Below are 282292 nucleotides of genomic sequence, written 5' to 3'. Positions count from 1 at the left end.
TTATATATTTTTTTTATGACAACTGTACGTCACTCTTGAAGGGAGACGTGCTAAGATAAACTGCAGTTCGCCCCCAACAACTTTATAACGAAATAGTAATGCGATTGCTTCTTAATCTAATATATTTGCGAGGAAAAAGTAACAACGTGATGATCAAAAGTTGAGACTAATTTATGTGTTGTGTATATGTCCTATTGCAGTTATCCGCGACCTTTTACAGAGTCTAAAACAAAACAAAGAGGAATGGAAATTGACTGATGATGACGTCAGAAATTTAGCTATGAAATATGGAGTGTCTTGAACGTGTACCTTGCAAATTTAACACGCCACAACACTGTTTACCAAGGGATGTCACCCGTGTTTCCTTCAATGTACACTGAACAGGCCCAGAGAGAGAGAAAGATACCGAGTCACTTGTGATTCTTGTGAAGTTTACGATGTCGGCGATATGGGGCTGAATACGAACTCAAGGCCTACTGCCTCGGGGAACCAACAGTGCGGAAGAGGTTTAATACTGCTTTTACACTAAAGCTAAAACCCGTTTAACAGCTGTTTTGTCAAACACGGTTTGGAATTGTTTTCTCCATTAACGTTGCTTTAACTGATGTTTTTCGACCTCAGATGTAGTACAACGACAATAAAATTTGATATTACTTGAATTATACGTATAATTAATTTTTTTATCAGTTTTATAGTGCTGCTGATGTTTATTCAGTTCAACTTGGTTTAATTAAGCATCTTTCGCTGGTGCGAATGGGACATTAGTCATTTTCGACGCACACTCTAGTACTAGCGACCGTCAGGTTTCGAAAGGAGTATGACTTCGAGTTCGATATTTTCCAATACTGAAGCAGTGGGCTGGAAAGGACGTGTGTCATTTTGTCGGGCAAAACGTAATAACCGTTAATATTGTAAAGGACGATTCTTCTTGGTGAAAGAGGTGGATTGGATAAGATGGACGAAAAAGATGCAGTCGCAAATTTTACTATCAGGAAAGAGCTTCGATTACGTTCCTGAAGCAAATGCTGTGCAATTTTTTTTTGTTGTTGTTGTTATATTTTGCTCACGAATAGCGCCATGGAGCTTTACAGAGAATATTACATTTTGGTGTTTTTTTCTTTGAAAAATTGATTTCAGACGTTCAAATTTCATACTTGCTTCACTTAGCTTAGAATCGAATGGTCCTTAACGAGTCAACGGAAACGATGGACCACTCTGAGATAAACAGATTAAGCACCTAAAGCATAGGAGGTTATTAACGGAATAATTGGCGGAAGCTAGCATTGATCAGCTAATATGGAGTGGCGTCATTGATATTCAGACGTGTTTGTCAGTGGAGAGCATCGAAAACGCGCTAAGAAAAGTTAACAAGGAAAAACTGAAATGTCTTAAAACTGTTTATTGTGAATGTCGACTCTTTAACTAAACATTAGAAAGAGAAACTGGAGAGAAAGCATTTCCTCTCAACCAGAAGTGAGGAACACCTCATGGCGCATTTGCGCAAAAACACCTGTTTCAGAAACCTCCTTAAATGATCTTTTTAGCTCTTTCTTCTCGTCATTTTTAAGCACACTTCTCTGGATTGGTTCATGTCTTCGAGTCATATGATTGCTTGTGTGTTAGACAAAGAGGGTAAATTTAAGAAAGGAACAAGTTTTGGACAAAAGCAAAACAGATGTGAAATTTTCAAAAGCATTTTTTCTCCAGTCGATCTTTCTTCCACATACACTTGTGCAAAGTGGAGCGGAACTTCACTTCATGTTTTCGATTGTGTAACGCGTAATAAAACTTTAAAAAGAGAAAGAGCAACTATTGCCGTCACTACTGAAAAGTGTCAGGTGTTCCATTTTTTCTTTTTTTCTTCAAAACAAACAGTTCCGCTTAAAAGCGTTAATTCCATTTGAGATTTCGAAATTTGTTATTTGGTGCACACCGCTCCAGCTAATGCACAATTCCGTATAGTACAAAACAAGTGGCGGCCTCTTGGAGGGGTTAAAAATTGATCCGGAATCGTGTCGGTTTTCGCTTGCACGTAGAAGGAACCATTTTATTATGAACGTAGGATTGATATTACTAATACCTGATTCACACCAAAGCTTAAAAATGTTGTAAAGTTGTTTTCATGAACACGTTTCAATACTGTTTTCTTCTTAGAAGCTTCTTAAACCGATGTTTGTCGACGTCAAATTTACCGCATTGAAAATAAAAGCACGTGATTACATTTGAATACTATGGAAAACTCAGCTTTTAGTTCTCTGTTTCTGATTTTAATCCATTTAAACCCCGTTTAAATAAAGACATCAGGGGTATACTTTTGAAAGGATGAAACTGTATGTTCTTAGCTGATTAACCATCGCTAACAAAAATTGCAAACTGTGATCCTACTTCTCGAGGATGATGATGACATATCCTAATGCAGATTTTAAATTGGATTTTTTTCCTTGTCACCAAAAACGAAGATACACCAACAAACAAACGAGTGATAAACATAAAGGTAGAAAGCAAACTTCACCAGAAATGCAACGATCCGGAACTTTATTCAGTCTTAAACGCGTTAGTTTCCAGATCAACCAAGTTACTAAATGCGAAGTTTCGGCCAAAACTTTGCGTTATATTTTATGTATCAATTAGAATCATCATTCAGTCGGAACGTTTGACGTAGACTTTGTCACACGAGGGCGACAAAACTACATCTATTTTTTAAAGTCTTTTACCAACGATGGAAAAAATAATGGCTTTAATTTCCCCTTAAAAAAAATGCGAGTTCAATCCATTTTAATGAGAAAATTTGCGCCTCAGGACTTAGTATTGCATCAGTGGAAAGAATTGGAAAATGCGCAGGCGTAGCACCAGTAAGTGAAACTAAATTGTAGTGTTTTGTTAATTTCTTTTTCATATCGACAGCTGGACGGATGAATAAACGTTTCAAATTTCCTAATCTATGCTTTTATTTCATTGTCAACGCACCTTCGAAAAAATACCTTGTTTTAATTTTTGGTGTGATTTCATTTTTCTTTGGTTGAGGGGAGAACTTAAAAGAAAGGAAAGAAGGAATAGGTAAATCTCTGTGCGACGTTAGAACAATTTTTAACGCTGAGCATTATATCCCTCACATGCATGTTTCACCTAAAAATGCTAATTTAGCTTGAAAGTAGACCATTCCCTTCATTTAACCCTTCGCAATTGTCATATTAATGCCCTTAGTATGACGCAAATATAAGTACCTTTTCTCAGAGTGGTGAGCTTACTTTCACTTAGTGTTATCTGTGGTGACGTGTTTAGATACAAGTTCTCTAATATTACGACATCTCAGTGACGATTGAATTCGTTGTGGCCGCAAAACGTGATTCAACTAAACAAATAAGATATTATGAGCCTCTTGGCTTGTTGGTCAAAAAGTTGTAGCCACAGATTCGCCACAAAAGAATCACTGCAGAACGGCCTTGGAAATTGACTTTTTTTTCGTCAACCAAACGAATGCTAGGGGCATGTCAGAAACATCTCTTAATAGATCCCTTTCAGAGAACTTACAGTCCGTAGGCGGACAAAATATAACTGATGCCATACGAAATATTCTGGTAATCAACTGTGTAGTGAATATTCCCCTGGCTTCAACATCAATGGTCGGGAACGCGTTGGTGTTATATGGAGTATGGAAAACTCCAACTCTTCGCTCGCCATCTATTATCTTACTTTGTGGTTTGGCACTCTCCGATCTAGCTGTTGGCATCGTAGTACAACCACTTTTTATCGTCAATAATTTTCTTCGGGCATACTCTCAATCCCAAATTGTAAAAGACGTCTTTTCGAGCGTCTACAACACGTTTGGGTACACTTTATGTGGAATCTCTCTCTGCACAGTAGCTGTTATAAGCCTAGACAGACTGATTGCTATTGAGAAGGCCCTTGAGTATCCTGGTCTTGTTACGGTCCCTCGGGCAACGCGTGTTCTTGTAATTATCTGGGTAATGTGTGTTCTTTTGCCAGTCTTGCAGCTAAGTAGCTTGTACATTCGAGTGAGTGCTATTGGAATCGTAACAGCCATTTGTCTTGGAGTTTCCACCACCTCCCATCTGTTGATTTACAGATCGGTTCGGTACCATCAACACAGGATCCAGAGTCAGGTCCGAGCGGTTGGAAATAATACGAATGGCAGTTTGGACAACATGTTGAAGTTTAAAAAATCAGCGCTCAATTCTTTTATTTTGTTTCTTGTACTTTTTATCTGCTATTTCCCATATTTTGTTGTTTACGCCGTATCGTCGCCATACACGATCTCTGGCTTCCTAGCAAGAGGACTTACTTCAACAATCGTGTTCATAAACTCTGTGGTAAATCCCTTTCTTTACTGTTGGCGACTGGGCGAAATTCGAGAGGCTATGAAACAGACTGTCTTCAACTTTGGCTTTTGCAAATTTTCCATTGTGCTCTTTACAAAAGAACGACGATGAGAAACCAAGGTTATCACTGAAAAAAACATTCAGCATGAGTCCAGAATGGGCAACCTTTAGAATTCACCTCAATTCAAGCATTGAGTTGATATAGTCTAAGAAGTAAAATACTAGTGCGAAAATTGAAATAGGAGGGTCCATACAAACACGAGAGACTTCAAAAAAGTCAAGCCAACCCTGGTTTGTTGCAAGGACGACTGAAAGCCAACTATCATCACCCTCCGCCCTGCCTGGTATAGAAAAGAAAAATCCAACACAAGGTTGGATTTATGAGAAGTAGCCACCGCATAATTAAAAAAAATACTGGCTTTTTTTTCACCGAGGATAGGTAAAACGAGGAAAATATTTTAGGATGGGAGGGATCCGAAAATTACCAAGTTAATTGAAGATAATATATCAGTCTTTATGGTATCAGTTTCACAGGGAAAATAACGTTTAAATACTTTAATTCAGTGTCACTTGGGCATACTTTCCCATATGCGCTTCCGCAACGAAGGAAACATTGCAGGGACCACTCAGGTTTGCGCCTCCTACAGAAATAACCAGACTCGATGATTGAGGGGTTGGATTGGATCAAGGCTAATCGGCTAACGGCTACACTTTCAACTTCAACGTTCTGAAAAAGGTTTATAAAGACCAAAACGAGATGCGTTTCATGGTGCTCTACAAATAAACCTATTTTGTGTGATGTGCGCATAATATGTGAACATTAGGCAACACAACCTCATGGTTGAGTCTATGAAATTTTAATTACACGAACAATAGATGGCATGTTATGTAAATTATCAAGAAAACTGGAACTCATCTTCACTTTGTGATACTTGTCTCACTTTGGAATATCCGCCGTACTTTTTTAATACCTCTTGCACTTTTCATTATCACTTAACGCACTTTGCGACAAAAAGGCTGTTGCATTTAGTAATAACAGATCATCGCACGGTGTTGCACGTTGTAGCGACGATTATCGCACTTTGTTATAAAATTAGTGTAGATGTTCGTAGGGCGACGAAAACAAAACCAAAACAAGCCGTCATCCATGTCAATAACGACAGTAACAACAAAGAATATGAAAGAGATTTTCGCAGTAATGAACACTACTTAAGCAGCAGTGAAAAGAAGGCCTGAAAAATTCAGGTCTGTACGAGATTTGAAACCATGACCTATAGTGATGTTTATATCGACGAGAACGTTAATGATGATACTGATGATAATAATATTAATAAAGATGATGTTAATGATAATATGATAATAGTAATAATAATAGTAATAGTAATAAAATAATAATGACATAATATAAATAGTCCTTGATTCAGCGAAGACGTTGAGGCGCTCCGGCTTTATGATATTCCTGGGGAAGTATAATCGCCAATTCCATCTTTGAGGACGACCTTCAGACTGCATGATATTTAAAGGATCCCTTCCAACCACAATACCCTGCGCGCCCAAACAGAAAAAAATAATTAAGAAATAACTAGTCAAATAGAAAGAACAATAAATTTGGAACGCGATTGAGGAAATTCAAGACCTCAGTGAGGCAAATGTACTCGGATGAACGAGGATTTCTTTCCACTTCACGACTTGTCCAATACCGGATGGCAGAGAAAATGGCGGATTTCACATATCGTGCGCGCAATGTATTGTGGTTGGAAGGGATCCTTTAAGGTCTGTTTTGAACTAGTTTGTGATGGAAATTAGCTTCTATCCGTATTATCGAGTTCTCCATAGTAGAAAGGCGTCCTTATGCGAGAGTTCACTGTATGTAAAAAAATATTAGGAAATTATTGAAAGTACGAGCAACGAAAAAGTCCTGTATGATAAAGATTACCTGGATAACTTTCTTTTTCTTACTTACCTGAAGTAGTGAAAACAACTTCTGGAATTAGGATGCAATATCACTAAGCGTGTAGGATATGTCCAGAATTATGATTGATTAAGACGCAGACTCTCTTGAAGTGGTCAGTAGAATATATTCAAGATAAAAACTTACATTCAAAAACATAATGATACAACTTTCCCGCAGATCAAAAAACAAGCTGGCCCAAGTGATTTATAATCTCTTGGCTGGCCAGACGAAAACTTTGAATTAAATTTGCCATAAAATCAAATGGACCATAAGGAGAAAAACTATTTATTGAAATTAAATGCAAAGTTTCTCGTCCAATAAAATTATCATTCACAGTAGAAAGGCCACAATCTTTGGCACAAGTGTTACTTAAGCGCTGTCGGTCGCACATTCACAACTTTCCTAGTGTTCTCCAAAATATTGTGTAGCAATGAATCTTCAATTTAGACACTACTTTTAGTCAGTCTCAAATCGTCGGTCAACCAAAGTAGAGTTAATCAGGTCTTGAAACATCATCGTAGTTTCCCAAATTTCTATTCACGAACGGTTCGCCATTCTGGAAAGCTTCGAAATATTCTATCATCTCGTTGAAAACTCAGAGGCTTAATCATTTTCTCGACAGTTAGCTATTGTAAGTCCTTTCCATTTAACAGCGTCAAAGCAATCCTCTCGATTCATTTGCATTCCGCCTTCACCGACCGCCACCGCATTCAAGAGAATTGAGCTCGATTTTTTTTTTCAGTAAAAGTTAACCCAGTCTGCTTTCAGAGAAATCGATTATCATAACTTGTACAGCGTTTCCTAATTAAGATAATGAATTAACTGAATTTTTCATCATGTTATCTTGTAGGCTTTTTACTGCCTCTTCGTAATCGGCTGTAAAGTTTTTATGAAGGAAAACACTGCTCGAACCTCTAACACCATATTTGGGCAAGAATTGCACTCCTGATGACACTGATTGGCCGGCTAATAAACCCCGGCTTGTTTTTAAACAATATGGGGGAATTAAGACACTTCATGCCGATCAGGGTTAAAAGCTTCTGTTATAACTTACTAATGCAAGAGCTATCACTTGGAATACTGCTTGTTTTTTTTTCCTTGATGACATTTGCTGGTGGAATATTTATCTCGAAACCAGCTCCTTGACAACGTTCAAATTATAAGTTTCTTGTAAAAAGAGGGGAAAATTACTAAATGCTGAATGGTTGAGACATCGGGCATTTTTCTTTAATTTTGGTAATGTTCCCTGCAGCTGCCGATTGAAAATGTGAATTGAACTGAAAACAAGAAAGAGACTTAAACTTACGTTAAAGTGTTAATAATTTCTAGTTGGTAAATGTTTCTTAGCACGTTTGGTTTCATCAATTTGGCGTTGTGGTAAAAAATACGTTCCACTAAGCTCTTTCGTGCGTTTGACAGTCCATTAACTTTAATGAATCCCTACCTAATGGCGCAACAGTGTAAACTAGTCATCACATGTTGGCTCATAGAATTAAGGATTAATATCAGCTGCGTTTTCAAAATTTACAGAGATTTCTCTCGTCGCTGTTTGACTCGGTCAATTTAATTTCTGCAACTTCTTAAAATCCGACTACCTACTCCTAACCAATGTTCCTCCAGCCTGTTCTTCTAGGCCCTCTTGAACGCACGATATTCTGTGCCCAACGCGAAAACAGATGCCTCTGCTATTTAATTACTTCGTTATTAAAGCGCCTCTGTAAATATTGTTCTTTGAGAAATTCCAAAACAATCGATTTCTCTCCCACAACGGTTATTTGTCTTCTAACAACTGCCTTGTCAAAAAAGTCAGTGGATCTATTTACCTCAAAACGAAAATCCAAAGGACAAAGAAACCAATGGCTAATACCATCATGCATAATATTTTGCTGATAAATTGTGTTTTCAACATTCTTCTTGCATTAACATCAATCACCGGGAACACGCTGGTGTTACATGGAATATGGAAAACATCCAGCCTTCGTTCACCTTCAATAACGTTACTTTGTTTTCTGGCATCGTCTGATCTCGGTGTTGGTGCGGTCGTGCAGCCTCTTTTTGTCGCAAATGATTTCATATCCTTGTACTCTGAATCCCAGGTACTTAAAGATGTCTTTTTGGATGTTTTTAACGTGTTTGGTTTTTGTGTATGTGGGATATCTCTTTGCACGGTTACAGCCATTAGTGTGGACAGACTCATAGCCATACGGAAGCCTCTCCAGTATCCGAATGTTGTTACAAATTCTCGTGTGACTTGCACACTTGGGGTGATTTGGACAGTTTGTGTTGTCCTAGCAAGCTTCGAGGTTTGGGCGAAAAGATTCCTTTTGATAGCAATGGAAACTGTGATATGCGTCTGTTTGTTTATCTCGACTATTTCTAACCTGATAATATACGGAAAGGTTCGCCATCACCAACATGCGATTCAAATCCAGGTGCAAGCGGTTGAAACAAATAACAAATTCATCACCAATTCACACGTGGCGGGACTGAAAAGATCTGCCTTGAACTCTTTTATAGTATTTCTTGTTCTACTAGTCTGTTATTGTCCATATTTTGTTGTTTATCTGGTTTCTTCATTTCATAAGATGAACAGTTCTCTTGCAGCTTCTCTAACCTCAACGGTCGTGTTTATGAACTCAGCTGTTAATCCTTTTCTCTACTGCTGGCGATTGCGAGAGATTCGCAGTGCCGTAAAAAAGACTTATCGAAAGCTCGTTTGCTGTAAATGAAACATAGCACTTAACACTCAATATGTGTATACAAAGCTTATTAATTGTGCTCAGAAACTGGTTGCAGAATACATTTCAATGCAGCATCATTAACACGTACTTGGTCTTTTAATTTACGTTTGCAAGACTTTGCTGTGTTGTACTAGTCGAATGTTGAGTTGCTGCCTATTCTTTTTAAAGGTAGAAATCGTGAGTTGAATTGCTCAGCCCGAGAGGTGTAGTTATTGAATTTGAATCATACGATTATTCAACACTCATGTGTACGTAAATTATTAATAAACAACGCTTGTAGAAATAGCTATGTCATGCAACGCTTGCAAAAATAGCTATGTCATGTTATTTTATAGGAAAATTCATTACCTGACGAGGGAATTCCGCTTTAAATTGCTCGCGAAAACCGATATCGCACGAATCGCGAAGCGATTCGTGCGATATCGGTTTTCTAGTGAAATTTAACACGGAATTCACGAGTCGGGTAATGAATTTTCCTTGAATCGCATCATTGAATTAAAATAGGAAAACAAGAAAACAGCAATAATATTGTTTGTTTTCATCCTGGGCGAGCCATTTCGTAGTCAACTGTCAGAACTGTTATTGCGTTAGTGAATAGGAAGCAAGGTCAGTCGTGCACGTTAGAACCTTCGATATCTTTTATTTGAACCTCGTTTTTACATTCGGTTTCAAACCTTTAAACAAGCTTCGCACTATTTAAGGATAATGGTGGTATTTCACTGAATTTACAAGCCGTTTATTTTTTAACATCTTCTTTTCAAATTTCCACTGAAAGTTTCTGGAGAAGGAAAATAATTTACACCTTTTATCTCTTTGGTGGCAAAACGGAAATAAGGGAAGTGTGCAAGCGAAATTACTGAAAGTTTAACATTGCGATTAATAAAAGGTAAGTACTTTGAAGTGTAAATACGTGTAGTGATATTTGATTCCTTTAAAAACAAAGAAGTGTTTCATGAAAAGTAAAAAAACTTTTATCTTTTTATTTTTAGAAATTCACTACTGGCAGTGCCATTAACTGAATCGTTGGGATGAACATTCAACTGAAAGTTGATGGAAATGTTCACTGGAGAGTTGTTGAACGATGCATTGGTGAACAGTCCACCTTGTACTATTGCTGTTAGACCTTCACTACTATTATTCATTGTTGTTGTGTAATTGCCGACTACTGATGGAGGTGCAAGGCTGTTGACATTAATTTCTCGCAATGCTTCAGTGCGTGGACCACCGCCGGCGTTGGCTGCTGTGACAGTCGTAGTAGTACGACTGAAAATCCAGCCAACTTGCTTGACATCCTTCGTTGTTTTTCTAAAAGATTATGGCTGTAGGTGGATATTGAACCCGGGTTGGCGTGACCTGTTAGCTCGGAGATTGTTTTTCCTGGGCCGTGTTCACAGGATTTTCTCGCTTTCGCGTTGTCGCGAGCGAAAGAGGTTTTTCATGCCTCTCCAAGAATTGTTGTCTCTCACTGAGTCTAACTCTCTCCGTCCACTTAAAACTTAAATTCAGACACAGTGACTAGACTAGAGATCGCGAACTCTTAACGCTACTGGCTACACTAGCATTGCAAGCGCTAAGGTCTAGATATTCCCTAACGTTGATTTCAATTGTTTAAGGTCCCCAGATGCAATGCAAAAGACTAGTACTTCCTTTTCGGTTTTCGGCTGTTCATAATATATGCATTGTAGATTAAAACTATACAGTAATTGAAACTTTATTCCAAGAAAATATTCATTTTTCGTATCTACTTGAGTTCCTTTTATGGGGATGAGATCAAATTTAGGATCGTAAGAGAAATCCATTTGACTTGTGAAAAGGAAATAGTCACTGAAATGATCATAACAACGTCATCGCACTGTGACCTTTAGAAATGAAGTAGTTCCTGTTGGGTTTTTTCGCAATTTTTGCACAACCATGTAAAAAGCTTTCTTTACACAGCTGCATAGGTTTCGCAACTCCACTGTAAGGGTCATTTCCTCATTTTATTCAATTTAAACCTTGTATGAACTACTTCATAACCAAAATGCCAAGGTTAGTTTTATTTACTTCCCCTTATTTCCCAGAACTCATGATCAATGTTCCTGGAAGATTTTTCTCTGTCTTAGTCCGTCCACTAGTGTACGCTATGGTGTTTACCATTTGTTGAAATTTTAAGAAAATACTGTCCCATGAATACGTAGCACAACTTCTTAGTCTTGCAGCTGAGAGAGCGAAGTGTTTATTTCGATTCCCTTTTCCTGTGTTTACGAAATGCTGAGGCATCTTACTGGTTTTAATTAATGATCTGTGGACTTCAAGGGTGTCTGACCCATTGAAAAACGTGGATGCGGATTTTTCGTTCCCTGCACGAAATATTTATCTTTTGTTGCTTTGAAAATCTAAAGTATAACTTCTTCAGTAAAGGTTCACCTGCAGAATTGTAACGTGCATACACTGTTTCACGATCTTTAAAGACGTATACAGTACGTTCGTAAATTTTATAGCACGGATACAATTGCCATGTTAATGCAACACATATTACGTTACGTCTCCCCTTGCCTCCTCCCCACTCCCCGCTCGTTAACGTTAAATTCGAGACAGCCGTCTTAACAATGGGCTACCAACCTTAGTACGTAACTGAATGGAGCACCTGGGAGTGTTTCTTTTTTTATTACTTTCGTCCTTGGCTTTAAGGCGACTTGAGGTCCATTAAATTTTAAGTGAGAAAATAAAAAAAAAATAAAAAGAAGATTTAAGCCAAAAAAAAAAAAGAAAAAAAAAAAGAGGAACGGCATCTTTTCGCCACCAAAATGGTCTGTTGCCTGCGGCAGCTCAGCCATTGTTGTGATAATCGAGGAGAAAATTGAAGTGTGAAATCAGTGGTTGAAAATATAATTTTCTCAGCTGTGCACGTGAATCTCTCAGTGTGTAATTCAGAAAGATCAGGGTGACCATAAAACACAGCTCTTCTAGCTGCAAGACTAAGAAGTTGTGCTACGTATTCATGGGACAGTATTTTCTTAAAATTTCAACAAATGGTAAACACCAAAGCGTACACTAGTGGACGGACTAAGACAGAGAAAAATCCTCCAAGAACATTGATCATGAGTTCTGGGAAATAAGGGGAAGTAAATAAAACTAACCTTGGCATTTTGGATATGAAGTAGTTCATATAAGGTTTAAATTGAATAAAATGAGGAAATGACCCTTACAGTGGAGTTGCGAAACCTATGCAGCTGTGTAAAGAAAGCTTTTTACTTGGTTGTGCAAAAATTGCGAAAAAACCCAACAGGAACTACTTCATTTCTAAAGGTCACAGTGCGATGACATCGTTATGATCATTTCAGTGACTATTTCCTTTTCACAAGTCAAATGGATTTCTCTTACGATCCTATTTATCGCTTGAGTCGATAACGAAAAGTATTTATTGCACTCTCACGCCCCTCAGATGATTATTTTGAAACATATTTTCTGGCTTTATGGTTAAAAAGAAATCAGTGATTGATATTGAAGTCTGAATTAAAGTATAATTATGAATACGGCCAATTACTGCAATTTGATGGGGTTGGTATTTTGTTGTCGGTGACTTCTTTTTCGTACATTGTAATTTGCAACCTTGAATTATTAATTGAGGTAGTAAGGTTGTTTGGCAATATTTTTGCGTTCAAGTTTCCTCAAACAGTACGAGGGAAAGATTCAAAGAAGATTATAGGTAAAGTGCACCTCGTCATTAGCACCTCGTGATCAACATCAGAAGTCACCATTACATCGCCTTTACATTAATTATTAATACTGAAACTTTTTCGGTAAAAAATATGACAAGCGAAAAAATACTATTTTTTCTTAACACGATATGATAAGATTTGAGCGGGTGTCTAAAAGGATATTGCATCCAATTAAGCTCTTTGCTTGAGTATTAAAAGACCGATGGCAAAATTTAATCAGTCATGATTAATTGCCGATCATTCTGTTTTAAAATAACTTTCATTTTATTACTTTTGCTCCCTGCCGTTACTTCATGTGATAGTGTGAGCTGGTAATGGTAATTTTAATTTGTTCGCCTCAATACTTTAATTGCTTCAAGTATGCGTGACCCAGATGAATTATCCTGAAACATTTGCGAAATAGGCTTACCACAAGCCATGTTTATGCTTAATTAAGCTCACGTTTATAAAATTTTTCAAACTGCGTGTTTGATATTTTTGATTTATACCCTTCGGATATCGAAGGTATTGCGTAAGCAGCGTCATAATATAATTTATGTAATACAAGAGAACTCATTTATTTAGGTCATGTATATAAATGAATAAGCCGGCTTAGACGTGAGTGCCTCTTAATTGGATCTGTGCACGCGATGTTTTTAAGTAACATTGTACAAAAGTGAAACCGAATTCGGAGGAAAGTTCCAGCAGATTATTTCATAACTCTGACAGCCAGGAGGTCGAGTTATCTTTTTCCTCTCGCAAACCGTGTACTTGATTTTAAAGGTCGAGGTCTCAGCACTAATTCATCACATTGAAGTCGAGCGACAGAGTTTGAAGAGCAAATAGAACACGGTCTTTGAGGTAAGAGGTTTATATTTGATAAGTCAGACTCCTTCTGTTAATAACCCACTCGGGTTCCGAAATCTCTTCTCGTCACTCTCTCTTAAAAATATGTATCAATATGATCGTAGGGAAAGTCCTGCTAGCCCAATTACAGTCACCACTGTCGAGATATCGACGGCCGGGCCAGATATCTGCAGATGTAAACACCCTGATCTTGATTTGGGAACGAGAAATTGAAAGACTAATCTCTTTTTATTTTAAGTGTTGAGCTATTTTTCTCGCACAAGCAGTAATCTTCCTGAGATTTCAGCTGACTTGGCTACAATTTACCAACCTGAAAAATAAAAAAAACACCATACCCGTTATATACCAAGCCAGTTGTGTAATTGGGCCAGACATCTGCAGATATAAATACTCTGGTTCTTATTTGAGAACAAAAGTTCAAAGATTGTGTTTTTTTTTTTTTTTCATTTGAATATTAGAGCTGATTTGTTCGCAAGAGTAAAACTCTTCCTGAGACTTCAGCAGACTTGGAGGACAAAAATCATACCTCTTCCATACCAAGCTAATGACATTAAAACTGTTTGACAAGGTTAAGATGCTGATATTAAAGCTAAGCTAGCTTTAAAGCAACGCTAAAAATTGTAGGAAAAAAAAACAACAGGTTTTTTAGTATCTTTCACCTTTTTTTTCTAATTCAGTGTTTTTTTATAGGGTAGCTAAAGAGAAAATATCGCAGGTGGTAGAGATCCCACCTCAGGGCATTCGATTACAGACCATCGCTTATTTAAGGCAGACGCAGTTGGATTAAAACGCCATGTCATTTGCGATTTCTTCAAAATTCTACACTTTTATGGTTTTTACGACCATATTTCAGCCATTTGGGTAAGTAAAATATGTTCAATTTTTACCACGACCTTATTAATGAAGTCAGGAAAAAAAACTTTTCGAGTCTAAATAAAGGATTATTCATAGTTCTTGGCGTTCAAAGTAATTACAACCCTTTTTTTAGTTCTGGTTTACCTCAGTCAAAACTGATCAATGACCACAGTGATGTTGGGTTTACAGAACTTTCATTCATCTATTTTTTGCAATCTTTGAGGCATAACCGATAGATTTTCATATAAGTATGTGTTGATTATTTTGAAATACTTTGACATATTTTTCAGATTGAATTCGTTTGTCGTAAGATTTGGCTTGATTTCCGAATTTTCAATATAGTTTGTCACGATTAAATTTTGACATGACTGCTGTGATCGCTGATGACTGTTTTCAAGAACTGAATTTAGTTTTGGGCCTCTATCGAGGAATATGGGTTAGTTTAAATGAATAAAGGCTGATAGTTTCGAAAGAAACTGTTTGGGGCTGCGTCGGTGGGAGTAACGAAATAATTTGGATATATCAACAAAGTTGAAGTGGTAAATTGGCCTCCGTAACGATAACAAAAGCTGACGTTTCGAGCGTTAGCCCCTCGTCGGAGCGAAGTTTAAATGCTTTGTTTTAGTTTCAACAAGAGCTGAAAATCTCTCGATATCAAAAGCAAAACAATCCATCGCCCGCGTCCTTCTTGTGCAAACTACTTACAAAGAGTGTCTTTTATTGTAAAGTAGTCATAACGCTCGTGCAGGGATAAATAAATACTTTTAACCTTGATTCCCTGAACCCAGCCTCTAAAACACCTCTTGCACTGAAGCAAAGTAGAAAACTATATGATAAGACGTTTCTGGTAGTTAACGCCTGATATGTGCGACTGCGGTAATAATATACGTAATAATATACGAAACAATAGCGCACCACGTCCTGTTGTTTAGCTTATGACTTGCAACTGTTAATGAGGATCGTGCGGAGCTCTTGAAGGCTAATAATTGAGGCGTTATCTTGTCAGCTATTCCTGATGATGCTCGATATCACAGATCCACAAAATTCCTTCAATTGAGTGCAGAACAAAAGGCATATCGAGGTTCAAACCGAATTCAAATTAATTTATATTTGTCAAACCAGTTGCGTGGCAAGTAACAAAATGTATTTCGAAATGAAGAGTTTGCATAATTCATAAATTCATTTTCAAAAACATAAATGATTAAAGGTGTTTAAAAAATCTGATGACGCTATTTTTCAAAGTGAATGTCTGAGTATAAAAAAGTTTTCTTCGTTATTTTACTTCTTTGGTGTTTTTTTCGTGTCTATTCTGTAAAAAATTTTCTCTTTCTTTTTGATATTACAAAATTATTCTAATTTGGTCTCGAAAACCTATAAAAACCTACCTGATTACCATGAATATTATAAACGAATATTACAACAAAATGAAATTAACAGGGCCATTTTTACACATTGCCAAAAAGGTTGGCACATTCTGTTGATAAACGAACATCACCTACCAATAAATCCAATTTACTCATGAAGAGAAATATTTCATCTAAATAAATTACAACTTGGAATACTGTTTCATCAATTATATTCAACTTGGAAAAAAAAATTGCACACGATAGGGATACACAATGTATGAAGACATCAATTTTGAAATCACTTTGTTTTGGACCTAACATTTGCGTATCGAAAAACGCATCGACGATAAGAAAATTAGGTACCACTTTTGATTTCTTCATGAAATGTAGTTGAATATCTCTCCGCCCAGTTTGCTCAAGAGTTACGAATCTAGATGTAAAAGATTCCCAAAAATAGCCGTATGTAATTAGACTTTCTCAAAGCATTGTTTCAAAAGATCCTTGCATTAATTAAAATGAGTTTGGAAAAAAATCGTGTAGTGAAAACATCGCTCAAGGTCAAACCCGTTTCTTCTAGGATGTTCATGAGCTTAAGAAAAAGTCTATCATAGATAGTTTACTCTGGGAGATAGTGATAAATCTCTTAGAGAGGCCTTCGCTGTCATTATTAGCATGTCATGGTAAGTTTTCGATTTCCTATGACGAAAACGTTTGTGATTGACCTACCATCGTGATGTGTCCATTATTCTTTCAAAAACGGCTAGAAACTAATGGTAGTTATGGAACAACTTATAAAAGCACGCAATGTGCAAGTGAACAGAATGAAAAATAACTCAGCAGGCTCTGCCGAAATTAATATGGAGAATTATGGCTTTATTTTAAAGCAAAGAAGTTGGAGTATTATCCACCAATAATAAAGACCGCCTGCAATACTAATTGAGATCCCTTCCATCAAATTGTCGGTAGGATCTTAAATTGAGAAAAACAACAAGTATGGCTGTTGGCAGAGAAAATAGTGAAGATTTATTCATTTCACGGCTTTCCAAGCAAAACATCTCCGAAATGAAAACTGTGATGTTTGGAGAGAGAAAATTAAGTCATGAACCCTGCAAAAAAGTGCGTTATAGGTTATACATCAGCGAGCCCATGAGTTTCCCAAATTTTGATCCTATTATCTCTATGACACAGTACCACAGTAACTACCACTAACAAAACACGTCTTTTACTGATTTACTGACAGGTCTTCACAAAGAGTTGCCAATCAGATGTTATTTGATTTATTGTTTTCACATTATGATAAGGACGTGAGACCCAACCACGGAGGTACTTATCTGTTTTATTGTTTTTATTAGTATTGTTGGTTTTTTTCTTTTTCTTTTTCTTCTCTTTGTTCACGTTGTTGTTGTTGTTTGTTGTTTGTTGTTTGTCGATTGATATTTTTGGTGTTAATTGGCGTTTGTTGCTGTTTTCGTTGTTTTTGCTGATGTGGTTCTTCCTTGTCCCTTCCTTCGTTTTCTTCGTATTTTATTTCTCCTTCTTCTTTTTTTTCGTTCTTTTTTAGTCGGGCCATTGGATATGGAGGTGGACCTGTACGTCGAGTCGTTTGCAAATATTGCAGAAGCCAATATGGTAAGGGATCAATCATCTCTCTAAGACATTAAGCTTTTCAATGCTTAAATGTGTGCGCACATTTCAGATAGGAACACGATTTTGCAACTTTAGGATGCGTCCGAAATGAAGCCCAATGATCGGAAGACGCTTCGTTTGTCAAAATGATTGTCCAACTATAAAAAATCCTAAACAAATGCTTAGTAATAGGAGACTGAAAGATCAATTTTTAAATCCTTTTAGGAGTACACCTTATTTGGTTACTTTCGTCACTACTGGACAGACAAGCGTTTAGCGAATAAATCCAGGGAGATTATTCACCTGAAGGGATCAACCATTGAGCATGCGTGGTTGCCTGATACATATATCAGTAATTCAAGACAGTCCAATCTCAGACAAAAAGACTCCGAAGCAGAGAGTTCTTTATTTCTTTATCCCAATGGCGCAATTTTCTACTCGAAAGGGTAAGTTCAGGATTATAAAATGAGTCATCTAAGAGATATCATATGAACTTATCCTGGTACGAAGAACTAGGCAGGTTCGCTGATTAACAAGGCTTTAAGTTTGTGCTAATTAACTGAGGTTGTTCTTAGACCTGGACCGGCTTTCACGGTGAGAAAAGTTCATCTTCTTTAATCACTGGTCCCCGAAGCAGAACTCCCCGACAGTCAAAAACCCGATTTGCTCTTATAGCTCAAAAGATCTATTTAAACCTTAGCTGAGACTCTGAAAGGGATAATTGCTCCTGAGGAGGCTGGAGCACTGGTACTTAAGGGTTAATCGTGACTCCGTGCTCTTGACGTCTTCAGCACTCCTAAATGTAAATCGGACTCTTGACCGACGGATGAAGCCAAGCATCTAACCATAGATCCTAAGTTAAAGCCTAGAAAACAAAACGAAAGCTAGCAAAGAGAACCTTCTTTTCTATCCTTTCTTTTCCTCTTCCCACTGATCCTCTTTCCAATCCTATCTTCCTATTTTTCAGTAGCCTTCTGGAAATTTTCCTATCCCTATAATCTCAAACATTCCTTTCTCTGTTTACCTGTGTGGCTCTCATCTTGCCTCCCTTTTGTCCAAGGTCTCTAAAATAAAATAATCCCTTCTCTGCTTTCCTGTTTCGCTTCATAACTACTTTCCTCTTTCTATAAGGTCTCATTTGGGTCTCTTTTGTTTTTGGTTTTTTTTTTTAATTCAGGGTGAAAATTGTGGCCTCTTGTGCCATGGACTTGAAGGATTTTCCAATGGACACACAAAAGTGTGGCTTATCTTTGGGAAGTTGTAAGTGTTTGATTGCATGACTTTTTTGAAAAAATAATAGTCTTCTTTTAATTTGTTTTGACCGAGGAAAATGACAGTTTGCCTCCCTCTTTTGGCTATCTTAGAGTTATTCTCCAAAAGCAATCATGAAAATAATCAAAAAATGCTGTGATTCGACCATGTCTCTCATACTTGTTTTTGGGTACTAATGAGAGAATATTGACCGCCAATTGAGCACTTTGATTGGTTGATTTTAGTTATTGGCCCTCTGACTTCCTGAGTCGTGTAATAAAATAACTTATTGAACGTTTTGGTGAAGTATTGCCAAATTTTTTTATTTGTTGTTTGTATTTTGACTCGGCACAACTTGTCAGAAAAATTTTCAGGGATATACTGCACAACAAAACATCTGATAAGGTAGTTATATATTGTAAGGAAAAAATGTGTCTTGGTCACTCATGAGAGCAAAAGAATACTGATGGGAGACTTAAGATGTTAACCTACGATAACTAAAACGTGAGCGGAGCTTGGTCTGATACTAAAGCAGTAAATTAATTTCGTGCAGATGGACACAGCTCGGCAGATGTCGAATACAAGTGGAAGCGGGACAATATCGTAGTTGAGAAAAAGAACATTGCTCAGTTTGACATGACAGAAGCCTCAACAGACAGAAACGTTATGTCTTATGTCTCTGGTTGGTTATCTAAAGTGTCTTGCATGTTTAAGTTCTGAAAAAGTCTTTCATGTAACTTTGTTTGAAAAGTCGTTGCCCTTCACCTACAAGAGCTATGAAATTTATAGATCGAGATATGCTTTTTTCTCGAATAAATTATGTTTCTTGTCTTCTCTACGCGAAAAGTGAACTGAAAAGCTGAATGCGGAACTTTACTATCTTACAGGGCGTAAGTGTGATTTTTTTAAAGCGAATTGCCGTTTTCTTATTAGTGCAGACACGTGCCCTTAAATGCGATCTTAGAATAATAAGAGATCCAGATATGCTGTAAGACAACTTAGGTTTGTAAAAAGCGCCGCTTGTTCGCCACATTCTTCGTTATCGAGTCAATGTGGCATGTACGTCTTACATGACCAAACCTTACATCCACAGGAAACTACACCCAACTTCTAGTCTCCTTCCACTTTGAACGTCGTATTGGTTATTACGTCAATCAGGTCTACATCCCGGACACGCTGATAGTCACAATCAGTTGGATCGTTTTCTGGTTGGGCCAGGATGATATGGGAGGTCGAGTAGGACTGGGAATCACCACGCTTTTGACCATAATGTTTCTGTTGGGCTCGGTGAATATGTCTCTTCCTCGAGTGAGCTATGCCAAGGCTATAGACTGGTATCTGATTGTCTCCTTTGTGTTCGTGTTTCTTGTTTTGTTCGAGTGCATCATCGTGTACGTTTTCCGTCAACAAAAGCGATCACGGGAAGAGAGCGGTCGGGACAGGAGTTTAGACCTAGAGGAGGGAAAGACAGAGGTAAGGAAATAAATGGGAATTGGAATAATGAACCAAAGGCTTGCCTGCCCCCATGGCTTTCTGATCGACTGCTTGACGGGCCGGTGCTCCACCAGCTGGTGAGAACAAGTCACCTTACGAGCCAGAAGGCCTAATCCGGACTGTAGCTTTTCCCGGTTTTGTCAGCATAAAGAGTTAAGCAGTATTGATTTTTCTCCCGGATGGGATACTAGCTCGCAAAGGGTGATTTCCCCCCACCCACAATCCCCACTCCCTTCCAGCATTTCGTCGTGTTTCCCTAGCAGTGCGCTGGTATCCTTTTATATTCCTGGGTGGAGAGAGACAGTGTAAGATTGAAGTATCCTGAATGCTTTTCCTAGAGAAACACTACACAATTCCCGGCTAGGTTTCAATAGTAGATCTCTTGATTCGAAGCCAAACATGCCAACCCATAGATAACCGCTGAATCCTGCATAAAAAAACCCAATGTTTATTGCGTCCAGCGTGGAGATACAAGACTGTACGTTGGTGCTGAGAGCTATCTCAAAATTTTGGGTCATAACTTTAACAAATGACATGTCATAGCGATGGTGTCCTCGGTTGAAAAGTTATGAATAGTTACCTTATTTGTTCTTTGATCATGATAGAAGTGTCATCTCTTTTGCAGAGAGCACGTATTGGAGATAGTTTGTATATAGAAAAGCTCTTAAAGAATGATGGTTTTGTAAACGTGGAGATGCTTTCAAACAACAGTGAATTGACGATAGTCAGTTCACGAAACAACGTCAACTCATTCCTCCCAGAGAAAAAAAGTGACATTGAAATGACAGAAAGGTCAATTCAGAGAGAAACGATGAGTTTGAAAAAGAATCGAGCAAGGCTTTCGATTGGTGATGTAATCGATCGTATCTCGCGCTTTATTTTTCCTCTTGCCTTCATTTCTTTCAACGTCTTTTATTGGAATCATTACTTAAACAAATGATATGGTAAAGAGTGTTCTGGGTCAAATTACTAGCTTTACAGAAAGGACCATAACATGAAGATTTAAACATTACAAAATCACAGGAAACTTTTGGAGAAACTGATTTTTTATTCCTTGTAGTCGTTGCTGAATTTTTTCTGAGATAATAACAATTAACGCTTTCTTTAATCACTGATAAACATGTATGTGCACATGTAATTTCGTTTGAATGTAGTGTTAGATTGTTAACCTTCCATTCCCAAGATCTTGGGTGTTTATTGTTTTCTGTCATTTCTGTTATTTCTAGTAATATTAACTCTGAGAGTTTCCTTAAGACTCAGACAAGCTCATTAGATGAAATCTTCAGTTCAGTTCTCAATACCTGTTTTCCTCAGATTTTAATAGTATTTAGATCGAGGAGAAATGACACCCTAGCCGGGCTAAGGATTAGGTGGTTTACATTCGTTTATGACCTTGAGCACAAAATACAGAAATACAGACTTCTGCATGATCGAATTCCTCAAAGTTTCAACTCTTTAAATCTTTATGATAGTTTAGCTCATGAATACTGGCAATGTGGGAAAATTCGTTTCATTTGGGTGTTAATGAACACTGACATTGAAGGCTCCAAGTCAGTCTCGATTTCTTTTAATGTAAGATAATAAGTCCTCTAAGTCCATTATTCCTCGTGAACTCCAGGAATTGTACGAGGGAGCCAAATCATATTGCATTTGGTAAAACATTCACGATGGGTTTCTAATATTGAACAATTTAAAGCAACAGAAAATGAAAAAAAAAATGATATAAACTATAATTCTTAAATGTTCATGTTGAATTAATGAATGTCAGGTGCGTTCTTTGTTTGTAAAGAAGAAATAGCCCTGTAAGTGTGAAATAAAGCATGGAAAACTTAACTGTCGTATTGTTGCAATATCTTAATTGCATTCCGAAGCTATATCTATTTCATATTTTGATAATTACGGTGTTTGGTTATTTACTTTTGGTTTGTTTGTTTCAGTCTTGTAGAGGATGGTTTGATCGATTGACAGATAAGTCCATCCATTCATTCGTTCATTCATTCGTTCATTTATTCATCCATTAGTCAGTCAGTCGGTTAGTCAAACATTCAGTCAATCGATTATTATTATATGCCGATCACCCAAACATTCGTTCATTAATTTGATTATTCTTTATTAACTCTCACTCGCTAACTCTTCCTCTCTCCCACTCATTTACTCACTCTCTCGCCTACTATTCATTCATTCTTTTATTCATAATTCATTCGCCCATTTTCCCATTCATTAAAACTCGCTCGCTCACTAAGTCTCTCGGATCTCTCTCTCATTTAGTCACCCAGTCGCTTATTACTCATGTACTTGTTCGTTTGTTCATCAATACATTCATTCATTCATTCAACATAGCAAATTGTAGAAAATCATTGACCAAGTGCAGTATGAGCGGCCTTTAAGCAGCAACTCGAAATCAATTTAAAAAATAAACTTTTGCCCCTTTTAAAACGTCTGGGGAATGTATCACCTTCACAGGCACCTATCAGCTGTATTTAATTCCCCGGTATCTAAATTAAGTTGAACCCTAACTAATCCATTAGAAAATACTTCTAGTGTACAATTACAATTTTGTTTTGTTGTTCTTGTTGTTGTTTTATTATTCATTTTTTGGAGCCTTTGCATCACATATAAGAATTCTACCATTGCCACTCATTTATGAAAGTTGCGTTTGAATTTGCATTGCAAATATATCTCAACTTATTTCATATTCACTGTCTTCGTCAACTTTGCACGAGGCGTTTTGCTCTTCTGCTTCTTGATCAAAAACACGCTTGCAAAGCAAGGTTTCTTCGGAGAATAATTCTTGAGAAGGCAAGTCTCAGATCGAGATTAAGTCCCTGGATCTTCTTAGAGCGGGAAGACTCTCGAAGCTAGTGAGCCTAACAATCTGAAATTCAACGGCAGTGGCGGGCTTGAGATTTGAAGTGACGGTGGACCAGCTCGTTCAAGGAACCTCGCAGCACTTCAGTGTAAGTAGCAAGAACGAAAATTGAATTGTATCTGAGTTTCATGGTTTAATGTGCTTAGCTATAACATGATTTTAGGCATTTTGGAGTAGGTTGATGTTACGGCAGTAATGACAGTTAAATGTCTTCGATAACACTGATTAACATGTCTACCGAGTCGAAAAGCGTACAGATATTGATACACGGTCTACAGATATCTTAGAATTGGGGCCTTGGATATTTTTTTTTATCATTATCAGTTTTGAAGAAAAATAATTAAACTTGTAATGCTGTGATTTTTGTACTGCCATGGCATTGGAAATGAGACTTTTGAATAGGGTTTTAAAGCATCGTCAAATTTTGTTACAATTCACACTAAAGCGAAGAACTGATCGACTTATTATTAAGGGTTGGAAAAAGGAGTTTGATCGTCGAGCTCATTCAATTTTGAGTGAGTAGCTGAAACAGCGCATTTATGGCAGGGAGGGGGGAGAACTCTAGCAGTGTATCGCGTAGCTGTGGTAACTTGTAGTGCCAGGCTGATCATTATAAAATGAATATCAAGTCTGAGGCGTAATTCATAGGAAATTTTCGTCGTAAAGAAGGTAGGAACTTTCTTTAATGATTCAGTAGAAAAAAAAATTGAAGAGAAGAAGGTTGGCGCCTAATTTTACTTTAGTACTTGAGGCTACTGAACTATTTATCACCACAATTTATTATCATAGCGTATTGTTTTTCAATATTAACTAAACGTTATTTTGCTTGATTTAACGTACCTCTCGAAGCCTATTTGACTACTGTCTCTCGAAGTTAAAACAAAACTGAAAGAGTGTGCTTTGAAAATGGAATAGGAGAATAGTAAATCAGATTGCTTGTTGAGTCCAAACACTGATTTAGACCCTTCATTACGTAAGGTTTAAAACTTATAGCCTAATTTGAGATGTCTAGCGCTTGTGCTTCATTCCAATTTGGAGAGTCTGCACCAAAATGTGATATTCCTTTTTGTTCCATTTTGAAACACATTTAAAATCAGTAAAGTATTCGCAATTAATAAAATTGCAAGACAAGGTATAAAAAAAGATTATTATGAACGCGTTACCATCTCTGCATGTAAATGAAATTTATGTAAAATGATGTGGTGTCGCATATAAAAACGTCAAAGTCAAGCTTAACTATTTCAGGAACCTTGTTAAAAAAAAAAAAACGACAAAAGAAATTATGCTACTGAAAATGAATTAAGAGAAACGTAAATAAGCTTGCTTCTTGAGTCCAAACACTAATTCAGACCCTTCATTACGTAAGGTTTTAAAATTGTCGCCTAATTTTGAGATGTCCAGTCCTTACGCTTCATTCCAATTTGGAGAATATATGCGCCAAAATGTGATATTCCTTAAATTGTGCACAAAACATTTTTTAAATCTCTGAAAGGTCTTTGATATTCAGTAGGGAACATGAGACCAGATAGCTCAAAATCTTAAACATATTTTTTAGTCCGTGTTATCAAGAGTACTTTCTTGTGATACGATTGGAATATTAGATGCCTCAAAGAGCTTTCATTAAGAAGAACAGTCTTAGAAAAGTTATTTTGATGTTCAAGTTTAAATTTTGTAAACAGATTGTTTATGCGATTTGGTTTGTATGTTCATTTGTACTGATTCGCTAAAGCCAAGAGACTGTAAACCTTATCCTGTGAGCTTTATAGAAATTTCGGAGACTTGAGGAGCATGCCAATAGCGTTGCTTAACAATACTAGGAAAACAAATGATTCTGGATATAAAACATGAATGAACTAACAAACAAGGAGATAACCATAATTATTCATAGATATCTTTTCAGAGAAAAAGGTTCGTTATATGAATAGATGGCTTGATTTCAGATTATGGACTTTTCAAAACATTAACAAGCAAACACAATCCCACCAGCGCTAGTTACAGTGAATAATTTAGAAAATATAGGTTGTTTAAGAAACCTGTTGCAGCTTTTATTTTCCCTATGAAAGGTATCTTTGGGATTCCACTGTTTTCAGTTCAATGTTAGTCAAATTTTATTCTTGATTTGTTACAGTTTTCGATGCCAAGTCTTTTCGGTGTGGCAGGAAGAGAATCTAATTGGATTCTTTGAAATATTTTTCTTTTTTCTTCGTAATCGTTAACAGACACAGAAGCTGTTGATAAGGGTTTTCCGATTTGACGAAAGTTTGCACCAGACTCTTCCGCGTTCTGAATGATAATTTATTCAATTAAGAAGTGATGATGTTATTGTTCGTGGTTGTTTAAGTTGACCCAGTCAGTTCGGCTTTAACTAAGCTTTTACCTAGCAGTAAGTTTCACTTCCGCAGACTTCTGCTAAATCAGAAAGCCCTATTTAAATATTGATATACACCTGACAAACACTGAGTTAAGAACCAAAATTAAGCTGATTTGAAAAACACTTGTTAACACTCAAACTGTATCGAGAAAAATTAGTGGTAACTGGATGAGCATCTGGCAAAATCAAGATTTGGAAAAATCAAAGCTGCAATTTAGGTCGAGAGCTCTTTATTAATGAGGCTCAGTGTTTTGTATTCTTTCCACACATTGTAATTACAGGATTTATTTGTTAGTCAATGCAAAATGATCGGAATGCTATTGAACTTTGCTCACGCACGGTTCTCAAAGAGCTGCTAAAACTATAACAAAGACAACTATTTTTCTAGCAAGTTCCAGTAATTAGTATTCAGGTAGATAATTTATTGAAACTTGAATGCCAAATTTGTTACGGTTTAAAATTGATTAATCTAGCTCAATCTTTGAGAACAACAAGTTGGAGAATCGTTAAAATTTAATAAGTTTATTTCGAAAAGTTCACTAAGATTTTAATCGCTAAATCCAGGTTACTAGTATGTTTTCTTGTTCAAGGCGACAAAAAAAAAACTCAAGGATTTAAAGTCAATTATTCGATGTTGAATAGCCTGAGAAGTGTAACGACCGAACTCAGTGTCCTGGTAGGAACAAAAGAATTTTACGTCCACCTAATTCCTTATACAAATTAAATGTCGTGGATGATTAGATTTTCCACGGGGGGTGCAAGTGCAACCTTCACATAATACGATCGTAGACCATTGTTCAAAAACCTGTTATTTATGCTCGGCCCAAAAAACTATGTCTGATCAATCGGTTAAACTGTTCGTTTTTCTCTTTAGTGTTTTCTAACCACGACGGTAAAAAATAAAACATTTTGTGGGAGTGTTTTCCAGAGAATCCTGAATTTTTGATGGTTCGTACTCTAGATCATATCCTTAATAATGCCGGGTTTATTTTTATTTTCTTGCAGACTGACTGGTGAATCAAACAGAGAGAGACAAGTACAAGTGGAAGATAGCATTTAATCAGAGATGCAAAACAGATTTAACGAAATTCTAGCAAAGATGTTATGGTAATTTGCCAAAATCGGAGACTACAAGACAAACGTAAGCAAATGTTGTTTGGCGCGTTTATTCAAATTTGAACTTTCTAGGTCAAGAGGCATTTTAAAATTTTCAATTTTCCCGCCAAAAAAGTTATAAAAAATACAGGCGTTCCTAATGCGCATGCGCCATTTTTTAATTTAATACAGAAGTAACATCTGCTCATAGGTGCCTAATTTTTCGCCAAAAAACTTAGAAAAACACGCATGCGCCAGTTTTTTTTTTTTAGGAAAATCTGTATGGTCAATAAACATAATACTTATTCCTTTGTTGTCTTTATTTTTATTAGACACTGAAATAAACTGATCAGTTTGTGCAGTCTTTTATTGTCTTTTAATATACACTCAATGATCCACACATTTAAACATTCTTTTATTACTCTTTAGAATAAACTAAGTAATTTCAATTAAATTCATGAGTAGATGTCAGAAAAAAATTTTCGAGTATGTACTAAGACTTTTGGCGGGAAAAATTTGTGGAATTTGCACAGCTTTTTCGGCAAAATTTTTAAAAAGGCTTCCTACAAGTAATCTTACACCATCTCGTGCAAAGAAGTTGAAAACGTAACGAAAACTTCTCCTATACTTTAAGAAAACGCTAGAAACACCGCTGTCTTTTGAAAATAATTCTGCTCCGAAAGGTTTTAGAATTCAGTTTCATGCACCAGGTATGTGCGATCATATTCTAAGCAAAAAAGCACGATGGCAAGCTTTGGATAGTCCAATTGAAAAAAAAAGGAAAGCGAATTTGTCGTTGAAATTTTCTTTAGCGTTTCTGCTCGGCCAATAGCTTGCCAAAGATCTTGAAAGCAGCCATTTTTCGAAATGTAACACAGGACACAAGACAGAAAAGGATGGAAAATTTTTAATATTTGTGACATGAGTATAATTATGCCTTTTTTGGACGTCAAAAATTATTAATTCAAATTCGAACTCAGTGAATTGTCGGAGTAGTTTGAAAAATTTAATTCTAAAAACTCTGGAAGATTATCTCTGGATATTATTTTGTCTTCAAGACATTTCATAATTACACTCAAAACTCTTAAAGCGTAATAGAATGAATTAGTGTCGGTAATTCGAGCATGTGCTTTGAATTTTTAGCCTCAGTAGCTAAATAAGACATTGAACGATGCAATTGGTCTCCCAATTTCTTATTCCTTTCATCAAATTGGAGAGAGTTAATTATTTAACAAGCTCAGTAGAATCCAAATTTCCTTTTCTTTTTCGTTTTTTGAACGCCAGATCGATTAAAATTGAAGATAAGGCTGCAAACTTTTATCGATATTTTGTTTTGTATTCCTGTGTTACACCGATTGACAACAAAAAAGATCTTTAAGCAACTTACGAGAAGTAAATAAATTAACTACAATATCATTAAAACTTAATACCTAGCCCAGAGAGTGACAAATTATTCCTTTTCTCGAGTGCTACTTAATTTAATACGTCTTTGCCTACTCATCGAAGTGTAACGACATTTAAGAAACAATGTGACCAAGAGATTTTATATAAACCAGCTAAAAAACAACTATTGCAATTCAAATTCTCTTGAATTCGAGGACATAGCTTTATAAATCATTTTCGCTATACTTTACGCATTATAATATATCTACAGCGCAGTTAAGGTTAGCTGAACGTTTTTTCTCGCCTGATTTATTCTTAATTTCATAAATAGCTATTGCGAAGAAAATCAATGAATAAATTGACTTGCTTCTAGGAACGTTTGATGTTAGCCACTTTTTATTTCTACGTAGACGTTTGTTCTACAAAATTAACTTGTCCTCTCAATATTTCAAATAATTATGACAATGCGTTCACAATTTCTTAAACTCTAGGAAATAAAAAGAGATAAACAATGTTGAATAAAAATTTTAAAGCGAAAATTTGAATTTGGCGTGAATATTATAAAAATTGCGTTTTGAAACAAATTTAAAATCAATAAAGTATTCGCAATTATAAAATTTCAAGACAAGGTATAAAAAAGATGATTATGAACGCGTTACCACCTCTGCATGTAAATGAAATTGATGTACAATGATCTTGTGTCGCATATAAAAACGTCAAAGTCAAGCTTAAATATTTCAGAAGCCTTGTTAAAAAAAAAAAAAAAAAAAAAATTCACTACAAAGAAATTTATGTTAATGAACAACGACTGACGTTTGGGAATGGTTGCGTTCGCCGATTATTATCAGATTGGCCTGCTTGGTTCAATAAGACGTTGATCGTCGAATTTATAAACTGTATTACAAAACAATTTAATATAAGAATTTCTTTCCAAAAGACACATCGATTGTTTTTTAACTTTACATTTCCTCTTTAAAACTTGTGATGTGGGTACACGAGAACCTTCATTGAAGTCAAATTTCTTTTAGAAATTAAAAGTATTTGTCCATTTTTTTTTCCAATGGAGAAATACAAACATCATTTATAACTGGGACGATCGTACTTTTCATAAAAACTAAAGTTTCCCAATGATCTTATTCACAATTTCTAGACAGATCAGCCTGCAGTTTTCGAAACGATTCACCAGAATCTTTTCCCTCAAAAGAAAATTTCCTTTAAAGTTTCAAAATCTATATTCTACGCTTTCAGCTGGTTTATTAAGCGATGGGCTAATTGAAAGAAGTCTCGACCAGGCATTAGAGTTTTAAACAGAGCTTCCAAACTAAAAACAGTCTCAGACGATGGAACAAAGAAGTAGACACAAGTCTTAAGATGGCACTGTATTGTTACCTCATAGAAATACTTTATCGCAGAACAAAATTAGCGAGATATCCTCGCTGATTAAAATTACGTCGAGTGAAAATTCGATGAAATCAATTTGGATCAGTAGGTGAGGTCAGTTTGTCCTCTCTGGTCTGTCTGTTTTTTTTTTTTTTGTTTTGTTTTATCATCACGTCTTGCATGGGGGGAGGGTGGGGACTGAAAGATTTGGGTTTGTAAGTTAGTGAATCAGCTTATTCTAAAGTCAGTCGTAAGAAACAAACAGTTGTTCATTACACGTTAAGATGTGTCCAAGTAAAAAACAGTGTGTTTCCAATTTGATGGCTTTCACTGGTTGATCTGAAAACAATTGACGACAGCAATGTTTTTATGTCAGAATTGGAACTTTGTAATTTCATTTGATCTTTATCCAAGGTTCTCTTTTTATCGCAGTGCCACCTTAACAAATATCACCTTTTTGCCACATCAACTAAGATGTACTTGTGGTACTCTATATGCCGTTATGCAAACAAGAAATGAGCGATGTCAGTCCCTCACAAATCACAACTGTAGTTTCGGTTTTTTTCAGCCAAGCTCATGCCTGCTTCATGATACCTCCCTCCCTTCCCTACACAATTGCTCCAAGTTTGCACAACAATCTGTACCACAACAACTTATTTCAAAAATGGTGGCTTGTTGAAACCTATTCACTTACCAAGTAGTTGATGTCATCGCAAAGTTTCCTTGTGCAAGATGACTTAGAAACGGCAATTTATAGAGCAATTTCCAGTCAAGTGTCGAAAGTATTCCTGAATTGCCCCTTTGCTTTACTTCGGTTTGTGATTGGTCAAGAAAAAACTAGCGCACTTTCTCAACCAGTTGGATTTAAGACTTTAAAGCCGACCGCAACTTGTTCACTCGTGTTTTCCCGCGATTCAGGTAATTTTCTTGTTTTTAGTTCGAGTTCTCATTGGCTCCTCGTGATATTTTCCTCGCTTTGATTGCTTGTGATTGCTTTAGTTTTGGTTTTACGACACTCAGTGAAACAGCGCTCTAGAGAAGTGGAGAACGAGGTCTCGCACTAATAAGAGCTTAAAAGCCACCATTTTTGCTACAGCTATACAAGGATATTTAAGTGCTTATCTTTCTCGTATCCTCTTCATGTTCTGTAATATGACTCCCAGCTTGACCTCCAAGACCCTATCCTTCCATACTTCTCGCAGCATTCCTCCTCCTGAAAACATAAATTAGCAAAGCGATCAGAATTTGTTTACTGTATTGAGTCTATAACAACTCTACAGATAACCCTGTTTACGAAAATATGAAATCTGGAGGGCCTTAAATGGATATTTCTCAAGGTAAGTATAGGATTTATATCATAGGTGGCAGAAATAAGTCTTCGAAAATCTCAGTATGCTGCCGCGTTCAAATACAAAATGACAACGTCCCCAAATATATCAATAAAGTCTTAAACATTTTAGCTAATGACCGAGAGATAGATGGTGTAGTGATTTTCTATAGCAATTTCTTTCAGCCAAAAATTCTGTTTCGGGAGAGGCCGAGTCGATCTGCCCAGATTTAAACAACTACTACGTGTTCACTCGCTCAACCAAGATGCTGCTCGTCATTCAGCTTTCAACAGAAGTTCAAGTTGCGTGCAAAATCACTTAAGGGAATGCTCACCTTCAGTAATAGTAATGTCCATGTAGGAATGCAGCCTACTTTCTTCCTCTTCACAGGTCAAGGGTCTTCTTTTCTCAGTGTGTGACATTATTGTCTTCAATAAGAGGGGTAGCACACCTTCACTTGTTAGGGTGCGCGATGCACTCTGGACTACTCAATAAAGACACACGAGTTCTCATCCAATATGGCGTCCTGTATTGCATAATAACTTGGTGTCAGGAGTGGGATTGCCTTTACGCCCCATCCCTTGCCTTAACTCCTTCAAGCGACGGAATCTACGAGTTTTTGATTCAGACGTACACTCTCGACGACCTCTGACCGAGAAACGACCTCGTAAGAACCAAATATGGCCGAAGGCAAGCCACCAAACCTTTCGTTCCGCGAAGACAAAGCAGCCAGTGTAAGAATTTGGCGCAGGAAATTCAATGCCTGGTGCCTGCTACAGCGAAAATGGAGGGACGCCAGCAAAAGCCCAACGACTCCAGAACACTGGGTCCCAGAAAAGGCTCAATCCGAAATAGCGGCTTTCTTTCTCGCCCTCCCGGATGATGTCTTGGAAATTTTTGATACCACAATCCTTCCGAAAATGACAACAGAAGAGAAAAAACAGCCATGGACATACCAGCAGCGTTTAGAGGGTCATTTTGTCGGTCAAGACAACGTCATGCCCCAACGACTAGCCTTCTTCAATTGCACACAAAAACCTAACGAATCCGTCACAGATTTTGAAACCCGAATCAGAAGCATTGCTCAAAAATCCAAATATTCCGAGATGACAGACCCCCTCCAGGAGCTCATGCGCGACCGCTTATGCACAGGAGTCCACAACAAAGACCTTAGAGAACTACTCCTTCATCACTACAAGGAAGACGGGAAAACACCCTACACATTCGATGAACAACTTGCTCGTGCAAAGTCCTGGGAAGCAGCTCACAACACCAACCTAACCATTATGCACTCTACCAACCCGAACCTCGAAGAGCAAGTCAATCAATTGGCAACGAAACCGACACCACCCCGTCGTGGAAACTGTGGTTGGTGCGGAGGCCTTAGACATCCCCGCAAGGACTGTCCAGCGACCAAACCAGGTACCTACTGCACCAATTGTTATATGACTGAGAACCATCTTGCCAAGGTCTGCAGATCCCCCAAAGACAAGTTCAAGTTGGCTTTTGAAAAGAAACAAAGAAAACAAGCCAAGCACCCTCCCCCTCGGCGCTCCGACACTGTTCACCACTTCTCTCAAGGGAACGAAGCATCTGCAACGTATCTTGATGATGATGATGACTACGTCGTCCACTCTTTCTCAGCTTTTGCTCTTTGTGACGACATGGAGGACGACAAATACTTCACCTGGCTCCCAGTCTCCGTTAGCCCTGAAAAGAACATAAAAGTGCTAATGCAAGTAGACTCTGCCGCATCCTGTAACACCTTACCATCATCAGTCTTCAGGAAGATATCGGCAACTGCCCCGCTACGCCCCTCGCATGTCAAGATATTCCCTTACTCTGGAGAACCTATTCGCCCATTGGGAAAAGTCAGTCTAGCCTGCGAGGGCGTCTCCCACTTCGAAACACTAGAATTTCAAGTAATAGACTCGGCATGCATCCCAGGCAAACCCGCCCTCATAAGTGGTAGAGACAGCAAGCGTCTCGGTCTACTGAAATTTCACAAAGACAGAGTGTTCTCCTCCCCAACGTCAGACATCAAACTACCCCGCATTCATCTGGCCTCCACAGATCAGACAACACCTCCCCAGTCAGCAACTACAACCGACTTGCACCCAGGCCACCTCCAGCAGACCCAATTGGTTACATCGTACAAAGACAACTTTGAGGGTCTGGGAAATGTGGGTCAGCCAGTCCATCTGACTTTGGATCCTAAAGTCACACCCTGCCATGCAGGCATTCATCGAGTACCGGTGGCGAAACTCGAAAAAGTGAAAGCACAACTTGACGCCATGGTGAAATGTGGAAAACTCAAGAAGGTGGACCAACCCACAAACTGGTGTAGTAACATGACGGTCAGAGAAAAGACCCGTCCCGATGGCACCACCAAAATACGCTTATGCTTAGATCCCAGCCAAACGCTGAATAAAGCCATCATAATTCCGCGCTACCAGATTCCTACTATACAGGAAATACTTCCACGCTTATCAAGGAAAAAGCATAAAACATTCTCCATATTCGATGCCCTCGATGGCTTCACTCAAGTTGCGCTCACAGATGAATCCAGTCTGCTCACCACCATGCACACCCCCTGGGGTCGATACTGTTGGCTCCGCCTCCCTTATGGCGTTAGTTGTGCCCCAGAGGAATTTCAGTTACGAATGCATGAGGCCCTTGAGGGTCTGCACGATGTGTATTGCATAGCTGATGACATCCTCGTCGTGGGCCAAGGCGACACAGTTGAGGAAGCAAACAGAAATCATGATCTCAATGTCCTTGCCCTAATGAAGCGCGCTCGAGACAAGCACCTGAAGTTCAACCCGCAAAAAATTCAGTTTAAACTATCACAGATCACCTTTATGGGCCATGTGATATCCAACCTGGGTGTGACACCAGACCCCAACAAAGTCAAGGCCATCTCTGCTATGCCGGCCCCTACAGATAAGCAGGGAGTGATGCGATTCTGTGGCATGGTGAACTACTTGAATACTTTCTGCCCTAACTTGTCCCCCGTGATCAAGCCCCTGTTTGACCTCACAAAGCAGGATCGTGACTTCATCTGGTCAGACATACACCAGGAAGCATTTGCCCAAGCAAAGCGTCTCATTACCAGTGCCCCATGCCTCGCTTACTTTGACAACAACAGGCCAGTCACCCTCCAAGTGGATGCCTCACAAGGAGGGCTTGGGGGAGCCCTCCTCCAGCCTAATGATTCCGGAGACCTTCAACCAGTCGCTTACACATCCTGCACCCTTCGCCCCAATGAAGAACTCTGGGCTCAAATTGAAAAAGAATGCCTTGCTATAGTGTCGGCCTGTGACAAGTGGGACCTCTGGATTTACGGCCGCGAAGTGAACGTCCACACAGACCACCAACCCTTAGAAACAATATTCAAGAAGCCTCTACACTCAGCACCTCGCCGCCTCCAGAAAATGCTGATGCGGCTGCAACGGTACAAAATCAAAGCCACATACAAGAAAGGCACGTCACTCATGCTGGCGGACACTCTCTCGAGGGCCCCTCTCCCCACCATCAACGACTCAAAACAGACCAATTTTGAGATCTTCAGACTTAACATCGACAGCGACATCAAAAACCCCAGGGTCACTTCCGAGACTCTGAATGACATCATATCTGCAACTGCGAATGACCCCACCCTCTGTCACCTGATCAGGGTCATAACCACAGGCTGGCCTTCAAGAAAATCGGAACTTACCCACAGCTTACACCCCTATTGGAACTTCAGGGAAGAACTAACCCATCAAGATGGGGTCATCTACAAAGGAACGCAAGTACTTATCCCGCTGGCAAAAAGAAACGCCATCCTACAAAAGGCTCACGCCGCCCACTTCGGAGCGGAATCAAACATCCGTCTCTGTAAGGACACTGTCTTCTGGCCAGGCATGAAGTCTGATATTCGCGAAACATGCCGTTCATGTGGGAAATGCGCACAGTTCCAATTACAGAATGCCAAGGAACCCATGAAGTCCCAGCCTATACCAAAATACCCTTGGCAGTTTATCAGCCAAGATCTTTGTGCGTTTGAGTCGAGCACCTACCTCGTCACAACCGATCACTATTCAGACTTCATCGAGGTTGATGAACTGGAAAACACCTTATCTGCCACTATTGTGGCCAAAACTGAAGCACATTTTGCTCGACATGGTGTTCCAGAAACGATTTTAACTGATAATGGACCACAATTTATTTCATCCGATTTTGAGCGGCTCTGCCACAGATACCAGACAAACCACGTCACAAGCTCACCATACTGGCCCAAGGGGAATGGAAAATCAGAGGCATCAGTAAAAATCGTAAAACGCATCCTGAAAAAATCTGGAAAAACCGGCCTGCATGAAGCCCTTCTTGTATACAGAAACACCCCCCAAGAGGGCCATCTCTTGAGCCCAGCACAAAGGAGTATGGGACGCCGCATCCGCGGACTCCTACCTATATCTACGGAGCTCTTACTACCCAGCGACCATACTACTGACATAGTCCAGGGAGCCATCGCAGCTAAGCGAACTAGGGCTAAACAACATTATGACATAACTGCTACTAACCCTCTACCTTCGTTAAATATCGGTGACTTTGTCTACGCCAAACCGTCCCCCCATCACAAGTCTGGCCCTTGGCTCTACGGTCTGGTGACCGCCATTCCGGCCCCACGCTCCTACATTGTGGAAACACCCGCAGGGTTAACCAGACGGAACCGAGCACACCTGCGCCCTGCGGCGCCACCACCTCCTGGTGCTCTAGTCCCAAGGTCGTGGTTAGATAAGCTACCTCCTAGTCCTACGCCGGCGGCAGAATCCCCACCATGCCAACCACCCATCTCACACATTACTCAACCAGCCCACCCGCCACCTCTTTCACCCACAATGCAACCACCTACCTCAAGTGCCATGCCAGTGCCGACTGCTGAAGTGGAAGCACCCGACCACCCTATTCCAATACCATTAGCACCTATCACCGACGAACCAAGCTTATGCCATCGCCCAAGCCCCATCGCCGAGGAGAGCCACACAAACAAACCTGTCACAAAAACTCGTTCGGGCCGTGTTTGCAAACCCCCTATCCGTTTGAACTTATAACTACCTCCCCGACTAATCATCAATGACACTGTTGCTGTTGGAGATTCATTTTATTACTGCTCAGTTTAACCTTGTTTTTTTTTTCCCTCTATTTTTTTTTTCTTTTTTTTCCTTCCCCCTTCGTTCCTCGATGTGCGTAAAGACACTCTTCATTTGGGGGCATTGTTGTTTCCCCCTAGCTGTGGCGGAGACTTTTTTTCGCCGACCCGTCACTGACTGTTTTGTTCAGTTATACTTTCAAAAAAAAAAAAAAAAAAAAAAAGAAGGAAGGGAGATGTTAGGGTGCGCGATGCACTCTGGACTACTCAATAAAGACACACGAGTTCTCATCCAATATGGCGTCCTGTATTGCATAATAACTCACTCACCGCCAAACAGCGTGGTTTGCTGAGAATTCTACAATTTCTGATGAATATGGATTAACAACTCCCAGCCAATAATCGGTTGATGCGTCACGAATTTGACGCGGAATTTCGTTTGCACGCTCAGCCAACTATTTTAGGGTAAGAAGGGAAGAAAGGAATTATGTATGATGAATTTGCACGTGAAAAAAAAAAAGGAAAAAACACTTTATTGTGTAATTGGCAGTATTCTTTAACCAGCAGTGTATTCTGAAAGTAAAAAAGAATTTAACATCTCTGTCTAGTAAGATTGTGTGACTCAAACGATTAGAGCTTTTGGAAAGACTTGAAATAAAACCGGACCAAAATATCCAGACGAAAAAAAAATTCCAATTAAAAGTAATGCTGTAAATCCTCTTTTTGACTCTGAAGTCTCAGTTAAATACATGAGTGACACCCCAAATGTAAAAGACATTTTATCACTCACTCATAAAGGGGGTATCTGGGAGCGTAAAATAAAGAGAACGCATACTCTGTTATTTTCACGCAATATCCACTTTTCATAGGAAGGAAATGCTGGCTCGATACATTGACAAAATTATAAACGTAAAACACAAATTGGACCAAACGATTCGTCAGTACACCGTCGAGGAAACTTATAAAACATTAATAACAAAGAGAAAGCGATGTTATTTGGAAGACTGAGAAAACACATTCTATTCATTGGGTAAAAGCAAATTGAAGATGATGCCATTTTGTAATTTTCCTTTTGAGGTAGATCGGCGCAACATGAACAATCAGGTTTATAAAAGAATACAAAAATGAAAAAAAGAATAAAAAACAGCAACAACGGATAAGGAACGGACTGGCTAATTTGAAGGTCTTTGATAAAATGCTGAGATAAAGTGCGCCATTACTTTGATTTAAGTTTCCTGATCCATTAATCCTCAAACGATTAACGATCACAGCTGTTTTATGCTTCTGATCCCTGATCACCATCCCCCCCGCACCCTCCCCTGTAACATCTCAAGAACCTGGTACAATGTAAATGAGTCTAGAGATATCTAAATTTCTCCTTGCGAATAATATCGGGAAACCAGAAGCAGGTGACAGTTTTGATTTATAAACGTGTCGTGAATCTTGGCTGAATTTCGTTAACATTTGAGTATATTTGAAGACTGGTAAAAAGGTATGGGCATAGAGGGGGGAAGGGTACCGGCAGAGGAGGGATGGAGGGGTACTGGGGTGAGAAGGGGGAAAGGTACCGAGCAGAGAAGGGGGAAAGGGTACCGAGCAGAAAAGAGGGGAAGGGTACCGAGCAGAAAAGGGGGGAAGGGTACCGAGCAGAGAAAGGGGGGAAGGGTACCGAGCAGAAAAGGGGGGAAGAGTACCGAGCAGAGAAAGGGGGGAAGGGTAGCGGGCAGAGAAGGGAAGGGGGTACCGGGCAGAGAAGGGGGGGAAGGGTACCGAGCAGAGAAGGGGGGGAAGGGTACCGTGCAGAGAAGGGGGGAAGGGTACCGGGCAGAGAAGGGGGGAATAGTACGGAGCAGAGAAGGGGAGGAAGGGTACCGAGCAGAGAAGGGGGGAAGGGTACCGAGCAGAGAACGGGGGAATAGTACGGAGCAGAGGAGGGGGGGAAGGGTACCGAGCAGAAAAGGGGGGAAGGGTACCGAGCAGAGAAGGGGGGGAGAGTACCCAGCGGAGAAGGGGGAGAAGAGCACCGTGCAGATAAGGGGGGTAGGTACCGAGCAGAAAAGGGGGGGAAGGGCACCGAGCAGTGAAGGGGGAGAAGGGTACCGAGGAGAGAGGGGGTAAGTAATCACTTTCTAGGCCTTAGTAACAGGAATGTTCTTCAATTTTCAGAGACTTCAGTATACGGATGGGTCATCCTTTTCTAAATAGGAATAGGTGCATAGTTAAATATAATATGAATTTTTAAGTAATTGAGTGCTTGATTCTGTTTAAAATGTTGACATATATTTTACATACAATGTGTCTATGTTCTGGTAAAATACACCTTATTAAAATTATTATAGAAAACGTCTTCCTTTTTTCTGAAAAAAAAGAATGTTTTCATTGCTGCATTGTTCCTTCTGCAAGAATGCAACCAAAAACTTCATGAACTAAAACAATTCATTGATTTAATCATTGACATCTCCAAGAACTGTACTAGAAGATTTGACAATCAGGGGGAAGTTTACTGGTGGTCTGGCAATAATAATTATTAGTGCCAGACTCCTAGCAGACCTCTTGTAGGTTCCCTTAATTCAAGGGATCAGAATTTCCACACTAGGTAAGAAAAGCTTGTGTTGCACCTGTAAATAATAAAAACCTTCTGCAGGTTACTTGCTCCCCCCCCCACCCCCACCCCCTTCATTTAATCACATAACAATAGCATGCAGTCTTACCTTGCAGGGGAGAGCATAGTGGGTTTGGGTACAATTCAAAAATGAGTAAGGTACATCCATTCTTTCATCTTGGTGAATACATGTATGCCAATGCAAAAGTAAAACTTTGGAAACAAAATGTATACCTGGTAGGTTGTCTGGAGATGGTGCTTAGGTATAGAGGAAATCCCTAGGTGCTTAAAAAAAACCTCCCATCCCTCCATGAAAAAAGGAATTGATAACTACTGATAAAAAAAAAATACATATCATGCCCTCCGACCCAAGATCCAATTAGCATGTCTCCCCACTGACTGCTATACAGTTCCTTGTTGATAAGACAAGGGAATTTGGTGTTATGTAGTTCTTATTAACCGAGTGGGGGGTCTGTATAAGAGAATCTTGACTGAGGTTGCCAGTACAGACCTCACTGCGTTCGGTCTGTACCAGCGACTGAGGTCAAGATTCTCCCATACAGACCGACCTAGCTCAGTTAATAAGATGTTTATTATATGGCTGTGTCTTATATGCCAATTTTTTATATTCTTTGTACCTTTTTTTTCTAGACTGGTCCAGATGCCAGTCTAGATGGGAGAATCTAGACCGCATTTTAGCCAATCAAATTTGTGAATTCAGTAGTTCCCAGTCCTTGCGAGACACAGCCACGTAATAAAGCAACATCATACACTCTTAACGATATACTTGTCTATTCTCATTATCAGTTTGTAAGATTACATAATAGAATCACAAGGAGAAGTAACAGGTTAATCACCTCTGGGCATTGAAGGGTTTACAAAATGCCAGAAAGATGCTCCTGCCTTTCAAGCCCCCCATAGCTGACTTCCCGTCTACAAATCAGGGAAATAATCCCTTTTCATCAATAACAAATAAATAATAAATAATAAATAATAATTTAGCAATGGACATTGCTAATTTATTATTTATTGTCTTTATCTTCTTGTCCACTGTTTCCAGACTGAATTGGAATTTGGAATGTTGGTTTTTGCAGAGGGAGGAAAACAGGAGGACCCAGAGAAAAAACCCTTCGAACAAGGACGAGAACCAACAACAAACTCGACCCATGTGACGCCAGGTCCAGGAATTGAACCCAGGCCACAGTGGTGGGAAGCAGGTACTCTCACCACTGCACCATCCCTGCTTAATTTCCTACTGCTCAAAGACATCACATTTCCTGGACAAATATCATTCTAGTGAGCCTGCATTTTCCACATTGATACATATAAAATTTGTTGCTACAGTCCTCTAAACATATTCTTTATTTTGTTTGGTTGATAGGAAATTCAAAGTTAATTTATAGAGAAAAATTGGGGCAGTAATGATTCCAAGTTTAAATTCTTGTTTACGAGGGAACTTTATGGATGGCAACTGTGATATTTCCTTCTGATCTCACAAGCAGATTACTGAAAGAATAAATAAAAATTGGTGACATGTACTGCAGTTTCAATTCGGTGTCTGTTATTTCTTAGTTTCAGAGTCAAGATATGAATTCTCCCAACTGCAGGGGTTTCAGACTGATTGTAAGGGCTCCGATGAAGGGCTAACGCTCGAAACATCAGCTTTTGTAATCGTTATGGTGGCCAATTTACCATTTCAACTTTGTTGATATATCCAAATTATTTCGTTACTCCCACCTACGCAGCCCCAAACAGTTTCATTCGAAACTATCAGCCTTTATTCATTTACTGATTGTAAGGATGGTTTTGCCCACCTGGTTTGACGATATGGAGGAAAGTTTATCTTATAAAAGAAGTTCAATTCAAAAAGTTTTGCCTGCCTATGAAAACCAGTTGCCCTTCTGCTGTAAATGTTTAACTTAATGAAACCCCTGCTACTGGTCTCAATACGCTTTCTTATTATCAAAACTAATTTGATAATTATTTTGTTGAAAGATAACAACTGAAAAGAATATCTTCTTGTTGTTGGATTATTTCTTGTCATAATCTGTGCCCCAAAAAAAGGATATAGATGTTGTAGATATTGAGAAATTAATTTAAATCTTTTAACTTCCATGAGTGACCAAGACAGAATTTCTCCTTGCAAAAATCAATGCAACATCAAACAGACAAGTGATGAGAATAAAGAAAAAAACCATCAACTAAGGGATTATTAGTTTCAAGATCCAAAACCAAATTCTCCACCTTGCGATAAGAAGTGTCTGGCAGACTGTAAGCAGGGTTATTAAGTAGATCTTGGGGGTTAATTCTGAGACCCTTATTCATAAAACATTCTTTGAACAGCCTCATAAAAATATTCAACTCTCACTTCCTGGACCTGTGTGTAGATTGTTGATACCCCAGGTTAGATTACCAGCCACTGTTCGGGAACTGGAGCCCATGCTCCTCCCTGGACTTGAAAGAGTGGCAGAAATTGAGTTTCATGAAGTTGAAGTATTTGATTGATGTGTTTATTAACCTTTTAACTCTCAAGGTATGATTGGTAATTCTCTCCTCTAGCTGCGAAATATTTCCTTGTAAATTAGAGATGAGAATTTGGTGTTCAATCAAGGTAACAACTTCTACCTGAAAAGTTTGAATATTCTCATTACCTGTTTGCTGAATAATGTATGGGATATTACAGGGAGAAGTTACATGTTAATCACTTCTGGGCGTTAAAGGATTAATATATACGCTCAAAAAAGTTACTTACCATGCATCTGACTCTAAACAAATGACTGGCACACTGTCTGGGTATAATTGTTTTGCATTTTCTGCCAGAGAGGAAATCAGTCCTGCATACATGGGATTTGCTGTACCTTTAGCTATTTGCAGAGAATACAAAATATGGAAACAAAATTAGAAGATTAATATACATATTCAGTGTAGCTACACCATAGAGAGAACAGTTGAGAACACTGTTTGTGTATGTACACGTATGCTAGTCAAGCATACTGCACTTTCTTGAAGTTCCCAATTTATCTAGAAAAATCATTATAGTGAAGAGAATGAAAGCTGCAGTGTATTCCGCTCATTTTTGAGAACTGAACTTATGAAAAATTCTCACTCGAGACTGAGTGTAAGGATCTCGAAAAGTATTCCTATCTGTCTCTGTTCCTTATCTAAGTATAAATTTAAAAGATTATTACAGAGACAGCTGCTGAATATTTTCAATTGATATGAAAAGATACTTAATATATTGACATTCCATTCTTAAATTCTTTGATAAATCTAGAAAATTACAATCTTTTTAATTTTAATTATTTTAATGCTGTTGTTGTTTGTTTTTTCTGTAATTTTATTCCAGTTGTAAGATGCAACACATAGTTGGCTTATCTCTAACTTATCATTCTGCTTTTTCATTTTGTTCATTTATATGTAAAACTATGCTCTCCTAGTCAGTTCCTCTGCTCAGTTAAATTTGTTATTGAAGAATCTATTTTAATGTTTGTTTCCCTCCTGCCTTTTTCATTGTTCATGTATATGCATGCTCTCTAGGTCATTTCCTCTGTTGAATCAAACTTTTTATTAAAGAATCTATCTCACTAATTGTTTCCCTCCCGTCGCGATTAGCTTTGCAAGTTTGCAGATACAGTCTATACCCAATGCATTATACATGATAATCAAAGTGAAAGAAGTTCAAATGAGACCTTAATTCACACTCTGTAAAATTGAAATATTTTTCTTATCCCTGGGACGCTGTAAGGCTTCGATATGATTGGCCAATACCCGATAATCCATCAGTATGTATTTGTGGGAGCTAGTTTACACGCAATGTTATTATGCAATGATCTGCCAGCGTGGAGGCTTAGTCGTTCAGAGTCACAATGAAATACGTGATTTACAGGCCGAGCTGCTCGACATGGTTTCTTACGATGTGCAGGTGGAACCGGCTTTACAACCTATTACAGGCGAAGAATTTCCCAGAGGGACTAATCAAGCCTCGACGTCTCGACGTCCACTGTAGGGGTTTCTGCGAGTGAGGGGTCATCTCTGCCAATATCCTGTTTCAAATTCTGTTCTAAAAAACCTGTATGCTATTGCTTTTTATCAAATTCTTTTCAGAATAGAAATTGGCGAAACAGAATAGAAATTGGTGAAACAGAATAGAAATTGGCGAAGCAGAATAGAAATTGGCCAAACAGAATAGAAATTGGCCAAACAGAATAGAAATTGGCCAAACAGAATAGAAATTGGCCAAACACAATAGAAATTGGCCAAACACAATAGAAATTGGCCAAACACAATAGAAATTGGCCAAACACAATAGAAATTGGCGATGTCTCTATTGCTACTCTGTTTTTCTGACGAACCGAGTGGAACCTGAGTAAGAGCCAGTTAAAAATTATAATTTATTCTCCTGATTCCTGCTCAAAGAAAATTTATTCTTGCCTGATGACCAGTCTGTTTACTGATGGTAAATTAACTATGTAATATCGAGAATCCATCGACAGTTGCAAAATTTTGTAATTCGTTTTATTTTTCTAAAGGACCCTTTTAATGAACCTTTTTCGAAAATAATATCAAAAAGTTCTATGGGCCATTTTTTCTCCGAAAAAGCGAAAAGTTCAAAATCTGCCTAAATGGCCGTTGTCCTCCACGTAAAGCAATGAAAAATGATACAACTTTGGCAACTTCGTACTCTACAACGCAATACAATCCCGCTTTTAAATTTTGTGTTCTAGCAGATGGTCCTTTTATCTCTTAGGAAACATTAATTTCCTTTGCAATTTTGCGGAGCACGCTTCCATGTCTAAGGGGATCTAGAACCCCGAGAAGGATGAACTTAGACATTAAAGACAGGGATCTGGAAGTAGAGAAGGGTCGAGCAAGACTTCTTTCAACTCAGTTATGGATTATTTTTATTATTTTTAGAGCAAATTTTTTTTATTCTTTTGCATTGAACTTTTGAAGACTTTGCATTTCCTTTGTCAAGAGACTTAAAATTACTGTTATCATTTTTTGTCTTATCCCCAATGATGCCATGTACCAATGAAAGTATGGATTTTTAAAAGATTTTAACATTAATTTTGCAGTGTAGTGTCTTAAAGTATGCATTCATCATGGGAATAGATCGGCATGATCATACATTTACTATAAATATCAAATATAATTTGGATATATTAACAAAGTTGAAATGGTAAATTGGCCACTGTAACAATTACAAAAGCTGACGTTTCGAGTGTTAGCCCTTCGTCCGAGTGAATAGAGGAATTGTGGGTTGTGTGTGCTTTTAAAGGCAGAAAATGGAGCTACTTTATTGGTGGGAACATGGCAACAAGAAAAACACGAATAATTATTTTGTTACCCCCCACCGATGCAGCCCCAAACAGTTTCTTTAGAAACTATCAGCCTTTATTTATAAATATCAATGTTGTGAAATGTATTCAAAAGATGTGAATATTGATTAAAGTAATAATAATAATAATAATAATAATAATCTTTATTCGCTCGAGATAAAGGTACATAATCTCAAGTTACAATATTAAAAAGAGTCAAGCAAAAAATATTATGCAAAAGATAATCTAAGAATCATTAAATATAACTAGACAAATGATAATCTAAATATTATTTAAAAACTAGCCTATTTACAAACACATTATTAAAATTTTCCAAATTTATTCCAGGATAATGGACAGTTCTGTTTCTGAGGTTGTATTTTGTCTCTTTTTTTCTTCGGTATAATTTTGCTTAGCGGGCAATTAAAGTGTGGTGTAAATTGTGACCTTATAACCAAAATATTGCAAGACTTTACAAATTTTACAGTATTTGAAGGCCTCATTTGAGTTTCTGTCAGTTTTTCTATCTAAAATACTAGTGAAGGATAACAATCAACGTTTATCACATATGATTCTGACAAAATTGTCACAAAAGCTTGTTTCACAAGTATCATGTGATTTACAAGTGACTATTAACTGTTTACCATTAAATAATACAAAAACATATCATATTGGTTTGGAATTCTGGAGGTAAGGATGGCAAGAGAAGAACTGGGCGTTATATAGCGTTTTAGAGATTGTAAACTTGACATAAACTGCACAAACCTGACAAAGGAAGGCCTTGTTGATCGCTACATAGTACTCCAATGACGCCATGTTCAGACATTCTAGGAGAATAGCAAAATGGATAAAATACCCAGATTGGCGATAGAAATAAGATATCATAGGGTCAAAGAAAAAAAAAAAGAGGCTTACATGTCATCTAAATGCCGATCTAATGATTTTTCCATCGTCTGAGTTGGGCAATTTCGGCACAGACCCCCCGGCAAGAATTCGATGTAACCTACAGTTTTACATGAGTGTGATACTCTTGGTGGATCTTATCCGCTGACATTTTTTTTTAGTTCGTTTCCGGATCGCTCACATTATTCACTTCCGCTTAAACGATTCTCTCAAAAATGACTTTCGCTTCGAGCCACAGACTCTTTTCACCCTCCACATTTACTTGAAAATGGCTACAGCAAGCACTAGTGATGATGATTGTGAATATCAGCTGACAAAGAACGCAGTCAGAGAGCGAATCAAGTACATATCCAGAAGCCCGTCTTAAAGCAGAAGATTAAAAAACGCCTTAGGCGACTAAGCTAATATTATAGTTAAACCCTAAATTTTCACAATGTTCTCACCTTCACAAATCATTCCTTGGTTTGTAAAACCCCGAAGCATGTCCGTGCAATGATTGCAACATGTCCGACGAGTGGAAGTGGTGCAAACAAATCGATGTCCACTTTGCCCGTGAGCGGAGAGGGCTTCGTCAAATCTGGTGTCAGAAAGACATCGAGGCATAGAACGTCTGAGATCGCCATTTTCTTGCGCTGGAAGAGACATTGTTGGCAGTCATGCTTTGTCGATGGAAGGTTTCATGATAAACAAACTCGAAAGTTCCTTATTAGACGGCGCACGCTGGCTCGTACACTAGCGAACGCGGAGAGCAGGCCAAAGCAGCTCAGTTTCAGAAGGATGGAGTGATTTTAGAGGGACTGGGAACAATATTGTTGAGGGAAGGTTCCTCAAAGGGTTCAGAATTTTTTCGTTTATCCCAAGCTCGCAACAAAACCAAAAAACACCTATTATCATTTTATTACTAAGCAAAATATTATTATTTCTCTTAGTGTAACTCCATGCAATTTCCTTCAGACTCTAAACTAATTTTTTTCGCGTCATTATAATGCGTTATTCGGCAAGGGTTGACGTTTTTTTTGAAGATTTATTTCAGAAAACCAACTTAATTTACAGCTTTTTAAATGTGAAATACTAACACGAGAAAAACAAATACTCTAGAAGCGCAAGGAGGATTGTGCGAAAATCAAAATCATGCGCAAAACACGACTTGAAAGAGTCAAAATATCTATTAGCCTATTTAAACAAAAGTGAGGTCACTCGGCAAGATAATATGGTCGCATATTGTTCAAGTTTTATTAGCATCACTATTTATCTTCATTATTTATTAAGTTATGAGACGTATTCAACGAAGGAAAAGCTTTAATTCTATTTCGATTCACGAGCACATGGCATCGCTTCACAACCAGAACAACAAACGTCTGGGGAGACTGGAACGAATACTGCCCAGTCTCTACAAATACACCACAAGTTACATGTATCATCTCTTACCCATTCATTTTCCTTTTTTTCTGGACCGAGATAAAGACGTGCGCAAAAACACATGTTGTAGGCAGTCACGCGAACGAATGACACTCTACAATTCATAATCTCTTTTTGTGTAAGTCTAAATGTGGTTGAACATTAAAACCAAACAATTTGATTTTCTTTTTTTTTTTTTTTTTGAGCCTATGGATAACGTTTTATGAAAACCCTCCATTTTTGAAGTTGCCCGCTATTTTTAACGGTATTTGTTGAATTTTTTAAGCACAGTGGATCTGTGCCTCAAGTTAATCATTTATCACCGGCTCCTATATCCATGGCAGGTGCAGTCTAAGTTGCACATCACTGCTGAACTAAAAAACGTTTTTACAAAATGCAAAATCAACTGAAATGTACATGGTCTTATGCATTTCGGGAGATTAATAAGAGGCATTTTTGCACATCCTAGTCCGGTGATAAGGCTGCTGTCAAAAGTATCTTCAATATTCATGTATCTTCTGCACGTGCTCGAATCCCACGCCTTTTTAGTGTCTGTCCGTTATTATTGAAACTTTAATAAGAAAATTACTACCAAATTATAAGCACGTAGCTATAAAAATAACAGATGGAAAGGCAGCTAATTTGCAAGTCGTTTTTGTTCAGCCGTCTTCAAAGAAACTGTCCTTTGTTTTAGTTTAGGTCTAAAACTCAAATAATTAATTATGACATCCTTGTAATGGCAAAAAATATAATAAAAACCTAACTCTTGATGTCGTTACTTGTCACCAGAGAGGAGGGGGCGGGGGGAGGCGGCTAATAATTTACGTCTATAAGAGTGACACGTTTCATTGAACTACTATTCTCAATTTTTATGTATTTATTAATTTAATTTTTTTCAGCGGGAAAGGCTGCGGAATTACATCTTACATGTTAAATACAACCGTATTACCATTTTCCTCTCTTTATCTACGGATGGATTGTCGATTAACTGAACTTCATTTGAAATCCCAAAACTAAAAGCAAAGTCAACATTTTCTAGCTTGGAAAAGAGGTTCAGAAATGGCAAATTCAAATTGGAGGCATTATTGAACGTAGGGCTACCAGGTTTCAGCTTGGCATGACACTAAATTGATGTTTTAATTGATAACTGAAAGTCGATGACTGACTGGTTTGCGCAAGAACTTAAAATTTCTAATATTCTTTTCAAGGCTTCCATATTGCAAAGTTTTCTTTATTAAACATACGGTCGCTAAGCTGTTTACTTAAACAAACCGGAGAAGGAGTTATATATCGAGAACATCGTGATTATCTGGCCTTGAGGGCACGTAGGTACAACCGTTAACTAGTTTATTGGTAAGTAGCACTCTGCATACAACAGAACTATTGTATTAATCACAGGAAGTGGAAAAAGCTTGCCTTTCTTAAAATGTGATTGTACAAGCAAAAACAGGATCTGTCTTTGTGTCGTGTCCAAAGGTTTATTGGTTGGATCATTATGTACAAAACATTGACTGAAATTTAAACATCAGTTTATAAAAAGGGAAGATCGACTAAAGTCCAGACTACGGAATCAATTTCAAAATGAATTTTCTAAAATATAATTCAAGCCCTCTGGCAGTTTTCGTACCGTGTTTTTCTTGTTGGAGAAGCAGCTTTTAACTCTTAAAGTGCAGGTGCTTACATGTGTTGCGCGTTAGTGGTACATTTCTAAGCTTTTAGATGATGTTAATGTTTAATACAGAATTGTGTGGAAAAGCAAAGGTGCTTTTATGGGGTAAACAGTTAAGCAACTTTCTAAAGGTAATTTTTCCAAGGACCTTAGGGTTGCAATGATAAAAAATCCTTGGACCTACCATTAATTATTCGTAAATTCTCTGAACGGAAATATCTGACGGGCACTGCATTTACCAAGCAAACAGGAAAAAGTTGTTTCATGAAAAAGAATCAAATGGTTGTTGAAGAATCAAATGGTTGTTGTCTTGAATTGCAGGTAATCTTAGAAAATTCTCTGTCATAATGAATGAGACATTAACCGACATCGGAGTCTTTGCTGAACAGTTAAGAAGTCGACCAACCAACATTCAAGTCATAGAATGGTTTTTCTTGCTGCTGATCAACTTTGTCTCCTTCTTCGGAAACCTTCTGCTCGGAATCGCGGTCACTAGAAACCCGACTCTTCGTCGAAGCGTTCCCAATATGTACATCATAACTTTGGCTCTTTCAGATTTTTTAAATTCTTGTCTGGGAATCCCATTTTCAGTTGCTTCTCTAATTTTTGGGAAATGGCTGTTTCATGACTTCGTCTGCCAGTTGCAAGGATTCTGGATTCTTCTCTTGGCAGCGGTGTCGTTACAAACTTTGGCCGTCACTGCTGTAAACAGATATTTTCGAGTGGTCCGCTCCCGCGCCACGTATCAGAAACTTTTCAACATGAAGAAAACAAAACTGACAATCGCTGTTGTATGGATCATAGCTTTGTTCGCTCCTCTTCCATACGTTGCCGTTGGTCACAAGTTTTTCTTTCACACTGGAAAAGTTTTCTGCGCGCACGATTTTGAAAGCCTGAATCGTGGATATGGAGCTTATTTGGTGGCTGTTTACGTAGCCATTCCTTTGATAATTATCGTGACTTGTTACACCAGAGTATTTATTACGGTTCGTAAGCATAATCTGAACTTCCGTTCAAGACTTCGCGCCGTCAGCCACGAGGCCGCAAATTCATTCCAAAACAACCGCTTGTCAGTGGATGAAGTCAATGTAACTTATCTTCTTTTAGCCGTTGTGGTAGGTTTCCTTACTTGCTGGATCCCTGTTTTAGTAATAGATCTCATCGACTTTGTAAATGCAGGGTGGAAACTCAAAAGACAAGTGTATGTAAGTTATACTTGTTTCGGATTTGCCAGTACTTCGCTTAACCCCATTATATATGGCATCATGAATCGTTCCTTCCGCGCAGAGTACCTAAGAATATTCAAGCCTTTAAAGATGTGGACACTGAAGAGAGATAGCATTTGCGAGGATGATAATAGCAAGGGGGAAGTAAACGTCAATATGCCGGGTCGCGCTTGGGCAAAACCAAACTCCATTCAAGAGTTAAGAATGGACGAATTTAAGGAAAACTGAATAGAGGTCATAAAGATTGTCATTGTAAGAATTCTCGGGCATGCATTTTCACCCCAAGAAATGTCCGCATGATTAAATAACGTAATATTACAACTGATGTCGCTTTGAGATATCTCTTCAGGTGACTACTAAAAACCCTGCCTCTTCCCCCCCCCCCCCCTCTCCCCTCTCAGGGGCGTATAGGATCGGGTCTGGATCCGTCATCTTGAAAACCGGGAGACTCCTGGTAATGAAGCGCACTTGAATGATAGAACGTTAATTTGTAATAGTTCGTGCCTTCTCACAGAACTTTGCCTTTTCAGCAAAATTTATAGAAATGTAATAACGAAGGAAATTATAAATATGCCATGTTGCACGAGACTGTGGGCATCTTAAAACTTGACTAAGTTAACGGTTAACCTTCTAGAAAGTTGAAAAAAAATTTGTTCACGTAGGAATTGACTTGCCTCGGCAGAGAATGAGTCGAATTGTAAAAATACAAGTCCCTTCCAAAGCATTCACAATCATCCACCTTTGGAAATTACGAATGATTGACTGTCACCAACCTCACTGCTTCTTTGGAATATCAGCCTCCCTCCAACCACTATTCAGAGGGATTTCTTGAGTTCTTACGTTTCATCTGTTGCGACGAGGTCAAATGAACCGGAGATTGCGTTGTCCAAGAGCTCTACTTGGCCAAAATGTACATGATTCCGTCCTTAGCCGGCCGTTGTAGAAGCTTCTTAGAGGCAAGCATCAACGCTGAAAATGTGTTGGATTTGTTGCCGCTTGTAGAAAACGTGGAGGAGATCCACTAGTTAATGATTTAAGTGATGTGTGCTGGAAAGTTGTTGATACACGTTCAGCGCAGATCCTTGAATCTGCCCCAAGTGTATTCCTAGAATACAGCAATCTTTTGCTCTCCATATTGAAAAGGGATACGTACTCTTGACGTCAAGGAGGTGGAAGTGTTTCAAACTGTGAGTCGCTGGGCAGAGAAGGTCTGTTCTTAACGAGGAACTCAGTGGTAAGGAAAAAAGGGAAATTATTGGAGAAGAGGTTGCGAAACTATTACGTTTCTCTGTAATGTCACAGGGTGAATATGCTGAATATGTCGCTGAAGCCAAAATACTCACAGAAACCGAGGTCATTGAAATATTTTTACAACTTAGTTTGCATCGGAATCTCGGGAAGTTTTCTCGCATCCCAAGATGTTTAAACAGCAGAAATCTTCAGCGTTGCAAAAGAATCCCGTATTCCAGTTTGAAACTATGTAAAGATGTGTTATCTCAAGAGTTTACTGATACCACCTCTTTCTCTGTCGACGCTCCATTTGTACTGGGAGTAGTCACCCTCTGGGTATTTAGGAAAGAAATATACAGAAAAACTAAAACTTAACAGAAAAGCTATCTCGAGGGGTTGTTTCCAAACCTGAAAACAGAAGAAACATTGACGAATTCGTCATTAATTTTTAACAATATCTTTTGATTAATCACGATATACCCTGTATTCTTGAACTTTCAATCAAAGGAGAACGACCGACTTATAGAGCTCACGTTGAGAAGGAGCTAGTTTTTGAGAAAGTTTGTTTTCAATTTGCTGCCCCCCTCACACCCCCCCGGCCCCCCAAAGTATGAATGTATGCATTAAAGATATTCTCTTAGACATTTAAAGAGCAATTAACCAATAGAATTTCAGTCAAGAGTATGCTTCCTTAAGAGAGACTTTAAGTGATAAAATAATTTGAATATATCAACAAAGTTGAAATGGTAAATTGGCCTCCGTTTAAATGATAAAGTCAGTTCTTATTGAGACTCTAGACACAATAGAGTCATCATGCACCCCTTTCTTTGCCCAATTATAAGAAAAGCAGTCCATGCTTCATTATTTTTCTGTCAAAAATGGGTGGTAAATAATGCGCACCTCAGCCCAGTCTATTTCAGGTTTTTACCTAATTTCTCTATAATTTCATCCATCACCTTGACCGTAAGAGGTCTGCCTTTTTGAGAGGGATTTATACAGTAACTGATCAGAGTGGCGGATTATGTGTGCCATAACTCAGATTGCTAAACTTAATCTTTGCCATTTTAAAGAAATAATGATAAAGAGAAACAAATGATATGCTTAACAGTCAAATAGAGTCCATGCTGTAGTGTATCTATTCAGTGATAGATCACATGTACAGATGATGTCAAAATGTGGTAATGAAGAATGAAAAAAGGTGGCACGAGAGCCACAGCAGAGTAAGCTCTTGATTTTGTGATAGATCACAGCACGTACATACCCACGCCAGCATGGAATCTTTTTGTTTAAAGGTTGGCACACACGAAGGGACTAGTCCCTGCGACTAGTCCTCACGACTAGTCCGTGCGACTAGTCCGCGCGACTAGTCCGTGCGACTAGTCCCGGCGACAAGTCTTTCAAGGGTTTACACGAGGGGACCTGTAGCAAGGACTAGTCAATTAAGGCGTTCACACCAGGGCACTCAATTGCACAAGAACATAGGAAAATTAAGAGGCAAAAGATGTTTCTTAGTCTGGGGCGTTACATGAAAACAATGAAAATTTGGTAACTTTTCATTGTAGCACTATTAAACGTCAACGCAAATGAACTACACTTATTCAGTCGGATTATTCATGCTTTTACGTGTTCCGTTTTTGTTTTATTTTTATTTTTAACAGACACGGAGTCAAATAGGGTAAAAATTCCATCAAAACGGCTCCAAAACATCTGTATATGTTTACAAAACTTGAAATAGTTTTTTATTCTTCAGTTGCAGAAGTCTACAATTCAGGGAAAATTAATAGAAACTGCAATGTTTAAAAATACCGGAGGTCACGCATCATATTGACCCGTGATTGGCTTATTTACCGTTTAGTTGCAGGGACTGGTCGCACAAACAGTTCACATGAAGGGACAAACATTTCTTTCATGCGACAAGTCCCTGCGACTGGTCGCACGAATTCAAACCAGTTTGAATTCGTGCGACAAGTCGCAGGGACCAAATTTTGGTCCCTCTGACCACAGAAATGTGTAGTTCACACGAAGGGACTAGTCGCATGAAATTGGTCGCTGGGACTAGTCGCAGGGACTAGTCCCCTCGTGTGTGCCGACCTTAAAGGCGGCAAAATACCAGAACGGAATCCCTCTACTTGCTGCGGAACATATTTCGTTGCAAGTTTTGGGTCAATGTTTTGCATTTTTCAACACGAGTGATAAACTTTTTGCCAAACAAAAAGATTTGTTAGGGCGTGAAGAAAGTTGTTGCACAAAGATGAGCATAGGACGGGTCTACTTTGAGTAGACCATCAAAATTACAAGAACACATCACGTTAGGAATACATGACAGCTCTACTTTTAGTGGATCTCATCCGCTGACATTTTTAGAGCTAGTTCCAGGATCGCTCATTTTAATTACTTCCGTTTATGGGATCCTCTCAAAAGTTACTTTCGCTTCTAACTACTAGACTCTTTTCACTCTCCACATTAACTTGAAAATGGCTACAGCAAGCACTATTGATGACATTTGTGAATGGCAGCTCACCAAGAACACAGTCAGCGAGCGAATCAAGCACATGTATAGAAACCCGTTGATGGCCGATGTCCATTTCACTGTCACAGATGGGCAAGGAACTTCTTCCCCTCAAGTCAAAATCCCTTGTCACAAGTTTATCCTGGCTGTCAGTAGCCCTGTTTTCTATACGATGTTCTACGGTGAACTTAAAGAGCCTTCTGATTATATTGATCTCCCTGACTGCGATTCAGAGGGACTTCTTGAGTTCTTACGTTTCATCTATTGCGACGAGGTCGAATTAACCGGAAGTTGTGTTATTCAAGTGCTCTACTTGGCCAAAAAGTACATGATTCCGTCACTAGCAGACCGGTGCAGAAGCTTCTTGGAGGAAAATATTAACGCTGAAAATGTGTTGGATTTGTTGCCGGTTTTAGAAAAAATGGAGCAGATCCATTTGAATGATGTGTGCTGGAAAGTTATCGATACATGCACGGCGAAGGTTCTTGAATCTGCCCCGGATGAAATCCTAGAAGACAACAACCTTCTGCTCTCCATATTGAAAAGGGATACTCTTGATGTCGAGGAGTTGACAGTTTTTCAAGCTGTGAATCGCTGGGCAGAGAATATCTGTATAAAACGAGGAAAAACACCCAGTGGTAAGGAAAAAAGGACAGTTATTGGAGAAGAGGTTGTGAAACTAATACGTTTTCCTTTAATGTCACAGAGTGAATTTGCTGAACATGTCACTCAAACCAAAATACTCACAGAAACCGAAGTTATTGAAATCTTCTTGCACTTTAGCTTAAATCAGAATCCCAGGAAGTTGTCTTGCATTCCACGGCATTTAAACAGTAGAAATCTTCTGCGTTGCAAAAGAATCTCGACCAGTTCCCCTCTTGAAACTGAGTTACGTGCTTATGACGAATTTACTGAGTCCACCTCTTTCTCTGTTAACGTTCCAATTTTTCTGGGAGGAATCACCATCTGTGGGTTTGAAAGAGGGAAACATACGGTAAAACTAAAGCTCAACTGTAAAGTTGTCTTCGAGGGTTGTTTCCTGACCGAAAACCAATGGGGCCTTAGAGACGGATTTGACGTTATATTTGAACAATATCATTTGATAAATCCCAATATACCCTGCGTCCTTGAAGCTTCAATCAAAGGGCAACATTTTTATTTCAGTCGATGTCAGAATAAGAAGGAGCTGGTTTATGAGAAAGTTCGTTTTCGATTTGGTGGCCCACCTTTCCAAAGTGAGTTTATATGCATTAACGAAATTCTTTTTAGACCTTTTAAGAACAATTAACCCATGAAATTTCAGCCATGTAAATGTACTTCGTCAGGTCTGCATAAAGCTCACCATTGAGATTCTAGAGATGAAAGAGTCACTCCTGCAATTTTCCAGTTCTAAACAAATGAGTCCCTGCTTCATTATTTTCCTAGGCTGCACACCTGGGTAGTAAATAGTATTTGTTTTAACAAATCTACATGTGTATGTTTTAACCTAAACTTGCCTTTAATTCCATCCATCGCTTTCACCGTGGAAGGGCTGGCTGTTAGAGACTGACTTAGACAGTATTGGTCAGAGTGGATTATGTGCACAGTAATTCTGATTTCTGGATTATATTTTTGCCTGTTTAAAGAAATAATGGAGTATAAGAGAAACAAGGTATATTTTTTTAACAAATACATATTTTCCTATATCTGTGATCCATCACTGTACACACCCATGGCATGGATTCTTTTTTGTTTTAAGGTGGCTTATCCCTAACAATTTTACTATCATTATAGAAACACTCTACCCCGGCAATTTTTGTAGGTAGCAGCTTTAATGAGGGTGTTTGTGCCAAGTAATAATTATATAAACTAGGGAGTACAACCCGATCAACCAGGTTTACTCAATGATAAGAAATTTATATACAAAAATATTTACACAATAAAACCAACAATAACAACTGCAGGAAAAAATGAAATTATTTGAAGATCTTAAATTACCATGCAAAAAAGTGATCTGTAACTTTGATTTGAGTTTTCATATCCATAAATTTTATACATTTTCCAATCAGAGCTTTTTTTTACAGTTTGGTTCCAAACTACCCCTTACTCTCCTCCCCCATACTCCCCTTCCCCCCCCCCCCCACCATAACATATAAATGACTTAAAAGAGAGACAAAACAAGGCAGGTGTAAATTTCACAAGGAAGGTGTCATGAATCTTGACTGAATTTGGTTAAGATTTAATTTAATTTAATTTAATTTATTCCATTTTCACTTCATTAACTAAATTCCATAAGAAAACAATTAACTACCTACTAAGAACTAATAAAAGACCAAAAAACAAAAACAAAGAAAGAAAAAAAAAACAAACACATTTAGGTACATATATACTATTTTACAAAATATTCTGATGGATTTCATACATTTTTAATTATAATATTGATCTTCACATATATAGGGGAGAGAATTAATGAGAAGGAGTTGCTTCCAATTAAAAAAAATAATAAATCTAAGTTGGGCAAGTATCATTGAAAGCTACTTTTCTCATGCAGGAAAATGGACACAGGACATGAGTGAGGAAAACAAATGAGGTTATTTTCTATATGGAGGAAAAGAAAGAATTTATCTAAAGTAATGTTCATATTTTTTTTCAACTGACATCTAAGTATAACAAGACTTTACAGTGCAGAAGCCATTCCAGCTCATAAGCAACCAGGGGCATTATATTACCACTCCCCACTGAGATAAAATGCTGTACTCCTTTGTAGTTTAGCATCTGACATTTTGCAGAACTTGCAGAATCCCACTAAGTGCATACTAAGAAGGTTATGCAGGCATGGTGTTTTGATTGTGAGTCATGATCGAGTGACGACAGTAGAATATCCCCTCACAGTATCAAGCAGACAAGTGATGAGAATAAAGTAAAATATCAATTGGGGGATTAGTTGATCCGATACCAAATTCTCTGAACTATCACCATGAGAATTATATTGGCAGACAGTAAGGAGAATTAGCAATGAGATCTTGGGAGGGAAACAGTCAAGGATAGAGGGGGTCCCAGGGCCCTCCAAACCTTCCTCCCATCCAACCTTAAATTGAGAAAGGAATCAAAACTTTGCATCTCATGTGAGTACTCACTGTTTAGCATCAAAACACATTAATTGTCATATTGGAGTTGAATTCTGGAGGTAGGGATGACAAAAGAAGAACTGGGCGTAGTACATACAGCATTATAGAGTAAGTACATTACTTGACATACATGTAAATTTCACGAGCTTGACAAAGCAAAGCTGAGTAACTGTTCATTGCTAAACATATATGTAGCACTTCAATGACGTCATGTTCAGACATTTTTTAATGGAAAAAGGGATAAAATACACATATCTGTGATAGAAATGAGATACCATAGGGTAAAAGGAATGAAATAGTGGGCTTACCTCTCATCTAAATGCAAATCTAAAGATTTTTCCATCTCTGAGTTATGGATGATTTCAGCACAGACCCGGGAGAAGTGCGAAACTACTTTAAGTGGATCTTATCTGCTGACATATTTTGGACTAATTGAGACCAAGATCACTCATAAGATTTACTTCCGCTTATGCGATCCTCTCAAAAATTACTTCCTCTTCAGACTACAGACAGTCTTTTCACCCTCCACATCTACTTGAAAATGGCTACAGCAAGCACTAATGACGATGTTTGTGAATAACAGCTGATAAAGAACACAGTCGTTAATGAACTTTAGACCCCAAAATCAAACACAGCCGTGTGCTTGGGCTGCCTGTGGTTTTACAGGAATTGCTGTTAGCGGATTGATTGCAAAGTTGCAGGTTGAAGAAAGTTGTTGGGAATAGTAGAGCGTGGGTTTACTTTGAGCAACCAATTTTGGGATTTTCTCTTGTTTTTCATCAAACTCATAACTTGTTACAAATTTGCTCATGTTGCATGGCAAGTTGAGGGTTTATCTATCTCTTAATTTGCCATCTTTTAACATCATTCTTAACAATGCAAAATGTTGTTTAATATAGAGATATCCTCAATGCATCTCCCCTTCACTAGATCACAAATACGAACCAAAAGGAATGCATGTATAATTTAGCTTATCCTAGTATAAACGGCTTTATTGTAACAGATAACTTAATATGTACTAGGTCAGTCATATGCTCTTTGACTGTGTGAAACACTATCCCTACATTCAGTAACTTGATAACTGATTTTATAGCTGAGAATTAGCTTAGAAATATATCAAAATAAAGGGCTTGATATTATATTTCAACACGAGTAGTGATCAATCAACCTGCACCAACATAGTAACTAAGGATGGTCTCCAAATTAGTTTTTATTACACTCAATAGGTATATGCTTGATGCCAATTACTTATCAGTAATTATTTTTTTAAGCAAAATATTGCATCATCCTAGAGAGAAACAATTCTTAGTATAGAACTAAATAAGTTTTTTTTTTCTTTTTTTTTATCGACATTTATCATTAATGTAGTAAGAGTTTTCTTTTTACAAAGATATCATTACAACAAAATGTTAGCAATGCCATGTTAGGAATCCACTCAAGTTAGCCTGATCCTCCTTAGACCAATGAGTAATAGTCCATTTTACAGTTGTGTGCTTGGTTGCCAAGCCTTTGAATGGGAGTGAGGCTGGGGTTGACCTTGTTATGATACAACCCTTGCTGCCTTTCAAATTAATGTAAATCACTATCACAACAAGGTCACCTTCAGCCTCACTCTGAATCAAAGGCTTGGCAACTAAGTACACAACTATAAAATGGCCTATTGAAGAACACAGCTGACAAGGCTTGGATTTTCAGTATTTATTCGAGAATGTAACCTGAAGCTGTACAGATTGCAAAATCACAAACATCGCTGAGAGATCCTTTCATTGAAATGACAAATCTAGCAAAAAAACTTACAGTAATTTTGTCCAGCCTTGTTAAAGCAGAGTTATAAACTCGCCAACATCAAATATCCTTATGCAAATCCTTGATCCTTAGACAAATCCCTTTTAAATCATACATAAAACATTTTATACTTTCGCTTAGCACGACACGTGGCAAAACAAAACTATTACATAACGACGAGACGGTCCATGAGGCCTTGCGGCCCTCAGACTAATTTCGAGTTCAGTCCGTGCGGTTGAGGTAACACAACACTCCTTATTACTTTTTTTAGGGGACCTTAAGCTCTACATCTTTCCCTCCCAATCACACAGTCAAAACAACAACACACTGGTGTTGTCTATTGCCATAGGAGCCCTCAAATGGAAATTTTTGGGTATAATCTCTGACTCATCTTCATTCCCGGTAACTCGAAACCTAACAATCTTAGAAATACTGAGCCCTAATCCCCAAAATTTTACTATTATAATAGAAAAAATTCTCTACACTAGCATTTTTTTTTTTGGAAGCAGCTTTAATGGTAGTGTTTATGCCAAGTACTCTACATTACGGAGCACAACATGATCTATAAGGTTTATTCAAGGATAAAAAATACATATACAATATCATGTTATTGTGTACACTGATACTGTGCATTGTAAATTATAATGAAACGGGAGGGATTTAATAAAAGTAGAAAAGGCAATAGGTATAACAATACTTGGTTGGAACAGTTCTTGACAACTTAAATTCACTAACAAAAACAAACAAGTCAGGACTGAATGGGAACATATTCTACAAACTGATTAACAAACTGATTAACTAACTGTATCTCACTAGTCTTGTGCTGTAAAGGTTTTCATTATAAGCAATTCCTACCTACTGATTTGATTACGTAGTGTATTCTTTTGCTGCGCGGCTCACTTTACTTGAGGGGAAAATGTCCTTAGTTTGTAATATTGTGCTGTCATATTTCACTGCTCTCATCCAAAAAAATCAACTCTCTACGAAGGTCTTCTACTTCCGTCCTCTAGATGGCCAATGTGCAGAGTTTGGACTGTAAACAATTACAGTATTTATGTTCACTGAGACAAAATTTGCATGTAAATTACGAGACAGTGGATATTCACTGTTTACCATCAAAATTACAAAACGCATCACCTTACATAATCATAATGCTTTCAACAAATCTCATCCGCTGACCTTTTTTTAACTCGTTCCAGGAGCGCTCATATTATTCACTTCTGCTCATACATCCTTTCTAAAGTTACTTTCTCTTCGAACTACAGACTCTTTTCCCCCTCCACATCTACTTGAAAATGGCTTCAGCAAGCACTAGCGATGATGTTTGTGAATGGCAGCTGACAAAGAACACAGTCGGAGAGCGAATCAAGCACATGTACAGAAACCCGTTGATGGCCGATGTCCATTTTACTGTCACAGATGGGCAAGGAAGTTCGTCCCTTAAAGTCAACATTCCTTGTCACAAGTTTATCCTGGCTATCAGTAGCCCTGTTTTCTATAAGATGTTCTACGGTGAACTCAAAGAAGCTTCTGATTATATTGATCTCCCTGACTGCGATTCAGAGGGATTTCTTGAGTTCTTACGTTTCATCTATTGCGACGAGGTCGAATTAACCGGAAGTTGTGTTATTCAAGTGCTCTATTTGGCCAAAAAGTACATGATTCCGTCACTAGCTAACCGGTGCAGAAGCTTCTTAGAGGCAAACATCAACGCTGAAAATGTGTTGGATTTGTTGCCGTGTGTAGAAAAAATGGAGGAGATCCATTTAAATGATGTGTGCTGGAACGTTATTGATACACGTACTGCGAAAGTCATTGAATCGGCCCCAGATGCAATTCTGGAAGACAAAAATCTTCTGGCTTCCATATTGCAGAGAGATACTCTTGATGTCGAGGAGGTAGAAGTTTTTCAAGCTGTGAATCGCTGGGCGGAGGCAATCTGTGCAAAACGAGGTAAAACACCTAGTGGCGAGGAAAAAAGGGCAATTATTGGAGAAGAGGTTATGAAATTAATACGATTCCCTTCTATGCCACTGAGCCTTTTCGGTGAACATGTCGTTGACACCAAAATACTCACAGATACCGAGATCATTGAAATTTTTATGTACTTTAGCGTAACTCGGATTTCCAAAGGGTTTTCTTGCTTTCCAAGGTGTTTAAACAGTTCAAATCTACTTCGTTGCAATAGGCTCGAGCATAATTCCCGCTTTTGGTCTCGTTCGCTTCCTTGTTCTGACGATTCTCTTCAGAGGATTTCTCGGTTTCCTGAATCCACTTCCTTCTCCGTTAATGTTCCAATTTTACTTGGAGGAATTACCATCTCTGGCAGTAGAAGAGAGGAGTATACAGTGAAACTAAAACTCAACGGTAAAGTTGTCTCGGAGGGTTGTTTCTTGAGCGAAGGTAGACGGGCGCATGATGGCAATTTTTATACAGGGTTTGACATTATTTTTAAGAAATACCACTTAATGAACCCCGATATACCCTGCACTCTTGAAGCTTTAATCGTAGGACAACGATTTAGTCAGGGAAGTCAGAGTAAGAAAGAGCTGGTTGTTGGGAAAGTTCGTTTTCGATTTGTTAGCCCACCTTTCCAAACTGAAGGTATATGCATTAAAGAAATTCTTTTTAGACCTTTAAAGAACGAATAACCCATGGAAGTTTAGGCAAGCGAGCGTACTTCATCAAGAGAGACTTAGTCCGCAGCAAGTTTATGGCTGCATGAGATTCTAGACGGGAAAGAGTCACTTCTATACCTGCCCAATTATAAGCAAATAAGTCCCTGCTTCAGAATTTTTTCCTTGCATCGCGCAGAAAGCCTGGACATCATTAATTATTCATGAGAACTGAAGCGGAAGGGCTGAAACTAGCGAAGCAGCGTCGATAAAATTCTCTTCCCAATTGCCAGAAGCAAATAAGAAACCAAAGAGCGATTTTTTGAAAAGGAAGAGTTTATCTTTATTTTAAGCTTAAATAGAAGTAGTTTGAGAAAGTTTAAGTTAGGACTATTCCTGAGCCTTTAAAAATGACGAAAAAACAAACATTTTTAATATGAAGGCCCATTTCAAAAGCGCACCTAAGTGGTGAATAGTCTGTCTTAACAAGATTACTTCTGCATGTGTCACCTAAACTTCTCTAAAGTTCCATCCATCACTTTGACCATTCAGTGTGCCTGTTTAAGACTGACTTAAGTAGTTGTCAGAGTGGATTATGCATAGGTGTGTTTTAACTCTGATTGCTAGATTTTATTTTTGCCTGTTTAAAGAAGTAATGAAATAAAGAGAAACAAATTATTTGTTTGACGAATAGATTCCGTTTTGCAGTGCTTATCACAGATTACGTCAATAAATAGTTCTTGTAGTATATTGTGTTACATAGCGTTACGTAGCGTTCCTACTCTAAGGAACTTTCCCGCCAATACTCAATCGCGCCGTAAATCTACACTTCTAAGTGAAAGTAAAGTAACTGATCATAATAAAATTGAGTTAGAGTAATGTGAGAGATCATTTGACCCACGAATACTCTGCCGTACTGAAGAATAAAGAAAGGTGGCAGACAAGGCGCCCCTGAGTGTGTCACAATGTTCTCACCTCATTTTGACGTCTTCTGTGATGTATTAGGGACCTTAAGCAAACAACGACGGCGACGAGGACGTGGCAAAACAAAAGATTTAATGGGAAGAACAATAGCTCAACATGTGCGTTTTGAAACTTTGTGCATTTCTCAGCCGTCCTCTACAAAACAACAAAGTCGTGGAAATCACCAAAATTGGCGTCGTCTTTAAATGGAAAACGCGACGGCAAATTACTTTAATTTCCATTTGGAACTCAAAGATGTTTAGATGCGTTATGCTAAAGTTAAGGCGTGGCGCCGTAAGAGACGGTAATTACCGGTAAACACTTGTAGCCATTTTTCGAAATCCTTTCTTAAAATAGAATTTTTTTTTTTTAATCGACGTCTTCCTTGGCGTTGCCATCCTGACTACTTAAGGTCCCCATTACTGTACAAATCCCGGCAACATAGAACCTTCTTGTTTTATCTGAGAACAAAGAAAATTGTTGTTAATTGTGGCGTCATCCATGCGTCTGTCTTTTATAGATCACAAGTAAGCTACCAGTGAAAATGCGTGTATAATTCCGCTTATCAGATACACTGCTTTACTGTAACGGAGAACTTATGCGTTCCTGTCACTGTATTTTTATAGACTGTTTGAAACACTATTCCTACATTCAGGGCCCTGGAAACCGACTTGATAACTGAGAAGAAGCTTAGAAATATATAGAAATGAAATAAAGGGCTCGGATATTCTATTTCAACAAGAGTAGAGATCAATTAACCTGCATCAATGTTGCTTGTAAAAGGATGGTTCCAAAGATTGATTTTGTATTTGCTTGATTACTTGTCACAGTTTCTTGGAAAATACACTATCCATCTTAGAGAGAAAAAGTTCTTAAGATAGAACTAAATAATTTTTGTCTGTCGACATTTTTAATTTTTGCACGCATTTATGCCCAAAGATATCGTTACAACTAAGCAATTTCAATAACCAATTGTAAATCAGATATGATGAAAACTGTTTCAGTAGTGGACTTATTACTTTTCAGGGGACCGTTGGCTTTACATTTTCCCTTTCACACAGTGTCAGTCGTAGAAGCGTAGTCAAAGGGGGGGGGGTGCAATATTTTGCAATTACAGTTAACGCAATTGGAAATTCCTGGATTCCTCTGAATCGTCTTCGTTCTCAGTAATTCGAAACCTGAGAATCTCAAGAATACTAAGGCCCTCCACAGACTAGGGATTTAGTTGTCGACAACTATTTGTTATCGACCACTAAAAGTTATCGACAACTAAATAAGTCCGATAAAGGGATTCCACACACTGGCGCTCAAATACTGATTTAGCAAACGATACACAGGGAGGTTGGGCACCAAGAGCTTACTGTGCATTCTCCGTATCGCCATAACGCCATATATATAGCAACTCTTTCATCGACATCAGTGGACTGCCTCATTCTTCTCGTTTCTCGGTGAATATAAGGGGTCAATCTTTCAACAATAAGAAGAAAAGTACCCCTGACAACTCGCAAATTGGTGATAAAATCGCCGTCATTCCAGTTTCTACGGCACGTTGGTCAAAATTCCCTCGAACGAACTTTTACGCCAAATTTGCCGTTCAATCGTTTTGGATAAAATATCCTGCACCAGAACTTGTTGGTGGGCACAAGCTGCCGCAATAATGACATCGTTAGTGTCGTTTCCACCTCCAAGAACAGGATGTGGAAAAGAAAGATCAAAAAGAATGTTTTCTTTACCGAGTATTTTACTTCTGTAATTCTCCAAGTTTTAATCCGGCTAGGAAAGCCGCTGACGCAATAGCGCGGAGATCTAAAAGTAGTCGAAAACTAAAACAAAAGTTTTCACACACTAGAAAAACGCTAAAAAATGAGGCCGTCGACAACTATTAGTTGTCGACAACTAATAATTTGCGGTTTAGTTGTCGACAACTTGCGCCACAGACTACGTTTTTTAGTTGTCGATAACTTTTAGTTGTCGATCACAAATAGTTGTCGACAAGTAAATCCCTAGTCTGTGGAGGGCCTTAGCAATGTTATCACAAAAAAAACTTCTACACCCTCGCTTTGTTATCGGTGGCAGCTCTGATGTTAGGGATTTTTCCAAGTGCTCTATATTATGAAATATTTCAAAAAGGTTATTGTTCCATTACCAGGAACATTCTTAATAAGTTTGACGCTAAAAATCTCGATCGTGTCTGATCTGCAATTCTTTCACTGTTAAAAGTCATATAAGCCAGAAAATAAACTCACTCATGTAGCCACATTAGGGAAATGGAAGTTTGATAACTGCGCCAAAAGTGACGAGATAAAAAAGATCCAACGCGGATTTCCACCTAAATTTGTTATAGTCCGGCGAAAAGATAAATCTGTTCTTTGGATATTCTAAATTTTTCTGTCGAGGTTTTTTTTAACCTCAAGAACGACTCCCTCCGGGAACCTGTCAATCGTAATGAATGAAATTTCGGAAATACAAAATATTACATACGTTTCTCAAATGCAAATTCAGGTTAGAGATTCTCTATAAATAAACCATTCTCATTCTCTATGTGGAGTCAGCTGCCTAGTAAGCGGAAACTAAACACGATTCTGGATTGTCAAGGTTCGACGAACGAAACGCTTTCCTTTGTCTGTTTACCAGCTTCGTTTGAATCCACTGTTACACGTATGAATGTGATGGCGTGAAATGTGTGTTTATGTCATCGAAGAGATAACGAAAAGCTGCTTTAACGAGTTGTTACCTAAAGCAGCCAATTATCTGCGAAACATATCTCTCAGTCAAGAGACTTCGATGCCACTCAGTATTTCAACGAACATGGAAGTCCAAAGAGCTTTTCTCTCAGCCCTGACATTCGAAAGGCAGAAATCATGGAAAAAGGTATTTTGCTTCACTTTTATCATCAAACAATCTCGTATCGGAAAATTTTACAAAATATCAGATTATCTACTGCGACTTTAAAACACCAACATCGCGCCTGTAACCATTGGTTACGCCATGTTCATCAGTTAGCCTTTCCGTTGTTTCCTATGATTAAAAATTTAGCATAAAGCTAGAGCCGAAATAGAAATGAATTTTTACGAATTACAATTTAGAATGCAAGTCTTATCATCGACGGCTTTTTTCTTCTGGAAATGGGTGGTCGATCATTTTCCTTTCAGCACAGGAAATGATTTGGCTCTAGAAAAAATTTGCATATCTTGCAAATGTTTGCAATTTTGCAAAATGAAAATGACGTCAGTAGCTAATGCAAAATTATATTTAAACTTTCATTATTCAAGTTTACGAAACTCAACATTGGCGTATTCAAAATGAGGCTTCCAAATATAGATATTAAAACAGAAAATGCAAATCTTATTCATGTATGTGAAACTGTCAATGCGATGTTTGTATTGGAACACTTAAAGCTTCTTCGCAATAAGTGAGAGCTTCTATCGTAATTAGCTAAGTCAAAGTATTTTATAAGCAAGAGTCTGTATCATAGACTTAGACTAGGTTTACACTAGAGGAAATTGTTCCGGATTCGTGATGAATCCGAAACGTTTTAGTACCGGATTCATTCTGCCGTTTACACGAAAGTGGACGAATCCGAAATAAAAACTTCCCGGTTTGGTCGTGTCTCCGGAGATTTTGAATCCGGAATTTAAAGTGGGAACTTTGAATCCGATAACTTTCGAATCCGGAAAGTTTTGTCGTGTAACCGCATTTTTTTTCGAATCCGGATATTATTTCCACCTGCAATCATTTGAGTTTGCGGTGAAACCAAAATGGATCTGGTGCTAACATTGCTGGCGGTCTCCGGTTGCCTAATCTTGTTGCAGGTTCAGGCGATAAATTTTATCATGTGTACCGCAGTATTTCTGAAGAAACGCAAATTATTATTGTAAGGAAGTTTAACGTCAGCCACACTCAGTAATCGCCGACGACGTAGACTGCTTGGCATCTGTCCAACTCAAATTTTCCTCAGTGGCATCTGGATTTACCACACTGCCTTTTTCGGGGGAGGCATCTTCACTTTGTCGATCGAACGACGAAACAACACTGGGCTTGGTAACCATTCCATTTCGAACGTTCCCAGAGTTGTCGTTGTGTGCAAACGGTCAGGAATCCGAATATCCTTTCAGTGTAAACGCCGACGAATCCGAATACTACAAAATTGATGAATCCGGAAACATTTACGAATCCGGAAAACTCTCCTCTAGTGTAAACCTACTCTTAGAAGCACGCTTACAAGAAACGCCACCTAAGGGAATCAAAACTCTCTAAATTTTCGTTTCTTATCTTGAACAAGGGATTATAAGGATGTAAACTAAACTCTTGTCTTGACTTATTCGGCGGTAGATGCAAAAGAAATAAAATTGAACACAATATTATAAAAAGAGTCGCAAACTCTCCAAATATAAATATTATTGTAAAAGCGACTAAAGCTGAGAAAAAATTTCATTTCTTAGTGTTTACCGTTGCTTTTGAGAACAGTGGTAAAATAAGTACAGGCGTTTTGAAGTTTTACCGATTGCTAGTTACGAATGTATATGTATGGACAGGAAGTGAGTTCATCGAAAGATAAATGATTTAAATTCATTATCATGATTTCGGTTTACGTTATACGGCACACAATGGAGGAGTGCGATATCGTTGTATAGCATTCAGAGGTGGAGGCGGAGAGGGAAAAAGGCACTTTTTGCTGTTGACTAGCCGAGTTCAAGATCCGTGTTGTAGGTTACGGAACCTCATTTTTCTCGCTTGGATTTATTTCTCGCGCTTGGGATAAATCAGAGCGGCAAACATAACGTTCCATAACTTACAATATGGAACAAGAAAACGAGGGTTCAAATAGATCGAAGGGGTAGATATCAATTTCTGAATTTCGCGGGCTGCACAGTGAGATACAGCCCTTTTAATTGACCAATCGTAGCGCACGTATACTGACTGATGAATATAAAAAGAAGTATAAGAAGGTAAATCACATCTTCCTGAAGTATCACACAACTTTTTGAAATTACTTCAACTTGGAAAGAGTATCATGAAATACTTTCCTAAGTTTGTCTTGAAATATTGCCAGGCTGAAACCAGTTACAGAGAGGTGTTACGCCTAATCTACAAAATGAAATGGAGGAAACACTGGAATAAAGAGAAACTACGGCTGCTGGTAAGTTGTGCTGAACGAAACTAAATTTCAAAATGACTACGGGGCTTCCTAGCCGCTTAAAGTAAATAAAAACTATTATACCGAGAACAGTTTCTTTCACTCACTTTGCAGCTGTTTGAGTGTCATTTCCATTGCGCAGTCGCACTACAGAACCTTCAAAACTACCAGAAGGCCATATGGCAGTTTAAGCGGGCCATGGAGGTGGTCAGTTGGAGAAAGGTACGGTGCATAGGATGTAAACTCACTGAAGTGTCATCTGATCTTCCTTCAGACATTTCTTGGTTAACGGCGGAAAAGTAGTAACGACCTAATTAAAATTTCTAGGATGAGTGCCAGGCAGGTTGCATCACGGGAAGGGTTCTACATTTGCACGTCCCTACCCTGGCGAGAATATGCTATTGTTACATTCACACAGGTAACTTTATACAGTTTAAAAGCAAGAGGAGATAAGGTTTCCTCTCTCGCTAAAAGTTAATATCTTTAGAACTACCTCTATTTTAAAGGCTGATAGTTTCTAAAGAAACTGTTTGGGGCTGCGTCGGTGGGGGTAGCGAAATAGTTTTCATATATCAACAAAGTTGAAATGGAAAATCAGCCACCGTAACGATTACAAAAGCTGACGTTTCGAGCGGTAGCCCTTCATCGGAGCGAAGGCCCTTCGTCGGACCTCTATTTTAACTAAGCTGACAGTTGCCTCACGGAGCGTACCAATCTGACAAGGACTGGACCTAAACGATGAGATTGATTAGTAATCAAATAGGCTATGTACGTTGGGTTACGCGTTACGTTGCATCACATGGTTGTATCATATGATTATGGTGTGAAGGTGGTGAACTATTAAAGATCCATAGCATGGATGAGGAATATTAGGACGGCGTGTAACTGACTATTATGAGCAATTTTGGCAACATTTTTCAACTTTCACAGATCATTAAAAAGGTCCTCTAACATGGCTGCCTTTCATAATGAAAAGTTCTTATTTCACTTACATAACAAATAATTTGAAAGTTTGATGGACGAAATTCAGTAGGGAAGTGCATTAGAGCCTCGCTAATGCTAAGTTAATTGAATCTTCATGCAGCTCACAATACATTTAGAAGGATATCATAGGGTGGTGGAAGACTTATTCTGTCATTGCCGGCCACATCCAAATGTGAACCTAATACAGCTCAACTTATTTAATCAATTCGATAATTCGTATTTTTTTCCTATATCTTTCTTTTACCAGGAGATCTCAACGAGGCACTAAGCAGAATAGAAAAGGCGATTTTACTGGACTTTAGAAATCCGGTAAGCCAACACTTCACAACATTTCTTACACCTCATTTATCAAAGACAGACGTTTTGATTCATTGTTTCTCTCGGTTATTGACATTATTTATTCAGATTTCAGTTTCAAAACCTTTTCTGTCATGGATTAGTGTATCGCTGCAATAATTTCCTTCTCATTTTACTAAAAGTAAGGGTTAGAACATTTGCGAGCAATTGCAAGGAGTAAAATCTTTTTAGGTGAAGACAAAAATGACGTCAGTATTTCCACACCAGAGCAATTTTCGAAATTCTCTATTTTAGGTATACAGTTTTAACACACTGCAGTTTTGAAGCTGGGTACAAAAAAAAAAGAAAAAAAAAAAAAAAAAAGAAAAAAAAAAACAATGACAAGAATTTTTAGTAATATTCTCTCAACTTCTTTTCTAAAGGAATTATTTTGTGTCAGATCGGTGGTAAATTTCCTTCTGAACCGAGATGAAAAGGTAATTAATATGTTTAATCTAATAACACCGTCCACGTCATACTTTCAAGTTCAGTGGACGACAAGGCTAATCATAAAATAAGTTTTCTTATCACCCGGCCAGCTCACAATTTTGCCTTTGCATCGTGCCATTCAAAATGGAGCGTTCCTGGTTGAAGCTGGTGAATTATTCTTTCAATTCAATTCACCTTTTAAATCAGGGTTAGGTTGCATAGCACTTGTCTTTTGTACCCCTGTGATGAAAAATATTGTTGTCGATAACAGAACAGACCACGCCAAACCACTATCGATTTGTTGATATCCCTTTTGCAAAGATCTACAGGTGATTGCCTTTTTTTTTCTTTGCTGAATTTAAATTCCTTTATGTTAAGGCTTTGTCAGATGTAAGTTTTGCCATCCAACTTGCTCCGACGCAAGTCTGCGGTTGGCTTCTCAGAGGGCTCTTCAAGAAACTAAAGGTAATAGTTACAGTGTTATTTTCACGAGTGAAGATATCACGTTTTCGAGCGAAAGCTCACCTGGTATCTCATTGGTGTTAATATAAAATAGGTCTAATATTCTGCTTTTGTTAGGGACCAGTCATTATCTATCGCCTAGGGGGAGAAGGGAGGGAGGGTAGAGGATTCTGGTAGAGGATTCTTTATTTATCAAATCGATTCCAAAGAGTGAGACTAGGGGATACGCTTTCCAATTGGCAACCTATATGCAATGGTGTACCACAGGTATCTATCCTCGGCCCTTTACTATTCAACATCTTCATGAACGATCTTCCATATGCCATCGAGGAGTGCACTCTGTCCACTTACGCCGATGACACTCAAATCTCTTACGCCGACGATCAACTCTCCAAATTTGAAGAAACAATCAACAATGATCTTATTACTGCTTATATATGGTTCGCGCGTAATGGTATGAAGAGGAACAGTTCCAAATACCAGGCAATGGTGTTAGGAAAACACAAAGGAACTGATGAACCAGTGTTTAAGTGTGAGGAGTCACAACTTCCCATATCCAACACAATGGAACTTCTCGGCGAGATAATCGATGGTAAATTAAATTTTGAAAAGCACATTTCTTAGATATGTAGAAAAGTCAGTCAACAGGTGGCTGTGTTAAAAAGGATGCAGAAAATGTTTTCTTTTGAGACTAGAAGGTATCTTTACAAAGCCTTCATTTTACCACACTTTAATTATTGCTCCGAAACGTGGCACTTCTGTAATAAGAAGTCAGCTGACAAGTTAGAGTTGGTGAACAAACGTGCGCTCCGTTTTGTTTTTAGAGATAAGTCCTCGCCTTATGAGGAACTTTGTAAGCGTATCGGTCTCTCAAGTCTTCGTGAACAGCGATTAGCGAAAATATTGTCCACGGTTTTTAAGATATTAACCAGTGATGCAAGACCAAAAAGCTTACGTGATCTTATAACAGCTGGGTACTCCACTTATAACCTTAGGGGCACCACAATACTGGACCTCCCAAAAGTAAAATCAACAGCTTTCGGGTTAAGATCATGGAGATATGCTGCATCGAAACTATGGAACGCTTCACCGGACGAGTCTCGAAAGATACAAACATTTACTACTTTTAAAAATCACTTAAAAACATTAGATCTCACGGGACTCTAGCGCGGTGAGGATCTATCCTTAATTATATTTCCTGTTTTTAATGATTACATTTTATATATTCAACTCGGTGACTACATTGTTAAATTCTTATATTTTAATATTAGCTAGTTCTTAATCTTAATTTATTTAAATTTATATATACCTTCACAAGGCTTTATCATTTCCTTTTCTCTTTTTATTTCGTGGCGTACCTGTAAACTAGCTTTTAGCTAAGCGTTCTGACCACGTTAAATAAATTGATTGATTGATTGATTGGAGGGAACACATGGTTTTCAAGGGGAACGGAAGGGGGACCTGTCGTCGAAAACAGAGTGCAAATGGGGAACTTTATAAAATAAACTTCCAACGAGGGGGGACCATTACAATACTACACAGCCTAATTGGAGGGGGGGGGGGGTGAAGGGGGGTTTAGGCCCAGAGAGTAATATAATGAATGGTCCCTTTACAGAGACCAGTAAGCTTTTTGGAATGGGCGAGAATATTTACGTATTGTACCAAATAGACATAATTATGAGAAGCTCAGGTCGTTGAATGCGTAAAATGTTTTTTGTAACCATTCTGTGGAATGAGAAATTTTACTCCTCTAAATTCTCTTTCATTAATCAACAGAAAGAAGAAAAAGAAGCTAACGTCACAAGCGCGAAAAAACTCGAACGTGACCTTGAGAGGGTAAGCTACAAACAATCTTTTTTCAATTTTTGGTGTTGTTGTTATTGTCGTTACTGTCGTTCCTTTTCTCGTAAATTTTGCACGATCCGACTTTCCTTGAGTAAGAGTAGAGTATGGGGTAAAAGCTAAAAGGACTGGTTTTATATGAGAAATCTACGATCAACATGAAGTCTTACTTCAGCCGATTTCAATAAATTATTCATAATAGGTCATTTTCAAGTCGATTATCTGTCCATCTGAGGGAAAGAAGTATAGGGGATGCCTTTACGGAATCTCGGTATTAGCTCTCTTAAAAAAAAGCTCCCGGCCCATTTCTGTAGCATACGCTGTATATCAGTACCTAACTCGTGCACTCAGGCTAAGTTGAATTCTCCCATTATTTTCTTTATATTGGTAAGGCCTGTGAAATTAATCCAGATGCAGTTTTGTTCATACAAATAAAAGATCTGAGGACACACTTTCAAGCACTATTTGATCGGTAAGTTTGAGATCGGCTTTCACTTGGCATAAACGATTTAATTACCTGAGCTGACATGATGAACGTGTGCTCATATGGTTTTACACAAGTGGTACCCTATAGGCGTCTATTCATCCAAGAGCCAATAAAAAAGGCTCTTCTTTCTGTGTCATATAACAAAATAGTACCCTTAAGCCACGTTCACCATTTCTCGACTTCTTTTCAAGATTTCTCCGCCCCATTCTGCGAAATGAATTCCTTTACAGTCCAAGGATAATTCTTGCCCTTAAGTACAAGTTTTTCTTGTTCTTATCTGCATCAATCTCATTCTTTCAGTTTTCTTCCTTCTATTCGTGTGTCCCACTCTCTCGCTGTTGGTGACGTCATTGAGACAGAACTGACACCAAAAGCTAGATCTGGAAGGGCTGAATGGAAACAAAATGTAGCATCGCACTCAGGTATTACTCACTATAGTACTCTTCAAGCAATAGTACACGTTTTTCCGAGCTCTATTGATCTATTGAATTAGAGGAATGAGATTGATCACTTGACCCATGAATAATCTACAATTACCAACTAAAGAAGCTCTCGATTCCTGAAAAATTCTCCTTGTCCGCGTCTTCGGAAATGTATAGAGAACAGAATGGAGAATATGCCTACTGATTTTAACCCGTTAAGAGTTAATTGGCAGTTAAAAGCATAGATTAACCCTCTGTTTTTGTGGTTGTTGTTTAACCATACTCTTTTCCAGGAAATCTCTCCACGTTCAGTCGAAAGACCATGCTTCTCCCTCCGTCTCGAACTTTTGTGTGCGGTGTGGCTAAACCTCAACAAGGGATTAGGACGTGTCCGCCAGAAAATGAGAGTGGACGCACGAGAAGCAAACTTGAACGTTTTTCCGCAGAGCCGAGTATATCACATCATAGATATTCTCTTAACATCAGCAGGGATCTCACACAGAGAACAGCAGACCAAACACGAAGCGCCTGTAAGCCACGTGTTCCGCACGTGACCCTCAGAGAGGTCGTTAGCGCAAAGAGTGCATGCGTGTGTGGAAATCAGAAGTTTATCGGAGTGAGGCATTTTTGCGAAAGGGGCGAGTGGGAACTTGAAGACAATTACGTAAGTGTGAACAGGCTAATACTTTTGATTTGGTATTTTTTTTAAACTAATCTAACGTAGATCAAGGAGCCATCCTTATGCTGAAAAAAAAAAATGCGAAAAGAACCATCACCGGTGACTCAATAAACTCTTGATTGCTAGACAATATCCCCTTGTCGGTACCATAGGAAATATCTCAAGAATAGTAGGGAGATTATGCTTATTGATGTCTGGCCATGAAGGGTTAGGCACAGATTACGTTGTGAATGCTTCTCGTGGTTTCTCGGTTTCCAAGGGTCTTGATTCAGTTATCAATTCTTCCCGTCCCGTAAAGTTTGTTCTTACTTTTCATCTGTTTCAGGATCTTTCCATCATAAACGAGAGAATGTACTCAAGGTATACAATTTATCATAATCACTATGTCGCTTTGTTGAACTAAATTAGAAAAGTGATTGTCTTTTGATGTCTCTTACTAAAAATCTTGCATATTTTTTTCTTCCTTTTTTTTTTTTTTTTTTTTTTTGCGTTTAGGAGGTGGCTCCAGGATAAGATACCCACAAAAATTCCAGACTACGCAGGTTGTCGAAAAATTACTTAAAAAAGCTAAGATCTCTTGTGCATCATCACAAGTTTACTACAAGCCCTGAAAAGCATTTATCACTAATGATAAACACGTGGGTGCAAGAACAGATGAAAGTCAACTCCAGTGAAAAAAAACTTTATAAAACAATAATGTTTGCGGTGTTTTTTGCTTTCTCGTAGCGATAAGGAGGGGTTTGACACTGTATTGTTGGAAGATGCCATGCCCTGATCCAAACCATTTCCTTCATAAACCACAACTAACGCGAAAGATACCCTCATTCGTATATTATGAGCACAAACGCGCTACTCCTATACATTTTTTAATTAGTAAGCAAAGACCAGAAAGGCCTCTCGTTTGTTAAATAAGAAAGGAAATGGATCTATGTTTCCTCGTGACTATACAGCGGACTCACCACTGAATATGTACTGATATCAGCCTTACTAAGGCCAATAAACTAAAACTGAAGTGCAGTCTATTGCTTTCTTAAAATTCACTTCAAATGTTTCGATTTTTTATTGGTGCAATAAATGATAGGTAATTCACCAATCAGAGCGCTCGTAGTATTTAGGTTATTTCATAAATCTTGTTACTTGTAGTTCTTACTGATTATCTATCAAATACTCCTCTCGGGGTGAGGAAGCACTTGGAATTAGGTGTGAAAACTTGGTGCAGTAGCAAAATGGAAACATCTGCAGCAAGCATTTTTTAACCCGCGATATAACAAAGAAGCCTCTTTTTTTGAGTCACTTTTGAAAAAAGTGTAAAGAAGAGGATTGAATAGGCTAGTGAAGGACTTGAAAAATGACGAAATCTGGCGAAACCATAGAGGGAGTACGAAGAAGGTGTAGTTAGAATCGGCTTCGATTGCCAGAAGGAAGTATGCTGTCATAAACACACCGAGCATAGAAACGTAAGCCAACTGAGCGTTTGTCTTTGCTGTTTTGTGATTGGCTCCGCTGCACAAGTGGTCTGTTTGTCGCTTGATCGCGTTTGTCTGTTGCCTGGCAAAGAGCAAAATGTGGACGTGGGCGTAAATCATGAATAACGGTGGAAGTAACACAATGGCAGTCAAACAAAATATATCGTAAATTTAATCGTTGTTCCAAATTGTTGATATTTCTTTCCATTCTGGGTCACACCACGAAGGTGGATAAGCGAGGTGAAGAGGGAGATAACCCATCATGATATACCAGCACGGTCAAAATACGAGATTTTTCCATAATTCTAGAGTAAGCCAACGGGCAAACAGTCATGATATACCGTTCCGTCGTGATGACCAGGAGGTGAATAATTGTCGATATCGCTAGAAATCTTTGACATAGATCCATAGCCAAACAAAGCCGTGGCATAAAGTAGTATAAAAACGAATAGGCGACAGTCAGAGGCAACGCGATAAGGCCGGCCAGAAAATCACTCGCAGCTAGGCTGCATAAACAGAAGTTAAAAAAAAAAATAATAACTTTAATAGCTAACAGAATTACTGGTAACCCAGTAGTTTACATTGTGGGCTATAAACAAATAATTCAAATTGGACATAAGATTGTTAAGAATCCCAACTGGCCGGAGGCAAACCAGTTGGCTATTTACAACCATGGCCGAGGATTTGAACTCGGAGCCACCGTGAAACAAATTCAGGTAGTGGTCAGGGCGGGACAGACCACTACCTGAAGTTTGACTGTGTTCGGAGAGGAATCCTTCACTTGGAGTTTGCTTTTAATATAAACAGCGCTAAAACTACAAGCACACACGTTTGCTTATTAAAGCCGGCGAAAAGCATTCATTCGCTGAATCGAAGAGTTATTTTCCTGTAAGATTGCGCAGTATCTTACAACTGATCAGTGTTCGTAAGTAAGTCAACTGATTTACCAGAACTCCACGTACATACGTTATTTTTCCAGGCATCGGTATGCAGGAGACAGAAACAAAGATAAAGAAGACGATTCTCGGAAACATAAAGGTTGCTTCACATCTAAACGAAATATCCAACTGATATGAAATCTTGCAACGGCTAAAAAAGGAGAACTTAAGGGAAGGATAATCTGCCAGAAGTAGAAGAAGACTGTGAAACTTCAAGGAAAATAATATAATATAGCCAGAAGTTGTAGGTCCTTTAAGATGAGCCCGGGAGGCTGTCTTTGACGGCTATTGAATGATTTTATAAGCAGCAAACGTCTGTAAACATCAGGTCGTAGGCGCTCGCGCGAACACACGCGATAGTCAGCGGTAGCTATAACATATCATGAGCAAATGTCGATCTCATAGAATCCAGATTTTTAAATGCGTGAAGATTTGAAATTTGAAGTTATTCTCTCAGCTTATTTGTGCATTGCGTAGTCTGCTCTCAAATTTTACTAAGGAGGTGTTCTCGAAAACTGCAAATGAACAACGGATGGCATGGAATGAACGATTACAACAAATAAATGCAGATTTAAGAAGAGTTTGACATTCTTTAAAAAATCTAGAGTAATCCGTCACCGTTATCTTTGCCTAAAAAATTTGCTTGTGGGGATTTCATCTATGTTTTAAAGTAGTTATTTATTCCTGTATAAAATCGTTCGATCATGGAAATACTTGACGTGTCCAAAGAAATTTCCCTCGGACGGAACTCTTGAACTGTTCAAACATTTGCGTCGTAGCGTTTTAAGCTATCAATAAAACTTTGCAACTTGCGAAGCTACATTTATTTAATTGCATCCTTTAACAAATTCTATTTGGCGGCGCTGGTGTCTCTCTCAATCATAATTAAGGCAAGTTCGGCTCGTCTGAACCCCTCCTTAACTGGTCGGAGCATCGTGAATGAGTGCAAAAATCGTTCGCAGGTCAACAACGCTTTTGAACGTGTTGCTTTGTAAAGGAGTCTCGAGATAAATAAATCATTAGATTAAGAGTTAAATGCAATTCACTGCTGCCTATCAGCTAATGCTTATTTTTTCCTACGAAATTACTGAAGGATGTGATGGACCTAAGACGGAAAAAATATCCTTCAAGATCATTTCAACGTCAGTAGTTTTTACAGCGTGAAAAGTCGAATATGAAAATCAAATCGCTGTAAGTCTAAAGAGGCCATCGTGCATATTTTATCGTAGAGGATCGGGATCGCTAAAACATGCAGCCAATGAATTTTTTCATCTAGCCTGTTACCTTTTTGGAATATTTCAATCATACTGGTGCATGTTCTTTCTTGAAGCTGGATTTTCCAGTTAACATTTTTTACTTACGAAATAATTAAATGGACATCCCTGGTCTTCAGTGACCATGGTTATGTTTCAGTATGTTCCTTTATTCTTATAATCACGGCCATCAAGCCAAGCGAACGAAGGGATGGCATTGGAATTCTAAGCTAAGGGAAAACTAACACAAAATTGCTTTGATAGGGAAAATTGTAAATTTTCTAATAGTTTAAAAGCAAAAGTATTAAAAAATCAACAATTACCAATACTTCTATAGTGATTATAATGGACTATGCTGTTTATCTATAATCTATTTTGATGATTTTCATCAAACTTTGATTCATTCAACGGAAACTGGAATATTCACGTAAAATGTGTACTGTTTGCGAAATACAACGAAAAACCATTCAGTTGATTAAGCCACATGAAAACGCGACATTATACGAAGTCGTTGAAGAATGATGTTTATTACAAACTTACGACATTTTTTTTTTCAAATTTGTCCCCCAAAATTCATTCGGGAGGCCGTATTCTTCTACTTCTATGGAAAACCGGATAGGGCAGCCGGAAACAGAGCATAAACATCAGATAATCACTTTGGTTATATAAGCTACGGATTATTTGTTTTAAAGAGACAAAAAAACAGCATAACTGTATTTCTTCCCCTAAAATGTCAAAAATTCACAACGTTATAGACATTTAATGTCAGGCAGCGCTATAACTTAGTCTGGGTCCGAAAAGGGTGAGACGGAAAGCCATGAATAGAAACGGAAAGGTTACGAGCTTTTCTGGAATATTTTGAAATGAAAGTCAGTAATTGCAGGTTCATTTACTTGTCGTAAAATTGTCCTCTCTCGGAAATGGATTTCAAAACGGATTTCTGATCCTGATGACAATATCTGGCTTATAGCTTTTTTCAGCTCAAAATTGATGAACCTTGATTACTAGGCGTTTAATAGCTTAGAAACAGAAGATTAATTTGTAATCTCTTCCTTGGTCCAAATGCTCTATTTTTTCCTGTCACTGGTAAAGAGAACATAAATTAATTGTCATAACGTACACGATTCTTAGTGCTCGCATTGGCGGATAACATTTTTCTTTGAAGAAGTGAGGATTTCATAGCTATATCATGACAAATGTTAATGCAAGATCTTTATTAGTCCTCACGTAAACTAAGAAAGCTGGCAAGGAAGAATAACATTTGGAAAGCTCAGGTAAGAAATCAGATAGTGAAAATTATCATTTGCCCAGCTGAAAATTTGTAGAATCCTTCTGTTTTTGAAACTGATTCAAATACTATGCTTTTAAAAGAGGGATCTGACAGATGTTATACTTTAGCAAACGTCTCATTACAAGACCTAAACGACAAGAAACCTTTTGACAAAACATTCTCAGATGGTGAAAATTATCATTTGATTGACTGAAAATTTATAGAATCTTTCCGTTTTATTCGAAGGTTACACAGTATACTTTCAGAAAAAGAGGGATTCGGTAGATGTTCTTGCTTGGCAAACGTCCTATTAAAAAAACCTAGTAGTACATTGATTGTCGTGACGAACAAGATTCTTAGTGCGGATATTGGTGGATGACATTTTTCTTTAAAGAGGTGAAGGAATCAAAGCTTTACCTAATGACAAATGCGAATACGTAAACTGAGAAAGTTAGCAGAGAAGTGTAAGCTTTGAAAAGCTCAGATAAAAAAACAGATATTATCATTTACCCAACTGAAAATTTGTGGAATCTTTTTCCTTAGTCGATTCAATTAGTATACTTTTAAAAAGAATGATTGGGTAGATGTTCTTTCGTGGCAAACGTCTTGAGAAAACCTGTGACATAACAAATCCTCATCAATTTTTTAGGTTTTCAATTAAACAAACAAGAACTACACTAATTAACAAATGGTAAACACCACAGCGTACAGTATTGAGTTATGGATGCACTTGGGAGGTTTGCTAAGCACGAAAGAAGTGTAAGAGTCGCTCGAGGCGATAGCCGAGAGCGACTCTAGTTTCTTGAGTGCTTAGCAGACCTCCCAAGTGCATCCATAACTCAATACTGTACGCTGTGGTGTTTACCATTTGTTTTATAACATAACATTGATACATTGTAGCTAAGGAGTTCCCTTTTATTTAACAAATCTTACGCGACCAGAAAAAAACAAGCGCGCGCGGAAATATAGTCTTTGCATTTGCTCACGTTAGCAGCGTACACCCATGGGCAAATGGGGGACTCTAAATTGACCAATCAGAGCGCCGCGCGCTTAACTTTGGTTATGTTATAAAGACAATTCGTGACTTTAAAGAATGAATGAATTATAGCGTCCAGGTTACTGAACTCAAAGTTCTTTCAAACTTGTGTTGTTTGCGGTTGAATCTTTAGAAATGGTCAGTCTAGAAACGGTAAAGTAACCCCTAAATATACTCCAGATATAATGAGTAGACCATTGCTAAATTGCTTTTTGATCGCCAAGAGAAAAATGATTTCGTGTCTGTAGGGCGTATCAATCGAGCGCAGCGCGGTCCATACGTCAGGATTTTAAGTAAGAGATAATAAACCGTTTATAATCTCTTTCCTAAAGCAAAAAGCAAAAAGCCAAAGCGGCTTTTTCCTGGCCTAATTGAAGCGCAAAGCCATTTGACTACTATCATAAATACTTCTTGTAATACTTCAAAAACGAGTGCGAGTGTTTCATCGGGGTTTCTAAACACGAGAAAACTGATGAAAGCACGGGGCCTACGGCCCCGTGCTTTCATTGTTTTTGAGTGTTTGAAAACCCCGATGAAACACACGAAGCACGAGTTTTTGAAATTGCTTCTCAATCGTGTATCATTAGCCAAGAACAGTGAAAAAATTCTGACTGATTTTGGCATCAGTGGGGTTTGACATTTTATCAAACTCTAGAGTTTGATATTTCATCAAAGTATAGTGGAAAAGCCTCTGTCCAGTGTTTCATCGGGGTTTCTAAACGCACACATGTGGCCAAATTGGCGTATCAGGATTGGTTTGTAACTTGATGAATTGTTAATGAGTTTGAAAAGCTTTTCCATTGAACTAATCAAAAACAATGATGTATATTTTTCTTTCACAATTCAAAAAAAATTCTCAAATCATGTCTGTACCTTTCTAGCCAGGGTGCGTAAGCTTATAAGTTGCACATTTCCTATGATGAATTTGATTAACAGCGGATGGCTAATTACCTATTCTAAGGAAACTTTGCAATCATGACACGTCTTAAGGACCCTAAACAGCTCCATATATTATGCTAGAGCATTCAGAAGTTCAAGTCGAACCTTTCAAGAGCTCTTTACAAATGTGCATTCTAATGACGCATAACAATCGTGCAGTTTAAGAACTGAAAGAATTTATAGACTTACTTCTTCCATAGAGATGTCTAAGAGGACTTGGGTATCCTTTACGAGCTGAAGTAACGCGAGACGAAAAACATCGGCTAAATTACTTTTCATTCTTGCGTCAGTGGAAATTTTAAAAAAAAATCTGCACAAACCTTGAGCAGTTTCAAACCCATTCCAAACTCAATTAACAGTGATGTCTTCGTGCCTTTATTTTCTTTCTCAAGGAAATGGCTGAAGACAGCTTCTTAAATGATGGTTTCAACATCGCTTTCACGTTGTCAATGCTCATCAATCTATTCGGCAACACTCTCGTCTGCTTTGTGGTGCTCAAATTTCGAGACATGCGCATTCCAATGAATTACCTCTTGGTAAATCTGGCAATCAGTGATATAATGGTTGGTTTGTTCATGTCCCCGAGGTTCATCTTCGGCCAGACGCTGAATCATCCCAGAGGAACTCTTGGTGACTACTTTTGCAAAATTATTACTGGGGATTCCTTTACTTGGACGGGAGCCCTGGCTTCAGATGTTACTCTGGTTTGTATTGCGGTTGAGCGATATCTCTCAATCCGCTTCCCTTATAGCGACAAAAAGAGGCTGACGACTAAGAAGCTTAAATACGTCATACCACTTTGCTGGGTCTTTGCTCTAGGAGTTAACCTACCGGCTTTTATTTACCTCAAATATGACGAGAACTCCGGAAGCTGTGTTCCATTTTGGCCAACACCAAACTTCATAAGATACCATAGCGTCATTAACGCCCAAATATTCTTTGTCTTCCCTGCACTGATCATGGGGGTGCTCTACGCTCTTCTCATTTATCAACTTTGGCTTAAAAACAAAACTTCGACCACGTCTGTGTCTCAACAAGCAGTACTCAAACACCGACGTCACTCCACCAAGATGGTGGTCACAGTGAGTTTAATCTATTGTATCTGCTGGTTTCCAAACTGCTTTGCTTACATTTATGTGGCCTACTCAGCCAAGCAGTTGTTCGGTGCGATTCACACGGCATCAGTCTTAATGGTTTCTCTAAACTCCGCCGTCAATCCGGTGGTTTACAGCTTGCAAAGCCATCGATTCCGTCGCCACATGGCAGCGCTGTTTAAAAGATACCGTTGCGACAAAGTTAATGTTCGTGACAATGGCGAAGAATCAAACGGTGTGAAAACCTCCGTCATGTAACTTTAGTTTTATATTGAACAGACAGAAGTAAGGTGATTCCCAGAACATGTTACGACGTCTCAAAAGGTTCGATAAGATTTTTATCGATTTCTTTAACATATTAAGGAAAAGTAATTTCAAACAAGAGTTTTTTTGTGGTAGTGTCGTATCTCTCAAAATTAAACACAAAATTTACTTAACTGAGCCTCTCTGCAACTGCTCAGGACATTGTAAATAAAGTGCGAAAGTCGACCTTCGACGTGTCTGACGTCTTTTGACTATGTCGCTTTGCAAATGAACCTTGAGTTAAATACATCAATTGATTAGGAACGGAGTTAAATGCACTTCAATACTGATCGTCAGCTGCTGCTTCTTTTTCCCTCCTAAATCATTCGAGAATATTTTTCAAGATCTTTTAACCTTAGTAGTTTTTACAGCGTGAAAAGTCGGATGTAAAAAGCAAACTGCTGTAAGTCCAAGAACTTCATCATGTGTATTCTATCATAGAGGATGATTACAACGGAATCGCTAAAACATGCAGCCTACGAAATTTTGTTATACAGGCCTGATTATACGTACAGGCCTGATTTTTTTCAGGTCTGATTTTCGCTATTGCATGAATAGCGCTATCTACTGCGAGGATCGCACATCATACGTATCTAACACCGCAGTTCAAAATATATGTACTTCATATATTCATTGCATCTCATTTGTTATAGAATGTTACCTTTTGGTAACAAAAAAAAAAAGAATAAGTCTAGTATGGGGCAGCTGTGTTCTTTTACCTCTGAGGCAAAATTGATAGCGGGGAAGCCAGAAATAGAGCATGAATTTGATTGTTACTCTGGTTGTATAAGCGACCGATTATCTGCATTAAAGTGACAAAATCAGCATTGCGATGAAATAACTCTTCTCACTGAAAATCACTAGTTTAGAGGGTGTATAATGACGCTAGAGGGTAGTGTCGCAGAATATTTGTCGCACGTGTAAAACAGAAACCCGCTGCATCCCACATATTAATAAGCACCCTGTTCCACAAGAGAAAGGTGATTCAAGAACATATTGTCTGATTGATATTCAAATGATAATTAAATGGTAACAGATATTAACATTTATAATGATAAAAATGATAACACTGATTTACATTATCTCTTTGGCGGATATGTCAGAGCAATGCGAAAACGATTAATCGGAAGCTTTTACCAATGTTGTTCAGTTCACAAGATTCTTTTGAAAGTGTTCAGGCCAGTATATGTTCCGATAAGAAAGTGTTTAATCTTTCAAGATCAGTGAGCTCGCATTCACAATTATACCTACTGCTGGTGCTGTATATAAAAAATTTTAGTATAGAATTAGTTGCTAGGGTTAATGTATGTCATTTATACGCTCGTAGTGGTCAGAGGTAGAAGTAGTTAATCGACTGTGAATAAGAATTACAGCAGCGGAGAAGAGAAAATGAAGACTGAAAGAGACAACATCGATAGCAGTACACTCTACAGCCAGTTTTCCCCTTGTAGCTAGCATGAGGCAAGACGAGGCAATTGCCTCGTCTTAATTTTGGCCTTTTTTAATTTTTTCTCTTAAAGATTGACTTTTCTGAAGAAAAATGCCACGGAAAATCCTTAAAAGAGCACTTCTAAACATCTAGATTTCCAATTTTTTGGGGGGGCATGCCCCCAGACCCCTCTAGCGGCTCGCGTCTTCGGCGCTCGAAACTTATCTTGTCCTGAAATCTGGCTACAGCCCTGTTGTGTGCCCGGGTAGCAGCAGCTGTCAGACCTAAAATGCTATTCCTTTTTATTTTTTTAACTAACCTCAAAACTGACCGTGTAATTTTGCCAAAATTTTCCACTTGAAAAAGACACATTTTCCAGAAAAAGTTGGCTTAATATGACGACTTTTTGTCTTTAAGTTATTTATCGTAATTGTTTGGACTGTAACTTAAGCAAATACGCATAATGTTGGAAATACGTATATTTCGCAGAAACATTTTTCATCTTATACGACAGCTAACACGGGAAGGGACAGTCATTTATTTAATTGAATCAACCCTCTTGTGTAAGTAAAACCTAAGGCTCACTACTTGCGTAAAACCGCGGTTTGGGTCAGGCATCGTGTAAAAAACTGGTCTGAAGTTCTTTTCACATCTAACTGGAATAAGGGAATGAAGATCGATTTTGACGGTAATCACTAATGTAAGAAGGCTTTAATTTAATGACTCTCCCAATGACTTTAAAAAATTGAAAATCTGTAAATTCAGTATCTCCTCTGCAATGTGTTTGACCATGCCTCTTTACTTAGTGATATCATTCCGAAATAGATTCGTAATTTGAAAAAGAAAAAATGATAACGGTACTTAGTTAACAGCTTCTACTCATTTTTTTTTATCGTCCCACTTTACTAAGAATGATTGATTCCATTCAAGGATTCAAAAATCTTAAAATAATTTTTTTTGATGTACCGCATCATCAATATCTTTTCGTCTATTTCCTTCAAATCGGCATCAAAAATGTAACCAATTATTTCTCAACCGCTGTATGTATGCCTGTTCGAAAAAGTTCAAAAAAGAGTTTGGTGATCCCCATTTAAGCTCAGACCCTCCTTCGTTCGGTTTGATCATTTAAGGTGTCTTTAGACCGGAATAAAATTGCATAACTTGAAGTGTCACCCACGCATACGACCCTTTAATGGATTGTGCCTATATAAGGGTGCCCAGACACTGTAATGAGCATGTCAGAAATCGTATTCTGATCAATTTTTTCCATATAAAAGCACAAGTACACGCTTGTTTTTCAACCTACACTTTTATCCATTCAGCAATTACGAGCGAGTAAGGCCATATTTGCTCCGTTAATGATGAGCATGCAATGTTCAAGCTTTATATCTCCCTGAATAGTCGAATAAGAATCTTAATTTGGAAGCTCTACGTAAACCTTCACGAGAGGGTCTCATGGGGGGTAGGTTTGCTGGTTGATATAATCAAAGCTTTATTATTAAGAGTGTTCCGTAAAGATCATTATAGTTGTATACGCAGGCCAAGAAGTAAGGCAGGAAGCGCAACTTAAGCTCAGGTGAGATGTTAATTCTGAAAAAAATCTGCCATTTTCCCAACTTAAAATTGGAAGGATATTATCCTTAAGAAATTATGTATAGACATAATTTGTCTGCGTGGCTTCGAATTTTATGCTTAATTCAACAAGGAATACAGAAAGCTTGGTACAAACTGAACTGATAATAGGAAATCGCGAATACGGTGTCAGGAAAGAAGGGCATCGGGCCCATTCCTGAGTTTTCTTCGTCCTACTCTGTTAAATTAGCACCGTCTCATCGCAGTTAGCTGTAAATGAAGATGCTAGTCGTCCATGATATTCGTCAAGCAGCTACCGCTCGAAATCTTTAAACCAAGAGCCAGATACTCCCGTCCAGCCCGAACAAACTCAGTCAAAAAGTATTTTATCGTATGACCAAGAAGTTTTGAAAATTTCAACCTCAATACAGTAGAACGCGATAGACGGGCACATGCAGCCACACGAGAAGATAACAAATACGCAATTAAAACTTTCCCTTTATTTTTTGTTTTTTCGATTAAGAACGAGTAAGTCCCAATTAATTCCTCGAAAAACGTGAATCTTTTTCCTCATTTATGCAACGAAGCGACGTGAAGGGCCGGACGGCCTTTTCCGGACAGGCTGACATAATTCTGTCCGGCCCTGCACACATCAGCTTTCACTGTGGTTTTCTATGCTACTGCACGAGCGGGGCCGGACGGGTCATGTGATAAAACGAGTTATTTCTTTGAATACCACTTCTCAATGGCCGAGACACACATGAAACGGTTTCTGAAGCATAGTTGTCCTTAAAAATGCTATGTAATGTTCGTGCGTCCTAAAAACTCATCAGAAAAGCGCATATGAAATATTTTAAAAATGAACATTTTTTCTTTAAAAAGATTTCACAAAACTAGTTCAACATCATACTTAGAAAAACACAAGGACTGTGCACTGACTGATCGGGTAGGAAAGCCAGTGGACGGGAAAAGGTCTCGCTCAAGGTCGTTGACGTTTCCATGTTTCCGTTTTTAAATTTTATCCCCGCTTTTTTCTGTCTTATTTTATCCTTGCATTTTTTTCCATCCTTACACCTCGCATGGGCGTACATCGAGTTGTATGACTATTAGGGGCCAACACGTACGCGGCATCCCATACGTCTCTCATAAGGGGAGATTTTTTAGGGATATTCTCTTCTAATTTAAAGTGCTTAAAGCCTAATGGATCATAAGTAAAACAGCTTCTATCACTATTTTCTTTGAAATTTATCATATCTTTGAATTGAGGCCTTTCTAATATATCTGCTTTCATGAAAAAACTATACAGGCGCCGGAAGCGGTAGGCGTTTGAGTTGCACATGTTCTAGGATGAATTCGATTTTCAGTAAATTGTGCGATCTAAGAACACTTTATAATCGCAAGTTACAAGGACCCCTACCAGCACTTCATCGGTAAAAGCTTTTATATTCGCGCTGCAATGGCAAGCCGAATGTAATAACATCAGTTCGCCTCATTCTAAATTCATTTGTGTAGTTTGCATTCACCTATGGGTCAAGTGATTCAACTTTAAACAACAAATATATATGAAATACATATATATATGAACTGCGGTTATGAAACGTATATGTGCACGATCCTTCGCAGTAAAGCACTATTTAAGCAATAGTGAAAATCAGACCTGAAAAAAATTCAGGCCTGTACGGGATTCGAACCACTGACCTCTGCGATACTAGTGCAGCGCTCTACCAATTGAGCTAACAAGCCAACTGGGAGCATGCCATCAAATTAATTCGACATAAACCCGTAGATGATAAATCAAACAACAAATATATATGAAATACATATATATGAACTGCGGTTATGAAACGTATATGTGCACGATCCTTCGCAGTGAAGCACTATTTAAGCAATAGTGAAAATCAGACCTGAAAAAAATTCAGGCCTGTACGGGTAGAGCGCTGCACTAGTATCGCAGAGGTCAGTGGTTCGAATCCCGTACAGGCCTGAATTTTTTTCAGGTCTGATTTTCACTATTGCTTAAATAGTGCTTTACTGCGAAGGATCGTGCACATATATGATTCAACTTTCATTCAACATTCAACGTATTATTAAAAATTAAACCATTCATTCCACAAAAACTTTTTTATCCAACAATCAATTCTTAATTCTGCATTCAACGCCCTATTCCTCATGGAAGCATTCATTCAATGTTTAGCTATTCATTCAATTATTCATTCAATATTCAAACAAAGTAACGTTTAAAAGAAATTCAAACCACTATCGCCGAATATCGCGCTTTGCTCTTTAGAAATATCATAGATATATCGGTGCATTTTATCACCTCGTGAGAACGGTAAATCGAAGAGATATCGGAGCTCTCCCGCGATATACTGCTCCAGCAATATCTCGTCTCAGCAATATATCGTTCCATCGAAAAAATCGCTACAACGATATGTATCGTTGATGTATCGCAGAGCTTGGTACATCATCACGATATATTGCCAAACCGTTCAACAAATAACGTCAAGAATCAAAGTGGTAAAAGAAGATGAATATTCAAACAGTCTCACAAAGATTCAGGTCTGCTAATGTTTCGTGCGGGAGATGTTCGAAGAAATGTTTTATCCAAAATTTATAAGGTTTGTATGGCGACGCCATGTTTGTGTCCACGGGGCACAAATATGACGGTGGGGAGCTAACAAAAACATGTATCATCGAGTTTTGTTAGAAAAAGCCTGCAGTCGTCCTCTTAGGGCTCATAAACATCTACATGAGTACTTATTCTCATATAAGGACTGTTCAGATCGCGAAATCTCAGCGGGCAAGTCAAATTTTTTAACTTACGTGACAGCAATTTCGGCCACCAATTTGATGTAGTGTATCGCAAAAGCTACGAAGCTCAACCTCACTTTATGACAAGACGAGAAAACCTGTTTAACTGAAAATTTGGCTCGGTGTTCAAAAAGCTTTATCTCTTTACAGCTTGCAGAGCCACCAGTTCCGCCGCCATATGGGAGCGCTGTTTAAAAGATGCCGACGCAACAAAGTTGGCGTTCGTTTTATTGACAACGAATGAAACATCACCATTACATAGACCCCTTTGGGTAACTGTAAGTTTGGATTTAACAGTAATGAGAAGCAGTTATGGTAGTTTCCTTTTGTTATGTTGTAAAGGTTTCCATTCCATGTAAGAGTTTCAGGAGATAATGGTAATAAATAAAACGTGGGGATTACCAAGCTCGCCTTTGTGGAAAAGCGTTTAAGAGTTGTTAAGATCAGTACAAACGCAACTCTAGACAAAAGAAGCCTCTTTTTCTCCCTCCAAATTGACTAATCAATCGTTCACGTATAAAAAAAAAATCCCATACACATCAAAAAGTTCTTGATCTCGTTTCAGTCTATGATAGGTCTAATATTGCGGTATTGGCTAGTAAACTAGGTTGCCTTATCTATGCAATATATATATATATATATCTTATCAGACGTTTTGTTGTGTAGTATCGCAGAGTATTTTTACGAGTTGTGCAGTATTTTGACGAGCCCGTAGGGCGAGTCAAAATACAAATAACGAGTAAAAATACTCAGTGATACTACACAACAAAACGTCTAATAAGGTATCTATTATCCAACACGCCAAACTGTTATTTCAGTGTGGGCGAATTTCGCGGATATTTATTTACGGGGAGTGCGTGACAGAAGTATGCGAAGCGAAACGGTATTGGTGCGTTGTCGTGTCGCTGTTTCTATTTTCTTCAATAAATGAAGAAATTTCCTGGTCGTCTAGCTGTTTTTCTTCGTTCGATTCATCTAATAAACTTGGACCTATATTTGCCAGCCATTCTGACTCTTCGTCGTCGGAAATATGATTCAAATTGTCCGCCATTATTTTTGTTCGTAACTACAATCAATTCACAATTCTTCGCTTGCGCGATGCGAGAAAACCTGTTTAACCGGTACTCTAGAGTACAAATACCGCGAGATATGGTACTCGTCTATGGCGTTATTTGTACCCTACGAAGTCTTGTTAGATAATGATTAACAATTATTCCACGAGCGCGCGTTGGATATGAGATGATAGATAGACAACGAGGCGAGTAGCGCCGAGTTGGCTATATACATCTCATATCCAGCAAGCGCGAGTGAAATAATTGTTTTACTAAAAAAAACGCCCCCAAGATATTAGAGTAATCTACTCGACTTTATTTTGCAAGAAGAAACCGGATGTTACAATGTACAGATACTAGATTATGGTATATTGGCTCACATACCATAATGGCTAAGCCAATAAATATCCTCAAACCAGTCATAGAGAGGGGCATTGGGATTTTTGTCTAAAGGGTTTGGCTTTTATTAGAACGGGGGCGCGATACATTCAACCAAAATTTCCGGAAATTTCGGTCTAAAACTGAATGGATCAATTTGGTCTAACCGGAAAAGTTTCGAAAAAACTGGCCCACCTTTCGAGATGGACCACTTTTCCCGGTTGGACCGGTCCGCTTGGCTCGGAAATTTTGGTTGAATGGATCGCGCCCCAGGTTTTCGGTTTTTGTGCAAAAAAACTTCGACTTTGTCGGTTTTGCTGCTCATTGCAGTTTGCAGATTTTCCTTTTTTTTTTTCGCATTTGGTTTTCGCCAAAAATATCAACGGTTCGGATTTGGTTTCCGATGTGGTATTCGGTCCTTCCTATTTGGGTTCCGGTTCCTCTTCGATCTGAGCGGTAATTATGCACTTCCCTGATCTCGAATAGCTGCGAAACCTCTGTACGTTCCACATGAAAATTGTCGGTTTTGACCGTCGGTTTTGCATACGGTTTTTTGGTTTGGACCCATTTTTTTTTTTTGCCGTTTCACAGTTTCCAATAGACCCCAATGCCCCCCCTCGTCAGATTTTTGCTGCACATTTCTTCAATCGACTTAGAAACAATACTTATAAGAATAATGCGAAAAATATGGTGGATCACTGATCTCTCTTGCGGGAAAATCATAGTTTCTATTCATTGGCGAGTCTTCAGCATGACGAAAGCCACCAATTTGTCAACGTGAGCATTATTCACTCATAATGATTATGCTTGACAAGGGTGTGCAGTATAATACAGGGAAGTAGAATGATTTAACATCCTCTCTAAGAACCGACCGAAATTCATTCAAATGAATGCCCGACAAATCTTTAGTGCTCAAGCGGTTTTTTTGTCAAAAAAATTGAAAGCAGAGAATTTAATGGCACTATAATTAGAAAGCTGTGATTGTAAACATCAAGGCATCGATCCCTTTTGGCGGTACAGGTTTTAATCAAAAGAAAAGCACAATGCCTACGTTTCACTTACTTGGCGTAAAATTGGCTATTGTGCTCTCAGATAGTTAGATAGAAACTTTATCAACGTATCAAAGAACCTTCTAGTTTGGGAGATATCCCATATCAATGTGGGGACACAAATAAAATGGATGAAAATTGTTTACAAAAAATATTACCTACTTAAGAATAAAATTAAGTCATATCATGTATGAAAAAAATATGAAATGAATTAAGAGGTACATAGAGCACAGCCCCTGCAGCCATCATCTAATAGGAAGCTGAGGTCACGCTTACGTATGCGGTTTTTGAAACTAGCTAATGTTGTGGCTGATCTGTCATAAGTTGTCAGTTTACTCCATAATTTAGGTCCTAAATAGCGTAGTGAATGTTTGCCGTAAGTTATTGTGTTATATCTAGGAATAGAAGAGTCGGCCTGTCTGAAATTATAGGAAGCGTTGTGTTTCTGAAATATATTACAGATATCCAAAGGGCTAAGGTTGTGTTTAACTTTATACATTAAAATGTATATATCCTGTAAGCGTCTGTTTAGTAGCGAGGGTAAATTAGCTTTCCGCAGCAAACGTTCATAGGTGGAGTGTTTATCTTTGAATACAGCCCTTAGGCCTCTTTCTTGAACTCTCTCCAATCTGCGACTATCACTAGATTCACAAAAATACCATGTTAGATGGCAGTAGGTTAGATATGGTAGAATGACTGCCTTAAAAAGTTGTAATTTTGTATTTGTTGGAATCAAGAAATGGAATCAAAGAAATGGATCTGGGAATGAACTATTGTTCATTTTGGTGACATAAGTTGATTAATACCCTTTGATCAGCCATTCAAACTCATTTAAAAGTGCCATTTGACAGCTGATAATCTCAGAAATAGGCTCGGGAATGAATCATCTATAATATTGGTGACATACCCTTTACTCGGCAATCCAGCCTTATCATGAATTAAAAGTGTTGCCGTTAGATGGCTAGGTGATTGCAAAACTACCCATCGAGTCGTCTTTTTAAATTAATGATTGAAAGCCAAGAATGTATCATTTTTTAGGGGATAATGTGCGTGAAAATCGTCATATTCATCGGCCGATGAGAACTTTCCGTGCAAGGCAAGAAGATGTCCAAGAATAAGAATTAGGGGTGTCGAGCAGAGATCAGTAGCACTCAGAGAGGTCCAGAGGCTCAGTCTGGAAAAGTCACAAAAGCTCAAGTGAGCAATTAGATTAGGAAATTGATCATTCCAGACTGAAATTTCTGAAACAACTTTTTCAAACGGATGTGTATACTCAGGATGTAATTTGTCTTCGTTGTTTCAAATAGTCTTATGCTAAAGAGGGCTAGCTGAGCACATGTATGGCTACTCTCGGAAATAGGCCTGAGAGTGGATTTTATTTCAGTTTGGTGACATTACCTGAATAACACTCTTCTCTCAGCCGCCAACGCTAGATAGCTGAGTGATTGCAAAAGTATAAGTGCTCTTTTCTTGCCTCAGTAATTAAAAGCTAAGGATGTACCATTTTTTTTTTTTTTTTTTTTTTTTTTTTGATAAAGTGCACGAATCGCAGTACATTTATTGGCGGGTGAGAATTTTCTTTTGTAGGCAGTGGAAGGGTCCAAAGATATATATATTAAAGGTGTCGACCAGAGATCTTCAGTTGCGTTCACAGAGGCCTAGAACGTAAGTCAAGAAGTGTCACGAAAGCTCAGGTGAGCAATAAAATTCATCATTTTCCAAACTGAAATCACTGAAGCAACTTATTCATAAGATCTATATACTTATGCGATTTTTCTACGTATTTTCAAACAGTCTTATCTAAAAGAAAGTAGTGCCACGTGGTCTTGCCTACTGACCATTACAAAAACCTGCCACAGGAGATCACCAATACGTTGTCCAAACCTAAGAAAGTAGCTTATATACTATAGTTCTCACTTCAATTTAACATTTTCTTGCCTTAAGTGACTTGAGCTCAAGACAGTTCTCTCTGCCAGTTGTCCTTGTATATTGTCGGCCAAGGAGTCGAACATGGTAAAAAAAATTTCACCTTAGTTGAAGGAAAAAATAAACGTACAGATGCGTGTAAGCAAAATTTAGCAGTGGTGCTTGTTTTCTTTTAAAAGTAAGATTTACGAGACTTTTCCCCATTTCTCTAGGACATGGCTGAAGACAGCTTCTCCAAAGATGGTTTCATCATCGCCTTCACGTTTTCAATGCTCATTAACCTGTTCGGCAACATTCTTGTCTGTTTTGTGGTACTGAAATTTCGAGACATGCGTATTCCAATGAATTACCTTCTGGTAAATCTTGCCATCAGCGACATGATGGTTGCGGTCTTTATGTCTCCGCGGTTTGTCTTCAGCCAAACTCTGAACCACCCCAAAGGGACTCTCGGCGACTACCTGTGCAAGATTCTTACCGGAGATTCCTTCACTTGGACAGGCGCATTGGCCTCAGACTTCACTCTCGTCTGCATTGCAGTTGAGCGGTATATGGCCATTCATTACCCTTACAGTAATGCAAAGAGGGTGACGACTAGCAAGCTTAAGTTCGTCATACCACTCTGCTGGGTCTTTGCTGTCGTGGTTAACCTACCAGCCTTCATCTTCCTCCAATACGACGGGAACTCTAAAAGCTGTGTTCCGTTTTGGCCAACGCCAGAATTCATAAAATACCACAGCGTTATTCTTGTCAACATATTCTTCGTTTTCCCAGCTCTGATAATGGGAGTTCTCTACGTTCTCCTAATTCACAAACTCTGGTTCAAAAACACGGCTCCAACCACGTCTGTGTCTCAACGAGCAATACTCAAACACCGACGTCACTCCACCAAGATGGTGATTACAGTGAGTTTGATCTACTGCATATGTTGGTTCCCAAACAGTTTTGCTTACATCTACGTGGCCTTCTCAAACATGCAGTTGTTCGAGGAGATGCACACTGCATCGATTCTGATGGTTTCTTTCAACTCCGCCATCAATCCGGTGATTTACAGCTTGCAGAGCCATCGATTCTACCATCACGTGGGAGCGCTGTTGAGAAGATGCCGACGCAGCAAAGTTAGTGTTTGTTCAAATGGGAATTAATCAAACGCTACCACCGCATAGACGTTTATGTGTAACTTCAACCTTAGATTGAAAAGTAAGATGCAGTCATGTTTATTTCCTATTTATTATTGGTAGTTATAAAAGCTTACGATCAAATAGTCCACACTAATGTCACATGTTCAAGAGATAATTTTAGAAATGATGACAATAAGAAAACGGGGGATCACCAGATCCTAAGATATACCGTTTACGAGTTCAAGTGTCAAGATCTGAGTAAACCTAGCTCCAGACTAAACAAAGTTCTGTTTTTTAAGTCCCTTGATATCAGGCTGATCTGTATCTATTCCACTAAATAAAATTTGCCTTGCAAAAAAGTGCCATATCGATAACTTCTCGATCTCTTTTTCGCCCCATGATAGATCTAGTTCCAGTATGGGCTGCAAGAATAGTTTGGCTCCTCCATTTAATATTATGCAATTCCCTCAAACTAGACAAAGACTTTCGCTAGAAATTTTTCACCTGACAAACACAGAACTATTACAAGATAATGCGATGAATAAAGAGGTTCATCGGCGATCTCTTTTGCGAGAAAATCATGATTCTTTCTTTTCATGGGCAAGGATTCACCATTCAAAAAGGAACGAATTGGTCAACGTGGGCATTATTCACTCAGGACGACTATGCTTGGCAAGGATGTGCGATGCATTGCAGTGAAATACCTTTGACATCCTCTCTGAGGACCGACCAAAATTCATTCCAAAAAAAAAAAAATACCCAACTAATTATGAGTGAAGTACTTAAGCCTTCCTTTGTCAAAATTTTGAAACAAATAAGTTGATGACACGTTGATTGGGCCTCGCTATGGTCATTAAGGCTACAATTATTTCAGCGATGTCAATTAAAAACAAAAGAAAACCAGAATTTACATATTCACCTACTTGCAAAATTGACTTCCCTCAGAAATGGCTTGACAAGTGAAATTTTCTTATTTTGTTGACATTACCTGGATAATACCCTTTTTTCAGCCATTCACCGAAGTTAAAAGTGCTGTTAGCTGGCTGAGTGGATTCATAGTTACTCTCGGAAATAAGCCTAGAGTCAATTATTTTTCAGTTTGGTGATAATAACAGAATAACACCCTTCTGTCAGCCATTAAACCTCATTCTTAGATGCCGTCAACGTTAGATGGCTGAGAAAATGGAAAAGTATAAGTGCCCTTTTCTTAAACTCAGTAATTAAAAGCTAAGGATGTACCATTTTTTCTATTTATTGGCGGATGGGAACTTTTCAGACAAACAGTTGTTTGGGGAGATTCATACCGTATCGGTGCAGATGGTCAATATCAACTCCGCCATCAAACCGGTGATTTACAGCTTGCATAGCCATCGATTCCGTAATCATATGGTAGCCTTATTAGAAAGATGCCGACGCTCTAAAGTTGATACAACAAACGATGCATAAGCCAATCATGATATTGTGCAACTTCATCGATCAGTTTTCGACTGAAGAGGAACGACCAAGTAAGGTTTTACCCTATAAAAAAGAACTTGTCATTGGTAGGTTTCCTACGAAACTTCCCACTCTGTTGAGATGTAAAAGAGAAACGGCATTAAAAGGGAATCATTTGCAAGTGTCTTCCTTTGTTATAATGCCAAGGCAAATTTAGCTCTTAACAAAAGAAGGCTCTATTTTGTGATGTCATGAAGAGTCTTTTCTTATCCAACCGATTAAAGATATAGTTTTAGTATTCCAAGAACTTTGGGATCAACTTTTCCCTCCATGATAAATTTACTGACCAGTATGAGCTGTGCAGCCAGGTGGGACTCTTCCGTTGAATATCATTAAAGAGCCTATTAGTAAAAGCTGGCCAGACATTTTTTCTAAAGTTTTTCTACCTTACAAAATACGGTTTCTAACAAATAACAATGGGACTCACTATTCTCATTTTGCAAAAAAAAAAAAAAAAAGAAAAAAATTATGATTTTCCACCATTAACGAACTTTTGGTTAAGATAAAGTCCGTTGTTTAGTTCTTATTAACCGAGCGGGAGGTCTGTATGGGAGAATCTTGACCGTGGTCACCAGTACAGACCGAACGCAGTGAGGTCTGTACCAGCAACCACGGTCAAGATTCTCCCATACAGACCGACTTAGCTCGGTTAATAAGATGTTTATTATAAGGCTGTGTCTTATATGCCAATTTTTTATATTCTTTGTACCTTTTTTTTCAAGACCGGCCTAGATGCCGGTCTAGATGGGAAAATCTAGATCGCTGTCAATATTGATTTCAGCCAATCAAATTCGTGAATTCGGTAGCTCCCAGTCCTTGTGAGACACAGCCATATAATATGTTTTATTTGAAGTTTTTCCCCAGGAAATGGGTCGTATCAAAACAGTACATTAGTCGTGGAAAAGACAGATGATGAACACAAACGATTCTTACTCTCGGACTTTCGTTTTTCTGACATTTAGCTATTTCCTTGGACAAATTGGAATTAGTATGAGAGGATGCCTCAGTTATTCAAGAAAGCATTAACACTTAAATATGTACGGGCCGCCTGTTTTCTGAATTCAAAGTCTTTTTTGTGTGTCACCCAAAATGGCACTGAAACAAACAATGTAAAAAATTCCTTTGTGAAACTAAAATTTGAGACTTGGAATAAAAAATAACAATCAAGGTGGTTTCCTGTAGAGAGGACTTGTTATAGATTTCCGATATAAATTCCCACAGTATTATTTACAGCATACCACCACTTCCTTATTGCGAGCACACTTTTCAAATGAAAATTATTCCTGGTAACAACGACGTGCGGTGCAATTAAAGGGAATTAGCTTAACCCCAATCCGACCTAGATGCTGAAGTCCCAGTGAAATGCACTATTTTGGAACAGGGTACTCATAAATATGATGCAGCAGATTTTCTGTTTTGCATGTGAGACAAATATTCTGCAACACTACCTTCTAGCGTCATTAAACAACCTCTAGTCCTTTCAATACTACCGAAATGGACTGCACGCACGTCTTTTTTTATTTGTAAAGTAGAGGAAAGAGACAGGGGTGCCACAAATTAAATTACCCCAAACGTTCTTTCTAAGATTGCAATGTTGGACGAGATGAAAGAAGAACTTCACCTTGATGCCTTACCCACAGTGCCTCCTCGAGGTCTTCCTTCCATAGCCTACTGAGACAGTACTAGTTGCGAGAAAACTTCAGTAAAAATCTCTTCATTTCCTCTTCGACTCTTCGTATGTAAATACAAAAAAATCTCAATAATTCTCTTTGCACTATAGAAGACTTTCTTTCAGGTATTTTTTAAAACTTCGTATATCAATCACTAGTTAGCCTTAAATAAGGTTTAGTTAAGATTTTGCAATTTTGTGTCATATTTTCCTAATATGACGCTTTCAAAAGCAAACTAAATGTTAGGTTTTCTGAAAACAGAATATTGGCAAATTACCCCTTAGCAAAACAAAGCTATGTTGTGTAATATTACTTAAAGGTTTGAGAGACAAAACAGCCACGAGACCAGTTGGCTTTATGTTCAATTTATACTGCCAGAAATTTTAAGTTTTTGAGTTCTTATTTCATTCATGCAACAAAGAAAGAGATAAGGAATTGAATAAATTCATCAGATTCACTACAAAAGGGACAAAACAGTGACATTTTGGACGTAGTTTTACAGTCTATATGACTGAATGAGTTTCTAATCTGCATAAAAAGATACTGAAAGAAAAGCTTTGAGGTTTCTTCAAGGTTTCAAGCTTTTTCTTTCAGCCTGTTTATGAGCAAATAACATTGCTTTCATGGAAGATAGGACTCAAGTTGTTTAATCAGCTGGTATACACGACTGGTATATATTAAACCACCAACAACAAAAAAATGGAAAATGTCAGATACCTGTCACCACAATCAGGAGAAAAGAATTGCATTTATTTTATTTGAATTACAATTCCCCATCAAAGGATAAATTTCAATCTGCAGGAAGATATAATTATTTTTGGTTCTTATGAAAACCCCTGATGAAAGAATTTTTTTTAGGGAGTTCTCCAAGATACCAAACTTTTTCTTGCAGCGTTTTTGTGCGCAAATAGGCTTACCTTTAAAAGAGGATAGGGTTAAATTTGTTTAATCAGCTGATAGCTATGTCTAGGGTTGACTGATTACTCTTGGAACAGTCTTACGCACGAGTGCAGGTGCTTTAATTTGCTTGACAAGAAACTAACTCAATATTATACCTAGTAGCAAAACACAATTTCTTGCGTGCAGTTTTTTCTTGATTATCACAAACTTGATTAAAAACTTATGACGCATATTTGCACTTACATTGTACACAGAGCACCAGCTAAACATATATTTGCTTGAAATGTCAGCGGAGGATCTCATTTTACTCGAAGATTCAAGACATTAAGAACTTCAAAGCGCGTATCCCTGGAAGATCTCTAACAAATTCAGAAAAAGCCACTTCTGAAAAACGAATCTTTCGGTAAGATGAGAGATTTTATTGTTCACTTTTTGTTTACCCAACTGAAATTCTATTTGGTATCACTCTGAGCATCTTAAGAAAAAAAAAATATATGAAGTAAGCTAATGCCGTTTCAAACGGTCGACTGTTCGAAAGTTATACATTTCGTAAATTTCTCGCCACCCTTTACAAAAACTGACCGACGGCGTCTTTACTGAGAAGAACCGCTTTTTCTTGCTTCACTAAACGAAGTCTTATCGTAGCTGATGTTATCTAAGAGTAGTTCCCTAGCTGGAAAACACTCGATACAACTAATTGTGACATCACTTTTGAAAAATACAGTTTTTTTTCTTCTGCTCGTTGTTGTCGTCCCCATTTACTAAATCTCTTTAATTTTTGAGGCTACTGCCTCCTATAGAAGGTGAAGCCAAATTTTATTTCAAGATGAGTGAGTGAGTGAGTGAGTGAGTTAGTGAGTGAGTGATCTTAACTCAATTTTGACCCGTTGTTACCCAGTCCTACTTATTGTCTTTTTTTTTCGGAGTATCTGAGTAGTTTTACATTAGCACTCGATGCAGAGTTGAGTTCTCTTCTTTTGTGATTTCTGGCTTACAGCCACCAGCACATTAAGTTTTCATTTCTTGCCATGAAACTACTGAAGACAACAAAAAATGATAAGCATCTCACAATCATTTCAGGATTGCGGGTGATTTTAAAAACAAAAGTTTTCCTCCTAGAAATATCTTAGAAGGTTAGATGAGTGTATCATAGGAATTCAAGGAATATCCTTTCCTTAAGTTCGAAGACAGAGAGCATTTTGCCGTTTATTTCAGCAAATTGTGTAGATCCGAGGGCATTATCTTTTTAAGCTCTTGCCGTGACACTACAAAGGAGGATAGTTTCACATGGACATTCACCATCGCATAATTTACTCGTACATTATCTAGTCACGAGCTTGCGACAAAGTAATAAATCTGATTCCACCACGACGAATTGAATATAATTTCATAAACAACCTTAGCGAAATTTCTTCAGAATCGATACTTTTGAAAAAATTGCTACAGATTCAACAAATTTGGTCAAAGTAATTAAAATTGTCAACAGAAATTCGTCAAATCTACCATCTCGTTATTGCATGCATTTCTCGACATATCTCACTGGGTGCAAGCTCAGAAGCCAGGATGGCCAGTTGTTAACCAGTTACCATGATGCCCAAAAAAGATTCAAACCGTACAAAATTTAACAGCGATGTGTATTTTCAATTCAACGATGACCTTTATGAAAGTTTTTCCTTTCTTTAGAAAATGGTCAAGGATAGCTTCTCAGAGGATGGTTTCATCATCGCTTTCACGTTCTCAATGCTCATTAATCTGTTCGGTAACATTCTAGTCTGCCTAGTGGTTGTGGTATTTCGAGACATGCACATTCCAATGAATTACCTCCTGGTAAATCTTGCAGTCAGTGATATGATGGTTGCAGTCTTTATGTCTCCGAGGTTTGTCTTCAGTCGGACGCTGAACCACCCCAAAGGGACTCTCGGCGACTACTTGTGTAAGATCCTTACTGGAGATTCCCTCACCTGGACAGGTGCACTGGCTTCAGACTTCACTCTCGTTTGCATCGCAGTTGAACGATATCTCGCCATCAACTTCCCCTATAACGAGACCAAAAGGCTGACCACTAAGAAACTGAGATACGTCATACCACTTTGCTGGATCTTTGCCATCGGGATTAACCTACCGGCCTTTATGTATCTCAAATACGACGAGAACTCTGAAAGCTGCGTCCCATTTTGGCCAACGCCAAACTTTATAAAATACCACAGCGTCATAAACGGCCAAATTTTCTTTGTCTACCCTGCACTGATCATGGGGGTGCTCTACGCTCTCCTGATTTATCAACTGTGGTTTAAAAACACAGCCGCAACCACATCTGTGTCTCAACAAGCAATACTCAAGAACCGACGTTACTCCACCAAGATGGTGATCACAGTGAGTTTGATATATTGTATTTGTTGGTTCCCAAACTGTTTTGCTTACATCTACGTGGCCTTCTCGGCGAAGCAGTTGTTCGGGGAGATACACGTGGCATCGGTGCTGATGGTTTCTCTTAACTCTGCCGTCAATCCGGTGATTTACAGCTTGCAGAGTCATCGATTCCGCCGCCATATGGCAGCACTTTTGAAACGATGCCGTCGCAACAAAGTTGATGTTCATTACAAAAGCATTGAAACAAACACTGTTCAAACCTCTGCAACGTAGAAATTCGTAGACATTTCAACTCTCCCGGGAGAAAGAGAAAAAAGTCCGAGAGAGGGAAGGAGGGGAAATGTTCTTTTGACTCGGCTTCAGTCGATTTGGAAGACTGATAGCTACGCCTTCCCGGTCACAACCTGTGAGTAGGGTTTCGTTAGCGCAGCGACAGGAGCGGCAAAGCATGCGGGCTTCGAGTTCGTGTGGGGTCTGCAAGAAGAGATATGCCAGGGTTTAGGTTTTCATTGTTCGCGCCATTGTTCTTTCCCTTACACATCTAGGCTGACCTTCCCATAGCTAGTGCTTCTTTGACTCATCTCCTTCTCCCTCGCACTTTTTGCGTTCGAACAGAGTGCAAACTGGGGCGTGTCAGGGTCCGCTTAGTGGAATACAGCACCAGTTACTACCAAATCAGGTAGACTGTTTTTCCAGAGATGTGCGTGACAGTTGCCTTTAGTAATAAATGCGACCGTTTTTGGTCACATGACTAAAAAGATGTTGGCACCAAAGACAAAAGCACTTGATAACATTCCTTCACATTTCTTTGCCCGCGCTTTTGCTGTCGGTCGTTGTTTATCCGCTTTCGTTTAGTAATACAACATGATCAAGCTAAAAGTGTTCTATAATATCTCTTTTCAGCTAAAATCGAATCAATTCTCAAACAACTTAGGCTATCGTTTACGCTTTTACCACGGATTTAAGACCTTACTTGTTTGTTTATAGAAAAGCTCGCCATCGTTTGAGCAACGTGAAGGAATGCGATAACGCGCGCTTACGTTTGAGGCGTCAGGAATAGATCACGTGGGCTTAATTCAAATATGTTTCTCTCCAGCGGAAACAGTTTCGCGCGTCTCTGAAAAACAGTCTACCTGTTTTGGTGGTACCATATGATCTTCATATTTCGGACAGAGGCTGAAACGCTACTTTTGGATCAAATATATGTGATCCGCGCTAAGTCTTCACCAGCATAAAGAATCCTCATCACGGTACTCGATATATGTTATTTCAACGCTTAATTATTTAACTTCCAGAAGTGATTGACCTGTGACTTCTCCCTCCAATAGCCACATAAAGTTTAGCAAACAGCTAATGAGAATACTCAAATCAGGTTGAAGTTACTATTTAGATCTTACACCAAATTCTCATAACTAACTTACAAGGAAATTTCACGGTGGAAGTAAGTGGGAGAATTAAATCAGGTCTTAGGAATAAGAGGATTAAGTTCTTCTCTACCTTTATAGCGGGGCTCTCACGCGCGCGAAGCGCGCGTGGGGCAGAGCCCTATACCTATCGAATATGGTCAACCTCTTTTCGTTTGATTTGGATATATCAACAAAGTTGAAATGGTAAATTGGCCACCGTAATGATTACAAAAGCTGACGTTTCGAGTGTTAGCCCTTCGTCGGAGCGAAGGGCTCCGACGAAGGGCTAACGCTCGAAACGTCAGCTTTTGTAATCATTACGGTGGCCAATTTACCATTTCAACTTTGTTGATATATCCAAATTATTTCGCTACTCCCACCGACGCAGCCCCAAACAGTTTCTTTCGAAACTATCAGCCTTTACTCTTTTCGTTTGGTTGTCACGTGACTGACCGTGGGAGCTCCGCTTTTAGGCTTGTCTAAATTTATGTATTATGCGTTTATCTCAGTATTTCATTTTTCTTGAATTTAAGTGAAAGAAGGAAATGTCAAGGAAAATGCTGACAAAGCTTTAGTCGCTGTTTTTGAATCATTACATCAAAAATTGACTCAATATATGTTCACATAATTCCTTTCCCTATTTCTCCCCAGGAGGTTATCATTTGTTAAATTCTTTCAATCATTTTACTATAAAATATATGAAAATATAAACAGTAGAGATGTACAGGTCGCCAGTAAAAATAATAAGCTTTTGGATCGTAGAAGTGAAAGCCTAATTGCAGCTTCAGCCGTCGAGACTTTCAAAAATCATCAGCTATCGCTAATCCACCAACTCAGGTGCTAGACAAAGGCGTTCCCTGCCCTGCTTATACTCTTGAGGGAGAGGAAAAAAGGGGCATTAACTATTGCAAGATTAAATAGCTTTCCTTGTGTTCCAGTCAGCCGAGACAAACGTGAAATCACTTTTTACAACGTTTTCCGCTGAAGCATTTTGATAAATTCGTCAAGTAAAAGTGGCAAACGTTTTTCATATTTCACATTTATTACTAGCACCATTACGAGCTTAAATGCCCACCTAGAAAGCTTTAAAGTAGATATAGTGATGTATAAATTAAGCGTAGAAACTATTCTAGAAATAAATAAAATACATAAAAACGTGAACCTTCTCATGCACTCCACTCTGGCTTGAATACGTTTTGGAAAACTGTTCAACAAATGTCTAAACTAAGCTTTCCCTTTAACAGGAGTAATAAATAAAACGTGCTTCTCTAAACTAAAAGAAGTATTTTCGTATTTCAGTTCTTGGCTGGCGGTTTTTCATACACAGATTTACCGTCGGAAAGATATATGCCTTGCGCTTAAAACTTTGATCCACGAGCACTCAAAAGGCAATCTATGATTGTACTAACATTAATGAGCTCCTCCAGTGTTGAAGGTTCAACGTAAAGGACTTTAGTTCTAAATTGTCTAAGTTTTCAGGGAGTAAACTACTCAAGGAATCCCCTGTACTTCTTACGAGCATAACTTTCCGTCGACATTTTCGCAACAGTTCCTGAGCGGTAGGACGCCGGTCATTTTTTCCGGATACAGTGAGCTCAAAGTCCATATGCTCGGTGGAGGTTTCGCGGTTTCCTATCAGAGCGGTTGGATCAGCAACCAAAGCCATCGCTTTCGCTAACAGAATTTGAGACAGCCATTCGTTTCTTTCATCTTGCGAGAAACAACACAGCAGCAATGTGCGATTCGCAATCTTGCCGGCTGATACAGATCGCTTTACAAGCCGCAAGCAGTACCTTGTCTGTTTGTCAGCTCGATCGTCTATGTAAAGAGACATGTCATTGAAGAATATAACCTCCTTCGGTGCTTCTGCTAATGATTCCGCTTCAGTTCTATAGTAACAAAGGCACTCTTTGCTCAGGACGAAATAACGGAGATGCCATTGTTTTAAAATTTCGCTCTGCTTCAGAAGGTAACCTTGTTTTAACGGCCGTGTGTATGCGCCTTTCATTTCTTTCGAAGCCCTCTCAGGATTTCCCAGCAATCGATTTCCGTCCCTTTGTATATCAGTCGAAGGTTTTTTCTGTACTTAACACAAACTCCCGAAGCCACAATCTTTGAGGAATCAGACAGGAACTTCACAATTCCTCGAACCTCGAATGCGAAAATACCTTCTCCAAGAATTTATATAGACATCAGGCAAGGTCAACAACAACCTGTCATGTGATTGGCACATGCTCTTTGTCTACCGGGTGATGACTGACTATTCTATTGGATATCAAATGTCTAAAATAATAGTTTGCTTTGTTTGAAAAATTGCTCTACCTTAAAATAGCAACCGAAAAATTCCCCCCCCCCACCCCCCCATCATCGACTGTTTAAAAATGATGTTACGTGTACACAGGAGCATAACATGCGACCCTTGGGAATTGATAGGACGTGAGGCGATACGGGCGAAAATAGATTATGCTTCAATAGAGGAATTGTCATTGCTTATGTAAGTAGCTTTCAGTTTTTGTTTCGATACTGATGGAAAAATTTCTTGTAGCTTAAGTAAGAGTTTATTTTTGCTAAATTTACCATCATCTTTACTAAGCAAAAACTTTAGACTGTTTAAGATGAATCATTGAACAATTTCGGAGATCACGCAATTACGAGATGAAGCGAACACGAGATCTTCACACTGCGCGGCGCATTGGGCAATAAATTTTAGATTCTATTTCACTAAGTTAGATCCTTAGATCGCATCAGTGAAAAGTTTCTTTCAGTTTCAGAACCATTTTCGGCTAGTTGTGTTACTACAACTTCGCTCCAAATTTCTGTATTCAAACGAGGGTCATGTCATTTTTTTACAGTTCTCTTATCAAAATTGTTAGAGGGAACTTTGATATACTATATCGTAGTTCTGCGGAAATCAAACAAAATTTAGAGATAAAACACAGTCAGAGTTTTTTCTGATCTTAGGAGCAATTTATTTTCGTTAGGGGTCAGAGGAAAGGACGATTTCTTGTCCCTTCAGTCTTTGTAGCTGTTTCTGAGGTCTCTTGGGTGTGCGACAATCGAAAATTATTGTCCACAGATTCCCTAAAAAAGTGTTTCACTTCGAGAGCATTCTATTTTCACCTATTTCCCAAGCTGACAGTCTGTGTTTATGAAGAGAATCATATAATAATCTTCTCCAATATATCAAAATTGACCCCGTTTCGTCGAATGTGCTAATTGCAATCTATCAGCCGTTACTCGTGTTCTGTGAGCACGGGATGCTTAAAAGGTCAACAGTAAAATGTCCACCGAAACTTGGAAGTTAAACTGAAATTTCGCCTGAGAAAAATCCATGCTAGAAAAACAACAGTCTGAAATTGGTCATGATTTGGCCGGCGCACGTAGTATACCACCGAACACACCATTGTCTGAAATGTTTTTGAATTTAAAATTTTGAAATTTCTATTTTCTTGCTGAAAAACCACCTGAGCAAATGACACTTGGCAACATTTCGCAAAACCGCAGCGGGATGTTTTGTGGCTGTTCGCGATTTCCTGAACAGATTTGTCCCTTATTATTGTTTGAACTGAATTTTTCAGCCACCATTTCTCAGATGAGTTTTCATTTCCGGTTTGGCGCGTCAGCCAAGGGCAAATTTTTAAGTCTCCTGCTTCGAGGAATTTGACGAATTACGGCGACGGCAACGAGGACGTGGAAAAACAAGAGATCCAATTGGCAGAATAATAGCTCTGCACGTGCATTTTGAAACTTTGTACATTTCTAAGCCGTCCTATGCAAAACAACAACGTGAAATCGCCAAAATTTGCGTCGTCTGTGAGCCGAAACCGCGACGGCAAATATTTTGATTTCCATTTGGAACTCAACATTAATTTTAGACGTCATACTGAAGTTGAGCTGTGGAGCCGTATGAGACAGTAAGCTCATGCAGCTATTTATGAAATTCTAACTAAGAGTAGAAATTCATTTTTTAATCAAAGTCTTCCTTGGCGTTGCCGTCCTGACTGCTTAAGGTCCCTATTTCTGAACAGAAGGTTTGTCTTAATTGCACCATGATGGAGTAAAACAGATCTTTTCTCTTTATTTGTTTCTTCTTTTTTTATACATATCTCGTAGAAATTTATTACAAAATTTGTTTCAGTTGATTTTTTTAAGGGATTTTTAAGAAGGCTGTTTCGAGTAATTGTGTCAGTTATTTGCCATCCGTTAGGATATCAGAATATTTTGCAAGTAGTTGTAGGCCCAAAGCATCTGGGATTTTTGAAGCTACGATTTACATACGGCGCAGGTTAACAAAAATTGATAGTTGATACCGTGAAATATGTACGGTTGGCCATACATCAGTGATTAACGGTGTTGCGTCATAATCCGCTAAATCATAGTTAGATGATTTCTTAATGAAGATTTCTCATGATGGCCGCTGCTAAGGTGAAATCACTCCAGCAGTACGTATAGAGCATGACTATACTTTGATGGGCAAGGTTAGATTACGAATGTAATGACGGGTTTGAAAAATTTTCTTTAAGAATTTCTTTAAAATGCTCATCGCTAAGTTATACCGTTACTCCGTTTCCGTCCGTATTTTTTCCCCTATCTTACACTGTAAAACCGTGGCAGATTTTTCACGTTTCGTAGCCCCAATACGGTAATATCATACGTATCTAATACCGCAGTTCAAAATATATGAACTTTAAATATACATTGTACCAGACAAATTTACGCTACCCACTTCCCCGAAGCGTCTAAATCAGCGTTTAATTTTCCCTTGGGGTACTCCGGTGACAATTTATCTACCGTGTGCAAATATGCGCTACCTACTCTTCCAAAATAGCTAAATTGTGATGCCAAAAATTTTTTTCCGATTAGTCACAAACTTTTTCTTGTCGCTTCGGCCAAAGTCCCTCAGTGCTACAAAGAACAAAAGGACTATTGTTTACTACTTAATGTGTGAATTTAATCCGGAACAATAGACCATTTCTTGAAACGTTGCGTAGTAGTGAAATAATAATTCCGGCTAAATACAATTTTGTGTGCAGTATTTTGTTGATTCCAAACAACGACTGTAAAAATTTGAAGATCTATCGACTTATTGACTCTTTACGAGACTTTCTACTGTAGAATTTTTCAACTGCCACACCTTCAAATTTTACCCTATGGTTGCTTCTGCTTCAGGATCGCAAACTATTTCAGGATGCAAATGAGTGCTGTTGACAAGAAATACCGACACGGACGAAATGTTACAAAATCTTGACCAATCACATGCGATGCCTCCGAGGGTAATTGACAAGCGAGATTTCTGAGAATTAAATCGTGTAAGTTTACTTTTAACCTCGCACATTTCAAGGCTCACAAAAGACTCCAGATTCCATGGTCACAAAATAATTGCCTGACCCCGTCGGGCATTTTTACCTGTTTTCAGGAAACGAAAATTGTGATTTCTGAAAAACCCTACTGTAACAGCTGGTTCGCGAGTACGTTAATCAAACATGTGCACTTGCACGAGCGTCATGCAACATCCACCAAATTTTGCGGTCAGATAATTTTTTGTCCTGTTTTCAAGAAACGAAAATTGTGATTTCTGAAAAATTATCTTGTAATAGCTGGTTCACGAACACGTTTAACAATCAAACATGTGTACTGGCACGAGCGTTGTGCATCCAGCAAGTTTTGAGATCAGATAATTTTTTTTCCCGTTTTCTGAAAAATCCTGCTGTAACAGCCGGGTCCCGTGGACGTTAATCAAACATATGCGCTTACACGAGTGTCATGCAGACCGGTGCTGCTCGGTCAAACCTGGACCCCAGTTTTGATAATGACGTCATCATACATTCGCTCTTTAATATAATATTTGTCGATTTTTTTTATGTCGGTTTGCGCTCATCAAATTGCTTTTCAGAGCCTTTCCCTATGGAGCTAATTAAGGCGTCATTACCTATGGACTGAGTAAGTCACTTGCTTCGTAAGTTTTGTGTTAAGTTCGAAAACGTTATTTCGCGCAGTCAACAGAGATTTACTTCTTTGAAGGAAAAGCTAGACTGTCCATAATCTCTACGTCGGTGTGAAGCGGAAACAATTTGCCTGATCAGACGCGATAAAGAGCTTTCTTGGCAATATAGACTTAATTAACACAAAAGGTACTTTAGGGGCAACCCGCTTTCACAGCATCTACCAATATGGTCGGGGATTTCACAAGGGGAATTACCCTTTCTGGAGAACAGCTTATACGCGGCTTGAACTCAGTCGAAGTCCAAAACGTTTTCAATTCAGTGAACGGAATGGGAGTGAAACGAACCGCTGAATTTTTGGCATTCATTTTTCACCAAGAGAGTAAATCTGAATTTAATGAGTTATCATTTGTTTGCCAACTTAGAAGTACGTGCTTGGACGTTTTGGATGGTTATCAAAACCCTGCAGGGCTATGAGATACGGGGAAAGATTTTAAAGGTCAAAAAATATGTAAAAGTTCATTACACATATCAAGCATATTTGTGGCTGCGTGCTACAACGCATTTGCAGCTAAACTTAAAAAAAAAAAAAAAGAAAAGGCGTTGAACTTAGTTGCGCAAATCAATTCACTTTAACATATCGTTTAACGTTCCCATCCGACACATGGGGTTCGTTTGATCCATATTTTTTACAGTTATCCTCCCTACCTCGCGTAGTTGCTAACGGAGAACATAAAAAAAAAAAATTAAATGTAACGTAGATTTCCTATTAGAATAATCAATTCTTCAGACACAAGGTTTTTTTTTTTCACTTTTCTTTAAAATTGCAAGGAATGAAATTTTGTAATTGCGGAGGAGGAGAGTCATTGCACTTCACTTAGAAATAGAAATCACTATTTATCTTCACTTAACAAACCACACAAGAAAACATGTTTACGAAGAAGGCGCTGACAATGCGTATGTCAGGTGTGTTACTATTTCAAGAACAAAACCTCGGGCTCCCAAAACAAGCGCACTTTTGTTATTTGCAGATGAGACCACTCAGCCAGTTGTCAAGTGAGGGGAAACCCAATCGCACGATTGTTAGTGGATACGCGATCCTTAAAATGATAATAGTGGCGTGTTTTTTTGACCTTTCACTCCGTTATAGGAACACAGGACACTCCAGAACTTCAGCTTGGGCTTAAAGGAGGCGTCAGGAGGTATTGTTTTCACACCGTTGTGTCCTGCCGAGAGCTGCTTGTAAATTTCCTCACCAATCAAGGCCGTGTGAAGCTCGCAGTAGCGCGAGGATTGGTATTTGTGAGTACTGCCGCAATAAGTGACTTGCATTCCTCACAGTTTGCGAGGGAAATAACTCGAACTACAGTTTCGCGCGGAGTGTTGAGCCTATTAAAACATTGGAAGTCATAGCACAAGTAAAGCTTTCGTTGCGCTTATAGTCTGGACAAGATTCGCACACTTTTACACATCAGCTCTTTTGAGAATGAAAAGCTTTGACGCTAATAACAACGAAAGGATTTTAAAACATGGTTACCTGCTGAAGCAAAGCGATCTTCTTAAGCAATGGAATCTTCGGTATTTTGTGCTTAGTAAAGAATGTCTCTGTTACTACCGAACTGAAAAGCAATCTGTAGAAGAGGTACCAAAAGAGGTGATATTTTTCAACGACATGTCCCTTTATATAGACGAACTACCAGACAAACAGACTAAGTACTGCTTAAAGCTTGTAAAGCGATCAGTTACGGCCGGCAAGATCGCAAATCGAACATTTCATCTGTGTTGCTTCTCAGAGCACGAAAGGAACGAGTGGCTGTCGCAGATTCTCCATGCGAAAGCGATCGCGCTGATGGTCGATCCAACAACATGGATGGGAAGTCAGGAAGCTTCGAAAGATGACATGGACCTTGGGCTTACTAATTCAACTAGCGGTGTCAAGCTCGCCTCTGCTAGAGTGATTTTGCAGAAGTGCCGGCGTAAGCTTTCTCTCAGTGCAAACACGAGGGATTCTCGTAGCTGTTTGTTCCTTGATGACAGTAACATAAAAAGAAGAAGGAAATCCACGCCGCGTTTAAGTCAAGAGTGGAGAAACACACTAATGGTGATTTAACCGCACCCTTAAAAAATCGAAAAGGAGGATAGACAATTTTGAAAGGAATCAAGTTATCTACGGAATTTGTAAATAGACAGATTCCGAAAAATGGACGACAGCTAGCAGCAAAGGAAAGAAGGGAACACTGTACAGTTTTTGTGCCGCCTTTTGTGTCAGTTCGTTTTGTTGATCGTTGGACTCCACGTAAGCAGCGATTAAAGCGGAAATGTAAACAAGGTGGTAAAGTAATTTTTACACGTTTGTTTCGTTCGGCACTTTCTGATTGACAAAATACAATTATGCGGTAAAGGAATACTTGACTACAGTTTAAGCTCGAAATGTAACATCATTCGAGTGACCCAGTTGAAAAGATGGAACTGGACTGTAAAATAATTCCCGTATAATGATATATCAGGTACGCTACGTTTTGAGTTCAGGAAAAAAATGGTGGTTTAAATTATTTGAAGTTTCAAACCATATAAACGCTACTTTAAAATTTGGAAAGTCTGATGAAATTCTGGCGTCTCTAAAAACGTGTGAATCAGCAGTGGTACAGAACGGCTCTATGTCTAGCTTCAAGGATTGCTTCTCTTTGATTCAGAGCATTGAAATTGAGGTGAAAAACATACTTTTCACAAACTATTAAAAAATATTGATCATATCTTCCTTATTCACAATCGTACAGTCGTGATATAAGTTATTTTTCTGATCAAGGGAAACTACTTAATTTATTTGAATTATCATCATGCACGACAAAAAAAAAAAACATTTGGGGGAAATTACCTGAAATCGGCTTTGATTGCATAATTAGTTGTCAAAACACAAGATACTTTTACTTTCAGAATGGAGCTGTGAAAGTTGTTGACAGCGAGAAATCTGCACTATGCAGTGAGGTATTTATAGATTATTCCCATTTTGACCTAACTTTTAGAGGTATTTAAAACTTGTTAGGGAACATATGGCATTAGAGGAATACATTTTACAGTCACTCCTTAGAGCTTAGTTAAACCTTTATTCGACGAAAATGCATAACTAGGAAATTCAAGATGCGTTCAACTATGTTGATCTTTTAATTCTTTGGTGACATTTTAATAAAGAACCTCTGTGGTCCATGGACAAAGTTTGAAGATAAACTAAAACAACAGTGTAATTACAGTTTCTGATGCATCAAGCATTCGAAAATGAATCACTTGCGAATTACCCTATGAATGGACTGTGTAGTTGATGTAGACCTATGATTCTAGGTTACCCACGGGCCGGCTTATCTTTAGACGACTCTCACGCACTAATCTTTGGCTCCTTGCCATCATTGTATTTTCAGTAGGGTAGCGACAACCATAATAGGTCATTTGTTTTCTCTCTGTGTTCTCAACAATCTGAGGCATTATGTTTTGGGAGAAATGTGTCTCCAAGATACTAAGAAACAATGCAACTCCCATAGAGAGGGCGGGAGGGGGACTGTATTGCAAGGGTAGCAGACTGAATGGATTTCCTCCTGTGATCTCAACAATTTGAGGCATTATGTTTTGTGAGAAAAGTGTCTCCAAGATACTATGAAACAATGCAAGTCCTATGGTTGGGTTTCAGGTGACGTCACAAGCTTTGCTGAAGTTAGTGTCCGCCATGTTGGTGTCCCTCGGGTGTCAAATTTATGAATAATTAGTCGATTTCTATAGTGAAGCCGTGTCTCTTATCGCCGCATTATTTCGCCAACTACATGAATATCCAGAAAGAAAAAAGCGATAAAAGTAACTGGCATTCATCTTAAGGTATCCCAGTGCTCTCTGAGTATGCCGAAAGCTTAGAGAGTTGGAAGGAAAGATGTTTGCAAAAGATCTCGGTCATTGGGGTTGACCCTGCAAGCATACCAGCCGAGAAGTTCAGTCCAAAATGCTTGCCTCCTGTGGAAGCGTCGGACTTGCTGAGTTACCTCGTTCTTGAGACCAGCTTCTACACCAAGAAGCAGTTCAAGGCGTTCAAGAGTCTAGAGGCGTTTAATCAAATGGTGTCGGGATTTGTAACCTCAGTTGTAGACAAAGTAATCGCCGGCAAGTATGCCGTGAGAGCACGAGTTTGGCATTCACAGTATATGAATGATCCTTTAGTGAACATTTGGTTCATTTCCGAAAACGATGGGACTATTTTGTCAGCCCATTGCTTGGGATGCAAAGCTGGACTGGCTAAGTCATGCTCACATATCGCGAGTGTTTTATTTATGTTAGAGGCAACTACTAGAATTCATGGCAAGCTCGCTGGGTGTCAAGAAAACTCAGACACCGAAAACTCAGGTCCCTCGAAGTGTTCTCCAAGCTTCCGAAGTGCTCCATAATTCGATAGTGCATAGCATAAAGCATGAACCAATTTTTATATAATGTAACCGGTGGAATAATGCAACAAATCCGACGCGAAAGACGGACAACAATATCAAGAGTGATTCTTCAGTGAAGCGAATCGTGACGGCGCTGATGCCGAGTCTTCTTTCGCGTTGTTTTTCTCTTTCTGCCTCATTTAACAACTCTAGCCCAAGGGTCGCAAAATTGTCTTCGTTTTGGGACTGGTGGGCCGAGTCTCTGTTTGTATCCATTATTATCGCGAAATATTTAAGAATTTTAACAGAGCGACAACAAGGATCTGTGCGACGATCAAGTACAAAAAGGTAAACAAACGTCCCTTTCGGCTCGTCAAAATCACGCCACATTTTAATACTTCGGTGTTGGAGCGAGCGCATTTGATCCCGTTAACTGTGAATGAAAAGTTCAACATTAACGGGAAAAATGGAGGAAATCTAAGCTAAATGAAGTCTTGTGTCACTCTAAAATGTTTTAATACTCAACCATCGGACGATTTTGCGAAACGTGCAACTTGCGGCCTTGCTTTTGCTGCTTCAGTTGGATCAAGACCCAAAAGGTCAAAATACACGCGGGATTACCAGGAGTGATCATGAGTCGAGTGTATCTCTTGAATTTTCGAGGAGTCTGAGTTTTCGGGGTCTGAGGTCTGAGGTCTGAGTTTTCGGGGTGTGAGTTTTCGTGACACCCCAAGCTTACTTGCACTCAGGTAAAATGCTCATGGATTTTGCCGACATAGGTCAATGAAGTGCCGTATGCGAGGGATAAAGACATCGATTTCTCATCGGCTAAGAAGCTCAAAGAAAAGCTCGACCAAAAAATCGAGGATCTACAACAGCCGCAAGCCTCGAACCATACAACATCTTCTAGTTCCTCCTGTTCTTCCCCTTGATTTGTGATGATCTTAGGTATAGCGCATTAGATCATATATACAATGAATTTTGCGCTATAGAAATAATAAAATTATGAAATTATTATACGAAAAAATCCTTAGTCTTTATGCTTTCCACTTTTACTCGAACAGCCAACAATAATGCATAAAACCATCCCTTCTTTCTCACATGAACTCTTCGTTAGATACGGTTTGTTTACGCTCGAGGGACACCAAGATGGCGGATAGTAACCGTTGCTAAGGTATTGGTCACGTGGGTGAAACCCAAGGATAGAGAGAGGAGGGGGGGGGACTGTATTGCAAGGGTAGCAGACCCAGATTGAATGGATCTCTTTCTGTGATCTCAACAATCTGAGTAATTATGTTTTGTGAGAGATGTCTCCAAGATACTATGAAGCAATGCAAGTCCCATAGAGTGGGGGGAGGGAGGGGGTTGTTTACAACCTCGTTCCCGGGGCTTTTCCCTTTTTGAATATTCCCGCCCCCAAAAATATTCAAAAAGGGAAAAGCCCTGGGAACGAGGTTAGGTTGTTTTACAATCGTAGCAAACTGAATGGATTTCTTCCCAAATCGTGGCATGATTTTTAAAGGCCTACCATACCAATGTGGTACATCCTCACCTGAGGATCATTTTAATGAGGCACCCTCTCGTAATAGAGATGGCAACAATAATCGTGAGCAGAACGGAAAACACATTTTTTTTTTTCTCTCCTCTCCTCTCAAAGGAATAGCAATAATGAAATGTTCGAGAAGCAAAACGCGGCGATTTTCCATTTCTTAAATGAAGAAGATGCATGGGGGAAGGGTAGGATGAATTCTCGCTTTATTTTGCTCAATAATAATAATGAACGTTCTTAATACGCATTTAAGAATCTCAATGCGCTTACAATAGTTTTTACTAAGGTTGAGATCGGACGTCAGCATTATCAGGCGCCACTGGCAGCCACTTTAGTCCATGTAACGACCTCACCTTTTCCCACCCATCCCACCCCAGGGGAGGACATCCATCACACAGTAATCTCGTGCGTGGGAAATTAACGTCTCCTACCCCTAACCCTGCAGGAGACGGGACCTCCATTTATTCGTCCCTATCCGAGAAGACTAGAATATCTAACCATTTCTTGATGTTGAGAAAGGAAGCATATTCTTCTCAGTTAATTTTAAGACCCTGAGTGTTGGTCCGGCCGGTATTGAACTCTCGACCTCCCGCACAGCAGTCCGGCGCTCTCCCAATTGAGCTAACCAGGCGGCGGTCAAGATTACCGCTTTTTCTCCACCCTCACCCCAGAAGTTTCTTTTGTAAGCAAGGGAATCATACATTCTGTAAATCTTGTTTCAAGCATATCTCGGACGTTTTCCTCTACCCCCACGGGGCCGGGGGGGGGGTGCTTCGGTCAATCTTAGCTAAGTATGTGCCACTGGCCTCTCAGAATCGAACCCTTTCCCCACTATAGTCTGTTCTGTAGTCAATTCTAGATCCAAACTTGCCACTGTTGGGGAGACGTAGCAACTTTTTAACTGCGAATATTTCCATTTTTAAATCCGTATTTACCAGTTTTTCTTAACCTAAAATCCCGAAAATGTGTGGACCCATTAAATGCAACTCCATTACAGTCAATCCAGCATTCCAATAGGGCCTTAAATTGCGACCCCATTTAGAGGCACACCGGTCACCCCCAATAGCCGCTAACCAAGAACTAACCTCCCCCCGCCACCCCCGGGCAGAGACGCCATGTTACTCGTCCCAGTCCCTGTTCAGCTTATTTTTAGCTTTCTGGGTAACCAGAACACTGGTGTTTTGGATATGGACCCTAAAGACCCTGAATGCTGTGACGTTGGCCAACCTCGTTCCCAGGGCCTTTTCCCTTTTCCCGCCCCACCTCCGCCCCACCCCCGCCCCACCCCCAGCTAAGGGAAAAGGTCCTGGGAAAGAGGTTGACGTTGGCCCAAGCCTGCTGACCGAAAACAACACGGTCACGACCTTCCTAAGGCTTACAGAGAGCCTAAAATAGGTAATATTACTTATGTATTCCTCGGACGTTTCAGTTCCAAGTTTAAATCGACTATTGTCACGATCACAAAAATGAACTCTTTGCGATTGAAATCCATACATTCGCTCTTTACATAGATCGGAGACGCAAAAAATAATCGTTTTTTTTTTTAATTCTCTTCTCTTGAGCATCTACTCACAGCTAATTGAGTCTCCGGCAACTTCGTTCGATTTAGTTTGTGTACGATCAAGAAAAGCTCGCCAATACGCCGTAATAGGTGCATTCGGAGTTAATTTCCTTGCACATTTCGATTAATTCAAGGACAATCTGTTGAGTATTGTTTGCCGCTACACCAAACATTTTTTTCGGTTTGAAGTTAAATTAGGTGTTGTTCAATGTAACGTTTAAAGTTTGTAAAAAAAATTGAATCACATCAAAAAAATGGATTTGCCTTTGCTGGATCACGGGTCTTATTTATGTGGCTGATTAGGGAACAGAAACAAGCGAACATTATAAAGACAGTCTTATTCATTAAAACGTTGTTGTTGTTGTTGTTTTATATATATATATATTTTAATGTGCATATTTAGGTTTATCCTGTCAAAGATTTCAATAATCAAAATGTGAATAATGGCTCGCGGAGTCTCGTCAAGGCTCATTCGCACAACTGGCCGTCAAATCGAATCCTTATGCAGAGGGGGGCTTTGGGGTTTTCGGTTTTGCGGTTTTGGCTGTTTTTTGGATCGGTTTTTCGGTTTTTGGGCCAAAAAGGTTCGGTTTTTCGGTTTTGATGTTCAGAGCAGTTTGCGGATTGTATGAGTTTTTGCATTCGGTTTTCGGTTTTCACGAAAACTCTGATGCGGTTTTCGGTTTTTCCTTTTTGACCCCTTTAGAGGTGAAAATGTAGCGGTTTTGTCAGGTTTGCATGGGGTTTTCAGTTTTGCTGCCTTTTTTCGTCGGTTTTTCGGTTGTGGAGGTTTTTTTCCCCGGTTTTGCGGTTTCCCAGAGGCCCCAATGTCCCCCTCTATATGCAGGTAGAAAATAGAGAATACAACGGAATACATAGGCACTCATAAATATGGCATTTTTCTCCAAATGTTTAAATATAGCACAGCGAACGGGTGAGATATCGAGATAAACGCTTGATGAGAAATTCTTTCGCTTGCATTTTAATTTGGGGTGCAAACAGCTCTTACAGCACGTACGCTTGCAGCTCTGAAACGTGCTAAAAAAAGGACACGAACCTCACGCGGTTCTTTCCTCGCGCGAGCGTTTCAACATGCAGCAAAAACAGCATTTATAGCATGTGCAAGTCGGAGCTTATAGCCTACGTTCCGTGAAATACACACATTTCTATTTTTATTTTTACTTTTTTTTTTATTTATTTTTATTTCTATTTATTTTTAATTGTTTTAATTGTTTTAATGCAGACCTATCCTATTTTGTAGCCACAAAGCTGGTGCCCAGACCTTCAGCGTGACACTCCTGTCCAACTCAATATAATTGTAACACGGCCCGGTCAAGACCTTCCTGAGAGGCAACTAACACAGGTAACATTACTCGTGCTCTTCGAGTAAATTAGCTCAAATGTAAGGTTGACTGCATTAATGATAACAGAGGAAAATGTTTTCGCTACTGAAAATCCATGTTTTCGCTACTGAAAATCCTGCGTTCTGAAATATTTCCTCTTGACACTGATCGGATTACGCGTCACGTAATGATTTTTTTTTTTCGATCATTGCCAGCCACCTGTTTAATTTTATTTTTTAATCATCTACTACTACTCGCGTTTCAGAACTTTATTCGATTCAGTTCGTGAGTGATCAAGGAAAGCTCGCAAATGTGCCGTAATTTGTACGCTAGGAATTGTTTTCGTGTGCATTCGCTTCGATCCATTCGGTTCGCTGCTATGACGTAAGGATTTTTCCGGTTCGAAGTTAAGGCAGCGTTCAAAGTTTTGAAAAAAATTGAATTTCGCTACGCATACATCTTTCTTTACAAGGAAAACTGCTTTGAAATCGATTCGTCTTTACCGGATCATGTGTTCTAAGAGTTTTACTCGTTGTGTTTGGAAAGAACAACTCCCACTTGCAACTTTGCTGCTTACAACATAGGAGTTGAATAAATTATGAAAAATTAATTAGTAAGATTCACAATAGTTATGAGTCATCTGTAGTAAAAGCATTATCGGGCAAATATTTTGATGTAGGCCTTTGGCCTCCAGAATATAGCCTGTTATAAAACTGAAAATGTAATTTGAAAGTGCTCATTGGGAAAATTATAAACTTGTAGAAAAGGTACGTGACTGGGCAAGATTTTAACCCTCAAATTGTACACAAGCATTGAGATTGGAATAAAAAAGTATTGTATTCCTTCAACCTGGTTAAGGAATTTAGCAAGCTGTTTATTTTCCCATCTATATTCATCCTAATTTACAAAATCCCAAGATTTGGATATAAATTCCCCCCTTGCGATTTGTTTTTTTTTAATTATAAACAAGAACTTCCTGTCATGGTTCAAATATTGCTTTTTATCCTCACATTTCTTCTTGAAAATTTAGGGATGTTGTAAAGAAATTACTTATAAATCACACATAAAAGAGAGGTTAAGAAATTGATTGAATTAAAAAATAATAATGTCATGATTTTTTTACACTTCAATAGTTCCCTTAAGTTTTCTAATCAGCTGTTTATGTGGATTTCGCTCCGACAAAGGGCTAACGCTTGAAACGTCAGCTTTTATAATCGTAACGGTGGTCAATTTACCATTTCAACTTTGTTGATATATTCATATTATTTCATTACCCCCACCAACGCAGCCCCAAACAGTTTCTTTAGAAACTATCAGCCTTTATTGTTTATGTGGATCACTGAGGAAGGATGAGTCAAACACCATACACACCCACAGGAGGAGCTTACTCAGGACAATTAATGTATCCAGGTATAGTGTGGGATAAATAGTGGGGCAGATGTACTACTATCAACCCTTCTTTTATCCCTGTTTGTGGAAAAATTTGAAACCAAGACCAAAATTATAGTAGGAAAAGGGAACATTGTGTTACAATGTGTAGCTACTTTTTCAAGAGCTGGTATATATGATGTAATAAATGAAAACAAGTGTTAGCTTCTTCTAAGGCTTCTTCTTGAAGAAAAATCTGAAACAGAGAAAGAAATTGGGGACTAGAAATACAAATGGATATTGTGTTATAAATTTACTGTATCAACTATTAAGCAACCTTTTCACTCCCAAATTCTCATTAGTGATTCTTTTTACTGTCTGCCATACAATTCTTATAATGTTAGTTTGAGAGAATTTGGTATTGCATCAACTAATAATCCCCAAATGGATATTTTTTATCGTTTTTTTTCTCGTCACTTTCCTGTTTGATATTTAACATTGATATTATGGGGAGAAATTATGTCTTGGTCATTTTAGGGATTCTAAGAGTAGGTTTGTGATGCAAAATTGACTTAAATCTAAAAAAATAGGAAAATTAAAGGCAGAAAATTTAATTTGTAAAATAACTACACATTCAAGAAATTGTGTGATTTTGGTTTATTCAAGAAATCATTGGGGGGGGGGGGGGATCCGCTTTCGACCCTATAAACATGTGTACTTTTTTGTCCAGTCTTGCAAGGCTGTACTCTAGGAAAAATTGAAGGGAGCCCAGTGCTCTGAAACTGTGAAATCCAGGATGCCCAGTATATGCTTGTTATGAAAAAACTAAGATTCGTGGGTCAGCCAAGAACAAAAATAAGGTGCCTGGGGCCATCAGGTGCCGCTAGACCACAGCCCTGTCTTGGTTTAATCTATAAACCTGTTTACATCTATTTGTCACTTCCCATGTATATTAAGCATGCTGCCCAAATATTTCCAAAGAAAGTATATTAGATGGATTAGGCACATGTGTTGCTCTATAGGACCTGGTGCAGACATGTGCAGATCATCTACTTACTGACTAGCAACTAGATAATGAGCTGAACATTTTGAATTATCATTAGAAACTTGGTTAGGATGAAGCTCATATGGACTATGTTGCACAGAAGAGCAAACAATCTGAGAGAAGCATTAAAACTATACAAACCATTCAAAACTGAACAGAATGACAAGCTCATGTTTTTATTTTTACAACAGCAAATTGTTTTGCCTCACTTCATTGAGGTGCCATCTATTATGGAAAAAATTGCAAGAAGGATAGCTAATCACATTGCAACCTATGTGATAGAACATTCTTGTATATTTACAGGGTCTATATAGTTACCTGATAGTTTCTGCTGATATCTGACTTACAGGTGAACAGCAACCAGGTTATGGATCTACTGCCCCTGCGCAAGGAGCCCCACCACAAGGATATAGCCCACCACAACAAGGTTATCCTCCTCAACAACAGCCAGGTTATGGACCTCCCCAACAACAAGGAAGTTATAGACCTCCTCAACAACAAGGAGGTTATAATGGACCTCCCCTACAAGGAGGTTATGCACCACCTCAACAGCAACCAGGGTATGGACTTCCCCAGCAACAAGGTTACCCACCAATGCAAGCTCAGCACCAGTATGATGGGGGACCACCCCTACAACAACAGGGGTACGGAGGTGTACCTAACCAGCAGCAAGCTTTCATACCTCCAACAGGTCAGTTAAAAGATGAATGATGCATGTAACACACAACTGCTTTGATAGATGGAACTGGTGATAAATGAGTCTCCTTAAACTATTTTAATCTTAAGTTTCATTGAAAAAGTTATAATTCTCTTTTGATACAGCTGCATGCCGGCAAAAGGGTTTTTGACACAACTTAGAAATGTGCAGTGCTGTGAAATGATATTATAAATGGATGAAAATAACTTACAATCATTATACTTTTAATAATTAAATTAAATAGTAAGAGATCAAATACACGTGGAGTAAAGCAAACATGTATTTATGAAGTAAATATACTTATACTTACAATTTTTTGGGTAAGACTAATAGCATATAATTATTTCTAAAAATGTAAATAGTCATACCTGCACATGACTGTAGATACATACATGTAATTGTAATGATTTTTTTCATGAAGGATGTATGTCTCATAATTTACATTCTGATCTTTTCAGCATAGATGAAATTCAAACAACTCAAGTCAGATCAGAGACTTAACAGCTTACCCTTAACACCCAAAAGTGATTAACATGTAACTTCTCCCTTTATTATACTCCCACATTATCTAACAAACAGGTAATGAGAAAATTCAAACTTATCAGTTAGAATTTATAACCTTGATCTAACACCATATTCTCCTCACTAATTTACAAGAAAATGTGTAGAAGCTGGAGGGGAGAATTTTAAAATCAGATCTTGGGAGTTAAAGGGTTAAAAAAAGATGACAAAGAGATCGCTTCATTTACAAGACAGTAATCATGAACATTCATTGCAAAACATTGAATGTGCTATTTTGTATAGGTGAAGCACAAACCCCAAGTTATACTGGCTCAGATGTTCCAGATCAAGATGTAGACGACAATGAGAATGCAGCACCACCTCCCCCAACGGCCCCTCCAGCTGAAATGTTTGGAAAGTTTGCTGGATACGAAAGTGTTGGCTTTGGTAATTAGAATTATCCCCTTGTGGAACAATATTCCAGTTGATGCTAGGCAGTCAGAGTCCCTTGGCTCTTTTAAGCGCAAGCTTAAGGAGTTTTACTTTAACAGACTCTTAAATGTCTTTGCATGGCGAAAATTATCGCACTATTAAAATGTGTCCTAAATGTCGACGGATAAATACCTACTTGGTTTGTAGCTGTTAGTTTCTAGTTATTGTCTTCTTTTTGTGTATAAGTGTATAAGATTTAGGGGATAGAGGGGATAGAAGGGATAGGATGCTTAGTTTTTGAGGGTTGGGTTGGTATTTAAATCTAGTAGGGGACTCATGTCCTATTGTTTATATACCAATACTTTGTACAAATCCTTAAATAAATAAATAAATAAATAAACTGCATTTTTGTAGTGATTGAAATGTGAAAAACCTGATTCATGTGATACCATCATCATGATGATAGTTTTTAATGCAAAGGATTCCTTTAGTAAATTATTACAATTATACAAGATACCAGTAACTGTATTTTTTTTATTGATATTTATGACAATTATTTTATTTTGTAGGCACAGATTATCTGCCCCCTCCGCCCCCCTATGAACCACCAAAACAGCAGCAAACACCAGAACAGATTTTCCAACAGTAAGTCAATTAGAAATTTTCAGAAAATTATCATGCGAAATCTTTTTGATAAGCCTCAGGGAGATTAAAATTTTCATTTGAGGGTGACTTGTGCTCTGTTACTATCATAATGATGAAAGTTCATCATGGCTCTTTCTTTTCAGACAACTTGTTTAGTGTTGTGTCGGGATGAGATGAGAATTCCGTTTGAGCTCACTCTTTTATCCTTAAGAGTGACCAATATTTAATTTCTCCTTACAATATCACCCTTAAGCTTAGATCACACATTAAGGTTGCAGGAACAAAGGAATTGATCATACAGAAACTCTTGATTGTTCGAGAAATTCTCCTTGGCAGCACCTTAGGAAATGTGAAGAGAACAGTATAGAGAATTTAACATACTAGTTGATGTCGGGTTGTATAGGGTTTAAGTCTAGTTTACAATCAGGATCAAGAACATGTGACAGCGTATGTTTCTCAACCAAGCATACTAGCTATTGTTAGAGAGCTAACATGTGGCTGTCCTTGAAACCTTTTAGGGTTAAGTCTTGTTTAAAAACAAGCCTTACTGTAAGTGATCAGTTTGAATCATTTTAATCAGGGCCACAGCTATATCTGAAGATCAGGCAAGAGATGCCTTGCTGGCATTTGTAGCTGAGAATTGCTGTTATGGTAAAAAGGCTGCCAAGGACATGGATATCAAAGATATAGCACCATCCAGTGCATACCATGTAAGTGCAAGAATCACACCTTCATTTCTCTTTAGTTGGGAGAATTTACAAATGAATCACAACATTTTGTTTGGAATCACAAGTATTATGAACAAGGTCATTAAATAGCAATTGAAAGTAATCTGCATTATAAATGTTTTGGTTGGTGAGAATTTGTGTGGCATTAAGATAACACCTTTAGGTGATAAGTTGTTCTTATTCTCATGTTGTATCCAAATTTTGGGGTGAAGATGCACATGATCCCTTTTTGGTTGACCCACCTATTGATGAACACCAAAATTAATTCAACCAGAGGCTTCCCCCTTCATAATAAGTAAGCCTGGCTCTGTTGATAAGTCCATTGAACCCTTTGTATGAGCTAAGAGCTTACTTGGGGGGGGGGGGGGGGGAACAATGGATATTAAATTTTGGATTTGGAAGTAAATGTTTAGAATGGAATCATTTGTGCTTTCTGAATCTAGCTTACATGCTACGTGTAGCTAAACAACAAGTAAAGCCATTGAAAACTTTACTTCAGACCATGACTGACAGGGGGCAAACCAATAAGCTATTTTCAATAATTGTTGTTTATGTTGTGAACTTGGGACTGTCATGGAGCAACTCTAGTTATTTGTTGTGCCAGAGCAGGAATAAGACAATTGGAACCACAAAAATAGCAACTCATCTAATGAAAGCTCTGCTTGATTGCCAGTTATTGATTAATATTCTATTTTGATTTCCAGTATAACTTGACTAGTTTTTGTGAATTAAGATCCTCAGCTTGGAAGCATGAACCCTACAGAGGTGGGTTGAATTAAAATAAAATGAATAAAAAATAATTGAAGACATCATCTTTGTGAGTCCATAATTATTTAGCCAGACTTTTGAAGATGCAAACTGAGGCTTAAAGCTCATAATGTTGGTTGTCTAATGCTTGTTACAACTTTCCTATTTATAATTTTCACTAATACTTATTTAAAATGTTGGAACAACTAAGCTTTCCAACGTACATGTATGATTGAAGGTGATAAAAGCCAAACTAAAACCACTCATGAAAGTACAGTCATGTTAAGATAACAGTTTGTTTGTTAAAATAATAACTAATAATGTTTCAATAATTCTTAGAATTTATAACTGTACAGATCTTTTTTTAATGTAACTATTTCATAGTATTGTAATCTGTTCATATAATTTCCTTTTAAAGTAACTATTTCATATCAACAATTTAAAATATTTCTTAGAATTTATAACTGTTCAAATCTTATTTTTAATGTAACTATTTTATTTTATAGTAATCTGTTTTTATCCATATCTTCTTTTTTTTTTTTACAGGACTTGCATTTATAGCACTTTTTTTTATAAAACTGATGCAACAATCCTGTATAAATATGTTTAAATTATTATTATTATTATTATTAATGTATATTTAGGTCAAATGATAGATGGTCCTCAAAATGGCCAGGCCCCACAACCGTGGAGCATTCCTGCTCAACCAAATCAGTTATTCACACCACAAGTAGTGAATATTGAGGTGCCACATACTGCATCAGTTAAGGTAGGGCAACTTGGTACCTAAAGAAGTCTTTTGTATTTTGGTTGATTTGAAATATGATGACAGACAGATAATTAATTTTGTTTAACCTTCTTTTGACACTTAGCAAATAATTGGCTGATTAGTTTTAAAACTGAGTTTTAAAGTATTATTTGATTTGTTGATGAATTTGGTCAGCTGTAATATTTTGTTAAAACATTTATTTGCATTTATTTGTAAATTTTTTTTAGTAAAGCATAGCAGAGAAGTTAAAACATTTTCATGTACTCTTTTGAGGATGTCACTGAACATTTGATATGAAAAACATGCTGTGGTCATATTGATGAGGTTACATGTGTGGAAAGAACATTTTTTAGTCAACGGAGTTTTGAACATCATAAATATGCACAAGAAGCTTGTCTTGGATATCTGTGCCATGAAGATGGGTTGGGATTGAAGGATTGTGGAATCATTTTGCTGACATTGCAACTTCCTTTGCCCCCTACAAATTTCTTATTACAAGTTCTAAGGGGAATTAACAGCAAGTACACTATCATTGCATGGTTCTGGGATTCAACTCTATAAATTAACGTTGGACCAAAATGAAATTAATCCAAGAGTCCACACTTTATTTTGAAATTGTACCTATTTAAATAATGTATTCCTGTTTTGTTTTTGTTTTTGTTTTTGTTTTTTTGTTTTTGTTTTTGTTTTTCAGCCCTGCCATGACTGTATGGCCTCGGGTTATAAGCGCTGTTACAAATGCTATGGAAGGGGAAGGGTAAGATTCTATTCCTCTTGATAGAATATTGTTTCGGATGATGTGTCTTCCCCAAAACTATTTGTCCTTACTCCCCCCTCCCCCTCCCTCGTGTGTAGACATTTTGTTCGTTCTCTAAGCATTTTTACTCATTTACTCTTTCACTCTCACTCTCCAAAATCTCCTTTCTTTGCCCCCCCCCCCCTCCTCCTCCTCTTCGTTCCCCTTAAACAAGGAGTCCCCTTTGACCCCTGGTGGGGCAGTAGTTTAAGTCCAACCACCGTGGATAAATTCTGCTGTATTACCTCAGTACACATTCACTAGACACAAATTTCAAAGTGTACACCATAGACGATTACGTAATACTTCATACTCACCACGGTTCAACGGTGTGTGGCAGGGAGAATTTGGGAGAATTTGACAAAAAAAAAAAACAATTTTCGCCGACTAGAAGGAAATGCGGAGCAAACAAGGTATGTCAGTAGTTGGCATTGGGTTTTTTAAAAAGCAATTTATAATAAAAATTTTACCCATTTCGCATCGTCAGGCGGAATTGTTCGCTGCTATAAGTTACATGTTAAGTCCGCTTTCTCCCTACAGCGGCCATTTTGAATAACTTGCGCCGGTGCCGTCGCTTTTGTTGGAAACTGGGATCGGGAACTGGCAGGTCACAGTCTCTACTAATCAGATGCGAAATAGCCCCATGACATCTTCACTCGAATTTTCCCGCGCCTATTAGTCGCGCCACGTGTATGTACTATTGTCGTCATCGGCTACGTCCAATCTCGAACTTTGTCCTGACTGGCGATGCAATAACTTTGCCTTTGAATTAAAAAGAGTCAATCTAAAAGCCCCTTTTTTAGTAATATTTGATAATTGAGTGGTGCACGTGCTAAGTCTGCCCGCTTTTATTTTAAAAAAAAAAACTAATTCCTTCATTCTCTGTCAGGTTCGTTGTACATGGTGCCATGGTTCTGGCAGCCGCACGGAACAGCGTGACGGGCACTCCCATCGTGTAACCTGCACGTGGTGTCATGGGAGTGGAAGGAGAATGTGAGTTAATCCTTTAACTCCCAGAAGTGATTAACATGTATCTTCTCCTTATAATATCCGTATACTATCCAACAAATGGGCAATGAGAATACTCAAACTTATCAAGTGGAAATTGTTATCCTGATCTAACAGCAAATTCTTGTAACTTATTTACAAGGATATGTGTAGCAGCTAGAGAGGAGAATCAAAAATCAGATCTGGAGAATTAAACGGTTAAGCGGAGTGCGGAGTATAAGTCATAGTCACTGATCAAAAAAAAATAGAAAACGTACAACAAGCCTCTGTGAACTCAAAATAAAACTGCAACTGCCTGAAGCGCGGGAGAACCGCACGGTTCGGTCGTTCGCTCGTGCGTTCGGTTGTTCGTTCTTGTGTTCGGTCGTTCGTTCACACGTTCGTGTTTTGTTCGTGCATTTGTTCGTTTGTTATAAAAAAATTTCCGATCAGATCTTGACATTTTAAGGATTTACTGTAAGAATCAATTCCCTAGCACGCGTTAACTTTGATCTCATTTATTGCAGATGTAAAATTTGTCATGGTCACGGGCGTGTGATGTGCTGGACATGTCAGGGGCAGGCTCAACTTAAGTTGTTCATTCAGCTTACGGTCACGTGGTAAGAAACTGAATTCTGTATCCTGATTGACTGAGTATGAAACGTGACTACGCTTGAATCACAGATGGACCACTCTGTGTCCTAGGTCAACCACATTGTGTCACAGGTCAACCACCCTCTGAGGGAGTTGACGTGCAAGACAAACTACAACAACAGAGAAGTTTTCAAATGAGTGCGCAGATACGTATCCTTGTCCAAGAACAGTGAATGAAAATGAATTTTTGTTTTTTTTCGTTTTTTGTTTTTAATTATTCCAAACCACCCGCTCTCTTTTTCATTTCGCAGGGAATCTCACATAGATAACCACGTGACAGAGAGAACAGATTTACCCAACCAATTAATAATAGGATCTCAAGGAACTGACATTTTCACTCAAGAACTACCACGGGTAAATATGGCTGATTAAGGAACGGAAATAAGTTAACGTTTTAAGTCAGTCACTTAAAAAATAATTTTACATACACTTTCAGGTTTATCCTGTCACAGCTTTTCACGATCAAGATGTGAATGATGGATCGCAGCGACTCGTCGAAGCTCATTCGCGCAACTGGCCTTCAAAGCGAATCCTTATGCAGGTAGGAAATGATGATGAATTAGTCTTCGGCAAATAGTTCTAGTCTAGTTCTAGTCAAGGAAGTACGCCACGGTAGTTTTCCTAAATATTTGTAAGCTTCCACAGCATTCATTCATTTAGGGACAGTTTTTCTTCGCGTGTGCGTTCTAATTTGCGGTGCAAACAGCGCCTACAACGTGCGCAAGTCTGAAACGCGCGCGAGAGTGGATTTAAGAGTATCCCTTGTTTCTTTCCTCGCGCCCGCGTTTTTATTGGCAGCGTAAGAAGCCGCGTGCGAGAAGTGAAATGGGTGTCACGCGCTTTTTCCCACACGCTCGATTTAACTTGCGGTGCAAGCTTCTATAGCATACGCGTTCGCGCGCGTTTTCATTTTTAGCACACGGTGCTATAGTGATAAAAGGTGAGAGAGGACTCCTGGACATGACGAGTTTTTATAACTTAACCAAAGTAAAGCGCGCGCTCTGATTGGTCAATTTAGCGTCCCCCATTTGCCCATGGGTGTACGCTGCTGACGTGAGCAAATGCAAAGACTATTTTTCCGCGCGCGCTTGTTTTTTCTGGTCGCGTAAGATTTGTTAAATAAAAGGGAACTCTTTAGCTACAATGTATCAATGTTATGTTATAAAACAAATGGTAAACACCACAGCGTACACTATTGAGTTATGGATGCACTTGGGAGGTTTGCTGAGCACTCAAGAAGCTAGAGTCGCTCTCGCCTATGGCCTGGAGCGACTCTTACGCTTCTTTCGTATACGCTGTGGTGTTTACCATTTGTTAAATATTCTGTGTTTCAGCGTCAAACTCTGAGAGCGGTGCCAGTGTCTGAAGTGAAATATGAATGGAAGGACACCAATACTCGGTACTGGGTGTACGGGTTGGATCACAAAGTACATGCCCCAGACTACCCCCAACAATGTTGTTGGGGCTGCGCCATACTTTAAAACAATGGAGAGGGGGGGAAAGGAGAAGGACAAACACATTTTAATGCAAACTCCCTATGCTTAATAGATGTCTTGACTGTGCTCTGTTCTTTTGTAAAGCGCGCAGGAAGCGGCTAGAGCACGAAAGAAGCGTAGGGAGAAACACGAGACGTAAAGAACTAAAGAAAAACTTTGCGAACAAAATAGACTTATTGAAGCGCTCAAGGTTCTTGCCCAAAAATGTCCTTTTAAAGTTTTATTTTAGTGTAACATTACCTTCTGTGAAGTTTGGTATTATATTATGGGGTTCGTGTACAAATTCGGATCTTCTGTACTCAGTTGAGAAACTTTACTGTAGAGCAGCAAAAATTTTCTACAACTTATCCAAAGATACGGAATGTAATGTAGCTCTCAACTTTTCAGGATGGGATACTATCAATTTAGAATACAAATTTCAAGTAGTTAACCTTTTTTATAGAGCAAGTAAAGTCTCACTACCTCAGTCTCTAATTAATAGCATATTCATAAGGCGGGAATGTAGCTATTCACTAAGAGACCAAGAAGCAATAACCATACCTAGGTTCAACACTAGATTGTTAAAGGACTCTTTAGCATATAGAGGTTTGGTGCTATGGAACTATGTTAAACATCATGTCAAAAGTGTAGGTAGTTTCACCCTTAAGAATCTTAGGAGGCTACTCAGGAGAAATAATCACTTTACAAGCTTTACTTTTACTAGTTTATCAGGTTCGACGGCTAGGAATAGATTAACTGATTACAAGTATTTTTAAGGTGAGAGGAAAATTGAATGTTTTACTGTATTATAGTTTCTTATTTAGTTTGAAATGTGTCTTAGTATAATCAATAGTTGGCTAGATACTATTTTGTTAAGTACACGACCCCACAAGCTTTTTAGCTTTAATTCTTATCGTCTATAAATAAAGATTCTATTCTTATTCTATTCTTATTCTATTCTATTCTAATAGTTGTTTGGTTCTTCTGTTGCTACGTACCTGCTCGCTTGTTCCCAAATTTCACTTTCAATTAACAAAAAAAAAAGCTAAATAAAAAACAAATTGGCAGAGGGCGTGACAGCTTTAGCTCACCTCCATGCTCTATACTCTGACAGAGGACGCCCTTTCAGCTAATAATCCCGCTCCCCCCCCCCCCCCCCGCTGAGGGGTGCGATAGTTAAACTTACCAGGTAGATTAGGAGAAAGAGAGGGAGAGACAACCTCGTTCCCAGGGCTTTTCGCTTTTTTTAATTTTCCCGTCCGCCAAAATTCAAAAAGGGAAAAGCCCTGGGAACGAGGTTGAGGGAGAGAGCGAGAGCAAAGCGAAGACAAGAACGACCCGAGCACTATCGGATTGCTTTTCATTCTATTTTCGTGGTTCAGTCTCTTCGCTTGATCTTCTTAGGAAGGCGTAATTACATGTGAATAGCAGGAATGAAGATTTCCCTAATTAATTTACAATGCAAACCAAGGCTTCGCTCCAAACTCGACCAAACTACAAACATAAACTCCAAGGGTCAACTTTGATGGAAGAAAACTCAAAAGTCAGTAATTGAAGTATGTTTTCAGTATCAAAAAACTGAATTTGACAGAAGACAAAGATTATGGGATGATTTTCACTGAGTCAACAGATTTCCATGGTTTCTAAATTTTTTTTGGTTGTTTTTCATATTCCAGTCAGCAAAACAAAGTAAACATGATTGGCGACTGACTACCAGTCATCGATTCTTTTCTTTTTCTTATGTTTCCTTTTCGGCTGCCATATTGGTTTGTTTGGTTTAGGTGGCATATTAGCAGCAGCCCTTCTGTCCTTGTACTCTTGCTACAACCGTTGAAGTCCATTCCAGATAACCTCAGCCAACCATTGAAGTCTATTCCAGATAACCTCAGCTATCCATTGAAGTCCATTCTAGGTAACCTCAGCCAACCATTGAAGTCTATTCCAGATAACTTCAGCTATCCATTGAAGTCCATTCCAGGTAACCTCAGCCCACTACTCGGCACAGTTCCACAACAATTTTCCGAGCTATCTTGCTCTGTTCCACGCTAAGTCTGAAAACCACGCGACTTTCCCCCGAGTCCAATTAACCATTGCAATGTAGGTGTACTCAAGCCCATCCTACACTTTCCCGGTCACTAACCTTGAGACCGTAGTGTATTTCTTCCACATCACTGAGGTCAATTCCACCGTACCGTCGTATACCTGGGTCATTATTGTCACTGTAAAGTTCCACATCTAAGATATCAATCCAGGATTTGTGATCTCGAAAGCCTCATGGTCAGAGCATGTCGTGTTTCCGAGATACTGAGGGATTTTCTTGCACTTGAAAATCAGGCAATGATAATTTAAAGTTATTGGCCAAGTGAAACCAGAAAAAAAGTAGTTCTATTAGTATAGTGCTTCATGGACCGGTCATTATTTGTTGCATGGGAGGGGAGGGGGGTAACAGATTTTTTTAATATGCCATGATAAAACCTATCTGACCCTCCCATAAGCCTCTCTAACATTCTTACCCCCCCTCCCCCACAGATAGTCAACCGGTAGCCAATTTTCTACAGTCCCCCTTTATACTCTGTTGACGACTGATTCCCCCAAAATCATATTCCCCCAAAATCATTCACCCCCCCCCCTCTCCGGGGAAAAATAAAGACTGGTCCCTAACATAAAACGAAATATCAAATGCAATACCTTTGAAATTTTAGGTCTAGTGTAGCCATGAGCTTGGCCGTTCAACATCAATGGAAGCTTTTTCGTAAATCAACTTCAGTTCCAGATCCATGGACGGAATTTGAACTTTGACCGCAATGAGCTGTTATTAGAAAAAAAAAAAAACATATGTCAATATGAAAATGACTTACAAAACTTCGTAATGGTTTTAGGAAGGAGCTTATATCCGGTTTGGAAAAGTGTCCCGAAACGAGCCACGCAGTCAGTGCTGATCAACAGATTTTGCTTTTACTAGTTTTGATTAAGTTTCAAAACGTCGCAATAAATCGAATTAATTTCAAGTCATTTGGAACAGAATTTTGACTAACAACATGAACAAAACTGGAACATGACATAACGGAAATTCAGACTTTTCCCTTGAAGCTCATATTTTCTCTGCTATCATTAAAATTCTAATTACAATGTCTAATTCATAGCAGAGTTCTTATCACTTTAAAACAAGAAAAGCTATACCTGATGTGGGACTTATACTCGAGCGGTGCTTTTAATTGATTGCATGGCCTATAACCGTAGGGGGCTTTTAAGCGGCATTTTATGTCTTAGCGATATAAATTTTGACAAAACCTCGTTGTTCCATTTTCCATTCATCATTAGCTTGTGTTGGACGAAATTTTTTCGCTCTTGCCTCTCAGAAACTAGAGAGAAAAACAAGAAAAAAAATTGAAAATTAATGAAGATAATGAGAAACATGTGGTAATTGCAATGTTCAGTAAATTTTCCGTGGTCAGGAGCACATGGGCTCCTGCCATGGTTTAAAAGTTTTGAACTTCTTTCAGCCTCGTGTACCTGTCGGTTCTTTAAGATGATCAAGGCCTGTTAATTTGGAAAGACACTAAAAATAATTTAGAGCGTAGCTAGCAGAGCCGCGCAATCAAATTCAGTATGCGTAAGCACGCTCAAAATTCCGATAGTGCACGCTGATAGCGTGAGCAAATCGCTTCGCCAGAATTTTTTTTTTCGCGCGAGCAGCCATTGTTAGCGCGGGCAAAAATAATATATTTCGCGACAATAATGGATACAAACAGAGACTCGGCCTACTATTCCCAAAACGAAGACAATTTTTCGACTTTTTCCCTTGGGATAGAGTTCTTAAATGAGGCAGAAAAAGAGAAAAGCAAAGGAAAAGGAGACTCGGTATCAGCGCCGTCACGATTCGCTTCAATTGATATTGTTGTCCGTTTTTCGCGTCGGATTTGATGCACAATTCCACCGGCTATGTTCTAAAACAGTTGATTCATTCTAGAGTTGCCCTAGTAAGTAAGTAAGTAGACTTTATTAGAGAGGGTGACATTTGCTCTCCAAACTTAATTCAATTCCCGCGTGCTCCCATCCTCGGAGACCCAGGGGCAGTGAGTCGATTTCAAGTTAAGGGCAGAAGAGCCCCTGGGGACATTGCCTTACAAGACTAGTTCCAAACGGTCGCAGTTGTTCTGGCATCTGATTGGTGCCAGAAAATCTTTGTTTTTTTCTGCCCAATCAGAGGGAAGTGTCGTTTGGAGTCCTTTCGTGTGTTTTAACACGCACATATACAACAAGCTCTGTAGCTCGCTATGTTTGTCTCGGCCGTGCGACGAAGCTTTGCGCGAGGTGGAAAGTTTCAGTCTCAGCACACAATGTAAGAGAAATCGATCAGATTGTCCGCGAAATCTTACCGGAAATTATACTGAATACTTTCGCAGGTATCACAAGAGAACGAGTTTAAAAGTTTGCGAGGTTCGTATAAAACATAATAGTTGCAGGCATAGACCTTATTCATAAATGGCCGCCGCGCGGGAACGGACTGGTTTCGAATGCATGAAAGCGAGGCTTGGTAGGCCAGAAAATTCTTGGAGAGCACATTTGTGACCGTATAATTTCTCAAATAATATTGTTGAAGTAGTCTAAAGGTTTTGAGGATATTGGCAGGAAAAATATTTCTTAGTCACTAAACGGGATATCCCTGAGTTAAAGAAAGATTTCCGCGTGAAGAGCCTTAGAGATGCCGACAAATTGCTGTGTCCCGCTCTGTACGAAGAAGGACAAGCGGGACAAGGAGACGGGTGAAAAAATTTCTTTTTTCCGTTTTCCAGAGGAGGAAAACCTAAAAAAGCGATGGCTTCATGCTATAAGAAGAGATATCGGAGCGAATTTTTCCTTAAATGGGGCAACTAGAGTTTGTTCCAGGCATTTCAGGAAAGAAGATTTGCAGAGAAGTCTTAGTGGAAAAGTTAGCCCCACACCAGGAGCTGTGCCGAGTCAATTCGTGTGGAAGCGAAGTTCGCCTCGTAAACGAGCACCACCGACACCACGCTGTACGGCTACAACAGTGACAAAAAAAAAAGCGCTTGAAGTTAGGGAGGCTGTGGATTCTTCCACCGAATGCAGCGAAATTATCAGTGAGCATGCTACATCAACAAATATGGCGGACTTAACAGTGGAAATGGAAAACACAACACAGGAGCGTGAGTGCAGCACTGATTTTGTCAAGAAATCAGAAAAAGATTCATGCATAGCTGAGCTTAAGGACAAAGTTGCCGCAGCACTAACGAATAATGAAGAACTGGAGAAAGTGGTTTCAAAACTTAAAGAAAAAGTTGTGGATCTTGAGCGGAAATACGAGAAATGTGAGGAGCGGTTGTTTTCCTTTAAAAACATCGCCTCAAATGACTCACTAGTAGCATTTTACACCGGCTTTCCAAACTACCAAACAATGATGGTCCTGTACGAATTTTTGGATCCTGGTGAGCAGGGTGAGAACATTAACTATTGGCTGTCTGGAAAAGGTTTTGATAGCACCCCCAAGTCTGTGAAAAAAGGAAGACCACGGATCTTAAAACCAGTGGACGAGTTCCTTCTCACTTTGTGTAGGTTGAGGCAAGGTTTTGCTGAGTTGCATTTAGCCCAATTATTTAATATTTCTCAGCCAACTGTTAGTCGCATCTTTATCTCCTGGATAAACTTTTTGTATTTAAAACTTGGCCATATTAATATCTGGCCATCCAGAGAACTAGTTAATGAGACAATGCCTGATGATTTCAAGGCAAAGTATCCTACCACAAGGGTAATCATTGACTGCACAGAGGTGCGCTGTGAAATGCCTAGTAGCCTCCTTTTAAATAGTGAGCTCTTCAGTTCATATAAGAACCATACCACTTTAAAGGCATTAGTGGGGATTTCACCTAAAGGGGGTTTCACATTTATTGGGCAGCTGTATACTGGAAGCATATCTGACAGGGAAATTGTAGAGCGGAGTGGCTTTTTGAATCTTCCCTTTTCGAAAGGAGACACTGTGATGGCTGACAAAGGCTTCACCATTGATGATATTCTTCCCCTAGGAGTCTCCTTAAACATCCCCCCTTTCTTGGGAATGTCTGAGCAGATGTCAGCCGAAGATGTGATTGCAACACAAGAAATTGCTAGCTTGCGAATCCATGTTGAGAGGGCCATTAACAAGGTGAAGAATTTTCGCATATTTGATGGGGTTATTCCATTCACCTATTTTGGGGTAGTAAATCAAATGTGGTGTGTGTGTGCAATGTTGTGCAATATGCATGATCCCCTCATCAGTGCTTGACCTATTAACATAAACTTAATAAATACCCCTCGTTGTTAATAAAAATAAAATTTGTGCTGTTTTTCCTATGCAAGAGATTGGTGTAAACACAACATGTATTTTAATGCCTTTCAACACTTGTATATGTTGTAGTTCAGTTTTATCCTTGGTTCAAATTTTATTTTCCTTTGTTTCCAACTCATTATCATACATAAACATGACTGAGAACAAAGGAAAATAAAATTTGAACCAAGTATAAAATTGAACTACAACATATACATTTCATTTCTTAAGTCCACATAACTTCTTCTTTCAAATTTGTTCCTATTCAATAGTTTAAGGACATTACTTGAGCAAAATTTTTCTGATCATATTTTGTGAGGAAATTTGAACTGTAACTCTTTCCAACCAATCAAGCTCTAATAAAATATTATTATAACAAATTCACCTTCTTAGGTTTATAAGAATATATATACTGGTAGTTGTCATAAATATTTACAGCTGAGAGATTCTATCAAACACGAGTCTACCTTTGAAGATCACTCACTTTCACAATTGAGATTATAAGAAGTTTAGCTGGTAATCACTGTCATAATTGATTGGAGCTTGCAAGTCAGCTGATCTTTGATACAAAATGTGAATATTGGCAAGTTGTATCAAAGTTAGGTGTATGTGAAATACATCAATACATAATTATTCAACTTTTCATTCAAGCAACTATTTACATTGTATATACAGCACTGAAAGAAGTAGAAGTGGTAGTTAAGCATCTTGCAAACTCACTTGCTGCAATTTTAATAAAATGGGTAAAGTAATATGTGCGCAGCTTTTGCTTCAGAGTTTCCCAGTAAGCAGCATCAAAGGGAATTCTTTCCACCGAAATTCCCTTTTTCGTGTAGACAATGAAGTCACACCATCTTGCCCCACTCACACCCATTTGGCCTTGCACTTGAGTATAGTAAGCATGATTCTTTTTCAGTTTGCATTGTCCATCGACAGCTGCACAAAAGAATTTTGGGTCTTGACAGGCTTCTAGTGGAGTGACTTGAAATTTTGTTTCAGGACACTTCACTTCAGCAAGTCCAAAATGATCATAGCATCCAAAATCTACAACCCTGCCATCTGGTGAGCACCCAAGAAAAGGCATATTCAGGGAAACAACAAAACCACTCTTGAGAACCTTAACAGGTGTCTTTCGTGCAAGCATGATTTTCTCATATTCCTGGAGAGCAACCGGTTCATATTTTATACCATGCTCAACATACCTTGAGGTAAATGCTTTCGGATTGATGAGATCCATTGCAAACTTATCATGATTCCTTTGTCTTTTTGAAATGAGGTCAAACTTTGAAGCAGTGAATCTAAGCTTTCGCTCTTTCTTCCACTGTTCTGACAATGTTTGACCTCTTGTGGCTCCTTCAATCTTGTTTATCATGTTTTCATCAACAACAAGGGAACTAACAAGTGTCTCTTCAGAATGACTGAGGTTGTCAGGCCAGACAAAATCACTGCCTGAGTTTAACGGGAACCTGGGATAGGTTAACTCTGCTTCATCCATGTCAGCTCTTGGAATAGAAGAAATGTCAAATGTAGCCACAAAGTTTGCTTCAGTAAGAGTCAAGTGGTAGCTGCAAAGTGAGCCAATTTGGCTTTCACCAAATTTGGTCATAACACAACTTTTGGGAGTGGAATCATCTTTTGCCAGAACTGCTAAACCCATTTGTGGATTTATATTTTGAAGGGCTTTTTTCAGGTTAATTTCTGCTTGGACGTCATGCACAGGGTTTGACCTTGCATCATACAGTAAGCACTTCAATCCTTCTCTCCTTTTGGTATCATCTAACCGTGTTTTTGAAATGGTAACTTCCATTACCGGTTGAGCAGATATTTTGTCCCCACGACCCTTCTTGTGCCATCTTTGAAGCTGGGATGTGCTGGCGAGATCCGGTTGTTCATCATCCTCCTGGCACAGATCTTCTGTGCTCTTGCTGTCAAATAAACTAAACTTGCACGCTTTAAACATTAAAGCAAGAATGTGGTTACAATATCCCACTTTGCCAGCTTTGCATGAACAGTTGGCATGTATGACTTGACCTGAGACAATGCACATGGCAAAACGAAGATCATGTGGAGCTTCACTTTTCCTGAAACTGTGATAGCAATTCGCTTTCAAATAAAAATACCTTTGATCACTGTTCGCCTCAATTTCCTTTAGGTATTCGTCCTTCAGAAATGTTTTTGCCTTCTTTAAATTAGTTGGAATTGAGTGGTGCTCGGCATTTGCAACTCGCTTTCCAGAATTTGCCACGTGCTGGTTCATTTCGGCTCTTGTGAAACACGGCATCCTTTCAAGCGACTTTCCCCATCCATCGCTCGGGTATTTCACACTTGAGGTGACAGGAGAGACATAATCGTTTGGTAGTAAACTCGAAAACCTTGCCTTCCTTTTCGTGTAAATTTTATCTCCATCAGGGTCAACCAGCATTTTATCCCTTCCATTTTCAACATAGTCTTGGACTCTGCAATATAATAAAGCAATAATTCTCAACTGCACGTTTTCGTAAACTCTAAACTCCATGTGATATCACTCACGAACTTAGCTCTCACCGTTTTACGAGCTGTGCTTTCGTCTTAAGACCCTTGAGTGAATCGCCACGACATCTCAACCAAAACTTTAGCTCGTCATTTTTCAGTGAAGAAGGATTTCTACCAGCTAAGGAAGCTCCAGGAATATCGTCTTCTGTGAGTATCACGCGCACAGTTCCATCAGAAGATCTGTGAGAAGCCATTGTGGTTTTGTTTTGATCTGTGAACCTTGGCCTACCAAGCCTCGCTTTCATGCATTCGAAACCAGGCCGTTTCCGCACGGCGGCCATTTATGAATAAGGTCTATTGATATGTCGCTTTAAACGTTAGATGAGATGTAAGCTTAAATATTTTTAGATTTTTTGTACAATTTGTTGACTGAAACTTTTCCAATCCCGTGAAGTTATTTCGCCGCACGGGCCACGCAGGTATGTCAAGCAACTGGCGCTTACGTAGCTTTCTGTGCGCGTCAAATTCGAATCGTTGCTTTGTAGTAAAGTCTTTACAATACGGCCAAACTTGCAGAGAACGTTAAGTACGTGGACGACCTCCAGCAAGCGCTTAAAGAAAGCTTAGCTGTGTTTCCGGTTAGCTAATTAAAATCTGAACAAAAACTAATCACCGAGAACATCGTGGAAAGGAGATATGTTTTCGGACAGTTACCGAAGGGGTTTGAAGAAAGTTAATCTTTCAACTGCTGCGTTGAGTGTTCAAATTCTTGAGCTCGAAAGGCCACGGATCCTCTTGTAGTCCCTTGGTCATTGTCATTTCACCTCTTTTGTCGATTGTTGAAGATCAAGTTAATTACCTTTGATCATTGGGAATCGACGCTGCTTTCGTTGGGGAAAACAAAACCAAAGACAAAGAAATATTGGATGGAAAGGGCGAGCTTGCTTTATTGCAAATGTCAGCTTGGTACAGGGTTATCTACCCACATCTAATAAACAAAAGTTTCCACGTTTAGCTTTTCTTTTTAATTTTTCAAGCTAAGATTAGATTAGATTAGATTTTGGCCTGGCGTGCACAAAAAAATGCGTAAGCGCCAGTTGTTCGACATACCTGCGTGGCCCGTGCAACGAAATAGCTTCACGGGATTGGAAAAGTTTCAGTGACAGCAAATTATACAAAAAAATCTTGAAAGATTTAGGCTTACATCTCATCTAACGTTTAAAGCGACATATCAATGCTTGCAACCACTATGTTTTATACGAACCTCGCAAATTTTTAAACTCGTTCTCTTGTGATACCTGCGAAAGTATTCAGTATAATTTCCGGTAAGATTTCGCGGACAATCTGATCGATTTCTCTTACATTGTGTGCTGAGACTGAAACTTTTTACCTCGGGCAAAGCTTCGTCGCACGGCCGAGCCAAACATAGCGAGCAACAGAGCTTGTTCAATATGTGCATGTTAAAACACACGAAAGGACTCAAAACGACACTTCACTCTGATTGGGCAGAAAAAAAACAAAGATTTTCTGGCACCAATCAGATGCCAGAACGACTGCGACCGTTTGGAACTAGTCTTGTAAGACAATGTCCCCAGGGGCTCTTCTGCCCTTAGCTTGCATTGAAATCGCCTCACTGCCCCTGGGTCTCCGAGGATGGCGTGCTCCATAACTCGATAGTGCACGCCAAAGCATGAACCAATTGTTAATAGCGCTTTATACTATTACTAAAAATAGATTTTGTTACATGATAGCCTATGAGACCCCCCACACAGACTCAAACAAACATTGCGACCAGCTTAAAGGAAATGTGTGAGCGAGAGTTGTAAAATTGAAACAAAACGACGGAAAATTTCGTCAAAAAACGACTTAGCGTTCTAAAAGGAAGCGGCATGGTTGGTACCAAAGACTGTTGTTGGGGTGAGTGCAAGACAGACTCAAGATATGCAGATAAATGGCCAAAATCACTGAAAGAGTTAGAGGAATCGGGGAAGAAAGTATTTATTCCTTTCCCAAAACCTTCGCAAGACATGGCAAAGTGCAAGCGTTGGCTAGTAGCTTGTTCGCGTGAATTTTTTACGGAGAAAAACATAACAAGAAACACTTATATTTGTGCTCTTCACTGGCCTGGCGAAAAAGGTCCAACAGCCGAATTTCCCGATCCACTGAAGGCAAATCTAAGACCAGCGCAAGCAAGTCGAGCACGTGCTCCCAAGAGAAAAGCACCGAAAGAAAGAGAAAATCCAGCGTCAAAGAAACAGAAATTATTCGATGACAACTACGAGGAACAATTATCTAACGATATTACAGTTTCTGATGATCATGATCAGGAGTCACAAGAAGTTGAACCGACAGTCGACGAAAGCAGTTTTATTGATGAAGAATGTGTTGATGAGGATTGTGCCGTGATCGATACACACAGTTACGTTAACCCTTCAGGAAAGTTGGTTTCTGATCAAGGCTCTCAGACTATATATTCAAAATACGAGTTGTCTGCAAAGGTCGAAACTATGATTTTGAAAAACGACGTCTCTACAACGCAGTTACAGGGTCCTAAAATAGTGAGTACTTTATCCTACGAAAATATCGTGCAAGATGTAGCTCTCATGAAACACTTCACCGGCCTCAGGCCTTCCCAGTTTGAAGTTTTGCATGATTTTCTTGACGATGTTTGCCCTTTGGAGACAATCAACTACTGGAAAAGTAAAGATTGCCCAGCAACGGAGAATGCAAGAACTGGCCCAAAAGCTGATTTTTCATCAAGAGAAAAACTTTTCATTTGCCTTCTAAGACTGAAGAGGGGTTTTACTCTCAATACTATTGCAGCTCTTCTTAGTACCCAAAACAGGAAAATTAACTTTTCCTACATTGCAAAGATCTTTACAACATACATTCAGTTGATGTATGTAATTTTTAGAGACATGCAAAACTTTATGTTTCCAGAGAGATCCCAATTTAGCAGGTTCCTCCCTAAGGTATTCAAAACCATGAAGAACATACGTTGTATTGTTGATTGTACTGAATTTAGAGTGGAATGTTCCAGGAATTTTGCTAGGCAAGGAAACACTTTCTCTTCCTATAAGCACACCAACATATTTAAGTGTCTCATTGCTGTAACCCCCTGTGGTGGAGCATGTTTTGTTTCTGATTTGTTCGAGGGTGATATTGATGATGTTCGCATCTTCAAGGAAAGTGGCCTTTTGAAGCACCTTAAACCATATGACTTGGTTTTAGCAGATTGTGGTTTCACTGTGCAGGATCTCTTAAATCCTCTCCAAGTGCAATTAAAAATCCCATCATTTTTAAAAGGTAGAAAAACTCTTAGTGCTGCAGAGGAATTGGAAACACGTAGCATTGCAAAAGCTAGGATTCATGTAGAGCGTTTCAATGAACGCTTAAAGCAGTTCAAACTGGTCAGCAGAAGAATACCTTTGTCTCTTGCTCCTGTCGCAACTCAAATGGTAGTAGTTGCAGCATGCCTTGTCAATTTTCAGGCCACCCTTTGTAAGTAGACTTAATATTTTAACTTAAGTTTACAAGGCTCTAACTAATGGATGTGTATAGCAGGTCATCTTCTTATAATAATATATTTAATTTGAGATGTAAGGTAAATTTTGATTTTATTATCTATTGCTTCCAGCAAGCTATGTTTATATTCTATAAAACAGAACATTTTGAGAAATAAATCTTATTTACATTTCTACACCTGTACACAAAATGTGGATGCTAATTTTTAAAAAAATTTTCAAAACTCAAAGAAACTTCATTTGTAAATGTTGGAGGAATAAGTATTTGATTTGAATTTGACACCTGCACAAGATGCAAGTCAATGACAATTTTTTTTTATATAAACATATCAAAGTTTCTAATGGCCATTTCTCAGTCTAAGCATTGGAAAATTGAAATGACTTTGCTGGACAGAAATACAATGATATAAACATGAAAACATTAACTTTTAACTGAGAATAAACCAAATTACGATTACCCAACTACTGTACATTTTTTGTCGCTGTCATCAACCAAGATTCGAACACTGAGCAAACAAAGAAAAATGATTTCTACAAGAAAGTGTCCTTTTAAAGGCCCATGTTCACCCAAAATGCATTGCACACCCTGTGCTCCAGAAAAATGTTTCCGGGTAGTTGAAAATTGCTGTCTTCAGTATGTGTAGAGTCACATTTTGGCCAAGCATGAAAACAAGTGAACACCCCATCAAATGTGTCAGCCAATCAAAACACTGCATTGGACAAAAAAAGTGTTTCAAAACAACAACACAAATGTGCAAAGCCACTTGGGTGTACATGGGCCCTTAAAGCATGATTTGTTATCTCTTTCATTAAAGTGGACCCACTCCAGAAAAAGAATTGTAAAAGTAAACATGCTTATAAGTCCAAGAAAAGTTAAAATATTCTCAAAGATTTTTCATTTTAAACTTAGGCTTTTGTCGTCAAATTTTAAAGTAAGGGCAATAGTCTGACTATAACCAGGGCTAAAGAGAATTCCAAAATAAAATACAAAATTATACGAGTAGCAATCAATGTCAGATTTATGCTCTCTTTACCTTGGACCTAGCTACAATATATTAAAAAACTTAAAGAAAATCCCAGTGGCTCATGAAACATACATGAAGAACACCAGAGCCCAGAGCCCTTTTGTCTATATTCACTCAAACCATCATAAATGTACCACATATTATTATAATAAAAGGTACAAATGTAGTGACCCCCATTCCACAGTGTTGCCCCATACAGTGTAAAGCATTTCCCAAACAAAAACATTGATTGTGACGTGTTTGACAATCTAAGATTACCTCCTCTGCTAAGTAAATCAACTGAAAAAACAAGAAATGATTTCAAATTCAACATAACACGACGGCTGCTAACCCTCACCCCCGCGCAATGCCATGAGGTGTCTGCATGTCCATGTTCATCAAAAGTCACATCCTCATTGAAAGGGATTTCTTCTGCTGACTTGTTAGAAAATTTCCTTCCACACTGGGAATCAGGTGATTGCTGCCAGTCTTCAAGGGCATCCAGAAAAATACTGCTTGTGAGCTTGGAGGGCTGTGCAAGGGTGACTGACAGAGACTGCACTGAGTGTACTTGCAGCGGACAAGTTGTAAGGCAACAGGTTGTTGTAATGGTGCTTGTCAGGTATGGATGAAGGAGCATCAAGAAATAGTCATTCTCATTGCCATACAAGTCCAGGGTACCAGCAACAACTTTAAAATAAAAAATATAACACAAAAATTGAATTGAATATAATATTTTTATTATTACATAATCATTATTAATATACATTTTTCTTCTTATCTGACCAATCTTTGCCAACATTATTATTACTGAAAATAGTTAGCTCTATTATAAAAATACTCAATGACAAATTGTTTATGTCAGAGGTAAAAATAAAATCCTGGTAAGTTTTTTACCTTCAAATTCTTTTCTCTCCTAGCCCTAACCCATAAATAATAAGGTTACGAGACAAAGGAAAATATAGAGAATTGACCAAAGTTAAAATTCTAACCTGTGTTGAAATGTGACCTAGAAGTCTGTGTAAGATTAAATGATAATTTTTAAAAGGAAAAAGAAAACAGTTTATGCGTACCTCTTAGTTGCTGCCATTGTGGAATAGACTGCAAGATAAGCAACTTTGCATCTGCATATAGGCCATCATCTATGAGCTTAAGAGATGTCCTTATTATGTGAGCTGACTCTGGAAGGTCACTGAGCTCCACCTTGTGTGATTTGGTCAGAGCCTGAAAAATCATCAACCAATTATCCAAGGGACAAGTATTGGTAAGTGATATCCCAGTACTCGTCACGCCACCCCAAGGAAAGACAGTCAGCTCCTGGTCTTGTTCAGAAGCACAGTTTTTAGCACTGAAAACAACACTGGAGGCTGAGAGTAGAGCCTCTGCAGCATCAATTTCTTCTTGGCAGTATAAGCTCGGCTGGATAGACTCTTCAACCAATTCAGATTCTATGGTTCTGCACAAGTCAGGATATGACGGAGGTGACACAGGTGAACATGCAGCAGGTGTTACAGGATCCATAGTAGTGGGCGATGTGCATTCAGCGGCTGCAAATTGTTCTACAGACTCAAAAGAAGAAGTACATGTGGTAGGGTCTCCAGGTATTACACCACAATCAGGTGATTCCAAAGGAAACTGTTTGGAGGAATGCAAGCTCTCTGAGGGCTCATCTAAAACAAATGGCAAGAGATTCCTAGGGACACGCATTTCAAAGGACTCAGGGGCAATAACAAGCATCCACAATGCTGTCAGAAAACACAAAATGTTCTTAATGAGAGGCTCATCTCTTGGAATCCTTTCTACTGAATCAGGACCACTTGCTGCATGTAGAATAAAATCACAGTACTTTCTTCCTGTCACAAGAAGGATGTGTTGACACTGGTAATAATACGCATGGGTGCGCTTCAGGACACACTTCCCATCTTCTACTTTAAAGCATTGCCTACCGAGAATTTTCTTAGGCACTGGAGAGTTTTTGCACGTAACTGTCTCTACACTGTACTGTTTAAAGATTTTCAATGCCTTGATCTCTACAACAGTGTCATTTCCAACAAGGCCGTCTGGAGAACAACCAAGAAATGGGAACTCAGGGTTCACCCAAAATCCTGTAGGGGATACTCTTGTCTTTGTGGCATACTTCACTATAGCTTTTGGTTCACTTTCAAGGCCATAACGCATCCAGTATGTCTGAAAATGATCAGATGCAAGGCCCCAAATCTGGTTGGCAATAAACTTATTCGCTTCAATGGCAGCATTTGGCTGGGACTCACTAACAAGCTTCCCAACTTTGAAAGCACCGAGACACCTGGACGCTGTCAGCCTGCACCAGCGTTCACAGAACCATCTCTCGGATTTGCTCTGCTCCTGTGTTGCAGGCATTTCCATAAGAGCTTCCGGCTTTAAATTATTGTACAATAGTTTAACTTGCTTTAACAACATTTCTTTCCTCTCACAATCAAGTACGTAATCACTGTAGGTAAACTGTAGCTGAGTTTCCCACATTGAAACTCCTGTATCTTCAGCTTGAGACAAAGCTTGAATGTTTCTCAAAAATTTATTAATATGCTGCTCGTTTACCTCCCTATATCTGGCAGGCCTCGGATCAAACTCAATGACGGACAAAGTTTGCTTGGACCTCTTGCTTGGATATGTCGCATCGCTTACTCTTCTGGGATTTTTGTTTCTCTTCTTTCCTTTATTCCAAGAACATTCTTGGCTTGTGCAAGGTGTTTTCAACATTGTCCCATGTTTCTGAACATGGTCAAGGATACAAAATAAAACGGCTACAACATGACTACAACGACCTAAAGACGAAGCCCTGCAAGGATCACAAGAGGCATGAAGAACGGCACCACTGTTCACAGACAAAACAACAACAACATTGTGCGGCAACTCTGCTCTCATCGACGGCCAAACGTGAGCCCTCACTAAATAATGATCGCCGTTTACCGTGTCCATCATATCATGAACAAAGCCTGAATCCACGTACTTTCTTCCACTTTTCAAAGGTTTATCCGTCATGTGCCCCAGCCCATCTTCGATGTCTTCAGGATGATCGGAAACATTTTGGATTGATTCTAGCGCGTAGTAATGCACGTGCCCATAGTTGAAGAGCGAAGGAATGTTTTGGGACGGAAAAACACGCCAGCCAGTCGACGGAATACACGGAATGGATATCGATCCAGAATTTGTCTTTACATCAGAATTTTCTCGAAGAACTTTGGCAGCAAACCATTTTCCATGATCGATTGCCGGATCAAGGGTGTAATAATTCCCGCTCCTCACACAGTCTCTCACTCGCTGTACAAGATCTTCTCGTTTACCGCTTAATTTTAAGCCCCTACATTTTAACCACCGTTTTAGCTGGTCTACAGTGTATTCTTCCGGTTCTCTTTCAAATTTGGAGCCAGGAACACTGTCCTCTTCGGTCAGAACTGTAAGGGAATGAGGCGTACTACTCGCCATTTCCCTTGTAGCTCTCGAAGAAGTGGAGTTTGTTTGTCTGAGTCACGCGGGGGGTCTAAAATTTCATGACGTCATTAGTATAAAGCGCTACAAAACTACGCGCGTAGTTACCATAGCAACTGGAAACATTTGTATTGCGGAAAATAGTTGAAAGTACTTTTCGTAGGAATGTGCTTAGCGAAAAGTTAAAACCTTTTTCTCGACAGATTTAGCAACGCACGACGACTGAGCGATTTCTTTTAGAGAATACATAGGTCGTTGACATGAAGAGACTGGAGTCCTTGGGCCTAATACTTAGTCCAAAACAGTCATTACCTACTAGGCTTTAACTTAGAGGAAAATTATTCTTTTTTCGGAGGGAGGAAAAACCTTACCTTCCATTTTGGTACTATCTGTAACATTCGAAAACAACATGAAAAGTCAAAGCGCTATTAGCACAGTCACCCACTGCATCTCCGATTTGTCTCTAAATTTTTTCCTCTCTCACGAAAAGCGCAAACTTGCTCTTGCTGCGAAAACGGGTGAACTAAAGATCGACATCACAGTCATTCTTCGTGACGTACGCCACGCGTCAGCCGCGTGAAATGGTCGCTCAACTTCCTGGCATGCATCCTTCAGTTGCTCACGAGGGTGCAAAATTACGCCTATTCCGGCGCAAACAGATTACGCCTGTTATGAAGGCTAAAGCCTAATCAATTCAAGAGTACACATCGCTTCGCAAGCTAGCCAACCCTTTGGTTGTAGCAACCTTGGCAACACAAAGCAAGGAAAAAGGAAAGAAAAAAGAAAAGAAAGAAAGAAAACACAGAGGAAAACAGGACACATTACATAAGTAACTCCAACTGAAGTTGAAGTTCATTTATTTGTTTTAGCAGGTTGATTAATTTGGCAGCTGTAATAGCTGATGTGGACCTGCTGTCCTAACCCACCCATCCCACCCCAGGGGAGGACATCCATCACACAGTAATCTCGTGTGTGGGAAATTTTTCAAGTTAGGGCATGAAGAGCTCTTCATGCCCTATCTTGAAATCCACTCAGCCCCTGGGTCTCCGAGGATGGGATGGTAGAGGAAGTAATGCGTTTCCTTGGCGCATTGCCTTGGCGCATGCCTTGGCGCATTTTGTTTCCTCTTGCTAAGGTATCTCTCCCCCAATTCTCCTCATTCACCTGAATATTAGCTTAACATACACTCCAGGGCCTAGGGGGAAACACATAACCCCCATCTCTCCCATAGTGGAATTTTATCACGCCCAGAGAGCAGAATATTTGATGATTACTGTGTTTGCGCCTCTTGCAACGTGTGAACTGAGGGGACATCACGTAAGTCGAGAGAGACAAGTCCGAAGAAGCTATCAATTAAGGCTCCTTTCATTAGCTAGGGTAAGGTGTCTTATTATGGATGTTTTTTCGTGCGTGTGTTTTTGGTAATGCTTTAACGATCGATTGCAATTTCTTCTAACTTTCACCATGTTAAATGTATTTTTCATGCATGGACGCGCGACTTGGCAGACAGAGCTTTCGTCGTGTCGCACCTCTATTCTGTATTTTAATTCAAGGATCAGAGAATGTGAAAATAGACACTCAACAAATTTGTTGAATTTTCAGCTGTAAATGCATGTAATATGTCTTCTCAATGTCTGTTTGGAACACGAAGACGATACCTGTTTACATGTCTCCAATCCCAGCCTACATATACATTGCATGATAATGAAATCTCAACATTCACCGTGGCGTGGACTTGTTAAATTGCACGATGATAAGTCTTCGATCGCTGGAAAGTGAAATTTCTTTTCTCGCATTCATAGCTGCATTCCTAAATCTGTTGAAGGTATATTCAACCTTCACGAGCAAAACCGGAAAAACTGTCATCGGCAAACTCCACAATCTGCAGCTTTACGATCATTCGACCCTCCCTAAACTAAGGTTTGTTGCTTACGGTTTTCAGTAAGTTCGAGCCATTGCTTTCAATACCTTCCTAATTTATTATCCTTATTGTGTAGTGTCTTTAAAGGGATTTGGGTTTTTATTTATTTATAACAGCTGTCTGTCAGAAACGCATGAATATTGTTGGACTACAGTCACGATGAGTCAAGCTCCTTATCCACCCACCGGCCATGCTTACGGCCATGCTTACGGACCTGCTCAAGGATATCAAGCAGGTATATTGATAAAACAGTTGATGCAAAAATAAAATTGATGAATTATTCTATTGATTGTGATTAGACAGTGGACCAGTGGTTTAAAATGAGTTCCTAACTTCACAATGTAAGCATGTTTCAAGTGGAATATTTGCTTTGTCGCAAAAAGTTTTAGTTACAATTAGTAAATTTATCGTTTTATTTATTTACAGCAAGTAACAAGTGCTTGGTCTCCTTGATAACTCTTTTATCCCAAAGGGTTACCAGCATCTAATTTCTCCTTACGATATCATCCCTGAATCACACATTAAGGTCAGGAGAATAAAGGAAATGATCATCAACTAAAGTAGCTCTTGATTGTTAAACAAATTCTCCTTATCAGCACCTTAGGAAATGTATAGAGAACAGTATGGAGAATATGTTAACTGTAGATTGCTGCATATTTGAATTTTTTCCTTTCCAGGTCAACCCCAGATTGGTTTTGCTCCTCAGCCAGGATATGGTCCCCCACCCCCTCAGCAACCTGGCTATGGACCCCCACCCCCTCAGCAACCTGGCTATGGACCCCAGCCCCCTCAACAACAAGGATATGCATCCTTGGCCTTTACTGGTGAGTAAATTATATATAATTCCGATAATAACTGAATTGGCAATATCAATCAATGTGCTATGAAATACAATATAATTCTGATGAGAACCACTGATTATAGATTATGAAATGCATTTATTTAAGTATGCAAATTATAAAGTTACAAATATTTTTTTTTCTTTTGTAGTCTGCACACCAATCTCCACTGCATCCAGTTTAATGATAGGTTAAAGATTGAAAAAAGAGGTGTTTTGTTGAAAAACTGTATATGTTTGTAGGGAAGGGGACACACAGGAAGTTTGGGGAATTTTTGACTTGGGGGAAGATCGAAGCTTTGGTACATTAAGTTTTTCTTTTACACCAGAGACCAAATCCACTGAGAAATATTTTAAGGATTTATTTCCAATTTCTCAAGCCGAGTAGTTATCACAATTCTGTTGTTGGAAAAACATCAATTTCAGGCATGAGTTCTGCAAATAAAAATTTTCATGGGTGTCATGAGGATGGAGATCCAGAAATCCTTTGACCCTTCCTGTGATATTTGGATATACGGCTATAAAAACCTTCGATGTTCTTTGATTTCAATACTTTAATGCACACACTATCCACATGGCAGCCAACGAGTGCCACAACAACAACAACTTTCGCTATAGGCGTCACGGGATGCCTACAAACACAACCTTTTCACACTTCCACTACAATACACTGCACTTCCCCTGAATCCACCATTGGGAAGGGAAGCTGAATAAATATTTCACTGCACACTGTGCCAGCCAAAATATTTGCCACAGTTTTCTGATAATGAACTTAAGCATATATACAGAAAAATTCCTAATCAAATTAATCATTAACTTCTTCTTTTAATTTTTTTGACTTTTCTCCCATGATCAGAATCTGGCTTAATTTGCACTTATACGTCTTGTTCAATGTTATATATTAGTTCAAAACAGTTATTCTTTTTTTTTTGACAAAACCTAACATATATTAAGCATCATGGTTTTATATATATTTAGGTGTCCTTGTCATACACTAACTGCCTCCTGGTTAGCTCAATTGGGTAGAGCGCCGGATTGTGTTGTGCGGGAGGTCGAGGGTTCGAGCCCCGACTGGACCAATACTCATGGTCTTAAAATAAGTGAGGAGAATTTGCTACCTTTCCATAATATCAAGAAATGGATAGATATTCTAGTCTTCTCGGATAAGGACGAATAAACCGAAGGCCCCGTCTCCTGCAGGGTTAAGGGTAGGAGACGTTAATTTCCCACGCATGAGATTACTGTGTGGTGGATGTCCTCCTGTGGGGTGGGATGGGAGGGAAGGTGAGATCGTTACATGGAATGAAGCGGCTGCCAGAGGCCCCTGATAATTTTGACGTCCGATCTCAACTTTATCATTGTAACGAGACACATTTGTTGTTTAGAGTGCTTAAGACTTTCTTCTTCTTCTTTCTTCTAACATCAATGTATTTAACTTATCATGCTTCCTTTAAAATATTTATCCTAATGTGGTAATTTGATAAATAAAAAAATTAAATGTATTTCTTGACTGAATTTGTAAACTGATTTATCATTAAACAGGTAGAGTAGACAGACCCACATATTCTGGCTCAGATGTACCCTCTCAGGATGTGTTTGATAACCAGTTTGCTAAGCCTTCATCTCCATCTGCACCCCCTCCTGACATGTTTGCACATTACTCTGGATATGAACAAACACAATTTGGTAGGCTATGGTTTTTCCAAGTTTTTAAAACTTCATTGAGCACTTTACTCATGCTAGAATGATGGTTTCTGGTTCTTGTATAGAAGGTTTTTCTCCATGTTGTCTAGGTTTGATCCTCTCTCAGCAAAGCGCAGTGCTTGCAATAATTTCCACTTCAACCTGGATGCAGATGACTACAGAAGCTTACCTCATGGATGTCCTCTGCTAATTCTGATTTATACATTACTATTTATTTTATTGACATTATTATTTATTGATTATCCATGTTTGTGAGGTGGATCCCCATGCAACATAACATACACATAGCTTTTATGAGCTGGTAACTGTAATGTATGCATTTTGCTTCCCTGACCCTCAATAATTATGAGCACCTCATTTTGGTGTGTTTACGGGATGGCCATTTTGAATGTTGCAGTTGTTGAGACATGCTTTGAACAATAGGATAAAGAAGAAGTCGTGTTGAACTGAAAGAATACTTCGCAGTAACCAGTGATAGGTTTTTTTTATGTTGTTACAAATGTCTTAAGAAGTTAATTATCTAATCCAATTTCTAGGTTGTTCATTTGTTCCTCCTCCGCCCCCATATGTGCCCCCTCCTTCCTCACAGATGCCAGAACAGCATTTCCAACAGTAAGTTTTACATTAAAGACACTTCATGTATGGTCCTGAGGGTCAAACAGTTAGTTTTGTCATCCCAAGAGTACTACTCCTGATGCTTCCCGAGATGAAGTCGAGGGAAACATCAGAACTCTCAGGGAAACAATACTTACTAGTTTCACAAGGGGACCATACACTGATTGCTTTGTTTTATATTTAGACTTCACCTTAAACAATCATATGGCAAAAATATGCTGTTGTCTTCGGCGCACAGGCAACATCTATGCAGTTGTATGCCAGGAGGGATACATTGCTTTTATGACAGAACTAGATAGATGCAGGCTCTATATATAACCTGATAAAGCATCCACTTGGAAACTGAATTGACCAATAAGATGATGCATACTATGTTCATTATTATATTGGTTCATTGAACTTATGCATCCAGTCATAATGAGTGCAAGTTTGTGAAGAGAGAAAATGAAAATCAGTGACAAACCCTGAGTACTTCTACACATTATAGGGCCACTGCAATAACAGCTGAACAAGCTCAGGATGCAATGATTCAGTTTGTAAGTGAACACTGTTGTTATGGAACTGCTCCAGCAAGGGAAATGGTGATTAAAGATGTCGTTCCCTCAAGTGCTTATCATGTAAGTACAATTTTCCTTTTGTGTCCTTATTTAACCCTTTAATACCGAGAAGTGATGAACATGCAACTTCTTCCCATAATATCCATACATTATCCAGCAAACAGGTAATAAGATTACTCAAACACATCAGGTAGAAGTTGTCATTTTGATGTAACACCAAAATTCTCTCAACTGATTCGCATAAGGGAAATTATGTGTAGCAGCAACAGGGGAGATTTAACAATCAAATCTTTGGAGTTAAAAGATAAATGGTAATTTTGCCGTTTTTTATTCCAGAACGAATCAATAAAAAGATTTATATTGTAAGAAATAGACAACTTTTTTGAGAGACATGTTTCGGCATGCTTACGCCATCTTCAGTCAATGAGTAACAGAACTTGAGTAATTATATATTACAGACATGTAGCTGGAATGAATAAAATATATACAGTACGTATGATGTAATGCAAAAGCGGGTACTAATTACAACGTGACACTGGACATCAAAGGTGTGAACTAAAACGCTAGAAAAGTGCTGTAATGCTGTAATTGTTTGTTAAGTTCAGGTTTGATCTTATTTATTTGAAAAGCTTCTTTGGGTTTTAAATCAATTGAGTTGTTAGCAGAATCCAGAATACTAAAGCTAACAACTCAATTAATTTAAAACTCAAAGAAGCTTTTCATATAAATAAGATCAAACCTGAACTTAACAAACAATTACAGCATTATAATACTTTTCTAGCGTTTTAGTTCACACCTTTGATGTTTGGTGCCACGTTGTAATAAGTACCCGCTTTTGTATTACATCAAACTGTAAATATTTTATTCATCTACTTTTCTGTTATATAATTACTCACGTTCTGTTACTCATTGATTGAAGATATGGCATAAGCATGCCGAAACATGACTTGTCTCTCAAAAAAGTTGTCTATTTCTTACAATATTTATCATACTTGCTGCTACTACAACCTTATAAAAAGATTTATATTTTTATCTTTATCATTCAGATATTGGTATAAATATGTTACATTATTTTCAAGTTTCTTTTCACGGAATTTTACTTTTGCAGTATGCTCTAGAAAGTTTCTGTGAATCACGAAGAACTGAGTGGAAATTTGAACCTTACCGAGGTACTGACTTACTAAGTGAGAATTTGAACCTTAACAGGGCTAGTAGTAACTAACTTAGTAATATCATATCCTTATTGGCAGCATAGATTTTCTTTTAAGTATCATTAACTCTTTGTTTTACATGTAGAATTACTGTTGCTTATTTCTCTGAAAGTTGTTCTAGATTGCAGAGATACAGAGATGATCCTCCTAGAAATCCAGCTATAAAATAGAAGGAGAAAGGTTAATGTTAGCTCATGTTGTAGAGCACTGGACTGCGGGAGGTCAAAGGTTAAAGGCCCAGCCTGGATGAACACTTAATTAGGGTCTTAAAGTAAAATGACTTACGAGAATGTATTTCCATTGCTAATACCGCCTCCTGGTTAGCTCAATTGGTTAAAGCGCCGGATTGTTTTGTGCGGGAGGTCGAGAGTTCGAGCCCCGGCCGGACCAATATTCATTGTCTTAAAATAAGTGAGGAGAATTTCCTACCTTTCTATAATATCAAGAAATGGATAGATATTCTAGTCTTCTGGTATAAGGACGAATAAACCGTAGGCCCCGTCTCCTGCAGGGTTAGGGGTAGGAGACGTTAATTTCCCACGCACGAGATTACTGTGTGGCGATGTCCTCCCCTGGGGTGGGATGGGTGGGAAGGTGAGATCGTTACATGGACTGAAGCGGCAGCCAGAGGCGCCTGATAATGCTGACGTCCGATCTCAACCTTATCATTGTAACTAGACACGTTTGATGTTTAGAGTGCTTAAGACTTTCTTTCTTTCTTTCTACTTCCGGAAATGGTTAGACATTTTAGTCTTCTCGCAGGAGGACGATGAATCAATTTAGGCCCCGTCTCTTGCATCTTCTCTATGGTGGTTAGCAGAGAACATTGAAGAATCCTCGCACTTCATGCAAAGAGTAGCCGGGATTATGTAGCCTTTGTTGCTGTGTTCTGGGCTTGGTTTTGTCTATACAGGCACCCCATTCAAACCATCTTGAATGCTGAACTGGGACAGCCTGTCTAAATATTGCAAATAAAAAAGAAATGAATGAAATCTTTGAATTTTTAGGTCAGCCAATAGACAGCCCTGTTAATGGACCACCCCCACCCCCATGGAGCATCCCTGCCCAACCCCCTCAGTTGTTTAAGAATTTTACAACCAATATTGAAGTTCCTCACACCGCCAACATCAAAGTGAGTACAGTTCATTTTTTCGTTGTGTGATAGTGGCCCTCTTTTGACCCCCAAGTGTGACTAACATCTTATTTCTCCTTACGATATCACCCCTGAATCACACATTAAGGTCAGGAGAATAATGGAAATGATCACCAACTAGAGAAGCTCTTGATTGTTAAACAAATTCTCCTTGTCAGCACCTTAGGAAATGTATGAAGAACAGTATGGAGAATATGCAAACTGATGCAAAGGTGCAGAGGGTTAAAAATACAACTTATTATATAGCCCTCCCGTCCCCCGCCCCCCCCCCTTCTCCAGGATGTATATTAATTGAGTTAGGATGATTCTGATTCACGCTAAAAGAGAACAACAAAAAAAAGGCAGAACATTGCACCTCAGCGGGCTATGCATGAAAATATAAAACGAACTTGACAAACTTCACACGCTTAATTATCAATGCAGAAAATAGGGAGCCAATAGCAATGCTTGACTGCAGAACTTGAAGTCCCATCTCTGATGAATATAACTCCTTAGGACAACATATCCCAGGGTCAAATATGGGAGGGGTTCATAACTGTCAGTTTATTCAGCATGGACAATTTGTTATTAAATTTGTTATTAATGCCTTTAAAAGCACACACAACCCACAATTCCTCTATTCGCTCCGACGAAGGGCTAATGCTGGAAACGTCAGCTTTTGTAATCGTTACGGTGGCCAATTTACCATTTCAACTTTGTTGATATATCCAAATTATTATGTTTTTAAATAAGTTTCGTTTTACTTTGATCTCATATTTATATTGTTTCATCTCACTTTTATTCTCAGCCGTGTCATGATTGTATGGCTGTGGGATACAAGCGCTGTTACAAGTGTTGTGGACGTGGAAGGGTACGTTAATGCCAAAATCTTTAGTTTCATTCGTTTTAATAAAGAACAATGTTATTTGCTGGGTCACGGACGTGAAGGAAACTAAAATCATTCGAGTCCCCGCTCAAGGAATCGAATTCTAGATCTTAGGAATCGAAATCCTCAGATTTCGCATTCCTATGACCATCGGAGCTCGAAACCCGAAGATCAAGAAGACCTCGTAAAATCCGAATATCTGGACTTGATTACTTTTTAAATCCGAAGATCTGGGACTCGATCATTTGAAATCCGAAGATCTGGGACTCGATTCCTTTTGAAATCCTAAGATCTGGGACTTGATCGATTCCTTTGGAAATCCGAAGATCTGGGATTCGATTCCCCGTGAAATCCAGAGATCTGGGATTCGATTCCCCGTGAAATCCAGAGATCTGGGATTCGATTCCCCGTGAAATCCAGAGATCTGGGATTCGATTCCCCGTGAAATCCAGAGATCTGGGATTCGATTCCCCGTGAAATCCAGAGATCTGGGATTCGATTCCCCGTGAAATCCAAAGATCTGGGATTCGATTCCCCGTGAAATCCAGAGATCAGGGACTCAATTCCCCGTGAAATCCAAAGATCTGGGATTCCATTCTTCGTAAAATCCTAAGATAGTGGATTTATTGAATTTATTTACCTCTATTTTTGTTTGTTTAGTTGCGTTGTTCCAGGTGTCAGGGTTCTGGTCTCGTGCAAGGAATGGAGCAGAGGGGGCAGTGTATTAACTGCATGGGCAGAGGTTGGAAAACGTGAGTGTAGAGCTCTCTTAGTTTTCATTGGTTTGTTTGTTTGGTCTTCACGATACAGTCGAACCTGAACTAACGGCCACCTCTCTATAAAAAGGTCATCTCTTCACAACGGCCACATTCTTCTGTCCTTGAGGTGGCCGATGTGGAGAGGTTCGACTGTATATACGACAAAATCAGTGACACAGCTCTTGAAGATTTTAAAGATATTGTTGCGGTATCAACATTCCTACTCCTTCCAAAGAAACAAAGACTTTTAAAAATCTTTTTCGATTGCAGCTGCGAGGTTTGTAATGGCCACGGTCGAATAAAGTGCTCGACGTGTTTGGGACAAGCTCAGTTAAAAACTTTCATTCAGCTGACTGTAAAATGGTAAGTCAATGAAACGCTTTATATTTGTAAACTTCGCCATGTTCTATCAAGTATGGTTTGTAAACTTAAACTCTCGACGTTAGAAATTTGCCTAACAAGCGTAGAGGCTTCCTTAGAGATCACCTCATCTGGGAACAAGTCGCGGACGAGTCCTTGTCACCAGTTCCCGAGGAGTGACCTGTTGGTGGGCAGTCACCTGCGATTCGCCCAACAGATTTGTTTAAATCGAATGGATGAAAACTGTAGCTGCCTATTGAGCTGTTAAAAATTATAATTTTTACAAACAGTATTATTATAATCGTTATCATCATCATTTTTATAGTTAGTATTATTATTATTATTATTATTATTATTATTTATTTTTAAGGGAGAACAATGTATCTAATCATGTCGTGGAGAGAACAGATCAGTTGCCCGCTGAACTCATCGTTAATTCCCAAGGAACTGAAATATTCAAGCAAGAACTGCCAAGGGTGAGTTTTTTTCTTTTCTTACCACTAGACTATTCGTCTGACATCAACATAGCGCGCTTCACGACTGAGTTTCCAAACCAAAAGCAAAGTAATCATAACAGCCAATCAGAATGAGTGGGATATCACAGGCAGCCATTCAGAGCCTAAAATAAAAACAGCAAATTTGTCAAAAGCGCGAGAAAACGCGAGTGAGCAGATTTGTAAATGCAACATCAAAGTTAGCAAAAGGGACATGTGAGAAAGAGCTTCGGGGAGACTGAAGAACGAGAAAACTACCTGAATCGTAAGCCCATGAGAAATCAAAGTAAAAACAGGCAAACCGCCTAAAGCGCGGGAAAACGCAGGCGACCAAGTCGTGATTGGTTTCAGTTTCGCATCCGATTGGTTGAGTAGTGCGAGTTTTTGTACCAATCACAGAGAAGAGTAAAGCAAATTAAAATTAATGCAATCCTGGATTACTTATGACACAATTGAAAAGTGTTTTATCTCTTTCACCTTCTCGTTCCTACTAAACTACAACCATGTTCTCTGTGATTCTCATTAAGGTTTGGCCCATCACGACCTTTTTTGACCAGCAAGTAAATATGGGCTCAAAGAGGCTTGTGGACGAACACAGCACCAAGTGGCCTGCCAAGAGCATACTTATGCAGGTAGATAGGTCTTTTATCTAATAATTTTTTTAAACCAGGTCACATCAATAACTCTAATCTGCCATCTTTGGGTAAACAAGTAGTAACGCATCTCAGTAAAATAAATCGGAAATACACGTGGAATATGCTTACAACAGTAGTAAAAATAGTAGGATATTTAAAGGAGAGATTCTTACTGCTGTCCACTCGGCGTGGTTTGTACAGCTCTTTCTTCTTAGCGTCCTAACATTCGTGCTATACTAATTAGCTATGGACATGTCTTTGTCTCCAGCGCCAACAGCTACGAGCAGTACCCGTGTCTGAAGTTGCCTACCAGTGGAAGGAGCAATCAAGTCGCTTCTGGGTTTATGGTCATGATCACAAAGTGTATGCTCCAGACTACCCCCAGAAGTGCTGCTGCGGCTGCAGTATTTTGTAGAGCTGCCTTCGGAATCAGCAACAAGTAAACGCGGACTACATGATGCTTTCGGGACTTGAAGTTGTAAAGGAGGCGAGGTTTAGAGCATGGCTGAGTTTTTTACACGAGGAACTGGCCAATATTTATCTCTGGGGAGGATTATGGTTTTGTCGCGATATAATTTACTCGATCCAACATTCTAATAATCACCCCTCCATTGGGAGTCAATTATCTATAGTCTCCCCCCCCCCCCCACTTGATTTTCTGTTGGCAACGACTGTTTCCCTGCCTTCCTCTTGAACACCTCGTGCTACCCCCTAAAAAATCCTCCACCCTCCCCTTGGTGGTAAATGATGACTGCTCTCTTACAACCATGCCCTTGGTAATTTCATATCTTTAATAATTTGAAAATTTGAGTCACAAAGTTTTAAAAATAAATCATTTTATACACGTAATTTATCCCGCTTTACGAGAAATTGACGTCCAACGTAGTAGCATTTGTATTGTAAGAAATCAATAAAACTTTAATATAATCAGTTCGAAATTGCGAAGTGGCTTAGAATAATTAGACAAACAAAAAACTTAAAATGAACTCAAAGAGTTTTTCATGGTATGGATGAAAGAATTTCCGGTTGGCTTGGATCTGTCAGGAGTGAAACACTACTTCCGGTCCGAAAATTCAGCTATTTATCGAGATTTAATATTTTAGCGGGTGCATATGCAACCTCTCCTAGTAAATTGCTCGCAAGTCGAAAGTTTCGAATCACTCTTTGTTTTTATACAACAAAGTTTAAAAACAACCACAACTATTTTATTGACGTATTTTTACACTTTCATTATTTACATTTTCATATTGCTTAGTTACTTATGCAATAACAAAATTTTACCCAAGGTTACCGTGCACCTTCAGGGGTGTCTCGCGTGCAAGCGAAGTAGCGCGTCCGGTTTAAACTGTAGATTTCTAAGCCCTATATCAAATTAAAGCTTATAGGACTGACTATCAGACTATACCAAAAATTTGGAAAAAAAATTAATTGTCGAATTTTTCACGACTTCTAAATGCGAGCGCCAGATTTACCTTTTAAGAGCTACAAGTCAAAGGGAATTTGTTCGATTGCTCTCAAATTTTGACAGTAGCTAGTTTTACATGTAAACAACAAAAACGTGTCTCCAAATTTTTTATTACTAAATACTTTTTATTCAAGAGCGATCTTTGTTCGATCACTCCTTTTTTTAATCCTATTTCAAAAATGTTCTGTAAATTTTCACTGAAATTGAATATGGCAAATCGCAAATCACGTTTGTTTAGTACTTTGGTCCCGCTGGAAACGGAGGAACACATGAAATAAGCGAAAAACAAAATTCGCTTTGACATTTTATCACTCGACGCCATTGACAGAAGCGTTAACTCGAGCTTGGTTGGGGATTTACTGTGCAAAACATAGACGTAAAAACATCCGTAAAATTTCATTCCGAATAATTGTGAAGTGAAACCGAAATCCTCCTCTCTCCCTGACCTCTTTCTGTTCCTTCCACTTCAACAACTCTCTCCCATTCCTTCACTTTTCAGTTTTGCTTTTCCAGCCAGTTTAATTGTAAAAATGTTCTTTTCTCGTTTGATGATGAGCAAAATACCTGATTCTTTAGTCACTGGTGAGAAGAACGTGGTGGTCTTAATGTGGGATGAACTTCTTATCTCTCCTTATAATTAGTGGTTTTAGAATTTTTGGTTACTTGTCCCTTCACACATGTTTGATTTCGTACATCAGAACAAGAGGAAAATGGAACTAACCTGAAGCAGCATAAAATTGCTTATCATGGATGTCATCAGTTTCTTTTCCCATTTTTTCACTCTTGTTTTGTGTAAAGTTGAATTTCCTTTTAGAACACAGTGCAAAAAAACTCGCAGACTAACACTGCGATCGACGATCGAGGCATAATTAGCAACTAACGTGACGCCAAATATCTGTTAAATAACCTTAAAGTTTTCTGTTTGAGATGCTATTAATATTGACCAATTACATGAAACGCCTGATGGCATATTTGACATGCAAGATTTCTGAGAATTGTGTAAGTTTAGGTTGATTTCGGACATTCAAAGCTCAGTGTATAGCCGTGTCACTTGAGACAGACATGTTTTCAATCAGATAATGAACAATGTGTTAGAAAAGAGACTGACCATCATTTTCTTGAAGGTGTTAAGGAAGATTGTGACCTCTTCGAAAAAGCTCTAAATTTTTTCTCCTATCTCTCAACATTCCTTTTACTGCCTCGCCCAGACTGCCTTTCCTTCTCACACTCCATCTGTTTCTCCCTCCCAACCCAACATTCACTGTTAACACTGCATCTCTGAACGAAGGGTTTATAAAACACCGACTCCGCACAACTTGATGTTTTGTTATCATGCCCATACACACCTGAACATATCACAGAGTCACAAATAACTCGCGAGTATTTCTCCTATCTTACTGCCTCATCCAGGCTGCCTTTCTTCTCACACTCCATCTACTCACTCCCTCCTAACCCAACACTGCATCTCTGAAGGAAGGGTTTCTAAAACACCAACTCCGCACAATGATTAATTATCATGCTTGAATTACACACACACCTGAACACATCACAAAGTCACTCGTTACTCGCGTGTATTTTTTCGAAAACGAAGACCTAAGACCCGGTCTTCGTTTTCGAAGTACGAAAACGAAGACCCTGTAAACAGAAAACCGTAGAAATTACAAGTTAAACGCGCATTAAACAGTAACAACGCTTAGTAATATAATACATTACACTTCACGCGTTTCTTCCTATTATTATACTGCCCGTATTATTGTACTGCCCGTATTATTATACGGCCCGTCTTGTCAGTGTTCTGTTTCGCTATGCGAGCCAATTTTGTGTTGATATTCTCGAGGGTTTCCTCGGGTAAACTTACCACACATATTATTATTCTGGAACAGCAGGCAGAATTCCAACGCCAGCCGCCTTTGATTTATAGTTAGCATTGCGTCACAGAATAACAGAGAACGCGTTCTGTACGGGAAAAACGACTCTTGTGTTCTGTCAATAAATGATCGATTTCTACTGTATTTCGTTGCTAAAATAGATTCTGACAGTCGTTAAGCTTTCTCTGCTGGAAAATTTTCCTTAAAAAGTAAGCAATTCTTTTGGCTACTGCAGGGTGTTCGTTTTCGTAGTACAGCAGTAGAGACAGGCGGATTAAATTCTCCTCTCTTCTCCCCCTTTGATCCAAACTTTCTTATAAACTTTCCACTAAGATCAAATACCTGAACTCTGAAATTCAATGAATCACAGACCAGCAGGTGTCCTGCCTTGTTAATTGACAAACCACGAGGTTTGTTGAATTCCCCATCCCCCTCCCCCTTCTTTCCAAATTTGTACAAAAAATTACCATTTCTATAAAACACTTTGATACAATGTTCACTGAGTCTGACACTATGAGATATTTTCCAGACTGTATACAGTGAGAAGGACAGGTAAGAGAACCCTCACCCCCGGATTTACTTAAATAATGGCCTTCAGGAGAAAAGATCTTGATTAATTTGTTGTCTGAATCAGCAATGATTATATTTCCGTCGGCTATACGGATAAGCCAAGAGGATTAAACAGCGGGTGATCAAGATTTCCTTTACCCCCAAACTGACTCAGGTACTCACCCTGCTCACTGAACAATTCAACACGGTGGTTACCATTGTCCACCACTATAATATTACTGTTTCTATCAAAAGCTATCCCAGCAGGCCAGTTGAACTCTCCTTGTTTGTCACTTTTGTTACCAAAGGATCTTAAGTAAGTTCCATCGCTACTGAATACCTGAACCCCGTGGTTATCTGTCTCGGTCACTGCCATTTCATTACGTTCAATCGCTGCCACTCCCCAGGGATTGCGTAACATTTCAGGAGACGAACCTTGTTGACTTAAGGATAACACGGGTCTGAATTGTCTGGGTGAAACTTGAACCGAGAAAGGACTGCCGTGAACTGCTGCTTCGTACACTTTGACAACGGCCTTGCATCTTCCGGTTTCCTTGGCAAAGTAGCTGACTTTGTAGCTTTCATCGTTGCTATCTTTCACTTACACTTATGTTACACAGTAATGGCTGTGTTAATGTTTTATTTCCACAGTTACTCGGTCACGCTTTTTGCAACATTTTTGTCCTTTAGCATTTTTTGTTAGTAAAACAAAGTTCGCTTCAATTCCAACAATCGCTTCGGTGAGTCCTTTTCCTTCAGCAATTGACTGATGCGCCTTGGTTTCGTTGGGTCGAAAGGTAAATACACGGCCGATCCCTTCTTGAATTGTTTTTGCCTTTTAGGCTTCGTTTTCCTCGAAGATTAATTGACGCAGACCTTCAAGGTCACAGTTTAGTTCTTCGCGCTCATCATCGCCTTCATTCGAAATGATTGTGCCCATTGTCTCATCTAACTTTGCGAGCTCTACGTTTGTACTTCGTTTTAAAACCGTTTCAGCTTTTTTGACGGCTGTTTCGATCATTTTGACTTTCTGTTCCATCTCGATCCTTTGCGTTAGCAAACGTTTCAGGGGTTGTTGCGCCTTATGATCCGCTTCATTAAAGATTTCCTGTTTCTTGGCTTCAATAATAGCGATCATGCTTTCTACAAACTGTTACGCGCTTCTTACTTTGGCAACGTTTGCTTCGATGTTATGACAACTCTCGTCAAGTTTCGAGATTTTGTTTCTCATTCTTTGCGCTTTTGCCTTGTTGGATTCAATTATGGACATGACTTGCAATTTCTTTTCATTGGACGCTTCTTCCAACAGTATTTTAACATGTCCATCGTGAGCGGTTACAACGCCTGAAGAGCAAACTGTTTCTTCACATTCGACACAGAAGAATTTCAATCTTTTCTTTTCGTGGCCTTGTCGTGAACAAAATGCTGGTCGCTTTAAGACATCCTCGATGTCTTGATCCTCAAAATCATCATGAAAAAACGGAGAAACTTCTGTCAGTGGATTTTCAAAGGCTTTTTGTAACCTCTTGAATCTTGCTTCATCAGCATCTTCGCTCAGAAAGTATGACTTCAATCCAGTATACTTCTCAAGTGTGCGTTGAATGCAGCGTTCTAAAGAAAGCCACCTTGTAGAAGAATGCTCCAGCATCTTACCATATTCCTGGTTGCAAAGCTGCATGTACTCAATTAAGATCCCTTTCCGTTTTGTGCTTTTCTCAAACCAGTAATACTGATCAACGAGAAGCTCTTCTACACGTATTCCTATAATATTTGCAAATTCGTCATGCGCTCTACTTGCTGCAATGTGCGCCAAATGGCAAGGGCATCCCAATACATAGGTCTGAAATGAATTTTTTCTTTGAAGCGGGATGCCAAAGAATTTTGAGCATCCACCATTAAATTAGTGTTATCTACTGAAAGGCTGACAACTTGAGTCCATGGTATCTCATCATTCTCTAACTTTTCCTAGACAACACCAAAAAGAGTCTGTGCCTTTGACGCATCCCTGCCACTTGTCACACACATGTGATAAAAATGAGATGTAACAGTTTTGGCTCTTTCTACATCAAAAATTCTTACTGCTGCTGGATTCATCTTTTCAACATCTGTATCACTTGACCCATCAATCCCAATGCTGAATGGATGTTTCTGACAGTGCTGTACAACATAGCTGTAACAATGTGGTCCCAGGGCCTTATTGATGATAGCCATAGTCTTTGTTCTTGCACATCCATACTGCTTAGCAATTTCGCTGTCCGGAAATATTGCCCTAAAGAGTGGCCTAAGGTGATCTGAAGTTGCAAGCGGGAGGTTATGTTGGATTAGAAAATTGGTTGTTACGACTTCGCTCTGGTAAGACTTTGTTTAATGCTCTCACCTGAACCAAACATGCCCGCTACTGATGGCTGAGTATTTGCTGCTTTCGTCAGTAACTTGTGAGATTCTGTACTACAATGATCTTTCACGTCTTTTAGACCCTGGTGGTCACACCGTATTATCTTGAGACAAGGCACACAATAAAAAGAATGCATGTCGTTTCTTACTACTTTCACGGGATATAGACCACTTTCATAAATGGCTGCCGGATTAATATTATTTTGTTTGAATTTAAATTAGCCTTTCTGGCCTCGTTCTCCAGTACAAAATCCAAAAGAATACATTATCTCAAGCGAGGCCAGAAAGGCTAATTTAAATTTAAACAAAAGAATATTAATCCGGCAGCCATTTTTGAAAGTGGTCAATAAGTTACTCCATTCAATCTTAAATGTTGAACGATACTTAGCTGCTCCAAGGGTAGCTGATTTCCTTTTCTTCGCAGCAGATGGCTGAGGTTCCGAAGTATCAGTGTCTGAGTCATTTGGAGAACCTTTTTTACTCTCGAGTGCTGGACGGGTAGCCATTTTGAAATTTGTGTTTGAAGAAGCTTTCCCAGAGACCTAAGCGCACTTGGACTGCTGGGACTGGCACTTAGGTTCAGTCTCCAACCGTCGGTGTCTCTGTGCGCCCGCGATCCTCTGGTGGTGGGGAGGATCGCGGGCGCACCGAGACACCCACGGCTGAAGACTGAGGCCCACCCTAACTGCCATTTCTTCACAGATTAGTTTTGCTAAATTCGGCTGTTATGAGCAAAGACTTCTGGATATTACTTTACACCTTCCGGTATTGTTTGACATTTGTAAGGGTTTCTGCTTCACCGTGAGATTAAGAGGCAAAACCGTGAGACCGCGAGTTGGCATCCTAAACCGTGAGTCTCACCGCCGGTCAAACCGTGAGGGTTTGAAGGTCTGCGTTTTGCTCGAGTCACTTTGCAGAACATCTCAAGCTTCGCTGCAGTTTTTTACAAATTAACAAATGGTAAACACCACAGCGTACACTATTGAGTTATGGATGCACGCGGGAGGTTGCTAAGCACGAAAGAAGCGTAAGAGTCGCTCGAGGCGATAGCCGAGAGCGACTCTAGCTTCTTGAGTGCTTAGCAAACCTACCAAGTGCATCCATAGCTCAATAGTGTACGCTGTGGTGTTTACCATTTGTTTTATAACATAACATTGATACATTGTACCTAAAGAGTTCCCTTTTATTTAACAAATCTTACGCGACCAGAAAAAACAAGCGCGCGCGGAAAAATAGTCTTTCCATTTGCTCACGTCAGCAGCGTACACCCATGGGCAAATGGGGGACGCTAAATTGACCAATAAGAGCGCGCGCTTTACTTTGGTTATGTTATAATATATCTCATTTTGCCGGCCGAGCATAATTTTTGAGCAAAGACTTCGGTCATGACCTTTGGCGATAAATAACATTCATTCTTTATTCTCTCTCGCTCTCAAATCACTTTCAAATTGGTTTTTCTGCAAAAATTGATTTCGAAATAATTCTGGTGGTACTAAATTTTTTTTTAAAACGATTGAAACGTGGCCCAAAAACAATTTTTTATTTAATAATCCTTTACAAAAAGTAGCTCAGAAAGTTACAACGAGAGGTGGTTGCAGCTAACAATTACGTTAATCAATGCGACTCTCATTTTCGTTAATATCTGAATTCTTCAACAGAAATTGTTCCTTTGTGAAACGTTGAGCGAAGTTTTGATTTCTTCTATAAATACACTTTCGCCTATTCTTTGCAAATCCCTTGATTTGGACATTTCTACCGTAAATTTCCCATCAGAAATCAGAGGAATTCGATGAATACAAGTCGCACTTAATCCCCTTGTGTCCAGCTGGAAAGAGTCTCACTGACTTCAGCTTTTTAGTCGAAGAAAGACAGATCTACACATACCATTGCAGAAAACGAAAAAGCAGACTAACAACTCAAAACACACATTTGCATTCACTTAAAATTTGACTTTCCGTGACATTTTAAAACGGAACAGAGCTAAATATTCGAAGACTAATCGTCGTTGGAAATAGACAATACTATCTCTAAGGTCTCTGAGTGTTTTTTTCTTTTTTTTTTAACGAGAAGATCGTCGCATTGTTATTTAACTCGTGTGGTGTTTGTCACAGTCATGTGTTGTTTAATACAAAGCTTACGATTTTTTTCTCCTTCAATTGACAGGTGTCATATGGTGAGAGTTACTTGTCAAAAAATGTTTCAAAGTCTGCTCGGAACCCTTTTCAGTTACATTTGCAAATTGGAAATATTTCAGTAAAAGCTTCTCTTTGATTTGAATAACGTCTGTATTCTTTATCATCTACTTGCTAACAAATTGTTAAGTTTATGGAGAATTTTCCTTTAATTAAACTCGTAATTGTAGCTCTAAATCATTCGGGTTCTTTTGGCAATCATTTTGTTATGTATTACCCTGCGAGCAGAGCCTTTTTAACCCGTCCTCGAATCGAAAAGGGAAAAAGGCTCTGCCGACATCCTGTTGTTGCTCGTTTGAACATGCGTGGCGGTTGCCTAAAAACTGATCCTTTTCACGCTCCCTTCGCACGATTGACGCCATATTGCGTTTGTACCGGGCGCCGATGTGGTCATCTGTTTACATGAAAAACAAAGAAGTGCACACCAAAACCGGTTTGACTGGAGGCAAAACCGGCTTGAGTAGCCCGAAGTTTTGGGCTTTCGACATTTCAAAGCAGCAATAGGATGTCGACAGAACCTTTTTCCTTTGGGGGTTAAAAGAAGAAAAGAAGAAGCTTTAAGAAAAGAAGGAAAGGCTCTGCTCGGAGGGTAGTGATGTATTAGAAAAAAATAAAAATGTTATTCACCCGCATAGGTCGGTCCGTAATGGGAAAAAACTGTCCCCTCTGTCTTGAGTACCGCTCTCGGCCTACGGCCTCGGGCGGTATCCAAGACCTCGGGCACAGTTATTCCCAATACGAACCTCTCGGCTGGTGAAACACATATATTTTAGCGGGTGAATGTACAACCACTCCTAGTAAACTGCTCAAAAATCACTCAGAAAGTTTAGAATCAACCTTCTTTGTTTTTATCAAATACTTATTATACTGCAAAGTTTAAGAACAATCACAACCGTTTTATTGACATATTTTTACATTTTGATTATTTACAATTTTATATTGCATACTTGTATATGCAGAAACAAAATTTTACTAAATTAAATGTTGAAAAGCAGTCCATTTGCTCCACTGGTTTAACTCAGGAGTACTAGGTTCCCGGCTAAGCATGGTGGAAACATTCGAGCAAATAACTAAGGCTGTACAATTTCTTTATCTTAAATGTAACATTACTTAAAGCTATACCTCTTAATACAATTAATGATTTGGTATTTCATATTCTTGTTATATTATAAGACTTGATCATGATCAAACAAAAGTTTTAAGACTTGTGTAATTATTGACCTTAAAGAGCTTATTGACCAGGCTGACTGACAGATCACACTTAGTGTGACCCTTAAACTCCCAGAAGTGATTAACATGTAACTTCTCCCTGTGATATCCATACATTATCCAGCAAACAGGTAATGAGAATACTCAAACTTATCAAGTAGAAAATTTTTGGAATTTTGGTCTTAATTATTAACAGACGTTTCGACTGAAACTATCGGTCTTCACCAGTGTAGTTTGTCACGTGGTAGAGCATTATCACGTGACAAACGTCGGGGAATGAGGGAGTGGGAAGAAGCGATATGGGAAAAGAAAGGGGGGACTCCAGTTCTCTCTGTCTCACACTTGAGACCGTGCGGATAAAAGAAGCGATATAGGAAAGGGTAGAGGACCCAACCCTGAAAAGAAAGGGGGGACTCCGGTTCTCTCACTGTCTCAGACTTGAGACCGGGCCCTCGTCTTCGTTTCCCGACGTTTTTCACGTGAGAGTGATCTACCACGTGACAAACTACACTGATGAAGACCAATGGTTTCAGTCGGAACGTCTGTTAATAATAAGACCAAAATTCCAGAAGAAGATTTAAAAGTTCCTCAATACTCAAAGTTATCAGGTAGAACTTATTATCTTGATCTAACACCAAGTTCTCAAAACTAATTCACAAAGAAATGTGTAACAGCCAGACGAGAGAATTGACCAATCAGATCTTGGGAGTTCAAGGAAAGGGTTTTAATGAGCAATTTCTGAAATTTGTGATGTGATTGGTTGTTTTGTAGTTCCACTGACCATTCAGAAGATTCTTACCGAGAATATACATCACTTGTCGAAAGCAGTTTCATGTTTGAACGTTGCATACAATTTATTCAAATCTTTTAAGCCATATTGATGTTAGTCTATTCAATTATTTCAATGCGATGGTTACCATAATTTGACACAACTATTCGACCATCGCTGAGCAATGCGGTAGAGGTAGGAAGATTAATTTCTCCTTTATTGTCCCCTTTTATTCCAAATTTTGTCATAAACTTTCCGCTAAGATCAAATACCTGAACTCTGTGGTTCAATGCATCACAGACCATCAGGTGTCCTGCCTTGTTAACTTAGAAACAATGAGGGTTATTGAACTCCCCATCCCCATCCCCCTTCTTTCCAAATTTGTACAAAAAATTACCATTTCTCTCAAACACTTTGATACAATGTTCATCTACGTCTGACACTATCAGATATTTTTCATACTGTATACAGTGAAAGGGAGAGGTTAAAGAACCCTCACCCCCGAATTTACAAAAATAATGGTCTTTAGGAGAAAAGATCTTGATTAATTTGTTGTATGAATCAGTAATAATTATAGTTCCGTCGTTCTCTACAGATAAGCCGAGAGGACCATACAGCTGGTGATCAAGATTTCCTTCACCACCAAACTGGCTCAGGTACTCACCCTGCTCACTGAGCAATTGAACACGGTGGTTAAGACAGTCCACCACTACAATGTTCTTGTTTTTATATATCAAAAGCTATCCCAGCAGGCCAGTTGAACTCACACTGTTTATCACCTTTACTACCAAAAGATCTTAAGTAAGTTCCATCGCTACTGAATACCTGAACCCTGTGGTTATCTTTCTCAGTCACTGCAATTTCATCACGTTCATTCACTGCCACTCCCCAGGGTTTATTTAACATTCCAGGAGACGAGCCTTGTTGTCCAAAAGATAACATGGGTCTGAATTATCTGGGTGAAACTTCAACCGAGAAAGGACTGCCTCGAGCTTCTTCCTCATTCACTTTGACTACTACCTGCCATCTTCCGGTTTCTTCGGCAAAATAACTGACTTTGTAGCTACCATCGTGGTTATCTTTCACTCGCACTTCTGTTGCACAGTCATGGCCTTCATGATTTTTTATTTCCGCAGTTGCTCGGTCACGCTTTTCGTAACATTGTTGTCTTTTGGCATTTTTTGTTGTTAAAACAAAGTTCGCTTGAATTCCAATAATCGCTTCAATGAGTCCTTTTCCCTCAGTAGTCGACTGATCCGCTTTGGACTCAGAGGTAAATACACGGCCGATTCCTCCATGTATTGTTTTTGCCTTTAAGGCTTCGTTTTCCTCGAAGATTAATTGAAGAATCGAAGAATACAAAGGATCGAAATGGAACTTTCTGTTCCATTTCGATCCTTTGTATTCGCAAACGTTCCTGGGATTGTTGCGCCTCATGATCCGCTTCATTAATGATTTCCTGTTTCTTGGCTTCAATAACAGCGATCATGCTTTCTGCAAACTGTTGTGCGCTTCTTTTTACTTTGGCAACGTTTGCTTCGATGTTATGACAACTCTCGTTAAGTTTCAAGATTTTGTTTCTCATCCTTTGTGCTTTTGCTTTGTTGGATTCAATCGTGGACATGACCAGCGATTTCTTTTCCTTGACCGCTTCTTCTAATAATACTTTAACATGTCCATCGTGAGCGGTTACAACGCATGAAGAACAAACGGTTTCTTCACATTTCACACAGAAGAATTTAAACTTTTTCTTTTCGTGGCCTTGTCGTGAACAAAATGCTGGTCGCTTCATGACATCTTCAATGTCTTGATCTTCAAAATCTTTCAGCGCAAGTACTCGGTGTTCTTTGTTTTCTCGGAGTAAGTTATGCACAGTAATGCACTCTTCACACCAGAATGCACAGCACTGAAAACATTAGAAACTTTGCACTCTTCTTTTGTCGCAGTTTCTGCACTTGACTCCTGTAGAACTGCACTCCCTTATGGCCAGCACATCTAGTAAACTGTTGATGCCAAAAGTTAGTGGGCAGATCTTTAAGGTTTCCACCAGGGACTTGGCTCTCCTTGCGATACTCAGGACACGTTATGACATCATGGCGGCCACTGTTTCTTTGAATTCCTGCTAAACAGTGAAGGCAGAAACTGTGTAGAAATGGCAGCTGCTTGGGTAGAGTAAATGTGGTCATACACACGGAACAGGAAACCTCTTCACGAAGATTGTCAAGCAAGGCTTTGATATCCATGATTAATGGGTTAAAAGGAAGGCTTTTGCTTCACGTACCAAAAACGCCTAATGAAACAGCGCTGCCTTGCGACAAAAATACCATAAATCTTGACCAATCACATGCGATGCCTGGAGACGTGATTGACAAGCGAGATTTCTGAGAATCAAATCGTGTAAGTTTACTTTCACGTCGCACATTTCAAGGCTCACTGTGTAGCTGTCAGTAAAGGACAAACATGTTTTCAATCAGATGGTGGACAGGTTTTGGGAAGATACGCTGATCGTCAGTATGGCCTCGACCATTTGCGAAGTTTACTTGAGGGTGTTTGGAAGAGCGTTGTTGAAAGAAGAACTAGACGCTATTGCAGTGTTAACTTGAAATTTCTTGAAAGAATGGGTGTTTTTTTATGCGAAGTCGTAATAACTAGTGGTCGTAGTCAGGGGATTTGACGGGGGAGCACGCGATTAAATAAATATAGTAATTGACAAGCGACATTTCTTAGAATCATGTAAGTTTACCGTGACCTTGCTCATTTTGATGCTCACTACTTTGTTGCTGTAGACAGACATGCTTTCAATCCGATGGTTAACTTGTTGAGGACAGAATGGTTTAGTATGGACTCGATCAATCGGAAAGCTTCATTTAAGGTGTCTACGGAGAGCGTAATTTTGAAAAAGAATCGATTTTGTATGACCTTTATTTTGTCAGGTTAACAGTATCAGTAGGTTATGCAGCTTAACTTTAAAATTTTGTCGTAGACAATTAAGTGGAGGTGGTTTCTTTTATCTTGGGCAACACACGCAATAGTTAAACGTGCGAAGTAGTCCTTGAGCCGAGCGAAAGTCACACCGAGGCGCATCCTTTCTCCACCCCGCTCAGAGCTTTTTTGCTTTACTAGCTCTCGCCTCATGCTGCCGCGCGACTCATGTATCTCTATTTGAATTAAATTTAAGTAGTGTTTTGTATCACTGTATTACCATTATTTTATAATTTCATACAGCGCAAGTGTTTTATTCATAGACTTTAATTTATTACTCGACCCTACTGACAGAAGCGTTAACTCGAACTTGCTTGATTATGAGTTGTGTGATTAATAGGCGTAAAATAATAGATTGTGAAAATAAAAACATTACTGAGTCAAAATTTCACTCGGAATATATAGTTGTGAATGGAAACCGAAATCCTCCTATGCTTTACCTGCTTTTGTTCCTTCTACTCAGAACATTCTCTTTTTCCCCATTCTCCACTTTTCAGTTTCGCTCTTCCAGCCAATTTAATCGTAAAAATATTCTTTTCTCGTGAGATGAGGAGCCAGAGATTTGACTCTTTCATCTTTTGTCACCGATGTAGAGAACGTGGTGGTTTTTATTGCAGGATGAATTTCTTAACTCTCATTGGTGGTTTTAAGAATTTTTGGTTACCAGTCTCTTCACACATGTTTGTACTTTCGTACCTCAGAACAAGAGGAAACGGAACTGTGACCTTTGGTAGCGGAAAATTGCTTCTCATAGATGTCATCTGTTTCTTTTTCTATTTTGTTCACATTTGTTTTGTGTAAAGATGAATTTGCGTTTAGAATACAGAGAAAAATACTCTCAGACCAACCTGCAATCGACGATCGCGGAATAAATAGCGACCACCGTGACAACAAAGATCCGTTAAACAACGTAGTAGTCTTGTGGTTGAAATGTTATTAATATTGACCGATTACATGAGAAGCCTGAAGACATATTTGACATGCAAGATTTCTGAGAGTTGTTTAAGTTTAAGTTGACCTCTGACATTCAAAGCTCAGTATGTAGCTGTCACCTGAGACAGACAGTTTTCAATCAGATAATGGACAGTGTGTCAAAATAGAGGCTGACCCTCATTTTCTTGAAGGTGTTTAGGAAGATCGTGAGTTCTACGAAAAAGCTCTAAATTTAAATCCGAGATTTGTTCTCCTATCTCTCAACATTCCTTTTATTGCTTCACCCAGGCTGCCTTTCCTTCTCACACTCCATCTGTTTCTCCCTCCAAACCCAACACTCACTGTTAACACCACATCTCTAAACGGAGGGTTTATAAAACAACAACTCCCCACAACTTGATGCTTTATTATCACGCTTGAATTACACACGCACCTGAACCCATTACAGAGTCAAATATTACTCATGTGTATTTTTTTCCAAGTCGATTTACTGACTGATTTTCTAGATCAAATGGATCCTTGCCTACATATCGTATGTTTCTTTAAAATTTATCTATATGTTGATTTTCTTCCTTCTGCCCAAATTCTCCCTGACAAATTATAGAAGTTTTGCTACAAAGAAGCGATGAATTTAACTTTAACAAATACTACGACTACAAGGGTCGACGATTATTGCGTAAAGGTTCATTGAACAGGAAACCACGACAGAGCGACTAATGACGTAACGAAGCCCAACGGAGCTTTCATGACAAAACAAACTTATTTATTCATCTATTTATTTATTTATTCGAGGATTTGTGCCGAGTACAGGAGCAGAAACAATAGGACATGGGTCCCCTACGAGGTTTAACCTCCAACAAACCCACCCATCCCACCCCAGGGGAGGACATCCATCACACAGTCATCTCGTGCGTGGGAAATTAACGTCTCCTACCCCTGACCCTGCAGGAGACGGGACCTTCATTTATTCGTCCCTATCCGAGAAGACTAGAATATCTAACCATTTCTTGATGTTATGGAAAGGTAACATATTCTTCTCAATTATTTTAAGACCTTGAGCGTTGGTCCGGCTGGGGCTCGAACCCTCGAACTCCCCCACAACAGTCCAGCCCTCTATCCATTGAGCTAACCGGGAGGCTAGCAAACAACGGACTCCGTAGTATTTAGATCGCTGCAATATCACAGAGTGGGGTTTAATACGACAAATTGCCAAAAAACTGAGCATCGTTTTAAATCTCTCTGTCCTCTATCCACCAATAACTTATTTACAAGGTATGTGTAGCAGCTAGAGAGGAGAATCAAAAATCAGATCTGGAGAATTAAACGGTTAAGTGGAGTATAAGTCATAGTCACTGATCAAAAAAAAAAATAGAAAAAGTACAACAACCCTCTGTGAACTCAAAATAAAACTGCAACTGCCTGAAGCGCGGGAGAACCGCACGGTTCGGTCGATCGCTCGTGCGTTCGGTTGTTCGTTCGTGTGTTCGGTCGTTCGTTCACCCGTTCGTGTTTTGTTCGCGCATTTGTTCGTTTGTTATAAAGAAATTTCCGATCAGATCTTGACATTTTAAGGATTTACTGTAAGAATCAATTCCCTAGCACGCGTTAACTTTTATCTCAATTATTGCAGATGTAAAATTTGTCATGGTCACGGGCGTGTGATGTGCTGGACATGTCAGGGGCAGGCTCAACTTAAGTTGTTCATTCAGCTTACGGTCACGTGGTAAGAAACTGTAATCTGATTGACTGAGTATGAAACGTGACTACGCTTGAATCACAGATGGACCACTCTGTGTCATAGGTCAACCACATTGTGTCACAGGTCAACCACCCTCTGAGGGAGTTGACGTGCAAGACAAACTACAACAACGGAGAAGTTTTCAAATGAGTGCGCAGATACGCATCCTTGTCCAAGAACAGTGAATGAAAATGAATTTTTTGTTTTTTTTCGTTTTTTGTTTTTAACTATTCCAAACCACCCGCTGTCTTTTTTATTTCGCAGGGAATCTCACATAGATAACCACGTGACAGAGAGAATAGATTTACCCAACCAATTAATAATAGGATCTCAAGGAACAGACATTTTTACTCAAGGACTACCACGGGTAAATATGGCTGATTAAGGAACGGAAATAAGTTAACGTTTTAAGTCAGTCACTTAAAAAATAATTTTACGTACACTTTCAGGTTTATCCTGTCACAGCTTTTCACGATCAAGATGTGAATGATGGATCGCAGCGACTCGTCGAAGCTCCTTCGCGCAACTGGCCCTCAAAGCAAATCCTTATGCAGGTAGGAAATGATGGTAAATTAGTCTTCGGCAAATAGTTCTAGTCTAGTTCTAGTCAAGGAAGTACGCCACGGTAGTTTTCCTAGATATTTGTCAGCTTCCACAGCATTCATTCATTTAGGGACATTTCTTTCTTCGCGTGTGCATTCTAATTTGCGGTGCAAACAGCGCCTACAACGTGCGCAAGTCTGAAACGCGCGCGAGAGTGGATTAGAGCATCACTCGTTTCTTTCCTCGCGCCCGCGTTTTTATTGGCAGCGTAAGAAGCCGCGTGCGAGAAGTGAAATGGGTGTCACGCGCTTTTTCCCACACGCTCGATTTAACTTGCGGTGCAAGCTTCTATAGCATACGCGTTCGCGCGCGTTTTCATTTTTAGCACACGGCGCTATAGTGATAAAAGGTGAGAGAGGACTCCTGGACATGACGAGTTTATATTCTGTGTTTCAGCGTCAAACTCTGAGAGCGGTGCCAGTGTCTGAAGTGAAATATGAATGAATCTGAAGTGAAATATGAATCGCTACTGGGTGTACGGGTTGGATCACAAAGTACATGCCCCAGACTACCTCCAACAATGTTGTTGGGGCGGCGCCATACTTTAAAACAATGGAGAGGGGGGAAAGGAGAAGGACAAACACATTTTAATACAAACTCCCTATGCTTAATAGATGTCTTGACTGTGCTCTGTTCTTTTGTAAAGCGCGCAGGAAGCGGCTAGAGCACTAAAGAAGCGTAGGGAGAAACACGAGACGTAAAGAACTCAAGAAAAACTTTGCGAACAAAATAGACTTATTGAAGCGCTCAAGGTTTTTGCCCAAACAGTCCTTTTAAAGTTTTATTTTAGTGTAATATTACCTTCTGTGAAGTATGGTATTATATTATGGGGTTCGTGTACAAATTCGGATCTTCTGTACTCAATTGAGAAACTTTACTGTAGAGCAGCAAAAATTTTCTACAACTTATCCAAAGATACGGAATCTAATGTAGCTCTCAACGTTTCAGGATGGGATACGTACGATCAATTTAGAATACAAATTTCAAGTAGTTAACCTTTTTTATAGAGCAAGTAAAGTCTCACTACTTCAGTCTCTAATTAATAGCATATTCATAAGGCGGGAATGTAGCTATTCACTAAGAGACCAAGAAGCAATAGCCATACCTAGGTTCAACACTAGATTGTTAAAGGACTTCTTAGCATATAGAGGTTTGGTGCTATGGAACTATGTTAACCATCATGTCAAAAATGTAGGTAGTTTCACCTTTAAGAATCTTAGGAGGGTACTCAGGAGAAATAATTACTTCACAAGCTTTACTTTTACTAGTTTATCAGGTTCGACGGCTGGGAATAGATTAACTGATTACAAGTATTTTTAAGTTGAGAGGAAAATTGAATGTTTTACTGTATTATAGTTTCCTATTTAGTTTGAAATGTGTCTTAGTATAATCAACAGTTGGCTAGATACTATTTTGTCATTAAGTACACGACCCCACAAGCTTTTTAGCTTTAATTCTTATCGTCTATAAATAAAGATTCTATTCTTATTCTATTCTATTCTAATAGTTGTTTGGTTCTTCTGTTGCTACGTACCTGCTCGCTTGTTCCCAAATTTCACTTTCAATTAACAAAAAAAAAAAAACCAAATAAAGTACAAATTGGCAGATGGCGTGACAGCTTTAGATCACCTCCATGCTCTATACTCTGACAGAGGACGCCCTTTCAGCTAATAATCCCGCCCCTGCTGAGGGGTGCGATAGTTAAACTTACCGGGTAGATTAGGAGAAAGAGAGGGAGAGAACACCTCGTTCCCAGGCCTTTTCCCTCTCTGAATTTTCCCGCCCGCCAAAATTCAAAAAGGGAAAAGCCCTGGGAACGAGGTTGAGCGAGAGAGCGAGAGCAAAGCGAAGAAAAGAAGTCAAACGAAGACAAGAACGACCCGAGCACCATTGGATTGCTTTTCATTCTATTTTCGTGGTTCAATCTCTTCGCTTGATTTTCTTAGGAAGGCGTAATTACATGTGAATAGCAGGAATGAAGATTTCTCTAATTAATTTACAATGCAAACCAAGGCTTCGCTCCAAACTCAACCAAACTACAAACATAAACTCCATGGGCCAACTTTGATGGAAGAAAACTCAAAAGTCAGTAGTTGAAGTACGTTTTCAGTGTCACAAAACTGAATTTGACAGAAGACAAAGATTATAGGATGATTTTCACTGAGTCAACAGATTTGCATAGTTTCTAAATTTTTTTTTTGTTTGTTTTTCATTTATCAGTCAGCAAAACAAAGTAAACATGATTGGCAACTGACTACCAGTCATCGATTCTTTTCTTTTTCTTATGTTTCCTTTTCAGCTGCCATATTGGTTTGTTTGGTTTAGGTGGCATATTAGCAGCAGCCCTTCCGTCCTTGTACTCTTGTCTACAAGAAAAGGAAGGCAGACGACAAATAAAACTTATCGAAACCCAGATTTCTTTATTAATTCTGTTTAAATATGGCAATATTTCCCTTTTCAGCACTCTCGGCACTTCTTGCATGTTTCTTTGCGTGTAAATTTGACTTCAACTGTCGCAGGACAGCAATTGTCGACTCATAGGAGCGAGCTACTTGTTAGAGAGACATCGCTCGTTTGGCCACTGAACTGAACAAGTTGATCTTAACCCTTTCCCCTCCCCCCAAAGGGTAAAACTGTAATTAAGGAGGAATTAGAAGCCAGTCACTCTTAGAGCTCGAGAATAAAGGGTCAATTGAGACAGGAATTTTGCAGCACACGACTTATCATTTCCGTCCGATGAATTTCACATTTCGCACGCATAACCGGTGTACAAGAATATTAGCAACAAAGAGGGCAACATTGACAACCAAACCAACAGAGAAAGCACAGACGCCATCTTGCCAGGTCAAGATATCAAAGCGAGCTTGAATTTGTTTCACATGTTCTGTTGGTAAAACAAAAAATTAATGTCATAACTTTACTGAACAAAGAAAGGTTCACAAAAACTGGTAACTGGCTGTGTATTCGGTTTCCTTCTAATCAGATATAGTAATATTTGTGAAATAAAATTGTGCAACTGCCGAAATTAATGATAACAATGATATTAATAATAACGATGACGATTCATCTCAGCCAGAAAGTGACAAGTGAAATGGTCACTCTCCCCGCCCCCAGCCGATAATTATGACATGTCAAATTCTGAATTGAAGCACACTGACTTGACTTACCATGGAGGAAACCAAAATGGAACTCAAGAGCAACATCCGCGACAGGTACATATGGTTCAACAATCCGCATCACTCCGTAAATCCTCCTCTTGATCAGTTCAGCTGCCTTATTTTGGACCATCTCGGCGAACGAATATGTCGCATTTATGGTACAATCCGCCAACCGTTGAAGTCCATTCCAGATAACCTCAGCCAGCCATTGAAGTCTATTCCAGATTACTTATTTATTTAATCACTTTCACCAGAGTGTGGTAAGGGTCGCACAACAGAGCGAGGCTCCAAATTAAGTGCGCCCAATATCCCACCCATCCCACCCCAGGGGAGGACATCCATCACACAGTAATCTCGTGTGTGGGAAATTAACGTCTCCTACCCCAACCCTGCAGGAGACGGGACCTCCATTTATTCGTCCCTATCCGAGAAGACTAGAATATCTAACCATTTCCTGATGTTAAAGAAAGGTAGCAAATTCTTCTCAATTATTTTAAGACCCTGAGTGTTGGTCCGGCTGGGGCTCGAACCCTCGACCTCCCGCACAACAGTCCAGCGCTCTATCCATTGAGCTAACCGGGAGCCAACCATTGAAGTCCATTCCAGGTAACCTCAGCCAACCACTCGGCACAGTCCCACAACAATTTTCCGAGCTATCTTACTCTGTTCCACGCTAAGTCTGAAAACCACGCGACTTTCCCCCGAGTCCAATTAACCATTCCAATGTAGGTGTACTCAAGCCCATCCTACACTTTCCCGGTCACTACCCTTGAGACCGTAGTGTATTTCTTCCACATCACTGAGGTCAATTCCACCGTACCGTCGTATACCTGGGTCATTATTGTCACTGTAGAGTTCCAAATCCAAGATATCAATCCAGGATTTGTGATCTCGAAAGCCTCATAGTCAGAGCATGTCGTGTTTCCGAGATACTGAGGGATTTTCTTGCACTTGAAAATCTGGCAATGATAATCTAAAGTTATTGGCCAAGTGAAACCAAAAAAAAGTAGTTCTATTAGTATAGTGCTTCATGGACCGGTCATTATTTGTTGCATGGGAGGGGAGGGGGGTAACAGATTTTTAATATGCCATGATACAACCTATCTGACCCTCCCATAAGTCTCTCTAACATTCTTACCTCCCCCACAGACAGTCGATCGGTAGCCAATTTTCTACAGTCCCTCTTTATACTCTGTTGACGACTGATTCCCCCAAAATCATTCACCCCCCTCTCCGGGGAAAAATAAAGACTGGTCCCTGACATAAAACGAAATATCAAATGCAATACCTTTGAAATTTTAGGTCTAGTGTAGCCATGAGCTTGGCCTTCAACATCAATGGAAGCTTTTTCGTAAATCAACTTCAGTTCCAGATCCATGGACGGAATTTGAATTTTGACCGCAATGAGCTGTTATTAGAAAAAAAAAACATATGTCAATATGAAAATGACTTACAAAACTTCGTAGTGGGTTTTAGGAAGGAGCCTATATCCGGTTTGGAAAAGTGTCCCGAAACGAGCCACGCAGTCAGTGCTGATCAACAGATTTTGCTTTTACTACTTTTGATTAAGTTTCAAAGCGTCACAATAAATCGAATTAATTTCAAGTCATTTGGAACAGAATTTTGACGAACAACATGAACAAAACTGGAACATGACATAACGGAAATTCAGACTTTTCCCTTGAAGTTCATCTTTTCTCTGCTATCATTAAAATTCTAACTACAATGTCTAATTCATAGCAGAGTTCTTATCACTTTAAAACAAGAAAAGCTATAGCTGAGGGGGGGGGGGGGTGGGACTTATACTCGAGCGGTGCTTTTAATTGATTGGCTTATAACCGTAGGGAACTTTCAAGCGGCATTTTACGCTATGCCTTAGTGATATAAATTTTGACAAAACCTCGTTGTTCCATTTTCCATTCATCATTATCTTGTGTTGGACGAAATTTTTTCGCTCTTGCCTCTCAGAAACTAGAGAGAAAAACAAGCAAAAAAAATTGAAGATCAATGAAGATAATGAGAAACATGTTGTAATTGCAATGTTCAGTAAATTTTCCGTGGTCAGGGGCACATGGGCTCCCGCCATGGTTTAAAAAGTTTTGAACTTCTTTCAGCCTCGTGTACCTGTCGGTTCTTTAAGATGATCAAGGCCTGTTAATTTGGAAAGACACTAAAAATAATTTAGAGCGTAGCTAGCAGAGCCGCGCAATCAAATTCAGTATGCGTAAGCACGCTCAAAATTCCGATGGTGCACGCTGATAGCGTGAGCAAATCGCTTCGCCAGAATTTTTTTTTTCGCGCGAGCAGCCATTGTTAGCGCGGGGAAAAATAATATATTTCGCGACAATAATGGATACAAACAAAGACTCGGCCTACTATTCCCAAAACGAAGACAATTTTTCGACGTTTTCCCTTGGGATAGAGTTCTTAAATGAGGCAGAAAAAGAGAAAAGCAAAGGAAAAGGAGACTCGGTATCAGCGCCGTCACGATTCGCTTCAATTGATATTGTTGTCCGTTTTTCGCGTCGGATTTGATGCACAATTCCACCGGCTATGTTCTAAAACAGTTGATTCATTCTAGAGTTGCCCTAGTAAGTAAGTAAGTAGACTTTATTAGAGAGGGTGACATTTGCTCTCCAAACTTAATTCAATTCCCGCGTGCTCCATAACTCGATAGTGCACGCTAAAGCATGAACCAATTGTTAATTGGCGCACCGTAACCGTTTCTGGAGCGCGCGCTACAAAACTACGCGCGTAGGTATCATAGCAACTGGAAACATTTGTATTGCGGAAAATAGTTGAAAGTACTTTTCGTAGGAATGTGCTCAACGAAAAGTTAAAACCTTTTTCTCGACAGATTTAGCAACGCACGACGACTGAGCGATTTCTTTTAGAGAATACATAGGTCGTTGACATGAAGAGACTGGAGTCCTTGGGCCTAATACTCAGTCCAAAACAGTCATTACCTACTAGGCTTTAACTTAGAGGAAAATTATTATTTTTTTTTTGGAGGGAGGAAAAACCTTACCTTCCATTTTGGTACTATCTGTAACATTCGAAAACAACATCAAAAGTCAAAGCGCTATTAGCACAGTCACCCACTGCATCTCCGATTTGTCTCTAAATTTTTTCCTCTCTCACGAAAAGCGCAAACTTGCTCTTGCTGCGAAGACGGGTGAACTAAAGATCGACATCACAGTCATTCTTCGTGACGTACGCCACGCGTCCGCCGCGTGAGATGGTCGCTCAACTTCCTGGCATGCATCCTTCACTTGCTCACGAGTGTGAAAAATTACGCCTATTCCGGCGCAAACAGATTACGCCTGTTATGAAGGCTAAAGTCTAATCAATTCAAGAGTACACATCGCTTCGCAAGCTAGCCAACCCTTTGGTTGTAGCAACCTTGGCAACACAAAGCAAGGAAAAAGGAAAGAAAAAAGAAAGGAAAGAAAGAAAACACAGAGGAAAACAGGACAAATTACATAAGTAACTCCAACTGAAGTTGAAGTTCATTTATTTGTTTTAGCAGGTTGATTAATTTGGCAGCTGTAATAGCTGATGTGGACCTGCTGTCCTAACCCACCCATCCCACCCCAGGGGAGGACATCCATCACACAGTAATCTCATGTGTGGGAAATTAACGTCTCCTGCCAGCTGGACCCAGCTTGTCACAGTTTTCTGGATGTACAAAGCACACCCTACATGGGGATGGTAGCATCCTCGGAGACCCAGGGGCTGAGTGGATTTCAAGTTAGGGCATAAAGAGCCCCTGGGGACATTGTCTTACAAGACTAGTTACAAACGGTCGCAGTCGTTCTGCCATCTGATTGGTGCCAGAAAATCTTTGTGTTTTTCTGCCCAATCAGAGTGAAGTGTGCTTTAGAGTCCTTTCGTGTGTTTTAACACGGACATATACTAGCTCGCCATGTTTGTTTGGACCGTGCGACAGAGATTTGCTTGAGGTGAAAAGTTTCAGTCTCGGCACACAACGTAAGAGAAATCGATCAGATTGTCCGCGAAAATCTTACCGGAAATTATACTGAATACTTTCGCAGGTATCACTAGAGAACGTGTTTTAAAGTTTGCGAGGTTTGTATACCACACGATGGTTGCAGTCATTGATATGTCGCTTTAAACGTTAAACTAGATTTAAGCTTAATTCTTTCTAAATTTTTTGCATAATTTGCTGTGACTGAAACTTTGCCAATCCCGTGAAGTTATTTCGTCGCACGGGCCACGCAGGTATGTCGAACAACTGGCGCTTTCGCCTACGTAGCTTTCTGCTTTCTCTGCGCGCCAAAATCTAGTCTTAGTAGTAAAGTCATTAACAATACGGCCAAGGTTGCAGAGAACGTTAAGTTCGTGGACGACCTCCAGCAAGTGCTAAGAGAAAGCTTAGCTGTGTTTCCGGTTTGCTAATTAAAATCTGAACAAAAACTTATTAACGAGAACATCGTGGGAAGGAGAGATGTTTTCGGGCAGTTACCGAAGGGGTTTGGAAAGAGCTTAATCATTCAACTGCTGTCTAGAGTGTTGAAATTCTTGAGCTAGGAAGGCCACGGATTCTCTTCTAGTCCCTTGGTCATTGTCATTTCACCTCAGTCTGTCGATTGCTGAAGACCAAGTTAAATACCTTTGATCATTGGGAATCGATCCGATGCTGTTTTCAGTGGGAAAAACAAAACCAAAGACTTAGAAATATTGGATGGAAAGGGCGGGTTTGCTTTATTGCAAATGTCAGCTTAGTAGTACAGGGTCATCTACCCACATCTAATAAGCAAATATTTCCACGCTTAGCTTTTCTTTTTTTTCGAGCGAAGATGAGATTAGAGTTTGGCATGCACAGAAAGTTTCGCAAGTACCAGTTGCTCGACGTACCTGCGTGGCCCGTGCGAGAAAATAACTTCACGGGATTGGCAAAGTTTCAGTCACAGCAAATTATGCAAAAAATCTAGAAAGATTTAATCTTAAATCTCGTTTATCGTTTAAAGCGACATATCAATGACTGCAACCATCGTTTGGTATACAAACCTCGCAAACTTTAAAACACGTTCTCTAGTGATACCTGCGAAAGTATTCAGTATAATTTCCGGTAAGATTTTCGCGGACAATCTGATCGATTTCTCTTACGTTGTGTGCCGAGACTGAAACTTTTCACCTCAAGCAAATCTCTGTCGCACGGTCCAAACAAACCTGGCGAGCAACTGCGCTACAAGTATATGTCCGTGTTAAAACACACGAAAGGACTCTAAAGCACACTTCACTCTGATTGGGCAGAAAAACACAAAGATTTTCTGGCACCAATCAGATGGCAGAACGACTGCGACCGTTTGTAACTAGTCTTGTAAGACAATGTCCCCAGGGGCTCTTCATGCCCTATCTTGAAATCCACTCAGCCCCTGGGTCTCCGAGGATGGGATGGTAGAGGAAGTAATGCGTTCCCTTGGCGCATTGCCTTGGCGCATGCCTTGGCGCATTTTGTTTCCTCTTGCTAAGGTATCTCTCCCCCAATTCTCCTCATTCACCTGTATATTAGGGAGTTTAAGCAAATCACTACGGCTGGCGCTGCTACGGCTATCGTGGTTGACGAGGCTTGGGGAGAGTACGTCGCCGTAGCCCGCCAAAATTCAACTTTAAGCAACGCGAACTACAAACCTAGTACGGTTGAGAAGTGTAAAACCAATAAATTAAGCGTCTTCGCGGTAGTTTATTGCACGTCTAAAAACTCAAAATGACTTCGTTGAAAGGGACGAGGGATTCCAACGTTTGGAAAAAAAAATTGTAAGCGATCCTGTGCACAGTGAATGAATGAATTAAAATATTTGAGCTTACGTGTTGTAAAATTGCCTGTTTGGAGCTTATAAACACCAAAGCAAAGTTTCTACACGGTCCCTCATAATCCTCGTCATTCCTTGGCTTCAGCTATTCGAATTTGACGTGTTAGCCGATTGTGTCTATTTCCCGCTACGGCTGGATGGGAACCACTGACATGCGCAATGACTCGTTTCTGGACAATTTTACTTCCGGTAGCCGTAGCAACGCCAGCCGTAGTGATTTGCTTAACATACACTCCAGGGTCTAGGGGGAAACACATAACCCCCATCTCTCCCATAGCGGAATTTTATCACGCCCAGAGAGCAGAATATTTGATGATTACTGTGTTTGCGCCTCTTGCAACGTGTGAACTGAGGGGACATCACGTAAGTCGAGAGAGACAAGTCCGAAGAAGCTATCAATTAAGGCTCCTTTCATTAGCTAGGGTAAGGTGTCTTATTATGGATGTTTTTTCGTGCGTGTGTTTTTGGTAATGCTTTAACGATCGATTGCAATTTCTTCTAACTTTCACCATGTTAAATGTATTTTTCATGCATGGACGCGCGACTTGGCAGACAGAGCTTTCGTCGTGTCGCACCTCTATTCTGTATTTTAATTCAAGGATCAGAGAATGTGAAAATAGACACTCAACAAATTTGTTGAATTTTCAGCTGTAAATGCATGTAATATGTCTTCTCAATGTCTGTTTGGAACACGAAGACGATACCTGTTTACATGTCTCCAATCCCAGCCTACATTGCATGATAATGAAATCTCAACATTCACCGTGGCGTGGACTTGTTAAATTGCACGATGATAAGTCTTCGATCGCTGGAAAGTGAAATTCCTTTTCTCGCATTCATAGCTGCATTCCTAAATCTGTTGAAGGTATATTCAACCTTCACGAGCAAAACCGGAAAAACTGTCATCGGCAAACTCCACAATCTGCAGCTTTACGATCATTCGACCCTCCCTAAACTAAGGTTTGTTGCTTACGGTTTTCAGTAAGTTCGAGCCATTGCTTTCAATACCTTCCTAATTTATTATCCTTATTGTGTAGTGTCTTTAAAGGGATTTGGGTTTTTATTTATTTATAACAGCTGTCTGTCAGAAACGCATGAATATTGTTGGACTACAGTCACGATGAGTCAAGCTCCTTATCCACCCACCGGCCATGCTTACGGCCATGCTTACGGACCTGCTCAAGGATATCAAGCAGGTATATTGATAAAACAGTTGATGCAAAAATAAAATTGATGAATTATTCTATTGATTGTGATTAGACAGTGGACCAGTGGTTTAAAATGAGTTCCTAACTTCACAATGTAAGCATGTTTCAAGTGGAATATTTGCTTTGTCGCAAAAAGTTTTAGTTACAATTAGTAAATTTATCGTTTTATTTATTTACAGCAAGTAACAAGTGCTTGGTCTCCTTGATAACTCTTTTATCCCAAAGGGTTACCAGCATCTAATTTCTCCTTACGATATCATCCCTGAATCACACATTAAGGTCAGGAGAATAAAGGAAATGATCATCAACTAAAGTAGCTCTTGATTGTTAAACAAATTCTCCTTATCAGCACCTTAGGAAATGTATAGAGAACAGTATGGAGAATATGTTAACTGTAGATTGCTGCATATTTGAATTTTTTCCTTTCCAGGTCAACCCCAGATTGGTTTTGCTCCTCAGCCAGGATATGGTCCCCCACCCCCTCAGCAACCTGGCTATGGACCCCCACCCCCTCAGCAACCTGGCTATGGACCCCAGCCCCCTCAACAACAAGGATATGCATCCTTGGCCTTTACTGGTGAGTAAATTATATATAATTCCGATAATAACTGAATTGGCAATATCAATCAATGTGCTATGAAATACAATATAATTCTGATGAGAACCACTGATTATAGATTATGAAATGCATTTATTTAAGTATGCAAATTATAAAGTTACAAATATTTTTTTTTCTTTTGTAGTCTGCACACCAATCTCCACTGCATCCAGTTTAATGATAGGTTAAAGATTGAAAAAAGAGGTGTTTTGTTGAAAAACTGTATATGTTTGTAGGGAAGGGGACACACAGGAAGTTTGGGGAATTTTTGACTTGGGGGAAGATCGAAGCTTTGGTACATTAAGTTTTTCTTTTACACCAGAGACCAAATCCACTGAGAAATATTTTAAGGATTTATTTCCAATTTCTCAAGCCGAGTAGTTATCACAATTCTGTTGTTGGAAAAACATCAATTTCAGGCATGAGTTCTGCAAATAAAAATTTTCATGGGTGTCATGAGGATGGAGATCCAGAAATCCTTTGACCCTTCCTGTGATATTTGGATATACGGCTATAAAAACCTTCGATGTTCTTTGATTTCAATACTTTAATGCACACACTATCCACATGGCAGCCAACGAGTGCCACAACAACAACAACTTTCGCTATAGGCGTCACAGGATGCCTACAAACACAACCTTTTCACACATCCACTACAATACACTGCACTTCCCCTGAATCCACCATTGGGAAGGGAAGCTGAATAAATATTTCACTGCACACTGTGCCAGCCAAAATATTTGCCACAGTTTTCTGATAATGAACTTAAGCATATATACAGAAAAATTCCTAATCAAATTAATCATTAACTTCTTCTTTTAATTTTTTTGACTTTTCTCCCATGATCAGAATCTGGCTTAATTTGCACTTATACGTCTTGTTCAATGTTATATATTAGTTCAAAACAGTTATTCTTTTTTTTTTGACAAAACCTAACATATATTAAGCATCATGGTTTTATATATATTTAGGTGTCCTTGTCATGCACTAACTGCCTCCTGGTTAGCTCAATTGGGTAGAGCGCCGGATTGTGTTGTGCGGGAGGTCGAGGGTTCGAGCCCCGGCTGGACCAATACTCATGGTCTTAAAATAAGTGAGGAGAATTTGCTACCTTTCCATAATATCAAGAAATGGATAGATATTCTAGTCTTCTCGGATAAGGACGAATAAACCGAAGGCCCCGTCTCCTGCAGGGTTAAGGGTAGGAGACGTTAATTTCCCACGCATGAGATTACTGTGTGGTGGATGTCCTCCTGTGGGGTGGGATGGGAGGGAAGGTGAGATCGTTACATGGAATGAAGCGGCTGCCAGAGGCCCCTGATAATTTTGACGTCCGATCTCAACTTTATCATTGTAACGAGACACATTTGTTGTTTAGAGTGCTTAAGACTTTCTTCTTCTTCTTTCTTCTAACATCAATGTATTTAACTTATCATGCTTCCTTTAAAATATTTATCCTAATGTGGTAATTTGATAAATAAAAAAATTAAATGTATTTCTTGACTGAATTTGTAAACTGATTTATCATTAAACAGGCAGAGTAGACAGACCCACATATTCTGGCTCAGATGTACCCTCTCAGGATGTGTTTGATAACCAGTTTGCTAAGCCTTCATCTCCATCTGCACCCCCTCCTGACATGTTTGCACATTACTCTGGATATGAACAAACACAATTTGGTAGGCTATGGTTTTTCCAAGTTTTTAAAACTTCATTGAGCACTTTACTCATGCTAGAATGATGGTTTCTGGTTCTTGTATAGAAGGTTTTTCTCCATGTTGTCCAGGTTTGATCCTCTCTCAGCAAAGCACAGTGCTTGCAATAATTTCCACATCAACCTGGATGCAGATGACTACAGAAGCTTACCTCATGGATGTCCTCTGCTAATTCTGATTTATACATTACTATTTATTTTATTAACATTATTATTTATTGATTACCCATGTTTGTGAGGTGGATCCCCATGCAACATAACATACACATAGCTTTTATGAGCTGGTAACTGTAATGTATGCATTTTGCTTCCCTGACCCTCAATAATTATGAGCACCTCATTTTGGTGTGTTTATGGGATGGCCATTTTGAATGTTGCAGTTGTTGAGACATGCTTTGAACAATAGGATAAAGAAGAAGTCGTGTTGAACTGAAAGAATACTTCGCAGTAACCAGTGATAGGTTTTTTTTATGTTGTTACAAATGTCTTAAGAAGTTAATTATCTAATCCAATTTCTAGGTTGTTCATTTGTTCCTCCTCCGCCCCCATATGTGCCCCCTCCTTCCTCACAGATGCCAGAACAGCATTTCCAACAGTAAGTTTTACATTATAGACACTTCATGTATGGTCCTGAGGGTCAAACAGTTAGTTTTGTCATCCCAAGAGTACTATATAGTCCTGATGCTTCCCGAGATGAAGTCGAGGGAAACATCAGAACTCTCAAGGAAACAATACTTACTAGTTTCACAAGGGGACCATACACTGATTGCTTTGTTTTATATTTAGACTTCACCTTAAACAATCATATGGCAAAAATATGCTGTTGTCTTCAGCGCACAGGCAACATTTATGCAGTTGTATGCCAGGAGGGATACATTGCTTTTATGACAAAACTAGATACATGCAGGCTCTATATATAACCTGATAAAGCATCCACTTGGAAACTGAATTGACCAATAAGCTGATGCATACTATGTTCATTATTATATTGGTTAATTGAATTTATGCACCCAGTCATAATGAGTGCAAGTTTGTGAAGAGAGAAAATGAAAATCAGTGACAAACCCTGAGTACTTCTACACATTATAGGGCCACTGCAATAACAGCTGAACAAGCTCAGGATGCAATGACTCAGTTTGTAAGTGAACACTGTTGTTATGGAACTGCTCCAGCAAGGGAAATGGTGATTAAAGATGTCCTTCCCTCAAGTGCTTATCATGTAAGTACAATTTTCCTTTTGTGTCCTTATTTAACCCTTTAATACCCAGAAGTGATGAACATGTAACTTCTTCCCATAATATCCATACATTATCCAGCAAACAGGTAATAAGATTACTCAAACACATCAGGTAGAAGTTGTCATTTTGATGTAACACCAAAATTCTCTCAACTGATTCACATAAGGAAAATTATGTGTAGCAGCAACAGGGGAGATTTAACAATCAAATCTTTGGAGTTAAAAGATAAATGGTAATTTTGCCGTTTTTTATTCCAGAAAGAATCAATAAAAAGATTTATATTGTAAGAAATAGACAACTTTTTTGAGAGACATGTTTCGGCATGCTTACGCCATCTTCAGTCAATGAGTAACAGAACTTGAGTAATTATATATTACAGACATGTAGCTGGGATGAATAAAATATATACAGTATGATGTAATGCAAAAGCGGGTACTAATTGCAACGTGACACCGAACATCAAAGGTGTGAACTAAAACGCTAGAAAAGTGCTAAAATGCTGTAATTGTTTGTTAAGTTCAGGTTTGATCTTATTTATTTGAAAAGCTTCTTTGGGTTTTAAATCAATTGAGTTGTTAGCAGAATCCAGAATACTAAAGCTAGCAACTCAATTGTTTTAAAACTCAAAGAAGCTTTTCATATAAATAAGATCAAACCTGAACTTAACAAACAATTACAGCATTATAATACTTTTCTAGCGTTTTAGTTCACACCTTTGATGTTTGGTGCCACGTTGTAATAAGTACCCGCTTTTGTATTACATCAAACTGTAAATATTTTATTCATCTACTTGTCTGTTAGATAATTACTCACGTTCTGTTACTCATTGATTGAAGATATGGCATAAGCATGCCGAAACATGTCTCTCAAAAAAGTTGTCTATTTCTTACAATATTTATCATACTTGCTGCTACTACAACCTTATAAAAAGATTTATATTTTTATCTTTATCATTCAGATATTGGTATAAATATGTTACATTATTTTCAAGTTTCTCTTCACGGAATTTTACTTTTGCAGTATGCTCTAGAAAGTTTCTGTGAATCACGAAGAACTGAGTGGAAATTTGAACCTTACCGAGGTATACTGACTTACTAAGTGAGAATTTGAACCTTAACAGGGCTAGTAGTAACTAACTTAGTAATATCATATCCTTATTGGCAGCATAGATTTTCTTTTAAGTATCATTAACTCTTTGTTTTACATGTAGAATTACTGTTGCTTATTTCTCTGAAAGTTGTTCTAGATTGCAGAGATACAGAGATGATCCTCCTAGAAATCCAGCTATAAAATAGAAGGAGAAAGGTTAATGTTAGCTCATGTTGTAGAGCACTGGACTGCGGGAGGTCAAAGGTTAAAGGCCCAGCCTGGATGAACACTTAATTAGGGTCTTAAAGTAAAATGACTTACGAGAATGTATTTCCATTGCTAATACCGCCTCCTGGTTAGCTCAATTGGTTAAAGCGCCGGATTGTGTTGTGCGGGAGGTCGAGAGTTCGAGCCCCGGCCGGACCAATATTCATTGTCTTAAAATAAGTGAGGAGGATTTCCTACCTTTCTATAATATCAAGAAATGGATAGATATTCTAGTCTTCTGGTATAAGGACGAATAAACCGTAGGCCCCGTCTCCTGCAGGGTTAGGGGTAGGAGACGTTAATTTCCCACGCACGAGATTACTGTGTGGCGATGTCCTCCCCTGGGGTGGGATGGGTGGGAAGGTGAGATCGTTACATGGACTGAAGCGGCTGCCAGAGGCGCCTGATAATGCTGACGTCCGATCTCAACCTTATCATTGTAACTAGACACGTTTGATGTTTAGAGTGCTTAAGACTTTCTTTCTTTCTTTCTACTTCCGGAAATGGTTAGACATTTTAGTCTTCTCGCAGGAGGACGATGAATCAATTTAGGCCCCGTCTCTTGCATCTTCTCTATGGTGGTTAGCAGAGAACATTGAAGAATCCTCGCACTTCATGCAAAGAGTAGCCGGGATTATGTAGCCTTTGTTGCTGTGTTCTGGTCTTGGTTTTGTCTATACAGGCACCCCATTCAAACCATCTTGAATGCTGAACTGGGACAGCCTGTCTAAATATTGCAAATAAAAAAGAAATGAATGAAATCTTTGAATTTTTAGGTCAGCCAATAGACAGCCCTGTTAATGGACCACCCCCACCCCCATGGAGCATCCCTGCCCAACCCCCTCAGTTGTTTAAGAATTTTACAACCAATATTGAAGTTCCTCACACCGCCAACATCAAAGTGAGTACAGTTCATTTTTTCGTTGTGTGATAGTGGCCCTCTTTTGACCCCCAAGTGTGACTAACATCTTATTTCTCCTTACGATATCACCCCTGAATCACACATTAAGGTCAGGAGAATAATGGAAATGATCACCAACTAGAGAAGCTCTTGATTGTTAAACAAATTCTCCTTGTCAGCACCTTAGGAAATGTATGAAGAACAGTATGGAGAATATGCAAACTGATGCAAAGGTGCAGAGGGTTAAAAATACAACTTATTATATAGCCCTCCCGTCCCCCCGCCCCCCCCCCCTTCTCCAGGATGTATATTAATTGAGTTAGGATGATTCTGATTCACGCTAAAAGAGAACAACAAAAAAAAGGCAGAACATTGCACCTCAGCGGGCTATGCATGAAAATATAAAACGAACTTGACAAACTTGACACGCTTAATTATCAATGCAGAAAATAGGGAGCCAATAGCAATGCTTGACTGCAGAACTTGAAGTCCCATCTCTGATGAATATAACTCCTTAGGACAACATATCCCAGGGTCAAATATGGGAGGGGTTCATAACTGTCAGTTTATTCAGCATGGACAATTTGTTATTAAATTTGTTATTAATGCCTTTAAAAGCACACAACCCACAATTCCTCTATTCGCTCCGACGAAGGGCTAACGCTGGAAACGTCAGCTTTTGTAATCGTTACGGTGGCCAATTTACCATTTCAACTTTGTTGATATATCCAAATTATTATGTTTTTAAATAAGTTTCGTTTTACTTTGATCTCATATTTATATTGTTTCATCTCACTTTGATTCTCAGCCGTGTCATGATTGTATGGCTGTGGGATACAAGCGCTGTTACAAGTGTTGTGGACGTGGAAGGGTACGTTAATGCCAAAATCTTTAGTTTCATTCGTTTTAATAAAGAACAATGTTATTTGCTGGGTCACGGACGTGGAGGAAACTAAAATCATTCGAGTCCCCGCTCAAGGAATCGAATTCTAGATCTTAGGAATCGAAATCCTCAGATTTCGCATTCCTATGACCATCCGAGCTCGAAACCCGAAGATCAAGAAGACCTCGTAAAATCCGAATATCTGGACTTGATTACTTTTTAAATCCGAAGATCTGGGACTCGATCATTGGAAATCCGAAGATCTGGGACTCGATTCCTTTTGAAATCCTAAGATCTGGGACTTGATCGATTCCTTTGGAAATCCGAAGATCTGGGATTCGATTCCCCGTGAAATCCAGAGATCTGGGATTCGATTCCCCGTGAAATCCAGAGATCTGGGATTCGATTCCCCGTGAAATCCAGAGATCTGGGATTCGATTCCCCGTGAAATCCAGAGATCTGGGATTCGATTCCCCGTGAAATCCAAAGATCTGGGATTCGATTCCCCGTGAAATCCAGAGATCAGGGACTCAATTCCCCGTGAAATCCAAAGATCTGGGATTCCATTCTTCGTAAAATCCTAAGATAGTGGATTTATTGAATTTATTTACCTCTATTTTTGTTTGTTTAGTTACGTTGTTCCAGGTGCCAGGGTTCTGGTCTCGTGCAAGGAATGGAGCAGAGGGGGCAGTGTATTAACTGCATGGGCAGAGGTTGGAAAACGTGAGTGTAGAGCTCTCTTAGTTTTCATTGGTTTGTTTGTTTGGTCTTCATGATACAGTCGAACCTGAACTAACGGCCACCTCTCTATAAAAAGGTCATCTCTTCACAACGGCCACATTCTTCTGACCTTGAGGTGGCCGATGTGGAGAGGTTCGACTGTATATACGACAAAATCAGTGACACAGCTCTTGAAGATTTTAAAGATCTTGTTGCGGTATCAACATTCCTACTCCTTCCAAAGAAACAAAGACTTTTAAAAATCTTTTTCGATTGCAGCTGCGAGGTTTGTAATGGCCACGGTCGAATAAAGTGCTCGACGTGTTTGGGACAAGCTCAGTTAAAAACTTTCATTCAGCTGACTGTAAAATGGTAAGTCAATGAAACCCTTTATATTTGTAAACTTCGCCATGTTCTATCAAGTATGGTTTGTAAACTTAAACTCTCGACGTTAGAAATTTGCCTAACAAGCGTAGAGGCTTCCTTAGAGATCACCTCAGCTGGGAACAAGTCGCGGACGAGTCCTTGTCACCAGTTCCCGAGGAGTGACCTGTTGGTGGGCAGTCACCTGCGATTCGCCCAACAGATTTGTTTAAATCGAATGGATGAAAACTGTAGCTGCCTATTGAGCTGTTAAAAATTATAATTTTTACAAACAGTATTATTATAATCGTTATCATCATCATTTTTATAGTTAGTGTTATTATTATTATTATTATTATTATTATTATTTATTTTTAAGGGAGAACAATGTATCTAATCATGTCGTGGAGAGAACAGATCAGTTGCCCGCTGAACTCATCGTTAATTCCCAAGGAACTGAAATATTCAAGCAAGAACTGCCAAGGGTGAGTTTTTTTCTTTTCTTACCACTAGACTATTCGTCTGACATCAACATAGCGCGCTTCACGACTGAGTTTCCAAACCAAAAGCAAAGTAATCATAACAGCCAATCAGAATGAGTGGGATATCACAGGCAGCCATTCAGAGCCTAAAATAAAAACAGCAAATTTTTCAAAAGCGCGAGAAAACGCGAGTGAGCAGATTTGTAAATGCAACATCAAAGTTAGCAAAAGGGACATGCGAGAAAGAGCTTCGGGGAGACTGAAGAACGAGAAAACTACCTGAATCGTAAGCCCATGAGAAATCAAAGTAAAAACAGGCAAACCGCCTAAAGCGCGGGAAAACGCAGGCGACCAAGTCGTGATTGGTTTCAGTTTCGCATCCGATTGGTTGAGTAGTGCGAGTTTTTGTACCAATCACAGAGAAGAGTAAAGCAAATTAAAATTAATGCAATCCTGGATTACTTATGACACAATTGAAAAGTGTTTTATCTCTTTCACCTTCTCGTTCCTACTAAACTACAACCATGTTCTCTGTGATTCTCATTAAGGTTTGGCCCATCACGACCTTTTTTGACCAGCAAGTAAATATGGGCTCAAAGAGGCTTGTGGACGAACACAGCACTAAGTGGCCTGCCAAGAGCATACTTATGCAGGTAGATAGGTCTTTTATCAAATAATTTTTTTAAACCAGGTCACATCAATAACTCTAATCTGCCATCTTTGGGTAAACAAGTAGTAACGCATCTCAGTAAAATAAATCGGAAATACACGTGGAATATGCTTACAACAGTAGTAAAAATAGTAGAATATTTAAAGGAGAGATTCTTACTGCTGTCCACTCGGCGTGGTTTGTACAGCTCTTTCTTCTTAGCGTCCTAACATTCGTGCTATACTAATTAGCTATGGACATGTCTTTGTCTCCAGCGCCAACAGCTACGAGCAGTACCCGTGTCTGAAGTTGCCTACCAGTGGAAGGAGCAATCAAGTCGCTTCTGGGTTTATGGTCATGATCACAAAGTGTATGCTCCAGACTACCCCCAGAAGTGCTGCTGCGGCTGCAGTATTTTGTAGAGCTGCCTTCGGAATCAGCAACAAGTAAACGCGGACTACATGATGCTTTCGGGACTTGAAGTTGTAAAGGAGGCGAGGTTTAGAGCATGGCTGAGTTTTTTACACGAGGAACTGGCCAATATTTATCTCTGGGGAGGATTATGGTTTTGTCGCGATATAATTTACTCGATCCAATATTCTAATAATCACCCCTCCATTGGGAGTCAATTATCTATAGTCCCCCCCCCCCCCACTTGATACTCTGTTGGCAACGACTGATTCCCTGCCTTCCTCTTGAACACCTCGTGCTACCCCCTAAAAAATCCTCCACCCTCCCCTTGGTGGTAAATGATGACTGCTCTCTTACAACCATGCCCTTGGTAATTTCATATCTTTAATAATTTGAAAATTTGAGTCACAAAGTTTTAAAAATAAATCATTTTATACACGTAATTTATCCCGCTTTACGAGAAATTGACGTCCAACGTAGTAGCATTTGTATTGTAAGAAATCAATAAAACTTTAATATAATCAGTTCGAAATTGCGAAGTGGCTTAGAATAATTAGACAAACAAAAAACTTAAAATGAACTCAAAGAGTTTTTCATGGTATGGATGAAAGAATTTCCGGTTGGCTTGGATCTGTCAGGAGTGAAACACTACTTCCGGTCCGAAAATTCAGCTATTTATCGAGATTTAATATTTTAGCGGGTGCATATGCAACCTCTCCTAGTAAATTGCTCGCAAGTCGAAAGTTTCGAATCACTCTTTGTTTTTATACAACAAAGTTTAAAAACAACCACAACTATTTTATTGACGTATTTTTACACTTTCATTATTTACATTTTCATATTGCTTAGTTACTTATGCAATAACAAAATTTTACCCAAGGTTACCGTGCACCTTCAGGGGTGTCTCGCGTGCAAGCGAAGTAGCGCGTCCGGTTTAAACTGTAGATTTCTAAGCCCCATATCAAATTAAAGCTTATAGGACTATCAGACTATACCAAAAATTTGGAAAAAAAATTAATTGTCGAATTTTTCACGACTTCTAAATGCGAGCGCCCGATTCACCTTTTGAGAGCTACAAGTCAAAGGGAATTTGTTCGATTGCTCTCAAATTTTGACAGTAGCTAGTTTTACATATAAACAACAAAACCGTGTCTCCAAATTTTTTATTACTAAATACTTTTTATTCAAGAGCGATCTTTGTTCGATCACTCCACATTTTTTTAATCCTATTTCAAAAATGTTCTGTAAATTTTCACTGAAATTGAATATGGCAAATCGGAAATCACGTTTGTTTAGTGCTTTGGCCCCGCTGGAAACGGAGGAACACATGAAATAAGCGAAAAACAAAATTCGCTTTGACATTTTATCACTCAACGCCATTGACAGAAGCGTTAACTCGAGCTTGCTTGGGGATTTACTGTGCAAAACATAGACGTAAAAACATCCGTAAAATTTCATTCCGAATAATTGTGAAGTGAAACCGAAATCCTCCTCTCTCCCTGACCTCTTTCTGTTCCTTCCACTTCAACAACTCTCTCCCATTCCTTCACTTTTCAGTTTTGCTTTTCCAGCCAGTTTAATTGTAAAAATGTTCTTTTCTCGTGTGATGATGAGCAAAATACCTGATTCTCTAGTCACTGGTGAGAAGAACGTGGTGGTCTTAATGTGGGATGAACTTCTTATCTCTCCTTATAATTAGTGGTTTTCGAATTTTTGGTTACTTGTCCCTTTACACATGTTTGATTTCGTACATCAGAACAAGAGGAAAATGGAACTAACCTGAAGCAGCATAAAATTGCTTATCATGGATGTCATCAGTTTCTTTTCCCATTTTTTCACTCTTGTTTTGTGTAAAGTTGAATTTCCTCTTAGGACACTGTGCAAAAAAACTCGCAGACTAACACTGCGATCGACGATCGAGGCATAATTAGCAACTACCGTGACGCCAAATATCTGTTAAATAACCTTAAAGTTTTCTGTTTGAGATGCTATTTAAATTGACCAATTACATGAAACGCCTGATGGCACATTTGACATGCAAGATTTCTGAGAATTGTGTAAGTTTAGGTTGATTTCGGACATTCAAAGCTCAGTGTATAGCCGTGTTACTTGAGACAGACATGTTTTCAATCAGATAATGAACAATGTGTTAGAAAAGAGACTGACCATCATTTTCTTGAAGGTGTTTAGGAAGATTGTGACCTCTTCGAAAAAGCTCTAAATTTTTTCTCCTATCTCTCAACATTCCTTTTACTGCCTCGCCCAGACTGCCTTTCCTTCTCACACTCCATCTGTTTCTCCCTCACAACCCAACATTCACTGTTAACACTGCATCTCTGAACGAAGGGTTTATAAAACACCGACTCCGCACAACTTGATTTTTTTGTTATCTTGCCCATACACACCTGAACATATCACAGAGTCACAAATAACTCGCGTGTATTTCTCCTATCTTACTGCCTCATCGAGGCTGCCTTTCTTCTCACACTCCATCTACTCACTCCCTCCTAACCCAACACTGCATCTCTGAAGGAAGGGTTTCTAAAACACCAACTCCGCACAATGATTAATAATCCTGCTTGAATTACACACACACCTGAACACATCACAAAGTCACTTATTACTCGCGTGTATTTTTCGAAAACGAAGACCTAAGACCCGCTCTTCGTTTTCGTAGTACGAAAACGAAGACCCTGTAAACAGAAAACCGTAGAAATTACAAGTTAAACGCGCATTAAACAGTAACAACGCTTAGTAATATAATACATTACACTTCACGCGTTTCTTCCTATTATTATACTGCCCGTATTATTGTACTGCCCGTATTATTATACGGCCCGTCTTGTCAGTGTTCTGTTTCGCTATGCGAGACAATTTTGTGTTGATATTCTCGAGGGTTTCCTCGGGTAAACTTACCACACATTATTATTCTGGAACAGCAGGCAGAATTCCAACGCCAGCCGCCTTTGATTTATAGTTAGCATTGCGTCACAGAATAACAGAGAACACGTTCTGTACGGGAAAAATGACTCTTGGGTTCTGTCAATAAAGGATCGATTTCTACTGTATTTCGTAGCTAAAATAGATTCTGACAGTCGTTAAGCTTTCTCTGCTGGAAAATTTTCCTTAAAAAGTAAGCAATTCTTTTGGCTAATGCAGGGTGTTCGTTTTCGTAGTACAGCAGTAGAGACAGGCGGATTAAATTCTTCTCTCTTCTCCCCCTTTGATCCAAACTTTCTTATAAACTTTCCACTAAGATCAAATACCTGAACTCTGAAATTCAATGAATCACAGACCAGCAGGTGTCCTGCCTTGTTAATTGACAAACCACGAGGTTTGTTGAATTCCCCATCCCCTTCTTTCCAAATTTGTACAAAAAATTACCATTTCTATAAAACACTTTGATACAATGTTCACCTGAGTCTGACACTATGAGATATTTTCCAGACTGTATACAGTGAGAAGGACAGGTAGGAGAACCCTCACCTCCGAATTTACTTAAATAATGGCCTTCAGGAGAAAAGATCTTGATTAATTTGTTGTCTGAATCAGCAATGATTATATTTCCGTCGGCTATACGCAGAAGCCAAGAGGATTAAACAGCTGGTGATCAAGATTTCCTTTACCCCCAAACTGACTCAGGTACTCACCCTGCTCACTGAACAATTCAACACGGTGGTTACCATTGTCCACCACTATAATATTACTGTTTCTATCAAAAGCTATCCCAGCAGGCCAGTTGAACTCTCCTTGTTTGTCACCTTTGTTACCAAAGGATCTTAAGTAAGTTCCATCGCTACTGAATACCTGAACCCCGTGGTTATCTGTCTCGGTCACTGCCATTTCATTACGTTCAATCGCTGCCACTCCCCAGGGATTGCGTAACATTTCAGGAGACGAACCTTGTTGACTTAAGGATAACACGGGTCTGAATTGTCTGGGTGAAACTTGAACCGAGAAAGGACTGCCGTGAACTGCTGCTTCGTACACTTTGACAACGGCCTTGCATCTTCCGGTTTCCTTGGCAAAGTAGCTGACTTTGTAGCTTTCATCGTTGCTATCTTTCACTTACACTTATGTTACACAGTAATGGCTGTGTTAATGTTTTATTTCCACAGTTACTCGGTCACGCTTTTTGCAACATTTTTGTCCTTTAGCATTTTTTGTTAGTAAAACAAAGTTCGCTTCAATTCCAACAATCGCTTCGGTGAGTCCTTTTCCTTCAGCAATTGACTGATGCGCCTTGGTTTCGTTGGGTCGAAAGGTAAATACACGGCCGATCCCTTCTTGAATTGTTTTTGCCTTTTAGGCTTCGTTTTCCTCGAAGATTAATTGACGCAGACCTTCAAGGTCACAGTTTAGTTCTTCGCGCTCATCATCGCCTTCATTCGAAATGATTGTGCCCATTGTCTCATCTAACTTTGCGAGCTCTACGTTTGTACTTCGTTTTAAAACCGTTTCAGCTTTTTTGACGGCTGTTTCGATCATTTTGACTTTCTGTTCCATCTCGATCCTTTGCGTTAGCAAACGTTTCAGGGGTTGTTGCGCCTTATGATCCGCTTCATTAAAGATTTCCTGTTTCTTGGCTTCAATAATAGCGATCATGCTTTCTACAAACTGTTACGCGCTTCTTCTTACTTTGGCAACGTTTGCTTCGATGTTATGACAACTCTCGTCAAGTTTCGAGATTTTGTTTCTCATTCTTTGCGCTTTTGCCTTGTTGGATTCAATTATGGACATGACTTGCAATTTCTTTTCATTGGACGCTTCTTCCAACAGTATTTTAACATGTCCATCGTGAGCGGTTACAACGCCTGAAGAGCAAACTGTTTCTTCACATTCGACACAGAAGAATTTCAATCTTTTCTTTTCGTGGCCTTGTCGTGAACAAAATGCTGGTCGCTTTAAGACATCCTCGATGTCTTGATCCTCAAAATCATCATGAAAAAACGGAGAAACTTCTGTCAGTGGATTTTCAAAGGCTTTTTGTAACCTCTTGAATCTTGCTTCATCAGCATCTTCGCTCAGAAAGTATGACTTCAATCCAGTATACTTCTCAAGTGTGCGTTGAATGCAGCGTTCTAAAGAAAGCCACCTTGTAGAAGATTGCTCCAGCATCTTACCATATTCCTGGTTGCAAAGCTGCATGTACTCAATTAAGATCCCTTTCCGTTTTGTGCTTTTCTCAAACCAGTAATACTGATCAACGAGAAGCTCTTCTACACGTATTCCTATAATATTTGCAAATTCGTCATGCGCTCTACTTGCTGCAATGTGCGCCAAATGGCAAGGGCATCCCAATACATAGGTCTGAATTTTTTCTTTGAAGCGGGATGCCAAAGAATTTTGAGCATCCACCATTAAATTAGTGTTATCTACTGAAAGGCTGACAACTTGAGTCCATGGTATCTCATCATTCTCTAACTTTTCCTAGACAACACCAAAAAGAGTCTGTGCCTTTGACGCATCCCTGCCACTTGTCACACACATGTGATAAAAATGAGATGTAACAGTTTTGGCTCTTTCTACATCAAAAATTCTTACTGCTGCTGGATTCATCTTTTCAACATCTGTATCACTTGACCCATCAATCCCAATGCTGAATGGATGTTTCTGACAGTGCTGTACAACATAGCTGTAACAATGTGGTCCCAGGGCCTTATTGATGATAGCCATAGTCTTTGTTCTTGCACATCCATACTGCTTAGCAATTTCGCTGTCCGGAAATATTGCCCTAAAGAGTGGCCTAAGGTGATCTGAAGTTGCAAGCGGGAGGTTATGTTGGATTAGAAAATTGGTTGTTACGACTTCGCTCTGGTAAGACTTTGTTTAATGCTCTCACCTGAACCAAACATGCCCGCTACTGATGGCTGAGTATTTGCTGCTTTCGTCAGTAACTTGTGAGATTCTGTACTACAATGATCTTTCACGTCTTTTAGACCCTGGTGGTCACACCGTATTGTCTTGAGACAAGGCACACAATAAAAAGAATGCATGTCGTTTCTTACTACTTTCACGGGATATAGACCACTTTCATAAATGGCTGCCGGATTAATATTATTTTGTTTAAATTTAAATTAGCCTTTCTGGCCTCGTTCTCCAGTACAAAATCCAAAAGAATACATTATCTCAAGCGAGGCCAGAAAGGCTAATTTAAATTATTAATCCGGCAGCCATTTTTGAAAGTGGTCAATAAGTTACTCCATTCAATCTTAAATGTTGAACGATACTTAGCTGCTCCAAGGGTAGCTGATTTCCTTTTCTTCGCAGCAGATGGCTGAGATTCCGAAGTATCAGTGTCTGAGTCATTTGGAGAACCTTTTTTACTCTCGAGTGCTGGACGGGTAGCCATTTTGAAATTTGTGTTTGAAGAAGCTTTCCCAGAGACCTAAGCGCACTTGGACTGCTGGGACTGGCACTTAGGTTCAGTCTCCAACCGTCGGTGTCTCTGTGCGCCCGCGATCCTCTGGTGGTGGGGAGGATCGCGGGCGCACCGAGACACCCACGGCTGAAGACTGAGGCCCACCCTAACTGCCATTTCTTCACAGATTAGTTTTGCTAAATTCGGCTGTTATGAGCAAAGACTTCTGGATATTACTTTACACCTTCCGGTATTGTTTGACATTTGTAAGGGTTTCTGCTTCACCGTGAGATTAAGAGGCAAAACCGTGAGACCGCGAGTTGGCATCCTAAACCGTGAGTCTCACCGCCGGTCAAACCGTGAGGGTTTGAAGGTCTGCGTTTTGCTCGAGTCACTTTGCAGAACATCTCAAGCTTCGCTGCAGTTTTTTACAAATTAACAAATGGTAAACACCACAGCGTACACTATTGAGTTATGGATGCACGCGGGAGGTTGCTAAGCACGAAAGAAGCGTAAGAGTCGCTCGAGGCGATAGCCGAGAGCGACTCTAGCTTCTTGAGTGCTTAGCAAACCTACCAAGTGCATCCATAGCTCAATAGTGTACGCTGTGGTGTTTACCATTTGTTTTATAACATAACATTGATACATTGTACCTAAAGAGTTCCCTTTTATTTAACAAATCTTACGCGACCAGAAAAAACAAGCGCGCGCGGAAAAATAGTCTTTCCATTTGCTCACGTCAGCAGGGTACACCCATGGGCAAATGGGGGACGCTAAATTGACCAATAAGAGCGCGCGCTTTACTTTGGTTATGTTATAATATATCTCATTTTGCCTGCCGAGCATAATTTTTGAGCAAAGACTTCGGTCATGACCTTTGGCGATAAATAACATTCATTCTTTATTCTCTCTCGCTCTCAAATCACTTTCAAATTGGTTTTTCTGCAAAAATTGATTTCGAAATAATTCTGGTGGTACTAAATTTTTTTTTAAAACGATTGAAACGCGGCCCAAAAACAATTTTTTATTTAATAATCCTTTACAAAAAGTAGCTCAGAAAGTTACAACGAGAGGTGGTTGCAGCTAACAATTACGTTAATCAATGCGACTCTCATTTTCGTTAATATCTGAATTCTTCAACAGAAATTGTTCCTTTGTGAAACGTTGAGCGAAGTTTTGATTTCTTCTATAAATACACTTTCGCCTATTCTTTGCAAATCCCTTGATTTGGACATTTCTACCGTAAATTTCCCATCAGAAATCAGAGGAATTCGATGAATACAAGTCGCACTTAATCCCCTTGTGTCCAGCTGGAAAGAGTCTCACTGACTTCAGCTTTTTAGTCGAAGAAAGACAGATCTACACATACCATTGCAGAAAACGAAAAAGCAGACTAACAACTCAAAACACACATTTGCATTCACTTAAAATTTGACTTTCCGTGACATTTTAAAACGGAACAGAGCTAAATATTCGAAGACTAATCGTCGTTGGAAATAGACAATACTATCTCTAAGGTCTCTGAGTGTTTTTTTCTTTTTTTTTTTTAACGAGAAGATCGTCGCATTGTTATTTAACTCGTGTGGTGTTTGTCACAGTCATGTGTTGTTTAATACAAAGCTTACGATTTTTTTCTCCTTCAATTGACAGGTGTCATATGGTGAGAGTTACTTGTCAAAAAATGTTTCAAAGTCTGCTCGGAACCCTTTTCAGTTACATTTGCAAATTGGAAATATTTCAGTAAAAGCTTCTCTTTGATTTGAATAACGTCTGTATTCTTTATCATCTACTTGCTAACAAATTGTTAAGTTTATGGAGAATTTTCCTGTAATTAAACTCGTAATTGTAGCTCTAAATCATTCGGGTTCTTTTGGCAATCATTTTGTTATGTATTACCCTGCGAGCAGAGCCTTTTTAACCCGTCCTCGAATCGAAAAGGGAAAAAGGCTCTGCCGACATCCTGTTGTTGCTCGTTTGAACATGCGCGGCGGTTGCCTAAAAACTGATCCTTTTCACGCTCCCTTCGCACGATTGACGCCATATTGCGTTTGTACCGGGCGCCGATGTGGTCATCTGTTTACATGAAAAACAAAGAAGTGCACACCAAAACCGGTTTGACTGGAGGCAAAACCGGCTTGAGTAGCCCGAAGTTTTGGGCTTTCGACATTTCAAAGCAGCAACAGGATGGCGACAGAGCCTTTTTCCTTTGGGGGTTAAAAGAAGAAAAGAAGAAGCTTTAAGAAAAGAAGGAAAGGCTCTGCTCGGAGGGTAGTGATGTATTAGAAAAAAATAAAAATGTTATTCACCCGCATAGGTCGGTCCGTAATGGGAAAAAACTGTCCCCTCTGTCTTGAGTACCGCTCTCGGCCTACGGCCTCGGGCGGTATCCAAGACCTCGGGCACAGTTTTTCCCAATACGAACCTCCCGGCTGGTGAAACACATATATTTTAGCGGGTGAATGTACAACCACTCCTAGTAAACTGCTCAAATATCACTCAGAAAGTTTCGAATCAGCCTTTTTTGTTTTTATCAAACACTTCTTATACTGTAAAGTTTAAAAACAATCACAACCGTTTTATTGACATATTTTTACATTTTGATTATTTACAATTTTATATTGCGTACTTGTAAATGCAGAAACAAAATTTTACTAAATTAAATGTTGAAAAGCAGTCCATTTACTCCACTGGTTTAACTCAGGAGTACTAGGTTCCCGGCTCAGCATGGTGGAAACATTCGAGCAAATAACTAAGGCTGTACAATTGCTTTATCTTAAATGTAACATTACTTAAAGCTATACCTCTTAATACAATTAATGATTTGGTATTTCATATTCTTGTTATATTATAAGACTTGATCATGATCAAACAAAAGTTTTAAGACTTGTGTAATTATTGACCTTAAAGAGCTTATTGACCAGGCTGACTGACAGATCACACTTAGTGTGACCCTTAAACTCCCAGAAGTGATTAACATGTAACTTCTCCCTGTGATATCCATACCTTATCCAGCAAACAGGTAATGAGAATACTCAAACTTATCAAGTAGAAATTTTTTGGAATTTTGGTCTTAATTATTAACAGACGTTTCGACTGAAACTATCGGTCTTCACCAGTGTAGTTTGTCACGTGGTAGAGCATTATCACGTGACAAACGTCGGGGAATGAGGGAGTGGGAAGAAGCGATATGGGAAAAGAAAGGGGGGACTCCAGTTCTCTCTGTCTTACACTTGAGACCGTGCGGATAAAAGAAGCGAAATAGGAAAGGGTAGAGGACCCAACCCTGAAAAGAAAGGGGGGACTCCGGCGCGGTTCTCTCAGTGTCTCAGACTTGAGACCGGGCCCTCGTCTTCGTTTCCCGACGTTTGTCACGTGAGAGTGATCTACCATGTGACAAACTACACTGATGAAGACCAATGGTTTCAGTCGGAACGTCTGTTAATAATAAGACCAAAATTCCAGAAGAAGATTTAAAAGTTCCTCAATACTCAAAGTTATCAGGTAGAAGTTATTATCTTGATCTAACACCAAGTTCTCAAAACTAATTCACAAAGAAATGTGTAACAGCCAGACGAGAGAATTGACCAATCAGATCTTGGGAGTTCAAGGAAAGAGTTTTAATGAGCAATCTCTGAAATTTGTGATGTGATTGGTTGTTTTGTAGTTCCACTGACCATTCAGAAGATTCTTACCGAGAATATACATCACTTGTCGAAAGCAGTTTCATGTTTGAACGTTGCATACAATTGATTCAAATCTTTTAAGCCATATTGATGTTAGTCTATTCAATTATCTCAATGCGATGGTTACCATAATTTGACACAACTATTCGACAATCGCTGAGCAATGCGGTAGAGGTAGGAAGATTAAATTCTCCTTTATTGTCCCCTTTTATTCCAAATTTTGTTATAAACTTTCCGCTAAGATCAAATACCTGAACTCTGTGATTCAATGCATCACAGACCATCAGGTGTCCTGCCGTGTTAACTGATAAACAGTGAGGGTTATTGAACTCCCCATCCCCCTCCCCCTTCTTTCCAAATTTGTACAAAGAATTACCATTTCTATCAAACACTTTGATACAATGTTCATCTACGTCTGACACTATGAGATATTTTTCATACTGTATACAGTGAAAGGTAAAGGTTAAAGAACCCTCACCCCCGAATTTACAAAAATAATGGTCTCTAGGAGAAAAGATCTTGATTAATTTGTTGTATGAATCAGTAATAATTACAGTTCCGTCGTTCTCTACAGATAAGCCGAGAGGACCATACAGCTGGTGATCAAGATTTCCTTCACCACCAAACTGGCTCAGGTACTCACCGTGCTCGCTGAGCAATTGAACACGGTGGTTAAGACAGTCCACCACTACAATGTTCTTGTTTTTATCAAAAGCTATCCCAGCAGGCCAGTTGAACTCACCCTGTTTATCACATTTACTACCAAAAGATCTTAAGTAAGTTCCATCGCTACTGAATACCTGAACCCTGTGGTTATCTTTCTCAGTCACTGCAATTTCATCACGTTCATTCACTGCCACTCCCCAGGGTTTATTTAACATTCCAGGAGACGAGCCTTGTTGTCCAAAAGATAACATGGGTCTGAATTATCTGGGTGAAACTTCAACCGAGAAAGGACTACCTCCAGCGTCTTCCTCATTCACTTTGACTACTACCTGGCATCTTCCGGTTTCTTTGGCAAAATAACTGACTTTGTAGCTACCATCGTGGTTATCTTTCACTCGCACTTCTGTTGCACAGTCATGGCCTTCATGATTTTTTATTTCCGCAGTTACTCGGTCACGCTTTTCGTAACATTGTTGTCCTTTGGCATTTTTTGTTGTTAAAACAAAGTTCGCTTGAATTCCAGTAATCGCTTCAATGAGTCCTTTTCCCTCAGTAGTCGACTGATCCGCTTTGGACTCAGAGGTAAATACACGGCCGATTCCTCCATGTATTGTTTTTGCCTTTAAGGCTTCGTTTTCCTCGAAGATTAATTGACGCAGACCTTCGAGGCCACAGTCTAGATGTTCGCGCTCATCATCGACTTCTTTCGGGATGATTGTGTTTATTGCCTTATCAAACTCTGCAAGCTCTGCGCTGGTGCTTCGTATTAGAAGCGTTTCAGCTTTTGTGACTGCTGTTTCGATCATTTTGACTTTCTGTTCCATTTCGATCCTTTGTATTCGCAAACGTTCCTGGGATTGTTGCGCCTCATGATCCGCTTCATTAAAGATTTCCTGTTTCTTGGCTTCAATAACAGCGATCATGCTTTCTGCAAACTGTTGTGCGCTTCTTTTTACTTTGGCAACGTTTGCTTCGATGTTATGACAACTCTCGTTAAGTTTCAAGATTTTGTGTCTCATCCTTTGTGCTTTTGCTTTGTTGGATTCAATCGTGGACATGACCAGCGATTTCTTTTCCTTGACCGCTTCTTCTAATAATACTTTAACATGTCCATCGTGAGCGTTACAACGCACGAAGAACAAACGGTTTCTTCACATTTCACACAGAAGAATTTCAACTTTTTCTTTTCGTGGCCTTGTCGTGAACAAAATGCTGGTCGCTTCATGACATCTTCAATGTCTTGATCTTCAAAATCTTTCAGCGCAAGTACTCGGTGTTCTTTGTTTTCTCGGAGTAAGTTATGCACAGTAATGCACTCTCCACACCAGAATGCACAGCACTGAAAACATTAGAAACTTTGCACTCTTCTTTTGTCGCAGTTTCTGCACTTGACTCCTGTAGAACTGCACTCCCTTATGGCCAGCACATCTAGTAAACTGTTGATGCCAAAACTTAGTGGGCAGATCTTTAAGGTTTCCACCAGGGACTTGGCTCTCCTTGCGATACTCAGGACACGTTATGACATCATGGCGGCCACTGTTTCTTTGAATTCCTGCTAAACAGTGAAGGCAGAAGCTGTGCAAACATGGCAGCTGCTTTGGTTCAGTAAATGTGGTCATACACACGGAACAGGAAACCTCTTCACGAAGATTGTCAAGCAAGGCTTTGATATCCATGATTAATGGGTTAAAAGGAAGGCTTTTGCTTCACGTACCAAAAACGCCTAATGAAACAGCGCTGCCTTACGACAAAAATTATACCATAAATCTTGACCAATCACATGCGATGCCTGGAGGCGTCATTGACAAGCGAGATTTCTGAGAATCAAATCGTGTAAGTTTACTTTCACGTCGCACATTTCAAGGCTCACTGTGTAGCTGTCAGTAAAGGACAAACATGTTTTCAATCAGATGGTGGACAGGTTTTGGGAAGATACGCTGACCGTCAGTATGGGCTCGACCATTTGCGAAGTTTACTTGAGGGTGTTTGGAAGAGCGTTGTTGAAAGAAAAACTAGACGCTATTGCAGTGTTAACTTGAAATTTCTTGAAAGAATGGGTGTTTTTTTATGCGAAGTCGTAATAACTAGTGGTCGTAGTCAGGGGATTTGTCGGGGGAGCACGCGATTAAATAAATATAGTAATTGACGAGCGACATTTCTTAGAATCATGTAAGTTTACCGTGACCTTGCTCATTTTGATGCTCACTACTTTGTTGCTGTAGACAGACATGTTTTCAATCCGATGGTTAACTTGTTGAGGACAGAATGGTTTAGTATGGACTCGACCAATCGGAAAGCTTCATTTAAGGTGTCTAGGGAGAGCGTAATTTTGAAAAAAAATCGATTTTGTATGACCTTTATTTTGTCAAGTTAACAGTATCAGTAGGTTATGCAGCTTAACTTTAAAATTTTGTCGTAGACAATTAAGTGGAGGTGGTTTCTTTTATCTTGGGCAACACACGCAATAGTTAAACGTGCGAAGTAGTCCTTGAGCCGAGCGAAAGTCACACCGAGGCGCATCCTTTCTCCACCCCGCTCAGAGCTTTTTTGCTTTACTAGCTCTCGCCTCATGCTCCCGCGCGACTCATGTATCTCTATTTGAATTAAATTTTAAGTAGTATTTTGTATCACTGTATTACCATTATTTTATAATTTCATACAGCGCAAGTGTTTTATTCATAAACTTTAATTTATCAGTCGACCCTACTGACAGAAGCGTTAACTCGAACTTGCTTGATTATGAGTTGTGTGATTAATAGGCGTAAAATAATAGATTGTAAAAATAAAAACATTACTGAGTCAAAATTTCACTCGGAATATATAGTTGTGAATGGAAACCGAAATCCTCCTATGCTTTACCTGCTTTTGTTCCTTCTACTCAGAACATTCTCTTTTTCCCCATTCTCCACTTTTCAGTTTCGCTCTTCCAGCCAATTTAATCGTAAAAATATTCTTTTCTCGTGAGATGAGGAGCCAGAGATTTGACTCTTTCATCTTTTGTCACCGATGTAGAGAACGTGGTGGTTTTTATTGTAGGATGAATTTCTTGACTCTGATTGGTGGTTTTAAGAATTTTTGGTGACCAGTCTCTTCACACATGTTTGTAATTTCGTACCTCAGAACAAGAGGAAACGGAATTGTGACCTTTGGCAGCGGAAAATTGCTTCTCATAGATGTCATCTGTTTCTTTTTCTATTTTGTTCACTTTTGTTTTGTGTAAAAATGAATTTGCGTTTAGAATACAGAGAAAAATACTCTCAGACCAACCTGCAATCGACGATCGCGGTATAAATAGCGACTACCGTGACAACAAAGATCCGTTAAACAACGTAGTAGTCTTGTGGTTGAAATGTTATTAATATTGACCGATTACATGAGAAGCCTGAAGACATATTTGACATGGAAGATTTCTGAGAATTGTTTAAGTTTAAGTTGACCTCAGACATTCAAAGCTCAGTATGTAGCTGTCACCTGAGACAGACAGTTTTCAATCAGATAATGGACAGTGTGTCAAAATAGAGGCTGACCCTCATTTTCTTGAAGGTGTTTAGGAAGATCGTGAGTTCTACGAAAAAGCTCTAAATTTAAATCCGAGATTTGTTCTCCTATCTCTCAACATTTCTTTTATTGCTTCACCCAGGCTGCCTTTCCTTCTCACACTCCATCTGTTTCTCCCTCCAAATCCAACATTCACTGTTAGCACCACATCTCTGAACGGAGGGTTTATAAAACAACAACTCCCCACATCTTGATGCTTTATTATCATGCTTGAATTACACACGCACCTGAACCCATCACAGAGTCAAATATTACTCATGTGTATTTTTTTCCAAGTCGATTTACTGACTGATTTTCTAGATCAAATGGATCCTTGCCTACATACCGTATGTTTCTTTAAAATTTATCTATATGTTGATTTTCTTCCTTCTGCCCAAATTCTCCCTGGCAAATTATAGAAGTTTTGCTACAAAGAAGCGATGAATTTAACTTTAACAAATACTACGACTACAAGGGTCGACGATTATTGCGTAAAGGTTCATTGAACAGGAAACCACGACAGAGCGACTAATGACGTAACGAAGCCCAACGGAGCTTTCGTGACAAAACAAACTTATTTATTTATCTATTTATTTATTTATTCGAGGATTTGTGCCGAGTACAGGAGCAGAAACAATAGGACATGGGTCCCCTACGAGGTTTAACCTCAGCAAACCCACCCATCCCACCCCAGGGGGGGGGGGACATCCATCACACAGTAATCTCGTGCGTGGGAAATTAACGTCTCTTACCCCTGACCCTGCAGGAGACGGGACCTCCATTTATTCGTCCCTATCCGAGAAGACTAGAATATCTAACCATTTCTTGATGTTATGGAAAGGTAACATATTCTTCTCAATTATTTTAAGACCTTGAGCGTTGGTCCGGCCGGGGCTCGAACCCTCGAACTCCCGCACAACAGTCCAGCGCCCTATCCATTGAGCTAACCGGGAGGCTAGCAAACAACGGACTCCGTAGTATTTAGATCGCTGCAATATCACAGAGTGGGGTTTAATACGACAAACTGCCAAAAAACTGAGCAGCGTTGCAAATCCCTCTGTCCTCTATCCACCAATAACTTATTTACAAGGTATGTGTAGCAGCTAAAGAGGAGAATCAAAAATCAGATCTGGAGAATTAAACGGTTAAGCGGAGTAGAAGTCATAGTCACTGATCAAAAAAAAAAATAGAAAAATTACAACAAGCCTCTGTGAACTCAAAATAAAACTGCAACTGCCTGAAGCGCGGGAGCACCGCACGGTTCGGTCGTTCGCTCGTGCGTTCGGTTGTTCGTTCGTGTGTTCGGTCGTTCGTTCACACGTTCGTGTTTTGTTCGCACATTTGTTCGTTTGTTATAAAGAAATTTCCGATCAGATCTTGCCATTTTAAGGATTTACTGTAAGAATCAATTCCCTAACACGCGTTAACTTTGATCTCAATTATTGCAGATGTAAAATTTGTCATGGTCACGGGCGTGTGATGTGCTGGACATGTCAGGGGCAGGCTCAACTTAAGTTGTTCATTCAGCTTACGGTCACGTGGTAAGAAACTGTATTCTGATTGACTGAGTATGAAACGTGACTACGCTTGAATCACAGATGGACCACTCTGTGTCATAGGTCAACCACATTGTGTCACAGGTCAACCACCCTCTGAGGGAGTTGACGTGCAAGACAAACTACAACAACGGAGAAGTTTTCAAATGAGTGCGCAGATACGCATCCTTGTCCAAGAACAGTGAATGAAAATGAATTTTTTGTTTTTTTTCGTTTTTTGTTTTTAATTATTCCAAACCACCCGCTGTCTTTTTTATTTCGTAGGGAATCTCAGATAGCTAACCACGTGACAGAGAGAACAGATTTACCCAACCAATTAATAATAGGATCTCAAGGAACAGACATTTTTACTCAAGAACTACCAAGGGTAAATATGGCTGATTAAGGAACGGAAATAAGTTAACGTTTTAAGTCAGTCACTTAAAAAAAATAATTTTACGTACACTTTCAGGTTTATCCTGTCACAGCTTTTATCGATCAAGAAGTGAATGATGGATCGCAGCGACTCGTCGAAGCTCATTCGCGCAACTGGTCCTCAAAGCGAATCCTTATGCAGGTAGGAAATGATGATAAATTAGTCTTCGGCAAATAGTTCTAGTCTAGTTCTAGTCAAGGAAGTACGCCACGGTAGTTTTCCTAAATATTTGTCAGCTTCCACAGCATTCATTCATTTAGGGACATTCCTTTCTTCGCGTGTGCGTTCTAATTTGCGGTGCAAACAGCGCCTACAACGTGCGCAAGTCTGAAACGCGCGCGAGAGTGGATTAGAGCATCACTTGTTTCTTTCCTCGCGCCCGCGTTTTTATTGGCAGCGTAAGAGGCCGCGTGCGAGAAGTGAAATGGGTGTCACGCGCTTTTTCCCACACGCTCGATTTAACTTGCGGTGCAAGCTTCTATAGCATACGCGTTCGCGCGCGTTTTCATTTTTAGCACACGGTGCTATAGTGATAAAAGGTGAGAGAGGACTCCTGGACACGACGAGTTTATATTCTGTGTTTCAGCGTCAAACTCTGAGAGCGGTGCCAGTGTCTGAAGTGAAATATGAATGGAAGGACACCAATACTCGGTACTGGGTGTACGGGTTGGATCACAAAGTACATGCCCCAGACTACCCCCAACAATGTTGTTGGGGCTGCGCCATACTTTAAAATAATGGAGAGGGGGGAAAGGAGAAGGACAAACACATTTTAATGCAAACTCCCTATGCTTAATAGATGTCTTGACTGTGCTCTGTTCTTTTGTAAAGCGCGCAGGAAGCGGCTAGAGCACGAAAGAAGCGTAGGGAGAAACACGAGACGTAAAGAACTCAAGAAAAACTTTGCGAACAAAATAGACTTATTGAAGCGCTCAAGGTTCTTGCCCAAAAAGTCCTTTTAAAGTTTTATTTCAGTGTAATATTACCTTCTGTGAAGTATGGTATTTATATTATGGGGTTCGTGAACAAATTCGGATCTTCTGTACTCAATTGAGAAACTTTACTGTAGAGCAGCAAAAATTTTCTACAACTTATCCAAAGATACGGAATCTAATGTAGCTCTCAACGTTTCAGGATGGGATACGTACGATCAATTTAGAATACAAATTTCAAGTAGTTAACCTTTTTTATAGAGCAAGTAAAGCCTCACTACTTCAGTCTCTAATTAATAGCATATTCATAAGGCGGGAATGTAGCTATTCACTAAGAGACCAAGAAGCAATAGCCATACCTAGGTTCAACACTAGATTGTTAAAGGACTCTTTAGCATATAGAGGTTTGGTGCTATGGAACTATGTTAACCATCATGTCAAAAATGTAGGTAGTTTCACCTTTAAGAATCTTAGGAGGCTACTCAGGAGAAATAATTACTTCACAAGCTTTACTTTTACTAGTTTATCAGGTTCGACGGCTAGGAATAGATTAACTGATTACAAGTATTTTTAAGTTGAGAGGAAAATTGAATGTTTTACTGTATTATAGTTTCTTATTTAGTTTGAAATGTGTCTTAGTATAATCAACAGTTGGCTAGATACTATTTTGTCATTAAGTACACGACCCCACAAGCTTTTTAGCTTTAATTCTTATCGTCTATAAATAAAGATTCTATTCTTATTCTATTCTATTCTAATAGTTGTTTGGTTCTTCTGTTGCTACGTACCTGCTCGCTTGTTCCCAAATTTCACTTTCAATAAACAAAAAAAAAAAGCTAAATAAAGTACAAATTGGCAGATGGCGTGACAGCTTTAGATCACCTCCATGCTCTATACTCTGACAGAGGACGCCCTTTCAGCTAATAATCCCGCCCCTACTGAGGGGTGCGATAGTTAAACTTACCGGGTAGATTAGGAGAAAGAGAGGGAGAGACAACCTCGTTCCCAGGCCTTTTCACTTTTTGAATTTTCCCTCCCGCCAAAACTCAAAAAGGGAAAAGCCCTGGGAACGAGGTTGAGGGAGAGAGCGAGAGTAAAGCGAAGAAAAGAAGTCAAGCGAAGACAAGAACGACCCGAGTGCTATAGGATTGCTTTTCATTCTATTTTTGTGGTTCAATCTCTTCGCTTAGGAAGGCGTAATTACATGTGAATAGCAGGAATGAAGATTTCTCTAATTAATTTACAATGCAAACCAAGGCTTCGCTCCAAACTCCACCAAACTACAAACATAAACTCCATGGGCCAACTTTGATGGAAGAAAACTCAAAAGTCAGTGGTTGAAGTACGTTTTCAGTGTCACAAAACTGAATTTGACAGAAGACAAAGATTATAGGATGATTTTCACTGAGTCAACAGATTTGCATAGTTTCTAAATTTTTTTTGTTTTGTTTTTCATATTTCAGTCAGCAAAACAAAGTAAACATGATTGGCAACTGACTACCAGTCATCGATTCTTTTCTTTTTCTTATGTTTCCTTTTCGGCTGCCATATTGGTTTGTTTGGTTTAGGTGGCATATTAGCAGTAGCCCATCTGTCCTTGTACTCTTGCTATAAGAAAAGGAAAGCAGACGACAAATAAAACTCATCGAAACCCGGATTTCTTCATTAATTCTGTTTGGATATGGCAATATTTCAGTTTCCAGCATTCTCGGCACTTCTTGTTCCTTTTGCGTGTAAATTTGACTTCAACTGTCGCAGGACAGCAATTGTCGACTCATAGAAGCGAGCTACTTGTTAGAGACATCGCTCGTTTGGCCACTGAACTGAACAAGTTGATCTTAACCCTTCCCCCTCCCCCCAAAGGGTGAAACTGTAATTAAGGAGGATTTATAACCCAGTCATTCTCAAGCTCGAGAATAAAAGGTCAATTGAGAAAGGAATTTTGCAGCACACAACTTACTATTTCCGTCCGATGAATTTCATATTTCGCACGCATAACCGGTGTACAAGAATATTAGCAACAAACTTGGCAACATTGACAACCAAACCAGCGGAGAAAGCTAGACGCCATCTTGCCAGGTCAAGACATCAAAGCGAACTTGAATATGTTTCACATGTTCTGTTGGTAAACAAAGATTTAATGTCATAACTTTACCAAACAAAGAAGAGTTCACAAAAACTGGCAACTGGCTGTGTATTCGGTTTCCTTCTAATCAGATATAGTAATATTTGTGAAATAACATTGTGCAACTGCCGAAATTAATGGTAACAATGATATTAATAATAACGATGACGATTCATCTCAGCCAGAAAGTGACAAGTGGAATGGTCACTCTCCACGCCGCCAGCCGATAATTATGACATGTCAAATTCTGAATTGAAGCACACTGACTTGACTTACCATGAAGGAAACCAAAATAGAACTCAAGAGCAACATCCGCGATATAGCAGAAGACAGGTACAAATGGTTCAACAATCCGCATCACTCCGTAAATCATCCTCTTGATCAGTTCAGCTGCCTTATTTTGGACCATCTCGGCGAACGAATATGTCGGATTTATGGTACAATCCGCCAACCGTTGAAGTCCATTCCAGATAACCTCAGCCAGCCATTGAAGTCTATTCCAGATAACTTCAGCCAACTATTGAAGTCCATTCCTGGTAACCTCAGCCAACCACTCGGCACAGTCCCACAACAATTTTCCGAGCTATTTTGCTCTGTTCCACTCTAAGTCTGAAAACCACGCGACTTTCCCTCGAGTCCAATTTTATTAAAACCATTCCAATGTAGGTGTACTCAAGCCCATCCTACACTTTCCCGGTCACTAACCTTGAGACCGTTGTGTATTTCTTCCACATCACTGAGGTCAATTCCACCGTACCGTCGTATACCTGGGTCATTATTGTCACTGTAAAGTTCCAAATCCAAGATATCAACCCAGGATTTGTGATCTCGAAAGCCTCATGGTCAGAGCATGTCGTGTTTCCGAGATACTGAGGGATTTTCTTGAACTTGAAAATCTGGCAATGATAATTTAAAATTATTGGCCAACTGAAACTAGAAAAAAGTAGCTCAGTGGATAGAGCGCTGGACTGTTGTGCGGGAGGTCGAGGGTTCGAGCCCCGACCGGACCAACACTCAGGGTCTTAAAATAATTGAGAAGAATTTGCTACCTTTCTATAACATCAAGAAATGGTTAGATATTCTAGTCTTCTCGGATAGGGACGAATAAATGGAGGTCCCGTCTCCTGCAGGGTTAGGGGTAGGAGACGTTAATTTCCCACACACGAGATTACTGTGTGATGGATGTCCTCCCCTGGGGTGGGATGGGTGGGAGGGTGGACTAGCACGAATGGTTCCTATGTTCCTTTCTAGTCCTTCCCCACTGCAAATAATGCAGTGAAAACGGACAAAATTAAATCAAATTAATTAGTATAGTGCTTCATGGACCGGTCATTATTTGTTGCATGGGAGGGGAGGGGGATAACAGATTTTTAATATGCCATGATACAACCTATCTGACCCTCCCATAAGCCTCTCTAACATTCTTACCTCCCCCACAGACAGTCGATCGGTAGCCAATTTTCTACAATCCCTCTTTATACTCTGTTGACGACTGATTCCCCCAAAATCCTTCACGCCCCTCTCCGGGGAAAAATAAAGACTGGTCCCTAACATAAAACGAAATATAAAATGCAATACCTTTGAGATTTTAGGTCTAGTGTAGCAAAGAGCTTGGCCTTCAACATCAATGGAAGCTTTTTCGTAAACCAACTTCAGTTCCAGATCCATGGACGGAATTTGAACTTTGACCGCAATGAGCTGTTATTAGAAAAAAAAAAAAAAAACATATGTCAATATGAAAATGACTTACAAAACTTCGTAGTGGGTTTTAGGAAGGAGCCTATATCCGGTTTGGAAAAGTGTCCCGAAACGAGCCACGCAGTCAGTGCTGATCAACAGATTTTGCTTTTACTACTTTTGATGAAGTTTCAAAACGTCACAATAAATCGAATTAATTTCAAGTCATTTGGAACAGAATTTTGACTAACAACATGAACAAAACTGGAACATGACATAACGGAAATTCAGACTTTTCCCTTGAAGTTCATCTTTTCTCTGCTATCATTAAAATTCTAATTACAATGTCTAATTCATAGCAGAGTTCTTATCACTTTAAAACAAGAAAAGCTATAGCTGAGGTGGGGCTTATATACTCGGGCGGGGCTGTTAATTGATTGGCCTATAACCGTAGGGGGCTTTTAAGCGGCAGTTTACGCTATGCCTTAGTGATATAAATTTTGAAAAAACCTCGTTGTTTCATTTTCCATTCATCATTATCTTGTGTTGGACGAAATTTTTTCGCTCTTGCCTCTCAGAAACTAGAGAGAAAAACAAGAAAAAAAATTGAAAATCAATGAAGATAATGAGAAACATGTGGTAATTGCAATGTTCAGTAAATTTTCCGTGGTCAGGAGCACAAGGGCTCCCGCCATGGTTTAAACAGTTTTGAACTCCTTTCAGCCTCGTGTACCTGTCGGTTCTTTAAGATGATCAAGGCCTGTTAATTTGGAAAGACACTAAAAATAATTTAGAGCATAGCTAGCAGAGCCGCGCAATCAAATTCAGTATGCGTAAGCGCGCTCAAAATTCCGATAGTGCACGCTGATAGCGTGAGCAAATCGCTTCGCCAGAATTTTTTTTTTCGCGCGAGCAGCCATTGTTAGCGCGGGGAAAAATAAAATATTTCGCGACAATAATGGACACAAACAGAGACTCGGCCTACTATTCCCAAAACGAAGACAATTTTTCGACCTTTTCCCTCGGGATAGAGTTCTTAACTGAGGCAGAAAAAGAGAAAAGCAAAGGAAAAGGAGACTCGGTATCAGCGCCGTCACGATTCGCTTCAATTGATATTGTTGTCCGTTTTTCGCGTCGGATTTGATGCACAATTACACCGGCTATGTTCTAAAACAATTGGTTCATTCTAGAGTTGCCCTAGTAAGTAAGTAAGTAGACTTTATTAGAGAGGGTGACATTTGCTCTCCAAACTTAATTCAATTCCCGCGTGCTCCATAACTGGATAGTGCATGCTAAAGCATGAACCAATTGTTAATTGGCGCACCGTAACCGTTTCTGGAGCGCGCGCTACAAAACTACGCGCGTAGGTACCATAGCAACTGGAAACATTTGTTTTGCGGAAAGTAGTTGAAAGTACTTTTTGTAGGAATGTGCTTAGCGAAAAGTTCAAACCTCATTTCTCGACAGATTTAGCAACGACGTGACTGAGCGATTTCATTTAGAGAATACATAGACCGTTGACATGAAGAGACTGGAGTCCTTGGGTCTAATACTTAGTCCAAAACAGTCATTACCTAGTAGGCTTTAACTTAGAGGAAAATTATTCTTTTTTCGGAGGGAGGAAAAACCTTACCTTCCATTTTGGTACTATCTGTAACATTCGAAAACAATATCAAAAGTGAAAGCGCTATTAGCACAGTCGACCACTGCATCTCCGATTTGTCTCTAAATTTTTTCCTCTCTCACGAAAAGCGCAAACTTGCTCTTGCTGCGAAAACGGGTGGACTAAAGATCGACATCACAGTCATTCTTCGTGACGTACGCCACGCGTCAGCCGCGTGAGATGGTCGCTCAACCCCTGGCATGCATCCTACACTTGCTCCCGGTGTTCAAAATTACGCCTGTTCCGGCGCAAACAAATTACGCCTGTTCTGAAGGCTAAAGCCTAATCAATTCAAGAGTACACATCGCTTCGCAAGCTAGCCAACCCTTTGGTTGCAGCAACCTTGGCAACACAAAGCAAGAAAAAAGGAAAAAAAAAAGAAAAGAAAGAAAGAAAACACAGAGGAAAACAGGACAAATTACATAAGTAACTCCAAATGAAGTTGAAGTTCATTTATTTGTTTTAGCAGGTTGATTAATTTGGCAGCTGTAATAGCTGATGTGGACCTGCTGTCCTAACTCACCCATCCCACCCCAGGGGAGGACATCCATCACACAGTAATCTCGTGTGTGGGAAATTAACGTCTCCTGCCAGCTGGACCCAGCTTGTCACAGTTTTCCGGATGTAGAAAGCACACCCTACATGGGGATGGTAGAGGAAGTAATGCATTCCCTTCGATTGCTTTGGCGCATTTTGTTTCCTCTTGCTAAGGTCTCTCTTCCCCAATTCTCCTCATTCACCTGTATGTTAGCTTAACGTACACTCTAGGGTCTAGGGGGAAACACATAACCCCCATCTCTCCCATAGTGGAATTTTATCACGCCCAGAGAGCAGAATATTTGATGATTACTGTGTTTGCGCCTCTTGCAACCGTAGTTACTAAAAGTTGGAATCACCTGAAACCACCTGAAACCATCTGAAACCACCCGAAACCTGAAACCATCTGAAACTGCCGATGAAACCACCTGAAACCATCTGAAACCCCCAAGGAAACCATCTGAAATTACCTGAAAATATCTCGAAACAATTTAAAACGACATGAAAGCACCTAAAAAACTACGGGTAACATGAGAAAATAAGTGTTTGAAATCGGGGGTTCTGTCCTGGTGTACCGATTCACAAGGGAATTACCATTGTTCTTTCTTTGTTTAGGAGTCATCGGTTAGCTGTTGTGTATTGTTCGGTCTTTTGTAACGGCTCTTGTGAACCGGTACAAGAGGACAGAGCCCAGGGAGCTCGGCTTACGGATATCGTATATAATGCCCTACAGTACAGAATAGGCACCACAAACTGGGCTTTAAGCTTTTTCTTTCTCAAAATCTCAACTATCTAGTCAATTTACTTTGGCAGTGGAAGTTAAAGCCACCATTCAGCAGCTATATTCTGTCATTTGCAGTAAAATACCTTGCAAAAAATCTACATATATTTCACTTTTGCAAAAAACAAAGTCAGTAAAACTCTAGGTCACGCTATAAATTCGTCTCTGATTAAAAAGTAACACAATGTTCAAGATTCCCTTAGGAAGTTTGAAAATCTTCAGGCCTTCCTGGGCTTTTTCATATATAATTTGCATGATCCCGTTGAAAAAAATTCACGTATTTCTTTCGATTTAAAACAGTTTCTTCTTTGCATTCGCGATCGCATGTTGTTATTGTCACGCAAGTGCTTTGTCAAGAAATGAATTCGCATATTCCCGTTTAACTCCCAGCCATTCGTAGAGCTAATTGAGTGTGTTTTCAACAAAAACAATGGAATGTTTCCTTGAAGACCTGTTTGTGGTGCCTATTCTGTACTGTAGGGCATTATATACGATACCCGTAAGCCGGGCTCCCTGTGGATAATTACCAGATTTATCTATCATTCTTTTGTCATTGATGTTATCAGACGAGATCTCGGAATATCTGTTTTAACGTTAAAGTACTTCTACTATATGAAATCATTTTTGGTACAATCGTTCAAAGCAACTCAGGTGTCTCGTTAACACAGACCTCAAAAACGCAGACCGCAGACCGCACAGCTCGAAAAACGTGTACACAGTGTGTAATTACAAGATTTATCTCTCTTCCCTTTGTTATCAAACGAGATCTTGGAATGCGTCGTGAAACTGAAACTAATTTCATTGTCAGTGACAGTGAGATAACAGATAAAAATAGACGTAAAGTAGAGTAAATTAGCAATACAGAAGCTTTGCGTCATGCTGAAAATTAAGATACCGATTTGCGATAATGTTTATACAGTACTGTTAGACATTTTATCATTTATCATTTTATCATTCATTAAAACAGTCGAGCCTTTGATGGCTGTTACACAAGATCAAATTGTGAATTGTTTGGACTACCTTTGTTGGGATTCTCATTATTTAGGCTTCCTGTCTTCCCCTTTAGTAAGCGACTATCTTCCATAAGCGACCGCTTTCTCCTGACCCGAGGTGGTCGCTTACGAGAGAGTTAACTGTGTCTATAAATTTGAACTATGTCCGTTTCAGTTTGTTAAGTTTGATGAGGTTTTAGGTTATTTCGAGTTGTTTTGTCGATTTCAGATGGATTCACGTGGGTTTAGATGGCTTCTCATGTGGTTTCAGGTGATTTCATTTGTGGTTTTAGATTGTTTCAGGTGGTTTCAGGTGGTTTCAGATGGTTTCATGTGGTTTCAGGTGATTCCAACTTTTAGTGACTACGTCGATGGAAAGTGAAATTTCTTTTCTCGCATTCATAGCTGCATTCCTAAATCTGTTGAAGGTATATTCAACCTCCACGAGCAAAACCGGAAAAAACTGTCATCGGCAAACTCCAAAATCTGCAGCTTTACGATCATTCGACCCTCCCTGAACTAAGGTTCGTTGCTTACGGTTTTCGGTAAGTTCGAGCCATTGCTTTCAATACCTTCCTAATTTATTATCCTTATTGTGTTGTGTCTTTAAAGGGATTTCGGTTTTTATTTATTTATAACAGCTGTCTGTCAGAAACGCATGAATATTGTTGGACTACAGTCACGATGAGTCAAGCTCCTTATCCACCCACAGGCCATGCTTACGGACCTGCTCAAGGATATCAAGCAGGTACATTGATAAATAGTTCATGCAAAAATAAAATTAATGAATTATTCGATTGATTGTGATTAGACAGTGGACCAGTGGTTTAAAATGAGTTCCTAACTTCACAATGTAAGCATGTTTCAAGTGGAATATTTGCTTTGTCGCAAAAAGTTTTATTTACAATTAGTAAATTTATCGTTTTATTTATTTACAGCAAGTAACAAGTGCTTGGTCTCCTTGATAACCCTTTGATCCCAAAGGGTTACCAGCATCTAATTTCTCCTTACAATATCACCCCTGAATCACACATTAAGGTCGGGAGAATAAAGGAAATGATCATCAACTAAAGAAGCTCTTTATTGTTAAACAAATTCTCCTTATCAGCACCTTGGGAAATGTATAGAGAACACTATGGAGAATATGTTAACTGTAGATTGCTGCATATTTGAATTTTTTCCTTTCCAGGTCAACCCCTGATTGGCTTTGCTCCTCAGCCAGGATATGGTCCCCCACTCCCTCAGAAACCTGGCTATGGACCCCCACCCCCTCAGCAACCTGGCTATGGACCCCAGCACCCTCAACAACAAGGATATGGATCCTTAGCCTTTACTGGTGAGTAAGTTATATATAATTCCGATAATAACTGAATTGGCAATATCAATCAATGTGCTGTGAAATACAATATAATTCTGATGAGAACCACTGATTATAGATTATGAAATGCATTTATTTAAGTATGCAAATATGTTATAACGTTACGAATATTTTTTTTTCTTTTGTAGTCTGCACACCAATCTCCACTGCATCCAGTTTAATGATAGGTTAAAGATTGAAAAAAGAGGTGTTTTGTTGAAAAACTGTATAAGTTCGTAGGGAAGGGGACACACAGGAAGTTTGGGGAATTTCTGACTTGGCGGAAGATCGAAGCTTTGGTACATTTAGTTCTTCTTTTACACCAGAGACCAAATACACTGAGAAATAATTTAAGGATATATTTCCAATTTCTCAAGCCGAGTAGTTATCACAATTCTGTTGTTGGAAAAACATCAATTTCAGGCATGAGTTCTGCAAATAAAAATTTTCATGGGTGTCATGAGGATGGAGATCCAGAAATCTTTTGACCCTTCCTGTGATATTTGGATATACAGCAATAAAAACCTTCGATGTTCTTTGATTTCAATACTTTAATCCACACACTATCCACATGGCAGCCAACGAGTATCACAACAACAACAACTTTCGCTATAGGCGTCACGGGATGCCTACAAACACAACCTTTTCACACTTCCAGTACAATACACTGCACTTCCCCTGAATCCATCATTGGGAAGGGAAGCTGAAAAAATATTTCACTGCACACTGTGCCAGCCAAAATATTTGCCACCGTTTTCTGATAATGAACTTAAGCATATATACAGAAAAATTCCTAATCAAATTAATCATTAACTTCTTCTTTTCATTTTCTTGTCTTTTCTCCCATGAGCAGAATCTGGCTTGGCACTTATACGTCTTGTTCAATGTTATATATTAGTTCAAAACAGTTATTCTTTTTCCTTTGACAAAACCTAACATATATTAAGCATCATAGTTTTATATTTATTTAGGTGTCCTTGTCATGCACTAACTGCCTCCTGGTTAGCTCAATTGGTTAGAGCGCCGGATTGCGTTGTGCGGGAAGTCGAGGGTTCGAGCCCCGGCTGGACCAATACTCATGGTCTTAAAATAAGTGAGGAGAATTTGCTACCTTTCTATAATATCAAGAAATAGATAGATATTCTAGTCTTCTCGGATAAGGACGAATAAACCGAAGGCCCCGTCTCCTGCAGGGTTAAGGGTAGGAGACGTTAATTTCTCACGCACGAGATTACTGTGTGGTGGATGTCCTCCCGTGGGGTGGGATGAAAGGGAAGGTGAGATCGTTACATGGAATGAAGCGGCTGCCAGAAGCGCCTGATAATTTTGACGTCCGATCTCAACTTTATCATTGTAACTAGACACGTTTGTTGTTTAGAGTGCTTAAGACTTTCTTCTTCTTCTTTCTTCTAACATCAATGTATTTAACTTATCATGCTTCCTTTTAAATATTTATCCTAATGAGGTAATTTGATAAATAAAAAAATTAAATGTATTTCTTGACTGAATTTGTAAACTGATTTATCATTAAGCAGGCAGAGTAGACAGACCCACATATTCTGGCTCAGATGTACCCTCTCAGGATGTGTTTGATAACCAGTTTGCTAAGCCTTCATCTCCATCTACACCCCCTCCTGACATGTTTGCACATTACTCTGGATATGAACAAACACAATTTGGTAGGCTATGGTTTTTCCAAGTTTTTAAAACTTCATTGAGCACTTTACTCAAGCTAGATTGATGGTTTCTGGTTCTTGTATAGAAGGTTTTTCTCCATGTTGTCCAGGTTTGATCCTCTCTCAGCAAAGCGCAGTGCTTGCAATAATTTCCACTTCAACCTGGATGCAGATGACTACAGAAGCTTACCTCATGGATGTCCTCTGCTAATTCTGATTTATACATTACTATTTATTTTATTGACATTATTATTTATTGATTATCCATGTTTGTGAGATGGATCCCCATGCAATATAACATACACATAGCTTTTATGAGCTGGTAACTGTAATGTATGCATTTTGCTTCCCTGACCCTCAATAATTATGAGCACCTCATTTTGGTGTGTTTACGGGATGGCCATTTTAAATGTTGCAGTTGTTGAGACATGCTTTGAACAATAGGATAAAGAAGAAGTCGTATTGAACTGAAAGAATACTTCGCAGTAACCTGATAGGTTTTTTTTTATGTTGTTACAAATATCTTAAGAAGTTAATTATCTAATCCAATTTCTAGGTTGTTCATTTGTTTCTCCTCCGCCCCCATATGTGCCCCCTCCTTCCTCACAGATGCCAGAACAGCATTTCCAACAGTAAGTTTTACATTATAGACACTTCATGTATGGTCCTGAGGGTCAAACAGTTAGTTTTGTCATCCCAAGAGTACTAGTCATGATGCTGCCCGAGATGAAGTAGAGGGAAACATCAGAACTCTCAGGGAAACAATACTTACTAGTTTCACAAGGGGACCATACACTGATTGCTTTGTTTTATATTTAGACTTCACCTTAAACAATCATATGGCAAAAATATGCTGTTGTCTTCGGCGCACAGGCAATATCTATGCAGTTGTATGCCAGGAGGGATACATTGCTTTTATGACAGAACTAGATACATGCAGGCTCTATATATAACCTGATAAAGCATCCACTTGGAAACTGTATTGACCAATAAGATGATGCATAGTATGTTCATTATTATATTGGTTCATTGAACTTATGCACCCAGTCATAAAGAGTGCAAGTTTGTGAAGAGAGAAAATGAAAATCAGTGACAAACCCTGAGTACTTCTACACATTATAGGGCCACTGCAATAACAGCTGAACAAGCTCAGGATGCAATGATTCAGTTTGTAAGTGAACACTGTTGTTATGGAGCTGCTCCAGCAAGGGAAATGGTGATTAAAGATGTCGTTCCCTCAAGCGCTTATCATGTAAGTACAATTTTCCTTTTGTGTCCTTATTTAACCCTTTAATACCCAGAAGTGATGAACATGTAACTTCTTCCCATAATATCCATAAATTATCCAGCAAACAGGTAATAAGATTACTCAAACACATCAGGTAGAAGTTGTCATTTTGATGTAACACCAAAATTCTCTCAACTGATTCGCATAAGGAAAATTATGTGTAGCAGCAACAGGGGAGATTTAACAATCAAATCTTTGGAGTTAAAAGATAGATGGTAATTTTGCCATTTTTTATTCTAGAAAGAATCAATGAAAAGATATATATTGTAAAATAGACAACTTTTTTGAGAGACATTTTTCGGCATGCTTACGCCATCTTCAGTCAATGAGTAACAGAACTTGAGTAATTATATATTACAGACATGTAGCTGGGATGAATAAAATAAATACAGTATGATGTAATGCAAAAGCGGGTACTAATTGCAACGTGACACCGAACATCAAAGGTGTGAACTAAAACGCTAGAAAAGTGCTATAATACTGTAATTGTTTGTTAAGTTTAGGTTTGATGTTATTTATATGAAAAGCTTCTTTGGGTTTTAAATCAATTGAGTTGTTAGCAGAATCCAGAATACTAAAGCTAACAACTCAATTAATTTAAAACTCAAAGAAGCTTTCATATAAATAAGATCAAACCTGACCTTAACAAACAATTACAGCATTATAATACTTTTCTAGCGTTTTAGTTCACACCTTTGATGTTTGGTGCCACGTTGTAATAAGTACCCGCTTTTGTATTACATCAAACTGTAAATATTTTATTCATCTACTTGTCTGTTATATAATTACTCACGTTCTGTTACTCATTGATTGAAGATATGGCATAAGCATGCCGAAACATGTCTCTCAAAAAAGTTGTTTATTTCTTACAATATTTATCATACTTGCTGCTACTACAACCTTATAAAAAGATTTATATTTTTATCTTTATCATTCAGATATTGGTATAAATATGTTACATTATTTTCAAGTTTCTCTTCACGGAATTTTACTTTTGCAGTATGCTCTAGAAAGTTTCTGTGAATCACGAAAAACTGAGTGGAAATTTGAACCTTACCGAGGTACTGACTTACCAAGTGAGAATTTGAACCTTACCGGGCCAGTAGTGACTAACTTAGTAATATCATATCCTTACTGGCAGCATAGATTTTCTTTTAAGTAACATTAACTCTTTGTTTTACATGCAGAATTACTGTTGCTTATTTCTCTGAAAGTTGTTCTAGATGGCAGAGATACAGAGATAATCCTCCTAGAAATCCAACAATAAAATAGAAGGAGAAAGGTTAATGTTAGCTCATGTTGTAGAGCACTGGACTGCAAGAGGTCAAAGGTTAAAGGTCCAGCCTGGACGAACACTTAATTAGGGTCTTAAAGTAAAGTGACTTACGAGAATGTATTTCCATTGCCAATACCGCCTCCTGGTTAGCTCAATTGGTTAGAGCGCCGGATTGTGTTGTGCAGGAGGTCGAGGGTTCGAGCCCCGGCCGGACCAATATTCATGGTCTTAAAATAAGTGAGGAGAATTTGTTACCTTTCTATAATATCAAGAAATGGATAGATATTCTAGTCTTCTCGGATAAGGACGAATAAATCGTAGGCCCCGTCTCCTGCAGGGTTAGGGGTAGGAGACGTTAATTTCCCACGCACGAGATTACTGTGTGGTGGATGTCCTCCCCTGGGGTGGGATGGGCGGAAAGGTGAGATCGTTACATGGACTGAAGCGGCTGCCAGAGGCGCCTGATAATGCTGACGTCCGATCTCAACCTTATCATTGTAACTAGACACGTTTGTTGTTTAGAGTGCTTAAGACTTTCTTTCTTTCTTTCTACTTCCGGAAATGGTTAGACATTTTAGTCTTCTCGCAGGAGGACGATGAATCAATTTAGGCCCGTCTCTTCCATCTTCTCTATGGTGGTTAGCAAAGAACATTGAAGAATCCTCGCACTTCATGCAAAGAGTAGCCGGGATTATGTAGCCTTTGTTGCTGTGTTCTGGCCTTGGTATTTTCTATACAGGCAAACCATTCAAACCATCTTGAATGCTGAACTGGGACAGCCTGTCTAAATATTGCAAATAAAAAGAGAAATGAAGGAAATCTTTGAATTTTTAGGTCAGCCAATAGACAGCCCTGTTAATGGACCACCCCCACCCCCATGGAGCATCCCTGCCCAACCCCCTCAGTTGTTTAAGAATTTTACAACCAATATTGAAGTTCCTCACACCGCCAACATCAAAGTGAGTACAGTTCATTTTTTCGTTGTGTGATAGTAGCCCTCTTTTGACCCCCAAGTGTGACTAACATCTTATTTCTCCTTACGATATCACCCCTGAATCACACATTAAGGTCAGGAGAATAAGGGAAATGATCACCAACTAGAGAAGCTCTTGATTGTTAAACAAATTCTCCTTGTCAGCACCTTAGGAAATGTATGAAGAACAGTATGGAGAATATGCAAACTGATGCAAAGGTGCAGAGGGTTAAAAATACAACTTATTATATAGCCCCCCCGTCCCCCCGCCCCCCCCCCGTTCTCAAGGATGCATATGAATTGAATTAGGATGATTCTGATTCACGCTAAAAGAGAACAACAAAAAAGGCAGAACATTGCACCTCAGCGGGCTATGCATGAAAATATAAAACGAACTTGACAAACTTGACACGCTTAATCATCAATGCAGAAAATAGGGAGCCAATAGCAATGCTTGACTACAGAACTTGAAGTCCCATCTCAGATGAATATAACTCCTTAGGAGAACATATCCCAGGGTCAAATATGGGAGGGGTTCATAACTGTCAGTTTATTCAGCATGGACAACTTGTTATTAAATTTGGCATTAATGCCTTTAAAAGCACACACAGTCCACAATTCCTCTATTCGCTCCGACGAGGGGCTAACGCTCGAAACGTCAGCTTTTGTAATCGTTACGGTGGCCAATTTACCATTTCAACTTTGTTGATATATCCAAATTATTATGTCTTTAAATAAGTTTGGTTTTACTTTGATCTCGTATTTATATTGTTTCATCTCACTTTTATTCTCAGCCGTGTCATGATTGCATGGTTGTGGGATACAAGCGCTGTTACAAGTGTTGTGGACGTGGAAGGGTACGTTAATGCCAAAATCTTTAGTTTCATTCGTTTTAATGAAGAACAATGTTATTTGTTTGGTCACGGACGTGGAGGAAACTAAAATCATTCGAGTCCCCGCTCAAGGAATCGAATTCTAGATTTCGCATTCCTATGACCATCCGAGCTCGAAACCCGAAGATCAAGAGGACCTCGTAAAATCCGAATATCTGGTCTTGATTCCTTTTTAAATCCGAAGATCTGGGACTCGATCATTTGAAATCCGAAGATCTGGGACTCGATTCCTTTTGAAATCCTAAGATCTAGGACTTGATCGATTCCTTTGGAAATCCGAAGATCTGGGATTCGATTCCCCGTGAAATCCAGAGGTCTGGAATTCGATTCCCCGTGAAATCCAGAGATCTGGGATTCGATTCCCCGTGAAATCCAGAGATCTGGGATTCGATTCCCCGTGAAATCCAAAGATCTGGGATTCGATTCCCCGTGAAATCCAGAAATCTGGGACTCGATTCCCCGTGAAATCCAAAGATCTGGGATTCCATTCTTCGTAAAATCCTAAGATAGTGGATTTATTGAATTTATTTACCTCTATTTTTGTTTGTTTAGTTGCGTTGTTCCAGGTGCCAGGGTTCTGGTCTCGTGGAAGGAATGGAGCAAAGGCGACAGTGTATTAACTGCGTGGGCAGAGGTTTGAAAACGTGAGTGTAGAGCTCTCTTGGTTTTCATTGGTTTGTTTGTTTGTTTGGTCTTCACGATACAGTCGAACCTTAACTAACGGCCACCTCTCTATAAAAAGGTCACCTCTTCACAACGGCCACATTCTTCTGTCCTTGAGGTGGCCGATGTGGAGAGGTTCGACTGTATATACAACAAAATCAATGACACAGCTCTTGAAGATTTTAAAGATCTTGTTGCGGTATCAACATTCCTACTCCTTCCAAAGAGACAAAGACTTTTAAAAATCTTTTTCGATTGCAGTTGCGAGGTTTGTAATGGCCACGGCCGAATAAAGTGCCCGACGTGTTTGGGACAAGCTCAGTTAAAAACTTTCATTCAGCTGACTGTAAAATGGTAAGTCAATGAAACCATTTATATGCATAAACTTCGCCATGTTCTTTCAAGTAAGGTTTGTAAACTTAAACTCTCGACGTTAGAAATTTACCTAACAAGCGTAGAGGCTTCCTTAGAGATCACCTCATCTGGGAACAAGTCGCGCACCAGTTCCCGAGGAGTGGCCTGTTGGTGGGCAGTCACCTGCGATTCGCCCAACAGATTTGTTTAAATCGAATGGATTAAACCTGGAGCTGCCTATTGAGCTGTTAAAAATTATAATTTTTACAAACAGTATTATTATAATCATTGTTATCATTATCATTTTTATAGTTAGTGTTATTATTATTATTATTATTATTATTTATTTTTAAGGGAGAACAATGTATCTAATCATGTCGTGGAGAGAACAGATCAGTTGCCCGCTGAACTCATCGTTAATTCCCAAGGAACTAAAATATTCAAGCAAGAACTGCCAAGGGTGAGTTTTTTTCGTTTCTTACCACTAGACTATTCGTCTTACATCAACATAGCGCGCTTCACGACTGAGTTTCCAAACCAAAAGCAAAGTAATCATAACAGCCAATCAGGATGAGGGGGATATCACAGGCAGCCAATCAGAGCCTAAAATAAAAACAACAAATTTGTCTAAAGCGCGAGAAAACGCGAGTGAGCAGATTTGTAAATGCAACAGCAAAGTTAGCAAAAGGGAAATGTGAGAAAGAGCTTCGGGGAGATTGAAGAACGAGAAAGCTACCTGAATCGTAAGCCAATGAGAAATCAAAGTAAAAACAGGCAAGCCGCCTAAAGCGCGGGAAAACGCAGGCGACCAAGTCATGATTGGTTTTAGTTTCGCATCCGATTGGTTGAGTAGTTTTTTGTACCAATCACAGAGAAGAGTAAAGCAAATTAAAATTAATGCAATCCTGGATTACTTATGACACAATTGAAAACTGTTTTATCTCTTTCACCTTCTCGTTCCTACTAAACTACAACCATGTTCTCTGTGATTCTCATTAAGGTTTGGCCCATCACGACCTTTTTTGACCAGCAAGTAAACATGGGCTCAAAGAGGCTTGTGGACGAACACAGCACCAAGTGGCCTGCCAAGAGCATACTTAAGCAGGTAGATAGGTCTTTTATCAAATAATATTTTAAACCAGGTCACATCAATAACTCTTATCTGCCATCTTTGGGTAAACAAGTAGTAACACATCTCAGCTAAATAAATCGGAAATACACGTGGAATATTCTTACAACAGTAGTAAAAAAAGTAGAATATTTAAAGGAGAGATTCTTACTGCTGTCCACTCGGCGTGGTTTGTACAGCTCTTTCTTCTTAGCGTCCTAACATTCGTGCTATACTAATTAGCTATGGACATGTCTTTGTCTCCAGCGCCAACAGCTACGAGCAGTACCCGTGTCTGAAGTTGCCTACCAGTGGAAGAAGCAATCAAGTCGCTTCTGGGTCTATGGTCTTGATCACAAAGTGTATGCTCCAGACTACCCCCAGAAGTGCTGCTGCGGCTGCAGTATTTTGTAGAGCTGCCTTCGGAATCAGCAACAAGTAAACGCGGACTACATGATGCATTGGGGACTTGAAGTTATAAAGGAGGCGAGGTTTAGAGCATGGCTGAGTTTTTTACACGAGGAACTGGCCAATATTTATCTCTGGGAAGGATTATGGTTTTGTCGCGATATAATTTACTCGATCCAATATTCTAATAATCACCCCTCCATTAGCAGTCAATTATCTATAGTCCCCCCCCCCCCCCGATTTGATAATAGGCACCTTACACAATCAGGACGGCAACGCCAAGGAAGACTTCGATTAAAGAATGAATTTCTACTCTTAGTTAGAATTTCAAAAATGGTTGCAGGAGCTTACTGTCTTATACGGCTCCACAGCTCAACTTCAGTATGACGTATAAAAATAGCGTTGAGTTCCAAATGAAAATTAAAATAATCTGGCGTCGCGGTTTCGGTTCGCAGACGACGCAAATTTTGGCGATTTCACGTTGTTGTTTTGCCTAGGACGGCTAAGAAATGTACAAAGTTTCAAGACGCACGTGCTGAGCTATTCTGCCAATTAGATCTCTTGTTTTTCCACGTCCTCGTTGCCGTCGCCGTCGTGGTTGCGTAAGATCCCTACTCTGTTGGCAACGACTGATTCCCTGCCTTCCTCTTGAACACCTCGTGCTACCCCCTGAAAAATCCTCCACCCTCCCCTTGGTGGTAAATGATGACTGCTCTCTAAAAACCATGCCCTTGGTAATTTCATGTCTTTAATAATTTGAAAATATGAGTCACATAGTTTTAAAAATAAATCATTTTATACACGTAATTTATCCCGCTTAACGCGAAATTGACGTCCAACGTAGTAGTATTTGTATTGTAAGAAATCAATAAAACTTTAATATAATCAGTTCGAAATTGCGAAGTGACTTAGAATAGTTAGACAAACGAAAAACTTAAAATGAACTCAAAGAGTTTTTCATGGTATGGATGAAAGAATTTCCGGTTGGCTTGGATCTGTCAGGAGTGAAACACTACTTCCGGTCCGAAAATTCAGCTATTTATTGAGATTTAATATTTTAGCGGATGCATATGCAACCTCTCCTGGTAAATTGCTCGCAAGTCGAAAGTTTCGAATCACTCTTTGTTTTTATACAACAAAGTTTAAAAAAAACCACAACTATTTTATTGACGTATTTTTACACTTTCATTATTTACATTTTTATATTGCTTAGTTACTTACGCAATAACAAAATTTTACCCAAGGTTACCGTGCAAGCGATGTAGGGCGTCCGGTTTAAACTGTAGATATCTAAGCCCCATATCAAATTAAAGCTTATAGGACTGACTATCAGACTATACCAAAAATTTGGAAAAAAAATGAATTGTCGAATTTTTCACGACTTCTACATACGACCGCCCGATTCACCTTTTAAGAGCTACAAGTCAAAGGGAATTTGTTCGATTGCTCTCAAATTTTGACAGTAGCTAGTTTTACGTGTAAACAACAAAAACATGTCTCCAAATTTTTTAATTACTAAATACTTTTTATTCAAGAGCGATTTTTGTACGATCACTCCACATTTTTTTAATCCTATTTCAAAAATGTTCTGTAAATTTTCACTGAAATTGAATATGGCAAATCGCAATCACGTTTGTTTAGTGTTTTGGCCCCGCTGGAAACGGAGGAACACATGAAATAAGCGAAAAACAAAATTCGCTTTGACATTTATCACTCGATGCCATTGACAGAAGCGTTAACTCGAGCTTGGTTGGGGATTTACTGTGCAAAACATAGACGTAAAAACATCCGTAAAATTTCATTCAGAATAATTGTGAAGTGAAACCGAAATCCTCCTCTCTCCCTGACCTCTTTCTGTTCCTTCCACTCCAACAACTCTCTCCCATTCCTTCACTTTTCAGTTTTGCTTTTCCAGCCAGTTTTCTCGTGTGATGATGAGCAAAATACCTGATTCTTTAGTCACTGGTGGGAAGAACGTGGTAGACTTATTGTGGGATGAACTTCTTATCTCTCCTTAGTGGTTTTAGAATTTTTGGTTACTTGTTCCTTCACACATGTTTGATTTCGTACATCAGAACAAGAGAAAAACGGAACTAACGTCAGGCAGCATAAAATTTCTTCTCATGGATGTCATCAGTTTCTTTTTCCATTTTTTCACCCTTGTTTTGTGTAAAGTTGAATTTCCTCTTTGGACACAGTGCAAAAAACTGGCAGACTAACACTGCGATCGACGATCGAGGCATAATTAGCAACTACCGTGACGCCAAATATCTATTAAATAAATAAAGTTTTCTGTTTGAGATGCTATTAATATTGACCAATTACATGAAACGCCTGATGGCATATTTGACATGCAAGATTTCTGAGAATTGTAAGTTAAGGTTGATTTCGGACCGTCAAAGCTCAGTATCTAGCTCTCAATTGAGACAGACATGTTTTCAATCGGAAAATGAACAATGTTTCAGAAAAGAGACTGATCATCATTTTCTTGAAGGTCTTTGGGAAGATTGTGACCTCTACGAAAAAGCTCTAAATTTTTTTTCTCCTTTCTCTCAACATTCCTTTTACTGCCTCGCCCAGACTGCCTTTCCTTCTCACACTCCATCTGTTCCTCCCTCCTAACCTAACATTCACTGTTAAAGATGCATCTCTGAACGAAGGGTTTATAAAACACCGACTCCCCACAACTTGATGTTTTGTTATCATGCCCATACACACCTGAACATATCACTGAGTCACAAATAACTCGCGTGTATTTCTCCTATCTTACTGCCTCATCGAGGTTGCCTTTCTTCTCACACTCCATCTTTTCACTCCCTCCTAACCCAACACTTCATCTCTGAAGGAAGGGTTTATAAAACACCAACTCCGCGCAATGGTTTGTCATCACACGCACACCTGAACACATCACAAAGTCACCTATTATTCGCGTGTATTTTTTCGAAAACGAAGACCTAAGACCTAAGACCCGGTCTTCGTTTTCGTAGTACGAACACGAAGACCCTGTAAACAGAAAACCGTAGAGATTACAAGTTAAACGTACATTAAACAGTAACAACGCTTAGTGATATAATACATTACACTTCACGCGTTTCTTCCTATTCTTATACTGCCCGTATTATTGTACGGCCCGTATTATTATACGGCCCGTCTTGTCAGTGTTCTGTTTCACTATGCGAGCCAACAATTTGGTGATGATATTCTCGAGGGTTTCCTCGGGTAAACTTACCACACATATTATTATTCTGGAACAGCAGGCAGAATTCCAACGCCAGCCGCCTTTGATTTATAGTTAGCATTGCGTGACAGAATAACAGAGAACGCGTTCTGTACGGGAAAAATGACTCTTGGGTTCTGTCAATAAATAATCGATTTCTACCGTATTTCGTAGCTAAAACAGACTCTGACAGTCGCTAAGCTTTCTCTGCTGGAAAATTCTCCTTAAAAAGTGAGCAATTCTTTTAGCTAATGCAGGGTGTTCCTTTTCGTAGTACAGCAGTAGAGACAGGCGGATTAAATTCTCCTCTCTTCTCCCTCTTAGATCCAAACTTTGTTATAAACTTTCCACTAAGATCAAATACCTGAACTCTGAAATTCAATGAATCACAGACCAGCAGGTGTCATGCCTTGTTAATTGACAAACCACGAGGTTTGTTGAATACCCCATTCCCCTCCCCCTTCTTTCCAAATTTGTACAAAAAATTACCATTTCTATCACACACTTTGATACAATGTTCATCGTAGTCTGACACTATGAGATATTTTCCAGACTGTATACAGTAAAAGGGAAAAGTTAAAAAACCCTCACCTCCGAATTTACTTAAATGATGGCCTTCGGGAGAAAAGATCTTGATTAATTTGTTGTCTGAATCAGCAATAATTATATTTCCGTCGTCTACGCATAAGCCAAGAAGATTAAACAGCTGGTGATCAAGATTTCCTTTACCACCAAACTGACTCAGGTACTCACCCTGCTCACTGAACAATTGAACACGGTGGTTACCATTGTCCACCACTATAATGTTACTGTTTCTATCAGAAGCTATCCCAGCAGGCCAGTTGAACTCTCTCTGTTTGTCACCTATGTTACCAAAGTAACATAAGAGTAAGTTCCATCGCTACTGAATACCTGAACCCTGTGGTTATCTGTCGCGGTCACTGCCATTTCATTACTTTCAATCGCTGCCACTCCCCAGGGATTGCGTAACATTTCAGGAGACGAACCTTGTTGACTTAACCCTTTGAATGCCAACCCAGGTGCATGCCTCGCAACCAGCGGCCATATTGGATTTTTCATAAAATAATTTTACTCAACAATTTGAGCCCTTTGGCATTGTATAACTCTTTTTAGCTGCGACATTGTCCTCCTCACTTTCACTATCTTCGTTATTTTCATTCTCGCTTTCGAGTTCGTCGATCTCTTCGACTTCTTCCCCGCTTTCATCTTCATCCTCCGAGCTCGAAATACTTTCATTGTACTCTGAAACATCTCCATCACTTTCGTCGCTCATATCAGAGTCTCTATCAGCGAAAACTTCTACCAAAACTTCCTCAGCTGTCATTCGACGTGTGCTGGCCGCCATGTTGGATTTGGCAAGGATTTGCCGCGAAAATAAACAAAGCCTTCTGGGTGTTATGTTGTGCCACAGTGCAAAATTCTGTGGTCAGCGGATTCTCAAATTGTTCCCAGGTCCTTTGAAACAACCACGGATAAAAACCTTGAACGACCGAGAAAAGAAACAAAATGCTTGTCAGAGGACGTATATATACGTCCTCGGTATCTGAGGGTCCTATTTTAGGACGTATATATACGTCCTTGGCATTAGGATAACACGGGTCTGAATTGTCTGGGTGAAACTTGAACCGAGAAAGGACTACCTTGACCTGCTGCTTCGTACACTTTGACAACGGCCTTGCATCGTCCGGTTCCTTTGGCAAAGTAGCTGACTTTGAAGCTTCCATCGTTGCTATCTTTCACTTGCACTTATGTTACACAGTAATGGCTGTGTTGATTTTTTATTTCCACAGTTACTCGGTCACGCTTTTTGCAACATTGTTGTCCTTTAGCATTTTTTGTTTGTAAAACAAAGTTCGCTTCAATTCCAACAATCGCTTCGGTGAGTCCTTTTCCTTCAGCAATTGACTGATGCGCCTTGGTCTCGTTGGGTCGAAAGGTAAATACACGGTCGATCCCTTCTTGAATTGTTTTTGCCTTTAAGGCTTCGTTTTCCTCGAAGATAAATGGACGCATACCTTCAAAGTCACAGTCTAGTTCTTCGCGCTCAACATCGCCTTCATTCGAAATGATTGTGCCCATTGTCTCATTTAACTTTGCAAGCTCTGCGTTTGTACTTCGTTTTAAAACCGTTTCAGCTTTTTTGACGGCTGTTTCGATCATTTTGAATTTCTGTTCCATCACGATTCTTTGTGTTAGCAAACGTTTCAGAGATTGTTGCGCCTCATGATCCGCTTCACTAAAGATTGCCTGTTTCTTGACTGCGATAACAGCGATCATGCTTTCTACAAACTGTTGCGCGCTTCTTTTTACTTTGGCAACGTTTGCTTCGATGTTATCACAGCTCTCGTCAAGTTTCGAGATTTTGTCTCTCATTCTTTGCGCTTTTGCCATTCCATATATCTGCGCTAAAGTTAACTGACGACCAATGACCCCATGTTCTTGTGGCACTGGATTTTCGAGCGTCATTTCTCGATCTTGTGTTGTAACCATGAAAGTCACGATTTAATGTGACAGGAATAGTATTACCAAAAAAAGCGCAAAGAATTTCAATTTTTTCTTTTCGTGGCCTTGTCGTGAACAAAATGCTAATCGCTTTAAGACATCCTCGATATCTTGATCCTCAAAATCATTATGAAAAAACAGGGAAACTTCTGTCAGTGGATTTTCAAAGGCTTTTTGTAACCTCTTGAATCTTGCTTCATCAGCATCTTCGCTCAGAAAGTATGACTTCAATCCAGTATACTTCTCAAGTGTGCGTTGAATGCAGCGTTCTAAAGAAAGCCACCTTGTAGAAGAATGCTCCAGCATCTTACCATATTCCTGGTTGCAAAGCTGCATGTACTCAATTAAGATCCCTTTCCGTTTTGTGCTTTTCTCAAACCAGTAACAATGATCAATAAGAAGCTCTTCTACACGTATTCCTATAATCTTTGCAAATTCGTCACGCGCTCTACTTGTTGCAATGTGCGCCAAATGGCAAGGGCATCCCAATACATAGGTCTGAATTTTTTTCTTTGAAGCGGGATGCCAAAGAATTTTGAGAATCCACCATTAAATTAGTGTTATCTTCTGAAAGGCTGACAACTTGAGTCCATGGTATCTCATCATTCTCTAACTTTTCCTGGACAACACCAAAAAGAGTCTGTGCCTTTGACGCATCCCTACCACTTGTCACACACATGTGATTAAAATGAGATGCAACAGTTTTGGCTCTTTCTACATCAAAAATTCTAACTGTTGCTGGATTCATCTTTTCAACATCTTTATCACTTGACCCATCAATCCCAATGCTGAATGGATGTTTCTGACAGTGCTGTACAACATAGCTGTAACAATGTGGTCCCAGGGTCCTATTGATGATAGCCATAGTCTTTGTTCTTGCACATCCCTACTGCTTAGCAATTTCACTGTCCGGAAATATTGCCCTAAAGAGTGGCCCAAGGTGATCTGAAGTTGCAAGCGGGAGGTTATGTTGGATTAAAAAATTGGTTGTTACGACTTCTGCTCTGGTAAGACTTTGTTTAATGCTCTCACCTGAACCAAACATGCCTGCTACTGATGGCTGAGTATTTGCTGCTTTCCGCCTCCCGGTTAGCTCAATGGATAGAGCGCTGGACTGTTGTGCGGGAGGTCGAGGGTTCGAGCCCCGGCCGGACCAACACTCAGGGTCTTAAAATAATTGAGAAGAATTTGCTGCCTTTCTATAACCTCAAGAAATGGTTAGATATTCTAGTCTTCTCGGATAGGGACGAATAAATGGAGGTCCCGTCTCCTGTAGGGTTGGGGTAGGAGACGTTAATTTCCCACACACGAGATTACTGTGTGATGGATGTCCTCCCCTGGGGTGGGATGGGTGGGATATACAGGGCCGTTCTGAAAACCACTTCTGTGAGAACGCACCCTGTCTAAAGATTATTATCTATCTTATCTATCTATCTATCTGTCAGCAACTTGTGAGATTCTGTACTACGATGATCTTTCACATCTTTTAGACCCTGGTGGTCACACCGTATTGTCTTGAGACAAGGAACACAATAAAATGAATGCATGTCGTTTCTTTCTACTTTCACGGGATATAAGTTACTCCATTCAATCTTAAATGTTGAACGATACTTAGCTGTTGACTGAAAAGCAAATAGACTGCTTAAACAATACTTTTTTGACAAGAAATCCGCGTGTTTCTACTGAAACGGGACTGAAGCGCTGAGTGACGTCGCACTGAAGCGCTGAGTGACGTCACACTAGTTTGCCGACGAGAGGATGCTTCAAGGGTAGCTGATTTCCTTTTCTTTGCAGTAGATGGCTGAGGTTCCGAAGTATCAGTGTCTGAGTCATTTGGAGAACCTTTTTCACTCTCGAGTGCTGGACGGGTAGCCATTTTGAAATTTGTGTTTGAAGAAGCTTTCCCAGAGACCTAAGCGCACTTGGGCTGTTGGGACTGGCACTTAGGCTCAGTCTCCGACCGTGGGGTTTTCGACATTTCAAAGCAACAACAGGATGTCGACAGAGCCTTTTCACTTTGGGGGTTAAAAGAAGAAAAGAAGAAGCTTTAAGAGAAGAAGAAAAGGCTCTGCTCGGAGGGTAGTTATGTATTAGATAAAAATAAAAATGTTATTCACCCTATAGGTCGGTCCGTTTTGGGAAAAAACTGTGGCCTCGGGCGGTATCCAAGATCTTGACCTCGGGCACAGTTTTTCCCAGTACAAACCACCCGGCTGGTGAAACACATATATTTTAGCGGGTGAATGTACAACCACTCTTAGTAAACTGCTCAAAAATCACTCAGAAAGTTTCGAATCAGCCTTTTTTGTTTTTATCAAACACTTATTATACTGCAAAGTTTAAAAACAATCACAACCGTTTTATTGACATATTTTTACATTTTGATTATTTACAATTTTATATTGCATACTTATATATGCAAAAACAAAATTTTACTAAATTAAATGTTGAAAAGCAGTCATTTACTCCACTGGTTTAACTCAGGACTAGGTTCCCCGCTCAGCATGGTGGAAACATTCGAGAAAATAACTAAGGCTGTACAATTGCTTTATCTTAGATGTAACATTACTTAAAGCTATACCTCTTAACATAATTAATGATTTGGTATTTCATATTCTTGTTATACTATAAGACTTGATCATGATCAAACAAAAATTTTCAGACTTGTGCAATTATTGACCTTAAAGAGCTTATTTACCAGGCTGACTGACAGATCACACTTAGTGTGACCCTTAAACTCCCAGAAGCGATTAACATGAAACTTCTCCCTATGATATCCATACATTATCCAGCAAACAGGTAATGAGAATACTCAAACTTATCAAGTAGAAATTTTCTGGAATTTTCGTCTTAATTATTAACAGACGTTTCGACTGAGACTATCCGTATTCATCAGTGTAGTTGTCACGTGGTAGATCACTATCACGTGACAAACGTCGAGGAATGAGGGAGTGGGAAGAAGCGATATGGGAAAAGAAAGGGAAGACTCCGGTTCTCTCTGTCTCACACTTGAGACCGTGCGGATAAAAGAAGCGATATAGGAAAGGGTAGAGGACCCAACCCTGAAAAGAAAGGGGGGACTCCGGCGCGGTTCTCTCAGTGTCTCAGACTTGAGACCGGGCCCTCGTCTTCGTTTCCCGACGTTTGTCACGTGAGAGTGATTTACCACGTGACAAACTACACTGATGAAGACCAATGGTTTCAGTCGGAACGTCTGTTAATAATAAGACCAAAATTCCAGAAGAAGATTTAAAAGTTCCTCAATACTCAAAGTTATCAGGTAGAAGTTATTATCTTGATTTAACACCAAGTTCTCAAAACTAACTCACAAAGAAATGTGTAACAGCCAGACGAGAGAATTGACCAATCAGTTCTTGGGAGTTCAAGTAAAGGGTTTTAATGAGCAATTTCTGAAATTTGTGATGTGATTGGTTGTTTTGTAGTTCCACTGACCATTCAGAAGATTCTTACCGAGAATATACATCACTAGTCGAAAGCAGTTTCATGTTTGAACGTTGCACACAATTGATTCAAATCTATAAAGGCATACTGATGTTAGTCTATTCAAACATCTCAATCTCAATGCGATGGTTACCATAAGTAGACAAAACTATTCGACCATCGTTGAGCAATGCGGTAGAGGTAGGAAGATTAAATTTTCCTTTATTGTCCCCTTTTATTCCAAATTTTGTTATAAAATTTCCGCTAAGATCAAATACCTGAACTCTGAGCTTCAATGCATCACAGACCATCAGGTGTCCTGCCTTATTAACTGACAAACAAGGAGGGTTATTGAACTCTCCATCCCCCTCCCCCTTCTTTCCAAGTTTGTACAGAAAATTACCATTTCTATCAAACATTTTGATACAATGTTCATCGTAGTCTGACACTATGAGATATTTTTCATACTGTATACAGTGAAAGGGAAAGGTTAAAGAACCCTCACCCCCGAATTTACTTAAATAATAGCCTTCAGGAGAAAAGATCTTGATTAATTTGTTATCTGAATCAGCAATAATTATATTTCCGTCATTCTCTACAGATACACCCTGAGGTAAAAACATGTTGTGATCAAGATTTCCTTTCCCACCAAACTGGCTCAGGTACTCACCCTGCTCACTGAACAATTGAACACGGTGGTTAAGCCAGTCCGCCACTATAATGCTGTTGTTTTTATCAAAAACTATCCCAGCAGGCCAGTTGAACTCTCCCTCTTTATCACCTTTGCTACCAAAAGATCTTAAGTAAGTTCCATCACTACTGAATACCTGAACCCTGTGGTTATCCCACTCAGCCACTGCAATTTCATCACGTTCATTCACCGCCACTCCACAGGGATCGCTTAACATTCCAGGAGACGAACCCTGTTGTCCACAAGATAACACGGGTCTGAATTGTCTGGCTGAAACTTCAACCGAGAAAGGACTCTTCGAACTTCTTCTTCGTTCACTTTGACTACTGTTTGGCATCTTCCTATTTCTTTGGCAAAGTAGCTGGCTTTGTAGCTACCATCGCGGTTATCTTTCACTCGCACTTCTGTTGCACAGTCATGGCGTTCCTGATTTTTTATTTCTGCAGTTACTCGGTCACGCTTTTCGTAACATTGTTGTCCTTTGGCATTTTTTGTTGTTAAAACAAAGTTCGCTTCAATTCCAATAATCGCTTCAGTGAGTCTTTTCCTTTAGCAGTCGACTGATCCGCTTTGGACTCAGAGGTAAATTTTTCGTTTAGTAAATAGGCGTTGCCTATGATGACAGATATAATTCAATTAACACAATTCGTGATTGACATTAATTCCTCACAATGATTTAAAGTGTTAGCTTGTCGTGACTTAAACCAGTTTTTCAGAAGAATCAGTAAGAGAGAGAAGTCGAGTTTTGTATCTGTTCGCTTACCCGAATCTGCTAACCTGAAGTGAGAAACCTGTTTTTACGACCCGCCACAGAAGTAAGTTTCCAGTCATGTTTTCTTGAAATTTGCCATGAGATTATGACTAAATTTGCGTTTTCTGATTTCGAATTACAAATGTATTTCTCTTAGATCGAATCATCATTAAAGCTTGGATAATATTATACGGTTTATGGTGGTCGTCTGAGCTGACCAGTTCCGAGTAAGGAAACAGTAAATACACGGCAGATTCCCCCATGTATTGTTTTTGCCTTTAAGGCTTTGTTTTCCTCAAAGATTAATTGACACAGACCTTCGAGGTCACACTCTAGTTCTTCGCGCTCGTCATCGACTTCTTTCGGGATGATTGTGTTTATTGCCTTATCTCACTCTGCAAGCTCTGCGCTGGTGCTTCGTTTTAAAAGCGTTTTAGCTTTTGTGACTGCTGTTTCTATCATTTTGACTTTCTGTTCCATTTCGATCCTTTGTATTCGCAAACATTCCAGGGATTGTTGCGCCTCATGATGCGCTTCATTAAAGATTTCATTTTTCTTGGCTTCGATAAAAGCGATCAAGCTTTCTGCAAACTGCTGCGCGCTTCTTTTTACTTGGAAACCGAAATCCTCCTATGCTTAACCTGCTTTTGCTCCTTCTACTCAGAACATTCTCTTTTTCCCCATTCTCCACTTTTCACTTTCGCTCTTCCAGCCAGTTTAATCGTAAAAATATTCTTTTCTCGAGAGATGAGGAGCCAGAGATTTGACTCTTTGATCTTTAGTCACCGATGTAGAGAACGTGGTGGTTTTTATTGTAGGATGAATTTCTTAACTCTCATTGGTGGTTTTAAGAATTTTTGGTTACCAGTCCCTTCACACATGTTTGTAATTTCGTACCTCAGAACAGGAGGAAGCGGAACTGTGACCTTTGGTCGCGAAAAATTGCTTCTCATAGATGTCATCTGTTTCTTTTTCTATTTTGTTCACTTTTGTTTTGTGTAAAGATGAATTTGCCTTTAGAATACAGAGAAAAATACTCGGAGACCAACCTCCAATCGATGATCGCGGTATAAATAGCGACTACCGTGACGCCAAAGAACCGTTAAACAGCTTAGTAGTCTTGTGGTTGAAATGTTATTAATATCGACAGATCACATGAGAAGCCTGACGACATATTTGAAAAGCAAGATTTCTGAGAGTTGTTTAAGTTTAAGTTGACCTCTGACATTCAAAGCTCAGTATGTAGCTGTCACCTGAGACAGACAGTTTTCAATCAGATAATGGACAGTGTGTCAAAATAGAGGCTGACCCTCATTTCCTTGAAGGTGTTCAGGAAGATCGTGAGTTCTACGAAAAAGCTTTAAATTTAAATCCGAGATTTGTTCTCCTATCTCTCAACATATTCCTTTTATTGTTTCACCCAGGCTGCCCCTCCATCTCACACTCCATCTATTTCTCCCTCCTAACCCAACATTCACTGTTAACACCGCATCTCTGAACGGAGGGTTTATAAAACACCAACTCCGCACAACTTGATGCTTTATTATCATGCTTAAACTACACACACACCTGAACACATCACAGAGTCACATATTACTCATGTGTATGTTTTTCCAAGTCGATTTACTGACTGATTTTCTAGATCAAATAGGTCCTTGCCTACATACCGTATGTTTCTTTAAAATTTATCTATAAATTGATTTTCTTTCTTCTACCCAAGTTCTCTCTGGCAAATTATGGAAGTTTTTCTAGAAAGAAGCGATGAATTTAACTTTAACAAAGACTATGACTACAAAGGTCGACAAATATTGCGTAAAGATTCATTGAACAGGAAACCACGACAACGCGACTAATTACGTAACGAAGCACAAAGCAGCTTTCATGACAAGACAAACAACGGACTGCGTAGTATTTAGATCGCAGCAATATCACAGAGTGGGGTTTAATACGACAAATTTCCAAAAAACGGATAGTCGTTTCAAATCCCTCTGTTTTCTATCCGCCAATAATCGGTTAACGCGCAATTTAGTGGTTGTTCAAGAACCTCAAGAAAATAGAGGCCGGGTGGCGAAGCAGCTAATTCAAGCCGCAGAGCGTTGGTTTCTCCCACAGATCAGTATCAAACCGAATGCCCCCTCTCTGCTTAACGCTTCAGAGGGCACACAAACCCACCATACCAGTTTTGTGGCTTTCAATCAATTTTTTGAGTGAGTTTGAGCATTACCGTATTGCGCAATGAACTTTCAAGATGCGATGAAAGAACTTCCGGTTGGCTCGAATCTCCTAAGAGTGCAATCCTACTTCCGGCATTAGCTATTTGTTGAGGTTCACCATCTTTCCTTTTTCCCACAATGAGCTAGGTGAGTTGCTACTTCTCCAAATAAATTGGTCCTAGATAAAATTATTCAGAAAGTTTGAAATCCACCCTCTTTTTATTAAACTCTGCCAAACACTGTAGATACAAGTGTAGATACAATCACAACTATTTTAATGACATACCTTTCTACTGTTTAATTATTTATAATTTTTCATCACATAGTTAACTATACAGTAACAAATTTCTACTTATGTCCAAAAGCAGTCCATTCTCTCTCCTGGTCTACTCTGGAAAAGGTTCCAACTCAGCATGGCGGAAATAGTTTAAGAAGTAATCATGGCTTCAAGAAACTCTTTATCTTGGATGTACCATTACTTGAAATTAATAAATCTTTGTATGCTTAATGTGGAATTAGAACTGAATTTTATAACCTTGCAATCCTATTAAATTTGATGTCAAACGAAAGTTCCAAAGCCTCTTTTACTATTGACCTAAAAGAGCTTATCGACTAGGCCGACTGACAAATCACACTTAGTTTATGCACAATCTCTGAGATTGGTAATGTTATCGGTTGTTTTGTAGTTTGATTGACCATTCAGAAGATTCTTAATGATAATATGCATCATTCGTGGAAAGCAGTTTCATGTTTAAATCTTGCTTAAAGTAAATTTAAATCTTGTAAGGCATAGTGATGTTAAGTCTCTTCAAATATATGAATGCGATTGTTATTATAATCAGAGACAACTATTCGACCATCGCTGAGCACTGCAGTAGAGCGAGGAAAATCAAATTCTCCTTTATTCTTTCCTTTTGATCCAAATTTTGTCATAAACTTTCCACTAAGATCAAATTCCTGAACTCTGTGATTAGATTCATCACAGACCATCAGGTGTCCTGCCTTGTTAACTGACAAACATCCAAGTGTGTTGAACTCCCCATCCCCCTCCCCCTTCTTTCCAAATTTGTACAGAAAAGTACCATTTCTATCAAACACTTTAATACAATGTTCATCGGAGTCTGACACTACGAAATGGTTTTCATACTGTATGCAGTGAAAGGGATAGGTTAAAGAACCCTCTCCCCCGAATTGTTTTAAATAATGGCCTCTAGGAGAAAAGATCTTGATTAATTTGTTTCTTGAATCAGCAATAACTATATTTCCGTCGTTCTCTACGGATAAGCCGTGAGGATAAAACAGCTGGTGATCAAGATTTTCTTTCCCACCAAACTGACTCAGGTACTCACCCTGCTCACTGAACAACTGAACACGGTGGTTACCACTGTCCACCACTATGATGTTATTGTTTTTACCAAAAGCTATCCCAGCAGGCCAGTTAAACTCTCCCTGTTTATCACCTTTGCTACCAAAATATCTTATGCAAGTTCCATCGCTACTGAATACCTGAACCCTGTGGTTACCTGAGTCAGCCACTGCAATTTCATTACGTTCATTCACTGCCACTCCACAGGGAACGTTTAACATTCCAGGAGACGAACTTCTCTTTCCAAAAGATAACACAGGTCTGAGTTGTCTGGGTGAAAGTTGCACCGAGAAAGGACTGTCTAGAGCTTCTTGTCCGTTCACCTTCCCTATCGCCCAGAATCTTCCGGTTTCTTTTTCAAAATAGCCGACTTTGAAGCTTCCATCGTTGTTATCTTTTACTCGCACTTCTGTTGCACAGTCATGGTCCTGCTGATTTTTTGTTTTCACAGTTACTCGGTCACGGTTTTCGCAACGTTGTTGCCCTTTGGCATTTTTTGTTAAAACGAAGGTCGCTTCAATCCCAACAATCGCTTCAGTGAGTCCTTTTCCTTCAGCAGTTGACTGATCCGCTTTGGTCTCCGCGTTGGGTCGAAAGGTAAGTACACGGCCAATCCCTTCATGTATCATTTTCGCCTTTAAGGCTTCGTTTTCCTCGAAGATAAATTGACGTAGCCCTTCGAGGTCACAGTCTATTTCTTCACGTTCATCATCGCCTTCTTTCGGGATGATTTTGTTTATTGTCTCATATAACTTTGTAAGCTCTGCGTTTGTGCTTCGTTCTAAAAACGTTTCGGCTTTTGTGATTGCTGTTTCGATCATTTTGACTTTCTGTTCCATCTCGATCCTTTGTATTTGCAAACGTTCTAGAGATTGTTGCGCCTCATGATCCGCTTCATTAAAGATTTCCTGTTTCTTGGCTTCGATAGCAGCGATCATGCTTTCTGCAAACTTTTGTGCGCTTCTTTTCACTTGGGTACATTTTGCTTCGATGATATCACAACTCTCGTCAAGTTTAGAGATTTTGTTTCTCATCCTCTGTTCGTTTGCTTTGTTGGACGTAATCGTGGACATGACTTGTAATTTCTTTTCATTGGCTGCTTCTTCCAACAGTACCTTGACATGTCCATCGTGAGAGGTTAAAACGCATGAAGTGCAAACGGTTTCTTTACATTTCACACAGAAGAACTCCAGCTCTTTCTTTTCGTGGCCTTGTCGCGAACAAAATGCTGGTCGCTTCAAGACATCCTCGATGTCTTGATCTTCAAAATCTTTCAGTGCAAGAGCTCGGTGATCTTTATTTGCTTTGAGTAAGTTATGCACAGTGATACACTCTTCACACCAGAATGTACAGCACTGAAAACAGTAGAAACTTTGCACTCCTCTTTTGTCGCAGTTTGCGCACTTGACTCCGGTAGAACTGCACTCCTTTATGGCCAGCACATCTAGTAAGCTGTTGATGCGAAAGTTGGTTGGCAGATCTCTCAGGTTTCCTCCTGGGACTTGGCTCTCCTTGCGACACTCAGGACATGTAATAACATCATGGCGGCCACTGTTTCGTTGAATTCCGGTTAAACAGTGAAGGCAGAAGTTATGCAAACATGGCAACTGTTTTGGTTCAGTAAATGTGGTCATACACTCAGAACAGGAAACTTCCTCATTAAGATTGTCAAGCAAGGTTTTGATATTCATGACTGACGGTTTGAAGGGAGGGCTATTGCTTTGTATAGTATAAAATTAATAAAACAGAATAATGAAACAGAATAATAAAACAGAGTTGTCTTCCGACTGAAATGCTATGAATATTCACCAATCACATTTGACAGGCAAGATTTCTAAGAACTTCCTCTAAGTTCACCACTTACGTGTCGGGGGAGGGGGTGGGTGCCACTTCAAGTAGGCTATGCCAGATCAAAAAAATACCTTTGTTAGGTTCTTGCCGGATAAAAAATGTACCGCAAAAATTTCAAGAAGATATTTCGGAGTCGCGTCAAGTTTTGGAATACTCGCTCCTTGAAATAAATGCCGCATTAGAGGCAAGCGCTAAGAGTAAATACGGTGGGCCACTCAGGGACTGGCACTAGGATTTAGGTTTGGTCTCAGTTTCCTAGATTTGTCGGCCAAGATGGCTTCCTGAACCGTGAAATGAATACTTAGGGTTATTTAATGAGAGTGTTATTTCCAATTGTTGTTTTTTTCCCTGATTCCAAGATGTACAGTTAACAATGCTCGAAAATTACCTAGTTCATTTCCTGACTACAAAAACACGTGAGGACAATATTTAAGAAGCAAGATGTCTGTAAAAGGTGACGAAGATCTCTAAAACGTACGCTATGGGAGAGATTCAAGGAATCCTTCTACAAAGAAAGGTTTGAAAAGTGTAAAAAATGTATAATGTTCTCACCACAAGATCTACCATGTTGTCGTGCAGTTAGCTTAGAAAACACGCTAGCGGTATGTTTTCTAGAAGACTGCGTTAATTTGCCCCTGAAAGCTTGACATCCTTGATTTAAGTCGAAAAGTAACACTTTTACCACCGTTCAAATTTTGAGTGTTTTTCTCTTTTTGTGGTATGTTTTACTCAAGCTTAAAGGCATTTTTTTAATTAACTACCAGAATGTTGGAGAAGGGTGAATCTGAAGAAGAAACTGGTTGGCAGAGAGTAGAAGCATTATTTGAAATCAGGTGGGTACGATAGAGAGCATCACTAATATCATGTTTCCCCCTTTAGCGATCCTTGACTGCAGAACTTGGAGTCAATCTCTAATAAATTTAACATTTTAAGCCAACATGCCCTCAGGGTCAATGTAAGAGAGGTTTCTAACCATCACATTATTCTTCTTATTCTTCTTTTCATGTTGTTTCATCTCACTTTTATTCCCAGCCGTGTCATGATTGTATGGCTGTGGGATACAAGCGCTGTGACAAGTTTTGTGGACGTGGAAGGGTACGTTGACATGCGATGCTAAAATCTTTTGAACCATATTCTTTCTAATGAAGCCGAACGCAGCTATTTGTTTGGTCACGAACGTGGAGGAAACCAAAATCATCCGAGTCCCCGCACAAGGACTCCAAATCTAGATTTTAGATTTCGAAATTCCTAGGGTTTGCGTTCCGGTGACCATCCGAGCTCTAAACCCAAAGATCAGGAAGACCTGGTGAAATGCAAAGGTTTGGGACTCGATTCCTTTTGAAATCCGAAGATCTGGAATTTAATTCGTCGAAAAATCAGATTAGTTGCCCGCTGAACTCATCGTTTATTCGTAAGGAACTGAAATATTTAAGCAAGAACTACTAGGGGTGAGTTTTTTTCGTTTCTTACCAATAGACTCTTCGTCCGACATAAACATAGCGCGCTATTCGATTGAGTTTTCAAACCAAAAGCAAAGTAATCATAACAGCCAATCAGGTCGAAGGAAATATCACAATCAGCCAATAAGAAACTAAGATAAAAACAAAAAATTTGTCTAAAGCGCGGGAAAACGCAAGTGACCAGATTTGTAAATGCAACAGCAAAGTTAGCAAAAGAGAAATGTGAGAAAGAGCTTTGGGGAGATTGAAGAACGAGAAAACTACCTAAATTGTGAGCCAATGAGAAATCAAAGTTGAAACAGGCAAACCGCCTAAAGCGCGGGAAAATGCAGTTGAACAAGTCGTGACTGGTTTTAGTTTTGCATCCGATTGGTTGAGTAGTGCAAGTTTTTTTTTTGTACCAATCACAGAGAAGAGAAAATTAATACGATCCTGGATTACTCATGACTTTATCTCTTTCGCTTTCTCGTTCTTACCAAACTACACCCATGTTCTCTGTGATTCTCATTAAGGTGTGGCCCATCAAGACCTTTTTTGACCAGCAAGTCAACATGCACTCGAAGAGGCTGGTAGACGAACACAGCACCAAGTGGCCGGCCAAGAGCATTCTTATGCAGGTAGATAGATCTTGAATCATAAAATTTATTAAATCAGGTGTTGCCGAGACCTCAAATCGACATAATTTGTAACTTGTGTACCACAATTTATTCTGAAACTCTGCCAGTTTTTTAAAAAGCCAAAAAAAACCTTCTCCACTCCAAAACATGTGCTTTTTCATCCGGGTTACAAGTTTCTCATTTCACACCTTATGTCATATCAAAGTAAATGTCCAATCCATAAAAAGAGAGCAAACATCAGGTCACATCAATAACTCTAATCCGCCATCTTTGGGTTAACAAATAGTAACACATCTCAGCAAAATAAATCGCACATACACGTGGAATACGCTTACAACAGTAATAACAGTAGTAAATTATTTAAAGGAAAGATTCTTGCTGCCTTCCACTCTGTGTGGTTTGTACAACTTTTCTTAGCGTCCCAACATTCGCGCCCCACTAATTAGCTATGGACATGTCTTTGTTTTCAGCGCCAACAGCTACGAGCAGTACCCGTGTCTGAAGTTGCCTACCAGTGGAAGAAGCAATCAAGTCGCCTCTGGGTCTACGGTCATGATCACAAAGTGTATGCTCCAGACTACCCCCAGAGAAGTGCTACTGCGGCTGCAGTATTTTGTAGAGCTGCTCTCCGAATGAGCAGTCAGTAACCCCGAACTACGTGATGCTTTCGGAACTTGAAGTTATAAAAGAAACAAAGTTTAGGGCATGGCCGCTTTTTACAAAAAAAAAAAAAAAAAAGAACTGGCCATTGTGAAAACCAAAATCCCCTGGGAAGGATTTTGGTTTTCACAAAACAGTCGGAAGCGCATTTAGCATTAACGTGTTGCGTTACAAACTCTCAAGGGTGCGCTGGAAGAACTTCCGGTTGGCTTGGATCTCTCAGGGGTGAAACACTACTTCCGGCTTGTAAATAAAGCTACTTATATACTATTTAAAAACGAGCAGCAGTGTTTTTAGACTCGATAAAACACGTGCTGCGAGTTTTTTAAATAGCTTCAAAGACCCGTGCCTCTCTAGGGATTTTTCCAAACGTTATATGAATGCATTAAATAGCTTCAAAAACCCGTGCCTTTCCGGGGAATTTTCTAAACGTGATTTGAATGCATTAAAAGTACAGAGGGGAAAAGTACTCCTTGTTCGGCTGCTGATAACGTTCAGAAAGCTTTTCCTTGAAATGCAGCCCAAAACGCGTGTTTCGAGAACCAAAAAATGTGAAAGAAGAGAAAGACTACTTGGATAGTTGAGTTCCAAGGGCTACTCAGTAAGCCACAAAGTGGCTTACAAAATTTATGACGAGTGGCAAAGTTCAAGAAGAATTCAAGACGCCAACTTAGAGGAAATAGGATTTAGAGTTGAAGTTGAGAGTATTCAAAACTGCACAATTAATTTTGTGAACAATGGGAAACTGTAAAAGAACGAATTTCTGTTTTAATAAGAATTTATCAGGAAAATAAACTTTGTTGTTTACTGCGGTTAATGTTTTTGTATGCTGCCTTTTAGGGAATAATTTGGTATTAAAATTAACGTGAAAGATCTCTAGTGATCATAGTAATCATATTTTCATTAATAATTCATTGATGATTTAGTTGTTTATGAATTGTACCCCGATTTTCCCCGAGACCGAAATCAAAACCCTCTCCGGGCTTTTCAGAATGATTATTCTATACCAGCTATAAAGGTTCATACACGTGATCGATTTGCCTCGAGTGATAGGCTAATCAGCTCATGAATTATTAATGAGTTAAGAATGAGATTATTTTAGCGGGTGGATGTGCAACCTCTCCTAGTAAATTGCTCGTAAATCAGTCAGAAAGTTTCGAATCACTCTTTTTTGTTTTTATCAAAGACTTAGTATGCAGCAAAGTTTACTAACAATGACAACTATTTTATTGACATATTTTTATATTTCGATTATTTACAATTTTATATTGCATATTTATATATGCAATAACAAAATTTTACCAAATTAAATGTCAAAGAACAGTCTAAATACTCTGCTGGTTTAACTCAGGAATAGGTTCCCAGATAGATAGATAGATAGTTTATTATCAAAAACCTTGCAGCCACAGGCTGAATTACGTTTGATTTACAATAAAATATATACTACAAAAAATACATGGCTAAGAAGAACTAATTAAAAAGACAAAAATATATAATTAAGAGAAAAACAATATTACATCATTGCTTTATGGACATAGTGATGGATAAAACTATTTCGAGTACGAATGGTGTGGAGGCGCCGTGTAGTAAAAGAGTGCTGACTCCTTAAATTGACTTCGCACTCATTCTTGGGAGGTAGTAAGCTATAGAGCTTGTGCGAGGGATTAGACAGGATGGAATTAAAAAGCTTATCACATAAGAACTCGCGGCGGTTGTGTAAGGGAACTAGACCAGTCAAAAGAAGCGCCTCATTGTACGAACAATCTGGATAGATAATACGTAAAGCTCGCCTTTGACATCTCTCAAGATCTACTGAAAGGTATTGCGGGAGGCTATGATGATAAACAGGGCATGCATATTCAGTGACAGGCCTAATACAAGTCAAATAGAAGAGCAAAAGTTCCTCCGACTTGACCTGTGCACGCTTAAGCTGACGCAAAAAATACAGGCGCTTGTTTACTTTCTTTACAACTTCGGATACGTGATTATTCCACGTGAGATCGCAAGATATCTGCAAACCTAAGATCTTTGCTTGCTCTACACACTCTAAGTCCTGATCATTAACCTTAATTGGATCAAAGTTCTTTCTAGAGTGACTGAATGTTATGCGCAGTTCCTTGCACTTGGTTTCATTTAATTGGAACTTGTCAGCAGCTCAGTATGGCTGCTGACAAGCAGCTCAGTATGGTGAAAGCTATACGGCCCAGCTCAGTATGGTGAAAACAATCGAGCAAATACCTATGGCTGTACAATTGCTTTATCTTAGATGTAACATTACTTGAAGCTGTACCTCTAAACATAATTAATGATCTGGGACAACTGAATTTTGCATTCTTGTTTTCGTGTTAGACTTGCTATGAAACAAAAGTTTTAAAACTTGTGTAATTATTGACCTAAGATAGCTTATTGACTTGGTTGACTGATAGATCACACTTTGTGTAACTCTTTAACTCCCAGAAGTGATTCACCTGTAACTTCTTCCTATGATAGTCATACATCATCCAGCAAACAGGTAATGAGAATACTAAAACTTATCAGGTAGAAGTTCTTATTTTGATCTAACTCCAAATTCTCGTAACTAATTCACAAAGAAATGTGTAGCAGCCAGAGGGGAGAATTGACCAATCAGATCTTGGGAGTTGAAGGGTTCTAATGCGCAATCTCAGAAATTTGTGATGTGATTGGTTGTTTTGTAGTTCAACTGACCATTCAGAATATTCTTACTGAGAACATACATCACTTGTCCAGAGTAGTTTCACGTTTAAAAGTTGCATAAAATTAATTCAAATCTTTTAAGGCGTACTGATGTTAGTCTATTCGAATATCTGAATGCGATGGTTATCAAATTCAGACACAAGTATTCGACCATCGCTGAGCATTGAGGCAGACATAGGAAGATCAAATTCTCCTTTTTTGTCTCCTTTTGATCCAAATTTTGTTATAAACTTTCCACTAAGATCAAATACCTGAACTCTGTGATTAAATGCATCACAGACCATCAGGTGTCCTGCCTTGTTAACTGATAAACAACGAGGGTTTAAGAACTCCCCATCCCCCTCCCCCTTATTTCCAAATCTGTACAAAAAATTACCATTCCTATCAAACACTTTGATACAATGTTCATCTGTATCTGACACTATGAGATATTTTTCATACTGTATACAGTGAAAGGGAAAGGTTAAAGAACCCTCACCCCCGAACTTATTTAAATAATGGCCTTTAGGAGAAAACATCTTGATCAATTTGTTGTTTGAATCAGCAATAATTATATTTCCATCGTTCTCTACAGATAAGCCGAGAGGATGAAACAGCTGGTGATCAAGATTTCCTTTACTACCAAACTGGCTAAGATACTCACCCTGCTCACTGAACAATTGAACACGGTGGTTAAAACAGTCCGCCACTATAATGTTCTTGTTTTTACCAAAAGCTATCCCATAAGGCCGGTTGAGCTCACCCTGTTTATCACCTTTACTACCAAAAGATCTTAAGTAAGTTCCATCGCTACTGAATACCTGAACCCTGTGGTTATCCCACTCAGTCACTGCAATTTCATCACGTTCATTCACTGCCACTCCCCAGGGATTGCTTAACATTCCAGGAGACGAGCCTTGTTGTCCAAAAGATAACACGGGTCTGAATTGTCTGGGTGTAACTTCAACCGAGAAAGGACTGCCTCCAGCTTCTTCCTCATTGACTTTGACTACTGCCTGGCATCTTCCGGTTTCTTTCACAAAATAACTGACTTTGTAGCTACCATCGTGGTTATCTTTCACTCGCACTTCTGTTGCACAGTCATGGCCTTCCTGATTTTTTATTTCCGCAGTTACTCGGTCACGCTTTTCGTAACATTGTTGTCCTTTGGCATTTTTTGTTGTTAAAACAAAGTTCGCTTGAATTCCAATAATCGCTTCAGTGAGTCCTTTTCCTTTAGCAGTCGACTGATCCGCTTTGGACTCAGAGCTAAATACACGGCCGATTCCTCCTTGTATTGTTTTTGCCTTTAAGGCTTCGTTTTCCTCAAAGATTAATTGACGCAGACCTTCGAGGTCACAGTCTAGTTGTTCGCGCTCATCGTCGACTTCTTTCGGGATGATCGTGTTTATTGCCTTATCTAACTCTGCAAGCTCTGCGCTGGTGCTTCGCTGTAAAAGCGTTTCAAATTTTGTGACTGCTGCTTCGATCATTTTGACTTTCTGTTCCATTTCGATCCTTTGTATTCGCAAACATTCCAGTGATTGTTGCGCCTCATGATCCGCTTCATTAAAGATTTCCTGTTTCTTGGCCTCAATAACTGCGATCATGCTTTCTGCAAACTGTTGCGCGCTTCTTTTTACTTTGGCAACGTTTGCTTCGATGTTATGAGAACTCTCGTCAAGTTTCAAGATTTTGTTTCTCATCCTTTGTGCTTTTGCTTTGTTGGATTCAATCGTGGACATGACTAGCGATTTCTTTTCATTGGCCGCTTCTTCTAATAGTACTTTAACATGTCCTTCGTGAGCGGTTACAACGCATGAAGAACAAACAGTTTCTTCACATTTGACACAGAAGAATTTCAACTTTTTCTTTTCGTGGCCTCGTCGTGAACAAAATGCTGGTCGCTTCATGACATCTTCAATATCTTGATCTTCAAAATCTTTCAGCGCAAGTACTCGGTGTTCTTTGTTTTCTCGGAGTAAGTTATGTACGGTAATACACTCTTCACACCAGAATGCACAACATTGAAAACAGTAGAAACTTTGCACTCTTCTTTTGTCGCAGTTTCTGCACTTGACTCCGGCAGAACTGCACTCCCTTATGGCCAGCACATCTAGTAAACTGTTGATACGAAAGTTAGTGGGCAGATCTTTAAGATTTCCTCCAGGGACTTGACTCTCCTTGCGACACTCAGGACACGTTATGACATCATGGCGGCCACTGTTTCTTTGAATTCCTTCTAAACAGTGAAGGCAGAAGCTGTGTAAACATGGCAGCTGCTTTGGTTCAGTAAATGTGGTCATGCACACCGGACAGGAAACTTCTTCATGAAGATTGTCAAGTAAGGTTTTGATATCCATGTTTAGCGGCTTGAAAGGAAGGATTTTGCTGCACGTATTAAACACCCCTAATAAAACAGTTGTTGTCTTGCGAATGAAATGCTATAAATATTAACGAATCAGATGCGATGCCTAAAGGCGTATTTGACATGCAAGATTTCTAAGAATACCTCTAATTTTATACGGTTTGACCTCGGTAGACAGACATGTTCTCATCAGATGGTGGACAGGTTTTAGGAAGATTGGCTGACCTTCAGTGAGTCTCCAGAATGGCCACGACCAATGGCGAAGGTGTTAAATAAGAGCGTGATTTCCAGAAAAACTAGACGCTATCGTAGTGCTAACTCTAAAGTTTTCAAATAAATAGGCCATTTTTCATTGAAAATACTAACTAGTCTTCGTAGCCGACGGTTTTGTAGGGGGAGCGCCTGATGAAATACATGTGGTAATTGACAAGCGAGATTTCTGACAATCGTGTAAGTTACCGCGACCTTGATCATTTTGATGCTCACTGTGCAGCTGCAGACAGACATGTTTTCAATCAGATGGCGGACAGGTTTCAGTGGAAGAGTGGCTTCAGTATGGTCTCGGCCAATCGCGAAGCTTAGATGAAAGTTGTATATAAGAACGATCCTTCGCAGTAAAGCACTATTTGAGCAATAGTGAAAATCAGACCTGAAAAACAAATTTCAGGCCTGTACGGGATTCGAACCACTGACCTCTGCGATACTAGTGCAGCGCTCTACCAATTGAGCTAACAAGCCAACTGGGAGCAGGCCATCAAATTAATTCGATATAAACCCGTGGATGATAAATCAAACAACAACAAACATATGAAACATATGTGTGAACTGCGGTTATGAGACGTATATAAGAACGATCCTTCGCAGTAAAGCACTATTTGAGCAATAGTGAAAATCAGACCTGAAAAACAAATTTCAGGCCTGTACGGGATTCGAACCACTGACCTCTGCGATACTAGTGCAGCGCTCTACCAATTGAGCTAACAAGCCAACTGGGAGCAGGCCATCAAATTAATTCGATATAAACCCGTGGATGATAAATCAAACAACAACAAACATATGAAACATATGTGTGAACTGCGGTTATGAGGCGTATATAAGAACGATCCTTCGCAGTAAAGCACTATTTGAGCAATAGTGAAAATCAGACCTGAAAAACAAATTTCAGGCCTGTACGGGATTCGAACCACTGACCTCTGCGATACTAGTGCAGCGCTCTACCAATTGAGCTAACAAGCCAACTGGGAGCAGGCCATCAAATTAATTCGATATAAACCCGTGGATGATAAATCAAACAACAACAAACATATGAAACATATGTGGCTTGTTAGCTCAATTGGTAGAGCGCTGCACTAGTATCGCAGAGGTCAGTGGTTCGAATCCCGTACAGGCCTGAAATTTGTTTTTCAGGTCTGATTTTCACTATTGCTCAAATAGTGCTTTACTGCGAAGGATCGTTCTTATATACGTCTCATAACCGCAGTTCACACATATGTTTCATATGTTTGTTGTTCTTAGATGAAAGTGTTTAAGAAGAGCGTGATTTAAAAAAAGAATAGACTCTGTATGACCTTTATTTTGATAGGTTAACATAATCAGTGGCTTATGCAGCTTAATCTTAAAAGTTTGTTGTAGATAAGTGGAGATGGTTTGCTTTATCTTGGGCAACACACGCAACAGCTAAACATGTGAACTAGTTGTCCTTTTGCCGAGTGAAAGTCACGCGCAACCATATTCTCTCCCCACCCCTCTCAGTGCCTTTTTGCCTCACTAACTCTAGCCTCCATGCTCCCGCGCGGTACATGTATCTCCATTTGATTTAAATTTAGGTACTGTTTTGTATCACTGTTTTACTATTATTTTATAATTCCACACAGCGTAAGTATTTCATTCATAGACTTTAAAATTATCACTTGACGCGATTTACAGAAGCGTTAACTTGAACCTGCTTGAGGATTTATTGATTGATCAACAGGCGTAAAATAACTGAACGCGCCGAAAATGAATACATTGGCTAAGTTTCGCTCGAAATAGTTTTGAATGGAAACCGAAATCCTCCTATCTCAGGCTACCTCTTTTTGTTTCTTCTACTCTGAACATTCTGTTCTCCACTTCCTCCACTTTTCAGCGTCGCTGTTCCAGCCAATTTAATTGTCAAAATATTCTTTTCTCGAGAGATAATGAGACAGGGACTTGACTCTTTAGTCACTGGTGAGTAGATCATGGTGGTCCTTATCGATGGATTTTTTCCTATCTCTAGAGAGCTCTTTGGTGGTTTTTTAATTTTTGGTTACCAGTCCCTTCACGCATGTTTGTGATTTCGTGGATCAGAGCAAGAGGAAAACGGAACTTTGACCTTAAGCAGCATAAAACTGCTTGTCATGGATTTCATCTGTTTGTTTTTCCGTTTTGTCACTTTTGTTTTGTGTAAAGCGGACTTTCCTTTTAGAATACAGAGCAAAAAAACTCGCGGACCAACACTACCATCGATAATCCCGTTATAATTAGCAACGATCGTTACGCCAAATATCAGTTAAACAACTTAACAGTCTTGTGGTTGAGAGGCTATTAATTTTGACCAATTACATGAGATGCCTGAAGACATATTTAACATGCAAGATTGCTGAGAATTGTTAAGTTTAGCCTGACCTCAGACATTTAAAGCTCATTATGTAGCTGTCACCTGAGATAGACATGTTTTCAATCAGATAATAGACAGTGTGTCAGAATAGAGGCTCACCCTCATTATAGCTTTGGCCAATCAAAGCTTTTTGGAAGGTGTTGGGATTAGCGTGACTTGTACAAAAAAGCTCTTGAGCCAAATCCTTGATTTTTCCTCTAATCCATCACCAGTCCTTTTCTTGCCATTCCTCCCTCCACTTATTCCTCTGTTTAACCCACAATTCACTATTAACACCGCAGCACTGAACAAAGGTGTAACGAAACACAGACTCCACACGATGTTTTGTTATCATGCTTTAATTACATACACAACTGAACGCATCAGAAAGCCATAATATTACTGACGTGAATATTTATCAAGCCGTTTTACTACTGATTTTCTAGTTCAAATGGGCTTTTGCTTACATACCATATGTTTCTTTGTCCAGATGTTGATTTTTTTTTAGCTTCTACCCATGTCCTCTCAGGCATATTACAAAAGTTTTGCTTTTAAGAAGCGATAACCGAGACGACAAAGGTCACAATCATTGCCTTAAAGTTTACTGAACAGGAAACTGAACAACAACGCGACTAATTACTTAACGTTGTTCACAGGAGCTTTAGAAAAACAAAAACTGCATCTCGTTAGAGTTACGGTGTGAGATTTAATTGGACAATTTGCCAAAAAACTGAGCATCGCTGGAAATCCCTCCGAGTAACGGGCCTAGTTGGTGGTTGTTCATGACCAGCGATAAAAATAAAGGTGGCGGAGCAGCTAATTCGAGCTAGATAGCGTGGGTTCCTTCTGTTAATAGTATTAAACTTCATGCGGGGTCTCTGCTTAAAACGCTTCAATGCACGCACAAACCCGGCTATCAATCAGCTTTTAAGATTGAGCATTACCGTAATGCGTTACAAACCTCCTGTTGGCTTGAATCCTGTAGGAGTATTACTTCCGAAATTAGCTATTCAATGAAACTTTTAAAATATCTCAGTCTTTCCTTCGAATAAATTGAGTCTCCCGTTAATTTGGTCGTAAATTAGTTAGGAAGTTTCGAATCCCTCTATTCAACACTTATTATACAGCAAAATTTAAAAACAATCATAACCATTTTATTGACACACTTTCACAGATGGATTTACAAAGTTTCATTACATTAGTTAATTATACAATTACAAAATTCTATTCTTGTCAAAAAACCGTCTATTCGCTTTGCTGCTTTTTTTTTTTTTTTTTTTTTTTAGGAAAGGGTTTCCATCTCAGCATGGCGGAAATATTCTAGGAAATAACTATGGCTGCAACAAACTCTTTATCCCAAATCTCTAACTGAATAGGTTTAATGACGAAGTAGAACTGAATTTTGTAGCCTTGTCATGGAACTTGACTATTGGTCGTGGGTCGTGGGTATAAGTCGTGAGTGTTGTTGTGGGTAGAAGTCGTGGATGTGTACGTTAATACTTAATCATAACAATAATCATTTAAAATATTATTTATAATAATACATAAATATTATGCAACCCTTATCATTGTATCAGCTCGGTTTGGTGAGCCTAATATTTTATTGATTTAGTTAAAATTCATTCAACAGAATTCATTTATTTCACCCAAAAAGAAAAGTGAAACCAAAGATAAAGCCATTATTTGCTGGATGATGTAATCTCTTGAAATGAGGGTCGTAAAAGAGTTTGAGAAGTTTTGTTCAGGTCAAACGCTTGATCAACACAAAAAATAATAATTTTAGTGACTGAAAAGAGAGAAGTGTTAAACTTAAAAGAGCAACGTTTTATTTCAGAACATGAAAAAAACCCTGGAAGACTATGTCTGTTTTAACGTTCCCAGGAAGATATCATTCAGATCATTATAAACAATTTGAAGCAGACGTGAATTTATCCAAATGAGTCTTCTCGAACAATGAAAACTGACTCACATTTTTGTGATTTCTGTGGTATATTGGCATTCACCTGCTTAAATGGATTTGAAAAAAATTGTCCTTTTTCTTCAGCTTTCCTTTGTTTGACTTGGGATATCAGCAATGACCGTTTTGGACTCATTTTAGCGATATTGGCCAGTGTCAACAACTTTCATAAGACCTTCATGGGATATCGGCAGAGACCCATGTTGACTAAATTGGCCCATTTTAGCTATATTGGCCAGTTTCAACGACTTTCTTATGACTTTCATGGGATATCGGCATAGACCCGCACTTGGACCGGCCGATTTTTACTGAATTGGACCATTTTAGCGATATTGGCCAGTTTCAACAACTTTCATAAGATTTTCGTAGGATATCGGCATAGACCCGCACTTGGACCCATTTCAACTAAATTGGCCCACTTTTAAAGATATTGACCAGTCTCCACAACTTTCTTATGACTTTCATGGGATATCGGCATAGACCCGCACTTGGACCCATATTAACTAAATTGGCCCATTTCAGCGATATTGGCCAATTTCAACAACTTTCATATGATTTTCATGGAATATCGACATAGACCCGCACTTGGACCCACTTCAACTAAATTGGCCAATTTTAGCGATATTGGCCAATTTCAACAGCTTTCATATGATTTTCATGGGATATCGACATAGACCCGCACTTGGACCATTTCAACTAAATTGGCCCATTTTAGCGACATTGGCTAGTTTCAACAACTTTCTTATGACTTTCATGGGATATCGGCATAGACCGCACTTGGACCCATTTTAACCAAATTGGTCCACTTTAGCGATACAGGCCAGTTTCAACACCTTTCATATGATTGTCATAGGATATCTACGTAGACCTGCACTTGGATCCATTTTAACTAAATTGACCCATTTTTGCGATATTGGCCAGTTTCAACAACTTTCATACGATTTTCATGGGATATCGGCATAGATCCGCACTTGGAACCATTTTAACTCAATTGGCCTATTTTAGCGATAATGGCCAGTTTCAACAACTCTATCGGCATAGACCCGCACTTGGACCGGCCTATTTTAACTGAATTGGCCTATTTTAGCGATATTGGCCAGTTTCCAGAACTTTCATATGATCTTCATAGTATATTAGCATAGACCCGCACTTGGACCCATTTTAACTAAATTGGCCCATTTTTTAAGATATTGGCCAGTCTCCACAACTTTCTTATGACTTTCATAGGATATCGGCATAGACTCGCACTTGGACCCATTTTAACTAAATTGGCCCATTTTTAAAGATATTGACCAGTCTCCACAACTTTCTTAGGACTTTCATAGGATATCGGCATACACCCGCACTTGGACCCATTTTAACTAAATTGGCCCATTTTAGTGATATTGACCAATTTCAACAACTCTCATATGATTCTCATGGGATATCGACATAGACCCGCACTTGGACCCATTTCAACTAAATTGGCCCATTTTAGTGATATTGACCAATTTCAACAACTCTCATATGATTCTCATGAGATATCGACATAGACCCGCACTTGGACCCATTTCAACTAAATTGGCCCATTTTAGCGACATTGGCCAGTTTTAACAACTGGCATACCTTTATAACTTTCATGGGATATCGGTATAGACCCGCACTTGGACCCATTTTAACTAAATCGGTGCACTTTAGCGATACAGGCCCGTTTCAACACCTTTCATATGATTTTCATAGAATATCGGCGTAGACCTGCACTTGGACCCATTTTTGCGATATTGGACAGTTTCAACAACTTTCATATGATTTTCATGGGATATCGGCATAGACCCGCACTTGGACCCATTTTAACTTAATTGGCCTATTTTAGAGACATTGGCCAGTTTCCACAACTTTCTTATGGTTTTCATGGGATATCGGCATAGACCTGCACTTGGACCGGCCTATTTTAACTGAATTCACCCATTTTTACCAATATTGGCCAGTTTCAACGACTTTCTTGTGACTCTCATGGGATATCGGCATAGACCAGCGCTTAGACCGGCCTATTTTAACTGAATTGGCCAATTAATTTTAGCGATATTGGCCAGTTTCAACAACTTTCTTGTGACTTTCATGGGATATCGGCATGGACCAGCACTTGGACCCATTTGAACTGAATTGGCCCATTAATAACCATTGGGATGTTGCTATTGACTGCACTTGGTTAAAACTTCCATTTTGGTCTTTATTAATAATTTTGCAATGTTTGTCATGGGATATCCGCATTGACCCAGGTTAGACTTATTTTTGCGATATTGGCCAGTTACCACAGACTTTCTTATGTTCCTCTTGGGACATAAGCATTGACCAGTGTTAGACTCATTTTAGTGTTATTGGCCAGTTTTCAAAATTTTCGTATGGTCTTAATGGGATATTGCTCTTGGCCCGCATTTAGGTCCCACTTTAGCGATCTTGGTCAGTTTGCCCAATAAAGGGGTCCTGATTTTCATGGGACACTTAGACACATCTATTGTGGTGATTTTGTCTTATTTTCTGCGACTTTCTCGCGGCTGTTATGGGATATTTCTATTGACAGGGCTTGGTTCAATTTTCAATTTTGTGCCAGTCACTTTCCGCAACTTTTTTATGATTTTCATGGGATATGGACTTGGAGTTACTTCGTTGCTATTGGCCAGTGTTAGTAACTTTCTATTAATTTTCATGGAGTACTTGGACAAATCAATTCTGGCGATATTGGCCAATTTCTGCGACTTTCTAGTGGTGCGCTTATGGGATATTGTATTGATCTCCGCTTAACTGAATCACGTAAAAGTGCACCAAATAATTGTAACTATTCATCATTGTTTTACGTACAAACACTTGCGCCAAAATGCTGGAATGCCCTTAATTTAAACAGGCTAAAAACGTCCTAACAAAGTGACCAGGCAAAGGTGCGTTAAGGCAGCAAGGAGGAAAAAAGGAGGTTGCATTAACTTCTGGAGGAGAGCTCTTAGTTGTCTTGCAAAGTGACTGACTGATTAACCTAGAGTTTATTTTGTTTTTGTTTGCAGATTGGTAACATTTTTTGGTAGCTTCACGTTTATGAGTGAAAAAAAAGGAACAGGCAGCTGAGACGATTCACAAGTTAACATTAAGATATTTCTGTGTCGAAATCTGAACTATCTGAATCGGATGCGCTGTCACTTCCGTATTCGGCATAAAGAACGGAACGCAAGTCCTCAAAGATTTCACTTTGGCCGAGCTGTTGAACAACGTCAGCTTCATCAGTGTTATCATCGTCATCTTTTTGAACCTCCTCATCGTCATCATCGGAATTCAGTTCAGGGAAAATTCCAAGATCAAACTGAGCTTCACATTCTTTATGGCCACCAGCACCTCCAGAAAAGAGACCGTGGAGATGGTGGTGAAGACAGAAAGCTTATCCATTTTAGTTCAAGCAATAGCAAGCAATGCACGAGCTCGCTCCGAATCCTTCTGTTCTATAAGCTCCTTTGACAATGCGCCCAATACCTTAAACTTTCCCTCGAAATGACTGAGCATTCGGACCATTTCTTCTTTGGTGTTGCCTATTTCCTCTTGGCATCTTTTGCGGACATGGACCAAATCAATGAGTTGCCTCTTTAAACAATAGGGGACAGTAGAATGCGACTGGATGTCATCGTTAAGTACAAGCCACAAACGACTGTCGATGTTTAACGCGTCTTCAACTGAAATTGTGGAAGGGTACTTACAATCCAACGTGTCAACGTTTTGTTTTGTATATTCCTTGACCAGCTGTTTAATGGCTCCTGTTGCCCTCGTGATCTGCGTACAAAGCCGTTTCGCAATGGCTTGTCCATCTGAAGAATTAACACGACAAAAGTCAAAATGATACCATAAAAAGCCGAGATTTACAGCTATCATGTCGCTACGATATGACAGTTACAGCTTCAATTGGGCTTCTTGATGACAAATGTTGACACCTGAACATAATTATCAATGCAATACCTGCATATTTCTTCATCAGTTGTAAGAGAAACCACCTTTCTGAGCACTTAACATGCATGGACAACAACAGGTCCTCTCGACGCTTGTCTTGCAAATCGAGGAGGTATGCAATATACATGCTGCTGTCCGGAGACCACCGGGGTTGGCCGCTTTCAAGGTTCTTTAGCTGTTGATCCAACCTATTACCGCCAGAAAGGGAAAAACTGGAGAAGCCAAAATAATTTTTGAAATTAAATTGCATTTGGTTTGGTCCTGCATTGCTTTGCAATGCCATTGCCAAACAGCCGTGAGAATCAAGTAAAATACCATTGCTTTGCAATGCCATTGCCAAACTTGCCGCGAGAATCAAGTAAAATACCAATAACGACTTGCACGTTTGACTGCCATTGTCCATAATTCTTATTGCTCGATTGCCTGACTGTTTCAGGTCTCGTAGTATGATTAGCTATTTGTAGATGTTGTGGCTAGAAATGATTACTTTGGTTTTGTTTTGGCAGATCTCATTTCAAAACTGTTCTTATGTTTGGACGTAAATATAACTTAGTTCCCAGACTAGGAGAGTAACTTGCAGGATACAAAAGATGGTTTCATACCTGTCAAGCTGATCGGTCAATATTTTCCAAGTTTCAGATCCCGGGAGCATTTTTGCAGGTTTGTTCTGTAAATGGACGGTGTAAAAAATTCAGTGGAAAAGTTTCAGAAAAATGGAGATGAATGACAGAGAGCCTGGTGATAGACCAAAAAGTGACATAATTCTTGCAAAATTCAGAAAGTAAAATCACGAGTTGCATATTTGGAGTAAACTGCATTATATGAAAACCAAATCCTCATGCCACTTCATACCGTACACAGAGGAACTGCCTCAACTTGTCTGGGTAATCATCTGGTGATGAACCTTTCAAGAAGAAAACGTCAAATCCTAAATATTCGTAATCACTTGAGTAACTCTTAGCTTCAGTTGTGGTAGTTCATTATGTTCCTCTTTAGCACTTAAAACAATTATCTATAACCAATTTTTATTGTTGGTCGTTAAAGGCGAGGAGCCAATCCAAATAACTTCCCCTCAATAAATATGCGACCTCAGATAACATTAACAACACCCGATCTCCATCCTAGTGAAACGGAAAATTTGTACGTACTAGCTTTTCTTGCACTGGCCGCTTTGTTAGCCGTAGATTTCTCCATCATACTCCACTCTGAGATGCTGGATATGTCCACCTTAACACCTTGGTAATGGAAAAAAACACCAAAAATCAATAGTAAAACGGGGCTGTATCATCATCTCGACATCTCCATATATTGGAGGGATAACATAAAAAAATGACAGATAGTAAAATCAAACCCCAACCTGTTTCCTGTTTCGTTCAACTTCTCAAGAAGCAAATTTAGTTGCTCTTGAGTTTCTTTCTCCATTTCCACTGCTTTCTTCAAATGGTCACGAAGTCGTTCTCCTAAACTTTTGGGAAAAAAAGAATCAGTCAAAAACAGCACGATGATGACGATGATGATGATGATGACTTTATTTAAACTCGGATGAAAATGAGGCTTGTTAGGCCTCTACCAATAGAGATGCTAATATACCGAGAAAAATATATGAATATAAATTACAGAGTGGTTTACGAAAACATCACAACTGAAATCGGTCACAAAAGGATATATTCTGGTAATGACCGTATTTGTAAAACGTGAAGATTGACAGCAACATTACCAAGTTCAAAATGGACTTTTTTGCGTAGTGCATCATAAAGTCAGTTAAGGTATCGACTCGAAGGGCTGGAGTCATTTCTTTCGTTACTTTTGCTGTTGGCCTTAAGTAAGACCACAATCTCTCCATCACCTCGCCATCACTCAACCCAAACCCTTCTAGCCTTCTTCCGCTGTAGTTGACCTAGTGTTATAATGCAAAAGAACAAAAAATGAATCATGAAAACATTAGCTGTTTTGAAGTAAGGATGCATGCATTCTACAATAACTATTAACTCCTCAAAAGTATTCAATGGGCATATCTTTCAAAATACCTGACAAGAAACTTTGTGTCCATAGCAGTGAAATGCTGGTATCGCAAGAGTAACATTTTCAAGCAATATTTCCTGGTGCGTATTCTACAGTGCATATAAAACAATACAACAATCGTTTAACAAGCAAAAATACTAGAGTACCACGACAAAGATTTCAGTTGAAATAAAACTGCAAAAAAAATCTTACTCTCAAATGTGTATCCAGCACACATGCAATATCATAAAAGAAGTGAATGTTGATAGCTTTGTCTTGTACATGATTTTCAATCCATTTCAGCAAATACACAGCATTTCCAATCCTGTTTGATAAAATTATAATCATCATTAATAACCATTTGCGTGCTGTAATTGAATCATGCCCTAGTTTCATTGAGTGCCCTAATGTAATTGGTTTATAACACAGGGTTACACTATACAGCTGTACATAAGTAACACACAAAAAAATCTTTCTTTGGGACCCAACATTGGTCATGTAAATTTGCTACTAAGAATTCAAAGTAACTTGTCTCTGAATTCTTACATCTTACAATTTAACATTAAGTAACTCTATAAATTACATATTGCTTGACAATAGCCAAACCAAAATGTAAATATAGGTTTTAGTATAAATTATATTTCATTTTGCATGTACATACTCTTCTCCTCTCCTTAAGCTGAAAAACTTGAGTGGCACTTCATGCTTACAGCCTGCTCCAAAGAGGGCCGTCTCATCCAGCTTTGCTGATTTGTTCTTGGAGCGGAGATTGGACCCAGCTTGAAACTGGTTACATTGCTCCTACAACAAAAAACTTTTAACTTAAATCTTCAACTTCCTTCACACCTTTCCAATTGAAGGTTTCTAATTAAACCATACTTAATGAAGATAATAAACAGTTCAGTATTGTTCTTGAAGCTCACAATTCACAAGGTTCCTGTAAAGTTTACATACTAGCAAACTAACAACATATTTGAGCAACATGTGTTTTGGAATGGACTAGTACAATTAGAAATTAAAAATCACACGATGGAAAAGAAGGCAAGGAAAAAATTAGCAGAAAACAATCATCACTTCTCAATTTGTAATCAAATTCAAAACTTAGACAACAAAATAAATTTACTGCTTGACAACCCCTCCTCTTTTATTTGGGCTTGGGACCAGCAAGAGTGATGGTAGACACCCTTGGCAGAGTTTATTGTGCAAGCATATATTACCTCTAAAGACCATAAATTAATTACAAAAAAAGAAGAAACAAACTTTACTTGAAAGAAAAAGGATAAAATCAAAGAAAAGAGAGGGCTGCAATAAAGGTTATGTACTGTTCTTAACCTGAATATTCATAAGGTTCCTGTAACGTTAACATAACAAACTAACAATATATTAGAGCTACATGTATTTTGGGCAGACTTATAAGCAGCCAGAACCAAAGTAACCAACCCTTCAAACTGTACTATATTTGATTAATACAACACCTTCATATATAATAATAATAACAAAAATAATAAAGACTTTATTTATACAGGGTAACACGTAATAGCCACAGGCTAATAAATTTGTGGCCCTGGGTTAATCAACTTAAAATTACACTTAAAATTACCAAAAAAAAAAAAACATGCAAAAAAACCAAAACAAACAAATCATGCAAAAAAAAAAAAACCATGCAATGTTTTACAGTATTACATGCAATGAACATAATTGTTACTTTTGGTATCTCGTTGCAATGGTTGAGTAGTAGCATAAGTAATAATGGGTAACAAAAGGTAAGAATAAACAAACAACACACAAAATAAGGGGAAAAGATAGTCTTAGTTAACACACCGTTGACTTGCTGCTTGGTCTTTTGCTGTAATTAGCTAGAAACCTATCTACTTTTTCTTGGCTAATAAACAGTTCCTCTCCATGATTGGAAGACTTTCCACTGGTTCCAGCACTGCATTTGCAGACACATCCAAACAATGCATCAATGGAGACAAATAAACTTCCATTCTTCTATAATCAAATGCAAAAAAGCAAAATTAAAACTGTCATGTTAGAAATATTTCTTAAGCCAAAATAAATTAAAAAATGAGGAAATAGCTCCTGCTGAGAAGATCCAAGTTGATGTTTCTTGTGTAAAGTAATATCATCTCATTCATTATGCCTATATATACAATGATTTTCTTAGATTTACTATCATGGTAGACATTAGTCACTGAAGGATAACTCTACACAAACCTTAGGACATGCAGGACATTCATGATCATTCTCATAACGAGGATTGAAATACTTCAGATTGGTCAACATGCTGGACATAAACCGGAACTCACAGAAACAATCTCCAACAAGGAGCCGGTAGATGTCCTTTATCTACAGAAGAACAAATCGTTTATTTATTGTATAACTTAAGAAAAAAATTGTATTCCTGAGCATAAGATAAAACACTTCTAAATGAATACTTACGTAAACCTGGGAAGCAGGTGGGACCAACCATTGTAGTGCCTGACAAATGGACTTTAAAGATACCCTACATTCTAGGAAAATGTATTGGAGCAGGACCATGAATCCAAGGTCAAAGGCTACCTGGGGTTGTTTTGGTGTAGATGGCCAGAAACAATTCCTGACCAGGGTTATAGCTTCTGGTTCATGCTCACAGCATTTGATTTTAATGAGATGCTGCTTCCCTGTACAAAGACAAACAACATAGCGTGTCCATGCTGCTCTTCTTCTATTGTTTATCAATTCCCACCCATGCTCAAAAGAGAGATAGTTATTCTCATGAAAACGAAAAGAGATCGTAACATTATATTATTATATTCATCCTAACAGTATATTATATCCTTTGTTATTAGGTGACTATAAATCACATACCCCTTAAATCAGCCAACTCTTTCAAAATTTCCAAAAACGGACTTAACTACGTTCTGAATCTAGGGAAAATTACATGTACATTTGCAAGAAAACATCATGCTCCCTGTTCTCGCTTTTTCCTCTGTACAAAAATGGGGCAGGTTTTACTGACATAATACACATTGAAGTTGAGAAAAACTACATAAGTTTTAAAAAGTAATAGTGCAGTAACACTAAGAAAAAAGAGGAAAGGATGCTGCCCTGAAATAAAACCACAAGACAACATACAACAAACAAAACTGGCAAACGGCCAGAGTAGACATGCAATTGGGTTTCACAACATAATTGAATATTTAAAGGTGGCTGACGAGATTGTGCTCCAAAAAACTTAAATTCACCTTCCAAACTTCTGGGTGATGAAGTGATCTACCTCCTGCGTGAACGAAATTGATGTGCTTTTCACACATAAAGTGCCCAGGACTGCAGTCAAGGCATCTGCCGCATGCCTTTTCTTCGCAAAAAGGAATGACACACATCTGCTCCAAAGGCAAAGCCTGTCTTGTCAAGAGTGCTGAGACAAGCAGCTCTCTTGCATTGAGCCAGGACGCAGCCAGCGTGGCTTTCCTTTCATGGTAAGCTTTCAGCTTGCGCCTCAGCCGTACTTTTGTAACCTTTGATTTTTTTTTAGTTCTTAAGCCATGAGGTTCGTCAATATGGGGAAGGTCTTCTTGATCTGGAGAAAAACCTCTGCCAGCGTTCAAAGATCCGGCGGCCACAGGCGTTGAATCAATAAATTGCTGGGCGGCATATCGAACAGGAACACTAAACTTCGCCTTCCTCACAGCTTTTCTCCCTTTGAAAGTTACTAAATTCAAATTTTTTTTCGATCTAAAATCTCGTTTAGGAGGCATAATGGTATCTAAATCGCTTTTCAAGGGGTTAGCTGGCTGTGATACCAGGCCTTGATTTCCTTCATCTCACGATAGGTAAATAGGCTCTACTTTGACCGCTTGTATGGGTTAATTTGATGCTAATTAATCCGCATGTAAGCGGTTAATTTCGAGCGAATCGGGTGTACGGTGGGCCACTCAGAGACTGGCACTAGGGTTTAGGTTTGGTCTCAGTTCCCTACCTTTGTCGGCCAAGATGGCTTCCTGAACAGTGATAAATTTTAAATGCTGTTTATTGAATGCTTCGCCTTTGATTGACTTACAATGAATACTTAAGTTTATTTAATGAGAGTGGGCTAAACTTCAGAATACCCGGCCACTGAAAAATCATTCATCAAATCCTGCTACCGCAGTACCGCAGTCGACATACTTTACATACTTTACCTAATATCTGCATTATATTAAATATCGTACTTAGTATCTGCATTTATTTCCGGATATTTTGAAACACTCATTCCCTCAACAATTACAATTGCTTTCAAAACATCATAAAACACAACAAATTCTTCATTTCTTAACTTGGCCGGTAAACCTCTATTAACCTTTCATTTGGCTCACTCCCGAGGGTGACCGCCTAATAGAGCTTTGCCTTCACTTTCAATAATAACAAGAACCATTCCACGTTCTTTGAAAAAGCGATGGAGAATTAATCATACATATTTTGTAGCTTAATCATACATTTATATCAATAATAACAAGAAGCATTCTACGTTCTTTGAGAAAGCGATGGAGAATTAATTATACATATTTCTTCGCTTCATCATACATTCTTAACACGCTTTTAAAAGTTAAAGCTTTTCTGTAGTAATATCATAAACTTTCTTTACATCTTTTAAAAATACACTAAACAAATCATCATTGCGGTGCATGTACCTCCACATAAATTCAGCCAAATATGTGGAGAAAAGATGCTTTCGAACGCCAAACATTGGTAGTTTACACTTTGCATGCCTCCAATGACCTTCAATTTTATTGGTATGGTCACCTTCTTTGTTCACAAATTCTACCGAATGATTAACTGTTCGATGTTCATAACCATGTTTCTCAAGTGTAGAGTACGCTTTCCAGCAATCAGAAACAATGATAGTTCCAGGTTCAATCCATTTTTGGATAATGGGCAGTAGTGTTTGTTCGTCCCGTTTTTCAACTGCCACGACGAAACATTTCCTGCTGCCTTCCTTGATTCCTCCAAAGACCCACTGGCCTTCGACGTGATGACCTCGGTGGTATTTCCTCTTGCCAAATTTACTCTCGTCGATCTGTACCACTTTTCCTTTTCCGCCCAGTTTTTCACCGTTTTCAAGTAGAATTATTTCGCAAACTTCGCGACAGAAGCTGTCCCAGTCCACCCCAGTGCTTTCCGCAAGTCCTACTTCATGTTTTATTTGCGCCTGATCAAGATCCTGGCACCACCAGTATGTCAACTTCAAAATTTCTTCTAAAGTCATATTGCTCTTCTCGAACCAGCTTCCTTTCCTAATCGAAACTTCTGCCTTGTGTCTTTTACCGTTAACTTGCTTTCTGCATTCCCACTTCAAACCATCCGATCGATCCTCGCACCTCGTCAAACTCATTTCTCCAGCACACATCGGACACGAACGTCCCTTCGCCATAAGCCCTTCATCCATTAACCAGTACACCAGCATTTCTTTGTCCTGCATTTGCGCTACCAGGTTGTCGTATCGCCACTTCTTGTGTTCACAGTTGCGACCATAACTCCCTTTAAGAGACATTCCACATTGCGTAGCACGTTCCTCTTTCCCTGTTTCTAATGTTGTGGTTTCACTACAAGCACTGGTTTTTGAACTTTTCAGCCCACGTTTCGATCCTATTGCAACTTGTATTCCTTTATCTTCCATACTTCAATTTATATTAAGCAAAGAAAGATAACTTCCCAGGTTCGGAGACCATTAACCTTCCTAAAGCACGCCGCCCTTTCCAATTAACAAAATCTCCCCTCAATGAAAAAATCCCGCACCAAATAACTTCTTTCAAACCATACAATACTATGAACTTTACTAACAATGGCGGCTCGCACCTTTACATCCCGGTTTCAATCAGCTCTATCACAACTTCCCTTTTACTTGCGTTTGATAGGGCAGTCAATTATCTCATAAGCGGCAAAAATAACTTATTTCAAACCATACAAAACTATGAAGTTCACTAACAGTGGCGGCTCGCACCTTTACATCCCGCTTTCAATCAGTTCTATCTCAACTTCCCTATTACTTGCGTTTGATAGGGCAGTCAATTATCTCATAAGCGGCAAAAATAACTTATTTTAAACCATACAATACAATGAAGTTCACTAACAAAGGCGGGCCGCACCTTTACATCTCGGTTTCAATCATTTATATCACAACTTTCCTATTCCTTGCGGTCCGCACTGCTCCCTAGGGGCTATTCCCTTCTCAATCCATGCTAATTTCAGTATATTATACTCGTTCTGGCCTTCCTAATTTCAGTAGATTATAATCGTTCTGGCCTTCAACATCAAAATGTACGCTGTATCCAAACTCAACAAACAGCACGAACAGACATGGATCAACCTTCAGAAAAGGTTGAATTCGTTCCAGTTCCCGTACCACAAGCTATTTCCCAACGAAGATGTTTATCAATTTGTGAAGAATAAGGCCGTCTCCGTCGGAAGCTGCGAAGGATATTTTATTCCTTCGCTGCTAACAACTACAGGCTTCATACTGGCATCCAACAACGCACAAGTTAACATCACCACACACAAGCAACCATTAAACATATTTTCTATATTTGTGGGATACCCCGGAACGGGTAAGTTCAATTGGAATCTTTTTCACTTGCACTTTTACTTCTCGTAGTACCCTTGCTCTCTGCACGCCAATAGGTTTTCATCACTAAATCTTGCTGTAGGTTCAATTAAATTCTAAAAGACCTTCTATTATGAGGCTATCAAATTTTTGTTACTTTTGTCTCCTAAAGGAAAATCTTCTGCTATCCAGTATGCAGCCCAGGATCCACTGGAAAATCTAGGCTTAACCGAAGCCATAATAAGCAAAACCACCTCGTCGGGACTGGTAAAACTTCTTGCGAAGAAGAAGAAAGGAATGATTCTCTCTCCAGAGATCTTCGACATATTAAACAAGCTTCTTAAGTCCGATGAAGACAATGCTACCGGAGATATCCAGCTTCTCTGCAAATTATTTTCGGGCGAGCGCTGCTCATATCACTTCTCTACAGAGGAAAGCAGATTGATCCTTCCAAATACGCCCTTCTGTCTCCTTGGTTCCACGCAACTGGTAAATGCTGCCAAACTGATCGCACGCATGGATCAAGGACACGGCCTAGTGGATAGAATCCTTCTTGCCACTCCCCTTGCCTTTCGTCCAACTCTTACTGAAATGGAGGCAGCCACCGATTATTTATCCACCGAGGTGGTAAGTGACTTCTCTGAAATGTTCGAGAATATAAATGGAATTGACGAAAACGTTGAATTCGTCTTCGACGAAGGAGGGAAGGAGCTACTCAGGGAGAAAATGGACGAGTTCGTAGCTGAGGTCAATGAAGCCATCAGAAATGGGAAAGTGCCACCCAAATCAAAGACGCCAGAACTTATTCCGAGAATAGCTTGCGCTCTACATGTCTTTAATCACGCCCTGGAAGAACTATTGGCCGGTGTACCCTCGTCACAGCCTGATACAACGATATCCAAAACAACACTAGAAAATGCAGCATCTTTCGTGAATCACCTCGAGAAACAGAAGGAAATACTCTGTCAGGTTAGCAATCATAACAACAAAAACTTGCATTTTTCTTTAATTACCTTTATTTTGCGCACATTCCAATTATTATTATTAGAAACTCGGCCTTGTCCTATTGAAAATCCGCTTATTTCATTTTAACTATAAATGTATTCTATTCGCCGATAGAAAATGATGACGTGCGCAAAGCTCTTTGAATGATTTATCCACATCTTAGAGAGCTTTGCACTTGAGTTTAGACAGTGGCAGTAATTTTCCGTAGTTTTCCATTACACCGTTTAGCGAATGTTTTTCAAACACGTGCTTCTTCAATATCTCAGGCAATTTGAAGTAAAAGAAAATGAATCATTACTTGGTTGCGAATTTTTTTCCGCGCTTTTTCTGTTTTTTTTTTTTTTTTTTGTCATTGGCCAATGTGATACGATTAGTTTTTTTTTTCTAAACTAATTTTAAAACTACTCTGCTACGTTACCTGAGTCAATCACGAACTAAATAACTATCAGCACAGGTAATCCAGGCTCACTTTTTGCGTCACGTACGCATGTTTAAATAGAGAGAACATATGGGGAGAAGTTTAGTTCTTGAAATTCACTTGAACATGGAAATATACATCCATGAAACTTAACATGTGGCGATTATTTTTTCTCCCTAATATGTACAGTAAGTTTAGGTATAATAATCTTCTTAATCCTTTCCTTCAAAGTAGGGAGCAATTTCCATACCTAAACTTCGCCCTATATGTTCTCTCTATTTAAAATTGTTTACGTGACTAAAATAGTTAGCCTGGGTCACCTCTATATTACCAGAAATGCAGTAATGTTTTTCCGACTATTGTAATGGATAACTCATTGATAAGAGGTGAAGACTAACTTTCTCTAGTTGACTTGCATTGTTTTAAATTAGTTTCTTCTCCTTTTTCAGTTTATTAAAGAAGTCACAAACGCAGCTTGTGATAAAAGCATCGATCAGCCCACCACAAAAACGATCAGGGACAACTTCTTAATGACCCAAGGCCCTGTGGTATCTTATCGTTCCTTCAAACATGGCAAAAGATCAGCGCGTGCAATCGCCGAAAGTGAATTTAACACCGCTACAGAATCATTAATGCAAGATGGCTTTGGAAGAATTGTGGAATTTAGAATACCTAGAGAAAAAAGCACCTGCAAGGTATTTGTGAAAAGCAAGCCAAACCCTTGGCCGAACTGTACGGATGTCAGTCTAAACGAATTTGAAAATGCCTTGGCCAAGCCTCTACATAATGATATTACAGTTCCAATGAGAAAATATCTTCAGGACAATAATCACATCTCGAAATAGCAACATATAAATAAAATCCATTTCTATAGGACAAGCAGAAATAAGTTAAGAAAAACAAAAACCTTCATGGCAATAAATTTAGATTTCCTTTTCAAGATTAATGTTTCAAAAACCATTTCATTGAATGGAAACGTTTTCGCTTTTAACATTGGAATTTAATACCTGCTTTTGAAAAATAACATTTCAGTAAAAGTAACTTTTCTTACATTCTAAGTATAGTTTTCATTCTATGTTTGTATTTCACTGTATTTTTAAAACAGGTATGTAAAGTTAATAAGCTTCCATCGAGTTTAGGAATTTACGCGGCCGTAGCACTTTATTCTAGTGCTTAGCTCATTGCTTATTAATCGAGTTGCTTATTCAAGAAATGCCAAAAACACTTCAAACTAGGTTTTGGTTTAGGGTTAGGGTTAGGCTTAGGGTTAGGGTTAGAGCTCACTTTATTACTTATTAAAGGACTGCGGACCGCGGTAACAGTTCAGTTTAACACCTAGTTTAATACTTATTTATCCACGGCGGGAGTGCGGACCGCGGTAGCACGTCGCTTGAAAAGTTAGTTAATACGTATTCATCGACTGCGGGACTGCGGACCGCGGTAGCACTTGAGTTTAAAAGTTAAATATCTACATATTCATCTACTACGGTAGTGCGCATAGCGGTAGCACTTCATTTGAACGCTTCATTTCATACATATTCATCCACTTCGGTACTGCGGACCGCGGTAGCAGTTCTGTTTAAACATTAGTTTACTATTTATTCATCCACTGCGGGACTGCGGACTGCGGTAGCACTTGTTTTTAAAAATTACCTTACTAGTTATTTATCCACTTCGTTACTGCGGACCGCGGTAGCAGTTCAGTTTAAACATTACTTTACTATTTATTCATCCACTGCGGGACTGCGGACTGCGGTAGCACTTGTGTTATAAATTAGTTTAATACTTATTCATCGACATCGGTGGGTTTGTCAGCGGTAGCACTTTATTCTTTCTCTTCGCAAATATATTTTATTTCTTGGTCCAGCGCGGACTGCGGACCACGGTAGCACTCGATTTATGAAGGGCGTGAGTGGCCGGGTATTCTGAAGTTGCTCCGAAGAGTGTTATTTCCAATTGTTGTTTTTTCGCCTGATTCCAAGATGTACAGTTAACAATGCTCGAAAATTACCTAGTTCATTTCCTGACAACAAAAACACGTGAGGACAATATTTAAGAAGCAAGATGTCTGTAAAAGGTGACGAAGATCTTTCAAAACGTAAACTATGGGAGAGATTGAAGGAACCCTTCTACAAAGAAAGGTTTGAAAAGTGTAAAAAATGTAAAATGTTCTCACCACAAGATCTACCATGTTGTCGTGCACTTGGAAAACACGCTAGCGGTATGTTTTCTTGAAGACTGCGTTAATTAGCCCCTGAAAGCTTGACATCCTTGATTTAAGTCGAAAAGTAACCACTTTTACCGCTGTTCAGCTTTTGAGTGTTTTTCTCTTTTTGTGGTATGATTTACTCAAGCTTTAAGGCATTTTGTTTAATTAACTACCAGAATGTTGGAGAATGGTAAATCTGAAGAAGTAACTCGTTGGCAGAGAGTAGAAGCATTATTTGAAATCAGGTGCGTACGATAGAGACCATCACTAATATCATGTTTCCCCCCTTTCCCAACCCCCCACCCCCACCTGGGGTCATTTTCCGCGGTTCCATGTTTTAGGATTTGGGGTCATTTTCCAGCCATTCTGCCATTCCACTGTTCTGACTTTTAGGATCGCCCTTCTAATAAAAGAGTTGGTTTTAAAAATTCACTCCATTGTTAGAATAAATCTGCTGGATAATTCTGTAGGATTCTTCTGCTGGACAATTCTGGCAGATTTTTCTGTTGGATAATTCTTCTGGATTATTCTGCTGAATTATTCTTCTGGATTATTCTTCTGGATTATTCTTCTGGATTATTCTTCTGGATTATTCTTCTGGATTATTCTTCTGGATTATTCTTCTGGATTATTCTTCTGGATTATTCTTCTGGATCATTATTTTGGAATATTCTTCTGGAGAAGGATGTGATGAGATGGAATAATAGATTTTGAAATCTATTGATTTTATAAATTAGTTTTTGGTTTCTCAGTACAATAAAATGTAGGTTGCTAACAACTCATTGCACACACAGAATGTCAATCTTTTCATCAATAATGTTATGCTGAAAATACATTCATTTGGTAACAATTCTGAAATGAGCTCTTCATCATACATTTCATGAAACTGCAGTAGACACATGATTTTCATATATTCAAATTCGTTGATGAGTTGTATTTATGTTTTGTTCTTTAGACAGAGTGATGAGCATCTTGATAAAGATGGGTGGCATAAATTCTTGAAAGCATTTTTTAAATTAAGGTAGGACGGACTTTTTACATATTACAAAAAGCCATGGCAGTAAAACTGCCACAAACGTGTTGATATCCATATAATTGTTAATAATGAATACTTTGGATCAATAGTACACTGGTACATTTTGAAAAACCTTTGCTCTGCAATGAACACTTTTGTTTACCTTTTAACTCCCAAGATTTCATGGGCAATTCTCCTTACCCTCTGCCAGACAATTCTGATGATGTTGCTTTGGAGAATTTGATACTGGATTATCTAATAATCCCCCAAACTGACATTTTTCTTTATTCTCACCACTTGTCTGCTTTATGTTGATGTTGTAAGGAGAAACTCTGTCTTGGTCACTCATTAAAATTCAAGGGTTAAAGGAAAGGTAATTCCCTCACATACATAAAGTTTAAAGAGCTTGGAGATCTGTACAACATTTTTCCCTCAACAGAGGCTATGAAAAGGGACTTTGTCCAGAGATGGAACAAATAAGAACAGTCATGTTTACAACAATTGTTTTTGGCTTTTGTCTTTGGTGGTCGGTTTGGTTATCGAATTGTAGATGACAGCTTTCGATGACACAACCAGTTGACTGTGTATGAATCTGTAATGCATGCTCAGCGTTGCTATCATGCATCTGTAGTTGTGGGATTTGTTAAGTATGGATGGCACTGGGGATGGAGAGCTGGTACCTTTGTGGGTGTTTAGAGGTGGGTGGTGTGCGAGATGCAGTGACCTTAAAGTCAACGCACTAGACTCTGCAATGAGAGGTATTAGTTTGAGACTTGGCCAAGCGATTATGCTGTATTATTACAGAGACACTTTACTTTTACAGTGCTTCTCTACACCCAGGAGAATAAAGGGGTAGGGGCTAACTGTCAGGGAACCCTGACAAAATGCTGCAGGTTAATTAAACTAGGATGGACTGGCATCCCTTCCAGGTTTGAGTAGCAATACTATTAGTGGCTTAATGCTATGGAGGACCACTTAACTCAAGTAAACACTTTATTTCTAAAATTTCTAAAGTCAAGAATGGATATTCAGAAGACTTGTGGTTAGTTCATTGGACTCAGATTTGAGAGGTCTAAATTGCAACCCATACCAAACCATTGTGGTGTGTTCCTTGGAAAGATCATGTACCTCTGTGTGCCTCAAGAGTTCAAACAGGTTGCAGAAAACTGTTAGGAGGGGTCTACCTGCATGCATCCCATCCAGGGGGGAGGAGTAGCACTCATTAGCACTTCTTGCTGTAGAAACAGTTTTAAGTTCTAATGGTGTAAGTTAGTGGGTTCAAGAGCAGACTTGACCTTTCTGTTGATAATTATAACATAACCAAAGTAAAGCGCGGGCTCTGATTGGTCAATTTAGCGTCCCCCATTTGCCCATGGGTGTACACTGCTGATGTGAGCAAATGCAAAGACTATTTTTCCGCGCGCGCTTGTTTTTTCTGGTCACGTAAGATTTGTAAAATAAAAGGGAACTCTTTAGCTACAATGTATCAATATTATGTTATAAAACAAATGGTAAACACCACAGCGTGCACTATTGAGTTATGGATGCACTTGGGAGGTTTGCTAAGCACTCAAGGAGCTAGAGTCGTTCTCGGCTATTGCCTCGAGTGACTCTTACGCTTCTTTCATGCTTAGCAACCTCCCCCGTGCATCCATAACTCAATAGTGTACGCTGTGGTGTTTACCATTTGTTAATTATTATCACAATTCTAAGAGCAATATGCAGTTGATTTTCAAAGAAAATATGAGATGATAATGGTGTCACTTCACTTGAATCTTCTTGAATTGATTAGAGAGACCTTGGACCGCCCACACCCAACCTCCCCTGAGACAAATTCAAAATTACAAAAATAATCAAAATCACAAGGTGGTCCCTAATAGATAGTTCTATTCTAATATTTAAAGAAATAAAATGTTTCAGGTTTAGTTAAAATGAAAAAATATATAAATTATACTTTTTTTACATTTAAATGTCGCTTTCTTATGGTAGCACTGGAGGCTTATTGCAACAGACATGATGCACTGAATTTTATGGCCAGTGGAGGCAAGTCCAGAGATTGAAAACACTCTATTTGGTACATACACAATACTTAGTTTGTAAAATTTCTTTTCTCAGAATAAAAAGTCATAATTCGATTAAATCGGTAATGAAAACATTTTGTCACTTTTAAAGCAGATTATCAATCAGGTTAATTAATTTGCCACATGATAACATTTTGCTTTGAACATAACAGCCTCAATAGGTGTTCTGCATAACATCTTTTCTGGGAGGCATAAAATGGCTGTTGGGACAGCATTTGATGGTGATTTAAGGTTGGCAAGTTTTGTTGAAGAGAAAATGAACTGACTGTAGTACTTAACATGATACAGACAATAGAACAAAGTATTTAGAAAAGTTTTATTATTTTTGCCTTGACAAAAACTGTGCATCCCTAAGAGTGACTAACATTTATTATCTCCTTACACTGTCCCCCCCCCCCTGAATCACACATTGAGGTCAGGAGAATAAAGGAAATGATCACCAACTAAAGAAGCTCTTGACTGTTAAACAAATTCTCCTTGTCAGCACCTTAAGAAATGTATGAAGAACACTATGGAGAATATGCATACTGATATTAGGGTGCAGAGGTTTAAGAATACAACTTATTATATAGCTCCACCCCCTTCCTTTCCTTCTTCTCCATGATGTACATTAATTGAATTAGGATGATTCGCGCAAAAAGAGAAGGAAAAAGGCAAAACAATACACCTGTTCAGGGAACTATGCAGGGAAACGCAAAACGAACTTGACCAATATCCAACCATCGTGATCACACGCTTGGTCAACAATACAAAAGATAGGGAGCCTATAGCGATGCTTGACTGCAGAACTTGGAGTCAATCTCTAATAAATTTAACATTTTAAGCCAACATGCACCCAGGGTCAATATAAGAGAGTTTTCTAACCATCACATTATTCTTCTTATTCTTGTTTTCATGTTGTTTCATCTCACTTTTATTCCCAGCCGTGTCATGATTGTATGGCTGTGGGATACAAGCGCTGTGACAAGTGTTGTGGACGTGGAAGGGTACGTTGAGATGCGATGCTAAAATATTTTGAACCATATTCTTTCTAATGAAACCGAACAAAGCTATTTGTTTGGTCACGAACGTGGAGGAAACCAAAAACATCCGAGTCCCCGCACAAGGAATCGAAATCTAGATTTTAGATTTCGAAATTCCTAGGGTTTGCGTTCCGGTGACCATCCGAGCTCGAAACCCGAAAATCAGGAAGACTTTGCGAAATGCAAAGGTTTGGGACTTGATTCCTTTTGAAATCCGAAGATCTGGAATTTGATTCCTCGAAAAATCAGATTAGTTGCCCGCTGAACTAATAGTTGATTCGTAAGGAACTGAAATATTTAAGCAAGAACTACCAGGGGTGAGTTTTTCTCTTTTCTTACCAATAGACTCTTCGTCTGACATAAACATTGTGCGCTATTCGATTGAGTTTTCAAACCGAAAGCAGTAATCATAACAGCCAATCAGAATGAAGGAAATATCACAAGCAGCCAATCAGAACCTAAGATAAAAACAACAAATTTGTCTGAGGCGCGGGAAAACGCAAGTGACCAGATTTGTAAATGCAACAGCAAAGTTAGCAAAAGGGAGATGTGACAAAGAGCTTTGGGGAGATTGAAGAACGAGAAAACTACCTGAATCGTGAGCCAATGAGAAATCAAAGTAAAAACAGGCAAACCGCCTAAAGCGCGGGAAAATGCAGACGAACAGGTCGTGACTGGTTTTAGTTTTGCATCCGATTGGTTTAGTAGTGCGAGTTTTTTTTTTTTGTACCAATCACAGAGAAGAGTAAAGCAAAATTAATACGATCCTGGATTACTCATGACTTTATCTCTTTCGCCTTCTCGTTCTTACTAAACTACACCATGTTCTCTGTGATTCTCATTAAGGTGTAGCCCATTAAGACCTTTTTTGACCAGCAAGTAAACATGGGCTTGAAGAGGCTGGTAGACGAACACAACATCAATTGGCCTGCCAAGAGCATTTTTATGCAGGTAGATAGATCTTTAATCAGAAAATTTATTAAATCAGGCGTTGCCGAAACTTCAAATCGACATAATCTGTAACTTTTTTACCACAATCTATTCCGAAACTCTGCCAGTTTTTTACAAAGCCAAAAAAAACCTTCTTCTCTACTCCAAAACATGTGCTTTTTCATCCGGGTTACAAGTTTCTCATTTCACAACTCATGTAATATCAAAGTAAATGTCCAATCCATAAAAAGAGAACAAACATCAGGTCACATCAATAACTCTAATCCGCCATCTTTGGGTTAACAAATAGTAACACATCTCAGCAAAATAAATCGCAAATACACGTGGAATACGCTTACAACAGTAATAACAGTAGTAAATTATTTAAAGGAAAGATTCTTGCTGCCGTTCACTCTGTGTGGTTTGTACAACTTTTCTTAGCGTCCCAACATTCGCGCCCCACTAATTAGCTATGGACATGTCTTTGTTTTCAGCGCCAACAGCTGCGAGCATTACCCGTGTCTGAAGTTGCCCACCAGTGGAAGGAGCAATCAAGTCGCTTCTGGGTCTACGGTCATGATCACAAAGTGTATACTCCAGACTACCCCCACAGAAGTGCTGCTGCGGCTGCAGTATTTTGTAGAGCTGCTCTCCGAATAAGCAGTCAGTAACCCCGAACTACCTGATGCTTTCGGGACTTGAAGTTATAAAAGAAACAAGGTTTAGGGCATGGCCGCGTTTTACGAAAACGAAAAGAAAAAAACTGGCCATTATTTATCTTTGGAAAGGATTTTAGTTTTCACAGAACAGTCGGAAGCGCATTTAGCATTAGCGTGTTGCATTGCAAACTCTCAAGGGTGCGCTGAAAGAACTTCCGGTTGGCCTGGATCTCTCAGGGGTGAAACACTACTTCCGGCTTGTAAATAAAGCTATTTATATACTATTTAAAACCGAGCAGCAGTGTTTTTAGACTCGATAAAACACGTGCTGCGAGTTTTTTAAATAGCTTCAAAGACTCGTGCCTCTCTAGGGATTTTTCCAAACGTTATATGAATGCATTAAATAGCTTCAAAAAGCCGTGCCTCTCAAGGGATTTTTCTAAACGTGATTTGAATGTATTAAAAGTTAATTACATAAAGAGGGGAAAAGTGCTCCTTGTTCGGCTGCTGTTATAGTGCCATTAATGTCAAAAAATGTTTTTCGCTCTTCTAATTCTACATTTCACCAAATGAACTTCTGCGAAAAAAATTTTCGATTTGGATAAAAGGCAACTTTTTTATAAGTTTTTGGTCCACCATTCGCACCAGTCTTCATAGGTTTAAAGTGAGTCGTGACGTAGGTTCAGGAACACGTGATTTTAGGTTGTGACTTATCTGACTTGAAAACAAGTGGGAATTTGCTACAGAGTGGTCACAATATCGTAAGCTCACAATATCGTAAACGACCCGCACTCGACCAGTGTATTTATATGCACTTTAAGGTCAAGTGAGGTTCCTGAACTTACGTCGCAGACATCAGTCACGTGGTCATTTTGAGCACGGTATTCTTGTGATCAGCGGCAGGGGTTGACCGCAAGAAAATGCAATTTTCAACTTTTTAAAAATTCGTAAAAAATCGCGTTTTATCCAAATCCAAAAAAATTTTTCACCGAAGTTTATTTGGTGAAATGTAGAATTAGATGAGTGAAAAACGTTTTTTGACATTAAGGGCGCTTTAAGGTCGGCACACACGAGGGGACCAGTCCCTGCGACTAGTCCCACCGACCAGTTTCATGCGACTAGTCCCTTCGTGTGAACTACACATCTCTGTGGTCGCAGGGACCAAAATTTGGTCCCTGCGACTGGTCGCATGAAACAAATGTTTGTCCCTTCGTGTGAACTGTTTGTGCGACGAGTCCCTGCGACTAAACGGTAAATAAGCCAATCACGGTCAGTATGATGCGTGACTTCCGGTATTTGTAAACATTGCAGTTTCTAATGATGAATTTTCCCTGACTTCTAGATTTCTACAACTGAAGAATAAAAAACTATTTCTAGTTTTGTAAACATATACAGATGTCTTGGAGCCGTTTTGATGGAATTTTTACCCTATTTGACTGTGTCTGTTAAAAATAAAATAAAAAAAACAAAAACGGAGCACGTAAAAGCATGAATAATCCGACTGAATAAGTGTAGTTCGTTTGCGCTGATGTTTAATAGTGCTACAATGAAAAGTTACCAAATTTTAATTGTTTTCGTGTAACGCCCCAGACTAAGAAACATCTTTTGCCTCTTAATTTTCCTATGTTCATGTGCAATTGAGTGCCCTCGTATGAACACCTTAAGGGACTAGTCCCTGCTACCGGTCCCCTCGTGTAACCCCTTCAAAGACTTGTCGCCGGGACTAGTCGCAGGGACTTGTCCCCTCGTGTGTGCCGACCTTTAAAGTTCAGTAAGCTTTTCCTTGAAATGCCGCCTAAACGCGTGTTTCGAGAACCAAAAAATGCGATGGAAGAGAAAGATTACTTGGATAGTTGTGTTCCAAGGGCTACTCAGTATGCCACAAAGTGGGCTTAAAAAAGTTTTGACGAGTGGCAAAGTTCAAGAAGAATTCAAGACGCCAACTTAGAGGAAATAGGATTTAGAGTTAAAGTTGAGAGTATTCAAAACTGCACAACTAATTTTGTGAACAATGGGAAATTGTAAAAGAACGAATTTCTGTTCTAATAAGAAATTATCCGGAAAATAAACTTTGTTGTTTACTGCGGTTAATGTTTTTGTATGCTGCCTTTTAGGGAATAATTTGGAATTAAAATTAACGGGAAAGATCTCTAGTGATCATAGTAATCATATTTTCATTAATAATTCATTGATGATTTAGTTTTTTAATGAATTGTACCCCGATTTTCCCCGAGACCGAAATCAAAACCCTCTCCGGGCTTTTCAGAATGATTATTCTATACCGGCTTTAAAAGGTTCATACACGTGATCGATTTGCCTCGTGTGATAGGCTAATCAGCTCATGAATTATTAAAGCATTTTTAAATCAGATTATTTTAGCGGGTGAATGTGCAACCTCTTCTAGTAAATTGCTCGTAAATCAGTCAGAAAGTTTCGAATCACTTTTTTGTTTTTATCAAAGACTTAGTATACAGCAAAGTTTATAAACAATCACAACTATTTTATTGACATATTTTTATATTTTGATTATTTACAATTTGATATTGCATATTTATATATGCAATAACAAAATTTTACCAAATTAAGAGTCAAAGAACAGTCTATTCACTCTGCTGGTTTAACTCAGGAATAGGTTCCCAGCTCAGTATGGTGAAAACATTCGAGCAAATAACTATGGCTCTACAATTGCTTTATCTTAGAAGTAACATTACTTGAAGCTGTACCTCTAAACATAATCAATGATCTGGTACAACTGAATTTTGTATTCTTGTCATCGTGTTAGACTTGACATGAAACAAAAGTTTTTAAACTTGTGTAATTATTGACCAAAAAGAGCTTATTGACTTGGCTGACTGACAGATCACACTTAGTGTAACTCTTTAACTCCCAGAAGTGATTAACCTGTAACTTCTTCCTATGATATCCATACATTATCCAGCAAACAGGTAATGAGAATACTAAAACTTATCAGGTAGAAGTTCTTATCTTGATCGAACTCCAAATTCTCGTAACTAATTCACAAAGAAATGTGTAGCAGCCAGAGGGGAGAATTGACCAATCAGATCTTGGGAGTTAAAGCGTTTTAATGCGCAATCTCTGAAATTTGTGATGTGATTGGTTGTTTTGTAGTTCAACTGACCATTCAGAATATTCTTACTGAGAACATACATCACTTGTCCAGAGTAGTTTCATGTTTAAAAGTTGCATCAAATTAATTCAAATCTTTTAAGGCTTACTGATGTTAGTCTATTCAAATATCTGAATGCGATGGTTACCAAAGTCAGACACAAGTATTTGACCATCGCTGAGCACTGCAGCAGAGACAGGAAGATAAAATTCTCCTTTTTTGTGTCCTTCTGATCCAAATTTTGTTATAAACTTTCCACTAAGATCAAATACCTGAACTCTGTGATTAAATCCGTCACAGACCATAAGGTGTCCTGCCTTGTTAACTGATAAACAGTGAGAGTAATTGAACTCCCCATCCCCCTCCCCCTTCTTTCCAAATTTGAACAAAAAATTGCCATTTCTATCAAACACTTTCATACAATGTTCCTCTACGTCTGACACTATGAGATATTTTTCATACTGTATACAGTGAACGGGACAGATTAAAGAAAGTTCACCCCCGAATTTATTTAAATAATGGCCTTTAGGAGAAAACATCTTGATTAATTTGTTCTTTGAATCAGCAATAATTATATTTCCATCGTTCTCTACAGATAAGCCAAGAGGATTCAACAGCTGGTGATCACGATTTCCTTTACCACCAAACTGGCTCAGGTACTCACCCTGCTCACTGAACAACTGAACACGGTGGTTACTACTGTCCGCCACTATAATGTTATTGTTTTTATCAAAAGCTATCCCAGTAGGATTGTTGAACTCTCCGTGTTTATCACCTTTACTACCAAAAGATCTTAAGTAAGTTCCATCGCTACTGAATACCTGAACCCTGTGGTTATCTTTCTCAGTCACTGCAATTTCATCACGTTCATTCACTGCCACTCCCCAGGGTCTGCTTAACATTCCAGGAGACGAGCCTTGTTGTCCAAAAGATAACACGGGTCTGAATTGTCTTGGTGAAACTTCAACCGAGAAAGGACTGCCTCCAGCTTCTTCCCCATTCACTTTGACTACTGCCTGGCATCTTCCGGTTTCTTTGGCAAAATAACTGATTTTGTAGCTACCATCGTGGTTATCTTTCACTCGCACCTCTGTTGCACACTCATGGCCTTCCTGATTTTTTATTTCCGAAGTTACTCGGTCACGCTTTTCGTAGCATTGTTGTCCTTTGGCATTTTTTTTTGTTAAAACAAAGTTCGCTTGAATTCCAATAATCGCTTCAGTGAGTCCTTTTCCTTTAGCAGTCGACTGATCCGCTTTGGACTCAGAGCTAAAAACACGGCCAATTCCTCCATGTATTATTTTCGCCTTTAAGGCTTCGTTTTCCTCAAAGATTAATTGACGCAGACCGTCGAGGTCACGGTCTAGTTGTTCGCGCTCATCATCGACTTCTTTCGGGATGATTGCGTTTATTGCCTTATCTAACTCCGCAAGCTCTGCGCTGGTGCTTCGCTTTAAAAGCGTTTCAAATCTTGTGACTGCTGTTTCGATCATTTTGACTTTCTGTTCCATCTCGACCTTTGCATTCGCAAACGTTCCAGGGATTGTTGCGCCTCATGCTCCGCTTCATTAAAGATTTCCTGTTTCTTGGCTTCAATAACTGCGATCATGCTTTCTGCAAACTGTTGCGCGCTTCTTTTTACTTTGGTAACGTTTGCTTCGATGTTATGAGAACTCTCGTCAAGTTTCAAGATTTTGTTTCTTATCCTTTATGCTTTTGCTTTGTTGGATTCAATAGTGGACATGACTAGCGATTTCTTTTCATTGGCCGCTACTTCTATTAGTACTTTAACATGTCCATCGTGATAGGTTAAAACGCATGAAGAACAAACAGTTTCTTCACATTTCACACAAGAATTTCAACTTTTTCTTTTCGTGGCCTTGTCGTGAACAAAATGCTGGTCGCTTCATGACATCTTCAATGTCTTGGTCCTCAAAATCTTTCAGTGCAAGAGCTCGGTGATCTTTATTTGCTTTGAGTAAGTTATGCACAGTAATGCACTCTTCACACCAGAATGCACAGCACTGAAAACAGTAGAAACTTTTCACTCTACTTTTGTCGCAGTTTGTGCACTTGACTCCGGTGGAACTACACTTTCTTATGGCCAACACATCTAGTAAACTGTTGATGCGAAAGTTAGTAGGCAGATCTTTAAGGTTTCCACCAGGGACTTGACTCTCCTTGCGACACCCAGGACAGGTTATGACATCATGGCGGCCACTGTTTCTTTGAATTCCTGCTAAACAGTGAAGGCAGAAGCTGTGCAAACATGGCAGCTGCTTTGGTTCAGTAAATGTGGTCATGCACACCGGACAAGAAACTTCTTCATGAAGATTGTCAAGTAAGGTTTTGATATCCATGTTTAGCGGCTTGAAAGGAAGGATTTTGCTGCACGTATTAAACACCCCTAATAAAACAGTTGTTGTCTTGCGAATGAAATGCTATAAATATTGATGAATCAGATGCGATGCCTAAAGGCGCATTTGACATACAAGATTTCTGAGAATACTTCTAATTTTATACGGCTTGACCTCGGTAGACAAACATGTTCTCATCAGATGGGGGACAGGTTTTAGGAAGATTGGCTGACCTTTAGTGAGTCTCCAGAATGGCCACGACCAATCGCGAAGTTTAATTGAAGGCGTTTAATAAGAGTGTGATTTTCAGAAAAACTAGACGCTATCGCAGTGCTAACTCGAAATTTTTCAAATAAATAGGCCATTTTTCATTAAAAATACTAACTAATCTTCGTAGCCGGCGGTTTTGTAGGGGGAGCGCCTGATAAAATACATATATCTTATTAGACGTTTTGTTGTGTAGTATCGCTGAGTATTTTTACTCGTTATTTGTATTTTGACGAGCCCGTAGGGCTCGTCAAAATACAAATAACGAGTAAAAATACTCAGCGATACTACACAACAAAACGTCTAATAAGTTATTTATTATGCAACACGCCAAACTGTTGTTTCTGCAGGCGAATTTCGAAGATAATTATTTACGGGGAGTGCGTGACAGAAGTATGCGAAGCGGAACGGAATTGGCGCGCTGTTGTGTTGCTGTTACTATGTTCTTCATTAAATGAAGAAATTTTCTGGTCGTCAAGCTGTTTTTCTTCGTTCGATTCATCAAATGAACTTGGATCTATATTTGCCAGCCATTCTGACTCTTCGTCGTCGGAAATATGATTGAATTTGTCCGCCACTTCTTTTTTTTTCGTAACTACAATCCATTTCTTCGCTTGCGTGATGCGAGAAAACCAGTTTAACCGGTACTCTACAATAGACGAGTTCAAATACCGCGTGATATTTGTACTCGTCTATGGCGTTATTCGTACTCGTCTAGGTGTAGTTGGTTAACAAATGTGGTAACTGACAAGCGAGATTTCTGAAAATCGTGTAAGTTTACCGCGACCTTAATCATTCTGATGCTCACTGCGCAGCTGCAGACAGACATGTTTTCAATCAGATGGCGGACAGATTTTGGGAAGAATGGCTACAGTATGGCCTCGGCCAATCGCGACGCTTAATTGAAAGTGTTTGGGAAGAGCGTGATTTTGAAAAAAGAATTGACTCTGTATGACCTTTATTTTGATAGGTTAACATAATCAGTAGCTTATGCAGCTTAATCTTAAAAGTTTGTTGTACATAAGTGGAGTTGGTTTGTTTTATCTCGGGCAACACACGCAATAGCTAAACATGTGAACTAGTTGCCCTTATGCCGAGCGAAAGTCACGGGCAAGCACATTCTCTCCCCACCCTTCTCAGCACCTTTTTGCCTCACTAACTCTTGCCTCCATGCTCCCGCGCGGTACATGTATCTCCATCTGATTAAATTTAGGCACTGTTTTGTATCACTGTTTTACTATTCGTATTAACAAAGATTTAGTAATACATAGAGAGGTAAAAACGAGCGATATAATATCCCGACGTTTCGGCGACTTCATGACGCCATTATCAAGGGTACAAATGAAAATAAAATTAACAAATGCGAGTTCAAGAGTTACATCTAATTTGCATAGGGGAGGTAGCTACACAAATACTTTAGCACGGATAGAATCCGTTTGTACGTTCAAACTCGGTGTTAATTGTTTGATGTAAAGCATCTCGTTGACAAGACAATCGAATTTGTTCATGCACTTTTTGAGAACTTTGAAACAGCTAAGAAGGTCCTCAGGAACAGCACCTGCGTGGTCGTTGTCGTAGTGCTTGCGTACTGAAGATGACGTGCTCTTATGGCTATCCACGCGGGCATATAAATGCCCGCGTGTGTAACCAACATAGCTCCCTGTATCGCACAGGTTAAATTGGTACACTACGCACTGTTGATTAACCAGCTGTGGTTTGGTCTCACATTCTTTAAGGTCTTGGCCAATTTTCCGACTGACAAATACGGGCTGGATTGCGGTCTGGAGCTTAATGCTAAGGTCTTTCAACTGCGTCTTAACAATGTACGTTAGCGGAGTCTTGGTCCTTGAAGGATATGACTACTCGGGTTACATCATTTTTCGCCAATCTTCCTAACGCCTGCAATGGCTGATGGTCAGCAACTCTGGAGTTAATAAAGGTGTTAATGGCGGAGTTGATAAGGTGGTGAGGGTAGTCCAAAAGTGAGAATAAATACTTCAAGCGCTCACACTCCTCCGAAAAATAAAGCCATGAAGAGGACAAACGGTGCGCGCGATCGAGCATAGTTGTTAATGAGCTCCGTTTGCACCGGTTGTCAACGTAGCTCTGGTAGTGGACAAGTAAACCAGTATTAGTAGGCTTAACATAGACTTTCGTCTCAATTTGGGGTGCACGGTTTAGGAGCTTGGTGCCAAGAAAGGTGAGCATGCCATCTTTTTCGATTTCCATTGTAAAGCTGACAGAGGGATAGGCGTGATTCAGGGTGTGTAGACAATCC

The 282292-nt window shown here is 39.1% G+C and overlaps 30 protein-coding genes, 3 long non-coding RNA genes and 9 pseudogenes across 50 annotated transcripts in view; 24 read left to right on the top strand and 18 right to left on the bottom strand.

Annotated features, from left to right (window-relative positions):
• LOC111337270 (RNA polymerase II-associated protein 3) overlaps nucleotides 1-659 on the top strand; it is an 11505-nt gene extending 10846 nt beyond the window's left edge. For all 3 annotated transcript variants that reach the window (XM_088760896.1, XM_088760898.1, XM_088760897.1), the window contains one exon: nucleotides 201-659. In XM_088760896.1, the coding sequence (XP_088617022.1) occupies nucleotides 201-301 (101 nt within the window). In that variant the 3' untranslated portion in view covers nucleotides 302-659. The remainder of the gene's footprint in view (nucleotides 1-200) is intronic.
• Nucleotides 660-2945: 2286 nt separating this feature from the next.
• Nucleotides 2946-5850, top strand: LOC111337263 (melanocyte-stimulating hormone receptor-like). Its single transcript, XM_022943538.2, has one exon. It carries the CDS (start codon nucleotides 3489-3491, stop codon nucleotides 4449-4451), a length of 963 nt encoding a protein of 320 aa, XP_022799273.2. The 5' UTR covers nucleotides 2946-3488; the 3' UTR covers nucleotides 4452-5850.
• Nucleotides 5851-8062: 2212 nt separating this feature from the next.
• On the top strand, nucleotides 8063-10775 carry LOC111337266 (melanocortin receptor 4-like). Of its 2 annotated transcripts, XM_088760895.1 has the most exons (3): nucleotides 8063-9641; nucleotides 9811-9921; nucleotides 10025-10775. In XM_088760895.1, the coding sequence occupies exon 1, from the start codon at nucleotides 8151-8153 to the stop codon at nucleotides 9021-9023; it is 873 nt and encodes a 290-aa protein (XP_088617021.1). In that variant the 5' UTR covers nucleotides 8063-8150; the 3' UTR covers nucleotides 9024-9641; nucleotides 9811-9921; nucleotides 10025-10775. The 2 variants fall into 2 exon arrangements, with proteins under 2 accessions (XP_088617021.1, XP_088617020.1); XM_088760894.1 differs by having other exon boundaries at nucleotides 8063-9921.
• Nucleotides 10776-12412: 1637 nt separating this feature from the next.
• Nucleotides 12413-21987, top strand: LOC111337255 (gamma-aminobutyric acid receptor subunit beta-3). Its single transcript, XM_022943523.2, has 9 exons — nucleotides 12413-13576; nucleotides 14273-14443; nucleotides 17024-17106; nucleotides 17345-17412; nucleotides 17635-17855; nucleotides 18587-18669; nucleotides 19214-19342; nucleotides 19754-20133; nucleotides 20780-21987. Exons 2-9 carry the CDS (start codon nucleotides 14376-14378, stop codon nucleotides 21092-21094), a joined length of 1347 nt encoding a protein of 448 aa, XP_022799258.2. The 5' UTR covers nucleotides 12413-13576; nucleotides 14273-14375; the 3' UTR covers nucleotides 21095-21987.
• Nucleotides 21988-26842: 4855 nt separating this feature from the next.
• On the bottom strand, nucleotides 26843-31032 carry LOC148729955 (uncharacterized). The gene is made up of 2 exons (XR_016001232.1): nucleotides 30915-31032; nucleotides 26843-30465 (listed from the first exon to the last, which is right to left on the bottom strand). It is a non-coding gene; the product is annotated as an uncharacterized LOC148729955 (long non-coding RNA).
• A 228-nt stretch (nucleotides 31033-31260) lies between these two features.
• On the top strand, nucleotides 31261-35676 carry LOC148729954 (uncharacterized). Its single transcript, XM_088761742.1, has one exon. It carries the CDS (start codon nucleotides 31261-31263, stop codon nucleotides 35674-35676), a length of 4416 nt encoding a protein of 1471 aa, XP_088617868.1.
• A 3984-nt stretch (nucleotides 35677-39660) lies between these two features.
• Nucleotides 39661-45323, bottom strand: LOC148729953 (ragulator complex protein LAMTOR5 homolog). 3 transcript variants are annotated; one of them, XM_088760126.1, is made up of 4 exons: nucleotides 44981-45321; nucleotides 44400-44461; nucleotides 41069-41180; nucleotides 39661-39822 (listed from the first exon to the last, which is right to left on the bottom strand). In XM_088760126.1, exons 2-4 carry the CDS (start codon nucleotides 44458-44460, stop codon nucleotides 39762-39764), a joined length of 234 nt encoding a protein of 77 aa, XP_088616252.1. In that variant the 5' UTR covers nucleotide 44461; nucleotides 44981-45321; the 3' UTR covers nucleotides 39661-39761. The 3 variants fall into 3 exon arrangements, with proteins under 3 accessions (XP_088616252.1, XP_088616251.1, XP_088616250.1); XM_088760125.1 differs by lacking the exon at nucleotides 44981-45321 and adding an exon at nucleotides 44550-44701; XM_088760124.1 differs by lacking the exon at nucleotides 39661-39822 and having other exon boundaries at nucleotides 41104-41180; nucleotides 44981-45323.
• A 1485-nt stretch (nucleotides 45324-46808) lies between these two features.
• Nucleotides 46809-49153, top strand: LOC148729952 (melatonin receptor type 1B-B-like). Of its 2 annotated transcripts, none has more exons than XM_088760122.1 (2): nucleotides 46809-47288; nucleotides 47926-49153. In XM_088760122.1, exon 2 carries the CDS (start codon nucleotides 47952-47954, stop codon nucleotides 49056-49058), a length of 1107 nt encoding a protein of 368 aa, XP_088616248.1. In that variant the 5' UTR covers nucleotides 46809-47288; nucleotides 47926-47951; the 3' UTR covers nucleotides 49059-49153. The 2 variants fall into 2 exon arrangements, with proteins under 2 accessions (XP_088616248.1, XP_088616249.1); XM_088760123.1 differs by lacking the exon at nucleotides 46809-47288 and adding an exon at nucleotides 47296-47735.
• Nucleotides 49154-49405: 252 nt separating this feature from the next.
• Nucleotides 49406-50862, top strand: LOC148729951 (BTB/POZ domain-containing protein 3-like; annotated as a pseudogene).
• A 1569-nt stretch (nucleotides 50863-52431) lies between these two features.
• Nucleotides 52432-54508, top strand: LOC148729950 (BTB/POZ domain-containing protein 6-B-like). Its single transcript, XM_088760121.1, has one exon. It carries the CDS (start codon nucleotides 52535-52537, stop codon nucleotides 53855-53857), a length of 1323 nt encoding a protein of 440 aa, XP_088616247.1. The 5' UTR covers nucleotides 52432-52534; the 3' UTR covers nucleotides 53858-54508.
• A 3862-nt stretch (nucleotides 54509-58370) lies between these two features.
• Nucleotides 58371-60763, top strand: LOC111337250 (BTB/POZ domain-containing protein 6-B). The gene has a single exon (XM_022943520.2). The coding sequence runs from the start codon at nucleotides 58757-58759 to the stop codon at nucleotides 60110-60112; it is 1356 nt and encodes a 451-aa protein (XP_022799255.2). The 5' UTR covers nucleotides 58371-58756; the 3' UTR covers nucleotides 60113-60763.
• A 2812-nt stretch (nucleotides 60764-63575) lies between these two features.
• Nucleotides 63576-72834, top strand: LOC111337245 (uncharacterized). The gene is made up of 13 exons (XM_022943516.2): nucleotides 63576-63910; nucleotides 66093-66179; nucleotides 66291-66398; nucleotides 66504-66594; nucleotides 67408-67469; nucleotides 67880-67933; nucleotides 68304-68390; nucleotides 70164-70223; nucleotides 70622-70701; nucleotides 71017-71138; nucleotides 71432-71802; nucleotides 72143-72177; nucleotides 72313-72834. The coding sequence occupies exons 1-13, from the start codon at nucleotides 63719-63721 to the stop codon at nucleotides 72377-72379; spliced, it is 1416 nt and encodes a 471-aa protein (XP_022799251.2). The 5' UTR covers nucleotides 63576-63718; the 3' UTR covers nucleotides 72380-72834.
• On the top strand, nucleotides 68399-69552 carry LOC148729949 (uncharacterized). The gene is made up of 2 exons (XM_088761469.1): nucleotides 68399-68979; nucleotides 69383-69552. Exons 1-2 carry the CDS (start codon nucleotides 68691-68693, stop codon nucleotides 69412-69414), a joined length of 321 nt encoding a protein of 106 aa, XP_088617595.1. The 5' UTR covers nucleotides 68399-68690; the 3' UTR covers nucleotides 69415-69552.
• Nucleotides 72835-73013: 179 nt separating the features above from the next.
• On the bottom strand, nucleotides 73014-74266 carry LOC148729948 (trace amine-associated receptor 7d-like; annotated as a pseudogene).
• A 4751-nt stretch (nucleotides 74267-79017) lies between these two features.
• On the top strand, nucleotides 79018-80197 carry LOC111337248 (neuromedin-U receptor 2-like). Its single transcript, XM_022943519.2, has one exon. It carries the CDS (start codon nucleotides 79115-79117, stop codon nucleotides 80069-80071), a length of 957 nt encoding a protein of 318 aa, XP_022799254.2. The 5' UTR covers nucleotides 79018-79114; the 3' UTR covers nucleotides 80072-80197.
• A 5283-nt stretch (nucleotides 80198-85480) lies between these two features.
• LOC148729947 (uncharacterized) lies at nucleotides 85481-86329 on the top strand. Its single transcript, XR_016001929.1, has 2 exons — nucleotides 85481-85735; nucleotides 86079-86329. It is a non-coding gene; the product is annotated as an uncharacterized LOC148729947 (long non-coding RNA).
• A 3639-nt stretch (nucleotides 86330-89968) lies between these two features.
• LOC148729946 (neuromedin-U receptor 2-like) lies at nucleotides 89969-91475 on the top strand. The gene is made up of 2 exons (XM_088761740.1): nucleotides 89969-90101; nucleotides 90546-91475. The coding sequence occupies exon 2, from the start codon at nucleotides 90549-90551 to the stop codon at nucleotides 91473-91475; it is 927 nt and encodes a 308-aa protein (XP_088617866.1). The 5' UTR covers nucleotides 89969-90101; nucleotides 90546-90548.
• Nucleotides 91476-95811: 4336 nt separating this feature from the next.
• LOC111337257 (neuromedin-U receptor 2-like) lies at nucleotides 95812-101448 on the top strand. Its single transcript, XM_022943528.2, has 2 exons — nucleotides 95812-95918; nucleotides 97199-101448. The coding sequence occupies exon 2, from the start codon at nucleotides 97202-97204 to the stop codon at nucleotides 98156-98158; it is 957 nt and encodes a 318-aa protein (XP_022799263.2). The 5' UTR covers nucleotides 95812-95918; nucleotides 97199-97201; the 3' UTR covers nucleotides 98159-101448.
• LOC111337253 (uncharacterized) lies at nucleotides 100315-101482 on the bottom strand. The gene has a single exon (XM_022943521.2). The coding sequence runs from the start codon at nucleotides 101297-101299 to the stop codon at nucleotides 100685-100687; it is 615 nt and encodes a 204-aa protein (XP_022799256.2). The 5' UTR covers nucleotides 101300-101482; the 3' UTR covers nucleotides 100315-100684.
• Nucleotides 101483-101677: 195 nt separating this feature from the next.
• Nucleotides 101678-108445, top strand: LOC111337256 (pleckstrin homology domain-containing family A member 5). 3 transcript variants are annotated; one of them, XM_088760558.1, is made up of 3 exons: nucleotides 101703-101785; nucleotides 104461-104600; nucleotides 106384-108445. In XM_088760558.1, the coding sequence occupies exon 3, from the start codon at nucleotides 106720-106722 to the stop codon at nucleotides 107341-107343; it is 624 nt and encodes a 207-aa protein (XP_088616684.1). In that variant the 5' UTR covers nucleotides 101703-101785; nucleotides 104461-104600; nucleotides 106384-106719; the 3' UTR covers nucleotides 107344-108445. The 3 variants fall into 3 exon arrangements, with proteins under 3 accessions (XP_022799261.2, XP_088616684.1, XP_022799260.2); XM_022943526.2 differs by lacking the exon at nucleotides 104461-104600 and having other exon boundaries at nucleotides 101678-101785; XM_022943525.2 differs by lacking the exons at nucleotides 101703-101785; nucleotides 104461-104600 and adding an exon at nucleotides 104671-105231.
• A 5559-nt stretch (nucleotides 108446-114004) lies between these two features.
• LOC111337258 (protein SSUH2 homolog) lies at nucleotides 114005-125876 on the top strand. Its single transcript, XM_088760557.1, has 14 exons — nucleotides 114005-114106; nucleotides 115375-115496; nucleotides 116849-117190; nucleotides 118001-118144; nucleotides 118699-118774; nucleotides 119355-119484; nucleotides 120207-120267; nucleotides 120894-121018; nucleotides 121713-121775; nucleotides 122704-122807; nucleotides 123329-123421; nucleotides 123707-123809; nucleotides 123892-123996; nucleotides 124790-125876. The coding sequence occupies exons 2-14, from the start codon at nucleotides 115436-115438 to the stop codon at nucleotides 124934-124936; spliced, it is 1554 nt and encodes a 517-aa protein (XP_088616683.1). The 5' UTR covers nucleotides 114005-114106; nucleotides 115375-115435; the 3' UTR covers nucleotides 124937-125876.
• A 113-nt stretch (nucleotides 125877-125989) lies between these two features.
• LOC148729945 (uncharacterized) lies at nucleotides 125990-128303 on the bottom strand. The gene is made up of 3 exons (XR_016001436.1): nucleotides 128222-128303; nucleotides 127619-127739; nucleotides 125990-127252 (listed from the first exon to the last, which is right to left on the bottom strand). It is a non-coding gene; the product is annotated as an uncharacterized LOC148729945 (long non-coding RNA).
• Nucleotides 128304-129236: 933 nt separating this feature from the next.
• LOC148729944 (uncharacterized) lies at nucleotides 129237-131283 on the top strand. Its single transcript, XM_088760281.1, has one exon. It carries the CDS (start codon nucleotides 129636-129638, stop codon nucleotides 131208-131210), a length of 1575 nt encoding a protein of 524 aa, XP_088616407.1. The 5' UTR covers nucleotides 129237-129635; the 3' UTR covers nucleotides 131211-131283.
• A 4-nt stretch (nucleotides 131284-131287) lies between these two features.
• On the bottom strand, nucleotides 131288-134072 carry LOC148729943 (uncharacterized). Its single transcript, XM_088760279.1, has 2 exons — nucleotides 133797-134072; nucleotides 131288-133708 (listed from the first exon to the last, which is right to left on the bottom strand). The coding sequence occupies exons 1-2, from the start codon at nucleotides 134063-134065 to the stop codon at nucleotides 131911-131913; spliced, it is 2067 nt and encodes a 688-aa protein (XP_088616405.1). The 5' UTR covers nucleotides 134066-134072; the 3' UTR covers nucleotides 131288-131910.
• A 1351-nt stretch (nucleotides 134073-135423) lies between these two features.
• Nucleotides 135424-137424, top strand: LOC148729942 (uncharacterized). The gene has a single exon (XM_088760280.1). The coding sequence runs from the start codon at nucleotides 135614-135616 to the stop codon at nucleotides 137231-137233; it is 1620 nt and encodes a 539-aa protein (XP_088616406.1). The 5' UTR covers nucleotides 135424-135613; the 3' UTR covers nucleotides 137234-137424.
• LOC148729941 (uncharacterized) lies at nucleotides 137325-141731 on the bottom strand. The gene is made up of 2 exons (XM_088760278.1): nucleotides 139326-141731; nucleotides 137325-138942 (listed from the first exon to the last, which is right to left on the bottom strand). The coding sequence occupies exons 1-2, from the start codon at nucleotides 141715-141717 to the stop codon at nucleotides 138290-138292; spliced, it is 3045 nt and encodes a 1014-aa protein (XP_088616404.1). The 5' UTR covers nucleotides 141718-141731; the 3' UTR covers nucleotides 137325-138289.
• Nucleotides 141732-142940: 1209 nt separating this feature from the next.
• On the top strand, nucleotides 142941-153761 carry LOC111337262 (protein SSUH2 homolog). 3 transcript variants are annotated; one of them, XM_088760283.1, is made up of 15 exons: nucleotides 142941-143097; nucleotides 143523-143640; nucleotides 143758-143876; nucleotides 144319-144465; nucleotides 146022-146165; nucleotides 146720-146795; nucleotides 147286-147415; nucleotides 148464-148524; nucleotides 149574-149698; nucleotides 150507-150569; nucleotides 151245-151336; nucleotides 151613-151705; nucleotides 152073-152178; nucleotides 152724-152828; nucleotides 153100-153761. In XM_088760283.1, exons 3-15 carry the CDS (start codon nucleotides 143801-143803, stop codon nucleotides 153244-153246), a joined length of 1365 nt encoding a protein of 454 aa, XP_088616409.1. In that variant the 5' UTR covers nucleotides 142941-143097; nucleotides 143523-143640; nucleotides 143758-143800; the 3' UTR covers nucleotides 153247-153761. The 3 variants fall into 3 exon arrangements, with proteins under 3 accessions (XP_088616409.1, XP_088616408.1, XP_088616410.1); XM_088760282.1 differs by lacking the exon at nucleotides 143523-143640; XM_088760284.1 differs by lacking the exon at nucleotides 143523-143640 and having other exon boundaries at nucleotides 142943-143097; nucleotides 143769-143876.
• Nucleotides 153762-158674: 4913 nt separating this feature from the next.
• Nucleotides 158675-159613, bottom strand: LOC148729940 (uncharacterized; annotated as a pseudogene).
• A 2561-nt stretch (nucleotides 159614-162174) lies between these two features.
• LOC148729939 (E3 ubiquitin-protein ligase TRIM71-like) lies at nucleotides 162175-165805 on the bottom strand (annotated as a pseudogene).
• Nucleotides 165806-178813: 13008 nt separating this feature from the next.
• On the top strand, nucleotides 178814-189575 carry LOC148729938 (protein SSUH2 homolog). 3 transcript variants are annotated; one of them, XM_088761395.1, is made up of 15 exons: nucleotides 178817-178951; nucleotides 179371-179488; nucleotides 179606-179724; nucleotides 180167-180313; nucleotides 181870-182013; nucleotides 182568-182643; nucleotides 183138-183267; nucleotides 184307-184367; nucleotides 185419-185543; nucleotides 186352-186414; nucleotides 187058-187149; nucleotides 187426-187518; nucleotides 187889-187994; nucleotides 188540-188644; nucleotides 188916-189575. In XM_088761395.1, the coding sequence occupies exons 3-15, from the start codon at nucleotides 179649-179651 to the stop codon at nucleotides 189060-189062; spliced, it is 1365 nt and encodes a 454-aa protein (XP_088617521.1). In that variant the 5' UTR covers nucleotides 178817-178951; nucleotides 179371-179488; nucleotides 179606-179648; the 3' UTR covers nucleotides 189063-189575. The 3 variants fall into 3 exon arrangements, with proteins under 3 accessions (XP_088617520.1, XP_088617521.1, XP_088617522.1); XM_088761394.1 differs by lacking the exon at nucleotides 179371-179488 and having other exon boundaries at nucleotides 178814-178951; XM_088761396.1 differs by lacking the exon at nucleotides 179371-179488 and having other exon boundaries at nucleotides 178860-178951; nucleotides 179617-179724.
• Nucleotides 178841-224861, top strand: LOC148729933 (protein SSUH2 homolog). 2 transcript variants are annotated; one of them, XM_088761398.1, is made up of 15 exons: nucleotides 178841-178951; nucleotides 214382-214500; nucleotides 214618-214724; nucleotides 215166-215312; nucleotides 216869-217012; nucleotides 217566-217641; nucleotides 218132-218261; nucleotides 219298-219358; nucleotides 220408-220532; nucleotides 221341-221403; nucleotides 221992-222083; nucleotides 222364-222456; nucleotides 222811-222916; nucleotides 223457-223561; nucleotides 223832-224861. In XM_088761398.1, exons 3-15 carry the CDS (start codon nucleotides 214661-214663, stop codon nucleotides 223976-223978), a joined length of 1353 nt encoding a protein of 450 aa, XP_088617524.1. In that variant the 5' UTR covers nucleotides 178841-178951; nucleotides 214382-214500; nucleotides 214618-214660; the 3' UTR covers nucleotides 223979-224861. The 2 variants fall into 2 exon arrangements, with proteins under 2 accessions (XP_088617524.1, XP_088617523.1); XM_088761397.1 differs by having other exon boundaries at nucleotides 216866-217012.
• On the bottom strand, nucleotides 194478-195403 carry LOC148729937 (uncharacterized; annotated as a pseudogene).
• On the bottom strand, nucleotides 198029-201488 carry LOC148729936 (E3 ubiquitin-protein ligase TRIM45-like; annotated as a pseudogene).
• LOC148729935 (protein SSUH2 homolog) lies at nucleotides 203260-206953 on the top strand. Its single transcript, XM_088761739.1, has 5 exons — nucleotides 203260-203266; nucleotides 204689-204839; nucleotides 205119-205221; nucleotides 205306-205410; nucleotides 205856-206953. Exons 1-5 carry the CDS (start codon nucleotides 203260-203262, stop codon nucleotides 206000-206002), a joined length of 513 nt encoding a protein of 170 aa, XP_088617865.1. The 3' UTR covers nucleotides 206003-206953.
• LOC148729934 (uncharacterized) lies at nucleotides 206701-210586 on the bottom strand. Of its 2 annotated transcripts, none has more exons than XM_088761413.1 (4): nucleotides 210514-210586; nucleotides 209905-210024; nucleotides 208603-209222; nucleotides 206701-208320 (listed from the first exon to the last, which is right to left on the bottom strand). In XM_088761413.1, the coding sequence occupies exons 3-4, from the start codon at nucleotides 208733-208735 to the stop codon at nucleotides 208262-208264; spliced, it is 192 nt and encodes a 63-aa protein (XP_088617539.1). In that variant the 5' UTR covers nucleotides 208736-209222; nucleotides 209905-210024; nucleotides 210514-210586; the 3' UTR covers nucleotides 206701-208261. Both variants share the same exon structure in this region; 1 of them encodes a protein (XP_088617539.1).
• Nucleotides 224862-229712: 4851 nt separating the features above from the next.
• On the bottom strand, nucleotides 229713-231588 carry LOC148729932 (uncharacterized; annotated as a pseudogene).
• A 5420-nt stretch (nucleotides 231589-237008) lies between these two features.
• On the bottom strand, nucleotides 237009-239949 carry LOC148729931 (E3 ubiquitin-protein ligase TRIM45-like). Its single transcript, XM_088761390.1, has one exon. It carries the CDS (start codon nucleotides 239863-239865, stop codon nucleotides 237607-237609), a length of 2259 nt encoding a protein of 752 aa, XP_088617516.1. The 5' UTR covers nucleotides 239866-239949; the 3' UTR covers nucleotides 237009-237606.
• A 4013-nt stretch (nucleotides 239950-243962) lies between these two features.
• Nucleotides 243963-248853, bottom strand: LOC148729930 (E3 ubiquitin-protein ligase TRIM45-like). Its single transcript, XM_088761393.1, has one exon. It carries the CDS (start codon nucleotides 247817-247819, stop codon nucleotides 245576-245578), a length of 2244 nt encoding a protein of 747 aa, XP_088617519.1. The 5' UTR covers nucleotides 247820-248853; the 3' UTR covers nucleotides 243963-245575.
• Nucleotides 248854-255393: 6540 nt separating this feature from the next.
• LOC148729929 (uncharacterized) lies at nucleotides 255394-262186 on the bottom strand (annotated as a pseudogene). Its single transcript, XR_016001887.1, has 14 exons — nucleotides 261590-262186; nucleotides 260805-261116; nucleotides 260580-260711; nucleotides 260184-260354; nucleotides 259024-259163; nucleotides 258576-258687; nucleotides 258389-258472; nucleotides 258074-258258; nucleotides 257722-257826; nucleotides 257510-257592; nucleotides 257214-257265; nucleotides 256964-257028; nucleotides 256371-256549; nucleotides 255394-256222 (listed from the first exon to the last, which is right to left on the bottom strand). The product of XR_016001887.1 is annotated as an uncharacterized LOC148729929 (transcript).
• A 127-nt stretch (nucleotides 262187-262313) lies between these two features.
• LOC148729928 (uncharacterized) lies at nucleotides 262314-264575 on the bottom strand. Its single transcript, XM_088761399.1, has one exon. It carries the CDS (start codon nucleotides 263998-264000, stop codon nucleotides 262930-262932), a length of 1071 nt encoding a protein of 356 aa, XP_088617525.1. The 5' UTR covers nucleotides 264001-264575; the 3' UTR covers nucleotides 262314-262929.
• Nucleotides 264576-267035: 2460 nt separating this feature from the next.
• On the top strand, nucleotides 267036-274235 carry LOC111332932 (uncharacterized). 3 transcript variants are annotated; one of them, XM_088761410.1, is made up of 7 exons: nucleotides 267036-268488; nucleotides 268733-268801; nucleotides 269512-269577; nucleotides 270011-270269; nucleotides 271561-271645; nucleotides 272576-272638; nucleotides 273521-273593. In XM_088761410.1, exons 1-4 carry the CDS (start codon nucleotides 268412-268414, stop codon nucleotides 270123-270125), a joined length of 327 nt encoding a protein of 108 aa, XP_088617536.1. In that variant the 5' UTR covers nucleotides 267036-268411; the 3' UTR covers nucleotides 270126-270269; nucleotides 271561-271645; nucleotides 272576-272638; nucleotides 273521-273593. The 3 variants fall into 3 exon arrangements, with proteins under 3 accessions (XP_088617536.1, XP_088617538.1, XP_088617537.1); XM_088761412.1 differs by lacking the exons at nucleotides 270011-270269; nucleotides 271561-271645 and adding an exon at nucleotides 274099-274235 and having other exon boundaries at nucleotides 273521-273625; XM_088761411.1 differs by lacking the exons at nucleotides 271561-271645; nucleotides 272576-272638; nucleotides 273521-273593 and having other exon boundaries at nucleotides 270011-270479.
• Nucleotides 274236-276742: 2507 nt separating this feature from the next.
• LOC148729927 (E3 ubiquitin-protein ligase TRIM71-like) lies at nucleotides 276743-280201 on the bottom strand (annotated as a pseudogene).
• Between the last annotated feature and the right edge of the window lie 2091 nt (nucleotides 280202-282292).

This window comes from Stylophora pistillata, chromosome 5 (assembly GCF_964205215.1).
Source record: "Stylophora pistillata chromosome 5, jaStyPist1.2, whole genome shotgun sequence".
Classification (NCBI taxonomy): domain Eukaryota; kingdom Metazoa; phylum Cnidaria; class Anthozoa; order Scleractinia; family Pocilloporidae; genus Stylophora; species Stylophora pistillata.
Note: the sequence above shows the minus strand (reverse complement) of the source record. Positions and strands in the feature narration are given on the sequence as shown.

Coding starts and splice junctions, on each gene's coding strand:
- LOC111337263 (XM_022943538.2), top strand. CDS start 3,489: ATGTCAGAAACATCTCTTAATAGATCCCTTTCAGAGAACTTACAGTCC.
- LOC111337266 (XM_088760895.1), top strand. CDS start 8,151: ATGGCTAATACCATCATGCATAATATTTTGCTGATAAATTGTGTTTTC.
- LOC111337255 (XM_022943523.2), top strand. CDS start 14,376: ATGTCATTTGCGATTTCTTCAAAATTCTACACTTTTATGGTTTTTACG. Junction 19,343..19,753: donor CGTTATGTCTTATGTCTCTG/GTTGGTTATCTA, acceptor TTACATCCACAG/GAAACTACACCCAACTTCTA. Junction 20,134..20,779: donor TAGAGGAGGGAAAGACAGAG/GTAAGGAAATAA, acceptor TCTCTTTTGCAG/AGAGCACGTATTGGAGATAG.
- LOC148729954 (XM_088761742.1), top strand. CDS start 31,261: ATGGCCGAAGGCAAGCCACCAAACCTTTCGTTCCGCGAAGACAAAGCA.
- LOC148729953 (XM_088760124.1), bottom strand. CDS start 45,182: ATGTCTCTTCCAGCGCAAGAAAATGGCGATCTCAGACGTTCTATGCCT. Junction 44,462..44,980: donor CCAAGGAATGATTTGTGAAG/GTGAGAACATTG, acceptor CTATTCTCCTAG/AATGTCTGAACATGGCGTCA. Junction 41,181..44,399: donor ACAAGGCCTTCCTTTGTCAG/GTTTGTGCAGTT, acceptor CTCTGCAAATAG/CTAAAGGTACAGCAAATCCC.
- LOC148729952 (XM_088760122.1), top strand. CDS start 47,952: ATGAATGAGACATTAACCGACATCGGAGTCTTTGCTGAACAGTTAAGA.
- LOC148729950 (XM_088760121.1), top strand. CDS start 52,535: ATGGCTACAGCAAGCACTATTGATGACATTTGTGAATGGCAGCTCACC.
- LOC111337250 (XM_022943520.2), top strand. CDS start 58,757: ATGGCTTCAGCAAGCACTAGCGATGATGTTTGTGAATGGCAGCTGACA.
- LOC111337245 (XM_022943516.2), top strand. CDS start 63,719: ATGTGTGTTTATGTCATCGAAGAGATAACGAAAAGCTGCTTTAACGAG. Junction 66,399..66,503: donor AGGTGGTCAGTTGGAGAAAG/GTACGGTGCATA, acceptor TAAAATTTCTAG/GATGAGTGCCAGGCAGGTTG. Junction 70,224..70,621: donor TCGAACGTGACCTTGAGAGG/GTAAGCTACAAA, acceptor TATATTGGTAAG/GCCTGTGAAATTAATCCAGA.
- LOC148729949 (XM_088761469.1), top strand. CDS start 68,691: ATGAACGATCTTCCATATGCCATCGAGGAGTGCACTCTGTCCACTTAC. Junction 68,980..69,382: donor TCTCGGCGAGATAATCGATG/GTAAATTAAATT, acceptor TTATAACCTTAG/GGGCACCACAATACTGGACC.
- LOC111337248 (XM_022943519.2), top strand. CDS start 79,115: ATGGCTGAAGACAGCTTCTTAAATGATGGTTTCAACATCGCTTTCACG.
- LOC148729946 (XM_088761740.1), top strand. CDS start 90,549: ATGGCTGAAGACAGCTTCTCCAAAGATGGTTTCATCATCGCCTTCACG.
- LOC111337257 (XM_022943528.2), top strand. CDS start 97,202: ATGGTCAAGGATAGCTTCTCAGAGGATGGTTTCATCATCGCTTTCACG.
- LOC111337253 (XM_022943521.2), bottom strand. CDS start 101,299: ATGAAAGGCGCATACACACGGCCGTTAAAACAAGGTTACCTTCTGAAG.
- LOC111337256 (XM_022943526.2), top strand. CDS start 106,720: ATGAAAAGCTTTGACGCTAATAACAACGAAAGGATTTTAAAACATGGT.
- LOC111337258 (XM_088760557.1), top strand. CDS start 115,436: ATGAGTCAAACACCATACACACCCACAGGAGGAGCTTACTCAGGACAA. Junction 121,019..121,712: donor CACATACTGCATCAGTTAAG/GTAGGGCAACTT, acceptor TTTGTTTTTCAG/CCCTGCCATGACTGTATGGC. Junction 121,776..122,703: donor AATGCTATGGAAGGGGAAGG/GTAAGATTCTAT, acceptor ATTCTCTGTCAG/GTTCGTTGTACATGGTGCCA.
- LOC148729944 (XM_088760281.1), top strand. CDS start 129,636: ATGCCGACAAATTGCTGTGTCCCGCTCTGTACGAAGAAGGACAAGCGG.
- LOC148729943 (XM_088760279.1), bottom strand. CDS start 134,065: ATGGCCGCCGTGCGGAAACGGCCTGGTTTCGAATGCATGAAAGCGAGG. Junction 133,709..133,796: donor AAAGCACAGCTCGTAAAACG/GTGAGAGCTAAG, acceptor ATTATATTGCAG/AGTCCAAGACTATGTTGAAA.
- LOC148729942 (XM_088760280.1), top strand. CDS start 135,614: ATGGTTGGTACCAAAGACTGTTGTTGGGGTGAGTGCAAGACAGACTCA.
- LOC148729941 (XM_088760278.1), bottom strand. CDS start 141,717: ATGGCGAGTAGTACGCCTCATTCCCTTACAGTTCTGACCGAAGAGGAC. Junction 138,943..139,325: donor ACAATGGCAGCAACTAAGAG/GTACGCATAAAC, acceptor TTTATTTTAAAG/TTGTTGCTGGTACCCTGGAC.
- LOC111337262 (XM_088760282.1), top strand. CDS start 143,801: ATGAGTCAAGCTCCTTATCCACCCACCGGCCATGCTTACGGCCATGCT. Junction 143,877..144,318: donor TGCTCAAGGATATCAAGCAG/GTATATTGATAA, acceptor TTTCCTTTCCAG/GTCAACCCCAGATTGGTTTT. Junction 152,829..153,099: donor CCAAGAGCATACTTATGCAG/GTAGATAGGTCT, acceptor CTTTGTCTCCAG/CGCCAACAGCTACGAGCAGT.
- LOC148729938 (XM_088761394.1), top strand. CDS start 179,649: ATGAGTCAAGCTCCTTATCCACCCACCGGCCATGCTTACGGCCATGCT. Junction 184,368..185,418: donor GAAATTTGAACCTTACCGAG/GTATACTGACTT, acceptor TTGAATTTTTAG/GTCAGCCAATAGACAGCCCT. Junction 187,519..187,888: donor ATTCAGCTGACTGTAAAATG/GTAAGTCAATGA, acceptor TTTATTTTTAAG/GGAGAACAATGTATCTAATC.
- LOC148729935 (XM_088761739.1), top strand. Junction 205,222..205,305: donor TTACTCAAGAACTACCAAGG/GTAAATATGGCT, acceptor GTACACTTTCAG/GTTTATCCTGTCACAGCTTT. Junction 205,411..205,855: donor CAAAGCGAATCCTTATGCAG/GTAGGAAATGAT, acceptor TCTGTGTTTCAG/CGTCAAACTCTGAGAGCGGT.
- LOC148729934 (XM_088761413.1), bottom strand. CDS start 208,735: ATGGTCCAAAATAAGGCAGCTGAACTGATCAAGAGGATGATTTACGGA. Junction 208,321..208,602: donor CTATTTTGGTTTCCTTCATG/GTAAGTCAAGTC, acceptor GTTTACCAACAG/AACATGTGAAACATATTCAA.
- LOC148729933 (XM_088761397.1), top strand. CDS start 214,661: ATGAGTCAAGCTCCTTATCCACCCACAGGCCATGCTTACGGACCTGCT. Junction 218,262..219,297: donor TTCCCTCAAGCGCTTATCAT/GTAAGTACAATT, acceptor TTACTTTTGCAG/TATGCTCTAGAAAGTTTCTG. Junction 222,457..222,810: donor ATTCAGCTGACTGTAAAATG/GTAAGTCAATGA, acceptor TTTATTTTTAAG/GGAGAACAATGTATCTAATC.
- LOC148729931 (XM_088761390.1), bottom strand. CDS start 239,865: ATGAATATCAAAACCTTGCTTGACAATCTTAATGAGGAAGTTTCCTGT.
- LOC148729930 (XM_088761393.1), bottom strand. CDS start 247,819: ATGGATATCAAAACCTTACTTGACAATCTTCATGAAGAAGTTTCCTGT.
- LOC148729928 (XM_088761399.1), bottom strand. CDS start 264,000: ATGGAAGATAAAGGAATACAAGTTGCAATAGGATCGAAACGTGGGCTG.
- LOC111332932 (XM_088761410.1), top strand. CDS start 268,412: ATGTCTGTAAAAGGTGACGAAGATCTTTCAAAACGTAAACTATGGGAG. Junction 268,489..268,732: donor GAACCCTTCTACAAAGAAAG/GTTTGAAAAGTG, acceptor ATTAACTACCAG/AATGTTGGAGAATGGTAAAT. Junction 269,578..270,010: donor AAAGCATTTTTTAAATTAAG/GTAGGACGGACT, acceptor TTCCCTCAACAG/AGGCTATGAAAAGGGACTTT.